The 272,618-nt window shown below is 49.9% G+C and overlaps 13 protein-coding genes, 1 long non-coding RNA gene, 3 other non-coding genes and 3 pseudogenes across 51 annotated transcripts in view; 8 read left to right on the top strand and 12 right to left on the bottom strand.

Moving 5' to 3' along the window:
- The first annotated feature begins 9,638 nt into the window (after window positions 1-9,638).
- SLC34A1 (solute carrier family 34 member 1) lies at window positions 9,639-20,915 on the top strand. The gene is made up of 12 exons (XM_067730148.1): window positions 9,639-9,747; window positions 9,896-10,045; window positions 10,131-10,259; window positions 10,513-10,656; window positions 11,598-11,709; window positions 11,833-12,028; window positions 12,112-12,207; window positions 17,649-17,718; window positions 18,000-18,167; window positions 19,411-19,527; window positions 19,628-19,752; window positions 20,412-20,915. The coding sequence occupies exons 1-12, from the start codon at window positions 9,639-9,641 to the stop codon at window positions 20,913-20,915; spliced, it is 1,920 nt and encodes a 639-aa protein (XP_067586249.1).
- Window positions 20,916-22,596: 1,681 nt separating this feature from the next.
- On the bottom strand, window positions 22,597-23,054 carry PFN3 (profilin 3). Its single transcript, XM_067730147.1, has one exon. The coding sequence runs from the start codon at window positions 23,008-23,010 to the stop codon at window positions 22,597-22,599; it is 414 nt and encodes a 137-aa protein (XP_067586248.1). The 5' UTR covers window positions 23,011-23,054.
- A 795-nt stretch (window positions 23,055-23,849) lies between these two features.
- LOC137220867 (mediator of RNA polymerase II transcription subunit 28 pseudogene) lies at window positions 23,850-24,450 on the top strand (annotated as a pseudogene).
- A 2,121-nt stretch (window positions 24,451-26,571) lies between these two features.
- On the bottom strand, window positions 26,572-40,190 carry F12 (coagulation factor XII). Its single transcript, XM_067730247.1, is given in 19 exon segments — window positions 26,572-27,201; window positions 27,293-27,343; window positions 27,345-27,442; window positions 28,006-28,155; window positions 28,251-28,275; window positions 28,277-28,388; window positions 28,651-28,727; window positions 28,729-28,883; window positions 28,981-29,210; window positions 29,296-29,467; window positions 29,614-29,718; window positions 29,880-30,011; window positions 30,151-30,261; window positions 30,545-30,578; window positions 30,581-30,617; window positions 31,310-31,427; window positions 39,496-39,519; window positions 39,734-39,767; window positions 40,134-40,190. Coding segments are annotated over 19 exon segments (1,890 nt in total). The 3' UTR covers window positions 26,572-27,033.
- Window positions 40,191-53,699: 13,509 nt separating this feature from the next.
- On the top strand, window positions 53,700-69,424 carry GRK6 (G protein-coupled receptor kinase 6). Of its 4 annotated transcripts, none has more exons than XM_067732695.1 (16): window positions 53,700-53,894; window positions 57,558-57,653; window positions 58,585-58,697; window positions 58,816-58,893; window positions 59,242-59,342; window positions 59,678-59,770; window positions 59,881-59,944; window positions 60,084-60,217; window positions 60,452-60,700; window positions 61,491-61,528; window positions 61,620-61,709; window positions 62,710-62,918; window positions 63,009-63,146; window positions 67,271-67,408; window positions 67,491-67,625; window positions 68,278-69,424. In XM_067732695.1, the coding sequence occupies exons 1-16, from the start codon at window positions 53,843-53,845 to the stop codon at window positions 68,347-68,349; spliced, it is 1,800 nt and encodes a 599-aa protein (XP_067588796.1). In that variant the 5' UTR covers window positions 53,700-53,842; the 3' UTR covers window positions 68,350-69,424. The 4 variants fall into 4 exon arrangements, with proteins under 4 accessions (XP_067588796.1, XP_067588798.1, XP_067588797.1 ...); XM_067732697.1 differs by having other exon boundaries at window positions 67,818-69,424; XM_067732696.1 differs by having other exon boundaries at window positions 53,701-53,894; window positions 60,084-60,224; window positions 60,510-60,700.
- A 3,939-nt stretch (window positions 69,425-73,363) lies between these two features.
- Window positions 73,364-82,400, top strand: PRR7 (proline rich 7, synaptic). 4 transcript variants are annotated; one of them, XM_067732702.1, is made up of 4 exons: window positions 73,364-73,530; window positions 76,242-76,303; window positions 81,042-81,695; window positions 81,919-82,400. In XM_067732702.1, the coding sequence occupies exons 3-4, from the start codon at window positions 81,284-81,286 to the stop codon at window positions 82,314-82,316; spliced, it is 810 nt and encodes a 269-aa protein (XP_067588803.1). In that variant the 5' UTR covers window positions 73,364-73,530; window positions 76,242-76,303; window positions 81,042-81,283; the 3' UTR covers window positions 82,317-82,400. The 4 variants fall into 4 exon arrangements, with proteins under 4 accessions (XP_067588803.1, XP_067588801.1, XP_067588804.1 ...); XM_067732700.1 differs by lacking the exon at window positions 76,242-76,303; XM_067732703.1 differs by lacking the exons at window positions 73,364-73,530; window positions 76,242-76,303 and adding an exon at window positions 76,310-78,049.
- Window positions 82,401-82,799: 399 nt separating this feature from the next.
- Window positions 82,800-97,038, bottom strand: DBN1 (drebrin 1). 3 transcript variants are annotated; one of them, XM_067732685.1, is made up of 15 exons: window positions 96,808-97,038; window positions 92,208-92,263; window positions 91,516-91,628; window positions 91,261-91,335; window positions 91,035-91,181; window positions 90,818-90,895; window positions 90,429-90,580; window positions 90,280-90,343; window positions 86,978-87,037; window positions 86,766-86,889; window positions 85,844-85,981; window positions 85,330-85,500; window positions 84,266-84,945; window positions 83,851-83,953; window positions 82,800-83,672 (listed from the first exon to the last, which is right to left on the bottom strand). In XM_067732685.1, exons 1-15 carry the CDS (start codon window positions 96,891-96,893, stop codon window positions 83,602-83,604), a joined length of 2,118 nt encoding a protein of 705 aa, XP_067588786.1. In that variant the 5' UTR covers window positions 96,894-97,038; the 3' UTR covers window positions 82,800-83,601. The 3 variants fall into 3 exon arrangements, with proteins under 3 accessions (XP_067588786.1, XP_067588788.1, XP_067588787.1); XM_067732687.1 differs by lacking the exon at window positions 96,808-97,038 and adding an exon at window positions 95,199-95,221; XM_067732686.1 differs by lacking the exon at window positions 85,844-85,981 and having other exon boundaries at window positions 96,808-97,036.
- Window positions 97,039-100,964: 3,926 nt separating this feature from the next.
- LOC137222891 (small nucleolar RNA SNORD97) lies at window positions 100,965-101,080 on the bottom strand. Its single transcript, XR_010942671.1, has one exon. It is a non-coding gene; the product is annotated as a small nucleolar RNA SNORD97 (small nucleolar RNA).
- A 3,921-nt stretch (window positions 101,081-105,001) lies between these two features.
- Window positions 105,002-120,774, bottom strand: PDLIM7 (PDZ and LIM domain 7). 6 transcript variants are annotated; one of them, XM_067732688.1, is made up of 14 exons: window positions 120,661-120,774; window positions 119,602-119,707; window positions 115,708-115,859; window positions 115,597-115,627; window positions 115,023-115,141; window positions 114,599-114,619; window positions 114,204-114,340; window positions 114,006-114,042; window positions 112,987-113,048; window positions 112,603-112,840; window positions 111,425-111,605; window positions 105,712-105,832; window positions 105,500-105,615; window positions 105,002-105,344 (listed from the first exon to the last, which is right to left on the bottom strand). In XM_067732688.1, exons 2-14 carry the CDS (start codon window positions 119,695-119,697, stop codon window positions 105,258-105,260), a joined length of 1,398 nt encoding a protein of 465 aa, XP_067588789.1. In that variant the 5' UTR covers window positions 119,698-119,707; window positions 120,661-120,774; the 3' UTR covers window positions 105,002-105,257. The 6 variants fall into 6 exon arrangements, with proteins under 6 accessions (XP_067588789.1, XP_067588791.1, XP_067588792.1 ...); XM_067732690.1 differs by lacking the exon at window positions 114,599-114,619; XM_067732691.1 differs by lacking the exon at window positions 115,023-115,141 and having other exon boundaries at window positions 114,603-114,619.
- An 11,679-nt stretch (window positions 120,775-132,453) lies between these two features.
- DOK3 (docking protein 3) lies at window positions 132,454-137,602 on the bottom strand. Of its 3 annotated transcripts, none has more exons than XM_067732683.1 (5): window positions 136,820-137,602; window positions 135,556-135,921; window positions 133,779-133,878; window positions 133,494-133,666; window positions 132,464-133,395 (listed from the first exon to the last, which is right to left on the bottom strand). In XM_067732683.1, the coding sequence occupies exons 1-5, from the start codon at window positions 136,889-136,891 to the stop codon at window positions 132,697-132,699; spliced, it is 1,410 nt and encodes a 469-aa protein (XP_067588784.1). In that variant the 5' UTR covers window positions 136,892-137,602; the 3' UTR covers window positions 132,464-132,696. The 3 variants fall into 3 exon arrangements, with proteins under 3 accessions (XP_067588783.1, XP_067588784.1, XP_067588785.1); XM_067732684.1 differs by having other exon boundaries at window positions 132,467-133,395; window positions 135,556-135,861; window positions 136,820-137,601; XM_067732682.1 differs by lacking the exons at window positions 135,556-135,921; window positions 136,820-137,602 and having other exon boundaries at window positions 132,454-133,395; window positions 133,494-134,415.
- A 1,292-nt stretch (window positions 137,603-138,894) lies between these two features.
- On the bottom strand, window positions 138,895-144,601 carry DDX41 (DEAD-box helicase 41). Of its 2 annotated transcripts, XM_067732680.1 has the most exons (17): window positions 144,165-144,601; window positions 143,967-144,077; window positions 143,530-143,689; window positions 143,375-143,449; window positions 143,186-143,246; window positions 142,924-143,060; window positions 142,421-142,493; window positions 142,165-142,318; window positions 141,951-142,087; window positions 140,949-141,111; window positions 140,656-140,787; window positions 140,307-140,378; window positions 140,106-140,202; window positions 139,817-139,966; window positions 139,661-139,732; window positions 139,434-139,544; window positions 138,895-139,254 (listed from the first exon to the last, which is right to left on the bottom strand). In XM_067732680.1, exons 1-17 carry the CDS (start codon window positions 144,189-144,191, stop codon window positions 139,118-139,120), a joined length of 1,869 nt encoding a protein of 622 aa, XP_067588781.1. In that variant the 5' UTR covers window positions 144,192-144,601; the 3' UTR covers window positions 138,895-139,117. The 2 variants fall into 2 exon arrangements, with proteins under 2 accessions (XP_067588781.1, XP_067588782.1); XM_067732681.1 differs by lacking the exons at window positions 143,530-143,689; window positions 143,967-144,077; window positions 144,165-144,601 and having other exon boundaries at window positions 143,186-143,299; window positions 143,375-143,451.
- Window positions 144,602-146,785: 2,184 nt separating this feature from the next.
- On the bottom strand, window positions 146,786-178,273 carry FAM193B (family with sequence similarity 193 member B). 10 transcript variants are annotated; one of them, XM_067732674.1, is made up of 12 exons: window positions 177,986-178,125; window positions 176,905-177,368; window positions 171,749-171,809; window positions 164,050-164,292; window positions 163,000-163,231; window positions 161,407-161,794; window positions 158,591-158,792; window positions 157,440-157,679; window positions 150,157-151,180; window positions 149,931-150,006; window positions 148,986-149,083; window positions 146,786-147,157 (listed from the first exon to the last, which is right to left on the bottom strand). In XM_067732674.1, the coding sequence occupies exons 4-11, from the start codon at window positions 164,161-164,163 to the stop codon at window positions 148,987-148,989; spliced, it is 2,373 nt and encodes a 790-aa protein (XP_067588775.1). In that variant the 5' UTR covers window positions 164,164-164,292; window positions 171,749-171,809; window positions 176,905-177,368; window positions 177,986-178,125; the 3' UTR covers window positions 146,786-147,157; window position 148,986. The 10 variants fall into 10 exon arrangements, with proteins under 10 accessions (XP_067588775.1, XP_067588778.1, XP_067588774.1 ...); XM_067732677.1 differs by lacking the exon at window positions 177,986-178,125 and adding an exon at window positions 176,445-176,562 and having other exon boundaries at window positions 176,905-177,972; XM_067732673.1 differs by lacking the exon at window positions 177,986-178,125 and having other exon boundaries at window positions 176,905-177,972.
- TRNAA-UGC (transfer RNA alanine (anticodon UGC)) lies at window positions 159,354-159,426 on the bottom strand. Its single transcript has one exon. It is a non-coding gene; the product is annotated as a tRNA-Ala (tRNA).
- LOC137221039 (small ribosomal subunit protein eS8-like) lies at window positions 178,194-201,538 on the top strand (annotated as a pseudogene).
- An 11,097-nt stretch (window positions 201,539-212,635) lies between these two features.
- LOC137221038 (leucine-rich repeat-containing protein 75B pseudogene) lies at window positions 212,636-213,815 on the bottom strand (annotated as a pseudogene).
- Window positions 213,816-214,992: 1,177 nt separating this feature from the next.
- TRNAK-UUU (transfer RNA lysine (anticodon UUU)) lies at window positions 214,993-215,064 on the bottom strand. The gene has a single exon. It is a non-coding gene; the product is annotated as a tRNA-Lys (tRNA).
- A 26,121-nt stretch (window positions 215,065-241,185) lies between these two features.
- LOC137222027 (transmembrane emp24 domain-containing protein 9-like) lies at window positions 241,186-243,620 on the bottom strand. Its single transcript, XM_067732668.1, has 5 exons — window positions 243,489-243,620; window positions 242,982-243,082; window positions 242,523-242,648; window positions 241,808-241,954; window positions 241,186-241,682 (listed from the first exon to the last, which is right to left on the bottom strand). Exons 2-5 carry the CDS (start codon window positions 243,048-243,050, stop codon window positions 241,533-241,535), a joined length of 492 nt encoding a protein of 163 aa, XP_067588769.1. The 5' UTR covers window positions 243,051-243,082; window positions 243,489-243,620; the 3' UTR covers window positions 241,186-241,532.
- Window positions 243,621-243,815: 195 nt separating this feature from the next.
- On the top strand, window positions 243,816-249,712 carry LOC137222028 (uncharacterized). Its single transcript, XR_010942252.1, has 4 exons — window positions 243,816-244,157; window positions 245,716-245,753; window positions 249,098-249,372; window positions 249,508-249,712. It is a non-coding gene; the product is annotated as an uncharacterized lncRNA (long non-coding RNA).
- Window positions 249,713-262,533: 12,821 nt separating this feature from the next.
- TMED9 (transmembrane p24 trafficking protein 9) lies at window positions 262,534-266,190 on the top strand. Of its 2 annotated transcripts, XM_067732665.1 has the most exons (5): window positions 262,537-262,756; window positions 262,924-263,024; window positions 263,772-263,897; window positions 264,257-264,403; window positions 265,357-266,190. In XM_067732665.1, exons 1-5 carry the CDS (start codon window positions 262,573-262,575, stop codon window positions 265,504-265,506), a joined length of 708 nt encoding a protein of 235 aa, XP_067588766.1. In that variant the 5' UTR covers window positions 262,537-262,572; the 3' UTR covers window positions 265,507-266,190. The 2 variants fall into 2 exon arrangements, with proteins under 2 accessions (XP_067588767.1, XP_067588766.1); XM_067732666.1 differs by lacking the exon at window positions 264,257-264,403 and having other exon boundaries at window positions 262,534-262,756.
- Window positions 266,191-268,723: 2,533 nt separating this feature from the next.
- B4GALT7 (beta-1,4-galactosyltransferase 7) overlaps window positions 268,724-272,618 on the top strand; it is a 9,701-nt gene continuing 5,806 nt past the window's right edge. For 2 of the 9 annotated variants that reach the window (XM_067732661.1, XM_067732660.1), the window contains exons 1-2: window positions 268,730-268,887; window positions 272,549-272,618. The exon at window positions 272,549-272,618 is cut by the window's right edge and continues 293 nt beyond it. In XM_067732661.1, the coding sequence (XP_067588762.1) occupies window positions 268,838-268,887; window positions 272,549-272,618 (120 nt within the window). In that variant the 5' untranslated portion in view covers window positions 268,730-268,837. The other 7 variants (XR_010942251.1, XM_067732656.1, XM_067732658.1 and 4 more) reach the window with 7 other exon arrangements.

Genomic DNA, 272,618 nt, shown 5'->3' with positions numbered 1-272,618 from the left:
GGGAGGGGTAGACCCCTCTGGGCAGCTGTGCCTCTGCTGGTGTCATTGTGCTATTCTCTGAATCTGAGTACAGTGTCTGGTCACTGTCCTGTTTCTACTGGGGACTGAAAGTGTTTCTGTAGACATGGCAGTGGGCTACTTTGGATTCATCGAAGGCCTCGAGGAGGACACTGGTTTTTGTGGTGGGGGCAGGTTCTGCCCCCTGCCTGCTTTGGCTGGGTGGTCTTCTCTGTCCCCCAGTGGCCAGAGAAGCCCACAGCCCACACAGGGAGGAGGAACAGGGAGAACCCCAGAAGGAGAGCCCCAGCCTGGGGGCAGAGAAGCTAGACTCAGTCCCGGTGCTGCTGTGACAGAGGAAACAAGGGGACGCAGGAGCCTTGAGAAGGCACTGGGGGAGTGAGGGGCCCTCTTGACCACCTCCAACAGGTTGAGCTCTCTTCCCCACTCTAGCTCTTTGTACTTTCTGTCCCCTCTGCCAGGGGCTCCCCATACCTGCCCCCTATCTTGTAACTGGCTCCTCACCCTTGAAGTTCCTGGGAGAGATCAGTGCGGTTTGCTGGCCTTTCTCTAGAAGTCAAGCGCAAGCCTTCCTCAGGGGGCCTTCATGGCTTGTAAACAAGAAAAATTTATTTCTCACAGTTCTAGAGGTCAGAACTCCAAGATCAGGTGCAAACATGGTGGGGTTCTGGTGAGGACCTTGTTCCAGGTTGTAACAGCCAACTTCTGTGTCCTCACATGGTGGAAGGGGTCAGGGAGCTCTCTGGGGTCTCTTTGTAAGGGCACTAATCTTACTACATCCTCATTACCTAATCACCTCCCAAAGGCCCACCTCCACATACCATCACCTTGGGCATTGGGATTTCAACATATGAATTCAGAGGGACACAAATATTTAGACCATAGCACAAGGTGACCAGGAAAGCTCTCCTGAGCTGTGTAAGCTGAGACCTTCAATGAAGCGGGACTTCTGTGTCTGTAAGTCTTAGAAATCCCACTCAGAGTCACAAGCACACACACACTGAAAGAATGCATTGGCTTATCTAATGAAGAAGTCTAGGAGTGGCTGGGTAAATTTAGGAGTTTAGATCATTTTAGTCAGGAATCTCTGTCCATCTCAGTCCTGCTTTCTTGTGTTGGCTTCATTTGCACGCGTGTTCTCTCCCTGCATGTCCTTTCTGCAAATCCCCAAAGGACGGTAGAAAATGACCAGGATTGGGATTCTGACTGGGGTCAGAGGGTCATTCCTGAACCACACTGAGTAGCCAAGCCTGGCTCATGAGATGACCTCAACAGCCAGAGGGCTGGGCCAAGCCAGCCAAACAAAATGGGCTAAGGGGGCAGAGGGCTGAAGCCTAGGTAGAAGAGCCTCCGTAGAGGTCAGCCCCTACAGGAGGAGGAATTCACATCTCCCGAGGTCCCCAAGTTAGGCATCCTCCATCCTTTATCTCATTTTGTCCTCACAACAAAACAGCCTGGTGGGGATGAAATCAAGGCTGCAGGGGGGTAAGTGACTAGTCCAGGATCATGCAGGGGATTGCCGCTGGGGTGTCACCAGCACTCAGGCTGTCTGACGCAGGGACACACACCAAGGAGGGCCTGGATGCTGTAGAAACCCCCACTGGGGAGCCAGGGCCCTCTCAGAGGAGGGCACATTGATGTGGCCACTCTGGGTTGGGGGGAGTTTGGGAATTTCTGCTAAAAATTAAAAACACACGGCATGTGACTCCAGCAGTGCCACTAGAGAATCACTCACTTCTGGGCACGTGGAGGCCCATCGCTGCAGGGTTGTCTATTGCCTGAAAACTGGCAAAAGTGGATAGGGGCGGGGGGTAGGGTAACACACACACGCTCTGCAATACCACACAGCAGATAAAGAATTGGGTACAGCACGTCCTGCCATGGAAGGTTCTCCAAGACAGTTTGGTAAGAGAATGCAGAGCAATGAACATGGCATGATACCTTTATATAAACCACAAACACACAGGCACTTATAAATGTACAGAAAAGAGAGAGAATGTTCTACAAGGATACATACCAAACTGACAGGGAGGTGGGAAGCAGAAGGGGTAGTGGCCAAAGGAGACTTTCACCTTTGCTTTAATTTTTTTTAAAGGATGCAATTAAAAATAATTATAATATCACAAAGAACTCCCCAAAGCCATTTCTTTGTCACTGCTGGCCTGCCATCCCTTTCTCCAGAAGTGGTACCCAACTCTTCCATTAGGGGCTTCAGCCCACTGCCCCCTCAGCCCATTTTGACTGGCTGGGTGTGTCCCTCTGCCACAATCCCCTTGTGATCTCCTCCCCATCATGCCCCCTGAAGCAGCCCTGAGCCCTCACTGTCCCAGCCTGGCCAGGCCCTAGCTACAAGGAAGGGGGCCAGGAGCACCAGCTGGTTAACCCCTGAGGCCATGTTTCAAAGTCACTGCACAGAGGTGGACTCCTGGGTGGTCGGGAAAGGTAGCAGAGCTGCTTCCCCTCATCCCACCAGGTGGGAAGCCCGGAGAGGAGTCGGCCTGTTCACCCAGCACCCAGTGTGAAGGAAGGGAGCGAACACACATCTGCTGACCACTCTGCAGCCTCCAACACCCCCATCCTACAGAGTTCACAGGCTGAGAGAGGAGGCGTGACTTCCTCAAGGACACCCGTGGGGCCCAACCCCATGTGGCTCCAAGCCTCTAAGAATCTGTCTCTTGTCCCCCCACCCACCTTAATAGCCTTGGGGTACGGGATGGGCACAGGGCAAGAACAGGGCACACAGTGACCTTGGCTCTGGGCCAGCGTGGGGGCAGTTACGGGCATTGGCTGCTCACCTGGAGCTGGGCTGCAAGTGCTGATGCACTGTTCTCTGGGGACAGCCACCCCGCCCCCAAGGGCGAGCACAGAGTGCACCCGGTAGGGGGCCTGGTCTGGTGATCAGGTGACTCAGACTTCTGGGGGATTAGAGGCTGGAATTCAGCTTCCACAGGGAAATGAAGGCCCAGATGGGGAGGAACACATATGGTTGGTTACAGTGAGTCAAATGTAGCCAGAGCTGGGCACAGGCCTGTACCACTCACTGTACAACCACAGGGGTCGCCATTCATGTCCACCATGGTCCTGGGGGTGTCCAAGAAGAGCTAGGGACATGAACATGTGCATGTGTCCTGACTCCTGCAGGGAGGGACTGAGTGAGTGGTGCTCTGTGACCATCTCAACTCCTGTCTCCTGAGAACTGGCTTGGGGGTAAAGCGGAGACAGGAAGCCAAGTAGGTGAATGAGCGTCCTACCTGCAGGCCAGCCCAGAGTGCCAGCTGCTAGGACGAAGTAGCCAGCTAAGATTGGTGGACCGGGGTAACCCTACAAGCCGAGGAGGCCCCCATCTTCCTGCCCCATTGCCAAAGCACTGAAGGAACCCAGAACCCAGACCAAAAACCTGAAGCTTGGAGTGTGGAACTGGAGCTTGGAATCTGGAGCACAAAGCCTGGATCTGGGGCCTGAAGCACAGACCCAGAACCTGGAGGCAAGAGTCAGAAGCCCAACCTGGTGTCTGGAATCTGAAATTGAAGATTAGGGCTCAGAACCCAGAGCCCAGTGCCAAGAACCAGAGCCCCGAGCTTGACATCTGATGTCTAAAACTGAAGCCCGAGACTGGAACTCAGATACTGGAGCCCACTTGAGGCCAGAACCAGAGTGGGGACCCCAGAAATTGGAGACAAGCTCCAGGCCCAGAGCATGAAGGCCAGGACCTGAAGTCTGAAGCCAACCTCCGAGCTTCAGGTCTGGAACTCAGAAGCCAGAGCCTGGGACAACCAACTGGGAGTCCACAGTCTCCCGTTCAGGCCTGGTCCCTGAGGCCAGCAGGAAGGGCATAGGGCTGGGGCCATGTAAGGAAGGGAACTGCGGGGGAAGAGGTGATTTCTGGGAAAAGCCCAAAGCAGCCTCAGCTCTTTTGGCCACAGACTTTGGCCTTGTCAGTCAATGAGTGACCGGCACTTGGGCCACCAGGATTAATCATTACATGGGGCACTTATCCCCCAAACAAGGACAGGGCATCCTCAGGTCAGCCGCCCCTGCCCTGGACCCAGAGGATCTAATGTAGCCTTGGGCTACCCCTCTGGAAAGTGGGGCTCAGATGGGACAATGTCTCAGGGCCCTGCCTGATCTGTGCCAGGCAGCTCAGATCAAAATCCAGGCTCTCTAAGAGAGGACAGTCAAGAGGGCCAGGGGAGGGACTGCTCTGTTCCCAGAGGGAGGTGACAGGTGACCCCTACCGTGTCACTCAGCCTGCTGGTGAGAGTGGATGCTTTGACCACAGACACAGAGAGGATGCACCCATGTGTGCAATGCACACTCATGCTGTGTTGGTGTGCAGTTGTGCTGGCTGCATGCCGGGCAGGAATGTTGATGCCCATATTTCCGGTGTACAGCACCGTGCCGCCTCCGTGGGGCTTATATGTTGGTTGAATATTAAATAAACATATTGATGAGAAGAGGCACAAGTTTCTCAAACTGTGCTGATGGGAAACCCTGTTGTCATTAACCAGATCCCCTCAAAAAATCCAGGTCATGAACAGATGGTCTGGAATGTCAATTTTTCCTCCTTTGATTGTCGTTAAACTTTAGGTCCTGCAGAAAACTTACGTGCAGCAAATTGTGTGTATTTAAGGAGCAAATGGATCTTAACAGAGAATTGTAGAAAAGGAGAATAACTGGAGCTGGTTGTTCTCCCAGATTGCTGGTCCAGATTGTGGTCCAGATTGCTCCCTTTCTGGACGACACACTTGCTCTTGGGACCATTCTCTACTCCGTTCAGCAATCATGCCGCTCCTGGAGAAATCCTTGTCGTCGGTGTGACGAAATTCAGTGTCTGTCAGCCTGTCCCATGCACGTTAGCCATGCTATCTCTGCTCCCACCTCCTTTTCCTTCCCCTCCTACAGCACTGCCCCGACTAGGCTCTCGAGGGCCACTAAATCCACTCTGTTCTCACGTTTCCTGACACCTCAGCAGCATTTGATCTTGCTGACCAGGGTATCTCTTTCAAAACATGGGCAACCCTGGCTTCTGGGGCATCTGCTTTTCTGCTCTTCCTCCCTATCCCTGCTGTGCCTCTTCCTGTGTCCTCCCTCAAATGTGGGTGCTCCTCTGGGCTTGGCTGGGTCTCTCCTCACTGTGCACACTCTCCCTGGGGGCACCTTCACCTGAGCCCACTCAGGCAGGAAGCCAAGTCACGCTGCGCCCTGAGGCTGTGACAGGATGCTGGTCTTTGGGCTAGCAGGGGTAGGATTTAAAAGGAAGAGGGGTGACATGGTGAGGTTTGCATTTTGGAAGGCTGGCTGGCTGCTTTTTTGGAGACTAGATTGAGGGGAGCCATCAGAGAGAAAGGCTACTACAATAACCCAGCTGAGAGATGGTGGCCAGACCGGGGAGGGGGCAAAAGGATTAGGGAGCTCCCAGAAAAGGAAAATTGGGAGAATTGGGGGATGAATTTGAGACCAAGAGGTAGAGAAGAAGCGTGTGTCAAAGATGCCTCCTCCATGTCTGGCTCCGTGTCTGGACCACATGCTGCTCACTGAGGTTGGAACATGCAAGAGGCCCCATTTGGGGAAAGGAGAACATCGCGTGCTTCAGACCCGCAGCTCCAACTGCTCGCGCCAGAGACACCTCAGACACAGTGGTACAGTTCAGTACAGACGGATCTTTGCATCTTCCCTCCAAAACTGCTCCTCCTCCTGGGTGCCTTTCTCAGTGTGAGACACCACCAGCCACCCAGGCTCCGGGCCCAGAGGTCTGGGGGAAGCCGTGGCCAGAGTGCAGGTGAGCAGACAGGGCAGGACTTACCATTCAGGGGAACACAGGGTCTGTCACAGACAGAGAGGAGGCAGGCCATGAGCAGGAGTGGGCTGAGATGAGCAGAGGGGCTGAAATGCTTGGGGTCTGGGGTGTGGCCACCTTCTCCACTGCTCTCAAGAGTCCCAAAGGCAGCTCTGGTCAGCTCCCAAGTCTCCATGCTTTTGCTAGGGCTGTGGCAGCCCCACTCCCCACAAAATATTTTTGCAAGTGGTGGAGATCCATAGCATTACATAATTGTTTCTCTTGCGATGCATTTGATTAATAACTGCCTCTCCCGCTAAACCCTGAGCTCCACGAGGGCAGGGAAGGTAGGCTTCAAAGCTGTCAAAGATCCAAACCTTATTAAAAAGGAGACACACCCCCAGCCCATAAGGAGTGCCTTGGATACCTCTGCTCCCGCCCGGGGTCTGACTGGAGCAGGCAGGGGAGAGGACGTACCCAGACAATCTCTGAGCCCATCAGCTCAAGGATGAATCCAACACAAGAACTCAGTAATAATTGCATTTCCCTGGATCAGCAACGCCCCTCCCACCCGTGCATGAATGCCAGTCTTACCCAAATCACTCCCTCCAGGTAGGAGAGGTTCTAGGACACCCAAGGGTTCACCATATAAATTAGGGTTCATGACAGAACGTGATGCAACCATTAAAAACAACATCTGTGCTGAGTGTAAAGACACAGGAAAAGGCTTATGTTATAATGTTAGATGAAAAAAAGCAAGATGCAATCTTCCAGAGACAATAAAATCCAAAGTAGATAGAAAAGGCACAGGGAAAAGGACAAAAGGCGGTGTTTTAAACAACACGGTGATGTTTTTGAGAAGCAGGATTGTCTTTATTTTCCTTTTTGATATGAATGGAGACCTTTCTAGCAAGCACTGCGTAGCTGATTCCCTGCCTTATTTCCCCAGAATCTTCCAGAACAAGCCATAAGACTATATGGCTTATTGTCCAAACCAGGGCACTTTGCAGAGTGAAAGGGGACTCTGGGCCAACAGTCATAAACCCGGACTTGGCCAGGCAAACCAGGACTTACAGTCACTCTCCTCAAAACCAATCCCAGCCGCACCTCCGCCCCCCCCAACCCCTCTCTCCCCTGTGGGTTCTGTGGCCTAAACTACCACGGCCACAATGTGGTGGCGCTGGGATCCAAACCCAGGCTGGCCTGTTCTCTGCTCTTAGCCACTTCGACAGAGTCTGTTGTCTGTGTCGCCCTAAGATGTGTAAGATGTTGAGTAAGATTTGTAGCTCAGGGGACCCTGAGCAAACAGAGTAGCTGGTGAGCCAAGAGTTGTTGACCTGAAACAGGGCTGAGAATCTAGAGGAGATGGGGCCATTTCTTTGGCAGGGACACTTCAGCCATCCTGGAGACAGTGAAAAGGGCATGAGGGCATGAAGAGAACAAACATGCTGAGGGACTTTGTTCTAGGCACTGAGATGGGTCATTTATCTCATTGAATCCTACAACTCACTGAAAAATTCATGCTCATTGCCATTTTATAAGGGAAGGGACTAGGGCTCAGGGAGGTGAGTACTTAGAATCCCAGGCCGACTCAGGGACTGGACCATTTCTTGGATCAGGAGAGAAGCTGGCCTTGCAATCTTGGCTCAGCATGGAATAGGAACTCAACTACTGTGCTTAGAAATGGATGGATAGACACAAGGCTGGCTGGCTGGCTGGCTGGCTAGGTGGATGGATGGAAGGATGGATGGATGGATGGATGGATGGATGGATGGGCCGATGGATGTTAGGTCACTCAGACAGTTGCCCAAGCTAGATCTTGAATGGAACTCACCACTCCTGGATCTGAGAAAATCTTAGTCCCTTAGAAGGGAAGCTCCCTTCTCATCTCTCTGTGAATATGGGCCCCAACTCAGGCTCCAAGGTCCTGTAAAGAGAAATAAGCTTCTCAAAGACTCCCTAAGACCCCTGTCTGGGTTTCAGGGACTCTACAACAGACCTCATGTTATCATCAACTTCCTGATCCAGAAGACCAACTGTGATATATTTCCTCTCCCTCCCACCCTCCCAACACCAATTGTCCTGCCCAAGTATCCCTGGGATGCATCTTCTCCTCTCCATCCCTCTTCTTCCCACTTAGATTCAGACCTCATCCTCTCTCACCTGGACCATCTCATCACCCTTTTAACTGGTCTCTCTGCTTCCAGACTCACTCCCTTTGACACATCCGAACCCCACACACCTGGGACCATTCTAAAATGCAGACCAGGCCCTGCCCCATCTGGCCAGGGGCAGATTCTCTCAGGCTCACATCCTGGATCTGTGGTCTTGGACCCTCCACAATTCAGCGCTACATAGCTTCTCTGGGTTTGTCTTCTGTTGCTTCCTCCATCACACACTCCCTCTCCTCTAAATGCCCCTCAAGACACACAGAGAGACCCATAGACACTCAGATGCAAGGCAAGGCTGAAGGGTGTTTGTGTTACTCCTTGCAGAGTACTGTCAGGCCAAGAAGGAGGGAAAGGGGCCAGAGCCATGGAATCTCTGGGGACCCTGGGAATGAGGTGCCTGAGTGGCATCAGGGTCTCTGCCTGGGGGCATGGGATGCATCTGTGCCCTCCTTGCTGGGTCTGGGTCATGGTTCTAGCTGAGTATCTGTGTGGGGGAGGGGAGAGCCTGTCCACAGACTCCCCCTGCAGAGCTGACGATTAGCAATTAACCGGGAGGAATCTACCGGGGTGAGGTTAATTGGGGAACAGAGGGAGGGCAGCTAGGGTTCCAGGGACTTTGCCCTTGACCCGAGGGTATAAAGAAGAGGATCCCAGGTTCTCCTCAGGCCCCTAGGGCTTCCCTGAGCATCTGAGCAGGAGCTGAAACACAGAACACCAAGGTGAGTCCAGGGTCCCCACACCCCAACCCCATCCCCAACTCTTAGTAGGAAACAGGCTCCTCACCTCTGTCCTTACTGTGCCTCTGTTTCCTGTCCCGTATAACATCTCAGTCCCAGCCCAGCCTGGCTCACTGCCCCAGAGTAAAACGGACTCATGCTCTTCCAGAGCTTGGAATTCAGCTCTGCATGCCCCACAACGCCACAGCCAGGGCCCTTGGAATAAGGTTGGGGGTGAAGGGTGGGGTGCTGAAGCAGACTGGGGCACTCCCACCCCAACAGACGGGAACTCCTGTGGCAATTCAGGGGCAGCTAAAGCAAGTCAAGGGCTTCCCAGACTTGGGGACAGGATGGGGGCCCTCCTTAACTAAACAAGTCCTGGTCTGAGCCTCATTCATGGCAGAAAGGCCCATTAGTGCTTGTTTATTGCTGGGGGCTAAGGGTGGATGGGGAAAGAAGTTCATTTGTGAGGATGAACCCCTGTGCCCCAGGGGCACTCTCGTGACACCTGTATCTGTCATTAGAACACTTGCTCCCATTGCCATGTTCCATCTATTTGAGGGATTATTTCATTGACATCTGATTCTCCACTAGACTTTGAGCTTCCTGGGGGAAGGAGCTGCATCTGTACTTAGCCAGCTGTACCCCAGCATCAAGCTCAGTGCCTTAGATAGAGTAGATGCTCAATAAATACTTGCTGAATGAATGAGTGAATGAATCCCCAAATCTGTGCTGAGACCTGAGTGTGCAGCTCTGGGTGTGTGTGTGTGGGGTTGGAGGGTGAGCTTCGCTGGAGGTATGTTTGTGATCACACACCATGGGTGTTTGCGCACGTGAGTGTATGGGTGTGGCTGTGGAGGGATGGGTGTGTGAGTGTGTGTGAGTTTCCAGGACACAGCAGTTCTCACTCAGTGTTGCTGTGCCCCTGATGTGCAGGGCCCACAGTGTGTACCCAGGATGATGTCCTACGGAGAGAGGCTGGAGAGCCGGGCTGTCTCCCCACTCCCAGTCTGTGGGGGGCACATGACGTGTGGGGCGGCGTTTGCCTATGTGCCCAGCCCACAGGGTGAGTGCTGCTCCCACCCCTGGACCCTGCTTGCCCTCAGTTGCCCACGTCCTGCCCCGGTGGGGAGGCCTCCACCCCTCTGCCCACCCCTCCCAACCTCCCCAGGACCTGGGGCCTCAGGGAACTGCTGACCAGCCTCGCTCCCCAGTCCTGCACAGGATTCCAGGGACCTCAGCCTATGCCTTCCCCAGCCTGGGCCCCATGGCCCTCGCCGAGCAAGGCTGCCCCTACGGAGAGGTTCTGGAGCACCATGACCCGCTGCCTGCCAAGCTGGCCCAGGAGGATGAGCAGAAGCCAGGTGGGCCTGGGTCGGGGTGGCAGGGGTGTCGGCAGTCACTGGCAGAGCCCTCCAGCCACTGTGCTCATGACTGGCCCCTCTCCAGAGCCTGGGTTGGCCCAGAAGCTGTGCCGGGCTGGCTTGACGCTCCTCAAGGTACCACTGATGCTCGTCTTCCTCTACCTCTTCGTCTGCTCCCTGGACGTGCTCAGCTCAGCCTTCCAGCTGGCCGGAGGTAGGGGAACAGAACCAGAGGAATTATAGAAACAGAACCTGCAGGAGATATATAGAGATCTATGATTTATTGCAAGGAATTGGCTTACGTGATTGTGAAGCACGCTGGGCCTCTTGGGCAGAAGCCAATACTGCAGTGCACAGGTGGAATTTCTCCTTCCCCAGGGAAGCCTCAGGGGAGAGGTAGGGCGGAGGGGAGGGGACCAGGGAAGGGTTTTGAAGGGTCTCGGACAACGCTGGCTCATGCTCCCCAGGGAAGGTGGCTGGCGACATCTTCAAGGACAATGCCATCCTGTCCAACCCGGTGGCGGCGCTGGTGGTGGGGATCCTCGTGACCGTGCTGGTGCAGAGCTCCAGCACCTCCACATCCATCGTGGTCAGCATGGTCTCCTCTGGCTGTGAGTAAGCCCACCAGGGCCAGGGAAGGAGTTGGGGGCTGGGATGCTGGACGCGCGGCTGGGGTGGGAAGAGCAGGAGTGGGGGCAGGGGCCGCGGGCAATGGGCAGCTCTGGTGTCTCCCACTCTGTTCTCCAAAGCATGGCCTGGAGTCTCAGCCAGGAGGGGCGCCCCAGGAGCTGGGAAGGGTGGCAACTAGGGAGTACAGCCTCAGGAAGGCTCACCTTCATGTCACCACACAGTCACTCATTCCATCAATCAAGGGAACAGAACCAGAGGAATTAGAGAAACAGAACCTGCGTGAGATATATAGAGATCTATAATTTATTGCAAAGAATTGGCTTACGTGATTGTGAGGCAGGCTGGGCCTCTTGGGCAGAAGCCAATACTGCAGTGCATAGGTGGAATTTCTTCTTCCCCAGGGAAGCTTCAGTTTTGCTCTTAGGGCCTTTAATCTCATGAGATGAGGCCCACCCAGATTATTGAGGTTAATCTTTTCTCAAGGTCAATTGATGGTTGAGGCAAATCCATCCACAAAACACCTTCACAGCAACATCTAGGTTAGTGTTGGACTGAATAACTGGGTACTAGCCAAGCTGACACATGAAAGTGACATCACACTTGTGTACACATGTGCACACACAAGCACAGAGACACATTTGAATTTAGGACCCGTGCCCTCGTGGACATGCACCCACACACTCGTTCACATATACACAGGTGCAGTACACATATGTGAACATCAGTTCACATGTACGCACACATGTAAACACACAGCATGTGCCCCCATGTACCTGTGATGCTGAGGCCGAGCAGAGTCAGCAGCATGGCAGGAATGCCTGCTGGGGGCTGGGATGAGGGCAGTGGGTCTGACAGGAGAGGTTGTGGGGCAGGAGCTGGGTGGCCCTTATCCAGTTAGTTAAGAGGCGCCCTCTTCTACCAGTGCTGGAGGTAAGCTCTGCCATCCCCATCATCATGGGCTCCAACATCGGCACCTCCGTCACCAACACCATCGTGGCCCTGATGCAGGCGGGGGACAGGACTGACTTCCGGCGGTGAGGGGGTGGAGCAGTGAGGGGCCTGTCCTTGTCGGGGGAGGGTGGTCCCAGACACCAGGAGCCCCCAGTCTGAGTGCATCCTGGCTCCAGCCTGCCCTGCAACGTGGCCTCCCTGCCCAGGGCTTTCGCGGGGGCCACAGTGCACGACTGCTTTAACTGGCTGTCAGTTCTGGTCCTGCTACCCCTGGAGGCTGCCACCGGGTACCTGCACCACATCACTCGACTTGTGGTGGCCTCCTTCAACATCCGCGGCGGCCACGATGCCCCTGACCTGCTCAAGATCATCACAGAGCCCTTCACTAAGCTCATCATTCAGGTGGAGGCAGGGCTGTCATGGGGTGGGGGCTGGGGGACTGTAGGACCCCACCCTCACTCCCCCCTCCCACACCTTACCCACAGCTGGACAAGTCCGTGATTACCAGCATTGCCACGGGGGATGAGTCCCTGAGAAATCACAGTCTCATCCGGATCTGGTGCCACCCAAACCCCATGGAGGTGAGTCCCAGGTCTGGCTTCAGTGAGAAGACTCCTTCTCCAGACAGCTGACTGCCAGTGTCGTCTGTTCAAAAGCTCTATGTAGACCTAGGGGATCATTTACCCTGGGAGGACAAACATGGGGCACTTTTGCGGTGATACTGTGCCTAGGGCAGATGTTGCTACACCCTGCCAGCCTCACACCAGCTTCAGGCAGCCATTGCCAATCAATTAGAGTTAGCATGTCATCGATCCAGCCCAGAGATTGGTTCTCAAAGTGTGGACCAGTGGCACACATACCACCTGGGAACCCATTAGAGATGCAAACTATCCGGCCCTTTCCTAGACCCACTAAATCAGAAAAAAACAGGTGGAGCCCAGCAGCCTACATTTCAACAAGCCCTCTAGGCCTGTTCCATGCTCAAGTTGAAGAACCACTGATATGGCTCAACCCTGTCATTTCATAGGTAGAGAAATTGGCTCCAAGGGGCTAAGAAACTCTCCAGAGCTTGTCCTACCGCTTCAGGGCCCCAAGCGCAGGTCTTGCAATCTAGGGCTCTCTCTTCTCCCGGGTGCCAGGGGGGTTAACGACTCACTTCTGCCGTGTTTGGGGGCCCAGGTAATGTGCGGAGGTGGGCGGGGAGAGAGTGCTATAAGGATGCCTGGGAAAAATAGGACCAACAGGAAACTGGTCCAGGAGCAGGACAAGTGGGCCATGGAGACCTCACTGGAGACACAACAGCCACTTGTACTGATATTGGGCTCCTTCCCCTGGAGACTCCCATAGGCCGGTGTCCCTTTGTCCTGCTGCACTCTTCCTGCTGCTTTCTGGCTTCTAATGCCTGGAATGAGGCTCCGTTTGGATCAGTTGGACAATCATGGACCAGCCATTACACCAGGCTAACATGGAAGCTAACTATTAGCACACTTTCTCACTCAGCCATAAAAAGGAAAATGCTTCATCAAAACCATAATCCACAGTATTTGCTCCCCCTTGATTATGACATACAAGAAGTAACACCATTTAGAATGAAAGACAAGGAAACCGGAAGCCCAGCACACCCTCTTCACTTGCTACTTGATGTTCCCAGACTTTATCCCAGTGTGAACAGAGAACATTCTTTCAACTGGCCCTGCAAGGTTCCTTTGCATCTGAGTGGCACACAGCTCCAGCTCAGTCCTTCTGAGTGTTCAAGGCAGTTTGACATCAAAAAGCCCATGCAGACAGCTTTCACGCTGGCTTTGTGACCCCTCTAACACATCTCTCCTTCTCGTGAGCACTCTGGGCCCTCTCCAAGCTCTCTGAATGGCCAAAATCCCCTCTGCTTCACAGCAAAACCTGAAAGAGACCAAAGTCACACACTTTGAACTTCACAGAAAGCAAGCTGTGGAAGGGAGCTCCTCAGCCGTGGCGATTCTCGAGTCCTCTGAAATCCCTGCTGCCTGCCTGCAGCTGCATTCACCTGGTCTCCCCTTGAAGGATGCACCGGCAAATGTAGCTCTCACCCAATGGAATCCTCAGTGATGCTGGTCCTGAGGCCAAGGGACTGGAAGCAACCCACCCAAGTTCACTGGGCTGGGGCTGTCCTCACTGGTTCCTCCGCTGAGCCTGCTACCACTCGCCTGAGCACTGTTTTCTCGTCCCAGCTCTCCCGGGAAACCTTCCCTTGAGAGCAGGGTCCAGACTGGATTTCCTTGGCTTGGAGAGTAGCTGGGGGTGGGATGTGAGCTCCCTGTTCTGGCCCTCTCTCTGGGACAGTCCCCTTTAGAAAGTGGCTCACTCAGCCACGTGCACTGGCAGCTCCTGCACTGAAGACTCACGTTTTTCCTCTGGCCACCGAGTCTCCTGTGGCCCCTTCCAACCTGTTCTCATTGCTTCCAGCTTTCACCAAGCTAGGCCCAACCTCGCCTAAGCCAGCCTCCAGGGCACCTATGTGACTGACAGTCTGGGGTTTTCCAGATGGTGAAAGAAAAACCAGAGGCAGTGTTTGTTAGCATCCTAACAATTCTTGATGTTCCAGGGTCCTGACACTGTCCTGGGAATTACCTTCTTGTGTGGTCACAGTGTGGATTGTCAACCCTATGTACCTGGTTTAAACCAGCTTCTTTTGAGGACTTGCATCCTGGGAGACAGGGATTGTCACAACCCCATTTTAAACAGGTTCAGACAGGCTTGTCCAAGTCTATGTGATTGAGGTAGGACAAAAATCCTGGTGGAATCTGGAGCCCACACTCTTGACTCTCCATTTCGCTGTCCCTTCCAGATGTATATCCCACCATAGGTATCCATTTCCCACTCTGCCTATCAGGCGTGAATGCCACCAGGTGACCACAGCCACTTGAGAACCTCCAGGGGTGGTAGGTGTGGCCGTAAAAAAAATCAATTCTCCTCTTTGCCACCAGATGGCGCTGCTAGCAGAGCACTCACGGTCTGCTTCCAGAAAAGCAAAGACCCTAAAACACCTCTTCTCCTGGAGGGGAGACTACTGCGCACACCCACATCCTGCACGGTTTTCCCCAGGGGAAGGATTCTTGGAGCCCACATCCCTCTGTGAGTTTAATCATATGCTTCAGTTCCCAGAGGTGTCTCCTGAATTTGGGTTGTCTCTGCAAGCACATAAATCCCAAACTCTTTCTTCCCAGATTCCTCACAACTAGCCCCTGGGGAGAAGTGGGCAGCATTATGGACCTCATGCTTCAGACAAAGAAACTGAGGCTTAGAGAGGTTATGTGTTTTGTCCAGTGTCACACAGCAGGGAGTGCTCAGCTGGGGTTGAGCCCAGGGCTAAGGCACCCCCTCCACATGCCCCTCCCTCTCCTCCACCCCCACCTACCCCAGGCCCAGGAGGGATGGGCATATCCTGGGGCTATGCCCCAGACCCTGGGCCTGGCAGCTCTTTATCTAGGCTGGAGCTCCCACCTTCCCCTCTGCTGGCCAGGGAAACCCCAGGGCCTGCTCCTTCCCCTCCCGTCTCTGCCCACCCAGCCTGGCAATGCAGTTGACCCCCTCTCTGCCACTCTTGCTGCCTCCACACTCCTCTCTTGCACTTTAGGGTCTCTGGACTGGCCCTTTGAGCTCAGCCAGGGCCACATAACCCCAGGCAGGAAGGTCAAGTTTCCAAACCTCAGAAGTCCTAGCCCCCAGCCTTGCCCTGCCCCGACATTGTCAGCACTGAGTGGGACCCCAGTGGAGCTCCTCTCCTCCTCTTCCAGCCTCCCCAGGTCCCAGAGAACCCTCCCCCAAGAGACCCCTAGACCCAGTGCAGTGCAGGATGGTCCACCAAGTTCCTTCCCAGCAGGGCCAGGATCTTCAGGCATGTCTGCAGGAGCCATTGATCCTGACCTAGGAAGTCAACCCGTACTCATACACCATGTGATACTAGATAGGCCCAGGGAAGGAGGGGGTCTAATCCTTATTTGGAGGCACAATTTATCGAAGGCTTGTCATGATCTAAGCCCTGTCGTGAGTGCTTCACACATATTTCCTCCTGTAACCTTTGCAACAGCTCTTTTCTTTTCCTGCTTTAGAGAAAACAGGCTCAGTGAGGCGGCATGACTTGCACAAGGTAGCTGAGATAAAAGCAGGATTTGAACTCAGATCTGCCAGACAGCAAACACCCGGCTGTCTCCCAGTTACCACCACTTTCCCAGACGGCTTTTCCAATCAAGCCCATCAGAGACTATTTTCTCCTGGTTTCTCGGCCTGCAATTCTGGCCCAGGCTTGAGGATGCCCCAGGGCCCTGGTATGGCCAACTGGGTACACAGAGGAGCACGCTGCCCCCCTCAAGGGAGTACATGCCATTAAAATAAACCCTGATTTAAAGTCAGGTGCCATAAATGGTTCTTATCTCTAACACACATTTTTTTTTAAATGACACAGATTAGAATAAAACATAAAGGAGCTGTAAATCCAAGTGCCAGCACCACGCCTGAGCCCTTACCCTCAGCACCCAGGAAGGTCAGAGGGGTGTGAGATGGAGACCCCACAGGGGGAATGGGACCAGGGTCCATATCAGCTCCCAGAGGAGGCAGATGGTGGTGACGGGGAGAAGCTGTGACTCTTTCATTTTGCCTGGGGCCCAAGGAGTAAGGGCCCCTTTCTGCCGCTCAAGTCCTCCTTTGTGACATGGCTTCTTCCTAGCCAAGCCTGGCCCACTCTCTACTTTCACTGATGGGACCCTGGGGGAAAGGTAAGGAGCCCAGGTTGCATTTTTAAAAAGAACTCCTTAGGGAATTCCCTGGCAGTCCAGTGGTTAGGACCCCACGCTTTCACTGCTAGGGGCCTGGGTTTGATCCCTGGTCGGGGAACTGAGATCCCACAGGCTGTGCCAAGGAAAAGAAAAAAACTCCTTAACCCAAGAAGGCTACGAATGAGTGGTTCCAGACTGGCCAGACTGGCCTTCACAGAATTGTAAAGTATGTCTTAAAGTGGTTGCCAACATTTACAGATTGGGAGATTTTATCTAAACCTTCAGAGTTGTGGTTTCTCTTGTAGAATCAGGCTCTTTGGCTAAGCTGGGCTAAATCCCTGGACAGTGACAGTGTCCTGGAGCTGAGTAGCTGCTGCCCCTTTAGGCCCAGGACACTCCCCACCACCCCCACACAAGGCTGAGCCCCTCACTTAGGCTACCTGCTTGTCCTGGGCCTTCTGATTTAAGGGCCCTCTCCAGGAACCCCCTCCTCTTCACCGATAGTAGGTGGGGGAGGGAAGAGATGTTGGTCCTGGGCCCTCTGCTCCACCCCCTCCAGATAAGGAATTGAGCAAGAGGAAAACAGAACGTGGGCTACGTGCCTGAGGGGAGAGGACAGGGCAAGGATGCTGGTGAAGAGGAGGCCCTGAGACAGGGATTGATAATAAAAGATGGGGAAGGGAGAGTTTTCAGAAGAAGTGGGCCATGGTCAGCAGCCTCCAATGCCAAGGAGAGGTAGAAGAAAACATGGACAAGACACCATCAGATCAGGAAGCCCCTGCGGGCCCCCGTGAGAGCCAGATCAGTGGGTTGATGGGGCTGAATATTCTGAGGGCCGACTACAGCCAGATTCTCCTGTGGCAGATATTTTCAACTCCATTTCATCATTGGAGGAAACAGACTCAGAGAGGGCAAGCAAAGCATTCAGGGGCATGTAGTCAAGAGGACCATCTGGGGCTTCCCTGGTGGCGCAGTGGTTGAGAGTCCGCCTGCCAATGCAGGGGACACAGGTTTGTGCCCCGGTCCGGGAAGATCCCACATGCCACGGAGCGGCTGGGCCCGTGAGCCATGGCCGCTGAGCCTGTGTGTCTGGAGCCTGTGCTCCGCAATGGGAGAGGCCACAACAGTGAGCAGCCCGCGTACCGCAAAAAAAAAAAAAAAGAGGACCATCTGTATCCCCTCCATCCCCCATCTCTCCCTAACCCCTACCTTAGCCCCCATCCCAGGCTGCATTTTCCTGAATTCTCTAAGTCACTCTCCTCTTAATCTAGGTTCCCTCCCGCAGGCCCAGGGCAGAGGCCAGTACCAGCCGGATGCTCGGAAATGCCACCATGGAGAAATGTGAGTACCTGCAGCGTGGGAGATGTCTGGCATGGCAGGGCAGAGTCTGGCAGAGGCAGAGCCATCTCCCACCTGGCCACTGCTGCTTCCAGCCCCAGAAGGACAGCTGTCAGCCAGCCCAGCTCTTGGGCTTGGGTCTGGCCCTGCTCTAGAGGTTGAAGAGACATGAGGCAAGGCCTTTGGCTCTGAGCCCAAGAGGGTGGCAAAGGTTGGGGGCTAGGAGCTGGATTGAGGGGGTCAGCTCTCAGAAGCTTGATACCACTACCACCACCCTCCCGCAGGCAGCCACATTTTCGTGGACACAGGCCTGCCTGACCTGGCTGTGGGGCTTATTCTGCTGGCTGGCTCCCTGGTGCTCCTGTGCACATGCCTCATCCTCCTCGTCAAGATGCTCAACTCTCTGCTCAAGGGCCAGGTGGCCAAGGTCATTCAGATGATTATCAACACTGGTGAGCCTCGAGCAGTGGGTGGGCAGGCCCCAGGATGGGCCCTTCTGGATCTTGCTGAGTCCTGCCACTGCCTTGGTGTGTGATCTGGGTAAAGCCCTACCATCTCTGAGCCTCAGTTTCCCCATGTGAACAAAGAAGAGATTGGACGAGGTGATTTTTGAGGCCCCTGAGGTGCTGACAGCTGGGGATCTGTGGCTGCTTCCGGCTGTGGTTCCATTCTAGCAGGTGGCTCCAAAGAGATTCTCAGAGGCCATTGTTTGATTCAGTTAATAGTCATTAAGCCCCTACTGTATGCCAAGCATGGCCTGGTGCCAGGGATACAGAGGTGAGCCACACAGAGATGGCTCCTGCCCTCAGGGGGCTCACAGCCCAGAGGGAGAGACAAGCAATAAAAAAGTGATCGAGGGGGGATAAATTCAGACAGAGCAGTAACTGCCAAGGAGAAAGCAAAACACAGCAAATAGAATATGGAAGAGGCTGCTTTTGATGGGTGGTCAGTGGCTTCTGTGCAGAGGTGACATTTGAGCAGGGACCTAAATGTGGAGCAGTCAGATGTGGCTGAAGAGCTTTTCAGGTGGAGGGAACCTACCCGAAAGTGCAAAGGCTCCAAGGCAGGACTCAGCTGGGCAGGACTGTGGCACAAAAAGGTGGCCAGCAGTGTGGTGGGAGCTCAGTGAGGTGGAGAGAGGTAGGGAGAGGTCAGCGAGGTAACAGGGACAGAGCAGGTCCCAGGCTGCACTCAGAGCCTAGACTTTATCCAGGCTAATAGGGGCACTTGGGGGTTTGGGCAGGGCAGTGATACCATCTGACTTTCATTTAAGCCTCATTTTGAGCTTTTGGGACACTGCCTGGCACTGGCAAAGGCAGCATGACAAACGCCGGAATAAGGGGCATCCATGGATCTATGGGAGCTCAGAGGAGGGAGAAGCAAAGTCTGCCCAGGGGCTGGGGTCAGGGAGAGCTTTCCAGTGGCAGTGATATCCACGCTGAGTCCCGAGGATGAATATTTAGGAGTGAGGAGGATGTCCCAGGCAGAGGGAACAAGGGAGCAAAAGCATGATAGAAGCAGGCTGAGAAGGGCCTTTAATCCAAGATCAAAGAGGACCAGGAAAAGCCACCGCAGTCGAGCAGGGGACTGACAAGGTCCCACTTGGAAGCTGACATGGATTCCTCCTCCCAAAGGAAAGTCCCCGCCCCCTCCCAATGCCCTCCCACTGACCCTACTGGGACCGTTTGCTCGCAGACTTTCCCACCCCCTTCACCTGGGCCACAGGCTACTTTGCCATGGTGGTGGGCGCTGGCATGACCTTCGTTGTCCAAAGCAGTTCTGTATTCACCTCGGCCATCACCCCACTCATCGGTAAGTCCCTACGCCGAGGCAGGGTCAGGTGGGGCAGGGCTGACAGGAAAAGGGCTGAAGGAAGGAGCTGGGGAGACCATGTCCTCTCCTCTACCCCCAGGCCTGGGTGTGATCAGCCTTGAGCGCGCCTACCCACTCACACTGGGCGCCAACATCGGCACCACCACCACGGCCATCCTGGCTGCACTGGCCAGCCCCCGGGAGAAGCTGTCCAGTGCTTTCCAGGTGCGCTTGGGAGAGTAACCCTGGCCAGAGGCAGGACAGGGCTAGGACTGGTGCCTGGAGCCTGACCCAACGTAGGACAACACGTACAAATTAGTTTTTGACTGCCTACTACGGGCCACCTGCTATGCCAGACTCTATGGGAACCATACGGGCAAAGTATACCTGGTGCTGCCCTCAAGACCTTAGTGTCTAACAGGGGAGAGACATTACTGAGAGCCACACCAATCAAACAAGAGTGAGAGGGATTTGTACTCTGAGGAAGGGGTGCTGGCTCAGTTTGGGGGATCAAGGACTGGGGGGGCAGACAGCAAAGGGGTTGCTGTTCTAGGAGCAAAGGAGTAACTGATAAGCCAGGATGTTGCCCACTCAGAAGGCCAGAGCTCCTGAGCCAGAAACTGATGTGAATCTTTTAGCTACTGGATCTGGGCAGGATCTGCTGGGGAATTCCTGAGAGGGAGATCAGTGGGGGAAATGTGGAGAGTTCAGGGCAGCAGTTATTTACCTACTGGTCCTGAAGTGTTTCAGTATTTTACTGGGGGAATGTCAGCCCTAAGTGCTGACTTTCCTGCTGCCCAGACCCTGTAGGGCCACTGTTATCTATCCTGACTCAGGAGCTGGCACCCCTGCCCACCTCCACCCCTCCGCCCTCTCCCCTGCAGATTGCCCTCTGCCACTTCTTCTTCAACATCTCAGGCATCCTGCTGTGGTACCCAGTGCCCTGCACGCGCCTGCCCATCCGCATGGCCAAGGCGTTGGGCAAACGCACTGCGAAGTACCGCTGGTTCGCCGTCCTCTACCTCCTCCTGTGCTTCCTGCTGCTGCCGTCGCTGGTGTTTGGCATCTCCATGGCAGGCTGGCAGGCCATGGTAGGTGTGGGCACACCCTTTGGGGCCCTGCTGGCCTTCGTGGTACTTGTCAGCATGCTGCAGAGTCGCAGCCCCGGGCGCCTGCCCAAGTGGCTGCAGACATGGGACTTCCTGCCCCACTGGATGCACTCCCTGCAGCCCCTGGACCACCTCATCACCCGCGCTACCTTGTGCTGTGCCAGGCCCGAGCCCCGCTCACCCCCGCTGCCTGCCAGGGTCTTCCTGGAGGAGCTGCCCCCTGCCACACCCTCCCCCCGCCTCGCGATGCCCAATCACCACAACGCCACCCGTCTCTAGGCTCCAGCCCAGACTGCTGCCTGGAGTCAGGAAATGCCTGTGCCTGGTGCCCGGGGTAGAAGGGCAGAGGGGTGTGTCTGTGTACTCTGGGCATGCACCTGTCCTTGCACAGGTCCTCAGAGGTCTGGGCTTTTGTAACTGAGAGACAGTGTTATGTGCACATGTGGGCATGTTGGGGTGAGCCTGTGTGACAGCCTGCATATGCGTACTGATGCACCTGGGGGTGGAGTGAGGGGGTGCGTGCCAACTGCATGTTACTTGGGTATGGTTTGAGTCCTTTGCACATGTGTTTGGAGACCTGCACTGTGTCCTTGTGCACACACAACTCTGACTGGGCTGGGTGGGAGTAAGGGTGAGTCTGAGTTCATGACCTACAGCTGTTTGCTCGCACACAGATGTGGGAGCCTGAGTCGCTGGCTGAATTCTCGCCCCCTCCCTGCCACCTTCCTTCCTCCATGATACCATTCTCCTCATCCTCACCCAGGTTTTCTGTATCATTGTTATAACCCTCTTCCCCAACACTGTTTGATTTAAAAAAAAAAAAAAGAAATGAAATTCTCATTGTGCACTTGGAAGTCTGCTTGCTCTCCATCTAGGGGGGAGGAGAGACCATGGTTTGGGGTTCAGCAGTACTATCTCCCCTCCCAAAGAGAGCCTGTTGTGCCCTATCTGCCTCTTGCTCACCCACCTCATTGCCTCCCTCCCTCCCTCTCTCTGGGATAAAAATCAGTTCTCCAGAAAACAAGTGATAAATGGGGGCCTGTCAGGGCCACTCGGGGAAGGAGAGGCAGGGTGGAGATGGGCAAGAGAGGTCATGCCCTGGACCCCAGTGCACAGGGCGCAGAAACTAGCCACTCTCCCTCCCACCTTTATCCTCTACTTTTGGGCAATAAACCAGCCTTCATTTAAACCCACCCAAGTTTTTCAATTCCTCCTCCTCCATAGGGCCCCCTGAGCTGAGGCCTGCAGAGGGAGGGTCAAGGGGTGGGGGGGGGTGCTAAAGTTCCTCCCTCTAGTCCAGGGACATATCCAGGGCCTTTGGACCCCAAGGAGGCAGGAACGCTGTGGGGCCCCAGACCTAGTTGTGATGGTCTGCAACATGTGCCTCCCCACCCCCACCTCTGTCCCCTATGAAGTATGTGCAGGGAGATGCAAGGGCCTGCAAGCCCTAGAGCTGCTTTCCAGGCTACCAGCCCCACCATCACCCACTCACAACCCTCACTAGTGCTTCCTCTTGCCATGTGGAGGGGGTGAGAAGTATCCTGGCCTCCAACTTAGTGAGTGTTGTGGGAGGGTGGGGACGGGACTTCCTTTGCAGTATGTCCCACACAGATCTGTGGAAAGTTTTGTGGGAGAGGATGCTCAGGCCTGAGTTAGAGGGTTTGAGAACTCCGTCCTCGGGTTGGCCGTCCTTAGGACCCTGAGAAGGGACCAAGGCCCTTGGACTCTGGCCTAGGGAGTTAGGCCACAGGCAGGGCACCCATGGGAGGGCCTGATGTAGGGCTCAGGAGGCTGGGAAGCCTCTGGACTCATAATACCAACCTCACCAGATACCCTTTCTGCAAGGATCTTCTAGTAAAGTACTTTCCGCATCTGCAACCCTCCCCGTCCCCCTCACGACCGGAGGGTGAGTCTGCCATGCCCAGGTCAGACTTTATTTTGGCGCTGTCTGGCTGTCCTGCTAGGTGCCCTGCGAGCGCAGCCCATGGATCAGCTCGTGCATCGTCTTGTTGAGAACGCCCCCATGCACGCCCCGCCGGCCCATGAGCACGAGGAGTGCACGCGGCGTGTGGCCCACGCAGATGGCGCGCCCGTCCTTCCCCTTAGTGCGCGCGTCCAGCACTCCATCGCCCTCGGCCAGCAGGTGGTCTCGGATGACGCAGCAGCGGCGGCCCGCCACACTCAGGCCCGCCTGCAGGAAGGTGCGCCGGTCCGGCCCGGTGAGTACACCCACCTCCTGCGGTGAGATGGCCGCCAGCAGGCCACCGGGCCGCGATGCCCACACGCAGCGATTGTCCGAGTGGCCCACGATGGCCACGTCGTCGATGCGCTGGTCCCGCAGCACCGCACTGATGTAGCCTTTCCAGTCGCCCATTCCAGCTCAGAGTGCGTCCCTCGCCTCTCACTTTCGAGGGTTGTCCTGCTGCGCCGCGCACCTGGAACGCCCGGGGCACTATGACGTATTGGGGGGGCGGGGTTGTGACGTAGAGATGGCTGCAAGGTCACAGAACGGATACCTACGCTGGAGAATGGGGTGCGGGTGGGGCGGTGTTCATATCTTACACCTGATGAAGTTCTAACGTTAGTAGATAATGGCAGTTATTTCTAGATGGTAAGATACAGGTGATTTTCATTTCTTCGTACTTTTATCCTATATTTTTCAAATTTTCTACAATAAAAGTGTGATAAGCAGAAAAAAAAAATAAAGTTAGCCTGAAGGAGGGAATCGCACGAGTCAAAATAACTCTCAAAACAAACAAGCGAACACTTAAATGGCCCATCAAGCACAGCACACGACTTTAAGAATAAAAAGAAAGGTGCCATGTCTAAACTGCCTGACCTCTCAGCCTGATAACCATTCAACTCCCAGAATGTGGTTCTCAAACATTAGGAGTATCAGAATCTCCTGGAAAGCTGATAAACAGATTGCTGGGCCCCAAGTCAGAGTTTCTCATTCTGCAGTATGGGATGCAGCCAGAGAATATGCATTTCTAACAAGTTCCCTGGCGATGCTGCTGCTGGTCCAGGAACCACACTTTGAGACCCACTGCCCTAGTGACAGTTGGGGCAGGGGTGAGGGTCTTCCACGCCATCAGTCTTAAGGGTCCACACCACTGATTTAATGTTAAGTACTTCTAACCATGGTTCTCAACCTCCGCTGCAGATAGAATCACCTGGGGAGGTTTTAAAACAAATGGCTAGGCCATTTTAGAAATGGCGGCTCCGCTGGGAGGCATGTTCTCCGGACAGCCACATGGACCCCCGCCACCCCCGCCGGGGTTATTGGGCTAGGCTTCGCTTCTTCAGGCCATACCCGGCATTCTGAGAACTTCTAACAGTACCTTGGTGGACGAGTCGGAGTCATTGTTCGAGGCCTGCTTTGCTTCTCTGGTGAGTCAGGATTATGTCAATGGTACAGATCAGGAAGAAATTCGAACTGGTGTTGATCAGTGTATCCAGAAATTTCTAGATATTGTGAGACAGACAGAATGTTTTTTCCTCCAAAAAAGATTGCAGTTATCTGTCCAGAAACCAGAGCAAGTTATCAAAGAGGATGTCTCGGAACTGAGGAACGAATTACAGCGGAAGGGTGCTCTGGTCCAGAAGCACTTAACAAAACTGAGACATTGGCAGCAGGTGCTGGAGGACATCAACAGGCAGCACAAAAAGCCAGCCAACATCCCTCAGGGTTCCCTGGCCTACCTCAAGCAGGCATCTGCAAATACCCTTTCACTGATGAAGCAAACCTGAGGAAAAGCCACCTGAACATGAGCTGGTGGCTGAGTCAGCCAACACAGTTTTGTCAAACATCACTTCTTGTAGACATGCCATTTTGGGAGAACTCTTTGCCAGAGAATATGATTTTAGTTTTGTGCTCTCATCTAAAATTTCCCCCCTATTTTTATAAGTGTTATTTCTGGAGTACTTTATAAAATGCTTATTGCTTTGGTAAACCAAGTATATTGTCTTTAGCAAAGTTTAAGACTGTTAGTGTGATACCATTTACAGATTCCTTTTTATGTTTTTGGTTTTTGCTGCTTGTTATTATTTTTATTTTTGAATGAGTGTTAATCTCTCTGTTTCCAGTTTTACATTACTTTGTATGATCTGAGGGGAAAAGCTTGTATGATCTGATCTGCATATCAAAGGATGAGGATTTCGGTTGTAGGCCTTTTATGATAATTTACCCATCAGTGGCAGTATATAAAAATATGTAAATTTGCTGTTTTTCAAGACTTTGAACTACCTCAAGAAGAGGAGTCTAATGCAACAGTGTAACACTTCCAGAACCTCAGAATAAGGATATTTTGTAAATAGGTTGGAAGAGGATTATAATATCGTAGGTTAGCGTAGTAACTTATTGTACTGCAGTAACCTAGTGCTATAGGAATCCAGTAGTATCCTTAAGTTAATGTTGACTTTTATTTGGGGTAAGTTTATATTTTGTGTAGTGTTTATTTACTTTTGGGGGTGGTAGGAGCAGTGATATGCTAGTGATATTCATTTCCTCAATAATCAGTTTAAGTAACAGAGCGGACCCTGATCTCAATAGGGGCATAGGTGAAGTATGAGGGTTAAAGTTTGCTGTAATCATCTCTGAGTTTTGAGTTTTGTTTGTTTGTTCTGCTATTTGGAGCAGATTTTTCCATTAATGAATTTCTTGCTAATGGGTGGTATTGATTCCAAGGGACTGGGGCCTCGAGGTGGGAGGCTGGCTGCAGGGTGCATGGGAGACCCGGTGTTTGGGAAGATATTTTACCCTCTGCCAGCCGCAGAGGCCACCTCAGATTCTCTGTTGAACCGCTGTTGAGAAATACAAACCAGCATTGTGCCTGGTCTGCTGTTGAGAAATACAGACCGGCATTGTGCCTGGTCTCCTTGGATGAGGCTTTCCTTTCTCTGTTGTTCACATTCCCTCATTAGATTACACCCCTTCTCTCTCACCAAGTGCTGCACTGTCTCTTGAACAGGCAGTAATTCTGTGACTCGGTGTCTTGGCTTGCTTTTTCTCCAGCCTTGAAGGCCCTGTCCCACCCACCTTGACATCCACTCAAGTTCCCCTCTGGCCTGGACGCCACCTGGTCTCTGCAGCCTCCAAAGGCCCTCTCCGTCGTATCCACAGGACACAGGACTTCTTGTCTCTTCTGCCAGCCTTGCTTGATTCTCCCTCTGGAGTTAGTAATCTGTCTCCTTGTTCCTCATGAGAAGTAGGCATTATTCCCCTCTGAATATGCAGGGACCGTTTATTATCTTTTATATATAATAACTTAGTACTTATTTTTGTTTGTGTATGTGTGTGTATGGTACACAGCCGGAGGCAACGAATTCTCTCATTCGGAGTATATAGTTAAACAAAGCTTTTTTTTTTTTTTTTTTTTTTTTGCGGTATGTGGGCCTCTAGCTGTTGTGGCCTCTCCCGGTGCGGAGCACAGGCTCCAGACGTGCAGGCTCAGCAGCCATGGCTCACGGGCCCAGCTGCTCCGCGGCATGTGGGATCTTCCCGGACCGGGGCACGAACCCGCGTCCCCTGCATCGGCAGGTGGACTCTCAACCACTGCGCCACCAGGGAAGCCCTAAACAAAGCTTTTAAAAGTTGTTTTTAATCACATTATCTGATTTCAAGGTTGTTAACCTGGTCATCTCATGCCAATTAGAAGCTCTGATTGGCAGCTTTAGATTTCTTGATTAAAAACCTAACTAAATTGATTACATTTTAGCATTCTTTCAGTAATGAAAGAGGTTCTTAGTGAAAAGTTCAGGAACTATTCTATTTGGTGCTTAGTAGAAATATTTTGAATTAATGTGTGTACCAGTTATTGTCATTTCTTTATTAACTTCAAAAGTTTTCTGCCAAATAAACATTTCACTTTTTTCTGTTTGTAAAAAAACAAAACAAAACAAATGGCTACCCACCCACCCCCCTTCCCTAGAAATATTGATTTAATTGGCCTGAGGTGGATGTTGGGCATAGGTTCAAAAAGCTCCCCATGGTGATTCCGATGTACAGTCGAGGTTGAGAACTCCTGTTCTATAAACTTAAAATATGAGTTTCATACATGTGGAGTCACCTTGCACAGGTTTGGTACACAGTGTGGCTTAGTAAATGTCAGCTGGACATGAATCTAAACCTTGCATCAGATCTCAATAGATTCTGTTCTCTGAAGGGGTGTGGAGAAGTTGAGCACCGGTATACTATCTTGGCATTTCCCGACGGGACACCTGAAGAGCTGTGCCTTTCAAGCATCTTCAAAAGCACTTTACTGATTTCTATGCCATGCCTGGAGCCGGGCTGGCAGCGCTGGGGGGAATGGAACACATTCCTTGCTATCCATGATCAAGCCTCAGCCACACTTCCATTCCAGAATTGCCCAGGAGGGAAAGACGAGTCCCGGGGCGGTCAGGAAGCGGTGTGCTCCCGGATCCAGGCTAGGTAGTTGGCCACGTCGGTGTATACACCTGGCATGTGGTGGTCGCCGCAACCTGAACCCCAGCTGACGATGCCTCGCAGGATGAGCTGGCGCTCTGCGGTCTCATCCTCACACACCAGAGGGCCCCTGGAGTTACCCTGGGTCGGGGACACGCGGCTCAGCGCCCTTGGCTTGAGGTCTGCACTTGACCGGGTTGGAGGAGGGCACCAAGTGGATCCAAGGGCTCACCTGGCACGCGTCAGTGCCACCCTCGAGGAAGCCAGCGCAGAGCATGCCGGGGGATGAAGGCGGCTCCGTGCACGTCGGGGGCGGAGCAGCGCTCCGGATGGATGAGCGGCACCTGAGTCTACTGCAGGAAGCTGGAATATTACCCTGGCCCTGCGAACCGAGAGCGCCTTCCTCACACCCCTCCCAACTCCTCTCCGCCCAAGCCATGGACCTGGCTGCGCCAGGCTCTTCCAAACCCGCTAATCTCCTGCCTCCCTCGCAACAAGCCCGAGAGAGAGTGAGTTGCCTTTAACACTATTTCATAGACGAGAAAACTGAGGCCAGAGAGGAGCGGTTATGTGAATGAACCAGGAGGAAGCAGGACTGCTTCGGAACCCCACCCCAACTTCCCATCCAGTGTCTCAAAACCTTGGTCCCCATCCAGCCCACCTACTGCTCCAGCGCGGGCCAGCGTCCTAGTAGCCCTTGCAGCCCTGTGCCCAGAGGGAATCAAGAGAAAGTGCGATTCTCCCGATACGCCTCAGATTTGGGGACGCCCCCCAACAGTGAATACCAAGCTCTTGGAGAAGCAGACTGCAGAGACAAGGGCCCTGCACGTCCTCACAACCCACCAGGTCGGCCCCACCTGTCCCTGGCGGTACCAAACCTGCGGCCTTCTCTTGCCTACCCCGGTGGCCAGAGGTTTCCCTCCCACCCCTAGCGGTTCTGCCTACCTTCTAACTGGTGACCCCAGCCGGCCACTTCGCAGAGCGCGGCTTCAGATTCGGCCGGGAGGGCGGCGCTACTTGGCAGGCACACTGGCTGAACGAAAGGCGACGGGTGCGCGCAGCAGCCTTCAGCGCTCTCCTGCAGGCGCACCAGAGCTAACCCAAGCGGGGAGGAGCATGAGACCGGGACGCTAGGACTTCGAGCCCCGCCCACCCTTTCCCCTGATCCCCGCTGGGGCGCCCCCACGCACCCAGGTCGTGCTGGTAGGTGATAACGCGAGAAGGCCTCGTGCAGGGGGTAGGCACGCACGGCCAGCGTCTGGCACTGCTCATAGCTCTGGTTATGGCGGTCCTGGCCGAGCACCACTGTCAGCTCCTCTGGCGCAGGTCTGGGGGCAGGGTCGGGAAAAGGAAGCGTGCTCAGAGCCGGCCACAGGCATCCTGCGGGACCCTCCTCTTTCCGAGCCCCTTCTTGGGTTTCAGCTTCCTCCTGGGGAGCTCTGAAAGGGAGAAGGGGGAAAGGTGGGCGGGGACGCGTAGAGGTAGGGGACGCGTAGAGGTAGGGCACGTGTTCAGGTGTCGCGCGGAAGCTGGGCACAGGAGAGAGGAGCTAGGGATCCAGGGCCGGGAGCTGAGCGCTCAGGCACTCGCCGGTTCTGCAGGCAGTGAGCCGCGGTCAGCACTCAACAGGGGGCGATGAGGCTGCCGGTGCAGAAATTTTGGCCCTGTTAACAGCGCGGCGATGTAGGGGTGCGCCCCGGGGAGCGCCATCAGTCCCCCGACGACGCGGCTCAGCGAGGACAGCCGTTTGTGGAGCCACCGTCCACAGCCCGCCGGGCCCGCGCTGGGCAGGGGAGTCCGCTGCTCGGGCGGCGAGCACCAGCCTGTGGGAGAAGCCCAGGCTGAGGGCCGGGAGACCCACGATCTTGGAATGTAGCTCGTCCCGTGCTTTCTCTGCTCGGATTCTTAACTTTTCCCAACAACCTGAGGTCAGGGGTCGAAGCGGGGTCTGGGTCGTGGACTGAGGTTTCTGCAAAGCCGAAAGCGAGGGCAAAGGGAAGTACTGGTGCCCAGATGAGATCCGGATCGGAGGAGGGATTTGGGGCGCCGCCGGGGCTGGGGCCTGGCACAGTGCCAGGCGGCAATAATTCGAGCTTAGTCGGTCGCCTCTCCAAACAAAGCACCACGGGCGGGTGTCGTTGTCCTGGTTCCTGCAACCACGGGGTGGGGGTGGTTGAGAAGCCCTAGAGGGCCCTGGGGCGGAAAGAGACGCCCAGCCCTGCCCCACCCGCGCACCGGCAGAAGGCGTGGTCGCCCAGTCTCCCGTTCAGCGCTTGCTCTGCGGTCACATTCCAGTAGGTGGCCTCGGAGGCCCACGGCTGACAGGGTGCACCCCAGAGCTTAGTCCGGGCCACGCCGCGGTAGCTGAGCCCGTGGTCGCGGTCGTCGTAACAGTTCGCCTTGTGGTCTGGGGAGAGAGAAGGCTCCCTACAGCTAGGGTATGGAACGGTCTCCTGCCGCTCTCTCACCCACTTCTCCACTCTCCCTCCTCCCTCTCTGCAAGCCCTTCCCACGTGGGGGCGGGGCTTCTGCTTCCCAGACACCCTAACTCACCCACTTCGCACAAGCGTCCAGCGTAGCCCGTGGGGCAACTGCACAGGCGGTGGCCCTCCGCCTGTAGGCAGCTGCCCCCATTGAGACATGGGTTGGTACGGCAGACTGGGAGAAGGAGCATGTTGAGCCACCCCTAGGCTCAAAGACCCCCGCCCCCCCCACCCAGAGAGCTCCCTCTTACGCTGGCACACCACCTGACCTCCTGCCAGCTTTTCTTTCCCACCTTCTGCCCTCCTCCCTGGCCAGCTCCCCACCGATCTACTCACCCTGGCTGGCCAGTGGCTTGCACTGGGCATTCGGACCATTGCACTGGCACTTGGCTACACCTGCCAGCTCAAGCCTGTGCCATATTTCATTCTCCTGGAAGAACCAAAGAAGCTGGGGCTCAAAGCACTTCTCTGGGGACAAAGGGGTAGGGTAGTCTCAGGAGAGTGTGGGACCATGCCAAATCTCTGGGAATCCACAGGACCTCTTCAGTAGGCCCGTGGCTGCCCCTGTTCCCCAGCAGCCCCTCCCCTGGCCTCAGCATCTCCTTACCTCTCTGGCCGTGCTTCCCAGTGAAGTGATCTGGACAGATGCAGTGTGGGCCATTTGGCATGTTCACACAGGTCTCTCCTTTCTGGCAGGGTTTGTGTTTGCTGCAGTGATCTGAGAGATGAACACAGGGGGAGAAAGAGTGGGGAGCCTGAATCAAACAGATGGGGCCAAGTCCCTACCCAAACCTGCTTGTCTTTTGACCTTGGCCCTCCAAATTTCCAAGCCTTAGTTTACCCACCTGAAAAATGGGGCTACCCCCTCTTAGAACTTCTCCCTCTGGGAGGGAAGGAGATAGGTGGGCCCAGAGTCCCATATGTTTTAGATCTGATGATACCCAGGAGAGTAGCTAGGGTCGGGGAGAGGGCCCTGTGCCACGCCAAAGGTTGTGTGGCACCTTTCACTTTCTTTGGCTCCAGGCAGTATGCCCACATCGCTGATCCTTCTTGAAGTTGGGGGTGGTAGCACACCTGTAGACAGAGATAAGGCTTAAGACATGGAAGTGACCCAAGTGCCCATCAATGGATGATTGGTTTAAGAAGATGTGGTATATACACAACGGAATATTATTCAGCCATTAAAAAAGAATGAAATATTGCCATTTTCAGTAACATGGGTGGACCTAGGGAATACCATACTAAGTGAAGTAAGTCAGATGGAGAAAGACAAATATTATGTGATAGCATTTATATGTGGAATCTAAACAATAACACAAATGAATCTATATACAAAATAGAAACAGACTTACAGACATAGAAAACAAACTTACAATTACCAAAGGGGAAAACGGGGGTGGGGGTGATAAATTAGGAATATGAGATTAACAGATACACACTACTATACATAAAATAGATAAGCAACAAGGATTTACTGTATAATACAGGGAACTATATTCAATATCTTGTAATAACTTATAATGGAAAATAATCTGAAAAAATATATATACATAACTGAATCATTTTGCTGTACACCTGAAACCAACACAATATTGTAAATCAACTATACTTCAATAAATAAAAAAAAAAGAAAGAAAGAGATGAAGCTTCCTAGCTCTGCCCAAGAGGCTGGGCTGCCCTTCCCTATCACAGCCCCTTCTCTCCAAGCAGGGTTCCTTGGACAGAAGGATGGGCAGAGTCTACCTCCCCCAGACCCCTGCTCCAACCCTTCCAGGGTAGTCTTACCAGGGTCGGGGCCAGGCCAGCCTCTGTGGATAAATTTGTGATACAGCTGCCAGTGGTACTGAAAGGGGAAGTGGCAGGGCTCCCCAGTGACAGTGAGAACTGCAGGGGTAACACACTCCTTAATGACTTTCCCCATGCCCCATTGCCCAGGTACCACCCCTCAGAGTCTGGTTGGAAAAAGGATAGACCTTTGAAAAGATCATTGTGCCTTCAAGACCACATCCTGCTTAAGAGTTGGGTTTCTGGAGTCAGCTGGTGGACTCCTGACTCCACCAACTACTAACTGCGTGACTTTAGACAAATCTGCAGCCTCCAGGCCTAGAAGAGTGCTTGCTACAAAGTAGGCACTTAATAAATACTTGTTGAATGTTGAAGTCACTTGACCACTCTGAGCCTTAGTTTTCTCATCTGTTAAAAATGGCAAAAATCATACATAGTACAGATGAAGGGTTTCAGTTTTGCAAGATGCAAAGAATTCTGGAGATAGATGGTGGTAATGATTGCACAACAATACGAGTGTACTTAATACCACTGAACTGTACACTTAAAAATGGTTGAGACGGGGATTCCCTGGTGGCGCAGTGAATAGGAATCCACCTGCCAATGCCCGGGACACGGGTTCAAGCCCTGGTCCGGGAAGATCCCACATGCCGCAGAGAAGCTAAGCCTGTACGCCACAACTACTCAGCCTGCGCTCTACAGCCCGTGAGCCACAACTACTGAAGCACGCATGCCTAGAGCCCATGCTCTGCAACAAGAGAAGCCACCGCAATGAGAAGCCTGCGCACCGCAATGAAGAGTAGCCCCCACTCGCGGCAACTAGTGATAAACCCCGCGCGCAGCAACAAAGACCCAACTCCGACAAAAATAAATAAATTAATTAATTTATTTATTTAAAAACCCAGCATGTCAGTATGGTCCTATTTTTGTAAAAATATGTTTACATATGCATAAAAAATAAATCTAGAAAGAAATCTCCAAAATTTGTAACAGTGGTTTTTGGAAGATAGTGGATTATGGGTGACTTTTCCTTCTTTTCTATTTCCGTAATTTATAAAGTTTTTACAATAAAAATATTGCTATTGTAATTTTTAAAAATAGTACACTTGAGCCTCATTCAGATTCTGTATTTGCTTATCTGCACTTCTTGCTAAAATTTATCTGTAACCCCAAACCAATACTCAAGGGGCTTTCACTGTCATTTGTGGACATGCACAGAGCGGTGAAAAATTTGAGTCACCTGAAGTGCACATTCCCAGCTGAGGTCAAACAAGGTGATGCTCTGCATCTTGTTTCAACTCCTACTGTAAACAAGTGTCTTTTTTTTTTTAATTTTTAAATTTTATTTATTTTTTTATACAGCAGGTTCTCATAACTCATCCATTTTATACATATTAGTGTATATATGTCAATCCCAATCTCCCAATGCATCACACCACACCACCCCTGCCACTTTCCCCCCTTGTTGTCCATACGTTTGTTCTCTACATCTGTGTCTCAATTTCTGCCCTGCAAACTGGTTCATCTGTACCATTTTTCTAGGTTCCATATATGCATTAATATATGATATTTGTTTTTCTCTTTCTGACTTACTTCACTCTGTATGACAGACTCTAGATCCATCCACGTCTCAACAAATGACCCAATTTCATTCCTTTTTTATGGCTGAGTAATATTCCATTGTTTATATGTACCACATCATTATCCATTCGTCTGTCGATGGGCATTTACATTGCTTCCATGTCCTGGCTATTGTAAATAGTGCTGCAATGAACATTGGGGTGCATATGTCTTTTTGAATTATGGTTTCCTCTGGGTATATGCCCAGTAGTGGGATTGCTGGGTCATATGGTAATTCTATTTTTAGTTTGTTAAGGAAACTCCATACTGTTCTCCATAGTGGCTGTATCAATTTACATTCCCATCAACAGTGCCAAGAGGGTTCCCTTTTCTCCACACCCTCTCCAGCATTTGTTGTTTGTAGATTTTCTGATGATGCCCATTCTAACTGGTGTGAGGTGATACCTCACTGTAGTTTTGATTTGCATTTCTCTAATAATTAGTGATTTTGAGCAGCTTTTCATGTGCTTCTTGGCCATCTGTATGTCTTCTTTGGAGAGATGTCTATTTAGGTCTTCTGCCCATTTTTGGATTGGGTTGTTTGTTTTTTTAATATTGAGCTCCATGAGCTGTCTATATATTTTGGATATATTTGGAGATCCTTTGTCCGTTGATTCGTTTGCAAATATTTTCTCCCATTCTGAGGGTTGTATTTTCATCTTGTTTGTAGTTTCCTTTGCTGTGCAAAAGCTTTTAAGTTTCATTATGTCCCATTTGTTTATTTTTGTTTTTATTTCCATTACTCTAGGAGGTAGATCAAAAAAGATCTTGCTGAGATTTATGTCAAAGAGTGTTCTTCCTATGTTTTCCTCTAAGAGTTTTATAGTGTCCAGTCTTACATTTAGGTCTCTAATCCATTTTGAGTTTATTTTTGTGATGGTGTTAGGTAATGTTCTAATTTCATTCTTTTACATGTAGCTGTCCAGTTTTCCCAGCACCACTTACTGAAGAGACTGTCTTTTCTCCATTGTATATCCTTGCCTCCATTGTCAAATATACGGTGACCATATGTCCGTGGGTTTATCTCTGGGCTTTCTATCCTGTTCCATTGATCTATATTTCTGTTCTTGTGCCAGTACCATATTGTCTTGATTACTGTAGCTTTGTAGTATAGTCTGAAGTCAGGGAGGCTGATTCCTCCAGCTCTGTTTTTTTCCCCTCAAGACTGCTTTGGCTATTCGGGGTCTTTTTTGTCTCCAAACAAATTTTAAGATTTTTTGTTCTAGTTCTGTAAAAAAATGTCATTGGTAATTTGATAGGGATTGCATTGAATCTGTAGATTGCTTTGGGTAGTATAGTCATTTTCACAATATTGATTCTTCCAATGCAAGAACATGGTGTATCTCTCCATCTGTTTGTATCATCTTTAATTTCTTTCATCAGTTTCTTATAGTTTTCTGCATACAGGTCTTTTGTCTCCCTAGGTAGGTTTATTCCTAGGTATTTTATGCTTTTTGTTGCAATGGTAAATGGAAGTGTTTCCTTAATTTCTCTTTCAGATTTCTCATCATTAGTGTATAGGAATGCAAGAGATTTCTGTGCCTTAATTTTATATCCTGCAACTTTATCAAATTCATTGATTAGCTCTAGTAGTTTTCTGGTGGCATCTTTAGGATTCTCTATGTATAGTATCATGTCATCTGCAAATAGTGACAGTTTTACTTCTTCTTTTCCAATTTGTATTCCTTTTATTTCTTTTTCTTCTCTGACTGATGTGGCTAGGACTTCCAAAACTATGTTGTAATAGTGGTGAGAGTAGACATCCTTGCCCTTGCTTGTTCCTGATCTTTCAGTTTTTCACCATTGAGAATGATGTGTGCTGTGGGTTTGTCGTATATGGCCTTATTATGTTGAGGTAGGTTCCCTCTATGTGCACTTTCTGGAGAGTTTTTATCATAAATGGGTGTTGAATTTTGTCAAAAGCTTTTTCTGCATCTATTGAGATGATCATATGGTTTTTCTTCTTCAGTTTGTTAATATGGTGTATCACATTGATTGACTTGTGTATATTGAAGAATCCTTGCATCCCTGGGATAAATCCCACTTGATCATGGTGTATGATCCTTTTAATGTGTTGTTGGATTCTGTTTGCTAGTATTTTGTTGAGGATTTTTGCATCTATATTCATGAGTGATATTGGTCTGTAATTTTCTTTTCTTGTAGTGTCTTTGTCTGGTTTTGGTATGAGGGTGATGGTGGCCTCATAGAATGAGTTTGGGAGTGTTCCTTTCTCTGCAATTGTTTGGAAGAGTTTGAGAAGGATGGGTGTTAGCTCTTCTCTAAATGTTTGATAGAATTCACCTGTGAAGCCATCTGGTCCTGGACTTTTGTTTGCTGGAAGATTTTTAATCACAGTTTCAATTTCATTATTTGTGATTAGTCTGTTCATATTTTCTAGTTCTTCCTGCTTCAGTCTTGAAAGGCTATACCTTTCTAAGAATTTGTCCATTTCTTCCAGGTTGTCCATTTTATTGGCATAGAGTTGCTTTTATTGGCATAGTAGTCTCTTAGGATGCTTTGTATTTCTGCGGTGTTTGTTGTAACTTCTTTTCATTTCTAATTTTACTGATTTCAGTCTTCTGCTTGTTTTTCTTGATGACTCTGGCTAATGGTTTATCAATTTTGTTTATCTTCTCAAAAAACCAGCTTTTAGTTTTATTGATCTTTGCTATTGTTTTCTTTGTTTCTATTTCATTTATTTTTGCTCTGATCTTTATGATTTCTTTCCTTCTACTAACTTTGGGTTTTGTTTGTTCTTCTTTCTCTAGTTCCTTTAGGTGTAAGGTTAGATTGTTTATTTGAGATGTCTGTTGTTTCTTAAGGTAGGATTGTATTGCTATAAACTTCCCTCTTAGAACTGCTTTTGCTGCATCCCGTAGGTTTTGGATCATCGTGTTTTCATTGTCATTTGTCTCTAGGTATTTTTTGATTTCCTCTTAGATTTCTTCAGTGATCTCTTGGTTATTTAGTAACGTACCGTTTAGCCTCCATGTGTTTGTGTTTTTTACATTTTTTTCCCTGTAATTGATTTCTAATTTCATAGCGTCGTGGTCAGAAAAGATGCTTGATATGATTTCAATTTTCTGAAATTTACTGAGGCTTGATTTGTGACCCAAGATGTGATCTATCCTGGAGAATGTTCTGTGCACACTTGAGAAGAAAGTGTAATCTGCTGTTTTTGGATGGAATGTCCTATAAATATCAAGTAAATCTCTCTGGTCTATTGTGTCACTTAAAGCTTGTGTTTCCTTATTAATTTGCCGTTTGGATGATCTGTCCACTGGTATAAGTGAGGTGTTAAAGTCCCCCACTATTGTTGTGTTACTGTTGATTTCCTGTTTTATAGCTGTTAGCAGTTGCCTTATGTATTGAGGTGCTCCTATGTTGGGTGCATATATATTTATAATTGTTATATCTTCTTCTTGGATTGATCCCTTGATCATTATGTCGTTTCCTTCCTTGTCTCTTGTACCATTCTTTATTTTAACGTCTATTTTATCTGATATGAGTATTGCTACTCCAGATTTCTTTTGATTTCCATTTGCATGGAATATCTTTTTCCATACCCTCACTTTCAGTCTGTATGTGTCCCTAGGTCTGACGTGGGTCTCTTGTAGACAGCATATATATGGGTCTTGTTTTTGTATCCATTCAGCAATCCTGTGTCTTTTGGTTGGAGCATTTAATCCATTCACGTTTAAGGTAATTATTGATAAGTATGTTCCTATTACCACTTTCTTCATTGTCTGGGGTTTGTTTTTGTAGGTCCTTTTCTTCTCTTGTGTTTCCCACTTAGAGAAGTTCCTTTAGCATTTGTTGTAGAGCTGGTTTTGTGGTGCTGAATTCTCTTAGCTTTTGCTTGTCTGTAAAGCTTTTGATTTCTCCAACGAATCTGAATGAGATCCTTGCCAGGTAGAGTAATCATGGTTGTAGGTTCTTCCCTTTCATCACTTTAAATATGTCATGCCACTGCCTTCTGGCTTGTAGAGTTTCTGCTGAGAAATCAGCTGTTAACTTTATGGGAGTTCCCTTGTATGTTATTTGTCGTTTTTCCCTTGCTGCTTTCAATAACTTTTCTTTGTCTTTAATTTTTGCCAAGTTGATTACTATGTGTCTCAGTGTGTTTCTCCTTGGGTTTATCCTGTATGGGACTCTCTGCCCTCCCTGGACTTGGGTGGCTATTTCCTTTCCCATGTTAGGGAATTTTTTGACTATAATCTCTTCAAATATTTTCTTGGGTCCTTCCTCTCTCTCTTCTCCTTCTGGGACCCCTATAAAGTGAATGTTGTTGCGTTTAATGTTGTCCCAGAGGTCTCTTAGGCTGTCTTCATTTCTTGTCATTCTTTTTCTTTATTCTGTTCCGCAGCAGTGAATTCCACCATTCTGTCTTCCAGGTAACTTATTTGTTCTTCTGCCTCACTTATTCTGGTATTGATTCCTTCTAGTGTATTTTTCATTTCAGTTATTATATTGTTCATCTCTGTTTGTTCTTTAATTCTTCTAGATCTTTGTTAAACATTTCTTGCATCTTCTCAAGCTTTGCCTCTATTCTTTTTCCGAGGTCCTGGATCATCTTCACTATCATTATCCTGAATTCTTTTTCTGGAAGGTTACCTATCTCCACTTCACTTAGTTGTTTTTCTGGGGGTTTATCTTGTTCCTTCATCTGGTACATAGCCCTCTGCCTTTTCATCTTATCTATCTTTCTCTGAATGTGGTTTTTGTTCCACAGGCTGCAGGACTGTAGTTCTTCTTACTTCTCAAGAAGTGTACTTTTCATGCTCTATTTAGTGCCATGTTTTTCAAATTTTGTGCTTTTTTTTTTTTTTTTTTTTGTGGTACGCGGGCCTCTCACTGTTGTGGCTTCTCCCATTGTGGAGCACAGGGCGCGTATGCGCAGGCTCAGCAGCCATGGCTCACGGGCCCAGCCGCTCCATGGCATGTGGGATCTTCCTGGACCAGGGCACGAACCCATGTCCCCTGCATCGGCAGGCGGACTCTCAACCACTGCGCCACCAGGGAAGCCCTCAAATTTTGTGCTTTTGATACCTGATTTTGCTGTTGAAAATGGCCCCCAAATAGAGTGCTGAAGTGCTGTCCAGTGTTCCGAAGTGCAAAAGGGCTGTGATGTACATTATGTAGAACACTTGTGGGTTAGATAAGCTTCGTCCAGGCATGAGCTATAGTGCTGCTGGCCATGAATTCAATATCAATGAATCAACAATATATATTAAGTAAGGTGTCTTTAAACAGAATCACACATAAAACAAGGTTATATGTTGATGAAAATGTTGTGGCCAGAGCTAACAGAAACCTAACCCTATATTTCCTCTAGGAGCAATGGTTCAGTTTTTGCTAATTCAGTGTTCATGGTGACTTTATAGAACATGACTACCACGAATAATGAGAATTGACTCTATTTCAGAGCAGTGTTGTGAAACTTAAATGAGATTGTGTCTATAAAACACTTACACAGAGTCTGGCACATAGTACATTAGCTGCTATTTTGTTATTAGAGGCCCAATGATGCTTGTGCTGAGGGCCAAATCAGGGACAGGACATTAAAGGAAGAGAGAGGGGTCTGAGACGGACCTTTAAGATGCAAATGGAATGGACACGGAAGAGTAGGACCCTAAGTAGGTGATTAGGCAAGGGCAGAGCAGCTAGGTTGAGTCAGGCTAGAGGGAGGAGAGCAGTTTGGCTAGGTGTGGAGTGCTGAGGAGAGGAGGTGAGGTACTCAGGATTGCCTCAGTGTCATGCTAAGGGGCTGGGCCTGATCCCATCAGGGCAGGCTTGCCAGGGCAGGCTCAATCTAGTTTACAATTCTAGGTAAATATTTAGTGCCTGGAAGAATGCAGGAAATGAGGAGCTATGGCAGGGGGAAGATGGCAGATATCTACCATCTAAAAGGGAGCTTGATAACAAAAGCCAATATATTTTAAGCATTTACCATGTACCAAACTGTGGGCTGAGCGCCTCACTGGGATTAATGACTCATTTCCCCTTCTCCACAACCCTAAGAGTTTTACCATTACCAGCCTCGTTTTACAGGTGGGGATTTAAGCTTGGAGAAGTCAAGTCATTGGTGCAGAGCCATCCAGCACGTAAGTGATGAAGCTGGGATTCAGAGGAATTTGGGCTCCAGAGCCCTGCTCTTGATCCTTCCTTGTCCGCCAAGGGCCCTGGCCTCTGTGTGGCATGACTGATGCCTGCGAGATGTATTGAGGAGAGGAAAGGAAGGGGGAGGCTGGGGAAACCGAGGAAGACTGGCAGGTACTGGACCAGACACTCAGATACAGCCCCAGCCTTGCCCTCAAGGAGCACATAGTTCACTATCACTCTGGATCCCCGGCACCCATGCGCACAAGACCTGGCATATAGTAGGCTCTCAGGTCTGAATGCCAGCCAGACAACTCTGGGGATGAGAGTGAAGAGTGCCCAGGATCCTTCCCCTCACCCCAAGGGCCAGAGACTAACAATCTGCACACTCCCTGCCATACTCATCCCTGTTCAAGGGTCTCTCAGGAGGTGGATCCAGGCTACTTACCCACTGTGCGCTCACTCTCTATGAACTTAGAGAGTTCATAGAGAGTGGCTTTCCAAGGTGGAGATCTGGGCTTGGAAGTCAAACACAATCATTTCTGCTGTATTCTATTGGACACACAGAACAGCTCTGAATCAGTTTTAGAAGAGACTATTCAAGGTCATGAATCCCAGGAGGTGAGGATCAATGGGGACCATCTAGGAGGTTGCCTCCTACAGCATTCCTCCATCCTTCCTTCCCTGTTTGCTCTGCATGGGGGCTTTCCAAGGTGGAGTCTATGGGAGAGAGAAGAAAGCCGGGAATTTTCCCAGAAAGTCGTTGCCTGCCCCGATCCCATGCTAGTCCCCAGCTTCCTTTCACAGTCCAGAAATGCAGAGATTTCCTCAGAAGGCCTGGACCCCTCCTTCCTCCTCTCATTGTCTCCTCAAGGTCCCCCTCCCCCAGTAATGCAGGCCATGTCCTCATATCTACCAGCACTGTCTGTCTTTCTCTCCTCTACTTTGGCCTTATAGGCTTGCCTAGTCTTTCCAAACAGGCCTTCCAATCACCTAGACTAAAAGGTCATGGGCAGAGGCCAAGGCTGTGATAGGGACCCCCCAGGGCCATCCCAGTACAACCCTCCTGGTTCCCACAGCCTTCACCAAAACTGCTGACTCCAGGCTCACCAGCAGGACCCCCAGGAGCAGCAGAGCCCTCATGGGGTCTGTCTGTTGGTCCAACCACTTGTCCAGGAGTCCAGATCAATAGAACTGGTCGGGCTTCCCAGGTGGCGCAGTGGTTGAGAATCCGCCTGCCATTGCAGAGGACACGGGTTCAAGCCCTGATCCAGGAAGATCCCACATGCTGCGGAGCAACTAAGCCTGTGCGCCACAACTACTGAGCCTGAGCTCTAGAGCCTGTGAGCCACAACTACTGGAGCCCACATGCCACAACTACTGAAGTCTGCATGCCTAGAGCCCATGCTCCACAACAAGAGAAGCCACCACAATGAGAAGCCCACACACCACAACCAAGAGTAGCCCCCACTCGCCACAACTAGAGAAAGCCTGTGTGCAGCAACGAAGACCCAACACAGCCAAAAATAAATAAATAAATAATAACTTCTTTAAAAAATAGAACTGGTCAAAGGTCCCTGAGGCCTGGGAAGCAGAGATTGGTCGAGCTGCCCTCCTGGGCTGTTTATGGAAAGCCAAGCAGAGAGTTTCCTTGGTGGGCCCCCAAGGATGGGAAAGTTGGGAGCTGGTGTGTGGGAGTAGCATAATAAGGAGTGGGGCTCCTCCTCTCTTTCCCAGATAGTGGAACTGGAAGCAGGAAGAGGGACCATCTTTGTTTTGGGTCCTATTGGGGATGAGGAGTTTAAGGAGATCCAAGAGAAGCTCCCTACTTTAGGAATCTTAGAGTCCATGGAGAAGTATATTCATTTTCTATTGCTGCCTAAAATTAACCACAAACTTTGCAGCTTAAAATAATACCCATTAATTACTTCGTAAATCTGTGGGTCAGAAGTCCAGCACTGCGTGACTCAGTTTTCTGCTCAGGGTCTCACAAAACTGAGATCAAGGCTAAGTTTTCTGGAGGCTCTGGGGGAAATTCCCTTCCAAGGTCATTCAGGTTATTGGCAGAATTCAGTTCCTTGTGTTTGTAGGACTGAGGTCCCTTTTTCTTTGCAAGCCAGGGGCTGCCCTCAGCTGCTAGAAGCTACCTGCATTTCTTGCCATAGAGACCCTTCGATCTTCCAAGCCAACAACAGAGAATCTCCCCCACGTTGACTCTCTTACCCTTTGAATTTCTTTTGCCAGGAAGAACCCTGTCACTTTTAAGGGCGCATCTGATTAGGTCAGGCCCACTAAGGAGCATCTCCCTGTCTTAAGGTCAACTGATTTGGGACCTTACTTACATTTGCAGCATTCTTCTACAGAAGCATCTAGATTAGTGTTTGATTAAATGACTGGGAGAAGGTATGTTTACACCAGGGAACTTGGGGGCCATCTTAGAGTTCTACCTACAAAGAAAGTAAATTATCCCATGGAAAAAATACTAAAAATACTAAACCAAGGGGTGCTAAAATATGCAACTGGAGTACAAAGGAGGGAGATAGGTTGGGCATGTATTATTTTTCCTGCCCAACAACCATCCTCCTTGGTTCAGTAAGGACACCCTGATTTTTCCTTTGGGAACCACTCCTCCTTCATCCGCTCCATGAGTCTCTAGTGCTGCCCACTCTACCCTCAGTTCTAGTGCTGGGGGTGTGGCCTAGGTCTGGCCAATCAGAGCATGGTATCTCTAGACCACAGTGATTGGTTCAGGGATAAGCTATACGCAAGTTTGGCCAATCAGAGTCAGCCTTGGGACTTTCACCAGAACTTTTATAAAGTATAAAGTATAAAGGTACTTTCTTCCCACTGGGGTCCCTAAGAATGCAAGCCTGGCGATGTTGATGGCCATCTCTGTCACTGCCTGGGGAAGGCCTGCCTGAGAATGAAGCACACATATAGGAATAGCAGAGCAAACAGGGAAGGAAGGATGGAGGAATGCTGTAGGAGGCAACCTCCTAGATGGTCCCCATTGATCCTCACCTCCTGGGATTCATGACCTTGAATAGTCTCTTCTAAAACTGATTCAGAGCTGTTCTGTGTGTCCAATAGAATACAGCAGAAATGATTGTGTTTGACTTCCAAGCCCAGATCATAAAAGGCATTGCAATTTTTGCCTTGGTCTCATGGATCACTCACTCCGGGGGAGGCCAGCTGCCACGCTGTGAGGACACTTAAGCAGCCCTGCAGAGAGGCCCATGAGGGAAGAAAGCAAAGCCTCCTGCCAACAGCCAGCACCAACTGTACAGCCATGTGAATGAACCACTTTTGATATGGATACTGCAGGCCTGACCATCTGGCCTGCAACCTCATTAGAGACCTCAAGCCAGACCATCCCGCTAAGCTGCTCCTGAATTCTTGAACCTCTGAATTTGAGAAAATCCTAATTGATTTTTGTTGTTTTAGGCCATAAATTTTAGGATGATTTGTTACCCAGCATTTGATAACTAATACAGATAAATTGATTACTGATTCTTTTATTTGCGAACCTGGATCCTAAAACTAGAGATACCCTCAAGAATTCTCAGTTACATTCACCAATTAAAACCAATTTGAATGGACTTCCATCGCTTTCAAAGAAGTCCTGACTGATACAAAGTAATTTGTGGGAAATGAAGTGAAGACAGAATGCAGCGATTCCTTAATTCTGCTGGAAGAAAGGTAGGCCATGGAAGACTTCCTGGAACAGAAACACAGCAACAGGTCGGCAGGAGTAGAGGCACCACTTCAACAATTGTTTTCAAAAGTTGATGTGACAGCTATTGGGACTTCCCTGGTGGTCCAGTGGTAAAGAATCCGCCTTGCAATGCAGGGGGCACTGGTTCGACCCCTGGTCGGGGAACTAAGATCCCACATGCCGCGGGGCAACTAAGCCCGTGCGCCACAACAACTGAAGCTCGCGCGCCTCAACTAGAGAGCCTGCGTGCTGCAAACTACAGAGCCCACACACCCTGTAGCCTGCATGCCACAACTAGGGAGTGAAAACCCACACGCCACCACTAGAGAGAAGCCTTCACACTGCAACGGAGAGCCTGCTCGCTGCGAGGAAATATCCCGCATGCCATCACTAAGAACTGACACAGCTAAAAAGAAAATTTTTTAAATTTAAAAACTGATTTGGGCTTCCCTGGTGGCGCAGTGGTTGAGAGTCCGCCTGCCAATGCAGGGGACACGGGTTCGTGCCCCGTCCGGGAAGATCCCACATGCCGCGGAGCGGCTAGGCCCGTGAGCCATGGCTGCTGAGCCTGCACATCCAGATCCTGTGCTCTGCAACGGGAGAGGCCACAAAAGTGAGAGGCCCACGTACCAAAAAAAAAAAAAAAAAAAATTAAAACGGATTAAACAAAAAAAGTTGATGAGACAGCTACTAAGACTATGATGAGGGCCATGGTAAGGGACCTCCCTGGTGGTCCAGTGGTTAAGACTCCACACTCCCAGTGCAGGGGGCCCAGGTTCGATCCCTGGTCGGGGAACTGGATCCCACATGCCACAACTAAAAGATCCTGCATGCTGCAACTTAAAAAAAAAAAAAAGATCCCACACGCTGCAATGAAGATCCTGTGTGCCACAACTAAGACCCAGTGCAGCCAAATAAATAAATAAATATTAAAAAAAAGACTGTGATGAAACTGAAACTGTGAGCTGTATAGATGAGATCATTAAAATGAAAGCATCTTCGTCAGTTCTTTTTTTTTTATATAGCATTTTTAAATTTATTCATTTATCTTTGGCTGCGTTAGGTCTTTGTTGCTGCGCATGGGCTTTCTCTAGTTGCGGTGAGTGGGGGTTACTCTTCGTTATGGTGCATGGGCTTCTTTTTTTTTTTTTTTTTAAATTTATTTATTTATTTTTGGCTGTGTTGGGTCTTCGTTTCTGTGAGAGGGCTTTCTCTACTTGTGGCAAGCAGGGGCCACTCTTCATCGCAGTGCAGGGGCCTCTCATTGTCGTGGCCTCTCGTTGCGGAGCACAGGCTCCAGACGCACAGGCTCAGTAGCTGTGGCTCACGGGCCCAGTTGCTCCGCGGCATGTGGGATCCTCCCAGACCAGGGCTTGAACCCGTGTCCCCTGCATTGGCAGGCAGACTCTCAACTACTGCGCCACCAGGGAAGCCCGCATGGGCTTCTTGTTGTGGTGGCTTCTCTTGTTGTGGAGCAGGGGCTCTAGGTGCACGGGCTTCAGTAGTTGTGACTTGCGGGCTCAGTAGTTGTGGCTCGCAGGCTCCAGAGCACAGGCTCAGTAGCTGTGGTGCATGGGCCTAGTTGCTCCGCGGCATGTGGGATCTTCCCAGACCAGGGCTTGAACCTGCATCCCCTGCATTGGCAGGCGGATTCTCAACCACTGCACCACCAGGGAAGCCCCCTTTGTCAGTTCTTGATTGCAGTTCTTGAATACAGTCCATGGCCCAGAGCTGCTCCCACATTGGCTCCTTCCTCCTGATGAGAAGCCAGCTCTCCCTCCAAATGGAAGGGGCCTTTTAATTTATTTTATTTATATTTATTTTGGGCCGCGTTGGGTCTTCGTTGCTGCGCGTGGTCTTTCTCTAGTTGTGGTTAGCGGGGCTACTCTTCATTGCGGTGCGCAGGCTTCTCATTGTGGCAGCTTCACTTGTTGTGGAGCACGGGCTCTAGGCGCATGGGCTTCAGTAGTTGTGGCTCGCGGGCTCTAGAGCACAGGCTCAGTAGTTGTGGTGCATGGGCTTATTTGCTCCACGGCATGTGGGATCTTCCCAGACCAGGGCTTGAACCCGTGTCCCCTGCACTGGCAGGCATATTCTTAACCACTGCGCCACCAGGGAAGCCTGGAAGGGGCCTTTTAAACAGGTCTTCACAATGAATAGGGCTTTGTAGGTGGGAAAGGGAGAGAACAGCTTCCAGGCAGAGTGAGTACTACAACTTCACAGAAACCTGAATGTAGCATGTCAAATGAAGAATGTGATGAGCACAGGGTGCTTTGTAGGGAATGTGAGATGAGGCATCCAGTCTGTTGGGACTGGAGATGGACATTCATGGGTATTTGGATGTTCAACATCTATTCCCCCTTCCTCTTCCTCTAGTCTCCCAGTTTCTATTTGGGGTCACCCCTCCCCCATTGTGTGGGGGAAGGGAAATTTCTAGTGATCACCTCCCACTCTGGAAGCCTAATGGACCAGATCACCCTCTCCCTATATTAACATAGTCAGAGGGGCCTAAACGTGGCCAATGGGCACTCTCTCCCAGGACTCTGAATCCTGAACAGGCAACCCAAGGATGGTGAAAAGAGCTGGGGTTGGAAGTCTGCCATTGCACCAACTGTGCCCCGACCAGATTGTCCCTGCTACATGGCATAAGTCAGGATGCCTTCCAAAAGCCAAGCTTAAGTAGCAAGGAAATTCAAATGCATCATTTCATATCATAAGAGATCTAGAGTGGAGGGGCTCCAGGAACAGTGCTTTCAGTGGTTTAACAATGTCATCAAGAACCCATGTTCCTTCTTCTTTTTGTTTACTATGGTCCTCAGTGTGTATACTTTCAGGCTGATTCCCTCATGGTCACAAGATGGCTGCCACAGCTCCAAGAATCACGTCTAAACTCCAGTGAAGAGGAACCTTCCCTTCCAGTAGATCTTTCTTAGAAATGAGGAAACCTTCCTCCCCCCAAAATCCCAAGAAGACCTCCCCTCATGGCTCAATGGCCACAACTGGGTTACCAGACACTCCTAAACCAATCTCTGGCAAGGGTAAGGGGATCTCCTGTCTTAGGCCAATCAACCCTGGAGCCAAGTCAGGCTGTGAGGTAAAGTAGCCACAGAAACAGAATTGGGACTCTGCAAAAGAGGAAGGGGAGTGGATATTAGGTAAACAACCAAAGTGTCTGCTGTAATTCCTGCTTCCTTATCCTCTAGTGGCCCTTAATTCCTTCTTATTTCCAAGCCTGTTCCTTCTAGTTGATGCTATGAACCGCTGAGGGCATTCCCATAAAGTAAATTCACTTTTGTTTAAGTAGCTAGAGCCATTTTCTGTTGCTTGCAGCCAAGGCCTTTCACTCTCCCTTATCCCTCAAGTCTAACCAGCCTCCAAGTTCTGTTCATTACACTGCCCACATATTTCTCAATTCCCTCCACTTCTCTCCATTCCCACTGCCTCTTTCTTTGACTTCCGTAAAATTAAAGGTATATACAGTGGCGGAACATAATTTGAGAACCTCTGGTGGACATCTGTCATTTCCCTTCTTTAGCATTCATTCTCCCTTTATCTAGTAAGAGCCCTCAATGTTCCTTTGGGGAGGGGCCCATTCCCCCTTCCATCAAGTGGATATAAGAAAGATTACCCCATCCCTCAGCTGAGGGTGGAGTGGGCATGTGATCCAGACCTGGTCAATTAGAACACTGCCTCTTTAGGAAAACTCAGGGTGCTAGATCCCTTATTCAAAGAGGAACATTTCTCATATTTGTTATTCTAGTTTATTTTCATTTAAAATCTTTTAGGTTAAGTTTAAGCTTTTTAAGAGTTAGTTTTGGAAATTGAAACACATTACTAATACTGTAGGAATTGGTGAGGACTTGACTTAAAACTTTCTTTGTATTGTGATTTCCTTTTGGGTGTATTTTGCTAAATGAAACTTGTTAAATTTTTTGTTAACTAAATTTTTTTCTTAAAATAAAGAGACTTTTTCACAATGAAAAAAAAAAAACCTGCCTCTTTCTGTCCTCAGTGACTGGTTCAAAATGAACACCTGACCCAAATCAAACCAATGAGAGGCAACCCCGGGATTTTTGCTGGAATCAAGATAGAGCCTTTCTCTTTCTATAAAAGTTGCCATGTTGGTAGGAAGTGACCTTGAAGCTGCTGGCAGCCGTGTTTAGCATCTCAGAAACTGCCTGAGAATAAACACAACACTTTAAAAGCCAAGTCAGAATATGGGAAAGACAAATTTTGAGTGACACCATTTGAGACCTGGGATGCAATGACACTTGAAATCAGAACCACCACCTATACTTTTCAGTTACTTAAACCAATAAATTCTGGTTTTTTACTTAAGCCGGTTTTAGTTGCAACCAAAAGTCTTAACTGATGCAAGCAAGAATTCATGCATCGTTACCAGGAAGTTCCTAAAACAAAACAAAACCGCTAGTGATCAGCTCTGTAAGTCAGTAGCTTAAAGAATAGGAAAACAATGACCTTAGAAGCAGGGACTGGAGGGAAAAAAACAGCAACGAACTTCAATCAGGAAACCTTCAAATCCCGTCTTGAACCTCAAATCACTACCAAAACCTCAAATCACTACCAACCCCTGGTGTGACCATGGGTCAGGGGCTAAGTTTTTCTGAACCTAAAGAGGCCACACCTCTTTAGGGAGGGGATGGCAGTCACACCATCTGGCAGGCTTGTAGAGATGCTTGAATGGGAATGCATGTGAAAGGGCAGAGCCTGGCATATGGTTAGGGCTCAGTCTATAGGAGTTTACAAAGAAACTTTCCCATGTGGACACCCCCCCACCTCAGCAATTTCTACATGCGTGCCCAGTTCCCCCTGAACATCTGGGTCCCTTCCATCAACTGCTTTGGATCAGAGCAGAAAGGCACCATCTCCTCACCCTGGTTTCTGTCTTTCCATACCTGGGGTGTCAGTCTGTGGGATGAGAAGGGAGAAACCATCAAGTTCCTGCTCACAGGTTCCTGGATCCACAGACACACACAGACCCCACTCCTCTGTAGCAGAGACTTGGGGGCGTACATTTCAAGAGGTGGCAGAACTGCCTATTCAAAGACAAGTTTAGGGGGTCAGAAGGTACCCAGCCCATCATCCTTCATTCCTCTCAGTCAGTGGCACCATTTTTATCCCAGTCATTCAGGCCACCACCATGGAACATTTGTACAAATGGAAGCCACTCCTTCCTCCAGACCAGTGCTGCCTGTCAGAACTTCGGCAATGATGGAAATATTCTCTACCTGTGTTTTCCAATACAGTAGCCATTAGTCACATGTGGCTATTAAGCACTTGAAAAGTGGCTAGTATGACTGAGGAACTGAATTTTCATTTTATTTAATTTTAATTTAAATAGCCACACGTGGCCAGTGGCTACTGTACTGGACAGTGCAGCTCCACAGTGTGACAAGAGGGAGAGGTGTATGAAATACTGTTGGAGAGCTACACAGGCCCAGATCGAGTTGGGCCCTGGTAGGCCAAGGGGAAGAGTTTGGGTTTTATTTTTAAGTGTAATGGGAAGTTAATTATCTACTACAGCTAATAAGAGATGACAAATTGCTCCCAAATTTAGCGGCTTAAACTACAAACATTTACAGGCATACCTCATTTTATTTCACTTCAAAGATAGTGCGACTGGGGTAAGGTCCACTTCCAAGTTCATTCACAAGGCTGTTGGCCTCAGGTCCTTCTTGACTGTTGGCCAGAGACCTGAGTTCTGGCCATGTAGGCCTCTGCATAGAGCAACTCCCTTGAGGGTGAGCCAGCAAGGGGGTGAGAAGGCACCTAAAACAGAAGCCACAGCCTTTTAGTAACCTGATCTATGAAGTGACATTTCAACACTTTGGCTGCATTCTTTTCACTAGAAGTAAGTCATTAGGTCCAATCCATGCTTGAGGAAAGGGGATCACATCAGGGGGTGAATATCAGGAGGAGGGATCATTGGGGTCATCTGAGGCTGCCCACCCCAGGAAGCCACCGGGGGGTTCTGAGCAGGAGAGTGACAGGACCCGGTTGATTGTTTCTAAAATAAGCAATAGAGTCACATGATACAAGATTAAAGTTCCAAAAGCCTATAAGGGGACTTCCCTGGTGGTCCAATGGTAAAGAATCTGCCTGCCAATGCAGGGGACGCGGGTTCGATCCCTGGTCAGGGAACTAAGATCCCACATGCTGCGGGGCTACTGAGCCCTTGCACCTCAACTAGAGAGCACGTGCGCCACAACTAAAGAGCCCACCTGCCCTGGAGCCCGCACGCCACAACTAGAGAGAAGCCCACGCACCACAACAGAAAAAAGATCCCGCATGCTACAACAAAGACCTGACACAGCCAAAAATAAAAATAAATAAATAAATACAAATCATTTAAAAAAACAAAACAAAACAAAAAACCGAAACAAAGGGTATAAGATGAAAAGCCCCCCTCCAGCCCTGTCCCCAGCCACTTAACTCCCCCTTCCTATAGGCAACCAATGTTCCCATACCTCATGTGGCCTTCCAGAGGGGGGTCCATGCGTACAGAAGCAGATTCATCTGTAGGAGTTAGTGTTGTTCACTAAATATTTCCAATTCTATTCTCCTTCCAGGCGTACAGTCGTTATTCCAGAATCTATTTCTCTGTAGCAAACCACTCACAACTTAGTGGCATAAAACACCAACTTATTAGGCTGATGGATTTTGCAGGTTGGGAATTCAGACAGGACACAGCAGGGATGGCTGTCTGCACCACAATGCCAGGGGCCTCAGCTGGGGCCGATGGGAATGCCCGGGAGCTGGAATCACCCAGGGGCTTCTTTGCTCAACTGTCTTGTGCTCTAGGTGGGACAACTGGAAGGCTGGGCTCAGCTGGAACTGTCAACCATAGCAGAGCAATGATCAATCTACACGTGAACAATCTATTCAGTGTGGGCTTATCACATCACAGCACAGCTGATGAGCCTGAAGGAACATCCTGAGAGAACAAGCATTGCAAGAAACCCAGGCTCCATGGCCTTTTGTGACCTGGCCTCAGATCTCATGTGTATCACTTCCACCATATTCTACTGATGACAAGAGTCACTAAAGCCAGGCCAGAAGTAAGGACAGGGAAATGAGAGCCCACCTCTTGCTGTGTGGGTGGCAAGGTCACACTGCAGAAATGCCTGTGGGATGGGAGTGTATTGCTACATTCATCTTTGGAAAATACAATCTCCCACAGTAGTGTCGGACCTCCACACCCTTCTCAACTTAGTTGTGGCCATGTGGTTGCCTTAACCAATGAAATGTGAGCAGAAGTGACTTGTGTCACTTTCAGATGCAAGCTTTAAGGGCCATCATATGATTCCCCACATTTCCTTTTACTGCCTGACATTGCAGAAGCGCAGATTGACAGGGAGTCTCTAGTGTCCTGGGTCCCTGAGTGACTACTCCTAGTGGAGCCTCCCAACTTCCCAACAACCTGCACTGGACACAAGGTGTACCTGAGAAGTTAACTTTTGTTGCTTTAAGTCACTGAAATTTGGGGATTGTTTGTTACTGCAGCATAACCTAGCCTATCCTGACCTTTTGTATACAACTACTAGCAAACCCTACCCACTGTTCTGTACTTTGCTTTTTTCAATTTTTTTAAGATTTATAAAATATTTATTTAATTTATTTATTTGGCTGTGCCAGGTCTTAGTTGCGGCATGCAGGATCTTTTAGTTGAGGCATGCGGGATCTAGTTCCCTGACCAGGGATTGAACCCAGGCCCCCTGCACTGGGAGCATGGAGTCTTAGCCACTGGACCACCAGGGAAGTCCCACTTTTTTTATTTAACAATATATCTTGGAGATTGTTTATATCAGTACATGAAGAGCACCCCGACAGTTTTTTTTTTAAAGCTACATAGTATTCCTGTACAGGAAAGGACCAAATTTTACTTAACTAGTCCCTATTAAGGACAATTAGTACATTTGGTGTTTTTGGACAATGCTGCAGTGAACAACCCTGAACATTCATTTCTTATTTTGCTTGAGTGCAATTATATTTGTAGGATAAACCCTAGAAGTGCATATGTCAGACGAATGGTGGCAGACTTCCCTTTTAAAAAGGATCACTTTGGTCATAGCTAGAGAACGGGTTGAAGAGTCAGAACCCAAGAGTTGTGTGTGATACCATCCCCTCCTCACCCCATATCAATCACCAAGTCTTATTCATTCGAGCTCTGTGATAGCTCTCAACCTGGCCACTTGTCTGCACCCACTGGCCACTGCCCCAGCACAGTGCATCATTCCTCTCTCCAGTGATTCCTATTAAAAGGGCCTCCCACCTGTCTTACTCAGGATACTTGGCTCTAAACAATGAAGCTGATTCTGGGTAACTTAGGCAGACAAGGAACTGATTGGATGCTCTTGGGTGCTTGCTGAATTTCCCTACCCCAGGAAGGGCCTGGCTCGACCACCTCCCCCTCTTCTTCCACTGCCACCATAATGAACCCTAAATGGTCCTCTGATGTCTTATGTTAATCACTTGCTTTGGATTTCAAAGACCTGCTTGCAAACATTGGAAACGCTCCAGGTACCAGGGACCTTAGAGAGGAAATTCTGCCTCCTCTCTGATTTCCCTAGTGGAAAGCAGGGCCTGCCTCTGCATTTTATAGGTTTCCTCCCAAAGGGGAGGGGTGTTCAGATGCTGGGCGTCAAAACAATCGGTGTTTACAAGTCAGCCTAGGCCCCTCTCTCCCCACCCTTCACCTCACCCCTAGCACAGTGTGGCTGAGTCAGCAAATATGATCAAACTACTCCCTGGTTTAGCACACCCTGGACAGCTCCCCACTACTCTCAAAATGAAGTCCAGACTCCTTACCTAGCTTCCAAGGACCTCCCTGATCCAGGCCTCTTCAAGGCCTCCCCATGCACACCCCAATGTGTACCTGAAAGTCTAGTTCAATGCTCTGCCCTCAGGTGCCAAATGCATGAGCCCTTAACCACCTTCCTCTACAGAACTCTGAACATGTGCTAGCCCTCTAGCCAGAGGCTCTTTCCCTCCCACTCCAGTTACCTCTGAAACCTGCACATTCTCACTTAACTCTCAGGTCTCACTTAGACACAACACCCTTCACTGGGTGAGGTACCTGCCCTTTGTCCTACTGACCACTGGGTTTCCTTCCTTCAAAGTACTTTTCTTTATTCCCCAAAGTATCCTAGATCCATGCACTTTTCTCCATGTCCACTGCCACCTTCTCAGTCCAAGCAACCATCCTCTCGCTCCTGGAATTCAGTAGGCTCCCAACTGCTCACTCTGCTTCCACTCTTGGCCCCCTGAAAGTCTACTAGCTAGAGTGATCTTTTAAAAGTATAAGTCAGGAACTTCCCTGGCGGTCCAGTGGTTAAGACTCCGTGCTCCCAATGCAGGGGGTGTGGGTTCAATCCCTGGTCGGGAACTAAGATCCCACATGCCACATGGCCTAAAAATAAAATAAATAAAAGTATAAATCATCCTTTCAAAGGCTCCACATTTCATTTAAGAAAAACAAACAAACTCCTCTCCATGGTTTACAAAGCCTTTCAGGATCTACCTAGAATCCCTGCTCCTTCAACTCATCTCAGACTTTGGGCCCTGAAGCTACACAGGCCTTCTTCCTGTTCCTTGAACATACCAAACTTACTCTAGGCTCAAAGCTTTGCACTTGCTGTTGCCTCTGCTTGACACTGTTCCCCTAGATCTTTGTGTGGTTGGATCTGCTCAAATGTCACACCCTGAGACCATTTCCCCTATTTTGTCTTAATGTCTTAATAGCACTTGTCACTCCCTCAGACCATACCATTTATTTGTTTACACATAGGATTACCATATTTATCCCCCTTCTAGCAGGTAGGCAGAGAGATTGACTATCTTGCTGGCACCACTGTATTCCCTAGCACCTGGCCCAGTGCCTGGCACAAAGTGCATGCTCTGTATTTTTGGATGAATGAATGGATAGGAATCAGAGAAGCCTAGTTGAATAGGACTCTGCCTTACCCGCAAGTTTGGGCAAGCCTCCGTTTCCTGGTGTGTGAAGTGAGGGTGGAGGGAGTAGGATGTTTAGCTAGAAGGTGTTGATTAGCTGTAAAATTTCGGCGTTGTTTTCTCCCTAGTCCTAGGCCCGCAGCCCTCCACTGGACCTCAGTTCCCCACCTATATAATGGGTGTGAGCTCATTCCCTACGTCTTGGGGTGGTAGCGCTGCCTTATAAGGCAGCAGAGGCCGAGGGCGGACAAGGCCGTGTGGGTGGAGAGAAATCACAACATCCGGCTGTGGGGGCGGGGTGGGGCGGGGCTGGGGCGCCCGCGGTGGCCGGCCTGGAGGCCTGGGAGCAGCTCGGAAAGCCGGCACCCTCCTGTGGGCCTCTCCCTGCTAACGATGTGCGCCCTCCAGAATGGGCCGGCCCAAAGGAATACGGCTGGATACACGGCCCGAACTTGCTTGAGGCTGGCCTGCAAGAGGCCCAAGATACCAAGCGCATCCCCTACAAACCCTGGACAAGCCAAGGCGAGCCAAAAGGACCTGGCCCACACCCACATCTAATGGCCCAATCAGAGTGCAAAGCTGAGAATGACTGACGCTTCTTTCATCCAATCAAATACAAGAGATCCGGGGCGTGACCCAGAGGACCCACCTCTTTTGTCCCAGCGGAGGGCTCGGCCCTAATTGGCAGTTTGGTATCCTACGAAGGCCCAGAAATTCGAACGTAGAGGCTGAACCCCACCGCAGACCAACCAGGAAGAGGTGACGTTTTAAGTCCCGCCCCCTGTTCCTTTGAACGAATTCCTGGCTCTGGGGGCGGGGGATGATGAAGAGGCTGTCTAATGGGAAGACGGCGCGGCGAGCGCTCTCCCGGTTATTGGCTGAGTAAAGTAAACAGTGGGCGGGCCGGGGCGGGGCGTGCCGGCGCAGGGGTGGCCCCCGGGAGGGGGCGCAGAGTGCTCGGCGGGCGGCGGCGGCCGGGGAGGCCCGGGAGGCCGCGGCGCGGTCACTGCGAGCCGAGCCGAGCCGCGCCGATCGCCATCCGGCCCCGGCTCCCTCGCGCAATCCCGGCCGGTGGCGCGGCCCGGCGGGCCCGGCGGCGCCGCAGCCCATGGAGCTCGAGAACATCGTAGCGAACACGGTGCTACTCAAGGCCCGGGAAGGTGAGGCTGTTGGGTGAGGAGAACGCGGGCGCGCGGCCTCAGAGCTCGACCGGGTGCCTCAGCCGCCCGATCCCCTAGGGCAGCTCGCTCCGTGCCCCGCACCTCGCGCAGACACGAGCCCTTCCGGCCTGTGGTCCTCTTTCTCCGCACCTGCCCCCCGGGAGCTGGAGCCCAGCAAGGGGTGGGTCATGCCGCCGCCCGCGCGGCGAGGAGGTGGGGTCGTGGTGAGGGAGTGAGAGGAGGAGAGAGGAAGGAAGAGGGAAGGGTGGGACCCCAGCCCCGGGAGAGCCTCTCTGAGCCCTCTCCCAGGTAAGAGGTAAGAAGATGCCCCAGGAAGGGAAAGGGGCAGCCCACACCCCACGTGCCCGGGCCCAGACTCCGGCGCCCAGCCTGGGCCGGCACAAAGTTGGTGCAGGGTAAAAGGTTTGGAAAATAAATTAACCGAGGCTCTGCCGTAGCACAGCCTTTGCGAGGTGGGGAAACTGCTGGTCATATATGCTACCAGCATGACTGCCACTTGCTCGGTGCCTCAGGACACTGGGGACAGAGGTGAATGGGTCACAGTTTTTGCCCTCGGGAGTAGTGGGGCAGATGGGCACAGAAAAAACTGGAAGCTGAGTTTTGAATGAAGGGAGGCATGCCAGGCTGGTAGGACTGTTAAGTGCAAGGCCTGGCAGAGGGAGCCTGTCTTGTGAACCTAGTGTTGCTGAGCTCCTCAGACATTACCAGGCACCTGCTCTATGAGGATCCTGGGGATGCATAGGGACCAGACTTGATCCTCATTGCCTTGCGGTCAGTCTGCCCCTCACCTGCCACTGTTCACCTCAGTAACATAATCACCGAACACCTACTCTGTGCCCTATCCTGTCCAGGTTGCCAGGGACCAGCAGAGAAGACACTTCTTTTTGGAACTCTAGGGCAGGGAGGTCAGGACTCTTTGCTGGGGTTTCAGGCTGAAAAAGACATCTGCTTCGCCTTTCTGACCTATTTTACAGGTGGGAAACTGAGGCTTAGATCAGTGACTAGCCCCAAGGACACACAATGAGACTGGTTGACTCACGCCTAGGACACAGGATGTCCCCAATGCAGTCTGTAGGAAACCCAGAGGAACCCCCAGCTGGCACAGCATCTGGTGCCCCCTGCCTGCCCAGTGCATGTTGACCCTGGGGAAGTGCTGCCTGGAAATGGGCATGGCAGTCTGGGTCCTCAGTGCCCAGAGCCTTCCTTATCTCCTGTCCATTATCGAGTCCTGGGGCTAGGCCTTCCTCCCAGCCTCTGGGGGCATCTGCCGATTCTGTTCTGCCTCGTCATCCAGCCATCCAGGGAGGAGGGGTGGGGAGAGCCTGGCCAGGCCTCCCTCCCTAGGACTGTAGCCAGTTCAGGCCTCAGGCCTGCTGAGAACACTGCCTTGCCTAACTAGAGAGTGTGGGCACCTTCTGATAGGCTTCCTCAGGAGGCATAGGGGGTTATGGCCAGACTGAGACCAATGCCTTCACTGGAGAATCCTTACTCCAACCTGGCTCTGTCCCTCTCACCTGGGTGGCTCTAGACAAGTCTCTTCTCTCTGAACTTCAGTAACTCTTTTTGTGGGATGGTTGAGGGTGGGACCTGAAAACTAAAGGAAATCCCAGTTGTCACTGAGTTTTGAACCCTGGTCTGTAGATTGAGTGCATTGGAATCACTTCATGAGCTGGCTGACAGCTTGGACCCCAGGCCTTTGCCAGCTTCCCAAGTGATCTGAGGCCCTGAGTGATTTGGGATTGCATGTATTCAGTTGACACCTGATGCCAGGCATGTTTGCGGTGGGAGAAGAGCTTGGGTTGTGGTCCTAGGGAACTGGGTTCAAGTCCTGACTCTGGGACCTCCAGCCTTCGTAATCTTGGACCAATTGACTCCTCATTTCAGGGCCTCGGTTTTCTCATAAAATTGGGCCAGGTCTGGAAGGATTGCTATGAGGATGAAGTGGGACAGCACTGGAGGTGTGAACCCTCACTTAGTCCTCCTTCCTTTCCCAGGCCCCCAGAGGCACGGGGAGGGGACCAGGCTGGGGTGGGGAGGAGCCCCACTGACTCTGGTGGCAGTTCCAGGACAGGATATTTGCATGTGACTCTGCTGCTGCCTTGATGTGGCTGGGAGGAGGGAGAGGAGGAAGTAAGTGATGGGGGTAGCAGGCGGATGGAGAGGTGGGGGAGGAGTTCCCCTTCTGGGGAGGCCTTGCCCTGGGTTGGGGGGTGGGGGTCTGTTGCTCACTCACAGTGGAGCAATGACTGTGGGGTATGCTGGGTGCAGGCTGCAGGAGGGCTGCTAGCAGGTTTCCCAATGGGTACCCTACAACACTTCCTCTTCCAGGCAGCTTAGGTCAGGCAGCCTATTGGAGGACCCAGCCTTGCCCTCTCCCTAGACGGTGGCTCCTCCTGCACCACCTGCCTTCAGCCAGGCCAGATGGAAACAAGGCTGGGGAAACTGAGGCCAGGCAAGGGATAGTGGTGGCCTGAGGTTGCCACTGAGTTGTTGGAGCTGGGACCCACCTCTTGCCACAGCTCTGCTGGGTACTGGACAGAGACTCTCCTGGTCACCATCACAATACCTCTGGAGATGGCTCTGGACCTGAAGTACACATGGAGAAATTGAGGTTCCTAGAGAGCAAGTGATGGGCCTGAAGTGTAAAGTGGAGATTCAAACCAGGTCTGTAAGATTCCAAGACTCAGGCTCCTTCCACCATTTTCAACCTCATGGCCCACAGGCCACATCTAGCTAGATCTCTAACATGTTTTATTTATTGGGCTGCAGTGGGTTTTTTAAAATATAGGAACCAATATTTCATGGAACAGTCCAGAGTCTCAGCTGATTTTGAAAAGTCAAAAGAGCTGGCCACACTGGGCCAGCATTCCTGCCTAGTAACAATCAAGCAGTCAGCCGTGGTTGTGCTGCAGCTGCCCCTGTTTGAAGCGGCATGCCGGGTCCAGTTCCCACACTCCTCACCACTCCCTGTTGTCTACCATCTGGCCCACATTTACTGTACCTGTCTGGCTCTGTAGGCATTTGAGCTGCTACCCTGGTCTCAGCAGCTACAGATGAGGGGTCAGCTAGGTAAAATGAGGCAGGTAGCAGGACCAGGAAAGCAGGGGTAGGGATCCTGAGTGTCAACCCTCCTGCCACCACTTTGTTTGCGTCTCTGATAGCTCTGATGCAGGGCCTCGTAATAGGGGCCTGGAGCCTACCTGGTGACCCAGGCTGCCCTCTGCCTCTGGCATCTCTCAGGCATGTCCCACATGTCCTGGAACATCTCCCTTCTGGGCCTTGACTTACACAGTTCCCACCACTATCGTGTCCTTCTCTTTCTTCACCTGGGAAACTCCTACCTGGTAGGAAGAAGCTGAGGCCTGCCAAAGCTACCTGGAAACCCCACTCTCCCCCAGTGGCTGGCCTCATGCCCCTCTTGGCTCTTCCAGCCCAGAAGCCCCTAGCAGGTGGGCCTAGGGGCCCATGTTTGTCCTGGAACCCAGCGAGGGCATGTTGCAGCACACGGAAGGAAGGCCCGAGGTGCCTCCCAGAGTGGACTGGGCCTAGGCTGGACCCTGAAGGCCTCTGGATTGCACTGAGGGTGGAGGGGAGGCACGGCAGTGGCGGGACTCGAGACCCAGCACCTGTTTGCTTCCACAGGTGGTGGCGGGAATCGCAAAGGCAAAAGCAAGAAATGGCGTCAGATGCTGCAGTTCCCTCATATCAGCCAGTGCGAAGAGCTGCGGCTCAACATTGGTGAGACCTGGGTAGAGACGGGGGCTGGGGTGAAGAGGTGAGAGGGCCTTGCTGGTGCCACGGGGCCTCCCCCAAGACCTTGCCTCAGGGTGGAGGGGCAGGGTTGGGGGTTTTGGGGAGCAGAGAAATTGAGGCCGCACCACCAACCCAGTTTCAGTTCCTGGGCTTGGGCTGGGTGGAGGGCAGAGAGCACATAGGACAGCAGCGGGTGGTTGGGGTAGGCGTGGGGAGGAGGACGGGGTCAGATTGGGGGCGATCTGAGGGAAGCAGCGGAAGGGAGGGCCTCAGGCGAGCAGGGCTCGCAGGATGGAGCGGAGGGTGCTTCAGGGGCTGGAGTCAGCCCTCACCGACTGCCCGGGGAGCCCCAGGCCTGTGCTCAGCCCCACCCAGCCTGGCCCTGCAGGTGCCCCGCAAAACCTTAACGAGAAGGGCCAGGCCCCCTCTGAAGGCCTGCACGTGGGCTAGGAGTACACCATGGCTGCTTCCACCGCCGGGAAGGAGGCCTAGCCTCGAGCTCGCCGGAAGCCACAGCTTCCTCCCACACTTTCGCCAGGCAGTCAGCAGGTGTGGGCCGGGCCCAAGCCGGGCCGGAACCTCACAGACCACACCCAACCCCAACTGTGACGTATGCAAGTGGTGTGAACCAGGAGACAGCGGCTGGAAGTGAGGACCCCAGCTCTGGAGCCACACTCCTGGCTGTGTGACCTTGGGCTAATTACTTATCCTCTCTGGGCCTCGGAGTCCCAAGCTATGATGGCAGTAACAGTAGTGCCACCTCATTGCTGTGGTGAGGGTTCTAAAGGAGACAATGGCTGCCATACTGCAGGGCTGGAAGCTGTTGTTAGGGCCCCGGGCCTGGTGGTGTGGACAGGAGTGCCCTGCCGGTGGGCTCCAGGTCCAGAAATCCAACAGCTCCCACCCCTGCCTGCAGAGTGTGACTACCACAGCCTGTGCAAGCGGCAGCCCATCGGGCGCCTGCTGTTCCGAGAGTTCTGCGCCACGAGGCCCGAGCTGACCCGCTGCATTGCCTTCCTGGACGGGGTGGTGAGTGCAGCCCAGCCCAACACCAAGGGTGGGCAGAGGTCCCGGGCCACATGTGCCCCATCTCCCCACACCTGTTGCTGTACCCAAACCCCAAGCTTCTCTGCCTCCCACCCCGCAGGCTGACTATGAAGTGACCCCTGATGAGAAGCGGAAGGAGTGTGGGTGGCGGCTAATGCAGAATTTTCTGAGCCACACGGTAAGTGAGCACTGATGGAGGGATGATGGCAGCGGGTAGAGCTCAGTGATGGGGAGAGGATTGACCACAGCTCAGGCAGAGAGTGCCCTGGAGCTGCTCCAGGCTCACCAGGCAGCATTGCAGGCATGGAGCCCAGGAGGGTGGGCTGGGGCTCTGGACCCTGCAGCCTGCCAGCAGCTCTGCTTCACCCTGCCTCAAGGGGAACAGCAGAAACCAAGTTCAGCAACTGGGCAGGCTGGCGCACCTCCAGCCCATAGCCACCCCAGCACAGTCCCGAGGTCTCTGCCCTGGGAGTGGGTGGCTGGCCAAGGGAGCCCCTGCACTGACATGTCTGTGGCTTGTCCCTAGGGTCCCGACCTCATCCCTGACGTCCCCCGGCAACTGGTGACTAACTGTGCCCAGCGGCTGGAGCAGGGGCCCTGCAAAGACCTCTTCCAGGAGCTCACCCGGTAAGCCTCTCCCTGCCCATAGGCTGAGAATCGTGTCCTGACGGGTGGGTTTCTGTGGACCCAGAAGGCTGTGAACAGTTCAGCAGGTGGTGAGGAAGCTCAGCCCCTCACCCCAGCCTTACGCCAGCTCTGTGACCTTGGGCAGGTTGCCTCCCCTCTCTGTAGCCTCTTGGGCTTCAGCCAGGATGCATGTCTCCCACCTAGGTGGGTTAGCAAGAGGGCTGGCTGAGGATGCTGCGTTTCAGGCTGAGCATACACACAACAGGGGGCCTGGCCCATCAAGCCAAGAACTTGGGGAGTCAGGGGCTGACCAGTGGGCTGGGTCTTCTCGATAGGCTGACCCACGAGTACCTGAGTGTGGCCCCTTATACCGACTACCTCGACAGCATCTACTTCAACCGTTTCCTGCAGTGGAAGTGGCTGGAAAGGTGAGCTCCTTGAAGGCTGGGCTGGGCTGGGCCAGGCCAGGTTGTGGGGGCTCTCATGGGCGTCAGGCCCCTGATCAGCTAGTGTTTGATCCCCAACCCCTTGTCCACAGGCAGCCAGTGACCAAAAACACCTTCAGGCAGTACCGAGTCCTGGGCAAAGGTGGCTTTGGGGAGGTGAGTGGCCAGGCCAGAGCCCAGCAGAGTGCAGAGGTGGGGTAGGGTGGACCCTGACAAGCCCCTTCCCCCTTTGAGCCCCTGTACCCCCAGGAAGGGCACAGCTGGTCCCCATTTGCCCCATCTACCCTGGCTACAGGTATGTGCCTGCCAGGTGCGGGCAACAGGCAAGATGTACGCCTGCAAGAAGCTGGAGAAGAAGCGGATCAAGAAGAGGAAAGGGGAGGCCATGGCCCTCAATGAGAAGCAGATCCTGGAGAAAGTGAACAGTAGGTTTGTAGTAAGTACAGACAGGAGACCCTTCCCTTTCCCCTGGCCACGCCTGCTCTCCCCACTCGCTGGACTAAGATCTCTTCCCTGCCACAGGCCCCCTCTAGGCACAACTGCCTCCCTTGTCCTCAGAGATGCCTGGGAAGGGTGGGTTTGGGGAATTGACACCTGGCCTAGGGAGCAGGCTGGGCCCCAGGGAGTGGTACTAAGAAGGATTTTTCGGGCGGCTGGCACCAGCCCCCCCACCAGGTGGCCCACGGCCCCTGCTTCAGGGCTCGGACCCTCTTGGTCACAGGTGAGCTTGGCCTACGCCTATGAGACCAAGGACGCGCTGTGCCTGGTGCTGACGCTGATGAACGGAGGCGACCTCAAGTTCCACATCTACCACATGGGCCAGGCTGGCTTCCCCGAGGCTCGGGCCGTCTTCTACGCGGCAGAGATCTGCTGCGGCCTGGAGGACCTGCACCGGGAACGCATCGTGTACAGGTGCAGGGGTGTGGCCCTCCTGGCCAGGGGCCGCAACTGGGCTTGGGTGGAGGCTGCAGAGAGATGTTGGTGTGCTGGGGCTGTCACTGCAGGCGCAAGTCTGTCTGGGCTCTGGCTGGGGACTCCACACTCACCCACACTAGGCAGACTTGAGAGGCTCAGAACCCAGGCTCTGGGGTCTGGTTGACCACGTGTGAATCCCGGCATTGTCGCCCCTCTCTCACTCTGTGACCTTGGCCACTCAGCTCCCTGCTCACAACACCATTTTCTTTCCTGGGAAGCAAAGACTATATATAACTCCTGCTTCTCAGGTTGTTGTAGGGAATGAATGAGATAATGCTGTAAAGTACATAGAACTCGGTAGTGGAGAGCTCCTCTTACTACTATTACTGGTGATGATTTCATTTGAGCCTCACAACAGCTCCATGAGGAGATGGATGAGTAGCCTCATTTGACAGATGGAAAAGGTAGAGTTAGCCACCAGAGTGGAGGGAGAGCACTAGAGGTGAACAAAGCTGCTGGTGATGTCTGGGAAGCTTCCCTCTGAGTGGGAACTGCCTTCCACTTGCCTAGCGAGTCCCAGGAGTCCTGGCTGCATAGATCCTTCATCTGCTCCCTCAGGTTGGGGCTGCTGCCAGGGAAGGCAGGGCTGTCTGTCTTCTGGCAACAAAAGGCTCCCACACCTTGCTGCACATCCCATCCTAGGGGGTGAGCGAGCTAGGAGGGGGTGGCCCTGTCTGGCTGCTGGGCAAACTGAGCAGCATCTGATCCTGCCCTTCTCTCCCCACAGGGACCTAAAGCCAGAGAACATCCTACTAGATGACCACGGTGGGTGAGGGGCCACAAAGGGTGGGAGAGGCATGGGGGAGGTCTGGCCCACCTGCCTAACGGGCCTCCCTGCTTCTCCATCCACATTCAGGTCACATCCGCATCTCCGACCTGGGGCTGGCAGTGCACGTACCTGAGGGCCAGACGATCAAAGGCCGTGTGGGTACTGTGGGCTACATGGGTGAGTCTCCCTTCCCTCTGGCCCGCCAGCCTCCTGGGTCCTCTATCTGTCTTGGGCCCAGTCCCACCACCCCTGTTGGGAAGTCTCCTGTACCTCAGGAAATAGAAAGAGCTGATGTTCTTCTTTTATAGATGAGGAGACCAAGACTCAGCCAGGGCCCCACACACTGTGAATCCACAGCATTCACTCACTACATATTCATTGAGCTACTCCTACTGGCCGGGCCTACAGGTGGCTACCAGTGAAAGACAAGGGCCTCATACCTGTTTCCATGGCCCCGGCTCTCCACTCCCGAGACCTGCCCATGCTAGAAGTGGGAGTGCCCATCTGTGGCGGAGGCCAAGATGTGGCCCCAAATTCCCCTTGGGACCATGTGACACAATAGACAGAGCTCCAGCTATGGGCTCCACCTCTTCCTTGTTATGTGTCCTCGGGCCGGACATTCTGCTTCTCCCAGCCTCACTTTCCCTGACTGTAAAGTGATCATCACCTACTCCCAGGGTTGCCTTGAAGATGAAAAGAGGTAGTAGAGGCAAAAATCCCTACCTGCCTGTCCTGGCAGGCAGTAGCTATCCAGCAAATCAGTTGCTGTCTTCTTTCCTCTCTTTGATATTAAATCTAGAGGTTGCAAACTGGCAGCCACACTAGGCCTAATTTGGCCTCCATCTGTGTTTAAATCAAATTGTTGTTCAAACAATCTGAATTGATTGCCAACATTTGATAACCCAGACAGCTTCATGTTAAAAATACGGATTTCTGACTTCTCTTGAAAAGTCAGAAGACGTGGCCCCCTGCAGGGCCATACCAGCGCACTTTGATGGGATGTGTGCTCTCCAACTCACCTCAGTCCCCACCGGGCTGCTGATGTTGCCTGCCTGGGTGGTGCCAGTGGGTGTCTGAGCTGGTTACCCCACCTTGACATGCATGCTGGGCATTCCTGGGGCCCCGGGGCACAATTCCGCCTCCTGCCCCGTCTTAACTCCTGTGCTGTCCCTCCCAGCCCCAGAGGTGGTGAAGAACGAACGGTACACATTCAGCCCGGACTGGTGGGCGCTAGGCTGCCTCCTGTACGAGATGATCGCAGGCCAGTCACCCTTCCAGCAGAGAAAAAAGAAGATTAAGCGGGAGGAGGTGGAGCGGCTGGTAAAGGAGGTGCCCGAGGAGTACTCAGAGCACTTTTCCCCGCAGGCCCGCTCGCTCTGTTCCCAGGTACAGCAGCCAGCAGGAGGCCCAACCGGCCAGGGCTGGGGCTGGGGGCGCCTCTCCCGGGGCTACCCTGACCACCCTGCCTTGCTGTAGCTCCTCTGCAAGGACCCTGCTGAGCGCCTGGGGTGTGGGGGGGGCGGTGCCCGCGAGGTGAAGGAGCACCCCCTCTTCAAGAAGCTGAACTTCAAGCGGCTGGGAGCCGGCATGCTAGAACCACCCTTCAAGCCTGATGTGAGTGCTGCCCCCTCCTGCCGAGGGCAGGGCCAAGCCCTGGCTGGGGGGCAGGGGTGAGCGGGAAGGGTTGGGGGCTCTTGGAGGATTGGTTGGGACACCCTCATTGCAAGTGTTAGAAAACTCAAGTGTGTTAACCAGCAAAACAGAATTCACCAGGCTCAGAAAAATGAAAAGCTGTGGGAGAGGCCTTGCTTTTGGCCCACCCGATCCAGGGCTCCAACAATGTTGCAGGAATTCCGTCTTCCTCTCTCTGACCACTACTGGTCAGTGTGCAGGCTTCCCTTTCAGGCAGCTGTCCCCAGGGTGTGGCAGGCCTACATCTTAACAGCTCAGCCACCCTAGAAGACAGAGAGTGCCTCTTGCCCAATAATTTCAAAAGAAGTCCGAAAAGGAAAAACAAGGCCTGAGGCTGATGCTCATTGCCTGATTGCCCAGAGGCCCCTCAGCAGCCACACCTGGATCCTATACCCACCTGAGCCACTGCCAGTGGTGGGAGATGGGTTTCCCAAAGGAAAACTAAGATGCCTTGCCAGCAGGGGAAAGGCCCATTGGGCTGGCAAAATATCTGCTGCCCACTACACCTGGCAATGCTGACCTCCTGTCTGGGAGCAGGACACTCCCCTCTGCAGAGTCTCACTCATTTACTGAGCATCTCAGTGGGTCAGGCATCCTCCTGGCAGAAACATCCTCGAGTCATCAAATTCTAAGTGGCAGAAGCCCAACTCAAACTTACGCCCAACATGGAGCTTATTGGTTCATTTGGCCAGAAAGTCCCAGAGTAGGGCCAATGTCAGGGTTTCATACCATGTTGTCAGGACTCCATCTCTTGGCTCTGCTGCAGCCTGTTGACTGTTCTCCCACTGAATTCAGGCTTCTCTGTATAAAGTCATAGGGAAGGTTCTGATTGGCCAAGATTAGATCACGTGCTTGCCCCCCCTCTCATGTGTAAAAGGACTGGGACCTGTGATTGACAGTTCACCAGGAACACGGGGGAGGAAGGTAGGTGATGGGCAGGCCAGGTTGGTGGCTGTCAACCATGCACGTGATTGTTTACACATTCAACAAATATTCTGAGTGCCCATATGTACCAGACCTCAGAATTAATAGAGTCAACAGGACCCAGTCCTCCCTTCATGTTCTAGTGGGAAGACACAGCAAAATAAACCAGTAAGTGAAAAAAGAGTTGTGGGGAGGTGGGAGTATTTCTAGACAGGATGGTCTCTGAGGAGCTGTTGGTTAAGTAGAAGCCTAAAATACGTGAAGGACAGAGCTGTACCAGGATTTGGGGCATGAGCATTCCAGGGAGAAGGAGCAGCCAGGCATTAAGATCCTAGTACAGGGACCAGCCTTGAGAGGTGGAACAGCAGTGAAGGCCAGTGTAGCTGGCATGAGCATGTGCAGGGAACGTGGAGCAAGAATGTGAGGTGGGGGTGTGGGCCACAGAGCAGGGGAGCAGGATCGGGAGTGGGAGGCCACCTAGTGGGCTGCTGCCTCTGCAGAACTGCATCTTGTAGGTGGGTCTCACCAGCAACCCACGGTTTTAGCCTTGCTGTGGGCAGTTGAACTGAGAGCCTGACTTCCGGCAGCCTGCCTCAGGGCTGGCCCTGCCACTCGAGTTTACTCCTCCTTCCCTGCACACCAACCTTGAAAATCAGTGCCCTGGAGTTTAACTTTTTTTAGAAGCAGCAGATGAAAAATGTGCTTGATGATGATATAGTTTTTAACAGCTTTATTGAGTTCATATACCATACAACTCACTCCTTGAAAGGATATAATTAAATGGCTTTTAGCATAGTCAGGTTGTGCAACCATCACCGCAATCAATTTTAGAACGTTTGCATCACCCCTCCCCGCAAAGTACCCCATACTCATTAGCAGTCATTCCCCATTCTCCCCTCCCCTGGCCCTTGGCATCCACTCTTCGACCTTTTGTGTGTGTGTGTGTGTGTGTCTGCGTTGTGTCTTCGTTGCTGTGCGCGGGCTTTCTCTAGTTGCGACGAGCAGGGGCTACTCTTTGATGTGGTGCACGGGCTTCTCATTGCAGTGGCTTCTCTTGTTGCAGAGCACAGGCTCTAGGCATGCAGGCTTCAGTAGTTGTGGCTCACGGACTCTAGAGTGTAGTCTCAGTAGTTGTGGTGCATGGGCTTAGTTGTTTCACGGCGTGTGGGATCTTCCCGGAACAGGGCTCAAGCCCGTGTCCCCTGCATTGGCAGGCAGATTCTTAACTGCGGCGCCACCAGGGACATCCCTACTAATCTACTTTATGTCTCTCTATATTTGCCTATTCTGGACATTTCATATTAATGGGATTATATAATATGTGGTCCTTTGTGACTGGCTTTTTGCACTTTGCATACTGTTTTCAGGGTTCACCAATGTTGTAGCATTTATTGGTCCTGCATTCCTTTTTTATGACTGAATAATATTCCATTGTATGAATATGACACATTTTGTTTGTTCATCAGTTGATTGACATTAGGGTTGTTTCCACTTTGGGGCTATGATGAATAATGCTGTTTTGAGCATTCACATACAAGTTTTTGTGGGGACATATGTTTTCATTTCTCTGGGACATACACCTAGAAGTTGAATGCTGGCTCATATGGTAACGCTATGTTTAACCTTTTGGGGAACTGCCAGACTTTTCCAAAAAGCGGCTGTATGATTTTACATGATAATATTTTGACATCCTTAACAGTAGGACTTAGAAAAAAATGTAACGATGAAAAAAGAAGTGGCCTTCTGGAGTGAGGTGGGCTCCTGGCAGAGGGCTGGGGGCGCAGAGAGGTGGGAGGAATGTTCTAATCCTTTGGTTGGCTGTGAAGCAGAAGGGGATGGAATATGCCATTGGACATCCCAGGACAGAGGACCTATCAGCTCCAGGCCCCGCATGGAGTACCCAGCTGAGATTCAGTCTGCGCTGCCCTCACCAGTTGCACCTAGACAGCTGTATACAGGTGGAGGGGGGTGCCTGTTGCTGATTCCGTATGGCACTGTGGGGGCTGTTTGGCCACCGTGGGTCAGCTCTGCAGCCTTGTCAGGCAGTGAGCAGTGAGGGATAATGAGCCCCAGTTTAGAGGGGAACTTGGGCCTCAGAGAGAAGGGACTGCCATGCTCAGGAAGTGCATGGGGCACTTGTGTTTTGTTTTGTTTTGGAAGTGTAGTAGATTTACAGTGTTGTGTATTAGTTTCTGGTGTACAGCAAAGTGATTCAGATATATATATGTACAGATGTATATATGTGTATATGTGTGTGTATACATATTCTTTTTCAGATTCTTTTCCATTGTAGTTTATTACAAGGGATTGAATATGGTTCCCCACGCTATACAGTAAGACTGTGATGTTTATCTATTTTATATATTGTAAAATATATCTGCTAATCCCAAACTCCTTATTTATCCTCCCCCCTTCCTCTTTGATAACCATGAGTTTGTTTTCTATGTCTGTGAGTCTGTTTCTGTTTTGTAAATAAGTTCATTTGTATCATTTTTTTAGATTCCACATATAAGTGATGTCATACATATAAGTGATGTCATGTTAAATATATTTGTCTTTTTTTTTTTTTTTTTTTGGCGGTACGCGGGCCTCTCACTGCTGTGGCCTCTCCCATTGTGGAGCACAGGCTCCGGACACACAGGCTCAGCGGCCATGACTCACGGGCCCAGCCGCTCTGCGGCACGTGGGATCCTCCCGGACCGGGGCACGGACCCGTGTCCCCTGCATCGGCAGGCAGACTGTCAACCACTGAGCCACCAGGGAAGCCCAATATATTTGTCTTTGTACGACTTACTTCACTTGGTATGATAATCTCTGGGTCCATCCATGTTGCTGCACATGGCATTATTTCATTCTTTTTTATGTCTGAGTAATATTCCACTGTACATTATTTATATACATGTGCCACATCTTCTTTACCCACTCATCTGTGGATGGACACTTAGGTTGCTTCCATGTCATGGCCATTGTTAATAGTGCTGCTGTAAACACTGGGGGCACCTGCAAACCAGGAAGCTGCAAGGGTCAGGGCAAACCCAGCCCCAGCTCAGGGTTGAGCTGCCCTCCTGTCGAGGAGGGGTGTGTGTGGTGTTCCTGTCTAACCACTGCCTCTGTCCCCCCAGCCCCAGGCCATTTACTGCAAGGATGTTCTGGATATCGAACAGTTCTCCACAGTTAAGGGTGTGGAGCTGGAAGCCACTGACCAGGACTTCTACCAGAAATTTGCCACGGGCAGTGTGTCCATCCCCTGGCAGAATGAGGTGGGGACCTGCCCAGCTGATGGGGTGGGCTCCAGAGGGGCACCCTTGGGGTCAGTACTCACAGCTACCTGTTCTGTGGCAGATGGTGGAGACCGAGTGCTTCCAGGAGCTGAATGTCTTCGGGCTGGATGGCTCGGTTCCCCCAGACCTGGACTGGAAGGGCCAGCCACCTGCACCCCCAAAGAAGGGACTGCTGCAGAGGCTCTTCAGTCGCCAGGTAACCCCCAGCAGTGTCCTACCTGGGTCCCCCACCTGGCTCCAGGGGACGGTGGGTGGGAGGCAGAGCCGGTGCCTGCATGCGCGGGGAGTAGGCATCCTCCAGCCATGTCAGCGGTGCCCAGGGTCTCTGGCCTCATTCCCGCCTGTCCCCCACCCCCGGCTGGGCTCACGGCCTCTTTTCTCTTTCCAGAGGTGAGCAGTGTGGGCTCCCCATGGGTTGGCCTTGCTGCCCGGCCTTGGGGAGCCACAGACAGCCCTTCCATGGCAGAGGCGAGATGTGGGCGAAAGAAGTCTGGTGCCCGCTCCCTACCTCCCCCTCCCCACTGCTTCCGTGCCCAGCACCTGCAAGCTGCTAGCCTTGCTTAGCCATCTGTCTCCCCATGCCCTGCCTCCACCGGCCCCAGGGGAGAGGGCCCTGGCAGAGCCTGGGATCCACCTGGTCCTCCTCACTTCAGCCTGTTGCCAGCAGCCTCTGCACTGATGTCCACACATGTCTGGCCTGAGCTGCTGCTCTGGGCTCCTCGTGGGGAGCCCCCTCCTTGGAGCACGGAGCTCCTGGTCTGCCCTGGCAGGGCCGGCCCAGGTGACGGCCCTGGTAGCTAACTGCGCCTGCTCTGCCTCTCTCCCTCCGTGTCTTCCCCGCCCTCCAGGACTGCTGTGGGAACTGCAGCGACAGTGAGGAAGAGCTTCCCGCCCGCCTCGAGCTCCCCACCCGCCTCTAGCCCCCAACCTGAGGCCCCGCCGGGCGGTTGGCGGTAGCAGCTACTCCAAGCGCTGTTTACAGTTTTGCACAGTGGTCTTCCCCATTGTCCACTCAAGTTGTGGCCTGGGGAACACAGCCGGAGCTGTCCCCAGTGCCCTCTGCCCCTCAGCCCCTGGTCTGGCTGAGTTTGGCAAGGCCTGGACTGTCCCTGGGACAAAGGTGCGTCCCTTCAGCTCTTGTCTGTGGAGCTCGGGGCTTTCTGTATTTATGTCTTTGTACGAATGTATATAGCAACCAGAGCGTTCTTAAGACCCACGCTGGAGCCGGCAGAGGGGCTGCTGCCACACTCCAGGCACCTCAGGCCCAGCTCAGACGGGCGAGGTTGGGCCAGGCCAGGCCCCTGGGCCCCCAGCACTGTGCTTGCCACCGCCGACCTCCGAGTGAGACTCGTGCCTGCCCCTGCCGCCCTGGGCTTAGGCCGCCACCTCTGGGGCCCAATACTGTCCCTTCTCAGCACCTGTCAGAGCTGGATCTGGGACCTTTCTGTCCCCTAGGCCTGTGCCAAAGTGTGACCAGAGATTGGGCTGACCCTGGGACCCCTCAGTCCACTGCCCAGGCTGTCCCAGATGGGTCTGCCTCTGCCTTCCAGCTCCCAGGTCACCTTGTCCCTTGTGCTGGGCCCTGTCCTGAAGACACCTCGTGCAGAAACACCCCAGCCCAGGCCAGGGGAAGGGTAGGGGTGGGGGTGTCCCTGACCAACCCTCAAACATTCCAGACTCCCCTCATAACAGACACATGTGCCCAGCAATAATCCACCCCTCCCAGTGTGTGCCTGTGGTGTGTGTGTGTGTGTGTGTGTGTGTGAGAGAGAGAGAGAGAGAGAGAGAAGGGGGCAGGCGAGGCTGTGGGCCTGCACCCTAGGCCCCAGCCCTGGCCCCTCCCGGACTGTGATGGCCATCCTGGTCCCAGTGTTAGGGTAGCGTGGGATTACAGGGTCCCAGTTTTTCCATATTTAAAGCCAATTTTTATTACCCATTTTGTCCAATATAAGCTGCCACATGTCTCTGTGTGAATACAGTCTGAGCACAAACCTGGCCAGCTGCCCCTGCCTGCCTCTTTCTTGCCCCTGGTGGTCCAGGGGTCTTCCTGCTTCCCTGGCCCTGCTGGAAGTGGAAAGAGATTGGAAGTGGGGATAGTGGCGGCTGCCCTTCCAGCAAGGCCCAAGGGCCCCCAGGGCCGATCTTGGGGTAGCCTCTCCAGGCAGCCAGGCTTTGGTGGCCTCTGGGCCCAGCAGCTTCCTCAGCAGGTTGAGGCCTCAGAAAAGAAGCCTTGGGTCCCCGCTAGGTATGGGTCTGGCTCTGGAACCACTAGGGTGTGGGCCTGTGCTGGAGAGGTGGGCTCAGCTGGCAGTATCCCCTCCGAGGCCAAGGTGGCCTGGCTGCCGCTCGTGGGTTTGGAGCGGCCTGGGGAGTAAGGTGGGAGCTGCTGTTAGGAACACCTGCCCAGTCTGTCTTACCTGGACACCTGCCAGCTAGGAGCACCTGTCCAGTCTGTCTTACCTGGACACCTGCCAGTTAGGAGCACCTGCCCAGTCTGTCTTACCTGGACACCTGCTGTGTGATTTGCCCAGGGCCAGTACACATGTGTTAGAGCCATTCCTCTGCTTTGCCTTTGAAGCAGGAAATGTGGCTGGGCAGAGACAGACACTGGTGATGCTGGAAGTTAGGCTGTGGCAGAGGTGGGTGGAGACCAGCCATGTGGCCATCAGGGAAGATTCTCTGAAGGTAGCAGTTGAGCTAGGTCTTGAAGGAGACATTCACCTGGGGGACAGAGGAAGTTGGGGAGCATTCCACCTGTGCAGAGACTTGGGAGTGGCAGCCTGTTGACCACAAGTCTGTCCCAGACTTCACAAGTCTTTTCCTGGTCTGTAGCATCCCAGTGGCCCCAGCCCCCCAGGGATGCTCTGTAACCACCATAAGTGTTTGTTCCTTGCCTCTGGGCTGGGTACCCAGTGCCACAGAGGCCACATGAGCTTTGCAGTTGGATAGCTCTGGGTTCAAGTACCAGCCTGGCCACTTGCCAAGCTGCCTTTGCATAGGCCCTTCCCTCGTCTGGAAAGCTGGGTGTGATACCCATCGCCTCACTGGGCATCTATGAGAATCCAACTAAGTAGCCAGTCACCCCCTTGAGCCCCTGGGTCACTGGCAGGACTCTTGCCTGTTGGGGGTATGTGGGTGCTGGGGGTCAGGCTGATGGCTATCTTAAGGACAAGTCAAGGTTCCAAGTACCAACTTTGAAGGGGCCTCTGGTGGCGGCCTAGCTCTTGGTATGTGGAGTGCACACCGCTGCTTCTATTGACTTGAGGGAAATGGAGTAGGGAGAGGGCCTTACCTAGGTCTTCCAGCTGGTGAGCGGCCATTGCAGTTTGGAGAGGAAGCCAGCTGAAGATGAAGAAGCTGGAGGTGAGAGGTTGGGGCCTGAGGTGCTCCAGGCTTTCTTGTGGGTGGTGGGGGGAGATAGGTATTAGTGTGCAGAAGCCACAGCCCAGCTCTGGGCAGGTGTGCGAGGGTAAATGAGTGCCAGGTAGCCGGGTGGGTCCAGACCTCCCACCAGACTCCCCTTAGGCTAGGTAGGAACTTCTTGGTTAGGGTTCAACCCACCCTAAAGTTCTTACCACAGTGGATGCTTGGCAGAGAAAACTCCCAGAATTCACTTCTTAACAAGCCTTGCCCAAGTTCACCTCCTCCATCCAGCCCTATGGTAAGAGCTGGGGGACCCAGATGGAAATGAGGCCCCTGCCAGCTTCGAGCTCTGTCTGGTAGGCAAGCAGACGTGGGGACAGTGGGACCCAGTGTGATCAGCACTGTAGCAGAGATGATGCTGGGACTGGGGGCCAACACCAAACAGGGGAGGCCCCTTGCCACAAAGGTGTCAAGTGGTACCCTCCAGGATACAGAATCAGATGTTCCCAGGGGAGGAGACGGATGGTCTAGCGCCTCTAGTGGTTTAGGATGGCTGAACGTGGGGTAGTGGCTGGAGCGGAGGTCAGCGAGACTCTGCCATCCTGGGCTTTGAAAGCTGTGTTAAGATGCGGGGTCTCATCTGGAGGGTGGGGCAGTCCTGAAGGGTTGTAGGTGGTTGTGTCAGGGTGTCTCCCTAGCATGTACAAAAGCACCCCATGTTTCCTTTGGGTAGACTCCCCTCAGTCCTTTTGGTTTATATGAGACTGGGCTTGCACCCCCTGCATACACATACACCCAGAGCATGTGACCCAGGTTGGGCTGTTAGGAATCTTTGGTTGCAAGTGACAGAGCTGTCCTATAGCTAACTTAGAAAGTGTTAAAGGGATATGGAGGGGCTTCCCTGGTGGTGCAGTGGTTAAGAATCCGCCTACCAATGCAGGAAACACGGATTCGAGGCCTGGTCTGGGAACATCCCACATGCCGCAGAGCAACTGAGCCTGTGCTCTAGAGCCCGCAAGCTACAACTACTGAGCCCGCGTGCCACAATTACTGAAGCCCGTGAGCCTAGAGCCCATGCTCCGCAGCAAGAGAAGCCACCACAATGAGAAGTTCATGCACCACAATAAAGAGTAGCCCACGCTCGCCTCAACTAGAGAAAAGCCCGCGCGCAGCAACGATGACCCAATGCAGCCAAAAGTTAATTAATTAAAAAAAAAAGATATGGAGGAGCTGAGTGGGGAAGAATCAGAACTGAGGCAGCTCATCAAGGCACAACCTCCAGAAGCAATATGCTACAGCCATGTTTATGTCTCTGCACCACTGAGCTCCAGATCCAAGGAATCCAAATGACCAGGCTGGGAACCTGCCCACTGTACATCGGGGGCAACTAATGGGGTGAAATGAGTCCCCCAATGAAATCAGGGTGCTCAAAGAAAAGGTAACATACTGGGTGGCTGAACACATATCCTTTCCCCCATACCTCGATTGGATCACCTATGGGCACTTGGCCAAAATGAATCCAAAAAGAACCTAGGGGGTTGCTAGAACTGTTGGGGAAGAATTGGGGTTCTCAGTTCCTCCAGGGATGGGTGACTTGTGCCTAGAGCTATGGGGTCATCCTCGCCACCATTTGGCGGCAAATTTGCTTGAAAATAATGCAAACAGAAGAGAACCGAGTGGAGAGAACAGATAAATGCCTCATTCCATTGCTGGAACACAATTGTGATCACAGCTAAAATCTACCCCTGGACTTCGCAGTTACATGTGCCAAATGCCTTTGAGCTCAAGCCTATTTGTTTTGAGGTTCTGTCACTTGGAACTCAAAATGCCCCAGCCAACATGATGGTGGAGGATGTTTTAGAAGACCACCCTAAGCATGGTGGAGAATTTGGACTGGAAACAAAGAACCCAGTTAAGAGGCTGATGGACAGTCAGGTTCAGACTCAGCCTAGGTAGCGGGGCCCTCACTAGAGCTCACCTCTGTTCCCTGGGGATGAGCAGGGTCCATGAAAGCCAGGGCTATGGATCCAGCACTAGGTTTTCCCTGTGCTACTTCTTACTAGACATGTGATAGTGTGTGCTGGGAACACAGTGGGAAGGGCCGTGAGTTGGGAGTGGGCTATGTATTTGTGAGTTGGAGCCACATTGGGGTGCCTGCCTGCTCCAGCCCCTGCCCACTGCGTGTGTGCGGTGCCCGTCAGGATGTGGCCAGGGCCTGGACATGTGTGCGTTCTCCGGGTGGAGGTAGGTAGGTAGGTAGGTTCGTTCTCCATCTCAGCTCCTTGGCTGAGCATCCTGTGTGCTCAGCCGACGACGGTGTGCACCGGGTCTGCTAGCGTCTGCCGGGTCCGGACAGCCTGTTTCCAGGAGCTGTGCGGCGTGGCGTGGGCATTCCCTGTGCAGGGTGAACCCGGCGCCCTGCCTGCCGAGTCTCGGTGCGGCAGGTGGGTGCCGGGTCCTCAGCCTTTCGCTCCCGGGACAGCATCCTCGGCGGCGACTGACTGGGGGTGGGGGCCCTCTGCCGGCGGCCGCGCGCGCGCACGCCGGGCTCGGTACGCGCCGTGTACGCGCCCGTGCGCGCGCCCCGCGGCTCCAGCCCAGCTCTCGGAGCCGCCTTCGCTGCCACAGTCCGTTCCCTGGGGCCGCCGCCGCCTCCCCCGGGTCGCGGGCTCTGTCCGCGGGGCCCGTGCCGCTCGCCCCGAGCCAGGAGGACGAGCTCGAGGAGGATGCCTGGGCCCGTGAGTACCGCGGTGGCGGGCCGGTCGGGTCCGGAGCGCGGGCGGAAGATGATTCCGGGGCTAAGCCCCTCCCCGCGGGCGGCTCCGCGCCCTGGCCCCGGGTCGCCGCCCCGGACCCCCGCCCCGGCCGGCCCCTCCCCCAGCCCACACCGGAGGAAGGGAGGGAGGCAGGGAGAGAGAGGGAAGGCGCCAGTGAGCCAAGAAGCGGGAGCAGGGCGCAAGCCGCCGCCGGTTCGCTTGGAAACGGTTGCCACAGCAACCGGGTTGCGCTCCCCGGCAACGCGGCTGCAGGGCGGCGACCCCCTATCCCCGCCCCCACGAGGGGCCGAAGCCCCGGGGGACTCTCCCTCTCGCGGTGGGGGGAACTTCGACCCTCTGGCCCGTCTGGGTGTTCCTGCCTCCACAGCCGTCGAGGGTGGGGGTGGGGGGCGAGCGGCCCCGTGGGCAGGAGCTGGCTCCCACGTGGCTGCAGTCGTCGCAGCAGGGCTCCTGGGGTGGCAGCAAACGTGGGGGCAGGCCAGCCCCTGGGCCAGCCACGGGAGGAGGAGGCATGGGTCCGGGGTCTGTGCCCGTCATCCCAAACCCAAACCCCACCACCACCACCCCCCGCCAGCGAAATGGCCTGACCCGAGTTGAGTGCCCCAAAGGTGATGGTCCCTACCAGGGGAGATGAAAGACGCTCGCATCCCTCCTCCTCACGGCCAGAGCATGTGCCAAACCGTGGCTTGGGCCCGCGGTGGGTCTCTGCTCCTCTTCTCAAGCCACCATTCTCCGGGAAGGGGTGGAAGGAGCGTGGGCAGTAGCAGAGGAAAGGACACTGCTGACCCAGGGAAGCTGAATCCCAGGCCAAATAGAAGCACCCGACCCCCTGTCTGGATCACAAGTGTCCCTTTCTTGTCTGAGCACAAAGCCCAGACTGTGCTGGGTGGCATGCAGGTTGGCCGGCAGGCAGGCCAGCGCCACATGGAGATGTCCTATCTTCCAGGGGAGCTCCTCTGAGAGGAGAATGGCCGCTGAGTCAGAGGAAATGATCTCTGGCTCCCCTCCCAACCTCCCCTCAGTGGATAGCTTGCTGGGGGAGAGAAATGGCCCTCCTGCCATCTCTCCCGGGCCTGACTCAGCAGATGCCAGCCCCAACCGCAGGCCTTGGACCCAACATCCCAGTGACCACAACCACCCTTGGGTTTCCTTTCCCATCCAGGGAGGTCTCCTGGGTACCAGAGGTGACCATTACCTGGGCATGTGAGGCCTTGACATAGATGCCGTTAGATGGGTGGTATCCTAAGTCAGGCCTGAGTCTCCCACAGGCAGGAGTGCCTTTGGAATTACTCACAGGCTCCTTTCATTCTGTTCCTGCTGTGTGAGACCTGTGCTGAGCACTCTGCATCCATGATCTCCTAGTCCTTACAACATTGTGCAAGGTAAGTTTATTATCCCCATTTTAGAGATGATGACTCCAAGGCTCAGGGAGGTAAAATGACTTGCCCAAGGTTGCACAACTAATAAGTGGTGGAGCTAGGTTTCCAGTGCAGGTTTCTCTGCTGGCATGGCGCCTCTTTGCTATGGTATTGCTACATACTATCTCTTGTGAGCCAGGCAGAAAAGAACTGTAGAGCCTTCTAGAGGAGCATTCTTAACCTTCTTCTGCATTCCTCCAGTGAGGAAATTCCCTATGTCTTTTAGGCCTTGGCACACCTTTCCTTCTTCCAGCAAAATCAGCCAGATTCTTGCCCCCAGATGCTCTGTAGGACCGTGCTATGGCTGGGTTGCCTCCTTTCCTCCCTCCTTCCATTTTCTCTCTCTGAGGGAAGCTGAGCAGTGAGGGCTACCTCAGTCCCCTGGGAAACCCCCAAGGCCCTATTCCTTGGTTTGTGGGCTCTGTGGCCTGGTCAGCTTGCAGCCCTGGCTGTAGCAGAAGGAATTTAGCAATGATGGGCCCATGCACTGCTGGCCCCTGTGGGTGCTCAGTCTAGCTCAGGGGTTAGAAACCCAAATGCCTCCAAGGCCCAGGTGGACTAGGGCACTAATCAGCTGCAGTCTGTGTCACCATCTGAGAATGTGGACTTGGTATGACAAGGTTGTCCAGTTTTCAAGTTGACCCAGAAATGTATGTAAAATCTCCTGGTTTTTAAATCTTGGCAACTAATCATATTTTTAAAAAATGATTATGGGCCAACAAAACATGTCCATGAACTGTGTCAAGGCTGAGAGTCACAAGGCTGAGATCTCTAGTCCAAGGGAAAGTGATGGCAATTTTTGCTAGACCATCTCCAGGCTTGTGTAGATGTAGTTCCATGGGCCAGTTTCCACAGTTGAGCCTCTTGAGGCTGCAAGGTGCTGGCACTTGGTTTGTCAAGTGCAGCTGTATATGCTGGTGTATTTTCACATCCCCCATCAGTTCTGCTCCTACCTTGGCACTGCCAGGCAGGTCTCATCGTCTCTGTCATACAGGTGAAGAAACTTCAGCTCAGGCGTGGGAATAGCTGGGATGGGATTACACAGCCTGGGCAGGGTATAAGCAGGATTTGAACCCAGGGCTCCCTGCTCAGTGCTCTGCGTGTTCACCAGGCTGCCCCTCAAAAGAGGGTACAATCACCTCCGCTCCCCCCCCCCACAACCCCCGAGGTGTGGCCAACTCCCTTGGAGGGGCAGATCTGAGTACAGTAGACACCAACCCACTAGGGCCCCAATCTCTGTTGTCCTGTTTGCAGTTTCGCAAGCCCTGGGTTCCTGGCATTGTGCTGAGGTTGGATCACAGAGATGCTGCCTGCAGGTGAGGGTGTCAAGCCAGTACCTTGGCCTCGCTGGAAATGAGGTTCTGGCCAGCTCCGCGCCTGGCCGACTGTGGCAGCTGGGACAGTTGCCATCATCTCTCTCTGGTTTCAGTTCATTTGTCTTGGTGTGGGAGGAGTGTAAAAATGTCACCAATGCCTCCCTAAAATGGCCTTCCTGCCAGGACAGTGGGCTTTACAGTCCCCTGGATTTCATAAGCCCACAGGCTATGTGGGCCTGTACTGGCCCCAGCTCCCTGCCTGTAGAGTGGGGATGGCAGCAGCTCCCTCCTCGCTGAGGTAATGAATCTAGAGAGGTTAGCAGGGGGCTTGGCACGTGCAGGGCACGCAGGACAGGTGAGCGGTCACCTTTCCTACCCCACCCTCATTCCACACACCATACTCTCCTCCTTCTCTCCTCTGTCCCCCGGCCTGAATGCCTATTCCTTCACTTGACCAGCAACTCTGGTGTCACATCCACGGCTTCCCCTTGTGACCCAGAGCCCCTGTTGCCTGGGATTCCTTCTTTCCACTCCAGAGCCCCTGGTACACATCTCCACGTAGACTTTTCCTTTTATTCACATAGACGTATGCATCCTCAGCTTGCTTACAAACCTCCCTGTGAGGGCTGAGAGCTGCTTTCTCAGTGACATTTTGGTGAATGGCCAACATTTCTCAGGAATGAACTAGATGCAGACCTAGCTCTTGAGGTATTCCTTGTCAGACAGCTAAAAGACCAAACAGGTAACTGGACACCTCCAGTTACTCCTTCAACAAGTGGTTTTTGAGCTACCGTATGCCAGATGATCAAGGCAGATGCAGCCCTCGTGTTGGACACAGGCCACTACAGAACACTGTGATTGATATCGTTGGACTTCTCATCCAGCCCTGCAGGGTGAGGTAGCTGGAGGCTGACACGTCCAGGGAGGTAACAGGTGAGGCTGAGGAGCACGCGCTGGGGCGAGAGCAGCGAGGCTGTGTAGCAGCTGGGTTCAGGAGCAGGCCAGGGGGAAATGGACAGTGTGGAGAGTGGCAGGCCAGGCAGAAGCACAGCGTGGAAGTAGAGAGAGTGGTGGCAAGCACGGTAATGGGGACCCAGGTGAGAGATGACAGTGACCTGACCCAGCCAGCTGCGGTGGGGGGACAAAAGGAAGTGGACAGATGAAGACACACTATACTGAGGGTTAAAAACAACAGGATTTGGCAGATGGTGAAAACGGTGGGCCCTTTGCTGAGATAAAAGAGCCAGCAGCAGATCTTTGGGGTCTAAGGTTAGGGGGCCGGGGTTCTCCATACAGAGGAGTAATGTGGGAGGTGCCCACAGCAGTGCACCAGGCCCTAGAGTAAGAGATCTGTGTGACCTTGGGGGTCATTTAATCTCTCTGAGCCAAGTGTTCTCATCTGTCAAATGGGCAGAATGCTCACCTAGTTTATAGGGTGACTGAGAACTCTCTGTGGCATCCAGCCCGGGGGCACACACCTCTGCACCCCCAGCTCTGAAACTGTGGACAGCAGTGCTCATGTTTGTTGGGCATCTCCAAGCCCTTTGTATGGATTAGCTCACTCTTCTCCACGGCCACTGACGAGGAAACTGAGACAACATGTCACCCTCCAGCTCTCACTCCCATCCCCTGCTGTGCTCCCAGTGAGTGTGTGGCCTAAGAAAACCCTACAAAGTGATATACTCACAAACTCCACAAATAAACCAAGATGGAATCCTGAAAAACGTCCAAATAACCCGCAAAAAGGTAAGAAAAGAGAATAAGGAAACAAACAGAAAACAAATCATAAAACGGCAGACTTAAGGATGAGTCTGGCCAAAGGCTCCGCTCCCAGCACACAGTTGGAGTTGGTATTTACTAGGGACCAGGCATGCGTCTGAAGGGGATGGGGAAGGTGAGTGGCTGTGAGCAAGAGGCAGGGTCTGAGTTTGAAGGGCGCCCCAGACCCGGACAGGAGCATGCACAGGTGTGAAGGGATAAAGGAACAGCCCTTTGGAAAGGCTTTGAGAAGCTTGGCTTGGTCAGGAAGAGCACTTGGAAAAGCCTGAATTAATTCCTTGACATTTATATATTGGGCAACTACTGTGGATTAGATGAGATATTACTGAGCAACTCCTATGGACCAGCCCTGTGTGGGGGTCAGAGGGCCAGCTCAGCTGTGAGACCTTAAGCAGACTTCCTCTCTCAGACCCACAGAGGCCAAGTCTGTAAAATTCAGCAATAGTTCCTGCCTCTCAGCTGGAGTTTAGCTAAATTAGAAATAAAAATACCCACCAAGGCTTGTCTACTGTGTGTCAGGCCTTGTTCTGGGCCCCTTCCACACAGAATCTTATGTGATCTTCAACACTGCCTTCTCACTGGGGGTCATGCCCATTTGATAGATGAGACAGGCTGAGAGGCGACAGTGGCACCCAGTGGGTCTTGGGTGTGGCCTGTCCCAATCCTCCTAATGCCCAGCGAGCTGAGCTGGACCCCTCAGGGCACAGTCCCTGTCCTTTGTTCCTTGTTAACCCTAGAGCTGCCATTCCATCTCTCCTTCACCCTGTAGCCTTTCCCACTGTTGGGCTGAGGACTGGTTGCCAGAAGCACCAAGTTTTGGTGGGAAGGATAGGAAGGCGCGTTTTGGCTACAGGCTGGCCAGCCTGGCCAGTGTCCCCACGACTGCCAAATCTCCTGTACTGAGTGCTCACGTGCATTTATTTACATCTCACTCATCACTTAGGGGAAAGTGTTTCAACACAGACTTTGGATTCACACTCAGGCTAAATCCTAGCTCTTCCCTTTATTAGCTGTGTGACCCAGGGCAAGTCACTTCCTTCTCTAAGACTGTCTCATCCATCAAATGGGCATGACCCCCAGTGAGAAGGTGGTGTTGAAGATTGCATTAGATTACTCTGCATGGAAGGGGCCTAGAATGAGGCTTCACACAGTAGACAATCCTTGGCAGGTATTTTTATTTCTAATTCAGCTAAACTCCATCACCTCCAGCCCCAGAAGTGCTTTCCTGACCCAGAGCTGTTCCTACTTTGCAGGCCAAGGAGCCCCCTAGTTAGGGCCAGCTTCCTCAGAGCACTCCTGAAAATTCCTGTGGGCTCAGGAAAAGGAGAATAACAGATTTAATTAACTCCCAGTGACTGGCAGCATCGTGTTTTTATCTGGGCTGCGTCACCATGGCAGCCTCATGGTGGGGTTGTCGAGGGGGCGGGTGGAGCTATTGTTCCTGCCATTGTGTGTTCTGGAACACAGGCCCAGGAGAAAGGGACTGGCACGGGCACCAATGGCACATGGCACAAAGCAGTCACGGAGTCAGAAAGGAGCCATCTGGGGGAGAAGTGTGGGGTGGCCTGTGTGGCCTGGCTTCCCCCCAGCTTGCTCTCAGACCAGTCTAAGTCAACTTAATGTGGGGTCCCCAGCTTGGGGCTCAGGCTCACTGTGGCCCCCAGAGCTGAATGCATGTGTGCCTTGGTTGGGCATGCTGAGGATGGGGGGTCCATGGGGCTCCTGGAAGAGACCCACAAAGTAGCTCAAGCAGCAGCACTTTCCCACCCCAGGCTAGGGTTTTGTGGCCAGGCTTGGGTTCAAATTATGGAACCGTCAACTGCCATCCACACAGCTAATTGTGTAAAATCTGTAAAACAGGAATAATTTGTTACCCCAAAGGGTTGTATGGGAAAGCCCCTGGGTATAAGGCAGTCAGGAAGGGGTCATTCCTGTTCTGAGGGGGTGGTGAACAGTCGCCTGTCCCTCCTCAGTTAGGGCTCCCTCCTACATACCTCTTAGGATGCAAGGTTCCCCTCTCAACCCTGGCTGTGGAGAGGAAATGGAACTAGAGGTGCCCATCTGGAGTGATGTGGAACCAGGTGGTACCGATTACTTGAGCTAATTTTCCTACCCTCTGCAGAGAGGGAAAGGAATTGGGGGAAGAGACATGGCGGCCTGGAGCTAGAAGGGCAGGGCCAAGTGGGGCTGCGCATGGGTAGGAGGCTGAGGAAGCGGAGACGGAGCTGGGATTCAGCGAGCGGAGGCGCCTAGAGTAAAGGAAAAGAGGGAACGGCCCACGCTCGGCGGCGTGTTGGGCTCAGACAAAGGCTGGTAGCACGCAGTAGCCGCGGGAACCACCCGCCCGATCGCTCCCTACAAGAGCTGAGACAAGCAGGAAGCCGCGGTGCGGTCCGGAATGTTGCACGCTTTGGACATCCAGGGTTGGGAGCGGATACAAGGCCTAGGGCGCCCGGGGCTGCCAGGTGTGTATGCATGGGGCTGCCAGGTGTGTATGCATAGGGCTGAAGCTGGGCACCGGCGGGCTGCTTGTGGGGCCTAGGAGGTGGACCACCTTTTCTCCGCCGCAAAACAACTGCGCCATGGCTCCCCTTCGGCGCCCTGGGAGTCTGCCTATGGGCCTCTCGAGCCCTTTCGGAGCTGGGGTACCCTGCACCCCGGGGATGCGGATGGCGAACTCCGTTCGCACTGAGGTCGAACCTGGCACTCGCGCGCCCCCTGCTGGCCTGCCTGGAGTCACCTCGGCTGGGAGGCGGCGGCGGCCGGGTCTCAGATACGGGAAAGCCCTACGGGGGAAACCTCTGAGCGTGACGTCATCCAGGTGACGTCACCGGGCCCCCGCGGAGTGCGGAGGTTCCGTAGAGAAGGCTTCCCCGGGATTGCGCAGGGCACCGGCGCGGGCAGGGAAGTCGTCCGGGGCTACAGCACGCCTTCACCGCGCCCTGTGTCTGTCCCACAGGTCCCGCGCGGCCCCGGGTGAGGCCCGCCAGCGTGCCTGTCGGCGCCATGGGAAGGAGCGGGCGCCGCTGCTGCTGCCCCCTGCGTGCGCGCGCACGACTTGAACCCAGCTGCGGGCAGCCCCCGGCCGCGGGTCCCCGAGTGACGCTGGAGGCATCTGGGAGCTTGGCGCGGGCCCGGGGCCACGTCGAGGAGCCCATTGTCCAGTGAAACAGCCGAGGACCCGCCGCCCGCGCCGCCGCCATGGTTATGTCCCAGGGCACCTACACGTTCCTCACGTGCTTTGCCGGTTTCTGGCTCATCTGGGGTCTCATCGTCCTACTCTGCTGCTTCTGCAGCTTCCTGCGCCGCCGCCTCAAACGGCGCCAGGAGGAGCGGCTGCGTGAGCAGAATCTGCGCGCGCTTGAGCTGGAGCCCCTTGAGCTCGAGGGCAGCCAGGCCGGGAGCCCCCCCGGCCTGGCGCCCCCGCCACCACCTCACCGCGGCCGTCTCGAGGCGCCGGCGCACGCCCACCAGCACGTGCACGTGCACCCGATGCTGCACCACGGGCCCGGGCAGCCGCACGCGCACCCGCACGCACACCACCACGCGCTTCCGCACCCACCGCCGCAGCACCTATCAGTACCGCCGCGGCCGTGGAGCTACCCGCGCCAAGGTAAGTACCGACCTCCGCCAGAGGGCAGCCTGGGTCACTAGGGTGGGCGAGGCCTCGTCAGGGGGCGGGCTCGCTGCTTACCCGCGGGGCTTCCACAGGACAGCCTCCTTGAGAAGCTAGGAGGAGGGAGCGGGCTGGGTCTGGGGTTGGCGGCTGGCCAAGGCCTCTGCGGGAGGCTGAGGACGGAGAGCCTCACGTCCTCGGACCGCTTCCCACTTCGCAGCGGAATCGGACACGTCCAAGCCACCGTGCTACGAAGAGGCGGTGCTGATGGCCGAGCCGCCGCCGCCCTACAGCGAGGTGCTCACGGACACGCGCGGCCTGTATCGGAAGATTGTCACGCCCTTTCTGAGCCGCCGCGACAGCGCGGAGAAACAGGAGCAGCCACCGCCCAGCTACAAGCCGCTCTTCCTGGACCGGGGCTACACGTCGGCGCTGCACCTGCCCAGTGCCCCGCGGCCCGCGCCGCCCTGCCCTGCGCTCTGCCTGCAGGCGGACCGCAGCCGTCGGGTCTTCCCCAGCTGGACCGACTCAGAGCTCAGCAGCCGAGAGCCACTGGAGCACGGAGCTTGGCGCCTGCCGGTCTCCATCCCCTTGTTCGGGAGGACTACAGCCGTATAGAGGGCGCCCGGCGTCCCGGGCCCCACCCGCGGACTCCTGGCCTGATTGCGGGGCTTTTTAAACGCTTCCCTTGGACTGCGGAGGTGGGGGTGGGGGGCGGGGCGGGAGGGAGGGATTTCTTACCCCGTTTGTTACATTTTGAGGATAATAAAGATGTGTGATCTGGTTTGGTACAAGCGGAGGGGGCACCCACTGCTTGCACCCAAGGTTCTGGCGGCCAGGTGTGCCCGGCCTTATCGGGACCGAAACTTGTTGCGCCTTTCAGCTACAAACCGGCCTGAGGGTGTAGAACTAAACCTGAGGTCTGCCTGCTTCAAACCACTGGCCGGTTCCCCAGGGAGCCTCATACCCCACCTTCCTTGCCCTTGAGGTCTTGGCGAGGGCGCCCCCTGCTGCCTTGGAAGTGGGAAGAGTTGGGAATGGGGTCGTGGCAGGCAGTCCACCCCAGATCAGCCCCTGGAGGCCCGGAGCAGCAGGCCCGAAGGGATCTGGATTTCTTTATTAACAGACATGAGCACGACCTGTTACAGAAGTTTGTGCTTTCCAAAAAACAGTTACTGAACGTGAAAAAGGAACCCAAGCAAAGAGGGAGGAGATGGAAAGGGGCCACCCATAGCCCTGACCTGAATCACGCCTAGGGCCTCCAGCCTGGGACCTGCCCAGCAGGAGGGGGCAGGAAAGGGCCAGGAAGCTGAGAGGCCCCAGCTGGGCCTGCTACTTCCTTCGGACCAGGTTGGGAGGGGTCAAGAGAAGGGGGGAGGGGGGCGGGTCCCAGGGAACCAGAGCCCACGAGCCATTTATTGCCATGTTTTAAAATTCGTGCAAAATATCTGAAGCCCTGGACAGAGAATACAAAGTGATATTTTTCCAAGAAACAGAAAACTAGGAAAAGAGGTGGGGGGAACATTTTCCCACCAGAACTTCCCCCCACGCCAGGCCCCAAGCAGGGTGAGGCCTCCACCCCGGCCAGCTGAGTGAGCAGGGAGGACTAAGAGCTACAATCTGGACCGGGTGGGAAGGGGGTGGAATTTGCAACAGCATCTCAACTACCAACGGGAGGAAAACCAGTCAACTGTACAAGTCTCCTATCAACTTTAAAAAAGAGAGAAAAGCTGTAAAAGTAGGGCCCTGTGGGTAGAGAAGCGGCCAAGTCCCCGGCCAGGGCCGGAATCCAGAGTGGGTGCCAGGCGGAGCTGCTGCAAGTGCAGGCACTGCGGGCCGTCTGGCCAGAGGCCAGCGCAGGTGGGCGGCCTTGGCGAGGGCAGCCTGAGGGCAAGCATCACCGCTAGTCGCCACCCTCGAAGCCCTCCTCCTCTTCTGGTACCGGGTCTGCATCCCAGCAGGTGATGTCGATTTCTATGGTGTAGGGAAGGGAGGGGAGTTAAGGAGATGGCCCAGCAGATCCATGCCTGTGTCCCTCCCAACCCTGGGGAGCTGTGCCAGCTGTGTGGGGGGGGGAGGGGGGCGCTGCCTGTCCACACTTGAACACAGCACCGCCACCCAAATTCTTCTCCATCACCCATCCCAGTACTACCTGGAGGCTTGTTGTAGAACATAGGAGGTGGAGCCTTTGCACACAGCTCTTCCGATTGGGCAAACTCCTCCTCCTGTGATTGGCTGAAATACCCCTCACTGGCCTGTAGGAGAAAAGGTCCATGTCACTGGGTCCCACCCAGCAGGACTAGGGCTGACCTACCAGGCCTGAGCACGTTTCCCCTGCAACCAGCGATTCTATCAGCGGTTGCCAGGCAAACACAGATGCCCGCCTTGGGAATAAAAGCAGAGCTGGCCCAGGGAGGGGGAATGAAATACAGCTTCCCCCCCACCCCCGAACAATGTGGGTCACAGAGAAAGGGGGCAGGGTACTGCTGCAAGCCTAAGGAAGGCAGGGTCAGCCCCCTGCTCCAGCCCTGACCACTTCCCCTCCCATTAGGCAGCCCCAGCCCCACCTGGGTCCCCTCCTTCTGGGTGGTCTCGCCATTGGTCAGCAGCTGGGGCTCTGGCTCCAGCTCCGGCTCCGGCTCCTGATCCAGCTCCTCTAGAGCTGAGGGCAGAGTTGGAGCCTGGGGGGCAGCCAGGGGCTCCCCTTCTACTTCCTCCCCTGGGTCACAGAAGGTGGCTGGTGGCTCAGGCAGCTCATCAAAATTGAGAAGGTTGGCACTGCCTTCACCAGCCGGCGGCAGTGGCTCCTGAGCCACCTCGTCCAGCAGGGGCACTTCTGCCAGAGTGACTTCGGCACCTGAGGGTGGTGTGGGGGCCCTAGGCTCAGCCTGGGGTACGGAGGCCCCTTCCCCATTGCCAGGCCATAGGTCAATGAGGCTGGCAGTGGCAGGGGTGACGGTGTTGGCAACACTGGTGTCAGCAGCGGCAGCGTCGGTTTCAATGGCATCAGCTGCTGGGGTGTCAGCTGCAGAGGCTCCAGCCATGGCAGGCTCTAGAGAGGCAGCCAGGACTGCCTGCTCTGTAGACGCCATGAACATCAAGTCCTCTGTGGGGCTGCCTTGGCCCTGGGGAGGCTCTGGTGCCTGAGGGGACTCCTCCAGGGGGCTGGCCCAGGCCTGAGGGTCTGCTGCTCTGGCTTCCTTGCTGTTCTCTTCACTATCCAGGCCGGGGCTGGGTTCCTGGGTCTCTGTCAAAGCACAGATGGAGGAGACATGTGATCAGCTCCCAGGAAAGGATGCAGGCCCTGGGCAGGCACCCTACAGTACACTGCCCACCCACTGAGGAGTCCAGGAAAGAAGGCCTCCACTAAGACTTCCATGCAGAGTGCCTTCTAGCACCCACTGGTCCCCACTGCCCCTTTACCTAGTGTCTTTCAACCTCTCAGCAGCCCTGGGAGGAAGGCGCAATCCCCACTCCAGGGAGACACTGAGGTTCAGAGAGGGCAGGTCTGACCAGGGCTCCTCGCTGCCCCAGCCACTTCCAGGGCAGTACAGTCTGGCCCAGATCCCTGGGGGGTTGTTACCATGGCCATTTGGCGTTCCCAGCCCAGGGGCTAGGGTCGTTCACACACCTTGGGCTGCTGGGGGTGGTGGTGGCAGTGGTGGAGGCTGCGAGGACGTGACCTCATCCAGGGCCCGCTCGATCTGCTCAGTGACAGGGGTAGAGGCCATGCTGGAGTCAGATGGGCTCCGGGCAGGGATGGGGGTAGGCACCATCCTCCGGTGGCTGTCCAGGTGGCTGCCTGTGGAACAAAAACCCCTAGGCTGGTCAGTAAGGGCCAGGGAGCCAGGTGGAACCAGGATTGTCCACCTTGGGGCCTGACCAGCCCCTCCTCTCTAGAGTCTGGGTCGGGGCTGGGAGCTCCCCAGGCCCCCCAGGGGCCAGACCACAGCTCCAGACCCTATAAGCCAGGCCCCTAAGGGCCAGTGTCCCTTCAGGGCCAGGGGAAAGAGGCAGGCGGTACCTGCTCTGGGGACAAACACCAGAGGTCAGCAGTCAGGCTGGGGGAGTGAGGGCAGGGGGGCTGCTGGGAAGCGGGGGGCCCTCCTTACCCCCCCCACGGAGGCCTGGGGTCTGCTACCTACATGGGAGGGAGGAAGAGAGGTTTGGGGTGCGGTGACAGGTGATATAGGGAAAGGGAGTCCGTGGAGGGGAGGAGGAGGAAGAGGAGGAGGAGGAAGGCCCACTGTCCGATGCCTTTATGAAAGGGCAGTACGGACGACCTGCCAAGAGAGACAGACAGAGAGAGAGACAGAGGACAAGAGAGGGTCAGTCTCCCCCACCCCCACCCCGAGGCCTCATCCACCCCCAAGCTGGCCCTGGATGTCCAAGCTGCCTTCAGCCAGGGCGCACATTCAGCCAGGCTGGGCCAGAGCCTCAAGCCAACAGATGACTCCACCACACCAGCCACACACAGCAAAGAGCCTGATACGCCACAGTGCAACCAGCCTCAGGGCAGCCCACGCCTCGGAACAGCCTGCCCCACCCCTCGGATCAGCCTGCCCCACCCCTGGAACCCTAGCCCAGAGCCAAGCACACAGAAGGGGCAAACAGACCAGCAGACAGGGAGCGGAAGGGGGCTTCAAGGAGAGGTGGAAGCTGCACAGGGAGAATCCAAACAGGGAACCCTGGGTACAGGCTCCAGGCTGCTCAAACTCAGGACCAGGGAAAGAGCCCACTCCCCATGCACCCACAGGCCTTCAGATAAGACCTAGTTCAACCCCAGCAGGGCTACTCCTTGAAGCCAGGGGGATGCCTTAGCCCTTGTGTGAAATGCCCAGATGGCTCGAGCACAGCCCATTGCTCAGCCCAGGCCCAACACTGACCCTGCCCGAGCCCTTCTCAGCCCTGCCACCTGGAGGTGGCGGGTGGAAGCACACTCAATGACTGGCCTTGCCTTCTCCAAGGGGTCCTTGGGCAAGGTTTCCCTTCCAAGAAAGGTCCCAAAGAGGCTCAAGGCCAAAACCTGAGGAGTGGGGATTGGGTGGGGGTGGGAGCTGGGACTACCTGGTCGGTGGTTGAAGGGTGAGGGCACATCACAGCTGCCTGCGGAGGCCGATGCAACTCTTTCCTGCTGCTTAAAGAACTCCCGTGGGTTATCAGGTCGCTGGGCAATAATGGCTGCTGCCTCCTGGGGGCACATGGAAAGGGTCAGGCCAGGCGGGGCCCGACTGAGGCAGCCCTACCAAACTCAGATGTCTGGTCCCCCTGGCTCTCACCTCTACCTCCGATTCTGACTTCTTCATCTGGGTCTCTTCCTCCTCATCCCGCTGGTCACCCTGGAAACCAAAAGGGAACGTGTTCTGAGCACCCCACTCCCACAAGAGCTCTTGGCTTTCTTACAGCCCCTATGTTTCCTCCACTATCTGGAACCACTTTCACGACCCAGTCACACAGCACCTTCTATCTGCAAGGTCCTCAGCCACCTCATCTCCAGTCCAGACAGGCCCCTGGGCACCCCAGGACACCCAGGAGCACTCCCTGATTTGCAGCTAACTTTTCTCGAACCTCCTACCCCAGCACCTAGCCAACCACACTCCATCACTGCTGCGTGGATCTTGGTATCACGACTGAGGTTTCTTCATTAGTCCCCTGCCTCCTTGTTCTCTTTCCCCCCATTTCTTCTCTACAGACCTGAAAGGATCTTTTCAAAATGTTAATTAGTCGCCATCACTTAAAAATCAGGTTTTCTTACTGAGATCAGGGTCTCCAGTTTCTCTTGAAATGCCAGAAGCCCTGGCAACACAGGCCAGCGTGTCCCAAAGCAGCCATCGACTAGAGCTGCACTGTAGCAGCCCACAGGGTGTGTGTTGTCCAGTTCACCACAGTCCCCACCACTCCCTACTGCCCTTCACATGCCCACTTCACTCGCTGTTTTGAGATTGCAACCACAGGAATAAAGGTAGGTGGGGCCCCTTTGCTTGGCCCATGTTCCCTTCTCCCTGCCTGATCTAGTCCATCACCTCTCACAACGCTCCCCTCCCACCCTGACTCGCCCACACCCTGTGAGATGTAGGCATAAAGTCCTCAGCATGATGTAGTTGCAGTTCCTGGAACATGCATACAACTTCCCACCTCCGTGCCTTGGCATGGGAGACGAATCTCTCTCCCCAAGTACCCGACCCCCACCCCAGGTCCAGCTCTTCCTGCTTCCGGCCTCAGCTTGGGCACTGCCTCCTTGGGAAGGGGTCCCTGGCCCATTCAGGTCATTTCCTTCCCTGGGTCCCCATGAGGTGTTCCAGGCATACACCACAGATTACACTGCGTCATAATTTCCTGTTTCTGGATCATCTCCCCACCCTCTGTGTGTAACACAGGATAAGAACTCACTTATGTGTGTGAGTGGCCAGCCCAAGGTTCAGTTCATACCTGTTTCCTCAGTTGAACTCATCACACCAAAAGCCTCAAGAGGGTTGTCACCCCAACTGCCACTTTGTGTCTTCCAGAATGAAGTCTAAACTCCTCCTCTGACCTTGCTCTCTCCTCCCAAATTTCCCAGCGGGCTCCAGTCATTGGGGAAGGCTCCTTGCCTTCCCCCCAAAATGTACATCCTACCAGCCTTTGCTGTTACGCTGCCCCTGCCTAGTATAACCTTGCTAGGTTCCTCTGCCTTGTTCAAAAAAAGGACCAGAGGCAGCTTACCACAAAAACCTTAACTACATAACACTGTGAAAAAAACACTGAAACAAATTAGAGCTTGGGGTTGGAAAGAGACATCAATGCACTAACCATAAAGGTCAATAGCATTGCTATGCCTGAGCATCTTCAGATAAATGGAAGCTCCCCGGCATCCCAGGCAAAAAGGGAACTCACATAAGGAATGCAATTCTTATCAGAAGAGAGAAAGCAGAATAGCTCCTTAAGCCAATATAAAGCACTTCTAAATTCCAAAGTTTCTCATGTGGGAATTCCCTCAGAGGACCTGAAGTTGCAGGGTAACCACAGTGACCTGCTAAAACACCTACTGTCACTGTCACATGAGCCACACTTGAAGGGCCAGATGAGACTATAAAATAATGATGTGACACTGTAAGCCTTTGCCTGAAACACTGGTAATTGGTGAAGATGAGCAATCAGTTCAGTGGGTTCACTATACTATTCTTTCTACTTTTGTGTACGTATGTGAAATTTTCCATAAAAATAAGCTTTTTCGAAAAGAAATTGCTCTGAATGGATGAACAAAATCTGGTATACATATACAGTGGAATATTAACAGCTTTCAAAAGAAAAGACATTCTGACACATGGATAAACCTTGAAGATGTTATGCTAAATGAAATAAGCCAGTCACAAAAGGTAAAATAACGGCGTGATTCCATTCATACAAGGTACTTTGAGTAGTCACATTCTTAAACACAGAAAGCAGAAAGCAGTTGCCAGGGGCTGGGGGAGGGGGCAGTGGGGAGTTAGTGTTTAATGGGTACAGAGATTCAGTATGGGAAGATGAAGAAAATTCCGGAGATAAACAGTGGTGATGGCTGTACAATATAAATACACTTAACACCACGGAACTGTACACTGAAAAATGGTAAAGATGGTACGTTTTATGTTATGTACACTTTGCCACAATTAAAAATAAACTAATTAATCAATTAATTGTAAAAAAGCCTTGTTCATCTTGTTCTCCACCATGTTTCTCACACTGGCACATGGCAGGTGGCAAGGGTTTGCTGAATGAATGAGGCTGCAGCTTACTAACCACACGTCCTCTCCACCCCCAGGGGCTAACGTGAGTGGAATGACCTATGACAGCCATTAATGCCAGTGCCGGCAGGGCTGTCCTGCCAGCTCCCTCCCAGCCTCCTGTGGGTGTGACCTTGGAGTCTGTCTGAGTCCCCATGGCCCAACGGCTACCCAACACAGTCCCAGTCCAGATGACTACTGCCCACCTCCTGTCCTAAACTCTACCATGCTCAGCTTTGAATGATCTTAACTATTTCTCAAGTATAAAATTCAATTCAAAGCATGAAGATTTGACTCCACTGTGATTTTGAAGGGGTCAATCATGATGACCCTACGGGCCATCCCAGTGTTTGGAGGTTCAGCCAGCACCCCTGGAACAAGTACCTGTTCTCAAAGAGACACTACACACACTTGTATGTAGATGCTCAGAACTCCAGCCCAGATCCATTCAATGGCTCTGCAGTATTCTTGCCGTGGGGACCAGGCCTCGAGCCCCATATAAGTGCAGGAAGCATGTCTAATCCACCTCGAGCCCCTCAGGCCCTGCTGGGCGGGGGCAGGAGGAGCCTGGTCAGTGAGGGTCTGGGTCAAGGTAGATTTTCTCTTTCGGTCTAGAGTATTAGCTTCTCCAAGGAGGTCTCTTTCCACAGCCAGGGAACAGAGCCTCACATGATCGGGTACCAGGCCTGACACTGCATGCTACCCCATGCCCATGCAGCGGTACCCAGAATGCCCAGCACTGTCCCCAAGACACTTACTCCCCACGCAAGAGGCGCAGGAACACGAGGACCATCCTCGCTTCCCTGGGCAGGAGACAGGAACCCCGACTAAGAACTTACAAAGATAGACTGCTCCTTCAACCGCCTCTTGGCCTCCTCTGCTTCTAAAGTCTGTTGTTTCCTCCTGGAATGAGAGGTGCAGGCAAGCCTTCAGGATGGGCCCACGTGGGGCCCACGGCCCAGCACCCCGGGGGCGGGGCGGGGCGCACCTGTGCTCCTCGATCTGCTGCTCCCGCTCCCGGTAGCGCCGCTCCCGCTCCTCCTGCTCCTGCCGCTCCTGCTCCATCCGCTCTTGCTCAAACCGGAGTCTCTCATCCAGAGCCTTCTTCCGCTCCTCCTCCTTCCTCAGCTCTTCCTCCTTCTGCAGCACCCCGTGCCAAGGCAGTGCAGGCCCTGAGCCTGGGGCCCGCCCCAGCCCTCCAGCCCATCCCCAACCCAGGGTTCTGAGAACTCAGGGGCTCGCTCTTTCAGTAGGGGAAGCACGTAGGATGGCCCATGCTGTGCAAGCGAGGCCCTTAGGGAGAGAAGGCAGAGCTACCCCATGGGGTTAGGACAGGGAGTGGCAGCTCAGCCTGCAGGCCGGGGTCAGGGTCCACACCTTGGCCTGCTCCCAGAACTGCTCGCGGTTAATCCGCTTCATCTCCACAGCTGCGTCGGTCTTCTGATAGGTGGTGCCCTGCAGAGTCAAGCGGCCTGGCGTGAGCGCAGCCCACAGGCCGAGTGCTCAGGAGCCCCCACACGCAAAGGGTGAGGACTGAGAGGAACCGGACGGCGGAGCCCTGGGCAGGGCCAGCCTGCCCGGGGCGCACACTGACCACCGGCTCGGCGTTCTCATCCTCACGCAGCCGCAGTCGGTGCAGCACGGGGCTGGAAAGCCGTGCCAGCCCGTTGGAGAGCCGCTGCCCGATGGCGCCCGCATCTATGTCTTCCACACTGCTGGCGTTCACGATCACATCGACGCCCTGCAGCAGGAAGAAGGCGTGTTCAGGCGGCAGGGCTCCCTCCCATCACCGCCCCCATAAGCCCTGACCCTGCTCGCACCTGGAAGAACTCGGCCACCTTAGCCACGTGGCTGGCACAAGCACATTTGCGGGCATCAGGCACATCTTCGCCAACCTGCAAAGTACCCAGCGAAAGGGGGTGTCGGGAAAGGACAAGAGTTGGCGGCAGGCTGAGGCCCAGGGCTCTCTTCCCGGGACTAGTGGGGTTCTCTCCAGCAGTGTCAGTGAGTGGAGTGGGATGGAGGATAACCGTTCTTGGGCCTTTGGCTCCCTTCCCCAGCCCATAGCTGCATACCCAGTTGATGAGCACGTATTTCGGCAGAGCAGCCTGGGAGTCCTTGACGCTGCAGAAGCCATACATCACCTTCTGGTTCTCAAAGTGGCCAGAGAGCTCCTGCAAGCCCCCATCTGGGGGAATCAGGAGGGTGTCAGGCGCCATCTCCTGAATCCCTCCCCCACAAAGGGCCTGGAACCCAAAGCAAAGACTCTTCTTGTGGGCTCTGCAGGCACCGCCAGAGATCTGGAAGTCCCAGAGTTCTGTGTTGGTGTGAAAGAGGCAGCAGGCAGGTGTGAGCTTTGCCTCTGAATCCCCCAGGACCTTGGGGAAGAACTGAGGAAGTGTTCTTCACACATCAAGTCTCACGCGGGGCTGGCACCCACTGAGGTAAAATAAAACCTTTTAGGGCTCTCAAGAAAGTGGGGTGATCTGGGCCATCCCTGCCAGGCCCATTCCCGTCTAGCTGTGTGACTTCGGGCAAGTCACTCTCCCTCTCTGAGGCTCAGTCTTCTCATAATCAAACAGGAAACAAGTCTCCCTCCCTCCCCACCCTGGGGATCTTAGGGATAACCACAGGAAGGACACTTGGCCAGACAAGTGTGGGTCTGCTGGATGAAGGCAGCGAGGTGGCCTGGAGCCAGGCGGGTGGGGAAGAAAACAACAGGAGGGGCGAGCGGAGAGGAAGGCAAAGGAATGGCTGGAATTCTTACCTCCTGACGCTGCAAGCTTGAGGTCATCTGAGCCATCCTCATATGTGTACAGAGCCCTGGGGAGAGGGAGGGGTGGCTGGGAGAACTGGCAGGGCCCAGGCAGCCAATTTTGGGTGGAGACGGCTCTCGGGGATAGGAGGGATACAGAGGGGGCAGGACAGGAGGGGGGTTCCAGCCCAGCACTTAAGCCTTGTCACCATGACAACAATGGCTAAGCACCATTTCAGGCTGGAACCCAGTGGGGGACAGTCTGGGATCTGATGGAGGGAGGCCTGGATCAGGTGGGGAGCAGGCAGTGGGGAAGAAATCGCTGCCCAGTCGCTTGCTTCCAGTGAGCCAGTGTGTTGCGTCCTCGGAGCCCTGGCCCTAGCAGCCTGCAACTCAGCCAGCGGTGTGAGATGGAGATTCCAAGGCGACGGTTCCTTGGTTACCGTTCCCTGGCTACCGCTCCTCATCCCCATTGGCCGTTGCCAGGAACCTACCTGGCGCGTGCCTCGGTACCCACTGCCCCTCCCCCCACACCGAGGGGGATGGGGAGAGAGAACCTGGTGCTGTTCAGCTCTGGGCATCCCCTGGTAACTATGGCAACCCAGCAATTGGCACGCGACTGGCCCACCCCAGCTGCATTCTCCTGAACACAAAGGACCCCAAGGGGACACGCCCTCAGTCTCAATCTCAGTCTCTCTGAAATGGGGATGAGGTCACCATGGTCACTCCTGCCTGGACTCTGGCCCCTGGGTGAATGTGCTCTCCTGGCCTTCCAGCCCTAGGCCTCCTCCGCCCTAGCTGAGGCTCTGGCCTCTTGGGACTGCTGGCCTTGCCTTCCCTCTCAGCTTTGGCAGAAAGCTGACCTAGCAGCCTTCCTCCTTCCTCCTCCTCCCTAGCTTTTTCTTCACAGGTAGCAGTGGCACAGCATCCATTTCACAGAAGGGAAGACAGAGATAGCTCCTCCCCAGGACCCACTTGGAGGACAGGCCAGGCTTGGGGCCAGGAATAAAGGTCATGTACCGGAGGTGCAGGAGGCTCAGCCCCTCCCCCAAGCTCCCCTTTCCTTACTGCCAAGGTAAGGGGCTAGGAGGGGAGGAAGCAGGAGCATCAGGGAGATGCAGAAGAGAAAGTGAGCAGGGAGAGGAGGCAGACAGAGAAGACAAGAGAAGGGAGGGAAGTGAAGGGATGAAGAGAAAATGAAGGAGCAAGGGAAATGGGAGGGAAGGAAAGAGGGAGGAGAGAAGAGGGAGGAAGGGAGAGAGGGAGGAGGGTGGAGGGCGGAGCAAGGAGGGAGCAGGGAGGGCCTGGTCCAGGCCCAGCCCCATGAGGTCAGCACAAGTCACTGCCAGAGCCAAATGGGCCCCCAGCCCCCTGTTTCTCGGGATCCCTCCCTCCTGAAAGGGACACAGGTGGGCTGTGGGGCCGGGAGCTCCTGGTCCAACTGTTGCCCAGGCTACAGTCCTGGCAGCTGCTTCTCAACACAGCTGTCCCACCACCTGTCTGGCTGCCCTAAACCCACCACTGGGAACAAAAGGCCCTTAGAGAAGCAGGGTCTTCCCTTCTCCATTCCACAGATGAGAAACTGAGGCAGAACTCCAAGACCCTGGTTCCCAGACACTGCTCTGGCCATCACACCTCCCTGGGGTGGTCAGCCTCTCCTAGGCCCTCTGAGGGACCCGGGCTCCTCCCAGGAACCTGCCCCTTCCATTCTTTACTCCTTGCCTACCCACCTGCAGCCACCTTTCCTGCTGCAGCCCTGGCCCTTACCTGGTGGAAACCACAGCTAAGTTCAAAGGTTTCAGCAGGCCTTCAAGCCTGAGCTCCGCCCACCTGCCTTTCTAGCCAGACCTCCGTATCCATACCATACACTCGGGTCACATTGGATGGCTCCCTGATTCCCAGCACAGTTCTGGATATTTCCCAACCTGGAGCCTCTGCATATGTGGTTCCCTTCACAGGGAGGCCAGACCTGTTTCTCCACCCATGCCCATCCCTGACTGAAATCTCTCAGGGACCCAATGCCAGCTCCCATGAAGCCCTGCCCTGCGCTGCACCTCCCCAAAGCGCTTACCACACTCCAGCAGGGACAGGAAGAGGCACCTGAGCCTGCCCCAGATCTCACTAGACCACCAGTGCTTCTCAAACACATTCGAGGTGGCCTGAGCCTTGGGTGGGTGGGAGCTGGTGAAACTGCAAGGAATCAGGATGGAGGGGGGCAGGAATCTACACCACCTCCAACCCCTGGAGACAGACACTGTCCTGAACTATAAGCTTCGTGAAGGTGGGACCATCTCGGCCAGAGAAAGTGGACTGGGGTGAGGTGGGAGCTGAATGTAGCAGCTCCAGGGAGATCCTGGGGTCAGCTGAGGATGGGGGGCTCAGGGCAGGTGGATTCTTCAGGACAATCACACTCTCAGGATATCAGAACTGGAAGGGCCTTGGGTATCCCAGGTATGGTTGAGCCCAATCCCCTTTTCCTCTTTTCAAGAGGACCAGAGAGGAGCAGAGACTTGGTGTGGCTATGTATAGCGAGTCAGATCACATCCAGGACAACACTAGTTCTTTTCACTACACAGTCTGACTTCCTGGGTCCCCTGCTGCCAGCATCAGGGCAGCGGTCCATTTCAGAGTGAGCCACCTAGGAGTGAACTCCCCCACCCCTACTCCCCACTCAGAGGCAAGGTAAGGGAGGGAAGTGCCAAGCCCCGTTTGCCCAGACAGCAATTTTACCCAAGACGCCCTCCTCCAGCCTCTGAGTACAGGGTCTGCCCCTGAGTCTTGAGACTCCACTGTACCCCTGGTTCTGTGCTAGGTGCTGGGGGCCCTCATGTCCCCTTCTGCAGGTTGATCCTCACATCCTTTCTACCAAATGTTTATCTGGGCCCTTGGGAGTAAGCAAATGTATGTATGTATGACGGTGCATGTGTACATCTGTGTGTGTCCCACACACAACGCAGATTGGGGTGGGGGAGGGGTGAGGCACGCCAGTGATGAATAACTCACTTTGGCCACATGGATGCTGCTGGGTGGTGGGAGCCCAGGCCTCTGCTGAGCAGGATGTGGGCCAGCAGTGGCTGTGGGAGCTCTGCCTTTGGGAAGGTAGGGGTAAACGGGGTGGTGGCAGGCAGCACCCCCGGACTGGAGGGCAAGGGTTCCAAGGTGGGCTGTGCCTCTCTCCAGGCATGGCCCATATCCCAAGGCCAGCTCCTCCACCAGGCCAAGCCGGCCACTTGCCCTGAACTCCTCCCATGATCTCAGTCCCCATGGGGCAGGGCTGGGACAACGGATGGGCCGCTTGCCCGCTTAGCCTGTGCTGGCCTCTCCTATGACCGACCCGCAGGACACGAGAGCTTGCTTGTCTCCCGCGTCCATCCCTCCAGGCCTGGCCGCCCGCCAGTGCTGCAGTACTGTGGCATGGATGCCTGGCCATCTTGTCCCCTCCTCCAGCCCCCAGGTCAGTGTCCTCCCAGCATGAGGGTGAGGCCATCCCAAGTGAGGTCCCTCAGACCTGCCTTCACTTTGTGTTTCCTGCCTGCCAAGGGGAGAAGAGCCCTAGGGAACAGAATGGGCATCTGCCCCAGGAGAAGAGTATCTTGGGAGGATGATGATTCCTGAATGGGGCAGTGTGAAACCCCCTGGCTTTCCTGCCATCCTGGGGACTCCAGTCCCAGAGCAGGTGGTCCAACCCCTCCCACAGCCTAGGGGGAGACAACAGCTGGGGAGGGAGGAGAGGGCAGCCCAGCTCCTCCCCCACAGAGGAGCTGAGAGCCCCTTGCCCCTGGGCCACCGGGCTAGGGGCTCAGTGGATCCACTCACCCCCTCATCCTTCTCTGGGAACTCCCTGCAGAGTGGTGCGCCTGGGGGCTTCCTCCCAGGGACCCCACCTGGCTCCCTAGGCAGGCAGTTCAGTTCCTTTGGCATGTCCCAGCCCAGCTGCCTACTCCCTGCAATCCCCTTGGCATCGAGGAGAGCACTTATCCTTGCCTCCTCCTCGACCCCTCAGGGGAACAGGAGTCACTTGGCGGTGGCCCTGTGGCAATGAACGTCTTTCCATCACACCCCAACTCCGAGAGGCCCCCCGGTGGGCGGGGCGCCCCGGCCCCCAGCCCGCTCTGCTCCTCCCCCGCCCTAGCTTTCCTTTGTGCTGTGGCCGGGGCCGGGTTCGGCCGGGTAGGCTGCGCTGGCTCTGCTAGCTCGGTCCCTGCCCCGTCCTCGCCCGCTCAAAGGTGGCAAAGGTGCCCTTGGCCGCCCATGCACACCTGTCCGCCCGGCCCGAGGCAAAGGGGAGGGGGCGGGCGATGGGCTTCCACAAGGCCGGGAGGCCCCGGGCCACACATCTGGACCCTGCGTCTCTCCAGCCCGCGTCCGGCCACCGTTCCCACCGCGCGGCTGGGGCCGCCTCCGGGCGCTTGGGGCCCGCCGGTGCCCCGCCTGGCCCGGCCCGGCCCCTCCCCCGGCGCGCACAAAAGCAGCCCCTCCCTGGCCCTCCCGGGCCGCTGCACCATTTCGGGGTCTCCCCCTCCCTCCCGGCTGCGGGGCGACTGGGCCGGGTGGAAACAAAGGCGCGGCAGCGCGGGGACAAAGGGGCTGGGGGGCGGGGGCGGGGGCTCACCAGTCGGCCGCGCTCTCCTCCCGAATCACCTCCTCGTACGCCGCCAGCAGCTCCAGGCGGTGGCCGCTGAAGCTGACGCCGGCCATGCTGCGGGCCGGACCGAGGCCGAACGGACAGACGCACGGACGGACGGAGAAGGAGGGAGGGAAAGAGGGAGTCGCCGCGCCGCCGCCGCCTCGGAGCCTCTGCAGCGTTGCGAGCCGAGCGAGCCAGCGGCCGGGGGAGGGGAGCCGGCCGGCGGGGGGCGGGGGGCGCTGGCTCCGCCCGGCTCGCTCACTCCGCGCGCTCGGTCCTAGCGCCGCCCCGACCCGGCCGGGGGGAGGCCCGCCCCCCCTTCCCGGCCTGCCCCGGGGCGCCCCCACGCCCCTCGCCGTCAGTCCCTGCACCCCGCGCCCGGGCGGGTATACCCATCTGCACGGGTCCATTCTTCCCGTGTCCCAAATTCTCACCTGTGGTGTCCCCAGCCACAAACCTAGCCCCGTCCCCACCTCTCCAATCCCTATCCAGGCCCAGCTTCATCCCTCTCCTTCCCAGCTCCCGGTCCCAATCCCAAATCCACTCCATTCCAATCCGGCCCAGCCCCACTCCGTCCTTAATTTATCTCCACCCAGCTTCACCCCTATCACTGGTCCATCCCAACCTCCAGCCCCAACCCAATTCCCGTGCCAGCCACCCCTGGCCCATCTGCAGCCCATCCCCACCTCTGAAAGGCCCATTCCTAGTCCATCCCCATCACTGTCCACTGCTGTCTTCATCTCCAAATCCAGCCCATTTCTTTCCCCTCCCAGCTCCAGCCCCACTCCCAACCCCATGCTTAGCACACACCCACTACCCATTCATCAGACCCCATCCCTAGCTGCACCCTCCTCTTTCCAACCTACCCTATTCCCATTCTGATCCCTGTTCCCAACCACACCCCTCCATCCCTGCCTCCTAGACCATTCTCAGCTCCTTACCCCAACATTGCCAACCTCTACCCCATCCCTGCCCTACCCTATGCTGAGCACCCCTCCCTTACCAGCTGCCCCCTGAGTCCTCTCAGGTGGGGCTAGACTAGGAGATCCTTTGCCTTCTCTCCCAAGCCTCAGGCCTCCCAAAGGAATCTAACCCCAGACTCTCAGGGCAGGGCTCCTCCAAGGACACTCCAGGGCCAGCTTCCTGGCACCTTAATTTCCCAAAGCTCTGAACACAGAAAACACTGGGGCCTAAGAGGAGTCCCTCGAGAGGAAGTGGACACCACTGCCAGGGCCTCCTGGAGCATCTCTGCTCCTGTCTGAGCTGGAATCCTGAAACCCTCTGCAGCTCTCAGAAGCCTTTACCACCACCTACAAAGCCTCCCACCCCTGTCTTCCCAGAGGAGGTGACAGAACCTGAGCAAACTTTACCTGGTCCAATCTGGGAGGTGGTGGGGCTGGGCCTCTGAGTTCTGAGTTGGGTAACCAGCTGGGCCAAGAGGAGGAGAGCAGTGTGTGCACTGATCTCCAGCAGTGGGTCCCAGCACTTTGGGGTGGGAAGAACCTCTTAAAACTCAATACATTTCATGGGAACTCTCTGCGTCCACTATGCCCATGGACCCCTGGTTTCTCCACGGCCCCCACTTGGAGCAAGTCCCAGGCAGAGTCAGTAGGATTTCCGGGGAGGGAGGAAGACCCCACAGCAGGGCTGAGGGGTGCCTGGGAGCGGTAGGTAGAGGGATCTCCAGCCTCGTCCCTTCCTGCTTCCTTTGACTTTTCCCAGCCCAGAATGCCTTTCATCTCCCCATCCCGAAGCCCCCTCCCCAGCCTCCTGCTTACTCAATTTCACATCCAAAAAACAGAAGCCCTACCTGCATGCTCTCCCTTCCTCAAATTCCTACTTCCCCCCAGCCACCTACAAACTCCAGCCACACCCACTCTTACCTCTTTGCCATCTATATTTTTAAACAAACTTAATTTTAGAACAGTTTGAAATTCACAGAAAAATTACAAAGATAGTACAGAGTCCCCATATGCCCCATGCCCAGTTTTCTCTATTTTCAGGGGAGCAAGAAGTTTCCCTGCTCACCCTCCTTGGAGCCTACCCTTCACCCCTCCACATCATTATCATCCTATAATTTGTACATCTGTAGTCTGTCTCCTTCCCGCATTTCCCTGGCACTGCTCTGGCCAAGGTCACCAGAGACCACTAAATTGCCAAGTTCAGTGGCCCTGTTGTAGTCCTCAGTTTCCTCAACCGGTGGGAGCAGGGTGACCAATGATCACTACCTCTTCTGCAAATCTGCCTCCCATCAGCTACCTGCTGCCCCTGAAACCCACACACTCAGCCTTGGTGGGTGGGTGCTGGGTGCCTCCTTGGAGGCCCTCCCACCAGGTTTTCATGTCTACCACTCCCAGCACTGATCACCCTTCAAGTCTCTCCCACTCCTAGATCTCCAGCTCCTCCCTGCCCCTCACCCCCTCAGCACTGGGAGCCTAGTCCAATGGCTTCTGGGTCCCCAGAGTGGAAAAGCCAAGAAAGAGAGAGGATTCAGATCCAGAAGCTGGTCACTTGCTGTGTGACCTTGAGGAAAATGCTTTCCCTCTCTGAGTTTCCTCTTTGACAACATGTTGTGAGGATAAGATATGACTGGATGAAGGCTTAGGAAGCAAGAACCTCTTCCCCTTCCTCCTTGCAGCCCCGCCCTCCCACGCCCACCTTCCTGCTCTGCACTCCCCCACACCTCTCAGAGAAGGCTTCAAGGCTGACATGTAGGTTTCAGGACTTTTTCAGCACCAGCTGGTGGAGCCTTCTCTGCCCTCACCCTCCCTCTGCAAGTTCCTACCAAGCACACCTTCAGAATTTGCCCTCTCATCATTACAATGCTCCCAGCACTTTCCAGGTCTTGCCCCTGGCATGGGGCCAGCCACTTTCACCACTTAGCTCTGCTCCTGAGCTGCACAGACTACCGTGTGACTTTAGACTCTGCTTGGCCTTTCTTGTCTCACTATAAAATGGGGATGATAATGATGGTACCCACCTCATAAGGTCTGTTTGAGGAGGTTTTTTTTTTAATTTGTTTATTTTATTTATTTATTTTTGGATGTGCTGGGTCTTTGTTGCTGCGCATGGGCTTTCTCTAGTTGCGGTGAGCGGGGGGGGGGGGGGCTACTCTTTGTTGCAGTTCGCGGGCTTCTCATTGTGGTGGCTTCTCTCATTGTGGAGCACGGGCTCTAGGCGTGCGAGCTTCAGTAGTTGTGGCACACAGGCTCAGTAGTTGTGGCTCACGGGCTCTAGAGTGCAGATTCAGTAGTTGTGGAGTATGGGCTTAGTTGCTCCGTGGCATGTGGGATCGTCCCAGACCGGGGCTCGAACCCATGTCCCTGCATTGGCAGGTGGATTCTCAACCACTGCGCCACCAGGGAAGACCCTGTTTGAGGATTTTTAAAAAGTATCTAGAAAATGCTTAAAATGGCAACTGCACATAGTAGGTGCTATTGACACGTTGGCCATTATTACTATTTCACGGCTGGGAAAACCGAGGTTCAGAGAGGGGCAGTTACTCGCCCTGTAATACACAGCTGGTGAGTGGCAAAATCTGTATGGGAACCCCAGTCTGTCCTGCATCATTTCAGCATAGCACACACCCTCCCTGCTTCCCCTTCTAGCACCCCCATTTTTGCATCCAGGGGCTGGCCTGGAATTTGGTAGTAGCTCCTGAGGCTACAGCTGTGGGGTCTAGGGAAGGAGTCAGGGGGCAGGGATCCTAGGCGTGGAGAGCAGGATGTCTGCCCAGTGCAGTGGATGTCCATGGTCAGGCATCCCTGCCCGTCTTCCAGTTGATTTTCCACTGCAGGCTCCAGAGGGGAGCATGTGATTCAGGCCAGTGGGTCAGAACCAGTGACTGCTTCAGGAATGGACACATGACCCAAGTCAGTCCAATGGGAGCCAGCCCTGAGCTGGCCCCACTGGGTGTGGGCCTGGAGCTGGCTGAGGGGCGTCTTTGCTAATAATGGGGAGAGTTGCCTGAGAATAAAGCCAGCACTGAGAAAAGCAGAACTGAGAAATGGAGGTGGGGGGAGATCTGGGGGTGGGGGGTGCGGACAGCGACCCGGGGGCTCAGAGACTCCTGATATACATCCATGGGTACTGGATCCTGCTATGTCTGAAGCCATTAACCTTTTAAGTTAAATGAGACAGATTATCCCTTTTTTTTTTTTCTTTGACAGGCGAACATAGAAGTACAGAAAAGAAAGAAGGTAAAGAATTCCAGCATTGAGTCCTCTTAATAACGTGTCTCTTTATAATCATTGGGCTATCCCTGTTTTTGCTTAAACTAGTTTGAAATGCAGCTGAGGGTCCTTCCTAGTTGACCTAGTCTCCAAGTAGTAGTCATTTTTGTCAGTGGCAAGGGACATGGGTGAAAGCTGAGTTGACCTTCTACTGCTCCCAGGCCCTGAGTGGGAGAACCTAGGCTGGTCTTGGGACTCTCCCTGGCCACTCTGTAGTGACCCCACTGCACAGTCTCCCAGGGCTGACCCCAGCCTCCTGAGTTCTCCGCAGGCTCCCAGCAAGCTTCTTCTTGCCCCACCATAGCTCCTGGAACCCTAGGGTCACCCCCACATGCCCTACCCTGCTCCACTTTAGGTCCCAGTTGGGGAGGAGCCCTTCCTCCACTCTCAGGTTTGGCTTTGGACTCAGGCCAACTCAGGTTCGAATCCCAGCCCTGGCTGCTGCCCGTGTGCCATGGGGCAGGGGCCTTTAGCCCGTAGCCTCAGCTCCCTTCCTATAGCAGGACTCTGTGTACCCTGTGAGTGTTCCAAGGCCCAGGTGGGGCCCAGCACCAAGAAGGCAGCACCAGAATCATCAGTTCCTGCCTGTGTACCCTGTACTCCACCACCTGTCTCCCTGCTGACTTCCAATGAGCTCAAGCTGCTCAGGGCTGGAAAATGCCCCTCCCTGGCCTGCTGTCTCTCCAGTTGCCCACTCAGCCCCCCGCCAAGGGCTCTGCCCCCTCGGCTGGGGGGACTGCTCTCCAAGGGTGCTAATGGCCTCCCATGCCCGGTACAAAGACATTTCCCAGTACCCTTGGCCTCCACCTGCATAGCCTCACACCCAAGCTTGAGAACACCGTGATCCCTGCAGTTCTGTGTTGGGGAGGGCGGGTGCTTGGAGGTGCCGTGGGGGAGCACCTTGGCCTTTGATCCATGGAGCAGCAGACCCGGGCCATTCAGGCTGGGTGGCTCTGGACAGGTCACTTTCCCTCTCTGAGGGAAAAGTCCCTCAGATGTTCAGGTCCCTCATCTGAACATCTTTAATGATATCTCTCTTAAGCATGTTTTGATGATTAAATGACATCTAAGAGATTGCTCTGTGGTTCCGGCAGAGAGAGAGGTGGCTATTCAGAGCAGGTGCCCATGCTTGTTTTTACTTCCATCCAGACCAGCTCTGCTTTCCTGAGGTTCAGTCCCCAGCTCTCTGCTCTTTGCTCTACTCTCCCTTTACATCTGCCCTCCAATTTCTTCAACCACCTTCCCTTGGCAGGAGCCTCCAAGCTGCCTCCTCCACCCCTCTTGGCTACTCAGCTGACCACGACTGCTAGTGGTCCTCTGGGCCCACCACAGCCAAGCCTCTTAAGACAGCCGTCTACACTCTCATCTACACCCTCCCCCTTGATCTTCCAACCCTGGCATCGGCCCCAGCTCTCTGCTAAACTGATCTGGCAAACTTCACCCTGTTGCAAAAGGCCATGGGGACTCCTCGGCCTTACCTGCCTGGTTGACACTCTTGGCGACTTCTGGAAACACTCCTTTCCCGCCTGGGCTTCCCTGCCTCAAGCTCCCTCCCTCCAGAGGCTGTGGTCCTCCACTTCTGGCAGCTGCTTCTGCTTTCTCTGCCCTGTGCTGTGATGTTGCTACTCCCCCATCTCTCATATCTTCTCTATGCTGCGGCCCTGGCCATCCTCACACTGGATTTGGTCCACGTTTTTTTTTTTTTATAGGATTTTAAAAAAATCTAACTTAGTTGCCAAATTGAAAAACCAAATTTCACATAGAAGTCTGAATCTCTGGACGCTGTTGGTAAACTGGCAGATCTGGCTACAGCTCAGCATTCCCACAGGGCTGCCCCCAGAAGGCCCCCCACAGACGGCTTCCAGCAGCACTCACCATCCACCCCTCTCCATGGAAACCAAGGATGGACTGAGAGAGCTTCATGGTTCAAGAGAAGTGGGAGGGAGTATATTTCTTTGTGGAAGTGAAAGATACTCTGCATTTAATATGCCAAGGATGTCTAGGGACTTCCCTGGTGGTCCAGTGGTAAAGAATCCGCCTTCTAATGCAGGGGACATGGGTTTGATCCCTGGTCAGGGAACTAAAATCCCACATGCCATGGGGCAACTAAGCCTGAGTGCCACAACTACTGAGCTCACGTGCCTCAACGAGAAAGCCCGTGTGCCGCAAACTACAGAGCCCACGCGCCCTGGAGCCCGCGTGCCACAACTAGAGAGAGAAAACCTGCACGCCACAACTAGAGAGAAGTCCGTGCGCCACAACGAAGAGCCCACGCCGCAATGAAAGATCCCGCATGCCTCAATGAAGACCCTGCATGCCTCAACTAAAGACCCGACGCAGCCAAAAAAAATAAAATAAGTATTTTTAAAAAGGCAACAAGAAATTCTTAAAAAAAAATAAGCCAGGGATAACTATGTTGAAAGAAAATGACATCTTACCTGCCTTACTCCTGTTGTGACCTGCCTGGGCCCCTCTCTGGGCATCAAAGACAAGTATCTGTGATAACTACCCCAAACTCACTCCCAAATTGAATCCAAGGTGAATCTAGACTTGAATATTCTGCTGCTCCCTGAATTGGTCTCCTAAATGTCCCATAGGCACCTCATTCAGTCATTCAGCAAACATTCACTGGGCATCCACTGTGTGCTAGGCACTGTTCTAGGCTCTGGCAAGACATCATGAAATTGGAAAAACCCGAATGAACTTTTTGGCCAATCCAACAACACAGGAAGCCCTGCACTCATGCTCCAGGGGTCCTCGAGAGAACACAACAGAGAGGCCCTTCTCTTCTCTTAAAGAGGACAGGCCCAAGCATCTGTTGAGAATGACAACAACTTTAGATGTGCTGAGGTTCCTCATGCCAAGGGAGCCCTGGAGGACAGGTGGCCATGGGCGCACTGAATTGTCTTGGCCTAGTTTGGGGCCTCTCCTCAGTCCTTCTCCAGTCCAAACCTGGAACAGGAGAAATGACAGTCTCCCTGGGGTAGTGGAGGGCACCAGTGGGAAGCAAGAGACCCCAGGGAAAGATGGGGCCACCACCATAGCCTCCAGGTTTTGAGGCAGCAGACAGAAGTAAGCTTCCGAAGGATCCTCCCTGGAGCATGGCACTCAGTGCCGGCCAGTCCCAGGGCAGTGCAGCCAGCTTCGTGCCTGCCTTCTAGTCTGGCTCATGGCTCAGCATCTGTGCGACTTTGGTCAGGTTTCCTAGGCTTTCATCTATAAAATGAGAATAACTGCAGGCACCTCACAGTGTTGCCAGGAGGATCATGTAAGATGATGTGAGGAATGACTGGTATACTCCAGATGTCTAGCAAACCTGCCTTCCTTCCTCTCCTCACCTCTCATCCCAGGTCTCCACTCTGGGCTCCCTGGGACCTGTCACTGGATCCCATCTCTGCCTTTTGGCTTGTTGCTCTTCTCTTCCCCTGAGTCCTGCCCCTCCTCCCAGTCTCTCTCCTTCTGTTCACCCCACTCACGGCTCTCGGGGCTTTTTCTACAACACAGATCTGAGCACTTCTGTGCCCTGATCTCCCCACTGCCACCTTGCCCTCAGGAAGCAGTCCTGGCTCCTTGTCCTGGCACTTGTGGCTTCCCAGGACCAGAGGGCTGCCCTCTCCAGCCCCACCTTCTTTGCCTGCAGCATACAGATGGCAGCGGTCCCTCTAGGCCCTCACTCTGGCGTACTGTTTTCCATGTCCCATCCCTGAGGATGCCCCTCAACTCCTCTTCTCTGACCTCCACGCCAGGCCAGCCCAGGTGCCCCCCACTTCTGCGGGTGCTGGGCCCAGCACATGCGATTCCCCTTTGCCTCCTCCTGCTGACTGAGCGTCCTCCGTGTCCCCATCACAGGACCACCAGGACAGTAAGCCCTGGAAAACTTAATCTCCACCCTGCTACGTGCCTCAGATCCCACCTTTCTTGATGCGTAGGGGGAAGTGCACGCTGGACACAGCTGGATATAGGTTTATTGTGGCACTGGACGTGAAGAGGGGCCGGTGAGGCCAGCACCAGTGTGCGGAGGTGGTGGAGGGAGTGGGGGGAGGTGAAGCGGGTGGGCAGGGGCTCGGGGAACCGCAGGCTCAGGCCAAGAGTCGGGGTTGGGCAACTTTTGCTGGCCCTACCCAGAAATCTGGGGCGATGACTCCAGAACCAGCAACCCCTCCAGCTGGACAGGGCAGGGTGGCAGCAGTGGGTGGGAGGGGCTCACACGTGGGAGAAGGCGTGGCTCTTGCAAAGGGGCTTGTCCTTCTTGGAGTAGAAAGTTTTTCCTTCCAGGTTGATCTGACATATCTGGGAACAGCCAAGGTCCAGTTACATGGGGTTGGAGGTGGCAAGAGAGGCCCCTTCCCAACCTCTTCGGAATCCCAGAGGCAGGGGTGGGAGGGAGGCTGGTGAAGAACACAGGGCTCTGGGGGCGGGGCCTGAGTCGGAGGAGGGGCACTCACCGCGCACACGAAGCATGTATCGTGCCAGCTGAAGCCCAGCGCCTCCAGGAAGCGGTCCCCGGCATCGATCTTGAAGTCACAGCCTCGGCATTTTGTGCCAAACATCTTCTCATAGTCTGGAGACACACAGAGAGGAAGGGGCCCCTGGGTTCTCCCCTGCCGCGCCCCGCCCCCTCACCCAGCCCCGCCTCCTTGCCTGTTCCACCCGATACCTCGCTCGCAGTAGGGGGCCCCCTCCTCCATATAGAAGGCCCTATTCCGAATGGGTGTCTTGCAGGCCGCACAGGTGAAGCAATGCACGTGCCAGGTCATCTTCAGGGCGTGCATGATCTCCTGGGAGGAAGCGACAGTCACTTGGCAGCTCAGCACCCTCCTCTCCAGAGCCGGGGACACAGGAAAGCAGGCTTGGGTCCTCTTTCTTTCAGGGTAAATGTTACGTCTGCACACGCATTGCTGCTACTTTCTTTCTCCAACCCTGAGGTCTCCCCGTGGCTGTCCACCACGCCACGTCTAAAGCTCAGCTCCCCATCTCTGCACCCCATACCTCTCGCATTCCCACAGCTGTCTCCATCTCAGTTGATGGCAACTCCATCCACGTGGACCAAATTCCCTGCTTTCTCCCACACCTCACTTCAGGTCCACCAGGAAATCCTGCTGGGTCCACCTTCAAGATGCGTCCAGATTCTGAGCACTTCTCACAGCCTCCCTGATGTGAGATGTGAGCCTTGGGCACCTCTGACCTGGATGACTGCATGAAACTGGCTTCTGTGCTCCTCCCTCTGCCCTTACAGACTGATATCAACCTGTGCCAGGCCACATCCTTCTCTGCCCCAATTCCTGCCTAGTCCACATTTCTCTGAGCAAAAGCCAAAGCCCTGGCAAGGGCCCAGAGGCCAGCAAGTCTGGCCTCTGTCCCTCTGCTCTCCCCATATGGCCTCTCATCCCTGGTTGACACACCAGGCACACCGTCTTGGGGCTTCACACCAGCTGTCCCCTCTACCTGGACTGCTCTGCACCAGATACCTGCAAGGCCCACCCCTCACCTCCTTCAAGTTTCTGCTCAAAGGTCACCTTCTCCATGAGGCCCACTCTGACACCACCAGTTCATAGGCCAACCCGCCTTCCCAAAGCCACACTCCCAATAGCGCTTTCCTTTTTTCCATAACATACTACCAGGTAATTTACCTATTTTGTCATTGCTTATTGTCTACTCCCCACCCCCCTCTTCTTCCTGATCCAGTGTAAGGTCCAGGAGGGCATGAAATACCAACTGTCCTGTTAGTAGGTATATCCCAACAGTGCCTGGTCCATGGGTATGCATCACAAGTGCTCGTGAGTTGAGTTAACCTGCTCCAATGGAGGCCTGCCAAAGCAGAGGCTGCTGGTGGGCTGAGCTCTCCCTGGGGCTGGGACCCCCGGGCCAACCAGGGCAGCAGCATTCCTATCCGGAGCAGGCAGAAGGCAATGTGGAGCCCGGAGGGGGGATCAGATCTTTGAGTTCAGCCAGACCTTAGCTGTGTGGCTTGCCCAACAGCTTTACCTTCTCTTTACATTTGGCTCCTTCCCTTTTGAACTGAGAGCCTAATCCCAGCTTTGCAGGGGTGTTGTAACGATGGTCCCACATCTAAAGCCAGGGGTCCCAGACCCAGTACCTGCCAAGGCCAGGTGGGGACTGTGCTGCGGGAGAGCACCTGTTCTCCCTGCGGGGGTGGTGCTGACCACTTCATTCAGGAACGCCTGGAAGGCTCAGGTGGAAATCTAGGTGTTAAAGTCAAATCCAGTTTTTCAATGTTGGCCATTAATTTAAAAATGAAGTGTGGACCAAGTAAGACAAGACATAAGCGTGGGAAGCACCTAACTCTCAGCTGGCCCGTGTGACCTCTATAAAATCTGTCACAGGAATTCCCTGGCAGTCCAGTGGTTAGGACTCCATGCTCTCACTGCTGAGGGCCCAGGTTCGATCCCTGGTCGGGGAACTAAAATCCCACAAGCTGTGTGGAGTGGCCAAAAAAAAAAAAAAAATTTGTCACATCTCACATATACCTCTCAACCACCCTAGCCAGGAAGTTACTGCCACCCCCATTTTAGTTAGGCCCAGAGAAAGTGACTTGCCCCAGGTCATACAGCCAATAGATGGTGGAAATGTGTTTTGAGCCCAAGTCTGGCTCGCTACAAAGCTGGCCCTTCCCACTGCCTGGTGTTGCCTCTTTGCAAGGAAAAGACAAAGGGTTGGGGGAAGGAACTTGGCTGTGAGCCCACAGAACAGGGTCTTGGCAGGAGCATGGGGAGCCCAGAGCTGGGCCCAGTGGGAACATGGGCAGGGAGGCAGGTCTCTGCCAGTATCCAGAAGAACCCGTGAGCCAGTGTTCCCTGTCTCATGCCCAAAGCTTCCTAAATCTATCTGCCTCTCCCATCCCACCATGCTGACCCAGGGCCAGCAGCTCAGTTCTCCTCCTCTAGCTGTCTCCCTCTGCCCCAGGGAAGCTTGCCAGGCACACCTGACCTCAGAAGTCCCCAGCTCTGAACTTCTAACACGGCCCCTGCCCCCCTCTTCCGCCTCATCTCACACCCTCCCTGTGTGTTGCCTTGTGACACAGCTCTTCCCTCCTCTTGGAGCACTTTCCCCTGATCCTTCTCCAAGCTAATTCCTACTCATGTTTTAAGTTCAGCTTAGAGGCCACTTCCATCCACTCCTTCAAGTGTTAATTGACCACTTCCTATATATTGGGCACAGCATAATGTGTGAGCAAAACAGCCCTGGTCCCAACCCATGAAGTGCACCCTGTGGAAGAGATGGGACAACAGGACTGGAAGGTAGTGAGCAAACAGTGGGGAGCCTGGGCTGGTGGGGAGGGTGGGTATCAGGGAAAGTACCCCTGAGGAAGTGCTATTTGAGTCCCGGATGAGAAGAAATGAGGTAAAGAGAGTGCTAAAGAGTATTCCTAGCAGAGAACAGCCTGTGCAAAGGTCCTGTGGTGAAGGGAACAGCACACTGGCAAAATGGAGAAGCGCATGTGGCTGGAGCATAGAGTGAGGGGGGCTGGTGGTGAGTGGTGAGCCTTGAGAGCATAGTGTTCCAGAGGGTCCCCAGACCAGGGGACAGGTCCTCTCTAATGTGTCCCCTCCAACTCTGCTGAAACAACCTGATTGTCCTGTGTTTCTCTCCCCACGCTCCACTCTGAGCTCCGAGAGCAGGCATAGTCCCAAGCACCAGGCACAGGGAGAGCCCAAAGCGCGTGGTAAATTGGGAAGGTTAGCTTTCTGCCCCATGCGAGGGTGAGGTAGGAGCTTCCTGGGGTCTGTCAGGCCCTGGAGTCCCTGCAAGAGGGGAAGCTGAGGGCCCTTGGGCCACACTGTGGAACCACTGGCCTGGGCTGGGGCAGGAGCAGGGCTTGCCACCTTACTCTGGGCTTACTCTAGGACCCAGGAGCCAGTCAGGCTCTGTGAGCCTTGCCTCCTCATCTGTGGCCTGGGTGATAACCCTGCCCACCCAAAACTGGGGCAGGGAGGGACAAGAGTGCTGTGCAACACAGGCAGGGCCATCAGCGAACAGCAGGGCCTTGATCTGTGGGAAACAAACCCAGATGCCAGCTTAAGAAAGGTCCTGGGATCCAACCCGTTCCGCTAGAACAGTCCAACAGGGTATGGCCTAGGCTGGTGGAGAAATTACTGTGATCTTGGGCAAAATTTCCTCATCTGTAAGATGAGAATAATCAAACTGACTTCGTAGTACGATTAGTTGGATGCCTACGCGTAGTAAATTACCCACAACACAAGACTGTGATAATATCCTTTCTTCCCTTCCAGTCTACTGATGGAACCCCCATTTTTTGCTGGGCACATATCTATACCAGACTATATTTCTCAGCCTCCCTTGCAGCTCAGTGTGGTTATGCGATTGAGTTCTGGGCAATGGGATGGAAGCGGAAGGGTTGGGTGGCAGCATCTTCTAAAGATGGCTCCCAAAAGCCTTCTTCTCATTCCAACATCCTGCTGGTTGGAACGTGGAAATTTTGCCTGAAGCTCAAGCGGCATCTTGGACTACAAGTGGTAAGTAAGCCAATGTTGAGAATGTCCGAGAAACAAGATCCAGGAGGCTGGATCTGCCTACAAGTCCCAGATTGCCCACCTCTGGACTTTCTTAGGTAAGTAATAGCCGCCATTATTTTTTCTATCACTTGCGGTCAAGGTAATCGTCACTAACATGACCATCACTACAGAGCTCTCTAGCCACATCTGGAAGCTCTGCCTATGAATCCAGAAATGGGGAGAAGCGTGAACGGCAAGAAGAGCCCAAGCTGAAAGTCAGCAGTGCCTGGGGCTGCTCTGGCTCGGCCCTCATGCTCTGCAGCCTTGGGCAATTTCTGCCTCTCTCTGGACTTCAGTTTCCATACAGGTACAACTGAAACCCCCTCAACTTGTTACCCTGCCTGTTATGCTCCCCTTTCCTCAGGCTGCTGAGCCCCTGACACCCTCAGAGTCCCCTTCCTCTGTGTGAGCTCCTGGGGGCAGGGCCACGCCTGTCTCTTCACGAGGTGTCCCTAGCGTGGGGCATACTGCCCACACTCAGTAAAGAGAACGAATGGGAGAAGGTAGATAGTGCATCACTCTTAACCCATGACCTGTGCTGACTCAAGTCCCAAGCCCAGCTCTGGGTGGCAGCTAGGTTGCCCTGCCGGAGACCAGGCCAGGCTATGCTGCATATTTAGCCTCAGCGAGGAGAACAGGATTTTGAATCACAAGTTTTTGAGCCTAAATTTCTGGCTTTGCAAATCAATAGTCCTGTGTCCTTCAAGCCCATCAAGTCACCTTTCAGAGTTTCCGTTTTCATATGTACTAGGGGCGGCAGACACGGTGCATTAGCCTCCCAAAAGCCTGTCACAACCCCCTTCTCTTTTGCCTTTCTCCCTTACAGAGGACAGAAGCTAAAATACTGGATTTGCCAGCTTCCCCCATGGTCCAGGTGCTCACAGGATAACAATTCCAACAACTGAGATAAGGATTCAAGTTCCTGGTTTTTCTTCCAGAGTCAAAAGGCAAAACCTCATTAAAAGAAAGCATCTGCCCCAACCATGACACAATACACTTGAGGACAAAGATCTACATGCTAAGGGTTTCGGAACTTAAAAAGAGGAAAAGCCTAAAGGCATCCTTGAGCTGCTATTCCACCCCTGGAATTCTTGTGATTGAAGTAAATATTACTCCTTCTGTTTCAACCTCTGTAGTGGGGTTTTCTATTACCGAAGCTGAATGCAATCCCCACACAGCAGCCATCTCTTGTTTTGGCCTGACTAGCACTTACCTCCCTTCTTTGGGTAATGTCATCCTGGTTTTATTTTCAAGGAACCAGTCCTGTGGTTCAGGCAAGGCCACCAGACCCCACTCCAGGAGGGGGTGTCACCCAGGCCTGGCCAATTATAGAGTCATGGGGCTTGGTTCAGAGATGGGTATCAGCACTGGGACTCTTTATACATCAACTGGCACAGAGATGCTCTCTTTCACTTTGTGGTGCTAACCTGGGGAGATGTAACCCTGGAGCCACTGTGGCACCATCTTTGCCGCTTTCTAGGGAAAAGCATGCTGGGAACTAAGCCAACAAAGATGAAACCAGAGGCAAGTAGTAGAAAGACTCCTGATGACCCCGGGATACGCATTCAGCTGGGCCTGAAGTTAGCACCCCTCAGCCTTTCTGATTATTTGCGCCAACACTCTCTTGCTTGAGCCCTTTTGAGTGGGATTTAGGTCATTTTTAAGAGGATCCTGATTAATGAAAAGTAAGGTCAATATAGCAGCCCGACTGTTAGGCTGGTAAGGTTCCAATAGGCTCCTGCAGGGAGAGCTCCCAGGCTCAGGAGTTGCTCAACAACACTCCTCAACACTCAAGGGTCAGACTTGCCTTCCCAGCCACCCACCAGCCCCACTCACGCCAGTGATCTTCTTCTTGCATTTGGCACAGCTGGGTGCATAGCGCACGTCATAGCAGGGCGGGCAGAAGATGGCGCCCTTTTCCTCGAAGAAGCCACCCTCTTCCAGGACCTTCCCACACTGACTGCACACAAACTCCTCGGGGTGGTATGCGTGGCCCAGCGCCACCAGGTAGCGGCCCCTGGCGGGAGGCAAGGGCAGTGAGCAGGAATGGATGCAAACGAAGTCGGGGTTCCTGGCTAGAACCCCATGGGGTTTACCCAAAACCTACTATGAAGCCTTGAAGGGAAAGTTCATTCTCTCCATCTCCAAATAGGGGAGAAACAGGCTTGGGAGGTGACTTGCCCAAGGTCACACAGCAAGAGAGACAAAGCTGCACTGTTTTGATGACAGGAGATGAGGGAGGGGGCAGTGTTGGAAAAGGAGGAAGGTTACACTGGGTGAGAGCTGCTGATTTGGGCCTAATAAGTTGAACCCAGGGAATTGGTGCCCTGGGGGGGGGGGGGCAGGACGCCTGGAGTGCCCGTGAGCCCTGAAGACCAGTGGGCACTTGAGCTGAGCCTGGTGCCCACCCTGTCCTGCTTGCCTGTTCCATCTGGCCTGGGGAGGGCCCTGCAGGTCCCAGAGAAATGGGGATGTCTGAAGGAGGGGGTGCTTCACAGAGCCTAAGAGCTGACAGGAATCTAGAGCAGTGCAGGGCCTGGGATGAGAACTACGAAGGCACACTGTCACACTGATTCTGGGGGGCTGTGTGACTCTGCTGGGCCCCGGGGAGCAGTGCAGAGAGGGAGGGACTTCAGAGGCTTAGCGGAGAGAGACCGAGTGAGCAGGAAGGAGAGAGGCAGAGGGACTGGGAAGGGGAGGCCCTTCCTTGCCCAGAGAGCAGCAAGTCTAGGGCTGCAGCTTGGCTGTGTCATTGGCACTTCCTCCATTTCACCAGGGCAAATGCTGAACAGAGGCTAATGACGGGTGGGCTGCGGGTAAGGAGTGCGGGATTCAGAACCTGAGGAACCAGCCCAGGTCCTTACCCTCACTCCAATAGGGAACCGAATCCTCATCCTCCCGCAGGGGCGGCTGAGATGAGTGGGGAGATATATGGGGAGCAGAGATCAGAAAGACACCAGGGCTGGACTTGAGGTCAGGAAAGACCACGGTAGGAAAGGAACAGGGCCACCCACCGGATGACCTTGTGGCACTGGTGGCACACGGGAGTCTTGCCATTGCTGCCACCGCCGCCTCCAGGGCCCCCTCCAGCGGCAGCTTGCACAATGGAGGTGCGGTTCTGCATGGGCGTGGGTGTGGCTGGCTGGGTGTGCCGGGTCAGCACCGTGCTGGTCTTGTCCGGGGCGTAGCGCTCGGCGAATGCAGGGTCCACAGCCCAGGGCGGGCGGCTGGTGGGGCTGGGGGTGGTAGGGCCTGCCAAGGCCAGGAAAGTGACTCCAGGGGGGTGCCCAGGGACGCCACAGGACCGTGGGGAGACCCCGGGGCAGCTTGGAGGGGCCCACCCCCATGCCTCTGGAGGCTACCCACCCTTCCCCAGGCCCGAGCCCACTCTCTCTCACCAGGCCAGGGTTCCTGGGGTGTAGCTGAAGCTGGGGCTGGGGCTTCTGTCCTGGGCACCTGGCTGTAAGATCTGCCATTCAAGGCCCTGCACGGCTAAGGCTCCTGGCATGGCTCCACCCCCCAACCTTGGTCCTGCTGGCCCCATGGGAGATGTGTGGGTGCATGAGAGCTGCTGGGTTGGACTCCAGGTCCCACTGGGGTAGGGATGGGTAGGGCAGCTTCTCCTAGCCAGGTTCCAGCTGGCTGGTCTGTGGCACAGGGCTGGGAGGTGGAGCAAGGCTCTCACTTCTGGGGCAACTCTTGGGTCTCCTTCTGATGGCAAGGCCCCCTTTTCTGGGTACCCCCACCCACTGAGACCCAAACTGGCAGGGCCCATACTGGATCTTATCCATCTAACACCCCCTTACCCCAAATGCAAACCAAGCCTACAAAGATAGAAGACAGAGGCAGAAAAAGCAGGGCCGAGCATGTTTATTTTCATGCCTAAGCCAGCACAGACCTGGCAGACAGCAGTACCATAGGGCAAAGAGTGAAGACAGTGTCAGATGGAGCCGGGCCCTGTGCCAGGAGGGCAGCCGAGGCCAGGCCAGTAGGAGGCTCAGTCCAGGGGCAGGAAAGGGAGGGGTGAGGTAGGCAGAAGCTGGAGGCACCAAGGGGGGGGGTGCCTGGGAGGAGGAACAGAAAGAGAGAGGCAGAGAGGGCAGCCAGCCGGCGAGGGCCAGGCTACGACTGCACGTTGAGCACGTGGGCAGAGCGCTGGTGGTGCCAGTCCCGGAGGCGGGTGTAGCGTGGGCTCTGCAGCTCCAGGACATACTTTTCCCTGAGGGGCAGAGAGAGAAGGAGGAGAAAGTGGAAGGAAGGAGAGATGGAAGGGAGGAAGGGAGGAAGGGAAGGAGGACTGAAGAAAGGAAGGAGAATGGAGAAGCCTGGCTAGGGATGGCCAGGAGCAGACACAGGATGGTGGGTGGAATGGGAGAGGCAGGAAGTGAGAAAGAGGGGCTGGAGCTCGTCCTGTTACCTTGATTTCTTCAGATGCTCCTCATCCGGGTCTTGCACTGAGAGGGCAGAGGCAGGCATTGACCAAGAGCAGACAGAAGGCCACCCCAGCCCTGAGCCCTGGCAGAGGGTCACGGGGTGCCGGAGCAGGCTCCAGCTAAGCCCAGGCCCGGGTTGGGGGCCAGGAAGAGAGTCTGCCCTGCCCTGGGATGGCACTTACTGAACTCGGTGCCCGTGAGGTGGGCGAGAATGCGGAAGGAACGGGACTGGCCTGTCCCAGGCCTCGGCCGCCAGTCCTCCGTGTCCTCCATCAGCCGCTGCTTGCTGGCGTCTGGGACCAGCGGTCGGAGCGGCTGTCTGTGGGGAGGGTGTGGCTCAGAACCTCATGCTGGGGTGGGCAGTGGGGGCAGCCCCTCCCCAGATTTGGTACATGTGGGCTATGGTGATGGCAGAGTGGGGAAGGGCAAGGCCAGGGCCCTGCTGGGTGGGAGGTTGGATAGGTAAGTGAGAGGGGAGGAGGGCAATCAAGGTGAGAGTAGGGCAGCCAGGGTGGGGAGGGGCCACCACCCAGAGTGCCAAAAGGAAGAAAGAGAGGGACAGGCAGAGGGGGCTCACTGACTTGTCAGGGGTCTGCACCTGTGAAGGAAATAGACACACGGACAGATAAAGGGACAAAGAAATAGACAAGGGGAGGAAGAAAGACGGCATGGGGTCAGAATAGCTTGAGGCAAGGCTGCACTGAGCGTCTAGGGCTCAGACGGCCCGACACTAAACCCCAACCCCAGGCCACCAGCGAGGGGGCGCTGCCTCGTTCAGAGCCTCCAGGAGGACAGTGCCCAGGCAGGAGCCACAACCTCGGTGGGGCCCTGTGCCTGCAGTCCCCGCCCTGGCTGCCAGGGGTCGCTGCCGCACGGTTCCGGCCGGGCTGGGGCACAGCGCAGACTGAGCAGCAGCGGGCAGCGGGCGGGCGTGGGGTTGTGGACAGATGGCGTGGGCGGTGGGCGGGCAGGAGGGATGTGGGCGGGCAGGGTGGACGTACCCATTCTGCTGCGGGGCGCTGTCAGCGGGCTGGGGGGCCCCGAAGGGCCGGGCCGTCTTGTTGAGGGAGGCGCTGGGTGCAAAGGTGTACCGCGGGGGGTCCGCGGCTGGGGCCAGGGCCTGGGCGGAGACAGAGCGGGCAGGGCGGGCAGGGGCGGGGACCTGGCTAGAGTGGGGTGCCCCCCTGGCGCGGAGAGGACTGCGGCGCTCCAGCCCCACCCCCACACATCTGGCCTGAGGCTACGGGGAAGGGGCGACTCGGGTTTCAAGGGGCCCATTTGGGAGCGATGATCTCAGCCCACGCGGCCCGAGGGCTAGGGCGGACTAGTGCAGCTTGCAGCACAGGCCGGCGGGAGGCAGACAGGCAGACGGACAGACAGGCAGATACGCGTGGTACCCTGACCGTGCGGCAGCCCCCGGCCCAACTCCCAGTCCCCAGACTCCCCAGCTCTGGCCTCCACCCTCTACTCCCAGCCAGGGATGGGGGTACCAAGGCTGCACCAGGGAGGGCAGTTCAGCCCGGACGTCCAATCCCACCCCTCCTGCCACCCAGATGTCCCAAGCCCCTCACATACCTTCTGCGGTTTGCTCTGAGGCGGCTGGGCCCTAAAAGAGAAGGGAAAGGGGTGTTGATGGGCAGCCCCAATGGCATGCCCACCTGCCAGGCCTGCTCAGCGCCCGCATACCTGCTGAGACCCAGGCTGAGGCGCTCCCCACAGGCACGGATCTTGTTCTGGGCTTCGATGTGTGTGAGGCCCCCCGCATTCTCACCATCGATACTCAGCACCCAGTCGCCCACGGCCACGCCGGCCTGCGCAGCTTTACCTCCAGGAGTGAGCTATGGAGAGACAGAGGATCGTGGAGGCCCAAGGCTCTGCAGGCCAAACTCAGGCCAACAGCAGCCAACCCTGCCTTTCCTTAGCTGCCCCACGTGCAGAACCCAGAGGCCTCTTCATTCAACATATTTCTGGGCAGCTGCTGCATACTAAAGCCATCTGGAAGGGGGTGGGGCTCACCTGAGCTTCACCACCGCCCCAATCACCCTGCTTATTTATTCGTTCACCTCCAGGGACCCTCCCCACAGTCCAGAAACTGCTGACATCAACAAGCAGCCACCTTCAGGCTAAAACCCAAGCTTCTCAGCTCCAGCCGCAGCCTTTTGAGGCCCCTGCTGGCCTCTCGCCCAGGCCATTCCACCCACCAGACATGCCCTCTGGCTTGTGCGTGTGGCATGTACCTCCCTGAGCACTGTTGGGTGCTCTCATTGACCTCTTACATTCCTAGCACCCTGTCCTGGAGCCATCGTCAGGGATCTACTGGAACACTTCAAGCACCAGGAATAGGCCCCCTCACCTCTAGGTTCCCGGTGATCAGTGTGACTGAATGGGGTCCAAAATGTCAGCTGGGGCTTCATAGGTTGTAAATAAATATGGATGTCACCCCCAAGCCCTCAACTGCCACATCACCCTCTGCCCTCAATCCTTCAGGCTCTGAGTTGTGAATCCCTGGTTCCCATGGCAAATGAGAAGCAATACTAGGCTAGAAGGAATGGTCACCACCAACATGAGCTGAAACCATCAGGATGACTTCTGGGAAGTGGTGGGCTTTGGCGAAAGGAGAGTGGGATGGGCTGCCTATGGTGTGAGAGAGTCCAGCTATTTACGACGGCCTCAAATGCTGGAAGGAACCAGGATTTGGCCTTGAGATTGGGAGGAACCAACAGCAGTTTTAAGGCCCAGGGTGGGGTATTTGCCAGGGTCCAGATAGAGGTGACTCTGAAGAACCCCACTGGGCCCTCCCAGCCCTCTAGCCTAGTGGCAGCAACACAGGCAGGAGTGGCACTGCTGTTCATAAGTCTAAGCCCACAGGGCTGCCTGGCCATCTGGCAAGGGGCCTGGCATTGAGCAGGCTTGTGGGGAAGTGCTGGGAGGCAAATTCACAGTGAGATTTGAGGGGTACAGGCTGTCTGTGGCCCCATGAGGCTCATCAGGTAGGCTGATGCTCAGACTCAGTTGAGGCAGAGAGAGGAGATAAGGGGTTCCAGAGAGATGGCAGAGGGACCAGATGCAGAGACTAATGGCACTAGGGAAAGAAGGGAGAACTGGGTTTGATGGCTCTATTTCATGCTTGGGAAGTTAGAAGGGTAAGACAGCTGGGTGGCCCTTTCTTCACCTGCTAAATGGTAATAGCAGCTTACGCTTATTGAGTACCTAGTACTGCCACACACTGAATCCTTCAACAACCCTGTGGAGTAGAGTCTGGGAATATACCTATTTTACACATGGAAAAACAGAGAGGTTAAGTAACTTGCTTCAAGTTACCCAGCTAGCAACTCAAGAGGCAAGGCCAGGACCCTGACCCTAAGGCCCCACCCTACCAGGCCATCTCTGCTGAGAGCTGGGGCCCAACTCAGAGGTCAGCCCTCTGGCTGGAAAGACCCCCTGACCTCCTAGCTGGGTTTAGGGCTTGGATCCCCTACTTACCTCTAGTCCAATCCAACCCCTTATAATGGGCATGGGGAAGTGACGCCCTTGCAAGGAAGTGACTTACTCAAGGTCGTGGTGAGTCAGTAGACGGGAAACCTGGTCTGGCCACTCCCTACCCACACTGGCTGGCTCCTGGGAGGTGTGGGCTAAGCCTGAGGTGGGGGTCTCAGGTTGAGCAGGAGCAGTTGGCTCCCAGAGAGGAGATGGGGAACTGGGGACTACTTCCTTCTCTCGAGTGAGGAGGATAGGAAGCACAGGAGGGATAGGGGAGTGATCAGAAAGGTGGAGACAGAAGCAGAATGGGGGGGGCAGGGGGGGCGGGGTGTGTCTGGAGAGAGAAGCAAGAGGGCCCAAGGGACCAAGGAGGGGAAAAGCCAGGGGGCTGGACACTGCATGGAGTAGGGGGTGAGTCAGCCTGAGGGCTCCACTGAGCAGCCCAACCCCCAAGTCCCAGACATTACCTCATCTCCCAGGCCCGGGCCTACAGCCAGCCCTAGCCCCTCCCTGCCCCACTCCATGCTGGGGTCAGGGGAGAGAAAGGGTGCCAGCCCAGCTCAGAAAAGACCACCCCACACACCCACCCACCAGGGCCTAGGTCCAAATCCAGGGATGGGCTCGGCTAGTGGCCCCACCCACATGCTGGGGCTGCTGACAAGGAAGCCTGGGCTCAGACTGCCCCCAACAGGCCACATCTGAAAGTCCACCCCTTAGGCTACTTTGTTGCCCATCCTCACCAATGAAGAAACTGAGGCTCAGAGGTCAGCCAAGGCCCCAGCCACACTGGCCAGCACTTTCCCAGGGAGGGGAGTATAGGGTAGGTTTCCAGGGCTGGCAAGGCTTGAGAACTGGGTGTGGGATAGGTGTATGTGGTAGGGACACCACTGCCCTTGGCTACCTTGCTGGTAGGGCAGCTCCCAGGGAACCCTGTGGAAGGGTCCCTGGGAACAGTGACTGCCTGCCTGCCCTGGCCACCAAGCCCAACTCTGACAGACTGCCTTGGGGCCCCCTCTAGCTGGGCCCTCTGGCCCCCTCCAGGCTGTGCTTGCCCTGGGCTTTCTGCCAATAGCTGCCTGCCCACCAGGAGCCTGGGTGGGCCTCTCTGGACAAGCGGATATGGTGACAGGAAGTCCCCACCCCCTCCTGACCCCCAGGCCACAGTCAGAGACACCAACCCAAGGGCTGGCCTCGTGCTCTCAGTGCAGGCAGTTTGTTCTATGTCCCACAACTGACCCCACAGCTGGAGCCACAGCCTGGTGGTGATCAGCTGAGGGGCCCACTCATGCGGTTCAGGGGTCCAGGCCTAGGCCAGCTTTTTTCCAGCTCTGCAGACTCCAGCCACCAGTTGGCCATCCCAGCATGGGACTGCATTCTTGGGCTTATAAGGCAATCCCCCTGCCATAGGGAGGAGCCAGCCCTCAGCTCCACCCCCACCAGAACAGGCTCTTGGGAGCTGAAGTCACAGCCCTAGAGCCCGGTCCTAACCCCTGCTTGGGGTCAAAGGCCACTGCATCCTGAATGGGACCAGTGGCTGGGATAAAGGTCCTCACATAGGCTGGGGAGAGGCAACCCACCCACCCACAAAAACTACAGGCCATCCCTGTGCCTGAATTCCAATCCCTGCTTTGCCATGGAATCGCTGAAGGAGCCCCTTCACCTCTCCAAGTTATCTCAACTGGATAAACAGGATGACAGTTGCTATTCCTTGGGTGGCAATGAGGATGGAGTGAGATCCTGCAGTCAGAGTGCCCTGCCTGGGGTCCAGCTCCAAGCATTGCTCCCTGAAGCAGCTTAGGCCCTTCCTGGAGACCTGAGGCTCCCCTCCTCCAGAAATGGCATCTCCCTGAGCCTCGAAGGTGGCCCCAGGAGCTTCGTGGACTGGCATCAGGTACAGTGCAGTGCTGTGGAAGTGTGGGAGCTCCTTTCCTAGTATCTGCCTAGTTGGCAGTCCTTGTGGCAGGAGCCCACATCTCTGGACCTGGACACCTCCTGGCCTACTGGCCTCAGCTCACTCCTGCTCAGACGCCTCCCATCACTCACTGGAGATCTGAGCACCCAAAGATTCCTGAAGGAGCCCCTGCCTCAACCTAGGCTCACCCGGGAGATGGAGAGGGGCACATTGAAGTCCTTGCCCCCCTGCAGCCGGAAGCCCCAAGGTGCTGGCCCCTCTAGCACCACCTTGAAGGAATCCATGGTGCCGCTCCTGAGAGGAGAGAAAAGGTGAGTGATGCATAGTGGGTGCACAGGCAGGCCCATCACAGGACACCAGCCTCGGACTAGTGCCAGGCAGGCACGGGCAGACGCTGAGCACACCCAGGGGGAGGGTAGGCGGGCACCTTGTTAGGTTTGGCTGGGCTACTAGCTGGCAGACCTCACTTTAGAAAGACAGGGGCAACCCCCCTTCCCTAAGGAACTGGGAGGGTGAGGGGAGCCCGCATCCAGTCTTGAGGTTCCTCTCATCCAGGAGTGGATCGCAGGGCTAATTTGGCACGGCCTCCTCCCAAGCCAACCTTGAGCCTCGGACTGGACGGCAAGGCCAGTCCGGGGCCGGCGCTCCTCTCCCCCGCCCCCAGGTCCCGGCAGGCAGGCCTCGACTGGAGCCTGCTCGGACTATATAAGGCATGTAAGCTGACACTGTGCGGAGAGCCAGCGGAGGGAGCACACAGGGGCTTCGGACGCGAGGGGGAGGGGTGGGGAGGGAGGCGGCTGGAGCGGGTCCTAGCCATTCCAGGCCCAGTCGAAGCTGCTGGGAGCCAGGGCGGGACCCCTGGGCGCTGGGGGGGACTGCGCGGGGGCGCGGCCCCTGCGGAGGCTGGTGGGGGCTGGGACTCTAAAGCGTGGCCAGGAAGGGGATTCATCGTGGAGCTCAGTGGGGGTGGTGCCTCCCACACAGGCCTGCTACCATCCAGACGTGACTCAGTTTCTCCCGCCCGGGCCCCATGCACTGGCCGAGTCCGGGGAGTAGGGAGCGGCGCAGGCGCCAATCAGCCCCGCCGCAGCCGGCTTTGCCGCAGGAAGGCGGGGGCGGGGGTAGGGGCTCCGGCCCACCGGAGGAAGCGCAGAGCTGGCTAAGACCCCCAGTACCCTCTGTGGTCCCCAGTAGGCCTCTGCTACCCGCCTGGTCCTGCCCGAGACGCCCCGCGCTGTCGCATGTACCTGCCCGGCCCCGCCGGGGCGCTGCTCGCCGGCAATCTCCAAAGAGCAGCGTTGGGATCCGCCGCCCGAGTTCTGACCCCGCCCCCGTGGCCGTCGTCCGCTTTGAGCCCGCGTAAGGGGGCGGAGCCAGATACCACGCCCCTGTCAGAGTCACGGCCTCTCGGGCGGTGGGAAGCCCCACCCAATCCTTCCGCTCCGCCCAATCACGAAGTCCCATCTCGCTTTGAGCTGTAAGACACGGTCCTCGGGGCTTGGACGGGGCCTGGGCGGGGACTGGGCTGCTGGACACCTTCCTCGCCCCGGAGCCCGACCCGCCGTTCTCCTGGCCCCTTGCGCCTCCCGTTGGCGGAATGAAAGGAAAGCCGCCTTGGAAACCAGACAGATCTGGACCTCAGTCATCTCTGAACCTTAGTTTCCAACTCGGAAAAATGGGACAATAATACTCGCCTCTCAGGGCCGCCGTGAAGATAGGCACAGTTTGGCGTAAGGCACAGCCATTGGCGGTTCCAGAATTTCTAAATCGGACGGATTTGGTAGAGAGTTGTGGGGGGGGTACCTCGAGGTGGGGTTAGTGGAGGAGGACACAGGGGAGCTTGAAGTTAAGTTTGCAGAACACTCCACTGAAGGCAGAAAATAATGGCAGCGGACGGAGGTGGAAGGGCCCTTGGCTCGGCCCCGATCCTGACCTGTGGGCCCTGCCCTTACTCCTACCCCCGACCCCCGGCAGTCAGCAGCCTGTGGCCCTGCAACCACGGCTCAGCGCTGACTGTCGCGATGGGCTGTGTCCTGGTATCCCGCTCCAGAGCGTGCAGCGCCTCCAATGGTGGTGTCAGCGTCCCCACTTTGCCCCAGTGCTCAGCCCCGGCAGCTAAGCGCAGGCGGCGGGGGAAATTGAGCAGGGACCGAAGTGTGTGGGTGGACGAATAGGCGTTCACCCCTCAACTCTTTTTAGGGCATGGCCCATGCTATTCTCCCCCCTCCACCATCATCTTCTGCATCACCCCCTCACTACAGAAACCGATGTAAGCGTTCTCATCTTTAAAGAAATTCTCTCTTGATCCCACATCCCTCTCCAGCTATCTCTCTTTTATTCTACTCCCCTTGAGAGTAAAATTCCTCTTGAGTTGTCTATCGCCCTGCCACCCTTGCTTTCCTCCCGTTCTCTCTTGAACCCACTCCAGTCAGGCTCTTGTCCCCACCAGTCCTCTGAATTAATTCCCTCTTCAAAAGGTCTATAATGATTTCCAGGTTATCAAATCAATGGTGGTTTCTCAGCTTTCCTCTTACCCTGTCTAGGAGCAGCTCTGGTCCAGGTGCACTCCCTCTTCCCCATGGCTTCATGCCTTCCTCCTGCCCCACTGACTGCTCCTTCTCCACCTCCTTTGGCAGCGTCTCATTTACTTCCCAAAGTGGCCATCAGATGTTTCCTCTCTACATTCACTCTCTGGGACCCCATCCTGTTCTGTGGCTATCAATAACACCTACATGCCAAAGACTCCCAACTTACCTGTCCAGCTCTGGCCTTCCCCCAGGAGCCCCAGACTCTAGTATCCAACAGCTTGTCAAACCTTGGATATCTACTAGGTATCTCAAATCATCATGTCCCAATTTAAACTTGCAATTTCCCCAGCTCCCTAACTCCTTCCTCACCTCGGTTAAACAAAACAAAAAACAAAACAAAAAACCCCCGCAATACTATTCATCTGCCTGGTCCAGTAAAAATTATGGTTTTCCTTCCTTTATCTTCTGTGTCATACATCAGATTCTGCAAATTCCACCTTCAGAATCTGTTCCACACCTGGCTTCCATGGTTGTCCCTGACACTTGTCTCATGCCTGGACGTCTTAACAGTCTCCTGATAGAGCTCCCTGCTTCTACCCTTACCCAGTCCAGAGTCTTCTCCATGCAGCAGCCAAAGTGGTATTTTTATTTTTATTTATTTTCTTAAAAGATGTGTTTATTATTTTATTCATTTATTTTATTTATTTTTGGCTGCATCGGGTCTTAGTTGCAGCACGCAGGATCTTCATTGAGGCATGCAGGGTCTTTAGTTGCAGTGCGCGGGCTTCTCTCTAGTTGTGGTGCAGAGGCTCCAGGGCGTGTGGGCTCTGTAATTTGTGGCACACAGGCTCTCTAGCTGAGGCGCACGAGCTCAGTAGTTGTGGCACACGGGCCTAGTTGCTCCGCGGCATGTGGGATCCCAGTTCCCTGACCAGGGATCAAACCCGCGTCCCCTGCATTGTAAGGTGGATTCTTTACCACTGGACCACCAGGGAAGTCCCCAAAGTGGTATTTTTAAAGCAGAAATCACACTACATCACCCACAGCTTTTAGCATTCCAGGGGGCTGGCATTGTGCTTAAAACTAAAGTCTTTCAGACATACATGACACTGATAAACTGGGTCCACCCCCCATCACTCTGCTCCTCGCTCACTCCACTCTAGCCACTCCGGCCTCCTCACTAATCCTCCAACACAGCAAATGTATTCTTGCCTCAGGGCCTTTGCACTTGTGACTCCTGCTTGAAACACCTTCTCCCAGATATCTAAACAACAGGCTGTCCCATTGTGTTCAGGTCTCTTGCTCAGATGTTGCCTCCTCCTTCCTTGATTGTCCTATCTAAAACAGCAGCCCCTTGACACCTCACCTGCATAATGCACTAGTCCCTTATCCTGCTTTATTTTTCCCTATAGCACTTACCACCATTTGACATTATATTAAGTGTTTGTTTCTTCATTGCCCTTTGTCCCCATTAGAAAGTCATTCCTATGAGAGCAGGGGCTTGTCTGTCTTGTTCAGCATCTCCCCAGTGCCTGCACACAGTGGATATGAATGAACAGATGAAGGAAGGACTGAGAAAGTGAAACAGCAAATGAGCAAAGGAAGAAGTGGCAGCCTGGGGCCCTGGGCAATCCTCCAACAGAGAGGGCCCTGGGATCCCAGTCCTTGGGTCCCTGCAGGGCTCACCTAGATGGTGCCACTAAGAGCTCCCTGCACAGACAGCCCCTGGGTAGAAACAGGCCTTGGGCTAGGACACAGTGCCCCCTGGTGGTCAGGACACCTGCAGCTCCAGGGCCAGTTCCCTAGATGTTTCCAAAGACTTTCTCTTCCACAGTCTGGTTGGAACCTCACAAAAATAGCCATGAAACAAAAAGGTTTACATTTGTAATAAAAAAAAGTATGCCAAAACAAAAAGAATCTACTGTATAAAACAGGAAACTATATTCAATATCTTGTAATAACCTATAATAGAAAATAATTTGAAAAAGAATGTATATATGTAACTGAATCACTTTGCTGTACATTTGTTTTTTGTTTTTTTTTTTAACATCTTTATTGGAGTATAATTGCTTTACAATGGTATGTTAGTTTCAGCTTCACAACAAAATGAATCAGTTATATATATACATATATTCCCATATCTCTTCCCGCTTGCGTCTCCCTCCCTCCCACCCTCCCTATCCCACCCCTCCAGGCGGTCACAAAGCACCGAGCTGATCTCCCTGTGCTATGCGGCTGCTTCCCACTAGCTATCTACCTTACGTTTGGTAGTGTATATATGTCCATGCCTCTTTATCGCTTTGTCACCGTTTACCCTTCCCCCTCCCCATAGCCTCAAGTCCATTCTCTAGTGAGTCTGTGTCTTTATTCCTGTTTCACCCCTAGGTTTTTCATGACATTTTTTTTCTTAAATTCCATATATATGTGTTAGCATACGGTATTTGTCTCTCTCTTTCTGACTTACTTCACTCTGTATGACAGACTCTAGGTCTATCCACCTCATTACAAATAGCTCAATTTCGTCTCTTTTTATGGCTGAGTAATATTCCATTGTATATATGTGCCACATCTTCTTTATCCATTCATCCGATGATGGACACTTAGGTTGTTTCCATCTCTGGGCTATTGTAAATAGAGCTGCAATGAACATTTTGGTACATGACTCTTTTTGAATTATGGTTTTCTCAGGGTATATGCCCAGTAGTGGGATTGCTGGGTCATATGGTAGTTCTATTTGTAGCTTTTTAAGGAACCTCCATACTGTTCTCCACAGTGGCTGTATCAATTTACATTCCCACCAACAGTGTAAGAGGGTTCCCTTTTCTCCACACCCTCTCCAGCATTTATTGTTTCTAGATTTTTTGATGATGGCCATTCTGACTGGTGTGAGATGATATCTCATTGTAGTTTTGATTTGCATTTCTCTAATGATTAGTGATGTTGAGCATTCTTTCATGTGTTTGTTGGCAGCCTGTATATCTTCTTTGGAGAAATGTCTATTTAGGTCTTCTGCCCATTTTTGGATTGGGTTGTTTGTTTTTTTGTTATTAAGCTGCATGAGCTGCTTATAAATTTTGGAGATTAATCCTTTGTCAGTTGCTTCATTTGCAAATATTTTCTCCCATTCTGAGGGTTGTCTTTTGGTCTTCTTTATGGTTTCCTTTGCTGCGCAAAAGCTTTTAAGTTTCATTAGGTCCCATTTGTTTACTTTTGTTTTTATTTCCATTTCTCTAGGAGGTGGGTCAAAAAGGACCTTGCTGTGATTTATGTCATAGAGTGTTCTGCCTATGTTTTCCTCTAAGAGTTTGATAGTTTCTGGCCTTACATTGAGGTCTTTAATCCATTTTGAGCTTATTTTTGTGTATGGTGTTAGGGAGTGATCTAATCTCATACTTTTACATGTAGCTGTCCAGTTTTCCCAGCACCACTTATTGAATATGCTGTCCTTTCTCCACTGTACATTTCTGCCTCCTTTGTCAAAGATAAAGTGACCATATGTGCGTGGGTTTATCTCTGGGCTTTCTATCCTGTTCCATTGATCTATATTTCTGTTTTTGTGCCAGTACCATACTGTCTTGATTACTGTAGCTTTGTAGTATAGTCTGAAGTCAGGAAGCCTGAATCCTCCAGCTCCATTTTTCGTTCTCAAGATTGCTTTGGCTATTCGGGGTCTTTTGTGTTTCCATACAAATTTTGAAATTTTTTGTTCTAGTTCCGTGAAAAATGCCAGTGGTAGTTTCATAGGGATTGCATTGAATCTGTAGATTGCTTTGGGTAGTAGAGTCATTTTCACAATGTTGATTCTTCCAATCCAAGAACATGGTATATCTCTCCATCTATTTGTATCATCTTTAATTTCTTTCATCAGTGTCTTATAATTTTCTGCATACAGGTCTTTTGTCTCCTTAGGTAGGTTTATTCCTAGGTATTTTATTCTTTTTGTTGCAATGGTAAATGGGAGTTTTTTCTTGATTTCACTTTCAGATTTTTCATCCTTAGTGTATAGGAATGCCAGAGATTTCTGTGCATTAATTTTGTATCCTGCTACTTTACCAAATTCATTGATTAGCTCTAGTAGTTTTCTGGTAGCATCTTTAGGATTCTCTATGTATAGTATCATGTCATCTGCAAACAGTGACAGCTTTACTTCTTCTTTTCCGATTTGGATTCCTTTTATTTCCTTTTCTTCTCTGATTGCTGTGGCTAAAACTTCCAAAACTATGTTGAATAAGAGTGGTGAGAGTGGGCAACCTTGTCTTGTTCCTGATCTTAGTGGAAATGCTTTCAGTTTTTCACCATTGAGGACGATGTTGGCTGTGAGTTTGTCATATATGGCCTTTATTATGTTGAGGAAAGTTCCCTCTATGCCTACTTTCTGCAGGGTTTTTATCATAAATTGGTGTTGAATTTTGTCAAAAGCTTTCTCTGCATCTATTGAGATGATCATATGGTTTTTCTCATTCAGTTTGTTAATATGGTGTATCACGTTGATTGATTTGCGTATATTGAAGAATCCTTGCATTCCTGGAATAAACCCCACTTGATCATGGTGTATGATCCGTTTAATGTGCTGTTGGATTCTGTTTGCTAGTATTTTGTTGAGGATCTTTGCATCTATGTTCATCAGTGATATTGGCCTGTAGTTTTCTTTCTTTGTGACATCCTTGTCTGATTTTGGTATCAGGGTGATGGTGGCCTCGTAGAATGAGTTGGGGAGTGTTCCTCCCTCTGCTGTATTTTGGAAGAGTCTGAGAAGGATAGGTGATAGCTCTTCTCTAAATGTTTGGTAGAATTCGCCTGTGAAGCCATCTGGTCCTGGACTTTTGCTTGTTGGAAGGTTTTTAATCACAGTTTCAATTTCAGTGCTTGTGATTGGTCTGTTCATATTTTCTATTTCTTCCTGATTCAGTCTTGGCAGGTTGTGCCTTTCTAAGAATTTGTCCATTTCTTCCAGGTTGTCCATTTTATTGGCATAGAGTTGCTTGTAGTAATCTCTCATGATCTTTTGTATTTCTGCAGTGTCAGTTGTTACTTCTCCTTTTTCATTTCTAATTCTATTGATTTGAGTCTTCTCCCTTTTTTTCTTGATGAGTCTGGCTAATGGTTTATCAATTTTGTTTATCCTTTCAAAGAACCAGCTTTTAGTTTTATTGATCTTTGCTATCGTTTCCTTCATTTCTTTTTCATTTATTTCTGATCTGATTTTTATGATTTCTTTCCTCCTGCTAACTTTGGGGTTTTTTTGTTCTTCTTTCTCTAATTGCTTTAGGTGCAAGGTTAGGTTGTTTATTCGAGATGTTTCCTGTTTCTTAAGGTAAGATTGTATTGCTATAAACTTCCCTCTTAGAACTGCTTTTGCTGCATCCCATAGATTTTGAGTCGTCGTGTCTCCATTGTCATTTGTTTCTAGGTATTTTTTGATTTCCTCTTTGATTTCTTCAGTGATCACTTCGTTATTAAGTAGTGTATTGTTTAGCCTCCATGTGTTTGTATTTCTCCTGTAATTGATATTGAGTCTCATAGCATTGTGGTCAGAAAAGATACTTGATACAATTTCAATTTTCTGAAATTTACCAAGGCTTGATTTGTGACCCAAGATATGATCTATCCTGGAGAATGTTCCATGAGCACTTGAGAAAAATGTGTATTCTGTTGTTTTTGGATGGAATGTCCTATAAATATCAATTAACTCCATCTCGTTTAATGTATCATTTAAAGCTTGTGTTTCCTTATTTATTTTCATTTTGGATGATCTGTCCATCGGTGAAAGTGGGGTGTTAAAGTCCCCTACTATGAATGTGTTACTGTCGATTTCCCCTTTTATGGCTGTTAGTATTTGCCTTATGTACTGAGGTGCTCCTATGTTGGGTGCATAAATATTTACAATTGTTATATCTTCCTCTTGGATCGATCCCTTGATCATTATGTAGTGTCCTTCTTTGTCTCTTGTAATAGTCTTTGTTTTAAAGTCTATTTTGTCTGATATGAGAATTGCTACTCCAGCTTTCTTTTGGTTTCCATTTGCATGAAATACCTTTTTCCATCCCCTTACTTTCAGTCTGTATGTGTCTCTAGGTCTGAAGTGGGTCTCTTGTAGACAGCAAATATATGGGTCTTGTTTTTGTATCCATTCAGCCAATCTGTGTCTTTTGGTGGGAGCATTTAGTCCATTTACATTTAAGGTAATTATCGATATGTGTGTTCCCATTCCCATTTTCTTAATTGTTTTGGGTTCGTTATTGTAGGTCTTTTCCTTCTTTTGTGTTTCTTGCCTAGAGAAGTTCCTTTAGCAGTTGTTGTAGAGCTGGTTTGGTGGTGCTGAACTCTCTCAGCTTTTGCTTGTCTGTAAAGGTTTTGATTTCTCCATCAAATCTGAATGAGATCCTTGCTGGGTAGAGTAATCTTGGTTGCAGGTTTTTCTCCTTCAACACTTTCAATATGTCCTGCCACTCCCTTCTGGCTTGCAGAGTTTCTGCTGAAAGATCAGCTGTTAACCTTATGGGTATTCCCTTGGGTGTTATTTGTTGTTTTTCCCTTGCTGCTTTTAATATGTTTTCTTTGTATTTAATTTTTGACAGTTTGATTAATATGTGTCTTGGCGTATTTCTCCTTGGATTTATCCTGTATGGGACTCTCTGTGCTTCCTGGACTTGATTAACTATTTCCTTTCCCATATTAGGGAAGTTTTCAACTATAATCTCTTCAAATATTTTCTCAGTCCCTTTCTTTTTCTCTTCTTCTTCTGGAACCCCTATAATTCGAATGTTGGTGCGTTTAATGTTGTCCCAGAGGTCTCTGAGACTGTCCTCAGTTCTTTTCATTCTTTTTTCTTTATTCTGCTCTGCAGTAGTTATTTCCACTATTTTACCTTCCAGGTCACTTATCCGTTCTTCTGCCTCAGTTATTCTGCTATTGATCCCATCTAGAGTACTTTTAATTTCATTTATTGTGTTGTTCATCGTTGCTTGTTTCATCTTTAGTTCTTCTAGGTCCTTGTTAACTGATTCTTGCATTTTGTCCATTCTATTGTCCATTCTATCTCCAAGATTTCGGATCAACCTTACTATCATTATTCTGAATTCTTTTTCAGGTAGACTGCCTATTTCCTCTTCATTTGTTAGGTCTCATGGGTTTTTATCTTGCTCCTTCATCTGCTGTGTGTTTTTCTGTCTTTTCATTTTGCTTATCTTACTGTGTTTGGGGTCTCCTTTTTTGCAGGCTGAAGGTTCGTAGTTCCTGTTGTTTTTTGTGTCTGTCCCCAGTGGCTAAGGTTGGTTCAGTGGCTTGTGTAGGCTTCCTGGTGGAGGGTACTAGTGCCTGTGTTCTGGTGGATGAGGCTGGATCTTGTCTTTCTGGTGGGCAGGTCCACGTCTGGTGGTGTGTTTTGGAGTGTCTGTAGACTTATTATGATTTTGGGCAGCCTCTCTGCTAATGGGTGGGGTTGTGTTCCTGTCTTGCTAGTTCTTTGGCATAGGATGTCCCGCACTGTAGCTTGCTGGTCGTTGAGTGAAGCTGGGTGCTGGCGTTGAGATGGAGATCTCTCGGAGATTTTTGCTGTTTGATATTATGTGCAGCTGGGAGGCCTCTTGTGGACCAGTGTCCTGAAGTTGGCTCTCCCACCTCAGAGGCACAGCACTAACTCCTGGCTGCAGCACCAAGAGCCTTTCATCCACAGGGCTCCTTAATTTGGGATGATTCGTTGTCTATTCAGGTATTCCACAGATGCAGGGTATATCAAGTTGATTGTGGAGCTTTAATCCGCTGCTTCTGAGGCTGCTGGGAGAGATTTCCCTTTCTCTTCTTTGTTCTCACAGTTCCCAGGGGCTCAGCTTTGGATTTGGCCCCGCCTGTGCGTGTAGGTCGCCGGAGGGCGTCTGTTCTTTGCTCAGACAGGACGGGGTTAAAGGAGCCGCTGATTCGGAGGCTCTGGCTCACTCAGGCCGGCGGGTAGGGAGGGTCACGGAGTGTGGGGCGGGCCTGCGGCGGCAGAGGCCGGCGTGACGTTGCAGCCTGAGGCGCGCCGTTCGTTCTCCCGGGGGAGTTGTCCCTGGATCCCGGGACCCTGGCAGTGGCGGGCTGCACAGGCTCCCCGGAAGGGCGTGTGGCTAGTGACCTGTGTTCGCACACAGGCCTCCTGGTGGCGGCAGCAGCGGCCTTAGCGTCTCATGTCTGTCTCTGGGCTCCGCACTTTTAGCCGCGGCTCGCGCCCGTCCCTGGAGCTCTCTCAAGCAGCGTTCCTAATCCCCTCTCCTCGCGCACCAGGAAACAAAGAGGGACGTAAAAGTCTCTTGCCTCTTCGGCAGGTCCAGACTTTTCCCCGGACTCTCTCCCGGCCAGCCGCGGTGCACTAACGCCCTGCAGGCTGTGTTCACGCCGCCAACCTCAGTCCTCTCCCGGCGCTCCGACAAAAGCCGGAGCCTCAGCTCCCAGTCCCGCCCGCCCCGGCGGGCGAGCAGACAAGCCTCTCGGCTGGTGAGTGCCGGTCGGCCCGATCCTCTGCGCTGGAATCTGTCCGCTTTGCCCTCTGCACCCCTGTTGCTGTGCTCTCCTCCGCGGCTCCCAAGCTCCCCTACTCCGCCTCCCGAAGTCTCCAGCCGCGAAGGGGCTTCCTAGTGTGTGGACACTTTTCCTCCTTCACAGCTCTCTCCCGCTGGTGCAGGACCCGTCCCTATCCTTTTGTCTCTGTTTAGTTTTTTCTTTTGCCCTAACCAGGTACGTGGGGGGTTCCTCGCCTTTTGGGAGGTCTGAGGTCTTCTGCCAGCGTTCAGTAGGTGCTCCGTAGGAGTTGTTCCACGCGTAGATGTATTTCTGGTGTATCTGTGGGGAGGAAGGTGATCTCCGCGTCTTACTCTTCCGCCATCTTCCTGCTGTACATTTGAAACATTGTAAATCAACTATACTTCAATTTAAAAATGAATATAGGGTTTCCCTGGTGGCGCAGTGGTTGAGAGTCCGCCTGCCGATGCAGGGGACACGGGTTCGTGCCCCAGTCTGGGAGGATCCCACATGCTGCGGAGTGGTTGGACCCGTGAGCCATGGCCGCTGGGCCTGCACATCTGGAGCCTGTGCTCCGCAACGGGAGAGGTGACAACAGTGAGAGGCCCGCGTACCGCAAAAAAATAAATAAATAAAAATGAATATAAATGGGCTTCCCTGGTGGCAGAGTGGTTAAGAATCTGCCTGCCAATGCAGGGGACACAGGTTTGAGCCCTGGTCTGGGAAGATCCCACATGCTGCGGAGCAACTAAGCCCGTGTACCACAACTACTGAGCCTGTGCTCTAGAGCCCTAGAGCTACAACTACTGAGCCATGTGCCACAACTACTGGAGCCTACGCGCCTAGAGCTCATGCTCCGCTACAAGAGAAGTCACCACAATGAGTAGCCCCTGCTCGCTGCAACTAGAGAAAGCCTGCGTGTGCAGCAATGAAGACCCAACGCAGCCAAAAATAAAATAAATAAATAAATTTATTAAAAAAAAAAAAGACTATCATTGTGAAGTGACAGTGGAGTGTCACTGTCATAAAGATGAGGCTTGGGATGTACCAAGGGTGTTAGCAGCTGAGGTGGAGTTGAGGTCAAGGGGCCAGGAGGCCGGATCTTTGGGGGCACGATCCTTGAGTGCATGGTGGCCCAGCGTTGGTGACAGGAACAGCAATAAGGGGAGGACAGTAAGGCAGGCACTAAAGTCTTCAAGAGACTCCTTATTTCCCTCTGGAGTGAGGACTCCTTGAGAACAGGACTGTGGCTGTAATGAACATGGCCGTGACCTCAGTGCCTGGCACAGAGTAGGCACCTGATCAAACTCGAATGAATGTATGCTTGGTACGCAATTTGATCTTTATCCTTGACAGTTGAGGAAGACTGAGGCCAGGGGTTCCACAGAAGTGTCTGTGCATTTTTGAGTCTCAGTGGGGAGTGTTTTGGGTGTGCGCACATTTGAACGCCCTTCCACCTGCCCGTCTCCCCCCCGCCCCCAACTCCTCCCCAGCCCAGGCTTTCTGGTCCCTCAAAATCAGCCTCCACACTGCTTCCCTGGCTGACTATGTCCCTCTACTGAGGATGAGACCAAGCTCATTGTAGGATGGTGAGGTCTCTCATGTGCGGCCAACTCTCCCTCAGCCCCTTGGAGCCCTCCAGGTCCATGGTCTTCCCTTGCTCTCTGCACCCACCATGCCCACCTTCATCCTGGAAAGCTCCAGGGCTCACTGCCAGCCTGGTGAAGCCCTGCCTGCCCTTCACACTCAATTCAGGGGGCACCTTTCCCATCAGCAAGCCTTATTTCTCCCTCTGCCCTACTGTCGGAGTTATTTCTGCTGAACAGGACCACGTGGAGCCGTAATTACCTGCATCTCACCCTCCTGCTCCAGGAGACTTGAGCCTACTGGTGGCAGAGGTCAGGTCCAGGTCACGTGTGTCCCTGGAACCCAGCACAGGGCACTGGTGTTTGCTGCAATGCCTGTGTTTGAGGGTCTGTGTGGACCCGGGCAAGCCACTGCAAGGAGCCGTAGGGAGGAGGTATGGACTGTGGGCCACAAGGTGGGATGGAGAGGAGAACTAAAAGGCTTTATTACCAGCAAATCTGTACACTGTACACTGGGGTCCAGCAGGGCACCTGAGGGGTCCTCCCCAGGCTGTCTGCCTTGTCCCTCCAGGCTAGAGTGAGTGTGGGGGTGTGTCTGCAGATGTCCATTGTTCCCCCGCCCTCTTGTCCCAGGGAGAGAGCCTTCCTCTCCTCCGGCCGCCACGATACTCGGTCAGGGCCTGTCGCAGGGAGCTGGTCCCTTCCTGCGCTCGCGGCTCAGCAGCGTCACCAGCTTGGCCTTGAAGCCCAAGTGGGTGCCGGCGCGGGCGCAGCCCCCCGCCTCGTCGCCGTCGTCGGCCAGCTCCAGCTCCAGCAGCCGCCGGTACTGGGCCTCCAGGCTGCTGTCATGGGCCGCGCCGGGCCAGCCCAGGTCCTGGCTATTGTGGTAGATGTGGCTGGCCAGGGGGCTGCGGCCGCCCGGGCCCTCCTGCTCCGGACAGCCGACGTCGGGCGCTGGGCCGGCGTCCAGCACGCACAGGTTCTCGTACAGGTGCTCGGCGGCGTCCGGAAGCCGGCTGGCCCGCTTGCACACCGACGCGTAGAGCGCGGGCGCCGGCTCGTCCGGGGCTGCGGGGCCCAGCAGAGGGGGCAGGCTCTGGGGCCCGGGCTCGGCCGCGCGCGCCCTCCGGGAGCCGGGCGCCTCGGGCCCCGGGGGCACCTCCCGCAGCTCCCCCGGAGGCTCCAGCAAGGGCAGGGAGGTGGCCCGCGGCAGGGGGCAGGGCTGGGGCCCCGCCGTCTCCGGGAGCCGCTCCCGCTGGCGGGCGATGGCGGCGGCTACGGCCCCGCATAGGTCGCGGGAGCGGGGGCTGATGAAGGCGAAGAGGCCCTCGCCCGAGTCGCAGCGGCGGCCGGCTTCAAAGGAGAACACGCCCTGGGCACGGGCGGCACGGGGAGTCAGCGGCTGAGGGGCCGCCCGCCAACCGCTACCCTTCCCTGCGGGACCAGTGGGGCGGCCGCCCAGCACCTCACCTTGTCGGAGCCGAACTTGCGCAGGAATCGGTAGGGCCAGGTGTAGAGCGCCTGGGGGCTGGCGGGCTCGTTCAGCTGGATGGAGTCCTGGCCCAGCAGCAGGAGGTAGGGCCCCTTCAGCTGGCAGCGGGCGGCTGCCTCCGTCCTCTGTACCACCACTGGAAACTCGCCCACTGCAGGAACGGCGCCGTGAGGGCCACAAGCACAGCCCCCCGGGGGGTCCCGGAAAGATCCCAGCCCTGTTTGTGCTAGGGCTGAGGCTGCCCCTGTACCTCCCCGACTCACCTTCCTGCCAGGAGGAGTAGATGGAGTTCTCCTCCATCTGGACCAGGCCCTTCTTGGGAGCCTCTGCTTCCCCTGGTCCTTGGGAGCTCTCCCCTGTGCCCTGGGGAATGGGACAAGGTCAGAGGTTAGTGTCCCATCCACTCCTCTTCCCACATCCTTTCTCTGGGGTTCATGACAAGCAAGGGCACCCAGAGACTTGAGTGCCAGTCCCAGTTCTGCCCCTGACACACTGCAAGACCTTGGACACCCTTCTGAGCCTATTTCCCCACCTGCAATCCCCACCGGCTCCCCCTTGAGGGTGCTGAGTGCTATAAAGCAGAGGGCACAAACGAGGCTGTCCATTGCCCTTGAGGTTGGCCAGCGACTGGGCCGGCCTGTGTGTGTCCCTGACAGCTTGGAGCAGTAAAGGGGTGGGAGCTTCAAGGGTGGGACCCACGAGTGAATGGCCACTTGTTCCTCCCATCTCTGGCCTCTTTCCCCATCTCCCACCATGTCCTTTGGGCTCTGACCCTGAGCTCTCCATCATGACCACCTTGGCCCATGGTACCATGGCCAGGGTCAAATGCAATGGTTTTCCACTGGTCTCCTTGCTCCTGTTTATTTCCCTTTTTTTTTTTTAATTATAAGAATTGTGGTAAAATATACAACATAAAATTTACCATTTTAACCATTTTAAAGTGTATGATTCAGAATTTTATCATCATTCCAAATGGAAGCCCCGTACCCATTAACTGTCACTTCCCATTCCCCCCTCTCCCCATTCCCTGGCAACCCCTAAGCTGCTTTCTGTCACTATAGATTTGTCTCTTCTGTATTTCACATTAATGGAATCATGAAATGTGTGGCCCTTAGTGTCTAGCTTCTCTGACTTAGCATGTTTTCAAGGTCCATCCATGTTGTAGCATGTATCAGTGCTTCATTCCTTTTTATGGCCAAGTAATGTTCTGTTGTATGGATAGACTGCATTTGGTTTATCCATTCATCAGTTGATGGACATTTGCGTTGTTTGCATCTTTGGGCTATTGTGAACAATGCTGCTCTAAAGATTCTCGTACAAGTTTTATTTTGACACCTGTTTCAGTTCTCTTGGGTATACACCTAGGAGAATTGCTGGGTCATATGTTAACTCTATGTTTAGTTTTTGAGGAACCGCCACTCATTTCCTTTTGGTCCATCACGGATCCTGTAAAGCTTTAAAACTCTCAGCTTCTGTGTCCAACTCCCCAAAGGCTTCTCCTCACACTCAGAATAAAATCCCAAACTCCACATGTGGCCCAAGGCAGTTTCAGTTGGCTCCCACCGGACTCTCCACTGTTGCCTCTTCCTGGGCCCCCTCTCACTCCTTACCTTCCAGCCACACTGGCCTTTCTGCTGCTTGAACATCAAGCTTTTCCCTGGGCCCTTGCCCATGCTGCTCCCTTAGTTCAGGGGACTCCTCAGACCTGTGTTTAGGACACTCTTTCCTCAGATCTTTGCCTGGTGGGTTATTTTTCCTCAAGGATTCAGGCGCACTCTCCTCTCCTGAGAAGCCTTCCTGGACCATCCTAACATCCCCCTACTCACTCCTGCTCCCACCCAGCCTCTTATTTTCTCCATAGCATGCATGGCCATCTGAGATTTGTTCTGTGGGCTTCTGGGCTGTTTCCCAGGCTTCTAGGTGCTTGGCAGGTGCTTGCTGAGTGATGAGATGTGAATGAGCATGGAGATGAACAAGGTGTGAGTGAACTGGTCTCCCCGGCTGGCCCCTGGATGCCTTACCCGCCCACTCTGTGCTCACCGGGAAGGCCAGCTGGCAAATGGGGGCCATCCAAGACTGGCGGTGCTGTGCGGCCAGCAGGTGGCTTCGCTCCGTGGTGGTGAGCAGGAAGGCACCAGTGTCCCGCGGGCAGCTCTCACCGTCAGCCGGCAGCACGGATACGCAGTCAGCCAGGCGGATGACCCGCCGCTCTCCTCTCCGGCCAGGCCCCACAGACCTGTCACCTGTTGGCCCCAGGCCACCATCCCGGACCTCCCAGCTCTCTAGCCGTGCCACGCCTGATGGGCCTCCTGCATACAGTAGACCCCATACCTTCCTCCAGGACTTCTGCAGGAGATGAAGATGGGGGAGATGACCCTCGGGTGGCAGTTCTCCCTGCAGCTCAGCCTAGCACAAGCCACTTAGCAAACACTCCTGGCCACCTAGGCTGGCCTCTGCCTCGCAGCTCTTCAGGCCACAGAGGATGCCTTGCCAGAGCCAGCCCGGCGGCAGGAAGCGTCTGTGCTTGGAGTCGGTCAGCCCTAGCTTCAAATCCACCCCACGCTTTCCTAACTGTGACCCCCCCATAAGCACTAGGATCCTCGTCTCTCAAAAGATTATGAGAACACGGGGCTGGGGCTTCTACTGGGCAATGTCTGTAAAGTATCTAGTGGCCAGAGCAGACCACCTGACACTACTGCTTTGTTGGTGCACCCACCCCCTGTAAAGAAAAGGTCAATTGGGCCACGGAACAAGGGCTGGGGCGGGAGGGAGGCCTCAGTCTCATGATGGCAAGGAAGGAAACATGCAAATAGCGTCGAGCAAAGGAAACAGACGGTTTATCTGCCTGGGCAGCAGCTGCAGCTGAGCTGTGTGTGTGCAGGGCCTGCTACCCCAGGACAGGGCTGGGAGGAGCTGAGCCCTCTTCTGCAGGATGGAGCTCCACTTTTGGGGGCTCCTCCAGCTCAGCCTCCAGCCCTCTCGAGGGGCCACAGTGCCACTAGTAGATGGGATGGAAGGCGGTTGGATTAACCAGCCTCTCAGCTCTGCCCTGCCCCAAGGGTTCCATTCTTGGCTCCCCCCGCTCTTGGCTTCCCATCTGTAAATGAGGCAGGGTCTCGAAAAGGCCCACTCAGCCCAACCTGCTCAGGCTGAGAATGGGGCTCTGTTCCACTTCCCCACACCTGGGTTGGATTCCCCACCTGGACTCCTACCCCCATTCTCCCAGGTTCTGGTGGGCTGTCCAAGGCTGGGGCAGAGGCCCACCATCTGTCCCAGGCAGCTGCCTGGCAGCCAGGGTCCCCACCTTGCCAAACTTGATGTGCTGCTGGTAGAGGATGCCGTCCTTGATGGGTGTCTCCAGAGGCTCCATGGCCATGGCCGCCGCTCCGAGGGCCTGAGGAGACTGGTGACGGGCCGGAGGGGAACTCCTCACACTTCCCCTTCTGGCCACTTCCCCCTCCCTCTGTCCAGAGAGGCAGCTGCAGGGTTGGGGGAGGGGAGCCCTGTCTTCGGAAAAGGAGCTAGGATGGGGGTGAAGGGCATCACATATTTCTTCCTTGGGGTTCCAGCTGGCCCAAGGTACCCACTAGTGCCAGGCAGGGGCCTTGGACCACCAGATGACCCGTGCCTGCCTGGGTCAGCTGGGTGTGAGCCTCTGACCGCAGGCTGGCTCCCGAATCAGGAGCTCCTACCCCTCCCCCATCCTGGGGCTGTTGTGTACCCTGGGGCCTGTCATTCCCACAGCCTGGTCCCTACCCCAGGACCTTTCTCTAGCCAGACTGGCAAATTCCTTGTTTTCCCCCTTGGAGTCCTGGTTGGTCTGCTTGTCTTTATTCTGGAAATAGTTCTAATGTTCACTTGCTCCTCTCCGTCTTCACAGCCCCTATCCATTGCCAGCTTTGGCATCTCCCCTTTGAACCACGTCCCCACCTGGGCCCACCGGGCCCTCTCTAACCCCAAACCAACCTGTCTCTTCCCTCCCTAAATGCTTCCTGGCTCCCAAGTGCCCTGAGGTTTAGCTTGGACTCCTTGGCCCAGCATTCAGGGTGCTGGGTATTCTGGCCTCCACCTCCCCCAGCCTGGCCCCTTCAGGGCACCTCTCACCGTGCTGCTCAGGGCTCTGGGACTTCTTCCTCTGGGAGGCCTCCCCAGACCACCCCACGCTGTCTGAGAGCACAAAGGCCCCAGCCCTCATGGCACGGCCCCAGCCACGTGAGCATGGGTGGCACGCCCCCAGCGGGTTCCCTGGAGAGCTCACAGGCTTTTTAAGCTCTGCTTCTTGCTAGAGTCCTGTTTCAGTCTTGTCTTCCTGGAGGCCAGTATGGGAGCTCTGCATATGAATCTGAATCCTGAGAACAGCCTCATTTCATTTATTCAGTGCCACCTCTCGGAAGGAATGTGTAAACAGGCTGAATACTGTTTGGTGGTCACATGTGGGGTATGTAGCTTCTCGGGCAGGAAATCTTTTCCAAGGGCCTCATTCACCTGGCTTTGTGCCCACTGTGGCCCAAGCAGCCCTGAGCTCTGGCAGCCTCAGACACCATGTCCTTTGCATTCTCATTGCCATTTCAGCGATGAGGAAATCAAGGCTCAGAAACATTAAGTAACTTGCCCTAGGCCACACACCAAGTGACAAACATGGCTTGAGCAACTGCTGTCCTGCTGGGATAAGCATGTGGCTTTGCACATGAAGTGCCTGGACAGAGGAGCTATCACCAATGCTTTTTCTGTCTACCCTTTGCAAGATGCTGAAATCCTGGCCCATTTGCCAGCAGTCCCGTGACCGCTGCCCACATTTATTCATGGCTGATCTGTCTGTCCCACTCACCTGTGAACTCCTCAGAGGGCAACTGCCTGGCTCATTTGTGTCCTGAGCCCAGCAGATACCTGGGCACAGAGCTGGGTCAGTGGGTGCTTGTGGCCTGAGTGGCAGTCCTGTGGCATCTGCTGCCCCCTTGGCAAACAGAGCACAGGGTTCCCTACTGGGAGCCTGTGTGGGCAAGGGGCCTGAGGCAGGAAGTCTCCTCCTAAAGGGCCTTAGGAGAAGCCCCAGGACCTTTACACAGTGACAGGAAGAGGGAGGCTGGGGCAGGGCTGGAGATTATAACAGCCAATCAGAAAGACCAGTAGACCCAACCAACCATTTCCCCTTGGTCCATCAGTGTGGTTCTTCTCTGAGTCATAAATCCAGGTAGACTAGAGGAAATACCCTAAGCCCCCAGAGGGGAACCTGGGTAGGCAGCTCCTTCCACAACTGAGTACCAGCAGGTATGGCAGTAGTGGTGGGAGATGCCAAGGCCCTACCTGAGAGGGGCTCTGGAGGTCAGAGGGTGAGGCCTGCCCAGGAAGCACAGGGCAGAGAAGGCAAAACACAGAGGCTGAGACCAAAAAGGCTGGTGTTTTAATGGCAACTGGGATAAAGAGGAGCAAAAATAGTAATTCTGGGGGGCACAGGGAACAGGCAGCCAGGTCCAGCCTGGCCCAACCCAGGCCAGCTGGGCCGAGGATGCTGGCTTCTTGCCCACGGGGCAGGGGTGTGTGGGAGGTGGCTGGAGCCCCAGGGACGGAGGCCCCTTGGAGAGAAAGAGGGATGACAGCCAGCTCAGAAGTCCATGGAGCTGTGGGCCAGGTAGTCCTTGCGGCCGATGTTGCTAACCTGCTTCGTCTGCATAGCCTCGAGTTTGGGGCAGTCGGTGATCCGATGGCCCAGGCCCCCACAGAAGGCACAGCCACGCTCTCCTGGGGGAATGGGGTAGCGGTGGGTGGGGGAGGAGGGTCAGCATGGTGATGGGGCCAGGCTCTGTGCCCCAGACCCTGGGCCCCCATCAGACCCCCAGGCCACTGAGGGGCAGAATGGACTTGTTCCGTGGTGTTCCCATCACGCCCCCATTGGACTAGTGTCTCCCACCCCGTGTCACCTCCAATGTCCAGCATGGACTCGTCCCCGCAGTGCAGTACTTGCAGCACGGGTGGAACCTTCTGCTTGGCCTCCAGCAGCAGGGCTTTGAGATCCATCAGCACCGACTCATCTGTGGGGGTGGCGGGGAACCATCAGGTCCAGCCCTGGGCCCTGTAGCCAGGACCTGGCTGGTCATAGGTGGAGGACCCAGGGGACAGCCAAAGGTGGCCCTGGTGGCAGACTCACCACAGGCCTTGTTGATGAAGGTAGTGGCAATGCCTGTGTTTCCTGAGCGCCCAGTGCGGCCGATGCGGTGCACTGCAGAGAGAGGGAACAGAGCATCTGGCCCACTGCCCAGGGGCTGGGACCTAGGCCGCAACCCCAGCCCCCCGAACAGCCCACCATAGTTCTCGATCTCCTCAGGCATGTCATAATTGATGACGTGCTGGATGGCAGGGAAGTCCAAGCCCTTGGAGGCTACGTCTGTGGCCACTAGGACATCCTTCTTGCCCTCCCGGAATGCCTCGATGGCCTTGGTTCGTTCCTCTTGGTCTGGGAAGGGTCAGGTAGGAGCTATTAGAGCGACAGCAAGAGTCTGGGGAGTAGTGGCAGGCCGGCCAGGTAGGGGAAGGGATAAGATGAGGGGCTGCTATGGCAGCGGGGTCCATGCCTATGCACGTGCCACGCTAACCTTTGCCCCCATGGATGGCCACAGCCTCAACCCCCTTGAGGAGCAGGTACTCATGGATGGCGTCCACATCTGCTTTCTTCTCTGCAAAGATGAGCACCTGTCCAGGAAAGCCAACTCCAGTCACAGGGGCTGACTCCTGGGCACCCCCGCAACCTTCCGCCAGCATGCTGCCCCTGGGCTAGCCTGGCTGGCAGCACTCACAGGCGGCGGTGTCTTCTGCAGGCACTCAAGCAGGTACACCATCTTGGCTTCCTCCTTCACATATTCCACTTCCTGCCACCACCAGGATCAGGTTAGGTGGTCCTGAGAACAGGCTCACCAGCCATGGCCCTGCCACAGAGGATGGGCCCCCAGTCCTGGCTAGGAGGTGACCAGAGAGCCTCTTGCCAAGGGCTGGGTACCATGAGAAGGCTTCCTGCTAAGGGCTGTGGCTGTGAATGAAACCCCTAGTGCCCACAAGGTGGCCCCCCACCCGGCTCCGATCAGCTAAGGGAGCCTCGCCAGATCCAGCCCTCACAGGTGAGACTGCCCATCAGGAGTGCTTGCCCACCTGGATGACATCCAGGCTGGCAGCCCCGGCACGCCCCACATTGATCGTGACAGGCTTTACCAGGGCGCTCTTGGCAAAGTTCTGAATCTTCTTAGGCATGGTGGCACTAAAGAGTAGAGTCTGTCGCTGGCCCTAAGGAAAAAGAAGGCTGGGGCTGAGGGCACGTGGGGCCTGGGGAGCCTGAGGGGCTGGGACAGTGGGTGGGCAGCACAGGGCCTTAGGGCCCTCCAGAGTTGAATGTGGTGTGTAGGGGGAAGGTGGCAGGAGCGTCCCGGCCAGGTGGGGAAGGGCACCTTGAAGTAGGAGAAGATGGTACGGATGTCACCCTCGAAACCCATGTCGATCATGCGGTCAGCCTCGTCCAGGGCCAGGTAACGACAGATATCCAGGCTGACCATCTTCTTCTGTAGCAGATCCATGAGGCGCCCAGGGGTGGCCACCATCATGTGCACACCACTGGGGACCAAGGAGGGACACTGACAGCAGGGCCACCTGCTAAGCCCTACCTAGAGGCCGGCACTCCACCTTGTTCTGCCCTCCAGCCTCTTTCCTATCTCTCCTCACCTGACGCTCCTTGTCACTGTCACCACCTTGCTCTATGGACGGCACAAGGCTCTCCTGGAGAGCGCTGCAACCTTCTCGACCACCACTCTGTTCCACTGCTCTACCCGAGCCATGTGGTCACCTCGGCCCCACACACCCTTCCCCCAGGTCACTCCTCTTGCCCCCAGGAGGACGGTCCTAAATCTTCAGATAGGGCTCAGCCTGTGCTCCCACAGCTCCCTTTGTAGACCTCAAAGGCTCACTTTCGTAGTACAATGAGCTCATCTTTTCCATGTCTGCAACCTCCCTGACTAGCAATGCCTATGAAACAGGAACTGGGTTTGGTCTGTCTGTAACCCTGGACATCTAGTGATGTCTGTTGGGAACTGCACTGTGTGGAAAGGGCACAGGTCCAGCCATGCCCCAGAGCCTCAGCCTCCTCAATGGGTCACACTGAACAACCCTGACCTTCCTGGACACCCCGGGGCCCCCACCTCTTTGCCTTCTGCCTGGAATGCTCCGGCTCTTTGACCTCCCAGATGCCCCCGTTCCATCTGCTGTGTTCCCACAGTACCTCACCACATCCCTCTGTCCCACCCCAACCAACCTCCCCATTAGACTGGGGCTCATTGAGGGCTGGGCCCATGAGAGGCCTCTGCAAGGATCTGTCGAGTGGCTAAAGCAAAGTGTCCTTTAGCTTGTCTAGGCAGCGACTTTGGGGAAGCCCTTGGGGCGGGGGTGCCTATACTCACTGTCGGATGGTCTCCATCTGCTCTTTGACGGACATGCCCCCGATGCAGAGAGCACAGCGCAGGAGTGGAGAGCTGTCCTCCTGCAGCAGGCGGCAGTAATACTCCAGGATGCCGTGGGTCTGCCGGGCCAGCTCCCGCTGCAGGTACAGGGGCAGTGGCTGGCACCAGAAGGTGGCCCCATCTGCACCCTGTCCTCCAGGCCAGGCTTTCTTACCGAGGGGCAGATAATGAGTCCATAGGGCCCTTCACGCTTAGAGAAAGGTAACCTCTTCTCTTGCTCCAGGCAGAACATGATGACCGGCAAAGTGAACACCAGTGTCTTGCCTGAACCCGTGAAGGCTATGCCTATCATGTCACGGCCAGACAGACTGGTGAGAGAAGAGAGGCCTGAGGGTCAGGTTCACTGGAATACAGGGACTACTTCTCATCTAGCAACCACTCCTCCCCAGGGCCACCAGGTTCACACTCACATGGTGGGAATTCCCTGGATCTGAATGGGTGTTGGGTGGTGGATGCCCTTCTTCTTCAGGCCTCTCAGGATGGCTACAGAAAACAACACTGGCATCATCCTTGTGTCTCATAGGTACTCCAACAAGCCCCCAAAGCCAAAAAGTTGGCACTATGTCCTTCACGTTACAAATGATGAAACTAAGACCCAGAAAGAAAAAAAGAAAGAAAAACAAACACGCAGACTTGTCCAAGGCCTCTAGGTTAAGCAGAGGCAGGATTCACACCCAGGTCTGTTTAAGGCTGTCATCACTTGCCCACCAAAGCTCCCTAATGACAGAAATTGGTAAATATGAACAGTTGCAACAACTGAAAAAGGAGAATAAAGATAAATCTCTCCTTCTCAAATCCCTCATCCCCACTGACTAGACCCAATGCTGCAGTTGCTGGGCTTGGTGAGGGCTAGGCTGCAACCTTGCAGATATTTCCCTATCAAAATGTGGTGTTGCTCCCAGCTCCCAGGCACCTGCAGGAAATTTCATTTCCTTGAAGCTCTTGATGGGTGGTGGGATACCATCTCCTTCCACCAAGATGTGGTACTTCTTCCGTACACGCTCATGCCGCTCTTCAGACATGCTCAGGACGTAACGGGGTGGTGTCCAACTGTGGGTGGGTGGCAAGAGTCAAGAGAGCCCCTGGGCACAGCTGGCTTTGGGGTGTTCCCGCCAGTGTCCACCACATACTGTCTGAAGTAAGAGTGACTGACTTTCCAGACTGGAAAGACATACCTAGTTTTGATTGGATCGTCATACGTGATTCCCTTAGCCATCTCCTTCACTGACATCAAGGCTGAGGAAACAGATGTGGCTCAGGGCTGGTTCCTGCTTCCCAGAGGCCAGGCCCTTTGAAATATAACATGCCTAGGACTGGGGGAGGAGGCTCAGTCCACCTCCTCTCTGCCCTAGCTACAGCCATACCTCGACCCTCAGCCACACTCTCCAGGATCTTCTCCTCTTCCTTCAGTTGCTTCTCTTTGGCAGACTCCTTGCGGGCTGACCAAACAAGCAGAAGATGTCAGAGAGACACCAAAGCAGTGCACCAAGCTGAGCCTCCCGCCTGCTGCCCAGCCCACCTTCAGCCTTCTCTTTGAGGTGCTGGTGCTGATCCAGGAGGCTGACGTTGGACTGAGGGCCCAACGGGATGTCGTCCTCATCTCCCCGCGCCTCGCTGCCGCTGTCCTGCTGCTCCTCTTCCGCAGCTCCCTTGCGTCTTCGCTGCAGCAGCTTCTGGAGCTGAGGTTCCACCAGCGCCCCACAGAGCCGAGCCCAACGCACAGTGGGGCATCGGGCCCAGGGGCCTGAGTCAGGATCCTGGCTTTTGGGACTGGGTTCTGTGCCCCAAGGCGCACAGCTGCCCCACCCCTCAGATCAGGTCGCCAGTTCCTCGTTTGCCTGGGGACCACGCTCCCGTGTACTTGACACCTTACTCCGCAGACCGGGGACCACCCCCCATCCCACCGCCAAACCCCCATCTCCTGCCCTCGTTCCACCCTCGAGCCGGGGCCCTCACCAGCAGTTGCCGGCGCTGTCGCAACGGCACGTACGGCACGTAGTCCTCGTCGTCCTCATCGTCTGCCTCGGAGCGGCTTCCTGTGGCAGTCGCCTCGTCGGTGCGAGCCCGCTGCAGATACACACGAGTCAGACCCGGACCCCCGCCCCCCACTTCACGATCGCTCGCCACCCGCGCGGACCCCCACCTGGCTCCCACCTTCCGCTCGGGTTCCGATTCCTCCATCCTCTGCTGCACGCATGCGCACCGCTGTAAAACCCCCGCCTCGCCTATGATGAGATCCAATCAGATGTGAAGAAACGGACGTCGGCGCCTAGCAACGACCTCTAAGTGCCGGATCGCGCAGAGGGACAAATTTTCTCCTGAGCCCCTGTCTTGCGGTGTGGCGTCTCCGCCCCCTGTGGGCGGCTACGCAGCTGTTGCCAGGGCTGAGGGCGAAAGCGTCAGGCAAGGCATTGTGGGACGCTGGAGGACTTGGAGCACGCGCTGAAGGCGCAAAGCGAGTCGGGTTGAGTCGTGGGGACCGCTGATCCCGAAGACGGCGGTGTGCTGGGTCCCCAGCCTCGCCCAGGGCGTGACGTCACCCGGCACGCCCCCGCCAGCGGACACTGCGCCCTCTCGTGGCCTGGGTGCGGTGGGACCCAGCCAGCTGGGATCCCGACCCGCTCTCTATCCCGCCCCCATTAACCGGCGCGGGCCAAGGAGGGCAGGGCGGGGCTTGAAGAGAAAGTGACTCAACACACGCTGCCGCTCTGACTGGTGTTCTCATCTGTGTGAGACGCCTATGTTCAGAGTGGTGAGGGATAAACAAAATGATGACGGTGGGTTTTAACTGAGGGCCTGTATATGTATGTAAACGATTATTTAATGTAAATGCTGTAACAGAGTTCAGAGTGTGACTGGGGAACCAGAGAAGGCTTCGAGGAGACCTGCATCTGAAGTTACAAGGAAGTGTGGAATCTCAGAGCTGGGAATGCAAGAGAGGGAGAGGCTTCCTGATAGAGGGTCTAGCAGGAGTGAAGTTCTGGCCATGTGCAAGTTCCCAGGGAACAAAGTGATCACGTGGCCCGTGTGGGGTTGGGTAGTCAGAGCTAAGGCTTTAAGGTAGACCCAGAGCATGCAGGGCCAAGACTGTCAGGGTGATTTCAACTTCACTGGGAACTTTTAAAGACGAGTGATGGGTCAGTGCTGTTTTCTTCCTTCATATATTAAACATGAGTATGTGCTGGGCATTGTGCGTAGTGTCGAAGCAGATAAAAGATGAACAAGACACAAACCTGGCTTGTGAGGACCTTACAGATTAGGTGAGGAGACAAACACAGATAACCGGTTTTGAGATTAAGAAATCTCTAAGACACAAAAGGTACCACTTTTGGAATTAGCATAAACGCAGGGCAAACTTGATTCTCACAGTAAAAGTGGCTTCTCAGTTGAAAGAAAGGGATGTGAAAGTTATGGTGGAATTCATGAACAAAGTGTTAACTGGGAAGAGGGAAACAAGTGAGCAAAAGTCAGAAGCCCCGAGGGTGCCAGGCCTAGCTGGAGACTGAGGTCATCAGGTGTGGAGAGAGTGTGCCAGAGGCAGGGGCCGGGCTTAGAGGGCCCTCAATGCCATTCTCAAAAGTCTTCTTTCTCTGTATGTAAAGTGGCTGCTTGATCAGACCTGCAACTTTGAAATGATGAAGCAGAATTTTAGATAGTTGTGAGAATTCAATTGCAAGGCAGGAGCCTAGTGTAAGAGCTGAAGGGAGAGAGGAGCACAGGTAATAAATACACAGAGAAAAGTTTCACAGAAGTGTCCACACTTCCTTGCGGCTTGGCCAAGGGACCAGGAACTGTGAGCCCATGGTTAATGCTGTTTTACCTCTTTGGAAAAGGAAGCGCTTGTATTGGGGCGGGGGGGGGGGGGGAGAGAGAGAGACAGAGAGAGAGAGAGAGAGACAGAGAGAGACAGAGACAGAGACAGAGAGAGAGAGAGAGAGAGAATATATGTGTCCAACCTTGGAGGAGGGAGGGACTGGTTTCCGATTCTGCTCCCAACACTCCACAAAGGGCTCTTAGTGACTGCGTCGCCACTACCACTGTCGCTCCACACATTGAGCTCAGGCTAAGAGTTGGTTATAGTAGGAAAATGGAGAGGATTCGGGACAAAAGTGTGTGTGAGGCATTTCTAGCAAACTATTATATTAAAATCTGAATTCACTAACCAGATCCACGGTGGGGAGGGGGGGATGAGATAGTTCATTACTCTCCTAACTCTCAACTACTTAGGCTGCACGTCCATTCCCATTGTAAAGTCAAATCCAATTTATAAAAACTCCATTTACCACCAACTTCCCCTGACAACTCCAATCGTCCAGGCTATAGATGCACAGTTCACAAAGTCCTCAAGGCTTCCCCTGATACCTTCTCAAATCAGCTGCACAGAGATCAAGTTGCACCCCTCCAACTCATCCATCTTGGAGGGAGGGAAACTAAGACAGTGTGGGGAAGGGGTTGCTCAGGGTTTCCATACCAGAGTCCTCCCAATGGGTGAAATGGCACAGATGCTGCTGGCATACAGGCCTATGCTCTAATCCTAGCTGGTCAAACTGAACTCAGTAGAGTCACCTTCTTGTCTGAGCTTTAATTTCCACATCTGTAAAATGGAATAACAGTCCCACTTAGCATTGCTTCGAGAATTAAGCAGAAACGATGCCAACCTGTTGACAGGTAGCACATGCTCAAGAAGGTTAATGACTAAGAAGGACTCCAATGCTTCTGAGTACATCCTTCACCCTCACTCCCCACCCAGACAAGCGAACCACCAACATACCAACTCTGTGTCCAAATGTTGCTTTATCTTTCGGCAGGAAAGATCTTCACAGTATCAAAAAGAATTGAAAAAACAAGTAAAACAAAATACCAAACACAAAGAAAGCAGTGTTGGGCCAGCAGTACCATCAGCCCCCAAACCCAAAGGCCAGCCCAGCCCCCGGGCTCTGAATGTGGAGGCTGCGTAGCACCAGGAAGCGGTTCTGCAGAGGTCCTGAGGGGCCCCAGCACACACGGCATCTATTCAGCTTTTGGTTGGTCCGGGATGGCAGGGAGGGTCTTGGGCAGGTGGGTGGCGATGTGAAGGAAAAAGGTGTAGACCTTCAGCTGGCAGTCAGGGTCTCAGGACACCCTGAAGAAGCTTGATCTGGCAGGGGCTGAGAAAACAGAAGAGCATGGCCACACGATGAGCAATGGCTCCCACCCTTGCCTCCTCATGCTGGCTCTGAGTCTCCACAGGTGCCCATGGAGGCAGGAACAGCTGCCTACTATTTTTGTCCCCTGGGCTGAAAACACTGAACAGACGATCACCTCCAGCAGGGGATGAAGGTTAAGTCACAGTTGGGGGACAGAGCCCCGGCCCCAGTGAACATCATCCTAAATCTCAAGGAAAGTGGACAACACTCGAGGAGCCCACAATGCTCTGCTGTAGGCCAGAGTGGAATAAGAGGCCAGCCTCTGGCATTGCGCTCCTGTTGACAGTGAAGAGGCCACCTATGCACTCAGACTCCTGCCTCAGGCTCCAGGTACATGGCCCGGGCTGGGTCCCGAGTCTGTGCCAGCACTGCTTTCTTAACGCACTTGGGGCTCACAATCACGCTATGAGGAGGGTGGAGAAGGTCAGAGGAGAGCATTCACTGGAGGGGAGCATCCCCTGTCTTGAGAAAGAGATCAGCCAAGAGGGAGTGGGAGAAAATTATGGCTGGATGAGGTTTCCTAGATGACAGGGGCACTGGGCTGTAGGAGGAGGTGTGACCCGTTTTCTCTCATGAAGGGCAACAGATGAAGGTGCCTGGGGTCCTTGTAGCTCCTGGTTCTTGTAGAAGTGGTGAAGAAAGGCAGGAGGGCAACCCAGCCCTAGCAGAAGCTCCTGGGGGCATGGATGTATCAGTCTGGCAAAGGATCAGGAAGCCCAGGCCCACAGAGCAGAGGGGATGAGGTGAGTCTGAGGACAGTCCTGACTCTGGGGTAGTACAAAGGTGCCATAGGGAGCCCAGCCCTGAAGGCTGCTCCTGGGAAGCTGAGGTCAGTGTCAAGGGTGGGGGGATCCTCACCCAAAACGGGACTCGGGGACTCAGCCCAGGGTCCAGAAGTCTGTTTCCCTGGCACTGGAAAGAGGAGGAAGAGGACAGGTGAGGACATCCTCCTGGGGGGGTTCCTGAGCTCAGCCCACTTGCCCCAGCTTCCTGTTGCCTTGAAGGCAGCTGTGTGGTTGCCAGCCAGAAAAGGCCTGACCCCAGGGACGCATCTTAGGGTGAACTATGGCACTGCATAGCCATTAAGCCCCAAGCCCAGGACCAAGGCCTGCCAGACAGCCATCTCTTTTGCCCTTGGTTCCCAGCCCACCACTGCCTTCTCAGTTTTCAGCCTGGAACATCATCTGATATGTCAATATTTCAGACAAAAGGACCCTTGCAGGTGACTGGGAGAGGAGGCCAGAGCCCAGGTCGGGGCCAAGCTCTTCTTCCAGGAGGCGGTTTCACTACCAATTTCCTCGTGGAATCTGTCCTGTTTGGGGAAGAGGGCCCACCTATTCCTCTATGCCTAAATGACTTCCAAGGCCTTGGTCTAGCGTGGCTGCCCTGTCACTGTTCCCTTGGGGCTGTGTCCTTTTCGCATGGCTTCAACTCGGAAGCACCTTGGTAGCCTGCGTGGAGAAGCCAGGCCAGGCAAACGAGATTCAACCCTCAGGCTGATAATGTCAGGCATGGGGGCAGCCCTCTGAGGCCCATGGCCTCCTGGACACTTTGGGAGGCAGCTGGTGAGGGAAGTAGAGGCCTGGCAGTGATACCCCAGGAGATGGCAGGGCTGGAAGGGCCCTTCAGGAACACAAGCAGGAGGGCTCTCAGGAGAAGAGATGTGGCCAGCCGAGCACCTAGTCCAACCCTCTATGCCCCAGAGCATGAAATGGCCTGGCAGGGGCACAAAAGGTGGCACAGCATGGGAAGAGAGGGTGCATGCAACACTTGAAGGGGGTCTCTATACCTCACTGAGCTGTGCTGGGAGTGGTTTTCTTGAGGCTGAAGTTGGTCCAGTTCACGGCAACTTTCTGACGCGTTTGCTTTGCAGAATCCAAACAGAACCTGTTAGGTTCGGGAGATGCCAGAGAAGCACAATCAGAGGTTCCCTCCTCTCTCCATTGGACCCTCTTCTAGACCTGTGTGTCATGGTCACTAAAGAAACCAGGTCAGCTCTGCACAACCCCTCTGGCTCCCAGGTGTTGGGGTCTAGCAGTATGGGACTTCCTGGATGAGATGCCCACAGGCCCAGGGGACAATGTGTAAAGAGAGTGACAATGCCTTAGGATACAGCCTCCCTCCTCACCCTGTATTTTACTCTAGCTATACTGAGATGCCTTCTGTTCCTTCAAGGATGATGTGTTTCTTCTGCCCTCAAACTCTTTTCATTTTACTTGGCCCACTCATTCCTATTCCTCAGGTTTCAGCCTGGTTACCACCTTTTTTGGGAGGGCTGCCCTGGCCACCCCACCTCTCAGCTTGGCCATTCCTAGGCCCTAGCCCCATGCCCTTACTCCTCGGACAGCACTTATCACTGGATTGTATGTTTATGGCTCTCTCTCCCCACCTAGATGGACTGTGTTTGATTTGCCTCTGCCCCTCAAACTCATCCCCGGCAGAGCAGAGGAAGTGCAGGTGAATAAAACTGGAGAAAGCCCTTGTTCTTGGGGTCTGACATGCCTCCTGCTCCCTGTCCCTTGCACCTTCCCAGATGACCTGTCCTGCCAAATCATCCTGGCTACCTGTGTCCCAGCAGATAGGCTGGTGGGAGAGAGCCAGGAGGGGCTGGACAAGTTCTCCCTCCAAGGGCACATGGCTGAGGGTGAGGCCTTTCTGAGGCTTGAGTGTGTATGTGTGTCGGGGGGGCCCTGGAGTCCACCGTGAGTGGGAAAGCAGGCAGCCTCATACCTACCTCTTGAAATACTCCACCTCCCGGTCAGTCTCATCCATCTCCACCCCATCCATGTCCTTGGGCAGGAACACATCGTCTAGGAAGACACAGCCAGGAGGGCTCAGTGCTCACAGCCAGGCGTCTGGGTCATGCTTTTGGGGCAATGCTGCTCACATGTGAGGACTGCCCTCCACCCCATGGCCTGGCTGGGTGGGGGGGTCAGCCACTCAGTTCCTGGTGCACTCACCCAAGGAGGAGGCTGACTTCTCCTGCTTGTTGCGGCTCCGGCGGCTGCGGGCCTTGCCCTGTGGCAAGCTCTGTGGCCTTGCTGGGCCTGGGGGCTGCACAGACTCCTGCTCCAGAGGCTGTGCCTTGGCTTCACCTGGCCAGTTTTGCCAGGAGCTGCCCTTCTCCTTGTCAGCTTTGGGGCTGCTAGCCCAGCCTGGTCCTGGTCGGGTCCCCTGGCTCCCTTCTCCAGCCTCGGCACAGCTGTCCACTCTGGGAGGCTCTGGGGCCTTGCTTGGCTGCTTGGGGCTGGGGGTCTGGCCCTTGGCACTGGGAGTCTCAAGGCAGGCTGGGGACTGGGGAGCTGGGCTCACCTTGCTCTTCTTGGCCTGACTACCCTGTCTCTTGCCCTTCCGTGGCTTGCCACCTGAGGCCACAGGCTCAGGCAGCTCCTGCTTGCAACCAGGGACCTCCTTTACACTTAGCTCCTCAGAGCTAGGGTTACCTGGCTTGGGTGTCTTGACCCAGATCACCCGGGACAGGTTGGGCACGGTGTTGAGTCTCCTCACTAGCCCATTCTCAGGGATGACACCAGGAGGGGGGCCCCTCACCTCTGTCCATGGTGGGTGGAGACTTCTCATTTCTGCCCATGGTGGGGCTGGCTCGCCTGGAGCATGTAACATATGGTTCTGAGGGGAGCCCAAAGTCAAAGGGGACAGGTCAAGGTTAACGTCAGGCCGTTGCTCTGAGGAGCCATTGAGGTTTGAGGGGGCTAGACTCTGAGGCTCTGGCTCAGCAGCCCCCTCTTTAGTGAAGCCATTGCTGTTCATGCTGAGCTCACACACACTGAAGCTGGCGCAGATGGAGTCCTTGACAGTGTTCTTGATCTCCTGTAGACGGCTGCTCAGAAAGCTGTTGACCCGATCCAGCTCCTGATCGGGCCACTCCAAGAGCCTCTCCCTGGTAGGCCTCAGCTCCCGGCTTCCAGAAACACTACGATTTGCCTGCTTTAGAGCTTCTGCTGCCAACTGGGCCTTCTCCTTTTCCTGCCAATACAAGAGGCAGTTTCCGCAGGGCCTTGGCAGCTGCCAGGCACAATGCGACACCTGACATGTCTGCCTCTGGCCCAGCTTTGCCACTAACTGGCTAGAGGCAGGGCCTGGCAATCCTGGCCTGCTCACCCTGCAGTAATGAGGATGAAATGCAATCAGATAGGTACATATCCTGGGGATGGAGGCAGTTATACCCACAGAGGATAGGGTTTTTACATCTTGTTCATCCAGGGCCCCAGTAGCAGTTCTAGGGCCTAAAAAAGCTAAGGCGGCTAGGACTCAAAAGGGATAGGATCTGCCTCCCAGGCATAAGCTTAAACAACTCACTTGCTGAGTCTCAGTGGACTCATCTGCAAAATGGGGACAATAATTCTGGAGTGAAGACCAACGTGGGGATGCATTAAGGAAGATGGCTGCTACAGAGGCATTCTCTCCAATTCTGCAGGTGGTAGGGGAAAAAAAGCCATGACATCAGGTAGGTCTTTCAAGAAGGAAGATGTGGGGTTGTGAGACTACCATGGTAGATCAGACTGCTCTGGGTGGCTGGGAATGTGTGTGCCCTCCTGATGGCGCATAAGGGAGGCTATTGGAGAGGGCCAAGTTCCCACAGGAAGGCCACTCAGTGCTTAGTTGGCCTCAGGCAATCAAGGCCATGCCTAAAGCATGCCCAGTGGCATACAACAGACAGCTACATGTGGCCCCCACAGCAAGATGTAAAAGCAGCCCCTTTGCCCAGGTGAGGACCAGGAGGCTGAGGAAGGCTGGACCCTGCCATTCAGCATTGACAGAGTCAGATCTGGAGAGCGAAAACATGTCTGTGGGCTCTGAGTCAGCTCACCCCTCTGCCTAACCTCAAGGCACCAGCAGGCTAAGGAGGCCTTTAGAGGGAGATGGGAGACAGTTGTCAAAAGCCAACGGGGGGCTTCCCTGGTGGCGCAGTGGTTGAGAGTCCACCTGCCGATGCAGGGGACACGGGTTCGTGTCCCGGTCCGGGAAGATCCCACTTGCCGTGGAGCGGCTGGGCCCGTGAGCCATGGCCACCGAGCCTGCGCGTCCAGAGCCTGTGCTCCGCAGCGGGAGAGGCCACAACAGTGAGAGGCCTGCGTACCGCAAAAAAAAAAAAAAAAAAAAGCCAACGGGGACAAAGTGGTAGTCATGTGCTAGGAGCCAGATGATTTCACCATTTCACCTATTTCAGGCTGATTTGGGAATGGAGAGGGAGAAACAGGATGAGTGAAGCGAGAAAAGAGGTCTTGCGACCACCTCAATGTCAACTTAACAGGTGACCCTGTGCCCCAGGGTTATTTATTCTCTTAAAATACTAGCTCCACAACTGTGGGACCTTGGACAAATCACTTATTCTCCCTGAACCTTAAAATCTCCATTTGCAAATTTGGGAGAAAAACTGCCAACCTATATACGTCAGAGGGTCATTATGAGGACACCTGAGTGGGTGTGTACCCCTTTCCCTGGGCACTAATAAGGCTGTGCCTTGGCAATGTGGTACTCAGGTGAGGAAGAGAAACAGTCTAGAGCAGCTGTGTGCCGTGGAGTTCAATGCTACAGAGCTCTGAGGCTATGGGGATGGACAAAGGACTGGAAGGCCCTTCACTCTGCTCCTCCTCTGCACCAGAACAGCTTTGCTTTTATTTGTTAGGAATTGAGGTTCCATGGAAGATTTCAATTGCAGAAAAGAGTTTTGCTGCTCTACAAAAGACTGAAAACTACTGGTGTAGAGGGAGTGACGTGGAATCATGTATAATTTGGTAGTGAGAGAAGGAGAAAGCACAGAACCACGCATTTTCTGCTATGTACCATGAGCCTGGTACTTCCCCATTTTGTCTCACTTAATCCTCACAACTGCCCTTGCTGTGTCGTTATCCTCAATTTACAGATGAGGAAACTCATCTTTGGAAAGAATAAGGAACTGGCCCTAGATTACATGCTAATTAAGAGGCAGAGTTGGGAAAGCACACCCAGGGGTGATCTTCAGAAGTTCTTATGTTTTTCAATATCCTTTGACGATCATTTTTTGACTTGTGATTCTATGAGGCACTAGGAATTCAGCCATGCGTGAGACAGTCTCTGCTCACTGACTTGAATCTGCCAGGGGAGACGGACATGCAAACAGGCTGTTTAATTCTGAGTGCCAGTGACAAGAGGTACAGGGAAAAAACCACAGAGTGCTCTGGGAACCCAGACTGGGCCATCAGGAGGTGGTTGCCAGAGAAGGCAGGATCTCACTGAGCACTGAAGGGTGAACAGGATTATCCTGGGAAGTGTGAGACAAGCACTTTCTAGACAAAAGGAAATAGAAAGGCTGGGAAATGGGAACAGGCGAAATATTTAGGGAATGCAAACATTCAGAGGGACAGCTGGAGCACAGATTTCTTCTGGTGGGGGGGAGTGGGCAGGAAGGCAATAGGGGCAGACTGAGAGATGAAGCTGGAAAGCTAAGCAGGGGCTGGATCCTCAAGAGCCCTGCAGGCCATGCTTGAGCCTGGATTTGACCCTAAGGGCAATGTTCAGCCACGGAAGGCTTTTTAAGCAGTGGCAGTAGGGTGTGAGCTACTTGGGAGGTAGCACAGCCAGGACTTTTGGTTACGGGGCGGGGAGAGAGAATGAGATGAGTCATGAAATCAACATCAACAACCACTACTGCTGCTGCAGCAGCTACACTGACCAAGCGTTCACTCTGCCCAAACTTTCTGTGCATCACTCCATTTTATTCTTGCAAAAGCCTTGAATTAGGTTCTACGGTTATTCTCATTTTATGGAGGAAGAAACTGAGGCTTAGAAGTTAAGTGATTTGCCCAAGGTCATACAGCAAATATGGCAGAGCCAGGTTTCAAACTGGGGTCCAATTCCAAGGCCCGCTGCTCTCCATCACCATGATGTAGTCCTCCCAGATGGCACCTGGGGTTCTGGTTCAGGCAACTGGGTGGATGGTAGTGCCGTTAACTAGACAGACAACGGAGAAGGAAAAGCGGGCTCTTTGGACAAAGATGACAAGCTCAGTTTGGTATATGCTGAGTTTGGGTACCTGCAGGACATGTGTGAGGAGGTGCCCAGCAGCAGGAGATGTCACCATGAAGCACAGGGAGGAAACAGGTGGACATAATGACCTGGGAGGCAACACTATCTAGATGGCTCTTTCCCAGGGACCTGTCCTCAAGGGGGAGGGCCAGGCAGAGGAAGAGGCGCTCACAAAGGAGACAGGACAGAGGGCAGAGAAGAAGAGAGAAATGTGGAGAATGTGGCCTCCCCATTGCCCTTTCCCCACCCCCACTTGGCTGAAGTTGGAGGAGCCGAAGAAAACAGTGTTTGAAAAGGAGAACAAAGTGTGAGATGTTGCCTAGTGGAAAAGAAGATGGAACAGGAGAGAATGATTTGGCAACGAAGAACTCATTGGTGGCTCTGTGGAGCAGTGGAGGTGGAAGACAATTTGCAGTGAGCTGACAATTGCAGAGTAAATGCAGATGACGTTTTTCTGTGAAGAGGAAAGAGACTGGGGTAGTGTGAGGTTGTATGCTCAAAGGACAGTCTTCTTTCAAAAAAGAGAGTACTGGGCACAGTGAACTGCTGACGGGAAACAGCCCAGAGAGGCTGGAGCCACACAGCAGGAAGCCGGTGTTAGACTGAGGAGGAGGAAGGACTGCACAGGCCTTAGGTAGGAAAAGGGCTAACTCTTCCCTCATGACAAGGAAGTCTGCAGGTGGGGTGGTAAGACATTGAAAGAGTGCCTGTCCACTTGGCTTTTAATCCTTGTTGAAACAGTAAGTAAGGTTATCTGCCAAAAAATAAGGTGGGGGTGGGGAGAGCCTGGCAGTTGGAGCAGAATGGAGGTCTGACAAAGGGACTGGGGAGAATGGAAGTGACGAGGAGCCAGAAGACTAGAGAGCAGCAAAGTGGGGGCTCAGGCACTCGGGAGACCACTCGGCCTGGGTGCCACAGATAGATTCAATCCAGTGCCTTCCTCAAGGTATAGAAGGGGAGAGGCAGGCTGGGGTCGAACCCAGGACTGGTTTTTCTGAGCGGGTGTAAAGGAAGGGCAACGGCGCAAGGAACTAAGAGGACTGGTAGGAGAGTGAATGAATGATGGTCAAGGTAAGGGAAGAAGGACAGGAGACAGTCTTCAGTGGATGAAGAGGAGTGGTGGTGGGAGGTTGCAGATGACACAGCCAGGGGTTGGTTTCAAAGGAGCAAGGGTTAGGACATGAGAGAGAGAGTCATGGTCCAGAAATTGTATGAGGGAGCAAAAAAATACCCAGCTTTACCTGTCTCCCCAGGTGGGTAGTGGGTGGATGGTTCTTGGTGGAAGCTGTGTTTTTGATGGACTGTAGTTAAGTCTGGGAGGTGGAGGAGGGGTACTGGGGAGGAGGTTGATGTATAAACAGATAATGACCATGATCGCTAGTTACAGGATATCAGAACTACCCGCTTCTGTGTTTGTGTTGTATCTTGGCCTCTAGACTGGGCAGGGCAGACAGTAGCTGTGCAGGAAGTTTCTGAACGAGTAGAGAATGATAAAAGGCAGACTAGAGAGACGTGCAAGGTGCAGCCGTAGCACAGCGGAAGATATTACCTGAGGAAGACTGCAAAGAAGGAAACACGTGAATTGGGCTTGGGAGGAGGTTTTCAGAAGGAAAACGAGGGGGCAGACATGAAGGAGAAAGGATATCCAGGCATAGCGATTTATGAAAAGCACACCAGGCCTGGGAACTGTGAAGCGTACTTGCTGGGACCTAACTAGGAACCACTGCCTTGGGAGGCCAGGAAAGGCCAAAGAGACCACTGTTGCCCACTGCACACTTCTGGCCAGGCAATGCTGGCCAGGAGACAGAAAATGCTGACCATTTTCTGAAGGCAGTGGTGGGACCCTTTGGCTTACTACTTCAGGCTGCAGAGAAGGGGTCCTGGTTTGTCCTTTGGTTTGGAAAAAGATGGAGAATCATTGCTGCTTTCCAGAGCACCAGGGCTGTTTGACCACCCAGGACCTGGAGCTAGCTAGTTGTCAAACCCATTCTCTTCGGCTGAGCTCCTGAGTGTGGCACTGTGCAGACAAAGCTGAGGGCAGGCAAGCCAAGAGGTGATGGGGTGGCAGGGGTTGAGCCATCAAACTGTGGTGCTTGCCTGGCAGCAGGGTTGCCCAGGAATAGCTCCCCTGGTTCTATCCTCAGCCTTCTGGGAGGAGCTCACTCAGCCCTCAGGCTGGGTCATTCCCATAGCTTCAATTATATCCCCATGCCAGCAACTCCCAGACCCACACCTCCATCTCCACTTGGACGTCTCATGAGAATCTCTGAGTCACCGTGTCCCAACTGAATTCCCAGTCTTCTGCCAATTCCACCCTTGCTCATTAAAGGTACGCCATCCTGACAGTCACCCTAGCAAACACCTGGGAGATAATCCCAAACTCCATCATCTCCTTGTCCTGCAATCAGATCACCTGCCTCCTCTGAAAAACCCATCTCTCTTGCTCCAGGCCCATTATCAATCATTCCTCTCCTGGTTCTTGGTTCTCCAGCCTGGAGTATTACCCCTCCAGGCTACCTTCCATACAGTCACACCGTAATCTTGGGATGCAGATCTCGCGAGTGCATTCTGTGATTAAAGCCCTCCAGCGACCACCCCACCCCCCTGCAGCTGCAGGATCAAGTCAAAGCCCAAGAGGCCCTTCCCTCACCTCCACTATCTCTCCTACCTCTCTTGGGTTTGAGCTCTGGCTTCACAAAGGTGCTGTGGACGTGCTATTCCTGCTGCCAGGAGGGCCCTCCTGATGAATCTGTACTCACCCCCTACAACTCAGCTCCCAAGGCAGCCTCGTTGTACAGCCATTTCCAGCACGCCCAGGCAGGACGGGGGGCTTCCCTCATCCCAGCACTTGTCACACACTAACGTGCTTGTCCAGTTTTGTGTCAGTCTCTCCACTGGACTGAGTTTCTCCAGGGTGAGAACTTAACTGCATCATATTTTAGCGCCCAGTATTTGCAGAAGTGTTTGCTGAATGAATACCTGACTGAAGCAAGTCCTGGGCTTTGAGGAATCCAGCAAGCGGCTTCTGACGCTATGACTTGTTTTTCCTCCAATCACTGGCCCCCAGGCTCCCTCACCCTGATGCCTCCCAAACTTATTCAGACCTTCCCAGAGCAGAGAGCCGCCAGCAACATTCATGCCCCAAAAGTCCTGGGGGTTGGGGCGAGGGATTCCTCGGGGAGAAGAGGTGGTAGAGCTGGGCTCCCGCCACACCCACCTTCTTTTTCAGTTTGTGCCGGGCCCGCTTGGCGGCCCTGGCGCTGTTGGGGACTTTGGGCTCCGTGCTGTTGATGAATTCCAGCAGCTCATCCACATCTCGGTGGTCCACGGCAGGCTCCCCAGGGATCCCGCCCAGGGCGCCCCCCTTCATGGGCAGCTCCTCTTTCCGCCTGGTCAGCCTTGAGCGGAGCTTCTCTCGGATCTCGGTATAATTCCGACTCGTCGGGGCAGCGGGTGGCTGGGGGAGGGGGAGGTGCTGACGTTACACCCTGGGCCTGTGAAGCCCGTAGCACTCCCACCCGCCGGCACCAAACGTGGTGAGAAGCGAGACAACTGTTCTTTCTACCACAGCCACTAAGGCCAAATGGCTTCACCCTCAGCCAGGCCCGGAGCCAAGGCAGTGGTGGGTGGAGGGAGTGAGAGGTACGCAGCAGTGTTGGGAGCACAGTAACTTGGGAGCCAAGAAAGCAGGTTTGAGCCCAGGCTTTGTCACTCAGAAGCTGTATGACCTTGGGCAGGTTCACTGAGCCTTTGTGAGCCTCAATTTTGTCATCTCTAAAATGAGGATAACAACCGCTAGCTCAAAGGTGACTAGCCATGTAATTACTTTCATTTCTTCTGTCCTCAACTGCTCTCCCTTAGCCAGCAGCCCTTCCCTCTTCACCTTATTAGACTTCTGAACTGCCTTCTCCCCGTCCAGAGACAGCATGTACTCTGCTCTGAGCCTCCTTCCTGGCACCACCTGTGTTCACTACCTGTCCCTCGGCTGGCTCTCACACTGGGGACTGAGAGCTTTTGCTTCCACTCTGCCTTCATCATGCACAAGCCTTCACTTCTCTGTGATTACACACGTATACATACTCATCAGAATCATAGCTTTCCTCTGCCACCTCCTTTCTTTTTGCCTAAGGAACAAAAGTGAATCTTAAGAGAAACCATGAGAAGAGCAAAGGCAGCAAAATGTTGAGAAATCTCTACCTCACCAATGTGCTGTGAGGATCAAGCGAGTGGACGCTGGTGGGAGGACTCACAGGGTCCAAGCACAATTATTAGCCCCATGAGCAAGGGGGCCTTGGGGAGAGCAGGGTGCTCCTCTGGCTCCCCTCGGCTGGCCACAAGCCCGCTCTGGCCTGGGCGGGGCTCACTCACCGCATTGTGGCCGAAGAACTCACAGTAGCAGCAGTCACAGAACTTCCCATCTCTCTGGTGGGTGGAGGATGAGGTGCAGGAGCTACGCTCTGAGCTGCTGTCCTCTTCCTCGCCCAGCCCCTCGTCTGCCTCGCAGGGCTGGGGTAGCTGGCAGGTCAGGCCACTATGGGTAAACTTGTGCCCCTTGCACCCAGGGTCCCTGCTGATGGGGAAGAAAGACAGGCCCAAAGGTGAGGAAGGGAAGGGCAGGAGCAGGCCACAAGGAGCCCAGGAAGCATCCCCACCATCACCTTCAACTGCCTCATCCCACAAAAGCCAAGGCAGTCAGACCAAATCAGAACCTCACAAAAACAGGGCAAACACTCTCTCTGTCCCTCAGGGCCCAGCTCAATGGCGATATTCTGGAAAGGTTCCCTGTGCCTCCTGCCCACGCCTACCATGTGAGCCTCCTGGACTCTGAGGACACCAGGTATACCTCTATCCTACAATCACGCTTTATAGCAATGGTCTGTTTACCCATCTTTCTTTCAGATCAGATTGTGTATTCCTCAAGAATAGGGACTATGCCACTTCTATTTTTGGGCCCCAGTGTGTAGCATAACAACCTTGTACACAGTAGGTGCTCAGTAAGTATGTGTCTGAACAGATTAGTGGACTGATGGCTCCCTGGAACATCCAAAGGAGGTCAATGTCCTTTTACTAAGGTCCTTTTTTCCCCATTTTGTTTGTTTTTGGCCATGCCACGCGGCTTGTGGGATCTTAGTTCCCTGACCAGGAACTGAACCTGGGACCCTGGCAGTGCAAGTGCCGAGTCCTAACCACTGGACCACCAGGGAATTCCCTCTAAGGTTCTTATGATTGAGTCTGAATCACTGGACAGAGCTGCCTTAGCCATGGGCCTTGAAGTTAAGAAAGCAAATGTGCCTTGTGGGCCACAGACTCTAAGAGCTACTATTTGCGCCAGATACTGTATACAGCATATTATTTCTAACAATCCCCCAAATCCTGCAAAATAGGTGCTGCCATCCCCACATTGCAGTGGAGGAGGTCGAGGCTCAGAGTGCTTCACTGCTTTGCCCAAGGATCAGCTAGGACTCAGTCTGTGTACACAGCTCATGCTCTCTCACTGCACTGCTCTGCCTGTGGATTTCTGGAAGCACCCTATAATATAGACTATTTTCCCAGGGTAAGGAAGAGACAGGCCTGCAAGGTCCCAGAATTGGAGCCAGAAGAGTCAGAGCCCTGGGTTGGCCATCAGCAGTAGGAGTGCCCCAGGGCTAGGGCCAAGGGAGGCAGGAGGAAGGGTGGGGCAAGGAGCAGGGGTGGGTCAACAGTTCTACTCAGCCTTGAAGCAGTTACAGAAGACGGACCAACCATTGCCCTTCTGCTTCCCATAAGAATGTGGGAGTAAAATCTTTGAGGGGGGGGATGAAACAGGAGGGAAAGGGGCAGGGCACAGCCTTTGAAAGAATGACATAGCCCAAGGACATGACATAAACTGATTAGAATCAAATGGGTCCAAGATGGCACACTAGTTAACTTCCACTAGACCTTGAGCCTTTGTATATGCTTACTGTAACACAACAGCAAGCTAAATGACACACCCACAAGCACCATAACAGTTCCAAGATGGACCAAAAGGATCAAAAAGTGGGCTCTGGCCCAATTCCTGGAAATCCCCGCCCCTTCCCAGAAGAGCTGGAACACTCCTCCCACTCATTAGCCTATGAAATTACCCACCCCTATAAAAACTGACAACCCCCATACTCTGGGGCCTTTCTCACCTTCTGAGATGGGAGAAGGTGAGGGAGGTTCCATGGGGAAGGAATCATTATCAAGGTGCTTAGAGGACTTTCCTGGCAGTCCTGTGCTTAAGACCCGAGCTTCCACTACAGGGGGCATGGGTTCAATCCCTAGTAAGGGAATTAAGATCCCACATGCCACCAGGCATGGCCAAAAATCACACACATGTGATTTACAATATAAAAAGATAAATCTATCTTCTCCAAAAAATTGTATCTTTCATATATATATTAATATAAACTTTCTCAGTACTTAAGAGTTACTTCTAGGAATCTATCTTAAGGACAGAACTCCTGACTCAAACAGATTTGTGTGCAAGGATGCTTATTACAGCCTAGTCTATAACAGTTAAAAACTAGAAATGCCTAAATATCCAGGAATAGGGGAATGATAAACTATGCGAGAGCTGTACAATTAGACACTATATGGCCACTGAAAAGTTTTCTGAAGAATTTTAACTGGGGAAATGATCATGGTATACTGTTAAAAAATAAACACACAAAAATATATAGAATGTGGACCTCGTTTTGTTATTTATATATATTATTTATATATAGAAACATCACGGGACTTCCCTAGTGGTCCAGTAGCTAAGACTCCGCACTCCCAATGCAGGGGGCCTGGGTTCGAATCCTGGTCAGGGAACTAGATCCCACATGCCACAACTAAGAGTTCACATGCTGCAATTAAAGACCCTGCATGCCACAACTAAAGATCTCGCATGCTGCAACTAAGACTCAGCGAAGCCAAATACATAAAAAAAATTAAAAAAAAAAAAAAAGAACATCAAGAAAAAATGTACTGCAGTGTTAAAGTTTAGGTTGCCAGGAATTTTATACATTTCTAAATTTTTCCAAGTTTTTAAATAATAAACACATATTTCTTTTATAATTGAACAAACTATGGAAAAAACATAAACACATTAATTTCTATCCCAAAGGTACCCTTTGCAAAGTTTCCCAAAACTCTTTTAAGTTCAAGCTGTCAGGGAGTTTGCTCTTTGCGCCACTCACCTGTGAGTGCTAGTGAGCTGCTGAGAGCTGGGCGGTGGGAGGAGGGGCCCGCTGCAGTGCCCGCTGCAATGCCCACTACAGGGGTGGCTGCAACCCGAGAATGGTGGAGGCATCTTCAGGAGCGGCATGCTAGTGGAGGGAAGGTGGGGGCTCTGACATGGCCCTGGGGTGTGGGGGGCAGCAGCCATGGCAATAGGGCATTCTGAAACCTGGGCAGGGAAAGGTGCTGCCGGGGTGGTGGGCAGCAGGTGCGGGTGGGGTGGTGAGCCAAAGGATCCGGGGTGAGATGGGATCAGCAGCGCTGGCTGGGGGTGGTGGCCGGTGGGGCTGTTAGGTGGAGCAGTGAGGTCTGAGTGCCGGTGGTGCTCCGAGATGGGGAAAACCTCACCTGTGGGCGGACGGGGGAGAGAGGTGTCAGTGGGAGCCCAGATCTTGGGAAGGAAGCCCAATGACTCGTTGCTGCAGCATCCTGCTTACTGTGACCATAGGGAACATGCCTGGGAACAGCCTTTCAGCATGGTGGACTTGTGAGCTTTCGGAAAAGCCCAGCAGTAGCTTGGGCTGGAGAGATTTCTCTTTAGGCAGCAGCTGGACAGGCTGAAGTCCAGGCCTGAGAGAGAAGGCACCAGGAATGCCAGCCCCATGCAAGGCCACAACACCTCTGCTGGCATAAACAGGGGATACATGTTCTGTCTCTCAGTGCCTCTTTAGGACCTGCCTGTCAACAGGCATTCCTCAGGCCCAGGGCAGGATCTACAGAAGCCAGTGGAGCAGCAGGTTGAGGCTCTGCCTCTGGGCCATGTGGACTGAGGCAGCCAGGGTATGCCAGACTCCCGGGTGGCCCCAGATTTCAGAGGACAAGTGGGAAAAGGCTTTGATGACTCTCTCTGGCTTATGCACCAAAATAACTGGAATTATGCATTACTCAACTCACAATTCTGGGGGCAGCACCCCTTTGAAGAATTCAGGTCCTCCATTTAGAAGCAGACAGTAATTCATATTTACACAGTACATCAAAAACCCAAGATTTTTTCTTTGGGTCACTAAGTGTTATCTCAGGGTCTAGAAAAGGCTTACATAGCTGCAAAACTGGCTAATAATCAAGGCAGCTCACACTGCCTATCTCTTGTGGATGGAAGTGCAGTGCTTTTATAAAAGCACCCATGCCCTAGATGGAGAAAAGGAGGCACCCAGGCCCTCTGTGCTGCTGCAGGAGTCAGGTGATCTGATTCCTAATTCCCTAAAGGCCCTTTCAGACTTCACTTTCTGTTCAGCCAGTGCTTACCAGGTCCCCTCTTGGATCCAATGGGAACAGCTATCAGAGCCAGTCCTGGGGAAAGGATTCCCACCAAGACAGTCAAGGGCTAGATTCCCTGCTTGGCTTCCACCAGAACAGCTCCACTTTTACTTACTGGGTTGGCCAAAAGAGTTTGTTCAGGTTTTTCCATAAGATGTTATGGAAAAACCCAAACGAACTTTTCGGCCAGCTCAATATTTTAATAACCGATCTTCTGATTGTTTGAACAAGCAGTTAGGAAAACAGAGCTCTCTCCACTTATGGGGCCTGGCTGTCTTCCGAGCTTGAAGACTCACCAGGGATGGAAGGAGGACTCCCAAGAGAGCTGCCTGGCATGGCCCCACTGGAGTGCGGGGAGTTCCAGAGGCCCGAGAGCTTATGTGCTGACAGGAACGAGCTGGGATCCCAGTCCCCTGAGTTCCCATGGCAGGAGGACGACGAGGATGAGGACGATGAAGAGGAGGACGAAGAGGAATGAGAGTCACCCCCACAAGACTGCGATTCGCAGGATGTGTGTGACAAGGAGATCTGGGGAAGGGGGAAGAAAAAGGCTCATGGTAAAAGGGGAAACATCAGAGCTAACCCTCTGCTGCCTCAGCTTCCCCAGGGACACCTCCTCCTCCAGGCCCCCATGCCATGGCCAAAGCACAGTTCCCACAACTAAAGGTTCAAGGGCAAATGCGGGCCAAGCCTTTGCCAAGAGGGGCTGTGGTGCTCCCAGTGAAGTATGTGGATATGATGAGAGAGATTCTGGTAATGGCAGAGACTGCCTGTTAACTGTGGGCCTTTGGGGAGTCCTGAGAGCTGGCAAGGAGAGGAACAGTCTTTAAATTAGGAGTCCTGAAGCTGAACTGATTCTGGGTAAAAGAGAGGGGCTGGGGGGAATAAGAAACAAGGAGTCGGACCTCTGTGATTCAGGAGATAGCACTTGGACAGCTTCTAGGCATCTTGGAAGCCTTCTAATGGAGGCACATTGCAGACCCTCAAACTGACCTTTGCCCTCCATATCATATTGGTTGGCTTTTGAGCTGCCAGAGAGCTGAAGGCAGCACAGTCACAGGGAAGGGTCAGGATCTCAATCTACCAGTACATCTGAGCCGGCCCTCACACTGTGCACTGTCCTCAGGGGCTGGTGGGCTGCCTGAAACCTCTCTTTTCTTCCCCCAAATGTGAACCCAAGCTGCTAATGCTGTGTGGATGCAGCCCAGCAGCCTCTTGGCACTTGGGCATAGGTGCTGCCTGAGGAGAGCCACCTGAGAGGACAAGGCAGCAACGGCTCAGCAGCCTGACTTCTTTGGGCAGGCAGCGCTCCTGCATTCAGGGACCCCTTCTCAGCGGTTACCTACCGCCACTGCATGTTCTCGACCTGTCTGCCTTTCATCTTCCTCCATGCTCTTTCGGCAACTCTGGCAGACCCATAGAGGCATCTCGCCTAGGAGATTCTTGACGAGCTTTGGCATGAAGTCAGGGGGCAGCTTCTCACCCTGCAACACCAGTCCATTTTGGGAAGGGCCTTCTTCCCAGCCTTTGCGTTCCCGGTGACACAGCAGGCAGCAAGTCTGCACAGACTGGCTGGAGGTGGGGGGAACCTGTCCAACAGACAGAAACAGGGTTTCCCAGAAGGGGAAGGGCTCTGCTTAGAAATAATATTAACAATACTAATGACATCACTTATTACGTGCCAGGCACTGGGTTAGGCACTTTATTTACCAAATTTTAGTCCTTGTAACAGCTCTGCAAACTAGGTGTTATCATTCTTCTCTTTTTTTTAAAAGAAGAAACAAATTTCAAGAAGTTAAATAAGTTGCCCAAGGTTATAGAGTTAGTGAGTGGTTGAACTAGGATTTGAACCCTAGTGAGGCTGACTCCAAAGCTCATGCTCAAATGCCCTAATGCCCCGATGTCCCCAAATCTTGAAGGTTAATGAGAAGATGGCCCTTCCTTCTCTGGCATGTCTGGGAGACGCCACAAACCTTGGGAGTCTGTGAAGTCTACAGACCAATCCCCACCTGAAAGAAAAAATGTTTCAGTTAATGCAGTTTGGGGGAACATGTGGGTTTCCTGAAGAGCTGCACAATTCCATTAGGATCACAGCAGCATTTTGGAGGAGCCAGTCAAAGTTATCAACTCAGTTGAAAACTGAGTTGGAGGGTAAGGCAAATCCTGGTGCTTCTGAGAGGCAGTGAGGTATGGTGAAAAAACCCTGGGCTTCGGGGGTCAGACTGACACACATTCTAATCCTTCCCTGACCACAAATTAGCTGGGTGACCTTGAGCAAGTTATTGAACTTCCTGAGCTCTGACTTCCTACCTACCTTGCAGAGTTGTGAGGGTTCGTGCCTAGATAGGGAAAGTGCCTAGCCCTGTGTGTGCCGATAGCATGGTCCCAGTACACGGTAATTATTATTTGGATTTTGTTTTTCCCTTCTAGGACAAACTTTACCTAGAAATATAAGTCTACAGGTTTTCTGTCACATTGAGGGGTACTGACTGGGAGACTGATTGTGTCTAATGACCCCAATTAATGGCTTTCCTATATCCTGCAACTTTGTACTATAGTCCCTTCTCACTCTGACAGTCACGTCACTTTCTTCAGCCAACGGGATGTTAGCAAACATGCTGCCAGCATAAGCTTGAAAAGTGTGTATGCATTTCTACTTGCCTCCTTGCATGGCTGGGCTTGCTCGCTCTCGCACCCGTCATGCCATGTAAGCATGACCAGGCTAGCTGCTGGAGGGATGTGAGAGACATGTGGGGAAAACTGAGTCTTCCCAGCTGATTGGCCAGCAGATCAGATATGCGAGTGAGCACAGCTGAGATCAGCCAAGTAGGCCGCGATCAGCAGAAACACCCAGTCAACCCAGAGACTCATGACAAATAATAAATAGTATTGTTTTAACCCACTAAGTTTTGGGGTGGTTTGTTACACACAGTAGTTAACTGATATACCTTCCAAACTTACCCACCACTAGGTAACAGGTATTTGCAGAGGCCTAAGCAAAGGAATTAATAAGAGTATTATTTTCATCCTACCAATAAAATAAATGGCATCATGTTTTTCGAATAAAATCACCTTCTCACAATAAGTTGGCATCAGGGTATCCTTAAATCTGTAATGTTACAATTACACTGACCTGGGTCCCTGGTTTCTAGAAAAAGAAAGGAATCAAACAGTAGTACCAGAAGCATACTGAAACATTTACAGAAGTACAAGGACCTTGGAAAAGAGTACCAGAGAGAGAGAGAAAGAAAGGAATCTTACATATGGAACTCATGTGAGATGCTGCCTAAACAGTCCGTGCCAAGGGGACATTTCAGTGAGCAAGTCGGCTGCTTAATGGCAGTTGCAAAAGAATATAGGCTTCTAGAACCCACTGGTGATGAGTATCTCATGGAAAGAGTGGAAGGCTGATGGAGAAGGATGGTGTTCAGATAAGTTATGGCAAGAGAAGCCTTTCTGAGATGTGTACCCAGGAAACTTTCCATAGCTACAAAATGCCACAGTAACTCCAGAAGGAGGAGATGAGGTCAATGCCCAAGTCCCTTTCCCTGTGAGAAATAGAAAAGTAACCATATTTTTAAGGCAAACACCAGGACATGTAATTTTACTACAATGGAGTTTCATTTCATTTCAGTGTTAGGTTCTATAGTTATTACATAAGATGAAAATCTTGTATGAGTAAAATTATTCTCGAAATTTTTTATATGGCCTGTAAGGTACAGTATATATGGTTTTGTAGGTACAACCAAGAATTCAAATGTATAATGTAAATGACAAGGTGTAATAAGTGATTTTTTCTGTTTTCTTTTAAAAGTGAAAACAGAATTCTTATAAATTAAATATGTAATCAATGTGACTGTACTTAGTGCCAAAGTACTTGTGGGAGGTGCTGGGGTGTAGCAGAAACAACACTCACTTTGGCATTAATCCTGGGCCTCCATCACTTACCAGCTGTATAATGCTGGGCAAGTTCTACTTATTCTACGTCTCTCCATCTATAAAATGGGATTAAGTCCTGACTTGCAGAGTTGGCTGTGAGCATTGTGATAAAGCACCTAGTGCCAGGCATATATGTTGCTCAACATATGGCACTAATTATGAACGTGATGGGGGCAATGGGAAACAGTATTTAAAATCAGGATTACGATTGAAAATATAGAATATACAATCACTGTATTTTAAGAGAATGCAAGAGTCTCTCACATGCAATGAACTGAAGGTGATTTTTAGGCATCTTAATCTGTCCTCACTCCATGAAGTCATTCCTTAAGTTCCCCAAATACTCCCTGTACTCTTATGTCATGCCTTTGCTAAAGGGGATCCTCTGCCTAAAACCCCCTTCCTCCCCACATTTACCACTAAGTAGAAGGGCAAGGCTTAAATAAGGCCCAGCTTAGATCCAATCTCACCCAAGCTTTCCTAGAGACTCCCTCTTATAATTCACCTCTCCTTCCCATATCCCCACAGCACATTGTGCCTTTGTTACCACATCTGTGCCTTCCACTTAACTTATTTATCTGTCCCTTCTACTAGATTGTGCTCTTAGAAGGCAAGTACCAGATCTGATTCTTGTCTGGATCCCTCACAGTACAGCACAGGGCACAGGCTCAGCTGGGCACATAGTGGCTAAATCAGATTTGTTAAGTGTCCCCATGGCAATACAGCTGGCAAGCAGTTTGGTGAGACATTGCTTGAAATTACTGTTTCCCACAGAAAAAGGCCATCTCCCCACCCTGGACCTCCACCCAAATGGTTACAATCTCAAGTGTGGAAGAGTGGAAGATTGCATTCCTTGGGGATTACAATGAGATTCCACATTCATGGAAATAACATGACTTTCCCTAGAGCCAAAATGGTACACATGATAAATAAGAATAGCCATCAATGGAAGTGAATTTACAGGGCAGGCTCTTTCTGGTTAAAGGAAGAAACACAGGGCCTGGAAAGCTAATTAAGTACAATCTGAAGCAGGGATATACCACCTACATTGCATAAGGTTGCCCAGAGGATTAAGTGACATTAGAGATGCAAAGCACTTAGCTCAAGGGATCCATACAGGAGGTATTCAATCTATCATCTATGCCCCTTGGCTGGTCTGTTCTTAATAAGTCTACACTGGAAACTAGCTTATCCACTGTCTTGAGTTTGGTATACTAGATTCTTTCTTTCTAGGCCCAGGTAGTTCTGGGGGCCACCCTCAGAGCTGTCTTAACTCTAATCTTTGGTGCCTGCCCCTGGGTAAAACTCCCAGTGGAGCCTGGGGACTTTTCCCTCTGACATTTTCATCTCTACTTTAATTGCCAGAGGGTTGTTTGAATTCCAATCCCTGGAGATATTATATACAGTTAATACTACCAGATTTTTCAAATTTTTGCTTTGGCAGAGAAAAGCTCTTGGTTCACAGTTCCCTTTGACTGCAATCTCCTGCCATTTTCCAAATTCCTGGCAATCATGACTTCTTATCCTCTGTAGTCAATTCAGGCTTTCAAGTAGCTGTTCTCAAGCTGTACTTTTTAGCACCTGGCACAGTATTCCCACATGAATAACATAATCAATAAATGTTTATCGAATGAATGAAAATTCCAACCATGTTTCTTCATCATAAAGGCTGATGGAACTGATTCTTAAATCCAGAAACCCTGGGCAACAGCTAACTATTACTTCTTACCTCAGTTTAAATTCAGAGCCTCTCCAGATTCCAGTCTAGCCTTAGGTAAAACATGGAGGAGAAAAAGGAAAGGTTCTAGTGGTTCTCTAGATTTGGGATCTGCTCAAAAAAGCTCCAAGATAATTCTGCTTCATTCTCTGAGCAAACCCCAAATCTCTGGACAGTGTGGGGTTACTCACACAGGGGATCAGTGTTGTAGCACGCACAACCCCAGAGCAGTCAATGAGCCAGGGGAACCCTAGACTGTGGCCACTCTCAGCCCAGGAGGCTGGCATGTGCAGCCATTAAAACGAGTGCCTGCTCCCTCGCCTGGCCAGGCCCAAGACTTTTCTTCTTTGTCTGAGAAGCATTATGCTAAGACATTCTAGTTTTCCTGTGAAAAAAGAGATAAAATCAAAGAAAGGGGAAGACAGTTTTTTCATGGAACACCATTTTTACTTCAAAGAATGACTGACAAACTATGGTTATTCAAACCTGGGTTACTGGCAGACATTTTCTCAAAAAATGACCAAAACGAGCCTGTCACTTCAAGGAAAACAACTCTGTATTTATGGTCAATGATAAAATTCAAGTTTTAGGAGAAAATTAGAATTTTGGAAAAGTTGTATCCACAACAATGAGCTTGACAGCTTCCCAATACTTAAAGACTTTATGATGAAACTGATGGTGATATTAACAAATGTTATCTTTTGATATTATAAAATGAAACAGGAAAACATTTGGAAGATCTACATAACTCAGTGAACCTACTTTCCAAATGATCAAAGCATAATGTTACAGAATCATGCACTGGTATAAAGTCCACTCAAAGTGTCAGGTGAACCAACAGATTTTTTTTTTTTTTTGAACCAACAGATTTTAATGTAAATGAGTATAAAGACTTTATTGATATGGTCTCAGATTCCATATTGCAAAGAAGAATACCAACAATCGTCTGGACAGGCTATCAAAATACTTTTCTCTTTCCAACTATGTATCTGTGTGAGGTTGAATTTTTTTTTTTTAACATACTTCAATCAAAATGTATTGCAACAGACTGAATACAGAAGCATATATGAGAATCTAACTTCTTTCTATTAAGGTAGACATAAATTTGCAAAAGTGAAAACAAGACCATTTTTCTAATTTGTTTGGAAAATTATTATTTTTAATTTAGAAGTTGTTATTTATGTTAATGTGATAGGTTTAATATTGTTATTCTGCAATGAATTAGTAACTAAATATTTTTAAACTTTCTCAGTTTTAATACTTAATTTGGTAAATATCAATAGTTTAACCAACAAAAGCTCTTTCGGGTCCTCAAAATGTAAAAGGGTCCCAAGACCAAACCCTTTGAGAACTGCTGATGTAAAGCATCTAACAGTGCCTGTCACCCAGTGAGTACACTATAAGCAATAGTGATTATTAACAACCATATAGCAGTTCATGGCATATCTGGATAGCTCTTTGGGGGCATGAGTAAACTTTGCACTTCAGACTTTCTGGCCACAACTTGGGAATTATGTGTCACTAGGCCAGATGGCTGTCAAGGACTGCTCTTGAAGCTGGATCTAATTTCCAGAACCAAACCTGCTCTCATTCCTTTCATGGATTCTTTTTACTCCCAAGAGTTTGTGTATGTTTGAGAGGATTCCCCCAAGACACATGCTGTATCTAACCAGCAGCCCTGCAATAGTTTCCAAATTCTATTCTGAAGTGGCCCAGTAGAGCACTCTACTCTCAAGTCACCCAACTCCAAAAGCCTCCTTGTCACTGAGGCAGGCAGAGGACAACAGTTAAAATTCCCTTCCAAAAGCAGAGAAAATGATCAATCCCCAGCCTAGAAAAACTTATCAGCCCAGTCATTACCACTCACTCTTCCGTTCACCCATTCATTCCCTCATTCAACGAACATTCTCAGGGCCCCTACCTGGTGCCAACCATTGTGCTAGGTGCTGTGAACCATAGAGTTCCTGCCTTAAGAACACATGCATAAACCAGGCAGGTTCATGCACGGGGTTGTCAATGCTCCCAAACTCCCAGGATGCCTCATATTCATTTTGGAGAATCAGGCAGGAACACATTAAAATAACATACAATTATAATAAACAAAATAATACATAAATTAAAAACTGATTAGGACATTGGGCTTCTCTACTTAATATAAGCTTATTATGTGCCTTCTCACATACCTATCCAGTTTGAGGATCTCTTTCCTTTACCTCCTCTTTCCTACCTTAGTCTCTCTTTGATCTCTAGGCTCCTTTCTGGTGGAGCTCGCTACCAGGGCACCCTTTGGCCCCTGGCATTTATAACTTGGCCCCAGCTGACCTCTCCATACTCCATTTCCACGCTTAACACCTGAGAGCCATAGGTTCTATTCATACTGTTCCTCAGATACACCTTGCCCCTTCAAACCCCAGCACCTCAGCTTTACTCCTCAGGAAATTCCTACTTATCCCCTAAAATCTTGGTCAAAGGTCATTGAAGCTTTTGCTGGACCAGGCTGAGTAGAATTATTTCAGTATAGCACCTATCACATTGTGCCATAGACATATCTTCTGCCTACTCCAAATCCTGGTAGAATGGGAGCTCTTTGGGGGCAGGGAGTAGACTGCGGCCATTTAAGTGTATCCAGGAACTAGGCTTGGCTTGGGTCTGGCACATAGTAGGCATTCACTGAATAAATGAACGAATCCTTAAAGCCCATCTGGCTCATGTCTCAGCTGCTCTACACAAAGGATAGAAACTAAAACACAGCCAAACCAGCCCCTTTCCCGACATACCATGTTGAAAAGGCATGGCTGCGTCACTCCAGGCCACTAATGGGTAAGAATCTCAGACCATTCTACTGCTGGCCATCAGAGGTGTAGTTAATTCTTAGGGAGCTGATACAACCTCAGTGCCCTGGAGCTTTCACCCGAACTCCCACTCAGGCTGTTGGCTCAGGTCCTTCCAAGAGGTAGGACAATAGTTTCACAACATAAAGCCATTTTGTGGAGAATTCTCTTCGGTTGTACAAGCTGAGTCAAGGATAGGGCAGTGAGTCTTTCTGACCCCAGGGGCCCTCTACCCGCCAAGGCTAGTTCATCTGTCAAACCTGCCTCCTGGGTGTAATCAGCCACAGGAAGGCCTAAGCTGCTTCTTATTTACCTGGAACCTTGGGCAAACCTTATTACCGACTACTCTGTAATGGCAACACAGAGTTCTCATGGGTGGAAGAGTATGAACTTTGGAGACAGACTGTTGTGAGTTCAAATCCCAGTTCTGCCATTTTCAGTATGATCTTGGATTATTACTGAATTTCTTTGAGCCTCAATTTCCTCATTTATGAAATGAGAATAAAACCATACTTCACAGAGTGGTGAGGACAGAAGGAAATAAATTATATAAAGTACCTGGCCTGGGCCTGGCACACAGTAGGTGCTCAATACCCGTTAGTTTCTTTCCTCTTCTGTCCTGGAAGAAATGACAGGGAAACTTACTAAGTGAGACTTGCCCAATCCAAAGTTATTACTTGAAGCACAGGACAGAAGACTAGACAGGTGACCTTCAAGGTCTCTTTGACCCCCGCCCCCCCCCCCACCCAGCCCACATTCTCTGGCTGCAACTTCCTAATAAGAACCTTCAATATTTCCCGGCCCTTCTTTCTGCCTTAGTTTCCCTATATCTGTTCACTTCAGAATGGAGGGGGAAACCACAAAGGGATCTGGATAGCTAAGAGCCTTGGGTAGGAAATAAAGGACAGGTGGCCTATAGGACTGCACCATGTTCATCCACCTAGAGTCTGAAGGATGAGGGTGGGAACATGGGCACAGAACTGAAGGGTGCAAACACTGGGCCTTTCCCGGGACACAAGCATGCCTCTCCTCAGTCCTTCTCTGCTCTGCATATTCTGCCACGAAGAACCATTAACCACTCCTTCCCACAATATCCATTCCCCTTCTCCAATACATAAGCACTCACATCTTCACTCACACTGTTCCCTCTGCCTCTTCCTTTTTAGGCTCAATTTGGGTGTTACATTCTCCTAAGTCCACAGGCAAAATAAACTGTGCTTTGCTCTGGGATGCCCTAACACTTTTTTACATGTCTCTTGTAGAGAGCTTATCACGTGTATCATGATTATTAAAATCTGTCTTCTCCACAGAAGACAGCTTTTCAAGGGCAGGGCCTGTGTCTCATGAATCAGTGCATCCCAATCATTCAGTAGAGGTGGCAGCACGTGTTTCCATACACGAAGAAAGATTAGCAGTTGGAGAATATGGGCAACAACTGGAGAACTAGGAAAAGTTTGTTTTTTTAAAAAAACTAAGGCTGTTTCTTCTCCTGCTTATGGAAAAGCTCTCTCCTCCCCCAGGAAGCCCCATTCTTTAAAGAATAGCCTAGGCCTCCGCAAAGATCCCCATGGCACCCTCAGTTCAGCAATTCCCAGACCCAGCCACACATCAGAATCACCTGGGGCAATTTAATAACAATAGATGCTGGGCTTCAGACCTAAAGACTCTAGGTCTGGGATACGGTCCAGCAAAGCACAAGGGATCTGATTATTAGTTAGGCTGGGGTGAGGGAGAGGTAGAGGTAGAATCAAGCAATCACAGCTGCCTCTCCCACTGAGAATTACTTCCATGCTATCAGAGAGAATTTAATGAAGCACATCACATTCACTTTCCTACTTAAAACCTTTCATTGATTCCTCATTGCCTACAGGATAAAGCCCAAACCTTTTGGTTTTCAAGAACCTGCTAAACTCTCCAGCCAGACCTCTCACCACTCTCCATAAGCTGGGCAGTTCTGGCCTCTGGGTCTTTGTCTATGCTGTTTGCTTTGGTTAGACACTTTCTCTCACCTTCTCTGGAGGACCTTCTACTTGACCTTGAAGCCTCAGCTCTGAGAAGCTTTTTCTAGGCTATCACGTCTGTGCATCCTCAGAACAAAGCATCTATAATAATCACAGCTACCACTTGTGATCAGTGCTTGACATGCAGTACTTGCTGAACCCTAGTGTGAGCCCAGCATCACTGTCATTTTATACATAAAAAAACCTAAAAGGCTGAAATACTTCTAAAAGCATGTACTAGGATCTAGGATTTGACTCAACTCAGAGGAAGCGATGCTCTTCTAGCCTAACTGCAATTATTATATGTATGTTCTTTAGACCATGAGCCCCTGTGGGCAGGGACCATGTCTGATTCACTTCTGTATTCCCAGCTAGCCCAGGGCCTGGCACAGATCAGGTGTCCATTAGTGTTGGTAGAATAAATGAACGCCAGCTCAGGTGAGAGGAAGGCTGGGCATGGTGTGTGTGCAATGTGCCTGAATGAATGACTGCCAGCCTGGCCTAGCAGTGCGGGCAGATAAGAAAAAAGTGCTAGAAACCTAACATCTCTTTTATAATAATTTAGTTTAACAGCCATTCATTGAACACATAAGGACCATGCGTAATAAATACACCAGAAATGAATTAAAACATAGCCCATGCTCTCAAAAATTCTAGGTTTAGTAAGTAAAGGTGTTAGGACCTTAATAGTACATCTGATATCATTTATTAAGCTTATAGCTCTGGGACATTTTAAGGAAATTTAAAATTTTAATTATTATTATTATTATTTTTTGCGCTGTACCGCATGGCATGTGGGATCTTAGTTCCCTGACCGGGAATTGAACCCATGCTCCCTGCATTGGAAGCTCAGAATCTTAACTGCTGGACCAACCAGGGAAGTCCGGAAATTTAAAATTTTAAAATCTTAGTAGGTAAGTCTTCATCTTCAAAAGACTTTTGGCGTTTCTACATAGTGAATCTCTACTGGCTTACAAAGAACCAGAGGAGACAAGGATCTCTCCTCAGTACCATTTCTTCCTACCTGCAATGAAAATGGCTGGGTGGGCAGTGATTTTAAGGGGGAAGTCCCAGGGTATAGGGATTATCTCATTCATCTGTGTGCCCCGAATAAAGGCCTTGGCACAGAGATCGTTAATACTTGCTGAGTGGATTAAACATAATGAGACGATTTTAATAAAGATACTGGCTGATCATCTGCTCCAGTCCCATGAGGGAGCAGGTTTAACTCTGAGCAGTGGGGGAGCCAGGTCTCTAGAGTTCCTTTAAACTAGGCTGGGCAAAGTCCCAGGTGATGCTGTAGAGATGAGAAATGGGAAGGGCAGGATGAGCTCAACCCCCACCAAATGCCAGTTTACAGTCTAGCAAGTCTCCTGGGGGTTTACTGAGTGTGCACCTGGACTACAAGCTGAGTGGTCCAAGAGAACTAGAGACAGCCAGCAGAGCTGGCAGGTGAGAACACTCAGGCTTTGGATGGCCAAATGGCTCCCTGCCACACGTCACGTCCAATTCTAGCTCTGGCGTGAGGAGCACTAGGTGCTATGTGGGTTGCTCCACATTCTCTGGTGAAGCTCTAGAAGAGGCTTAAAGAAGGGAAGAAACATGCCCACAGCAACAAAGCTAAGAGAATGAGCAGGAAGCTCACCCCAAGTCTGCAACATTAAATACTATGTCTCACTGCCTCCTCCAGCTGCTTTGTAAGTTGGGTGTTTTTTTTTTCTTTGCTAAGAAGGCTGTAACTGTTTTAGTCTTCTTGTGAAATAAATGAGGATTTGGGTTTTTAGTGAATGTATCAATGTAGTTTAGTGGCCTAATCAATTAGAAGTAAGGACTTTTGGGATTCCAATTAAGCTCAAAGTCCTGCATTTAAATGTGTACAGGTTATGAAAATGAGCAAAGGAAACTGGATGCAACCAGTGGCCTATAAGCCTTAACTCAGAGGAAGTAATGATCTTCTAAGCCTTACCGCAAACTACTATAAACCAAACTCATTTACTCATTTGGTCTCTAGACCAAATAAGCCCCTTGTGAGGAGGGACCACGGCTGATTCACTTCTGCATTTCCAGCTGGTCCAGGGCCTGGCACAGATCAGGTGTCCTTCATATGATAAAGAGGGCAGACACTTCTCAGAGACTGCAGATTACTGCCTCCTGGAAATGTGGGCCCAGGAGCACCAGATTTTAAGAGATGGCACAAATCCAGTTTTGCAGGAAACCTTTGATTTTTAAAAATACTGGCTCAAATCAAAACAAAAACAGAAACAAAACTACATGTGACTTGAGGCATTTAAACCTGTATGTGGACTGAAAGTGATCTCATTTGCCATCTTTGGCTTCGGTTTGGCATATGACACTGAATTTCACCTTACTTACCCACTCTAAGTATTTAAGATAGGGTTCTAAGTGGTGGTGGGAGCCAGTGATCCTCACCAAAGGTATGCCTGTGGGTAGAGCAATGACTGATCCCAATTCTTTCAGCAGGTGCTTTTCACCAAGGCACAAAGGCCTGCTTCTGGCACACAGAACCCCCTTCCCCAACAAAAATGGGGCACAATCAGAGGAGTTTGTCAGTTTGTTTCACCTATTGTGGCTAGAGTAAAAAAATGCCTTGTTAAATACCCCACAGTACACAGAGTGTCCTGTTTTTGGTGGTAGTGGGGGCACCTATAGTAGGAGTTATTTGGGCAAATATTTAGTTTCTCTGAGTTTCTGTTTCTTCATCTGAAAAACGGGGTTAATAGTATTTATATCCTTCAGTTCATTCATTAAAATTTGTTAACCACCAGGCATAGGGGTACAATGGTGACTGACTTGGTTCCTGCACTCTCAGAGTTTACATAGCAAAAGCAGACCAATAATTACACCAATAGCTAACTCATCACATTTGTGCTAAATGCTGAGAGAACACGGGTGGTGGGAAGGTATGTAAAGTGCCTAGTATGAATAAATGAATGAATTGGCAGGTCAAGCAGTGCAGTAGGTAGGAACCTACACGTTAAAGTTGTGTCCTATATAAAAAACTAAATGGTTAAGCCATCAACCAAACTTTCTGGCCATGAATACTATAGGCTGGTTAAGTGGCAGGGGACCCTGAATGGGAAAGAGAGAAGACAACAGCTCCCTGGTTCTCTCCTCCCCCACTATCCCCTTCTGGAGAACAGCACTCCCAGGGGGCCCAGAGAAGGGAAAGAGAAAGCTAGAGGAGAAAGCAGCTTCAGGGTGGGATGTCAGACCAGGCAAGGGTGGGGTCCAACCTGAGGAGTCAAATCCTTTGGAACCAGTCTCAGCCCAGGGTAGGGGTGGGGATGAAGGTGGGGCTTCTGACACTCAATAAGTGGTGACATCTTCATTAATTAAAAATCTGATTGTGATCTGAGACACAAAGGAGACCAGTATCAAAACTGGGTTACAATAAGTACAGCTTCTCAACGGATTCATTCTCTCTCATTCACCTAGTTATTCCTACTCTGTGTCAGCAAGGCCCAGGGCTAGGTGTGGAGGACCAGAGATAGATGGCATGATCTGTGCCCTGGTGGAGTTCAAAGTTCGGGGGGCGGGGGGCACAGACACATCAACAGACTATCTCATTGTAGAATGGGGAGTGCTACCAGAGGGGAGCACAGGGGGCTGTGGGACAGAGGGGGCACCTCACGCAACTGGGGAGGTTAGGGAAGGCTTTCTGGGAATGGTACCCCAAACAGCATCCCCACTCACATGCACAATTCCAGAGATTCTACTAGAAAGCTGTCAAGAGCCATGCCTTCTGGCTGCACCAGCCTCCCAGAGTCCCCTGCTGCCCGATGCAGTGTCTGCAGAGCCAAACGCATCTTCTGCCACGCCTCATCCTCATCCGGCGCTGCATCCGACCCTCCAAGACTCCTGCAGGAGCCTGCCTTCCTTGGCAGGCTCATCCAAAAAACCAACTCAAAACTCTTTTGTCAGAGCAAGCTTAGGGCGAGCCACCCAGCCCCAGGTGCCATAACCCTCCCAGAGCAACTGTGGCTCATGCCACCCCAGCTTCGCAGTGAACACCGGCAGGGTACCTCCTATTATCTCCTTTGCTCAAATGAAAGTGACCTTCTCCCAGGTGGCAAACTGGAAGCTTTGGAGAGTCCTTCTACTGCTCACTCTCAGCAAGATTCGCCAAACCCAGGGATTTGAGGGTCTGGGTGGGCCGCCTTGTAGGTCGGGGGTATACAGGGGAGAAAGAGCAGGCTTTGCTGGGTTTCCACCTCGGTGCAGGAGACCCACCAAATAGTCTTCTGGGCAGCCTGGCTGTCTGCTGCAACTGCTCCGCTGGGCAAGGAGAGGAGGGAGGCCCCGGGAGACATATGCTGGGGGCACAGCTGCTGAGGGGGCAGCGAGGGGAAGGGGTGGAGCCGCTCCCGGGGGGAGAGAGAAGAGGCTGCAGCCTTCCAGGCCCCAGCGCCCCGAGGTGGCCTATGGGTGGGTGGGAAAGCAGGTGGGCCCAGGGGAGGTAAAGGGCACAGACCTAAGCTGTAGCCTCAAGATTGGTGCGCAGTCCCAGTGTGGGTGTGCGACCAGAACGTTTCCCGGAGGCGGCGGGAGAGGGCAGGAAGCCTGGTCTCAGGAGAACCGGACGTGCCGTGCCTCGGCTTTGGACCAAAGGATCCAGACTCCACTCCCGCCTTGGGGGAGAAAGCCTCAGCCCTGGCCCAGGGGGTAAGGCTCTGGCCCCAGCCGGGGGAGGATGGTCCATCCCCAAACCCGTCCCGGCCCCGCTCCGGGGAGGTAAAAGAGCCCGAGCAGCCAGACTTGCCTCGCTCGCTCCTACCTGGGGACCGGGAGCCAGATTGGGGTCGTCCTCCTCCCTGGGGCCGTCGCGGTAGGGCTCCGCCGGCGCCTCCGGGGGCCCTGCACCCGCTCCTGCTTCCAGGCTCGGCGGCGGCGGGGGCTCCGGCGCCTGGGGCTTCTGCGGCCCCGCGGCCCGCGCCCGCTCGCGCCGGCCCGCGCCGCCACTCGGCCTGCTCCGCCTCCGAGTCATGCTGCTGCTCGCGCCGCTCCCTCGCTTCACTCGCGCCGCCGCCTCCGCCTCCGCCGCCGCAGCCGCCGCTCCCCTCGCAGGACAACAGCCAATATGGCGGCGCCCGGCTCCCCCTCTGTCGCTGCCAGCAGGTCAGAGGGCACGCGGAGTCCGCGCCGCCGCACTAGCCCCCGAGGCTGCCTGCGCCATTTTGAGTAAGGTCACCACCCGGAGTTCCGCGGAAGAGTGAACCTGGTGAGGAAACGCCCTCCCCATCCCAGGATCCAAGGGATGAGACCTGCGCGAGGGGAGGGTGTGCGCTGTAGTAATCGTGCTGCACGGCCCTTGGCGCTTAATAACTGTTAAATGGATGCGTGAATTCGTAATTTCTGTAGTGCTACGCTACTTTCACAGCCATGACCTGACTCCTTGTACCTACACTGAGTGGCAGGTACAGTAGTTCCCATTTTGCAGCGGAGAAAACCGAGGCTGCAAAAGGCGAAATGGTTGCTCAACATCAGCCAGCCAGAACTCATGGGCTCGTGGACAGCCTGAGCTGAAAGGGGCAAAGGGATTGTCTAGATTCGTATTTTCAGTGTATGGTACACGGGGAGTCTAGCGTTTGGTGCTTGGGACAGCGAGACTCACCGTCTCAGTCTGGTGGGGAGAGTGGACACTTAAATACACAATTACAAGTGTGATAAAGATGAGATGACTGGGGCATGTACTAGGTCAGTGTTTCCAAAAAAGTGGTATGTGTGCGAGAGGATTTTGAGTGGTACACAAAGGAACATTTAAAAAAAGTAATGATTATGTATTTCATTGTTAAAACTGGGATATTTTCCCTCCCTTTCTTTTTTGAATATATGACATGCGTATAGTACAAATTTTTAAAAATAGTTTTGAGTGCAACTTGTGTCATGCCAGGGCCAGTGGTGTCCTGAAACCATATGGTGGTTATATGTAGAGTTGCTGTTGATCCATCAACAAGGGCAGAATTCTGACATTGGCCCAACCCAAGGGAGCAAGGACTATTTTGAGAGGAAGGGCTAAATGGAAGGCCCTGGAGCTCTCCCTAACTGCCAAATGAAAAAATAATACTTCATCTCATTACAGGGATTAGCACCGCCATCAAAGATTTGAAAGATTCAGGGTGATTCCCACTATATCAACATTACCTCTTCAGTTTGTCCAGAACAGAGGATAGATGGTATTTTTTCCCATTCATTTATTTTCTTTGTGGTAAAATTTGAGTAACATAAAACTTATTGTCTTAACCATTTCTAAGTGTACAGTTCATTGGTATTAAGTACATTCATATTGTTGTGCAACCATCACCACCATCTATCTCCAGAACACTTTTCTTCTTGTAAAACTGAAACTCTGTACTCATTAAATAATAACTCCCCATTCTCCTGTCCCTTCAGCCCTTTGCAACCACCATTCTACTTAAGAAAACCTCCCCCTTTTCCCTACACCCCAGCCTCTGGTAGCCACTATTCTACTCTCTGTTATTATGAGTTTACCTTTTTTTTTTTAATATTCCACATATAAGTGAGATCATGCAATATTTATCTTTTTGCGACTGGCTTGTTTCACTTAAAATGTCCTCTAGTTTCATCCATGTTGTTGCAAATGGCAGGATTTCCTTCTTTTTTAAAGCTGAATAATATTCATTTATATTTTATATATATATACTTTTTGTATATTCCTCATATATATTCCTATATATATTGTAGATATTTATATATTCCTTTATATACATATACACATATACAGATATCTATCCATCTGTATCACATTTTCTTTATCCATTCATACATCAACAGAGAAGATCTATCTATCTATCCATCTATCTATCTGTCTATATCACATTTTCTTTATCCATTCATACATCAACAGAGAAGATAGGGCTTCCCTGGTGGCACAGTGGTTAAGAATCCACCTGCCAATGCAGGGGACACAGGTTTGAGCCCTGGTCCGGGAAGATCCCACATGCTGTGTAGCAACTAAGCCCATGCACCACAACTACTGAGCCTGTGTTCTAGTGCCCACAAGCCACAACTACTGTGCCCGCGTGCAACAACTACTGAAGCCCTTGCGCCTAGAGCCCGTGCTTCGCAGCAAGAGAAGACACTGCAATGAGAAGCCCGTGCACCGCAACAAAGAGTAGCCCGTGCTCGCCGCAACTAGAGAAAGCCTGCGTGCTGCAACGAAGACCCAATGCAGCCAAAAATAAATAAATAAAATAAATAAATTTATAAAAGCAATAGTAAAAAAAACCCAAAAAACAAAACCAGAGAAGATGGATGGTCTTAAATCATGACCGAGCATTATGATAAACTCATTCTGGTAGGCCAGTGCAATTGTTGGCCCACAATTATAGGTCTGATCAATGCTTTTTTTTTTTTTTTTTTACGGTACGTGGGCCTCTCACTGTTGTGGCCTCTCCCGTTGCAGAGCATAGGCTTCGGACGCGCAGGCTCAGCAGCCATGGCTCACAGGCCCAGCCGCTCCGCGGCATGTGGCATCTTCCCGGACCGGGGCACGAACCCGTGTCCCCTGCATCAGCAGGCGGACTCTCAACCACTGCTCCACCAGGGAAGCCCTGATCAATGCTTTTTTAAAAAAATATATTTATTTGTTTATTTGGCTATGCCAGGTCTTAGCTGCAGCACGTGGGATCTTTGTTGCAGCATGTGGGATCTAGTTCCCTGACAAGGGATTGAACCTGGGCACCCTGCATTGGGAGCATGGAGTCTTAACCACTGGACCACCAGGGAAGACCCTAGTCAATGCTATTTATTCTATACCAAACCTCAGAAAAAGTTTGTGTTCCTCTGGCAGGGGCAGCAGTAGACCTTTACTGTCTTGCTTCAGGGGTATGTCACTCTCTGGACATACTCAGTTTATCGGAATTTTTGACCAAATCACCATTTCAGTGGATATCAGGCTAATCTACTGTGATGCTGATGACAATATCCTGAAGGACCTTGAGAACAGGAAGTAGCAGATACCCTAGATGATTTGGTAAGCATGATGTGTGTGCCAGAGAGCAGATAATAAATCCCACGAATATATAGTGGCCTATCTACTCAGTGAACTATCTAGGGTTCTGGGGTGTGTTTTGATATTCTGCACCAAATAAAGGACAAGCTGCTGAACATCACACTCCTGACCACTAAGAAAGCAGTACTGTACTTGGTGGGCTTCTTTACTTGGTTATAAAATATACCATATTTAGGTATATTATTTTTACCTATTACTGGGTCACTTGAAAGCTATCAACTTTAAGGGGGACCATACAAGGAGAGAAGGTTTTCTTACTGGATCAGGCTGCAAAGTAGGTAGTTCTGCCTTTGGCCCTTATATTCAGGCATTGGCTTTTGGAGCAAAGTTATGACCTTGTTCAGCAGTTGTTTTCCTTCTGAGAAACATCTCCTGGCTTGCTTCCCGGGTATGTGGAAATTGGATGCCTGACCATGGCATAGCAGGTGACCACGTGACCTGAGCTACCATGTTATCTGATCTACCTAGTCATAGAATTAGGGGTAGCCAGCAGTACTCCATCATGAAGAAGAAGTGACATATATGGCCTCGGTCCAGCAGGCCATAAAAGCACAAGTAGGTTGCCTGAGCAAGTTGTTTACATTCCTCTCCTACTGATGTTCATGGTCTCCTGGAGAGTTGTTTGTGATGGGTTGACTAAGGAAGAATAATCTAAAGCCCTGTTTATAAACGGCTTTGCACATTATGTTGGCTCCAGCCGGAAATGGATTGTTGGGGTCTTCCAGTCTTCCTCCGAGAAGGCCTGAGGGACCTGGAAAAGGGAAGTGTGCCCAGAGGCCCCAAAGTAAAGATGCACTGATTCCTAGCCGTTGGATAATGGTTTAGTCTGTTGGTCAGGGACTTGGAAGGAACCAGACTGAAGGCTTAGTGACAAGAAGTTTTGAGGAAGATAAATGTGGATAGACTGCCCAGAATGGCTTCAGAGCATAGAGTTATTAGTGTGCCAGATGAACATTCACCAAAGGGTCTCACTACAGAAGAACTTCTTAAGAGCCTGGTGGGCAGCTTGACTCCTTCTGTGGCTATCAGGCAGTCTCCTTCCCTAGCCATCTCAGGACTTGCTCCGTGGGTTTATGAGAAAACTGGCCCAGTATTACGGACTGCTCCCTCCCACGGCTGGCCTACTCTTTGTGCTGAACCCAATTTGCAAGCCTCAGGGAACCAGCCTGAGCCCCCAGGTGGAGCCTTACTTTGAGGGAAACAGCCAGCTATCTCATGGCAGGGAGATTACATTGGGCTCTGTATTAGTCAGGGTTGGCTAACTGCTGTAACAACTGACCCCGACATGTCAGGGGGTTAAAACCATAATAGTTTAGTTCTTGTTCATGTCACAATTCAATGCTGGATGAAGGGGACTTTGCTTCATGCAGTCATTCAGGGGTCCACTCCCTCTCTGTCTTGTGGCTCTGCCCTCATCCAGGTTCTCTCCATTCAACGAGAGGATGGTAAAGATAGAGCGAGGGTTGCCTGGGCTGTTTTTATGAGCAATACCTAGTAATGACTATACATCACTTTCACTCACATTCTGTTGGGGAGATTTCAGCCACATGGCTCCACCTGACTGTAATCTTTCCTTCCCACTCCTTCCCCTCTCCCCAGGCAAACACTGATCTGCTTTCTGTCTCTATGAATGTTCTATATTTTCATACAGTATGCACTCTGTTTTGCCTGACTTCTTTCCCTCAGCGTAATTACTTTGCAATTTATCCATTTCGTAGTGTGTATCCATAGCTCATTCCTTCTTAGTACCGAGTGGTATTCCATTGTATGGAAGTACCACAGTTTGTTTATCCATTCAATATTGATGAATAGTCATGACAGACCTTTCTCATACATTTAATTAACTTATTATACTGCTCTGAGAACTGGAAGAAAATATTTTTAAAGCATGTATGCAAGGTACTAAAATCACATCTTTTGCCACTGCTTACATTTATATATTTTTTTAATATGCTAACCTTAAAATGTGTGAGAGCAGGGCCAGCTTCATGGATGTACAACCTGCACAGCCACTCAGGGTCCCTTATTCGGAAGGGCTCTGAGCTTGGCTTAACTTTCTGCCATCACCTTCTTGAAATTCTCTCTCTTTTTTTTTTTGGCCATGCTGTGCAGCATGGAGGATCGACCCTGTGCCCCCTGCAGTGGAAGCGCAGAGTCTTAACCACTGGACCGCCAGGGAAGTCCTTTGTAATTCTTAGTAATGTTTGAACAAGGGGCTCACATTCTCATTTTGTACCAGGCACTCCAGTTTATGTAGCTGGTCCTGAATGAGAGGGTGTGTAGTTTTTGAAACTGTTTTTTGGGGGCATGAAGCAAAAGTTTGAAGGCCACTGGCCTTGACTGTCAAGTCTGTAAGAGCTTGGGCTTTTGAAACACAGCATCCAGGATGGTTTGCAAGTTCTCCTACCTTCCACTCTGTGATCTACCTTACTCCTACTGCAAGGCAACAGTTACAGAACTAACTGCTTGAGTGGTGAGGAGGGAAGGGGAAACTATAAGGGTGATGCAAACCACATTACCAGATCAGCATAGTGTCCCATCTGCACAGGTGAGGTTGGGCACCATGGGCCTCACACAGCTAACTGAGGGTTTTACCCTTTCCCTGGGGTTGTGTTTAAGGCCCTGGAGTCTTATCTAGTACTCAACTGTGAGTGTGTGTGTATGTGTGTGTGAGAGAGAGACAGTGAGAGTGAGTGTGTGTGTGTACAGGTGTATCTAGTTCTCAAGGTCATCCATCCACACAGGCATTCATGGAGATGTCATTTGTCCCCAGTGGCTGCTGCTGAGAACTGGCTGTTCTCACTCACATGTCTACTAGAGACCCCAGCTCTCTTCCTGCCTCATGAGAATCCTGGTGAGGTTACCTAAGGTTCTTTTTGCCTAGATGTGCCCCAGAGCCATCTCCATGCCCGGTTTTGCTGTTTCCCCAGGCAACCTTCCCCTCTATTCTTGGATTCTTTGCTTTTCCTCCGGCCTCTCTCTGTGCTTTCATCGCTTCCCTCCATCCTCCTCTTCTTTACTTCTGTGACAGGGGAGAACCAAATCTGACTACATGTTGGATCTGTTTCTTTTACTTTAACCTTTGCTTTCCACTGTTTTTGTTCACTAAAAGGATACTGTCTATACGTAATGGCCTAATAATGCCTCGGGGAACCCTGCCCCTCTGCCTGAATGCTAAACTAAAGTGCCTTTGTTCAGGGAAGCATCCTCACCCTGTCCACCTGTGGATGGCTGCAAGTAAGAAGAAATTAACACATCCCCTCCCAGAGGCTGGCCATTCCAGGGGATATTTACAAAACGTATAGCGTTTTTACTTTACTTCCTCATCTCCTCCCCCAGCCCCACCCCACCCCCGCACCCCTACCTCGTTCTATAAAAGAAATGGGCATCCAAACCCCGATAAGATGGTTTTTTGGAGAATTTAGTTGGCCATCTTCTCAGTCTGCCGGCTTTCCGAATAAAGTTGTACTCCTTGCCTCAACACCTTGTCTCCCGATTTATTGGCCTGTCTTCTGTCATGCGGCGAGCAGAGTGAGCTTGGACTCGGTAACACTTCCATTTCTCCAGACCCCTGAAGTCCTCCTTTTGGAGTATCTGGAGGAAGCCCCAGTAGATAACACTGTCTTCTTCTTTTTTTTAAAATATGTATTTATTTATTTATTTGGTTGCACCGGGTCTTAGTTGTGGCAGGCGGGCTCCTTAGTTGCGGCTCTCCGGCTCCTTAGTTGTGACTTGCAGGCCCCTTAGTTGTGGCACATGGGCTCCTTAATTGCAGCAGACAGGCTCCTTAGTTGTGGCATGCATGTGGGATCTAGCTCTCTGACCAGGGATCGAACCCGGGCCCTCTGCATTGGGAGTGTGGAGTCTTAACCACTGCACCACCAGGGAAGTCCCAATGGCACTGTCTTCTTGACTAGAGTTCTCTACATACTGGAAAATGAAGCAAAGGAGAGGCAGGTGGAGGCTGAATATTACCATATTACTGACAAAGACCAGGGCAGAGCATTTGCTCAATGTGGGCAACTGAACCCCCAGCCCCCAGTCATGGCAGTGCTAGAATGGGTGGACCTCCCTTCCAGAGCCCCTGGAGGGGTGGTGGATGTGGCAGATCCTAAGAGGAAGAAGGGCAGAACTGAGCAGAGCATGTACCATGTTCTTCCCAAGTACACAAGTACACTACTCAGATGAGTTCTCTCTCCTAAGAGCAGAAGTTTCCTGTCAGTGGAACCCCTTCACCCTGGGCCAGTTCTTCCTCTCCTCCCCTCCCCTCCCCTCCCCTCCCCTCCCCTCCCCTCCCCTCCCCTCCCCTCCCCTCCCCTCTCCCTCATGAAGTTTCTTAAAACTTTTCAGGGACTTCCCTGGTGGTGCAGTGGTTAAGAATCCTCCTGCCAATGCAGGGGACACGGGTTCGATCCCTGGTCCAGGAAGATTCCACATGCTGCGGAGCAACTAAGCCCATGCGCCACAACTACTGAGCCTGAGCTCTAGAGCCCGCGAGCCACAACTACTGAGCCCGTGTGCCACAACTACTGAAGCCCGTGTGCTTAGAGCCCATGCTCCGCAACAAGAGAAGCCACCGCCATGAGAAACCCACGCACCACAACGAAGAGTATTTCCCGCTCACCGCAACTAGAGAAAAGCCTGCGCACAGAAACGAAGACCCAATGCAGTCAAATATAAATTAATTAATTAATTAAAAAAAAAACTTTTCAGCTGTGGCTGACACTTCTCTCCTTTGCCCTGAGTCCTTGTTGAAACTGAATCCAGAAATACTTAAAAAAAATCTTTTTAGGGCTTCCCTGGTGGCGCAGTGGTTGAGAGTCCGCCTGCCGATGCAGGGGACACGGGTTCGTGCCCCGGTCCGGGAGGATCCCACATGCTGTGGAGCGGCTGGGCCCGTGAGCCATGGCTGCTGAGCCTGCGCATCCGGAGCCTGTGCTCCGCAATGGGAGAGGCCACAACAGTGAGAGACCCGCGTACCGCAAAAAAAAAGAGAAAAATCTTTTTAAAATAAAAATTTAAAACATAGACAAATGTAGACAGAATTCTATAATGAGTCCCCTTACAGTCATCACCCAGCTTCCACAATAATCAACTCATGGCCAATCTTGATTTATCTATAAATTTTACCTTCTCCCCCCCATCCCAACTCCTGTGTTGTTTGAAACAAGTCCAACGTATCACACTGAAAAGACTCTTATTTTCTGCCCTGTCACATTCCACCCATGAGGAGCAATGAGCACAGAATGGACTAGCTGTTGGAAACGGGGTTGGAGTGAATTACTAGGGGAAAAAAAGTGGTAACATTATAAAGATATTATCCTGCCATAGTAGTTAGGCTGTTTCCATTTTCCTTGCCACAGTTGAGGTTCAAGGACTTATCATTTGTCTCTGGCAACAACCTTGTTCTTAGTTTCCTTGCTTTTCTCCCTCTGGATTACTAGTGTTTCTTCATGTGACCACCTGCATCAGAATCCCTCGGAAAACTTGTTAAAATGCAGACCCTGGGCCCCTCTCCAGCCCTGCTGAATCAGATTTTTTTATTTTATTTTATTTTATTTATTTATTTTTGGCTGTGTCGGATCTTCATTGCTGCGCACAGGCTTTCTCTAGTTGCAGCGAGCGGGGGCTACTCTTCCTTGTGGTGTGCCGGCTTCTCATTGCGGTGGCTTCTCTTGTTGCAGAGCACGGGCTCTAGGCGGGTGGGCTTCAGTAGTTGTGTCACGCGGGCTCTGTAGTTGTGACTCACGGGCTCTAGAGCACAGGTCAGTAGTTGTGGCGCACGAGCTTAGTTGCTCCGCAGCATGTGGCATCTTCCTGGAGCAGGGATCGAACCCGTGTCCCCTGCATTGGCAGGCGGATTCTCAACCACTGTGCCATGAGGGAAGTCCCTGAATCAGACTTTTGAGTGTGGTTCCAGATGTTTTTTACAGGGAGCCCAGAATGATTCTGATGCACACTGATGTTGAGAACTGCTGTCCCAATCTAGCCTCCATGCTGTCCCCAGATAGTCTTCAAACACCAAATCTGACCATGTCACCCCCCACTTTGGACAACCAGGAGGCCCCCCAGACACACAGGATAAGTTCCAGGTTAAGGCCTGGTACTTAGGGCCCTTCAAGAGCTGGCCTTTGCGTGCAGCAGCCTCGCTCCCCACCACTCTCTCCCTTGAACCCTGGGTTTCAGCCCTATCATACAACCTTGATGCGCTCAACACTGCATTCTCTCCCTTACCCCTCCGGGGTTTAATAAACGTGTTCTGATTATTCAAGGGCTGGGCCAGGCCAGTGTCTCTTCTTCTTGGAAGCCATCTGTGACTCATTCCTATGTACATTGTGGTAGAAAAGCTGGGGGTTCAGATAGACTCAGGTGTCCATCTAAGCTCTACCACTTTATGGCTATGTGACCTTAGGAATGTCCTCGATTGCTTTGGGTCTCAGTCTCACCATCTAGAGAATGGGGATGAAAGCAGTATCTCATGGGACTGTGAGACATAAATGGAGACCTTGGCACAGTAGGGAGGCAAAACTTAACCTCTGTCCTCTTAGAATCTCTGGCTGGTTCCAAGAATTAAATTGACATGGGACAGATTAAAAGAAGAAAATCATATAGATCTTTACATGGGAGCCCCCACAGGAAAAACAAAGATCCAGAGAAGTGGCCAGGCCTAAGTGTTTATATAGTAGGCTGGACAAAGAGAGACAGTTGTGGAAAAGTAACTAAAATACATGGAGAGGGACTTCCCTGGCGGTCAAGTGGTTAAGACTCCACACTTCCACTGCAGGGGGCAAGGGTTTGATCCCTGGTTGGGAAACTAAGATCCTGCATGCCGTGTGGCGTGGCCAAAAAAGAAAAAATGGGGAGACTAAAGATGAATTATTTTAATAAGGTCTGTTTGTGCAGATTTCTCTTGGTCTCGACTTCCCATCTCTGGTGATAAGAATCTTTCCTTCTGGTACAGAGAAAGCATCTTTCACAAATTTTGTCTCCTGTTTTCAGGAAGAAAAGCGGAGGTCAGAGTACCCTTCACATACCTGCTATTTCTTCAAGAGCCTTTAGCTCAATAATTCTTATGCCAAAGTGGCATATTTGGGATGGCATATTCTGCCACTTTTCAGCACAGTGCCTGGCACATACAGTAGGGTGTTCATAAACAAGAGCTCCCAAACAAGGCCCTGGCCAAGAGAGAGTTAAAGGCCAGAGCATCTCAGATCACTCTGATATCTAATGGAGCCCATGCTGTCAGAATTCACCTAATACAATGATTTATCATGACAATAACTATGAGGGCATCATAACAATGAGATCATCACTGCTCATTGGCCAATATTAGCTCCATCACAGGGCACTCTGACTCCAGTTTTGTCCCCTTTGGCCCCCTGCCACCTTAGAGTGACTTTTCTAGTAAGTGTTATAATGTTGTAACCCAGGGTTTTAGTAATTTCCCATTCCAAAATAGCATTCCAGATCTGTCCTTAGACTTACACCCTTTTCCAGTTTTCCCCAAAATAGTCAAACAGAAGTAATAGGAAAAATTCTTCTATATCACTGGAAATTAGGAAGGGTCTCACGTATACCCTGAGAATATATAGTCATGGCAGAGTATGGATGGGGAGTCTGCTGGTGACACCCCACTCCCCCACTTCCCAGTCCCACTGATATCTCTTGGTTTTAAGTGGGGCCAGGAGATGAGAGCTCTAGTAGTCTGCAAAGGACGTGAACTCCAATGGGCTTGGAGCCCACACCCAGGGACCCAAGTCTGTGGGCAGTGGGGATCTTGCACTGCTCACATCCAGAATGCCATTATGGGGATGGGGGCGTTCTGGACGAAGGTGAGGAGGTGGCTTCTTGAAGAGTAGTAAACTGGGGAGGTGGACTGTTTTAGCAACAAATTATACCAAAACTTAGTAGCTTAAAACAAAAATAGACATATATTCCTTAGTTTCTGGGGGTCAGGAATTTGGGAGCAGCTTAGGTGGGTGGTTCTGGCTCAGGGTCTCTCACAAAGTCAAGATGTTACTCAAGGCTGCATCATCTGAAGGCTTGGTGGGACTGGAGGATCTCTTCCCAAGGTGGCTCACTCACATGGCTATTGGCAGGAGGCCTCAGTTCCTCACCACAAGGGCCTCTCCACAGGGGGACTGGAGTGTCCTTGTGCACTGGTGGCTGGCTTCCCTCAAGTGAGAGAATCAAGAGAGCAAGGTGGAAGCATAATGCCTTTATGACTCAGCCTTAGAAGCCACATGTTGTCATTTCTGCAGCATCCTATTGGTTACATAGGTCAACACCATTCAGTGTGAGAGGAGACCACATAGGACCATGGATACCTGTAAAGAAAAATCATTAGGGACTGTCTGGGATGCTGACTACCACAGGGATGCTGTCTCAGACATACTTGTGTTGCCAAGACGTTGGGGAGGAGGAGAGGTCCCCCCACTCTCAGCATAAAATATTACACAAAATTTAGATACATTGTTCAGCTAGAAAAGAAGGAAGGGGCATTTTCAGAGCTAGGAGAAAGAGGAACACTGCAGTGAGTGAGCCTTGAAGGCCTGTGGCCAATGATGAGTGAATAAACCTTAGGGGTTGGGGTTCTCTGGCTCTAGGCAAGTCAGTGCACAGCAACCTTGACCTACAGGACATCATGTTGGTCTACTGCATGGATGATATCATGCTGACAGGAACAGCTTGGATTCCCCCTCATCAAAAAAAAAAAAAGTTACATGTCTTTTAATATTCCTATTAATTGGCTTGGGGCCCTACTCACATTCCCAAGGATGTCCTCCTTCCTGTGGTAGGTCTGCAACTCAGTTGCCCTGGCTAGTTTGGCGTGCAGATGTTTATTGGATAGGACCCCAGAAAGCTTGGGGCATCTCCAGAAGCACCCCATTTTCTCTGGCTACTGTTGCTGCCAAGCCCCACTCTGTAGCCAGAGGTCCAGCAGGGGTGGGGTACCCTGTTCTGGTGCAGCTGGAGTGTCCTTAGGAAGCTGGGGTTCTGCTCCCATCGGTCTGCCAGTTACCACTTCTGCCACCATCAGTGGCTCCAGGAGAGAGAAAGTGATGGAAGGTTCAGGTTCTGGCTCACCCTGGCCATCTTCTCGAAGAAAGAAGCAGTTCTGCTGCTTTAGAGCCTCCAGAGACTCTCTGATGTTGGGCTGGACCACACTGGTAGCCTTAAATTTGGGAGGAGACTTCCTTTCCTCTATTCCAAAGCCTACCCTCATTTCCTATCCCAGAAGAGGGACATCACTTGGGGAGATGGGAGGAAACTAACCTGGCTATTTTCTCCTCTGCAGGTAAACCTTCGCAGTTAGTTACATGGGTGATGACCTCCCTCCAAAAGTCCTTTCTTGGAGGTCACCTTGTGGTAGAGATGTCTTGTACTTCTAGCCTGGTCCTCCAGGGCTGAAGATTTCCGCATACGAAATACCCCTTCACAGAGCTTGTGCATGGGATCAGTAGTTGTGCCTCGCGGGCTGTAGGGCGCAGTCTCAGTAGTTGTAGCGCACGGGCTTAGTTGCTCCACGGCATGTGGGATCTTCCCAGCCCAGAGCTCCAACCCGTGTCCCCTGCATTGGCAGGCGGATTCTTAACCACTGCGCCACCAGGAAAGTCCCAATAACCTAATGATTTTAAAGACAGAGAAATAGAATTTGAGTTACTGCATTTCTGTCATTCTACATGTGACCACATTTATTTCTGTTTAACATGTAAAACAGTGAGAGAGGAAAAAATGCAAACTGTGAGGTGTAATAATCTTGTTAGATTTTCGTTCATATATGAAGTATTTTATTAAGTTTGACCCATATCATTACAATTGATAGTTGTTTTAAATTGTTAATTTTTTTACTAAAAAATGAATCAAGAAGATAAAATATTTCATCAGTGGTATGATTTAGTAGTTGCCTCAAACCTTTTGTAGATGTTTTTATTTATTTTATATTTAAAATTGTGGCAAAATATAAATAACACAATTTACCATTTAGACCACTTTAAAGTGTACAGTTCAGTGGCATAAAGTACGTTCATAGTGTTGTGCAACCATCACCATTATCCATCTCCAGAACTCTGTTCATCTTGCAAAACTGAAACTCTGTACTCACTAAACAATAACCTCCCCCTTCCCTCTCCCCCTAGCCATTGGGAACCACCATTCTACTTTCTGTCTCTATGAATTTGACTGCTATAAGTGGAATCGTACAACAGAGATTTTGGGTTTATTCAAATTCATGTATCAGTTAATTTACTAACTAGTCATAGTAATAACTAGACATTTATTTACATATGATATTACTAAATCAGACTACAAGAAAGAGGAAAACCGCCCCTGACATCTAGGGCTGGCCTGGCACTCACAAGTAGGCCTTGGTGTTCTGTTGAACATGACCAATTTCATAGGACCTCAACATCAGATGAGGTCACTATGTGACTGTGATGGATCAAGAAACAGGATTCCACTCAATAATCAGGTCTGACCACAGACAAAAACTTGACCATTGTCCCAACCTCCCAGAATGACCAGGCATCCTCTGGTCCTGGCACGTACGAGGGCTGCTTCTTTACCAATCACACCTTTAGCCTTCATTCATTCCTCCTGCCTTACAGATTGGATTTATTATACATCCTCTGGTCGTAAAATTACCCCCACTTCTTGACAGCATCCAATCCAGAGGAAAACCCACTGCCTTGAGCCCTCCTCCAAAATGCCTACAGGAGCCCTAATCCCATAACAAATTCTTTCCAACACCCTCTTGCTGAGTTGCCTCAGGGTTCCCCTGTGATGTGCATCCAACTTTGCTGAAATGAAAAACAAACCCCACTTGTTCAGTTGCGGGTGAGCTCTTGCTGGACTTTGGCTGGAGGATGTTGACAGAATTGGAGGTTCACCAAGATTCAGCAGAAGCCCTCCCAACCTTGGACCAGGACCCTTGAATCAGTAATACTGTGTGCATCTGATACTCCTCCCAGTCTCTACCTATTTGAGGTGTCCATGGTCAGGAGACAAGCTCATGCTGAACTGAGATCTGATGTTTTGTTGAAATCCCTCAGCACTGAGTTTCTTTTTTTTTTTTCCCAGGAATAAGGCCTCTTGAGGTTGTTTTGGTTACTTGTTTCTAGCCTTCTAACACTTGTTCTATGGTCTATCTGCCTGCCCAGTGTCTTGAGCGTTTTTTTATAAGATGAAAACTGTGTTTTTTTAATTGAGATGTAATTGACATATAACATCGTATTTGTTTTTTTTTAATATTTATTTATTTGGTTGCACCAGGTCTTAGTTGCGGCAGGCGGGCTCCTTAGTTGTGGCTTGCTGGCTCCTTAGTTTTAGCATGTGGGCTCCTTAGTTGTGGCATGTGAGCTCTTAGTTGCGGCATGCATGTGGGATCTAGTTCCCTGACCAGAGATTGAACCCGGGCTCCCTGCACTGGGAGCGTGGAGTCTTATCCACTGTGCCACCAGGGAAGTCCCAACATTGTATTAGTTTTAGGTGTACAACATAATGATTTGAAATATGTATATATTGAGAAATGATCATCACACACCAGGATAAATTTAATAAACATCCACGAATCTGTTCTCTGTATTTACGAGTTTGTTTGTTTGTTTAGAATCCACATGTAAATGAGATAATATGGTATTTGTCTTCTCTGACTTATTTCACTTAGCATAATGTCCCCTAGGTCCACCCATGTTGTCACTATTGGCAGGATCTCCTTCTTTTTTATGGCTGAAAAATGCTCCTCTGTGTGTGTGTGTGTGTGTGTGTGTGTTTGTTACCATGTCCTGGATTTACTGTAAATAATGCTGCAATAAACATGGGGGGTGCAGATATCTTTTTAAGATAGTGATCTTGTTTGCTTCGGATGAATACCTAGAAGTGGGATTGCTGGATCATATGGTAATTCTATTTTTAATTTTCTGAGGAACCTCCATGATGTTTTCTGTAGTGGGTACACCAACTTACATTCCCACCAACAATGCACAAGGGTTTCCTTTTCTCCACATCCTCTCCAGCATTTGCTGCTTCTTGAGAATGAAAATTCTATGGGAGAGATGGGCATAACCCTGATAAGTTCATTCTCTAGTTGGACATTCTTTGTCTTGGGTCATCATTTCAAAACCTTGTAAAGATTTCCTCCTTGATCTTGTCCTTGTATCCCTGAGAACTATTTTGTTTAGCTTAGTTTGCCTAGAATTAGGAGGTTGTATCTGGCTCTGATGGGTGCTGATTGATTGGCCTTTGGCCAAGCTTCAGAGAAATAAAGTTACACATGAACCATCCTTATGGACCATTCGGTTCCATGGGCTCTTTTAAAAAAGGGCTTCTTCCTGGTCGAACACTTACCTGCTGCATGCTTTCTAACCACAACACCACCAACTTGTACTTAGTTTTCTGACTGCTCCAATTTCACCAGTGACAATTTGGAATTGCAGTAGCCACTTTGGGGGGCTTTTAAAAAATTTTTAATTTTATTTATTTATTTATTGCGGTACGCGGGCCTCTCACTGTTGTGGCCTCTCCCGTTGCGGAGCACAGGCTCCGGACGCGCAGGCTCAGCTGCCATGGCTCACGGGCCCAGCCGCTCCGCGGCATGTGGGATCTTCCCGGACCGGGGCACGAACCTGTGCCGCCTGCATTGGCAGGCGGACTCTCAACCACTGTGCCACCAGGGAAGCCCACTTTGGGGGGCTTTTGACATTGAAAAGATTGTTCATTTAAGAGACACCTTCAAGCAAAAAACAAACTCTCATGAAGAGATTGTCTTGTTTGTTGAAAAGAGAGATCATTTTATTTAATGTAGGATGAACTCCATGCCTCCATTTCCATACCTCGGGGATTAGTAAATGTGGGCTTTCTAATTGTAAGGCTTGAGAAATTTGTCAAAGGCCCAAGTTACTCTCTAAACCAGCTGTAATGTGGTTTCTTCTGTTTTTCTGTTTCTAAAGTTCTTCCCTTCCCTTGCAGAGGAAACATAAGTAGTCTTTTAAAATAACAATTTCAGATTGGTCTAAAGCCAGCTGCTTCTCACTTTTTCTGTTCCTCTCTCTTATGCTCTCAGTAAACTTAAAGATTACCATTAAAATGGAAAACAAAACAAGACATTCGGTTGTTATGTGCACACTCTAGAACTATCTAGTCCAAATAAATAGTAAAAGTTGTCTAAAACAAAATTATTCAACTGTGTTTTTTATGTGTGTAGACACTCGAAAGTCTATGTGCATAATAGCCTTTGTTAAAAGACAAGAAGAAGCTTTAATTCCAAGATAAAAGAGCTTTGGGCATGGTTGAGAGTCTTGGAAAAGTAGTTTACCATATAAAAATAATGTCAACACAATATTCTGGTTTGTACATGACCAGGGTTAAATTTCTCATGATTTAAACTTTCTAAATTTCCTGATTCATTTTATGAGGTACGTAAGTTACCACTGTTTCCATAACCTGTTTAAAATGAAAGATATGTATATAGTTTTATGTCACTAAATGAAATTATAATGTTGGATGTCTTTTTTTATTGTGGTAAAATATACATAACATAAAATTTTACCACTGTAACCATTTTTAAGTGTACAGTTTCGTGGTACTTAGTACATTCACATTGTTGTGCAATCATCACCACCATCCATCTCCAGAACTTTTCTTCATCCCAAACTGAAACTCTGTACCCATTAAACACTAACCCATCATTCTCCCCTTCCCCCAGCCCCTGGGAATCATTGTCCTACCTTCTGTCTCTATGAATTTGGCTATTCTAGGTACCTCATGTAAGTGGAATTATACAATATTTGTCCTTTTGTGTCTGGCTTATTTCACTGAGCATAATGTCCTCAAGGTTCATCCATGTTGCAGTGAATGTCAGAATTTTCTTGTTTTTGAGGCTGAATAATATTCCATTGTATGTATATGCTACAGTTTGTATATTCATTCATCCACTGATGGACATTTGGGTTTTTTCCACCTTTTGGCTATTGTGAGTAATGCTGCTATGAACATTGGTGTACAAATATCTGCTCAAGTCCCTGCTTTCATTTCTTTTGTGTATATACCCAGAAGCAGAATTGTTGGGTCATAACGGTAATTCTACATTTAATTTTTTGAAGAACTGCCATACCATTTTCCACAGCAGTTGCATACATTCCCACCAGCAAAGCACAATAGTTCCAATTTCTCCGCTTATTGGCCATTTGTATATCTTCTTTGGAGAAATGTATATTCAAGTTCTTTGTATATTTAAAAATCAGGTTGTTTGTTTTTTTGTCATTGATTTGTAGGAGTTCCTTATATATTCTGGATGTTAATCCATTATCAGATATATATAATTTTAAAATATTTTCTCCCATTCCATGACTTGCCTCTTTACTCTGTTGATTTTGTCTATTGATGAAAAAAAAATTTTTAATTTTCAAGTAGTTCTATTTATATAGTTTTTCCTTTGTTGACTGTGCTTTTGGTGTCACATCAAGAAATCATTGCCAAATCCAAAGTTGTGAAGCTTTTCCCCACTGTTTTGTTCTAAGAGTTTTATGGTTTTAGCTCTTATATTTAGGTCTTTGATCCACTAAAAAATAATTAGCTTCGTTAATTTACGTTATTAAAATTTTACTTTATTTAGTTTTTAGTCATGATAAAAAAACATAAAATTTACCATCTTAATGATTTTTTTAAATATATCATTTTATTTTATTTTTTATTTTTTTGGCCATGCCGTGCAGCTGTGAGATCTTAGTTCCCCCACCAGGAATTGAACCCACGCCTTCAGCAGTGAAAGCGTGGAGTCCTAACCATGGGACTGCCAGGGAATTCCCCATCTTAATGATTTTTTTTTAAAAAAGATTTATTTATTTAATTTATTAGTTTTGGCTGCGTCAGGACTTAGTTGCAGCTCATGGGCATTTCGTTTTGGTGCGCGGGCTTCTCTTTAGTTGTGGCGTGTGGGTTTTCTCTCCCCTAGTTGTGGCACGCAGGCTCCAGGGCATGTGGACTCTGTAGTTTGTGGCCCGCAGGCTTTCTATTTGAGGCGCACAAGCTCAGTAGTCGTGGCACGTGGGCTTCGCTGCCCAGCGGCATGTGGGATCTTAGTTCCCTGACCAGGGATCGAAGCTGCGTCCCCTGCATTGTAAGGCAGATTCTTTACCACTGGACCACCAGGGAAGTCCCTCTTGATGATTTTTAAGTGTACTGTTTAGTAGTGTGAAGTACAGTGTATTCACATTGCTGTGCAACTGATCTCTAGAATTTTTCATCTTGCAAAACTGAAGCGCTATACCCATTAAACAGTAACTCCCCATTTTCTCCTCCCCACCAGCCCCTGGCAACTACCATTCTACTTTCTGCGCCTATGAATTTGACTACTCTAGATATCTCACACAAGTGGCATCACACAGTATTTGTCTTTTTGCGACTGGCTTATTTCACTTAGCACAATGTCTTTAAGCTTCACCCATGTTGTAGCATGTGATATGATTTCCTTCCTTTTTTAAGGCTGAATAATATTCCATGGTATGTATACATTGTATTTTATTTATCCATCCATTCAATGAACACTTGTGTTGCTTCCATCCCTTGGCTATAGTGAATAATGCTGCTATTTTGAACATGGGTATGCAAATATCTCTTTGAGATTCTGCTTTCAATTATTTTTAATATACAGCAGTAGGATTGCCAAATCAATATGGTAATTCTATTTTTAGTTTTTGAGGAGGTGCCATACCATTTTCCATAGTGCTGTGCTGTTTTACATTCCCACCAACAATGCACAAGAGTTCTAATTTCTCCACATCCTTGTCAACCCTTGTTTTCTGTTTTGTTTTGATTGTAGCCATTCCAGTGGGTGTGAGATGATGTCTCATTATGGGTTTTTTTCCTTTTAAACAGACTTTATTTTTTAGAGGAGTTTTAGGTTCACACCAAAATTGAGCAGAAAATGCACTGAGTTCCTGTAAACCCTCTGTCCCCACACAGAGCAGCCTCATCCACTTTCAACATTCTGCACCAAAGTGGTACATTTGTGACAATCGATGAATCTTACATAATTATCACCCAAAGTCTATAGTTTCATTAGTGTTCATTCTTGGTATTGTACATTGTATGGGTTTTGATAAATGTAGAATGACATGTACCTATCATTATATTATCATACAGAATAATTTCACTGCCCTGAATATCCTCTATGCTCAGCCTATTCATCCCTCCTACCCTCCCCTCCTAACCCCTGTAGCCACTAATCTTTTTACTGTTTCCATAGTTTTGCCTTTTTTAGAATGTCATATAGTTGGAATTGGAGAGCAGATTAGGCCACCCCAAGAAATCATCCTTATTGTCAGGGATAGGGAATTCAAGGCTGAGAAGGCTCTATAAACAAATTTTGTTTCTTTTCATTAATTTGCTACCCCAAGTCCAAACCCCCTTGTTTTGTCAAATCTTCACAAGTAATTGTTTCTTTGTCTAAAAGGTTAAGAAGCAGCCTGCTTTGGTAACTTCTCTGAGTCTCACATTCCTTCAAGCACTCATATGTACAAATTAAATTTTTCTCCTGTTAATGTCTTACGTCTAATTATTAAACCAGCCACGAAACCTAGAAGGGAAGAAAGGAAAAGTTTTCCTCCCCTAAAGAATAATACAGTATGCAGCCTTTTAAGATTGGCTTCTTTCACTTAGTAATACACTTTTAGAAAAAAAATTTTATTTATTTATTTTGGTTGCTCTGGATCTTAGTTGCGGCACGCAGGATCTTCGTTGCGACATGCACATGGGATCTAGTTCCCCAACCAGGGATTGAACCCAGGCCCTCTGCATTGGGAGCGCGGAGTCTTACCCACTGGACCACCAGGGAAGTCTCTTAGTAATATACTTTTAAGGATCCTCCATGTCTTTTCACGGCTTGATAGTTCTTTTTTTTAGTGCTGAATAATATTCCATAGTTTAGATATACCGCAGTTTTTTTTATTCATTCACCTACTGAAGGACATCTTGATTGCTTCCAAGTTTTGGTAATTATGAATAAGTCTGCTATAAACATTCATGTGCATGTTTTTGTGTGGACATAAATTTTCAACTCATTTGTGTAAATATTAAAGAGCATGATTGCTGAATTATATGCTAAGAGTATGTTTAGTTTCGTAAGAAGCTGCCAGTCTTCCAAAGTGACTGCATCATTTTGAATTTTCACCACCAATGAATGAGAACTCCTGTTGCTCTACATCCTCACCAGCATTTGGTGTTGTCAGTGTTCTGGATTTTGGCCAATCTAATAGGTGTGTAGTGGTATCTCATTGTTGCTTTAATTTGCATTTCCCTATGACATGATGTGGAACATCTTTTCATATGTGTGTTTACCATCTGTATATCTTCTTTGGCAAATTGTCTATTCAGGTCTTTGGCCCATTTTTAAGTTGGATTGTTAGTTTTCTGTTGTTGACTTTTAAGAATTCTTTGTATATTTTGGATAACAATCCTTTATCAATATGTCTTTTGCAAATATTCTCTCCCTGTCTGTGGCCTGTCTTTCCATTCTGACAGTGTCTTTTGCAGAGCAGAGGTTTTTAATATTAATTAAAATGAAATTATTATCTATTATTTATTTCATGGATCATGACTTTAGTGTTGTTTCTTATAAGTCATTGCCATATCCAAGGTCATCTAGTTTGTCTCCTGTGTTACCCTCTAGGAGTTTTATAGCTTTGTTGTTTTACATTTAGGTCTGCGATCCATTTTGAGTAAATTTTTTTTTTTTTTTTTTTTTTTTGCAGTACGCGGGCCTCTCACTGTTGTGGCCTCTCCCATGGTGGAGCACAGGCTCCGGACGCTCAGGCTCAGTGGCCATGGCTCATGGGCCCAGCCGTTCCACGGCATGTGGGATCTTCCCAGACCAGGGCACGAACCCGTGCCCCCTGCATCGGCAGGCGGACTCTCAACCACTGCACCACCAGGGAAGCCCCCCCCATTTTGAGTAAATTTTTGTGGAGGGTGTAAAGTCTGTGTCTAGATTCATTTTTTTAAAATTTAATTTTACTTTTGGTTGCGTTGGGTCTTCGTTGCTGTGTGCAGACTTTCTCTAGTTGCAGCAAGCGGGGGTTACTCTTTGTTGCAGTGCATGGGCTTCTCATTGTGGTGGCTTCTCTTGTTGTGGAGCATGGGTCCTAGGTGCATGGGCTTCAGTTGTTGTGGCGCATGGGCTCAGTAGTTGTGGCTCACGGGGTCTAGAGCACAGACTCAGTAGTTGTGGCGCACGGGCTTAGTTGCTCCACAGCATGTGGGATCTTCCTGGACCAGGTATCGAACCTGTGTACCCTGCACTGGCAGGTGGATTCTTAACCACTGCACCACCAAGGAAGTCCCTAGATTCATTTATTTTGCATATGATGTCCAGCTGTTCCAGCACCATTTGTTGAAAAGACTCTTTTCTCCATTGTATTGTCTTTGCTCCTTTGTCAAAGATCAGTTGACTACATTTATGTGGGTCTATTTCTGGGCTTTCTACTCTCTTCTGTTACTCTATTTGTCTATTCTTCCACCAATACCACACTGTCTTGATGACTGTAGCTTTGTAGTAAATCTTGAAGTTGGGTAGTGTCAATCCTCTAACTTTATTCTCTTCCTTCAATATTGTGTTGGCTATTTTTCTTCCAGTTACTTCATTTTTACTAGTTCACATTTTCAGCAGACAAATCAAGGTGCAAACAGGGTCTTTTACCCTTCCATAGAAACTTTAGAATCAGTTTATTAAAGTCCATAAATTAATTTGTTGGGATTTTTATTGGGATTGTGTTGAATCACAATCCAGTTTGGAAGAACTGACATTGTGACAGTATTGTGTCTTCCTACCCATGAATATGGAATATCTTTCCATTTATTTAGTTCTTCTTTGATTTCTTTCATCAGAGTTTTGTAGATTTTTCTCATATAAATCTCGTACATATTTTGTTAGATTCATACATATTTCATTTTTGGGAGTGCTAATGTAAATGATACTAGATTTTTTCTTTTCTTTTTATCGAACTATAGTTGATTTACAATGTTGTGTTAATTTCTGCTGTATGGCAAAGTGATTCAGTTATACATATAAATACATTCTTTTTTATATTCTTTTTCATTATGGTTTATCACAGGATATTGAATATAGTGCCCTGTGCTATAAAGTAAGACGTTGTTGTTTATCCATTCTATAAATACTAGTTTGTAGCTGCTAACCTGGAACTTCCACTCCCTCCCTCCCCCACACCCCTCTCCCCTTGGCAACCACGAGTCTATTCTCTATGTCTGTGAATCTGTTTCTGTTTCATAGATAAGTTTATTTGTGCCATATTTTAGATTCCACGATGATATTATATTTTTAATTTCAAATTCCACTTTTTCATTGTAAGAAAACAGTTGACTTTTGAATATCCATCTTGTGTCCTGCAAACTTGTATCTTGCAACCAGGATCACTTATTAGTTCCAGGAGTTTTTTTTTGTTGTTGTTGTTGATTCTTTCAGATTTTCTACATAGATGATCAAAGTTTGTTTGATCATGGGGGAGCCAACCTTGGAGAGCTGAGCGTGAGGCAGGGTGCTGGGCTGGTGGGCTGGCCCCGGGCTCCCTGGCTCAGGCTCCTGACCCCACTTCCACACGGAGGCATTTCTCAGGACAACTGGCACAAGCGCTGCAAGACTGGGGGCAAGAGAAAGCCCTACCACAAGAAGTGGAAGTATGAGCTGGGACACCCTGTTGCCAACACCAGGAGTGGCCCCCGCCGCATACACACAGTCTGTGTGTGAGGAGGTGACAAGAAGTACTGGGCCTTGAGGCTGGACGTTGGGAACTTCTGCTGGGGCTCAGAGTGTTGTACACGCAAGACAAGGATCATTGATGTTGTCTATAATGCATCCAACAATGAACTGGTCCACACTAAGACCCTGGTGAAGAACTGCATCGTGCTCATTGACAGCACACGTACCAACAGTGGTACGAGTCTCACTATACACTGCCCCTGGGCCGCAAGAAGGGGGCCAGGCTGACTCCTGAAGAGGAAGTGATTTTAAACAAAAAACGTTCAAAAAAGAAATTCAGAAGAAATATGATGAAAGGAAAAAGAATGCCCAAATCAGCAGTCTTCTAGAGGAGCAGTTCCAGCAGGGCAAGTTTCTTGCATGCATTGCTTCAAGACCAGGACAGTGTGGCAGAGCAGATGGTTATGTTTTAGAGGGAAAGGAGCTGGAGTTCTATCTGAGGAAAATCAAGGCCCGGAAAGGCAAATAAATCCTCTTCCCTCCTATCTTAGCTCATGTAATAAAGGTGTTTATTGTTCTAAAAAAAACCCCAAAACTGTTTGATCACAGAAAGTTTTATTTCTTCCTTCTCAATCTGAATATTTTTATTTCCTTTTCTTGTCTTATCATATTAGCTAGGCTTTCAGTATGATGTTGAAAAACAGCGGTGAGAGGGGACATCCTTGCCTCATTTCTGATCTTAACAGGAAATCTTCGAGTTTCTCACCACTAGGTATGATGTTAGCTGTAGGTTTTTTTGTAGATCGTCTTTATCAAGATGAGAAATTTCCTCTCTATTCTAGTTTGCTGAGAGTTTTTTTAAAAAATAAATTTATTTATTTATTTTTGGCTGCGTTGGGTCTTTGTTGCTGTGCGTGGGCTTTCTCTAGTTGCGATGAGTGGGGGCTACTCTTCATTGCAATGCACGGGCTTCTCATTGCGGTGGCTTCTCTTGTTGCAGAGCATGGGCTCTAGGCACGTGGGCTCTGTGGTTGTGGTGCACAGGCTTAGTTGCTCTACAGCATGTGGGATCTTCCCGGACCAGGGCTCGTACCCATGTCCCCTGCATTGGCAAGCAGATTCTTAACCACTGGGTCACCAGGGAAGCCCATCAAACATTTATTTATTTATTTATTTATTATTTTTTTTCGGTACGCGGGCCTCTCACTGTTGTGGCCTCTCCCATTGCGGAGCACAGGCTCCGGACGCGCAGGCTCAGCGGCCACGGCTCATGGGCCCAGCCGCTCCGCGGCATGTGGGATCTTCCTGCACTGGGGCACGAACCCGCGTCCCCTGCATCGGCAGGCAGACTCTCAACCACCGCGCCACCAGGGAAGCCCCCAAACATTTATTAATAGTTCTAAACCTTTTGTTTCTCTGTAAAAGGAAGCCAGTGTTCAGTAATTAATGTTTCAGTATCTTATTTTATTTGGAAACGACCTAGTTATTTAATAAACTTCCATCATTTAACTTAATTTAGCACAACTCTAAATTTTCATGTTGTTGAATATCTGGAGAGAATTTTTTTTTTTTAGCTTCAACCCCATGCGGCATGAAGGATCTTAGTTCCCAGACCAGGGATCGAGCCTGTGACCACTGCAGTGGAAGTGTGAAGTCTTAACCACTGAACCACCAGGGAAGTCCCTGGAGAGATTATTTTTAGATGGACATTCCTAAAACATAATTATTCCTAAAAAGTTCACCCAAAACTCTTATCTCATTTGCATTTTCTTTCCTTAAAAGTTTCCTCACATTGAGTTTCTCCAGCAGTCAGCCACAAAGGGCTTATGGACTGATGAGATCCTGATCTCCTTAGCTCTCACCCATGGCGAAGTCGAGCCTGAGGCAGCCAGAACCCCTGGGCCACTGGTCTTCAGTAGCAAGCATCCTCATCCATTTACCCCAGGGTGCTGAAAACTATTTCATTTTCTACACATGCAGTGAGTGAAAATGGCTGAAAAGTGGTGAGAAGAGCTAGTTTCTCCATTTCTCTGGCCCTGAACCAGATGGCGGAGTAGAAGGACGTGCTGTCACTCCCTCTTGTGAGAACACCAGAATCACAACTAGCTGCTGGACAATCATCGACAGGAAGACACTGGAACTCACCAAAAAAGATACCCCACATCCAAAGACAAAGGAGAAGCCACAATGAGATGGTAGGAGGGGCACAATCACAGTGAAATCAAATCCCATAACTGCTGGGTGGGTGACTCACAGACTGGAGAACACTTATACCACAGAAGTCCACCCAGTGGGGTGAATGCTCTGAGCCCCATGTCAGGCTTCCAAACCTGGGGGTCCGGCAATGGGAGGAGGAATCCCTAGAGAATCAGACTTTGAAGGTTAATGGGATTTGATTACAGGACTTTGAAAGGACTGGGGGAACAGAGACTCCACTCTTGGAGGTCACACACAAAGTAGTGTGTGCATCGGGACCCAGGGGAAGGAGCAGTGACCCCAGGGGAGACTGAACCAGACCTACCTGCTAGTGTTGGAGGGCCTCCTGCAGAGGTGGGGGGTGGCTGTGGCTCACCATGGGGACAAGGACACTGACAGCAGAAGTTCTGGGAAGAACTCCTTGGCGTGAGCCCTCCCAGAGTCCTCCATTAGCCCCACCAAAGAGCCCAGGTAGTCTCCAGTGTTGGGTTGCCTCAGGCAAAACAACCAACAGGGAGGGAACCCAGCTCCACCCATCAGCAGTCAAGTGAATTAAAGTTTTACTGAGCTCTGCCCACCAGAGCAACAGTCAGCTCTACCCACCACCAGTCCCTCCCATCAGGAAACTTGCAAAAGGCTCGTACATAGCTTCATCAACAAGAGAGGGCAGACAGCAGAAGCAAGAAGAACTACAATCCTGCAGCCTGTGGAACAAAAACCACATTCACAGAAAGATAGACAAGATGAAAAGGCTACGTACCAGATGAAGGAACAAGATAAAACCCCAGAAAAACAACTAAATGAAATGGAGATAGGCAACCTTCCAGAAAAAGAATTCAGAATAATGATAGTGAAGATGATCCAGGACCTCGGAAAAAGAATGGAGGCAAAGATGGAGAAGACACAAGAAATGTTTAACAAAGACCTAAAAGAATTAAAGAACAAACAAACAGAGATGAACAATACAATAACTGAAATGAAACTACACTAGAAGGCATCAATAGCAGAATAACTGAGGCAGAAGAACGGATAAGTGGCCTGGAAGACAGAATGGTGGAATTCACTGCAGCGGAACAGAATAAAGAAAAAAGAATGAAAAGAAATGAAGACAGCCTAAGAGACCTCTGGGTCTTAAACACATTAAACACAAAAGCATTTGCATTATAGGGGTCCCAGAAGGAGAAGAGAGAGAGCAAGGACCCAAGAAAATATTTGAAGAGATTATAGTCGAAAACTTCCCTAACATGGGAAAGGAAATAGCCACCAAAGTCCAGGAAGTGCAGAGAGTCCCATACAGGATAAACCCAAGGAGAAACACACCGATACACATAGTAATCAAATTGGCAAAAATTAAAGACAAAGAAAAGTTATTGAAAGCAGCAAGGGAAAAACAACAAATAACTTACAAGGGAACTACCGTAAGGTTAACAGGTTATTTCTCAGCAGAAACTCTACAAGCCAGAAGGGAGTGTCATAATATACTTAAAGTGATGAAAGGGAAGAACCTACAACCAAGATTACTCTACCCGGCAAGGATCTCCTTCAGATTTGATGGAGAAATCAAAAGGTTTACAGACAAGCAAAAACTAAGAGAATTCAGCACCACCAAACCAGCTCTACAACAAATGCTAAAGGAACTTCTCTAAGTGGGAAACACAAGAGAAGAAAAAGACCTACAAAAACAAACCCCAAACAATTAAGAAAATGGTCATAGGAACACACGTATCGATAATTACCTTAAACGTGAATGGATTATATGCTCCAACCAAAAGACACAGGATTGCTGAATGGATACAAAAACAAGACCCATATATATGCTGTCTACAAGAGACCCACTTCAGACCTAGGGACACATGCAGACTGAAAGTGAGGGGATGGAAAAAGATATTCCATGCAAATGGAAATCAAAAGAAATCTGGAGTAGCAATACTCATATCAGATAAAATAGACGTTAAAATAAAGAATGGTACAAGAGACAAGGAAGGAAACGACATAATGATCAAGGGATCAATCCAAGAAGAAGATATAACAATTATAAATATATATGCACCCAACATAGGAGCACCTCAATACATAAGGCAACTGCTAACAGCTATAAAACAGGAAATTGACAGTAACACAATAATACTGGGGGACTTTAACAGCTCACTTACACCAATGGACAGATCATCCAAAATGAAAATAAATAAGGAAACAGAAACTTTAAATGACACAAAAGACCAGATAGATTTAATTGATATTTATAGGATATTCCATCCAAAAATAGCAGATTACACTTTCTTCTCAAGCGCGCACGGAACATTCTCCAGGATAGATCACATCTTGGGTCACAAATCAAGCCTCAGTAAATTTAAGAAAATTGAAATCATATCAAGTGTCTTTTCTGACCACAATGCTATGAGATTAGAAATGAATTAAAGGGAAAAAAACGTAAAAACACAAACACATGGAGGCTAAACAATATGTTAGTAAATAACCAAGAGATCACTGAAGAAATCAAAGAGAAAATTTAAAAAAACCTAGAGACAAATGACAATGAAAACACATGATCCAAAACCTATGGGATGCAGCAAAAGCAGTTCTAAGAGGGAAGTTTATAGCTATACAAGCCTACCTCAAGAAACAAGAAAAATCTCAAATAAACAATCTAACCTTACACCTAAAGGAACTAGAGAAAGAACAAACAAAACCCAAAGTTAGCAGAAGGAAAGAAATCATAAAGATCAGAGCAGAAATAAATGAAATAGAAACAAAGAAAACAATAGCAAAGATCAATAAAACTAAAAGCTGGTTCTTTGAGAAGATAAACAAAATTGATAAACCATTAGCCAGACGCATCAAGAAAAAGAGGGAGAGGACTTAAATCAATAAAATTAGAAATGAAAAAGGGGAAGTTACAACAGACACTGCAGAAATACAAAGCATCCTAAGAGACTACTACAAGCAACTCTATGCCAATAAAATAGACAACCTGGAAGAAATGGACAAGTTCTTAGAAAGATATAACCTTCCAAGACTGAACCAGGAAGAAATAGAAAATATGAACAGACAAATCACAAGTAATGAAATTGAAACTGTGATTAAAAATCTTCCAACAAACAGAAGTCCAGGACCAGATGGCTTCACAGGTGAATTCTATCAAACATTTAGAGAAGAGTTAACACCCATCCTCCTCACACTCTTCCAAAAAATTGCAGAGGAAGAAACACTCCGAAACTCGTTCTATGAGGCCACCATCACCCTGATACCAAAAGCAGATAAAGATACTACAAAAAAAGAAAATTACAGACCGATATCACTGATGAATATAGATGCAAAAATCCTCAACAAAATACTAGCAAACAGAATCCAACAACACATTAAAAGAATCATACACCATGAATAAGTGGGATTTATCCCAGGGATGCAAGGATTCTTCAATATACACAAATCAATCAATATGATACACCATATTAACAAACTGAAGAAGAAAAACCATATGATCATCTCAATAGATGCAGAAAAAGCTTTTTTTTTTTTTTTTTTTGCATTACGCGGGCCTCTCACTGTTGTGGCCTCTCTCATTGCGGAGCACAGGGTCCGGACGTGCAGGCTCAGCGGCCATGGCTCACGGGCCCAGCCTCTCTGTGGCATGTGGAATCTTCCTGGACCAGGGCACGAACCCGTGTCCCCTGCATCGGCAGGTGGACTCTCAACCACTGCGCTACCAGGGAAGCCCCAGAAAAAGCTTTTGAAAAAATTCAACACCCATTTATGATAAAAACTCTCTAGAAACTGTGCATAGAGGGAACCTACCTCAACATAATAAAGACCATATATGACAACCCACAGCAAACATTCTCAATGGTGAAAAACTGAAAGCACTTCCTCTAAGATCAGGAACAAGACATGGATGTCCCCTCACACCACTATTATTCAACATAGTTTTGGAAGTCCTAGCCGTGGCAATCAGAGAAGAAAAATAAATAAAAGGAATACAAATTGGAAAAGAAGAAGTAAAACTGTCACTGTTTGCAGATGACATGATACTATACATAGAGAAGCCTAAAGATGCCACCAGAAAATGACTAGAGCTAATCAATGAAATTGGTAAAGTTGCAGGATACAAAATTAATGCACAGAAATCTCTTGCATTCCTATACACTAATGATGAAAAATCTGAAAGAGAAATTAAGGAAACACTTCCATTTACCATTGCAACAAAAAGAATAAAATGCCTAGGAATAAACCTACCTAGGGAAAAAAAAGGCCTGTATGCAGAAAACCATAAGACATTGATGAAAGAAATTAAAAATGATACCAACAGATGGAGAGATATACCATATTCTTGGATTGGAAGAATCAATATTGTGAAAATGACTATACTACCCAAAGCAATCTACAGATTCAATGCAATCCCTATCAAATTACCAATGGCATTTTTTACGGAACTAGAACAAAAAATCTTAAAATTTGTATGGAAACACAAAAGACCCCGAATAGCCAAAGCAGTCTTGAGGGAAAAAAATGGAGCTGGAGGAATCAGCCTCCCTGACTTCAAACTATACTACAAAGCTACAGTAATCAAGACAATATGGTACTGGCACAAAAACAGAAACACAGATCAATGGAACAAGATAGAAAGCCCAGAGATAAACCCACGCACCTATGGTCAACTAATCTATGACAAAGGAGGCAAGGATAAACAATGGAGAAAAGACAGTCTCTTCAATAAGTGGTGCTGGGAAAACTGGACAGCTACATGTAAAAGAATGAAATTATAACACTCCCTAACACCATATACAAAAATAAACTCAAAATGGATTAGAGACCTAAATGCAAGACCGGACACTATAAAACTCTTAGAGGAAAGCATAGGAAGAACACTCTTTGACATAAATCACAGCAAGATCTTTTTGATCCACCTCCTAGAGTAATGGAAATAAAAACAAAAATAAACAACTGGGACCTAATGAAACTTAAAAGCTTTTGCACAGCAAAGGAAACCATAAACAAGACGAAAAGACAACCCTCAGAATGGGAGAAAATATTTGCAAATGAATCAATGGACAAAGGATTAATCTCCAAAATATATATGCAGCTCAATATTTTTTGTTTGTTTATTTGTTTGTTTTTTATGGTACGTGGGCCTCTCACTGTTGTGGCCTCTCCCATTGTGGAGCACAGGCTCCGGACACACCGGCTCAGCGTCCATGGCTCACGGGCCCAGCCGCTCCGTGGCATGTGGGATCTTCCTGGACCAGGGCACAAACCCGTGTCCCCTGCATCGGCAGGCGGACTCTCAACCACTGCGCCACCAGGGAAGCCCCAATGCAGCTCAATATTAAAAAAACAAACAACTGAATCCAAAAATGGGCAGAAGACCTAAATAGACATTTCTCCAAAGAAAACATACAGATGGCCAAGAAGCACATGAGAAGCTGCTCAACATCACTAATTATTAGAGAAATGCAAATCAAAAGTACAGTGAGGTATCACCTCACACCAGTTAGAATGGGCATCATCAGAAAGTCTACAAACAACAAATGCTGGAGAGGGTGTGGAGAAAATGGAACCCTTTTGCACTGTTGGTGGGAATGTAAATTGATACAGCCACTATGGAGAACAGTATGGAGGTTCCTTAAAAAACTAAAAATAGAATTACCATATGATCCAGCAATCCCACTACTGGGCATATACCCAGAGAAAACCATAATTCAAAAAGACACATGCACCCTAATGTTCATTGCAGCACTATTTACAATAGCCAGGTCATGGAAGCAGCCTAAATGCCCATTGACAGACGAATGGATAAAGAAGATGTGGTACTTATATACAATAGAATATTAGCCATAAAAAGGAACAAAATTGGGTCATTTATTGAGACATGGATGGATCTAGAGACTGTCATACAGAGTGAAGTAAGTCAGAAAGAGAAAAACAAATATCATATATTAACGTGTATATGTGGAAACTAGAAAAATGGTACAGATGAACCAGTTTGCAGGGCAGAAACTGAGACACAGATGTAGAGAACAAATGTATGGACACCAAGGGGGGAAAGCGGTGGGGGGGTTGGGGTGGTGGTGTGATCAATTGGGCGATTGGGATTGACATGTATACACTGATGTGTATAAAACTGATGACTAGGGCTTCCCTGGTGGCGCAGTGGTTGAAGAGTCCGCCTGCTGATGCAGGGGACATCGGTTCGTGCCCTGGTCCGGGAAGATCCCACGTGCCGCGGAGCGGTTGGGCCCGTGAGCCATGGCCGCTGAGCCTGCACGTCTCGAGCCTGTGCTCCGCAACGGGAGAGGCCACAACAGTGAGAGGCCCGCGTACCGCAAAAACAAAACAAAACAAAACAAAACTGATGACTAATAAGAACCTGCTGTATAAAATAATAAATAAAATTTAAAAATTAAAAAACGTTTCTTCACATTGAGTTATATTCCTTGCTGACAAATTTGTAACAGATATAACAAGATTTTATTTAGCTTATATTAAACCTAGGCACAATAAAAGTATCATACTTAATGTTGATGACTCTAAAAAAAACAAAAAACAAAGAAACAATACTATATCACTTCATGGGTAGTGCAAGTATCTTATAACAACAAAATATTTCTAATTCCTCTTTCCTATCCCTGTATCACTGCTATCATTCAGTTAACTTACCTCTAAGCTATAATCATTGAGTATCTTGTTGCTTTATTATCTTGAATGAACTGTTATCTATTAAATCAATTAAGAACAAAAAATTTAAGGTTTTCATTTTACCTTCACTTATTTCTTCTCTAATGGAGATCTCTTTATGTAGATCCAAGTTTCTGACCTATGTTGCTTTCCCTGTTTCTGAAGAATTCTATTAACTCTTTTTTGTTTGTTTTTGGCTGTGTAAGATCTTAGTTCCCTGACCAGGGATGGAACCCATGCCCCATACAATGGAAACACGTAGTCTTAACTACTGGACTGCCAGGGAAGTTCCAATTAACATTTCTTGCAAGGCAGGTCTACTGTCCACAAATTCCTTCAAGTTTTGTTTGTTTGAGGAAGTCTCTATTTATGCTTCATTTTTGAAGGATAGTTTCACAGAATTATGAAAATATAATATAGAATTCTAGGTTGGTGTTTATTTTCTCTCAATACGTTAAATATTTCACTTCACTCTCTTCTCACTTACATAGTTTCTGAGGAGTAGTTGGGTATAATTCTTATCTTTGCTTCTCTATAGGTAAGAAGTCCCCCTTCCCCCAGTTTTTTCAAAATTTTTCTTTATCTTTGATATTCTGCAGTTTGATTATGATATAACAAAGTATAGTTTTTGTTTCTTTTGTTTTTGTTTTCAGCATTTATTCTGCTTGCTGTTCTCTGAACTTCCTGGATCTGTGGTTTGGTGTCTGACATTAATTTGGGGGAAATTCTCATTCATTAATGTTTGAAATATTGCTTCTGTTCTTTTCTGTCTTTCTTTTCCTTCTGGTATTCCTGTTACACCTATATTATACTTTTGGTTGTTATCCCACAGTTCTTGGATAGTCTATTTCATTTTTTTCAGTCTTTTCTCTCTTCTCTTTCCAGTTTTGGAAGCTTCTATTGACATATCCTCAAGCTCAGAGATTCTTTCCTCAGATGTGTCCAGTCTACTAATGACCCATCAAAGGGATTCTTCATTCTGCTACAGCGTTTTGGATCTCTAGTATTTCCCTTTGATTCTTTCTTAGAATTTCCACCTGTCTGCTTACCTTATGCATGTGTTCTCTTATGTCATCTACTTTTTCCGTTAGAGTTCTTAGCATATTAGTCATAGTTATTTTAAATTCATGATTTGATAATTCCAGCATCCCTGCCATATCTGACTCTGATGCTTGCTTTGTCTCTTCAAATGGCATTTTTTTGTCTTGTAATATGCATTGTAATTTTTTTGTTGTTGAAAACCAGACATAATGTACTGGGTGAAAGTAACTCTGGTGAATAGTCTTTTAGGAATGTGGTGGTAAGGTGTCAGAGTAGGAGAAGCATTCTGTAGTCCTATGATTTGGTCTCAGTCTTTCAATGAGCCTGTGCTCCTGGGCTGTGAAGTTTACAAATGCCTCTTAGTACCCACCCACCCCCACCCCCCAATGGTTGAAGTTAGGTATTTTCCTTCTCCCAGTGTTAAACACTGATAAAATCTCAGTAGGTTAGGCTCTGGTAAAATAGTTTTTCTTGAGGGCAGGCCTTGTTAAGAAGAAAAGAATGCTTTGGCATATGTCAAAATGGTTACTTTTCCACTCCCCCTGATGGGAGCCCAAGGAGATTTTCCCTGATATTCAGGGGGATTCATAGACACTTAACCTGGTTGAGCTCCTGTGGATTAAATTCACAGAAGTGAGGGCCCCCTCTGGAGTTTTTAATTTTCAGACTTATCCACACTGAGCATCTAGCAATTTGTAAATTACAGTTCAGACTTTCCTACCCTGGTACTGGTTCCTGAGGAGGTTTCTGCTTGTGGGTTTCTGCTACAGTAAGTTGTGATTATTTGTATCCACTTTTCTGTCTCTCCAATTTTGGGGGCTGTGGTTTGCCCTGTGACCTTGCTTCTTTGACAGATCTAAGAAAAGTTGCTGATATTCCAGTGTTTTTTTCTTTCTTTCTTATTCTTAGAATGGAGTGTTGATTTCTAAGCTCCCTACATGCCAGACTGGAATCACTGTGATTTTCATTTGCATTTTCCTAATTATTAGTGTGTTGAGCATCTATTCATGTGCTTGTGCACCATTTGTATATCATCTCTGAAAAAATGTCCGTTCAAGTCCTTTGCCTATTAAAAAATTGGATTATTTGGGTTTTTGTTGTTAAATTGTAGGAGTATATATATTCTATATATTTTATATAGATTTGTAAATATTTTATCCCATTCCTTAAGTTTCTTTTTCACTCTGTGGATTGTGTCTTTTGATGTACAGAAGTTTTAATTTTCATATAGTCTCATTTATCTATTTTTTCTTTTACTGTCTTGTCACATCCAAGAAATCATTGCCAAATTCAAAGTCATGAATATTTTCCCCAATGTATGCCTCTAGGAGTTTTATAGTATTAGATTGTATATTTGGGCCTTTGATTTGATCCATTTTGAGTTAATTTTTGTATATGGTGTAAGGTAAGGGTCCAACTTTATTCTTTTGCATGTGGATATCCAATTTTCCCAGCACCATTTGTTAAAGACTATCTTTCCCCCAGTGAATAGTCTTGACACCCTAGCTGAAATTCATTTAACCATATGTGCAAGAGTTTATTTCTGAGCTCTCTATTCTATTCCACTGGTCTATATGTCTGTGTTTATGCCAGTACCACATTGTTTAGCTTTGTAGTAAGGTGTTTTTTGTTTTGTTTTTTGGAGGTGGCATCAGCCTTTATTGTGGGGTCTGCACAGTAGGTGCCAGGCCCCTTCTGCTGAGGGAAGGCTGAGACTCCAGCCTGGACCGACCATCCAGTCTCCAATGAGCCCATCCTCCTGTGCACGGGGATCTGGGTCCTGTGGGGTAACTCTGCCTCCATCACCCCCTCCCACGTGCTCGGGTGCGTTGCTAGTCAGGAAGCAGGAGCCAGGGCGGGTGGCGGGTCACCTGGTGCAGCAGGCCTGGGGCTCGGGCCCTGGCCCGGCAGCTGCAGAGCCCCAGCTGGAAGCAAGGGCCGTGGTCCCGGCCATGCCACCCTCAGGCTCTGGGTCCAGGCTCTCGTAGATGGTGGGCAGCGAGGTGCGCTGGCTTAGCCTACGGCTAAGGCCAACCAGCAGGGGCTGGGGCAGGGAGGCCACATCTACGTTGTTGCCCAGGCCCACGCGGGCCAGCACCGGGAACTTGGTGGTGTCCTTGATCGCCTCAGTGAGCTCACGGGCGGTAGCCCGCGGCAGCCGGTTGCTGTTGAGCAGAAGCTGGGTGAGGCGGGGCAGCGTCCAGAGGCTGGGCAGCAGCCGGTGCAGCAGCTCATCACTCAGCCCCGTGAAGCTCAGGTCCAGCACTGCCAGCCTGGCGCCCTGGCTGCCCAGGTAGCGCATGATATGCTGCACGTCCCGCACCGACAGTTGTATCCCCGATAGGTTCACGGTCTCCCCTGCCAGCAGAGTCTTCTGGAGGTTGCTCTTGAGGCAGCTCTGGGTCTTCCTTCGGGGCAGGCTGGACCCCTGCTGCCGCTTGGAGTGAGGGGTGAGGTGGTAGATGAGCTGCCGGCAGGTCTTGTCTGAGGACTTCCAGAGCTCATAGTCCTGCGGGGGCAGCGCGACTTGGGGCACTGCAGGTCCCGGGCCAGGTTCACAAGCAGGTCGTGGGAGATGGGGTCCACCAGATTGAGGAAGGCCACATTCCTGTAGAGGATGTCTGTGAGGAGGGTCCCCTCGAGGCCCAGGTCCTGGCGCAGGAGGCGCAGCAGCTGCCGGGCGCGCGCCGGGCGCCGCTCGCGGAGCGTCGACTGGATCTCGCGGAGCCAGCGCACCCGGCGCTCATAGGGCGCCGGCCCGCACCCCGCCTCCGCCCCAGCCTCCGAGCCCGCTTCGGGCCCGGGCCGCCGGCCCAGCCGCGCCCCCAGGGCCGCCGCGCGGCGGGCGCCGAGCCGGCCTGTAATAAGTTTTGAAACCAGAAAGAGTGAGTCCTCCAACTTGTTCTTCTTTTTCAAGATTGTTTTGTCTTTTTGGAAGTTCCCTTGAACTTCCATATGAACTTTAGGATGGATTTTTCTACCGTGCATAAAATGCCATTGGGATTTTGATGGAGATTGGGTTAAAAATGTAGATCACTGAGTATTGTGGAAATCTTAACAATACTGTTTTCTAATCTATGAACATGGGTTGTCTCTCCATTTATCTATGTTTTCTTTCATTTATTTCAGCAATGTTTTGTAGTTTTCAGTGTGGAAATCTTTTACCCCCTTGAATAAGCTAATTCCTAGGTATTTTATTCTTTTTGATGTTATTGTAAATGGAATTGTTTATTAATTTCCTTTTGCGGTTGTTCATTGTTAGTGTATAGAAATGCAACTAATTTTTTAGTGTTGATTTTATACCTTGCAATTTTGCTGATTTCATTTATTAGTTCTAAGAGGTCCCCCCCACTCCCCGCTTTGGTGTGTGTGTGGAGTTTTCTACATATAGTATAATGTCATCTGTGAATGGAGATAATTTTACTTTCTCTTTCCCAATTGGGATGCCTTTTATTTCTTTTTCTTGATTGACTGCTCTGGTTAGAACTTCCAATTATATGTTGAATAGAAGTGGCAAAACCAGGTATCCTTGTCTTATTCCCCATCTTAGAGGAAAAGTCTCTCACCACTGAATAGGATGTTAGCTGTGGGTTTTTCATATACGACTTTTATTATGTTGAGAGAGTTTCTTTCTATTCCTAGTTTCTATAGTGTTTTTATCATGAGAGGGTGTTGAATTTTGTCAAATGCTTTTTCTGCAACAATTGAGATGATCATGTGTTTTTACCCTTCATTTTGTTAATATGTGTTCTACATTGATTGATTTTCATATGTTGAGCTATCCTTTATTCCAGGAATAAATCCCACTTGGCCATTGTGTATAATCTTTTAATATGCAGCTGAATTCAGTTTGCTAGTATAGGCATACCTCGTTTTACTGTGCTTCATTTTATTGTGCTTTGCAGATATTGTGCTTTTTACAAATAGAAGGTTTGTGGCAACCCTACATCAGGCAAGTCTGTTGGCCCCATTTTTCCAACAGCATTTGCTCACTTCATGTCTCTGTGTCACATTTTGGTCATTCTCACAATATTTCAAAAATTTCATTATTATTATATTTGTTATGGTGATCTATAGGAGTGGTTTTGTTTTTTTTTTTTCTGGCTGCTCCGCGCAGCTTGTGGGATCTTAGTTCCCCAACCAGGGATTGAACCTGGGCCCCAGAAGTAAAAGTCCTGAGTCCTAACCACTGGACCGCCAGGGAATTCCTGATGATGAGTGATCTTTTTTTTTTTTTTTTTTTTTTGTGGTACGCGGGCCTCTCACTGCTGTGGCCTCTCCCTTTGTGGAGCACAGGCTCCGGACGTGCAGGCTCAGCGGCCATGGCTCACGGGCCCAGCCGCTCTGCAGCATGTGGGATCCTCCCGGACCGGGGCACGAACCTGCGTCCCCTGCATCAACAGGCGGACTCTCAACCACTGTGCCACCAGGGAAGCCCCGATGAGTGATATTTGATGTTACTACTACAACCAGCTGAAGGCTTGGATGATGATTAGCCTTGTTTAGCAATGACATATTTTAAAATTAAGTTGTGTACAATTTTTTTTAGACATAATGCTATTGCATACTTAATAGACTACAGGATAGTATAAACATAACTTTTATATGTACCAAGAAACCAAAAAATTTGTGTGACTCCATTTATTGTGACATTTGCTTTATTGTGGTGGTCTGGAACCAAACTTGCTTTATCTCCAGTTCTGCCTGTATATGTTGAGAACTTTTGCATTAATGTTCATAAGGGATATTGGTCTGTAGTTTTCTTTTCTTGTAGTATCTGTGCCTGGCTTTGATATAAAGGCAGTCTTGGCTTTATATTGTCATTCTATGCGTTAAGAAGTAATCCCTCTTCTTCACTTTTTTGGTGTTAGTTCTTCTTTAAATGTTTGATAGAATTTTTCAGTAGAAGTTTTCAGTGAAGCCATCTGGCCTATCATCTTTATTTGTCAGGAGATTTTTGGTTACTGATTCAATCTCTTCATTAGTTATGAGTCTATTCAGATTTTCTATTTCTTTGTAATTCTGTCTTGGTAGATCTTTGGTTTCTAAGATTTCATCTAGGTTATCTAGTTGTTGGTACAACTATTCATAGCATTCTCATAATTCTTTTGTTGATTATCAAGAGCAATGTCCCCATTTTCATATCATTTCTTGTTATTACTGAATAATATTTCATTATATGGCAGTATCACAGTTCATTTACCCATTTGCCTATTAAAGTACATCTTATGTTCCTCCAAATTTGGGGCTATTATGAATAAAGCTGCTATAAACATCTATGTGTAAATTTCTGCGTGGACATAAATTTTCAACTTATTTCAGTAAACAACAAGGAGCGTCATTGCTGAATGAAATGGTAAGAATACATTTAGTGTCTGTAAGATACTGCAAACTGTCTTCCAGTTAAATCACTTTTTAGGTAGATATAAAAACCATGGTTTTCCACCCTTTTTGGGTACTGTGACATTTGTTTATTAACTTTATTATATATATAACGTTCAATAGAAGAAAGTTTTCACTTTCTGCATTTCTTTTCTAACTACCATAATTATTCATCATGATTGTTCTTGAAAATATTTTTCTTATGGAGGAGAGGGGTGTTAAAATATTATCTATTCCAGGTGTGAAATATGCTAGGTTCCTCACTGAAGGAATGAGATCTCCTTCAACTGCCTTCAAATATGTGTTCAAAAGTCATTTCCTCGTTCTGAGGCGCACCCTATTTAGAAATTGCTTTCTCACAAATTTAGATAATATTCATGGTTTATATAAAAGTCAAGAATGTTAATAAAATATTCCAGGAAACATTTTAAAGAATCCAAGACTTAATTTTTTTAAAATTGCTTTCTCATACACCTGCCAACCCTCTAGCACTCTTGTTGCCCTTACTCTGGTCTACTTTTTATTTTTCAATCTTTCTTATCGCTTCCAAGCTCTCATATAATGTATTTATTTTTTATGCTCATTGTCTATTTGTACTACTGGAAGGTAAACCCATGAGGACAGGGATTTTTGTTTGGTTCCATGATCCTTCCCAAGTGCCCAGAAGTGTCTGGCACATGATATATGCCCCATAAATATTTGTTAAAAGAATGACTTCATGAATCTCCCTGGGTGGATTGCACAGTGGTTGCAACCTAAGGATATGGCCTGACAGAACTTTCAGAGTGAAGTGTCAAACAGCTCCATTATTCCATTATTGGTTGGTCCTCCACACTCTTTCCCTGATCTTTGAGGAGTCAGATTCTGTTTGGCGAACTGTCTTCTTGGAATGTGCTGGAGGTGGCTTTACCTATCAGATCTCTTTTGTGGATCACCTTGATTTTTCCTATCCCACTGTCAGCCTGCACATCGTACACATGTAGGATTCTCAGTTTCCGATAGAATGGGACAGCCTGTCTACGAGTCAGCCATTTGGAGCTTACTGGAATAGCAGGAGGCCACAGCTATGCAGGGCTCACGGAAGGAATTCCTCCTTCAGGACTTGTCAGACCACAAGGGACCTTTTGGATCTCAAGACATCAACTCCTTTTGGAGCTTGGCATTAGGTCCTCCATCTCAGGAAGGAGACTCAAAACAAGGCCTGGCCCAAAGCCAGTCCCCTCTCCCATACTTCAGTTCTGCTCCCAGGATGGGGAACAATATCATTCTTCCTTCCTCCTACAGCATTTACATCAAAGTGTTCACCTTCCTGGGACCCTTGCTTGCCTTCACATCAACTTGGCCCCTAGCAAGGGAGGACACCCAATTAAGCAAATGAAAGTTCCCTTCTTCAGATTGATCCCACTTGTTTTCAGAGTGAACTGTGTGTCATGCTATGTTAAGACAGCTCATGTGTCCAATTGCTGATGTCCACTTAGTGACACTGCTATGCCTAAGATGTTACAACTTCAGTCCAAGTAAAATGGATCAGCTCTACAGCACAGGGATTGGTGGCTGCAAATTTTCTCTGGCACCTTTTGCATAGTAGTGTGGGTTTCTTCCATGGACTTGGGCTGGCTTGATCTCAGGATGGGTTTTCAGGGTACACTTGATATTGTGAAATAAAATTCATATTTTATGGCAAGACAAGAAAAATTTAAATATAAAAATTTTATCTGCCCTTTGGCCTACTCTGTGCATTGTGTATCTGCATTATACATCAACCAAAGCTTCCCCATTGGCAGAAATACCTGCTCAACAATGAAGAACAATATTCTCCTAGCATCAACAAGACAACTCCTTAAAGATGACATTCCTTCCTGATCTTGTAAGGGGCCACGATCATGCTTTGATCTGGACTGTGTAAACTGTCATTTAATGTACAGCCCTCTGTCTCAAAAAACTTATATAATTCTGCCTTGACTTCTAACAGGAGGAACAGTTCTCAGAGCTTTCTGAGATGTTTTTCCTGGATTATAATCGTCAATTTAGCTTGAATTAAATTTTCCATTTTTTTCTTAGATTGACTGATTAATTTTTTTGTTGACAATATGACCTGATGAGGTTAAAACCCCAGGTGTGGTACTGTTCCTCCTTTCTGCCTTCATATGTATTGCTTTCTAAGATGGGACTGTGTGTGTGTGTGTGTGTGTGTGTGTGTGTGTGTGTGGTGTTTGTTCCCCTACCAGTGAAGAAAACCTTATTTTCTTTAGTAATGTACCTCATAAGGAAGCTCGCCTTGCCAAGGAAGCGTTCATTTTCTTGCAGATGACAAAACTGTCTCCCTGGAGGAAAGAATATTCTTCCTGGCAACATAATATTGCCCTTTAGGAAGCCATAGCCCTAGAACCATCACATAAGGAGTGTTTGACACTTCCTGGGCCTGGCTCATCTATAGAACTGGCTTCACCAGGGATCTTAGGTCTCCCATGAAGTTACTTCTAGCTCCCACTTGATTTTCTTTGATTTAAAAAGATCATTCAGATGATAGAGTGTCTGTGTGTTTCCAGTTTGTCCCATTGCAAAAGAATGCCATTTATTCATTCAGTAGGCCTTTGTTAGCACTCCCTCCATGTCACAGCTCAGCTTGGTGATGGGTAAACATTTAGAAGAAAAAGATACTGTTCTTGGCTGAGGAGCTCCTGATCTAGAAAAGGGAGCACAGAGTGACAAGCCATTGAGTGCAGTGTGATAGGGGCTCACATTAGGGACGCACGGTGGTGTGGGAGCCCAGAGGCTCTGGGAAGGTTTTATAAGGGAGAGAACTTTGAGGTGAGCCTTCAAGGGTGTGTAGGATTTTGTTATGCTGGGGGCGGGGGGGCGCGTGGCAGGATAACTCTGCAGTCAGAGGGAATCACCAGTGAAAAGTTCAAAGTGTGAAAGGGTATTTGATGTTCCTTGAATAATACAGTGAGAAACCCCATGAGATTTGAGTGTGGAGATGAGAGTGGCTTTGAATGAGAGGTGTGTACTTTCTTCTATTGTTTATGGTGAGCAGCTGAGGGCTGTGAGTCTAGCTGGCAGGTAGAATGAGAGTACGGGCCCAATCTGTATTGGGAGGTGTTGTGGTAGAATTGATCCTGGCCCAGTTTCTTGCTGCCATTTCACCAGGGAATGCAAACTCAACATCCAGGGGCTTGGGCTCTTATTCTTTTTGAGCTCCAATCTCCCCATCAACTGCGACAGGCACTTATATTTGAAAGTTAACAGTGATGTCTGTTTGCTTACTTGCATAGCATTTTGCAAAGAAACAGCAACTACCATCTGCCAGGTGACCTTTGTTTTTTAAAGAAGATGTTGGGGGTAGGAGTTTAGTAATTTATTTATTTATTTTTGCTGTGTTGGGTCTTTTTTTCTGTGCTAGGGCTTTCTCTAGTTGTGGCAAGCGGGGGCCAGTCTTCATTGTGTTGCGTGGGCCTCTCACAATCGTGGCCTCTCGTTGCGGAGCACAGGCTCCAGATGTGCAGGCTCAGTAGTTGTGGCTCACAGGCCTAGTTGCTCCGCAGCACGTGGGATCCTCCCAGACCAGGGCTCGAACCCATGTCCTCTGCAGTAGCAGGCAGATTCTCAACCACTGCGCCACCAGGGAAACGCAGGTGACTTTTTTTTTCAGTTAGAATTTTGGGGCAAAAAAATATGCATGGAATATCTGCATACGTGTATGTAAAAAATCAAACAATCTTTATTCTGAAATATAACATACATAGAGAAAATGTATATTTACAGTTGAAAGAGGAAATAATAAAGTGAATAGCTGCATACTCATCTCTCAGGTTGGGAAACAGACTGTTACCAGAACCATAACTAATCTATTTGTCCCTCCCCCACAAACCACTCAATGTCCCTAACCTCCCCCAGATAACCACTAGCCTCACTTATGTATGTCTTCTTTGCTTTTCTTTGTGGTTTTACTTCTATGTATGTACTCCTAAAGAATGCACTGTATAGCTTTGAAAACCCGAGTAGTAAACCCATCTGTGTAAGGAAAGGGCAGTATGGCCACTGTTAAATGAAGCTCCAGAGGTTACACTGAACAGAGGTTCTGAGGCATACCTCAGAACTTCCCTCTCAGGGAAGGTGGTGGGCAAGATCGTGAGTGAGTCTTGGAGGGTCTCATCACAGTTGGGAAATCCCACAGGGTTCCGGAGTTTCCAGGTGCTGCACATCTGGCAGCATTATGATAGGAGGAAGGGGCTATTTCTATGTGGTGGGCTGAGCGTTCTCAGCTGATGCAGGCAGCAGGGCATGGAACAGAGCAGGAACTTTTCCTGTATAACCAAGTACCGATGAAAATCAGGACCAGGCTCAGTAGGCCGTGTGTATTCCGGTTATAAAGACAGTGCAATGAAAGTCAGCACCAAGAGATTCTCCTTCAACGTTCTCCTGGGGATTTTCATCACTTCTTTCCATGTTGGGTCTTCTGGTTCTTCTAACCCATCTCTTCCCCTTTCTTGTTTATCTCTTTTGTTTTTGTGGAGAACATCACAGTAACCTTTCAAGAAAAGATGCTTGGGAGGTCAATTTTTAGACTTTGAATGCCTGAAAATATCCTTATTCAACCTTCCCCCTTGACTGCTGGTTTGTCTTGGATATGAAATTCTAGGATGGAAATAATTTTCTTTCAATATTTTGAAATGATTACTCCTTTGTCTTCTTCCCTCCAGAGTTGTTGTTGATAAATCTAAAGCCATTGTGATTCTTGATGTTTTTGTGTATGACTTGGTTTTTTCCTCTTTTCAAGTTTTTGGAATCTTCTATTTGTCCCCAGTGTTCTGGAATTTCACAGTAACTTTCCTTGGTGTGGGTCTGTAGGTTTTTGAAGCTTTCTTCCAACCTTCAAGTCAAGATCTTCAGTTCTGGCAACATTTCTAAAATTATTATTATTTTTTGTGGTTGTTGATTATCTTCTCCCCTCCATTTTCTCATTTAGGTGGTTGAGCTCCTGGAGAGTTTCTCTCATTTTTCTCATCTTTTCCAGCCCTTTTTTTTTTGCCCTCCTTATTGAGAGAGTTTCTCAAATTATCTTCCAACTTTTACATTGCATATTTTCCATTTATGCTTTCAGATTTTGAATTTCCGAGACCTTTTTTTCTTTCTGAATCTTCATTCCTTCCTTCCTTTCCCCCTCCATCCCTCTCTCCCTCTTTTCCTTCTATCCTCCTTTCTTTTTTAAAAAATAGCATTGTTGGTCTTCCCTGGTGCCGCAGTGGTTGAGAGTCTGCCGGCCGATGCATGGGACACGGGTTCGTACCCTGGTCCGGGAAGATCCCACATGCCGCGGAGCGCCTGGGCCCGTGAGCCATGGCCGCTGAGCCTGCGCCTCCGAAGCCTGTGCTCCGCAACGGGAGAGGTCACAACAGTGAGAGGCCCGCGTACCGCCAAAAACAAGAAAAAAAAATAGCATTGTTATTGTTTTAAGGATATTTATTTTTTTTAAGCATGACATTTAAAAATTTTTATTTAGTTAGTTATTTTTGGCTGTATTGGGTCTTCGTTGCTGTGCATGGGCTTTCTCTAGTTGCGGTGAGCCGGGGCCACTCTTCGTTGCAGTGCGAGGGCTTCTCATTGCGGTGGCTTCTCTTGTTGCAGAGCACGGGCTCTAGACGTGCGGGTTTCAACACTTGTGGCTCACGGGCTCTAGAGTGCAGGCTCAGTAATTGTGGCGCACGGGCTCAGGTGCCCCCTGGCATGTGGGATCCTCCCAGACGAGGGCTTGAACCCATGTCCCCTGCATTGGTAGGGGGATTCTTAACCACTGCGCCACCAGGGAAGTCCCAAGAATATTTAATTTTTTAAAGATTTCAATGATAGTTTTTTAAAATCTTAATTAAAAATTTACATACAGTAGTATTCACTATTTTTGGTGTATAATTTGAAGAGTTTTAACCCATGTATAAAATATTCTCCCTGCATAGTGTCTATTTCCTCCAGGTTGCTTCTTTTCTCTTTTGTTTAAATGTGTTCGACATTTTTCTCAGATGTCTAGCAATTCCTGGCTCCCTGCTCATGATTAAGAATGGGACCTAAGATACTAACTGGGGACTTTTTGAAAACATGGTGGGCCTTGTCAACTGGGAGCTTCACAGTGGGTAATGATGTGGGCCAATTGTTTGGGGTCAGATTCCCCAGTGAGGAGCCCTCCAGACTCTTGGATTCAGCATTTAGTATGTTTTTGGTATTTCCACCCTGTCTTATTCCTTTAAATATATTTTTATTACTTATTAGCTAATGACAGTATCTAGTTACTACTCTGCTGGGAAAGATGAGAAAATCAACATATTTATACTATCTTCCACCATTTCTGCCTCTCCTTTACTGACTTTACTGAAGATGGTTTCTTTGATTATTTCGAAGTCTATTTCCTGGAACCAAAGTCACTGCAGTCATTTTTGGCTCCCCAGGTGAGGCTGATGCTGCAGATCACACTGCAAGTGGCAAGATTCTAACAGGCTCTTCATGAGTTCTGAAACTTTGAAAACATCTCTCTGATGCCTTGATACTTGTGTGAAATTTGGGCATGACATTTTTGGTCACATTTTTTTCCTCAATGACTTTGCAGACATTGCTGCACTATCTGCTGATGGTGAAAGTTTTTTGGAGATTCTGAAGGTAGCTTGATCTACCCCTTGCAGGTGGCTTGATTTTTGTGTGCTTGTTTCTTTTTGGCCTGGAAGCCACAAGATTGTTGCTTTGCTTTATCTTTGAAATTCAGTGTCTTTGCAGGTGATGTCTCAGTGCTGACTGATGGGTGAGCATCTTTTCTGGGATGTGGTGTGATGCTCTTTTAAATCCGTGGACTCAAAGTTTCTTCTGTTTTGCAAGAGTTACCTGAATCTTTTTGTTTTATTTTCATCTAAATCATTTTTTAAAAAATTGAGATATAGGACTTCCCTGGTGGCACAGTGGTTAAGAACCTGCCTGCCAGTGCAGGGGACACGAGTTCGAGCCCTGGTCCGGGAAGATCCCACATGCCATGGAGCAACTAAGCCCGTGTACCACAACTACTGAGCCTGTGCTCTAGATTCCACAAGCCACAACTACTGAACCCACATACCACAACTACTGAAGCCTGCGCACCTGGAGCCCGTGCTCCGCAATAACAGAAGCCACTGCAATGAGAAATCCACACACCTCAACAAAGAGTAACCCCCGCTCATGGCAACTAGAGAAAGCCCATGGACAGCAATGAAGACCCAACGCAACCAAAAAATAAATAAACTTAAATTTAAAAAAATTGAGATATAATTCGCACACTATTTTAGTATATTTATCCTTTTAAAGTATACAATTCAATGGTTTTAAAGTATAGTCACAAAATTGTAAAATCATCACTACTATCTAATTCCACAACATTTTCAACACCCCAGAAAAAACCCCATTCTCCTTATTGGTCACTCCCCATTCCCTCCACCCCCACCACTGGCAAGCACTAATCTACTTCTGTCTCTGTGGATTTGCCTATTCTGCACATTTCACATAATTGGGATCATATAAGATGTGACCTTTCATGTCTGGCTTCTATGGTCTGCATAATGTTTTCAAGGTTCATCCATGTTGTAGCATATATCAGAATTTCATTCCTTTTTATGGCTGAACAGTGTTCTGTTGTATGGATAGATCACATTTTGTTTACCTGTTTATCAGCTGATGGACAAGGGTTCCTGCCACTATCTGAATCATTTTTGAATATTTCTTTTTTTCTCTTGCTTATCTTCTTCAGAGATTCCAACTATTTGTCTAGTGGGATCTCTTTTGTTCTATGTCTGCCATTTTTCTCTAATCTTTTTTTCTGATTTGCTCGTTTTCAATTCATCTTTCTTAATATTTTCTATCCTTTTCTCTCTGTCCCTGATTGTTATCCGTAATACCTCATCCCCTCTTCATGGCTTCATATGTGGCCTTTATTTCAGGGATAGTCAAATTCTCCTCTCCCTCTTTTTCCTGAGCTCTGGTAGAAAAAAAAAGTTTTCATTTCTTTCTGCTGTCCTATCATTGCTTCACCAAGCACCTGCGATTCAGCTTTGAGACCTTGCATGATGGAGGTGATAGTTTTAGTATACTCTATGAGTTCTTGGGGGCGTATCTTTGCTTATGATGCTCATCTTTTCTACGACAAAATCTTTTGGAGAGATGTTCTTCACTTGTTGATTTTTCCTCTTTCTTTTTTTCCTGCAGTATAGATTCTTTGCCTATTAATTTTGTGGTTGAATTCTTCTTGGATGAGCTGTTTTCACAAGGATGGTGTGGGGAGGAGCCAGGGTATTTGCATTATTTCATGGAGACGCCTCATAAGACAGGTGTGTGTGATTGAGGCTGCTGATCTCTCCTCTGCTGAGCTAACCAAGAGCGGCAGCTGCTTCCCCTGGAGCCCCTCTCTACTCCCCATGTTAGCCAGGCAGCAGTTTGCCAGGTCCTGCATGTAACCGCTTATCTCTCTGAGCACCTTATCTCCTTCCACTCTACTGTATCAAATGTTCTTGTTTTGTCCCAACCCCCACCCCGGGTTGGCCACCCACTTGCATGGGTCTGTCCTGCACTGGTCCTGCCTTGAAGGTCTCTGTGGATGGCCCAGTGTTCCCTGCCCCTGGCAGTTTCTCTCATTTTATTTCAGAGTTTGGAGTTAGAGGTTTTCCCTCATTTAATCAAAGACAGAGAGTTGCTGTTTCTCATTTTCTTTTCTTTTCTTTTTCTTTTTTAATGGATATGGGTCCCTTAAAAAATCTTTTTTAATTTAATTTTTAAAATTTTTACTATTTTCATTTTTGGCTGTGTTGGGTCTTCGTTGCTGTGCGCAGGCTTTCTCTAGTTGTGGTGAGAAGGGGCTACTCTTCCTTGCAGTGTGTGGGCTTCATTATTGCGGTGGCTTCTCTTGTTGTGGAGCATGGGCTCTAGGAGTGAGGGCTTTAGAAATTGCAGCAGGCGGGCTCAGTAGTTGTGGCGTGTGGGCTCAGTAGTTGTGGCTTGCAGGTTCTAGAGTGCAGGCTCAGCAGTTGTGGCGCACAGGCTGAGTGGCTCCGAAGCATGTGGGATCTTCCCAGACCAGGGATCGAACCCGTGTCTTCTGCATTGGCAGGTGGATTCTTGACCACTGCACCACCAGGGAAGCACGTGTTTCTCATTTTCTTTGCTGCTTTTGATGGGTTTGGGAGAAGAGGCAGACAGGAAGTCATTAGGAATCCTTTCTCACATGTAATTCCAATAAAAAGAATGACGAAAAGCAAATTAAATACATGTAAATTTCTGAATTCCGTTAAAGATCTTTACAGGGATATCCCCCACCCACACACTCCAGTTTATGATAGTAAAAATAAACGAAATGCCCCAATGTCTCTAAAACCAAATTTCAACTGTATTATATAGTTCATGTTTTAAGTCAAACTATGCCAAACATTGCTTCTGAATTTGGAGGAAATTCAGCCATCTCCATAACATGGTAGAAAACAGTTATCTTACAGAAAGGCAGAAATACTACTTGATATAAAGGAGCAATGGGTGTAAAACACTTGGCAAAGTGTTGCTCCCATTTTAAATCAACATTGGGTTTTTCTCTTTGCCTCATCTCCTTCCCAGTCACAATGGGGACCTGGCCAGGCTGGACCAGGTCCTGGGCAGATACTGTTTTGGAGGGAAATGGAGCTCTCCATCAGGATTGGGCCCTTAGGACAGTCACTGGGACAGCCATCTCCCACCTGGTGCTGTTTTTGGCCCTTGCAGGTCTGTGTCTAATTGCCTGTGGCTTGGGCCTCTCTCTCTGGAGCACTGTGACCTGGAGGGGCCCAGAGCTCTTTGCAGGGCTGATAAGAGACTGGTAATACCTGAAGTCACAATCTCAGGGCTCTCAGCCTTGTGTTTTCCAGCTCAGCCTCTAAAGCCAGTTCTCCAGGCCATCTGGCCTCTGTCACCACTTTGCTTGGTGTTCTCCACCTATGCCCACCCCCTGAAACGGCTACTGGAGTCCTCACGGCAGCTTTTTCACAGTCTTCCCCCCAGCTTAACTGAAATCTGGCTTCCCTCCCCCGTTGACCCTCATCCTCCCTTGTCCTGAGCCTCTTGGTGCAGAGCTTGCATTGGAGGGTCCAAATGCTGCTGCCCCTCCCTGCAATTCTGCTCTGCTGTCCTTCTGAAATCCTGTTTGGGCTCATCACCCTCCCCCGCACTACTCACCACCACTTTGGGAGTTCTGGGGCTGTGGCTCTTAGCTTCTGCTCTATGCCTGGGAGATTTCCAGGGCCCACCCTGCTGTGAAGGGTTACCTCTGTGGCTCCCCTGGCTCCCCACAGCACACCAGTCACCCCCAATATGGCCCTGACTCCTGGGCATAGTTCTCTTTATGTGATTGTTTCTACAAGCCCCCCTGGAAGCTCCTCTCCCAAGATAGAGTCTTAGTCATCTGTATCCCATTGTCAAAGTTAGGGGCAGCCTATTGACCAGCACAATCTGTTTTCAGAATAAACAAGACTGGAAGTTAGGAATGTAGAGAAAGAAGCACAGGCTCTGCTTCCCTCTGCTGTGGCTCAGCATGCCCCTTCCCCAGGCTGGAAGCTTTTCTCCATCTGGCAGTCTCAGGGGACACTTCCTTGCTCCTCCTTCCTCCCTCCATAGCCCTTAACTTCCAGGACAAGTCCTCGGGCCCTGCTTCCAGTTTTCCTTTCTGCCTAGGGAAGCAGACTGGAGGCCTGCGTGGCCTGTGGCCGGTAGTGGGCAGGCACCCTCCCAGCTGGCAGGGGATTGCTGCCTCCCCTCCGTGCCTGGGGCCGGTTTCGGAGGCTCAGGTGAGATTAAGTAAGGGTGCATTGGTGCTGATCCCTGAGCCCTGCTCTGCAGCCTCCAGCGAAGGATTTGACTACTGACTCAAGTAGGGTACCTGCCATGCAGAGGCAGCCTCACGCGGACAGGAAGGGATGAGGCTCCTGAGGTGGTGAGGTGTCTTGCCTCTCCTTTGGTGAGAGGCTCTTGGGGGCCAATGAGGAGGGAGGCCAAGCAGGGGCGTGGGAAGAGCTCGAGAGGGAGAGTTGGGAGCCCAGGTTGGGATCCCCTCTAGGCAGGTATTCATTGCTGCCTGCTGTCAGCTCTTCCAGTCCCAAGGTCACAGGTAGAGGGAGCAGATTGTCTGGGAACTTTCCTGGGACTAGAAAAGAGTGGGTGGTTAGTCAAAGAGTTGTGTTTCACCAGGTCTGATTCTTCCACCCATTTATCCCTGCAAATATACAGAAGTAAAGAAATACAACAATGGACTCACATGTACCCATTCTCTAGATTGAATAATTACCAAGATTGTGCTGTATTTACTTTGTTACTTTTTCTTTGCTGAAGTATTTTAAGGCAAAGCTCAGACATTTTGCCATGTCACTTCTAAATACTTGGTTATGCATCTTTCAAAAATATGACAGCTACTTTCATACCATAATGCCATTATCATACTTAACAAAATTAACAATGGTTCCTTGGTATAAACTCATATCAGTTCATAGTTGAATTTCTTTGGTGTAGTTTTACTACTGTTTGTCATGTAAGACCCAATATTTGGTTGTGATAGCTCTTAAGTCTGTTTTGATGGACAGCATTCTCCCTTTTATTCTGGGTCAATGACATGTTGCTGACACTGGTCATCCTGTATAATGGCTCTCAGACTCTCAATCTGTTTATCTGTATAGTAGATAGTGTTGCTGCCCTGCCAGATTCTCTTTACTGGCACACCCAACATTTTAAAAAAATTAATTAATTAATTAATTTTTATTTATTTTTGGCTGCGTCGGGTCTTAGCTGGGGCATGCGGGATCTTCGTTGAGGCATGTGGGATCTTCTGTTGCGGCGCACGGGCTCTTTGTTGTGGTGTGTGGGCGTCTCTCTAGTTGTGGCCTGCGGGTTTTCTCTCTCTAGTTGTGGCACACAGGTTCCAGAGCGCATGGGCTCTGTACTTTGCGGAACGTGGGCTCTAGGCTCTAGTTGAGGCGCACGAGCTCAGTAGTTGTGGCCCACAGGTTTAGTTGCCCCACGGCATGTGGGATCTTAATACCCCGAACAGAGATCAAACCCGTGTCCCCTGCACTGTAAGGTGGATTCTTTACCACTGGACCACCAGAGAAGTCCCTGGCACACCCAACTTTTGTCTGCAGTGAATGTTGGCTGTAAGGGCTCACAGCTGCCCTCTACTCAGGGCAATTGCTTGTAGAAAATTGCTCTTAGCCTACCTGAGCTCACCCTCTTCATGGCCCGCAGCCAGTGATTGACAGGGGTACTAAAGCCTAGCTTCCTTGACCTGAGGAGGGACAATACTGTAGTGGTGCTCATGCTCCAGAGCTTTCCAGGGGACTAGGCAGAGCCTAGACTTCAACTGAAAGCACTCATTTTCTCAGCTTCTTCCCCTGTCCTACTCTGCCTCCCTCAGTTCCTTGCAGGTTTCTTTTGAGAGCACTTGCATGAGAATCCTAGGGTCAAACTGTGCTTCTAGGAGACCTAAGTCTATTTTCTTCCTCAGAGTGTCACTTAACTTTTACTTTGATTTCTTGAATACCTACAAATGGAAATGAACTCTGGAGGCCTAGTCAGAAGCAGGTTCAACTCTTTATAGCAAGATTACTTCATCATATTGTAAGCCATCTGGAGACATAGGGGATCAATGAATTCAGTCTGATCTCTCTGTTGTGAAGTTCTCTATCAACCTCTCATCTAGACACTCCACCCATTGATCATTCCCTGACTCAGTTACTGCACTAAGGGTGGGAAGGAGGATATTTTTCTAATTCTTTTTCTAACATCATTTCTTCCACATTTATCACCTGGAATATTTCCATAGGGAAGAATTTTCCCCGATCAATGAAAGCGATTTGGTTGTCCTGCAATGCAATTTATTCAGGAAAGGTTAGTTTCTTTCCTGTTAATTGACAATGCTCAGTAAAGAGGTGATGCCCTTTACTTCCTGGTTCTGTTACCATTATTACTCATGTCATCGTTTATTTCAGTATCAAAATATATGTGTATAAAAATTGAGATAAAACTCATGTAACATAAAATTCACCATTTTAACCTTTTAAAAGTGTACAATTCAGTGGTTTTTAGTATAATCACAATATTGTGCAACCATCATCACTATCTAATTCCAGAACATTTTATCACCCAAAAGGCAACCCCACCTTTAAGCAGTCACTCCTCATCACTCCCCAGCCCCAGCCCCTGGAAACCATTAATCTACTTCCTGTCTCTATGGATTTGCCTATTCTGGACATTTCATATAAATGGAATCATACAATACGTGGCTTTCTGTGTCGGGCTTCTGTCCCTTGGCTAAATGTTTTCAAGTTTCATCCGTGTTGTAACATGTATCGGTACTTCATTATTATTCATTCACTATTGACTGATATTCCACATTTTGTTTATCCATTAATTGGTTGATGGATATTTGGGTTGTTTCCATTTTTTGGCTATTAGGAATAATGCTACTATGAACATTGAGGTACAAGTTTTTGTGTGAACATATCTTTTAAAGTAGCTAGAGGTAGAATTGCTGGTCATATGGTAACTCTATGTTACCTTTTTTTTTTTTTTTTTGGCTGCGTCTTTGTTGCTGCACGCGGGCTTTCTCTAGTTGCGGTGAGTGGGGGCTACTCTTTGTTGTGGTGCACAGGCTTCTCATTGTGGTGGCTTCTCTTGTTTCGGAGCATAGGCTCTAGGTGTGCGGGCTTCAGTAGTTGCAGCATGTGGGCTCAGTAGTTGTGGTTCACGGGTTCTAGAGCGCAGGCTCAGTAGTTGTGGCGCACGGGCTTAGTTGCTCTGCAGCATGTGGGATCTTCCCGGACCAGGGCTTGAACCTGTGTCCCCTGCATTGGCAGGCAGATTCTTAACCACTGCGCCACCAGGGAAGCCCTATGTTACCTTTTTAAGGAACTGCTAAACTGTTCTCCACAGCCTCTGTTCTGTTTACATTCCCACCAGCTATGTGTGAGGGTCCCAATTTCTCTACATCTTCATCAACACTTATTACTTAACATTTAAAAAATTATGTCCAGTGCTTCCCTGGTGGCGCAGTGGTTGAGAGTCTGCCTGCCGATGCAGGGGACGCGGGTTTGTGCCCCGGTCCAGGAAGATCCCACATGCCGCGGAGCGGCTAGGCCCGTGAGCCATGGTCACTGAGCCTGCGCGTCCGGAGCCTGTGCTCCGCAACGGGAGAGGCCACAGCAGTGAGAGGCCTGCATACCGCAAAAAACAAAACAAACAAACAAACAAAAAATTATGTCCACTCTGGTGAGTGTCAAGTGGTATCTCATGTGGTTATGACTTGCATGTTCCTAATGCTAATAATGTTGATCATCTTTTCATGTGCTTATAGGCTATTATATATCTTTGGAGAAATTTCTACTTGAATCCTTTGCCCATTTTAATTTTTATTGGATTGTTTCTCCTTTTGTTGTGGAGTTGTAAGAATTCTTTATAAGTTCTATCCAGACTAGACTCTAGGCTTTCTGCTGTCTTGATGCTATCCTTTGATGTACAAAAGTTTGAAACCCCCCCATTTATCGAGATATATTGACAAATAACATTGTGTAACATTGTATAAGTTTAAGGTGTACAATGTGGTGATTTGATATACATATATTTTGTGAAATGATAACCATATTAAAGTTAGTTAACACATCCATCACCTCATATATCTACCATTTGTGTGTGTGTGTGTGTGTGTGTGTGTGTGTGTGTGTTTGGTGAGAACATTTAAGGTCTATTCTCTTAGCAAATTTCAAGTATACAATACAGTATTGTAAACTATGGTCACCATGCTGTACATTAGGTCCCCAGAACTTCTTCTAATTGCAAATTTGTATCATTTGACCAACATGTCAAATCTCCCCATTCTCCCCACTCCGAAATCCCTGGCTACTCTCTGTTTCAATAAGTTCAGCTTTTTTAGATTCCACACATAAGTAAGATCATACAGTATTTCTTTCTCTGACTTACTTCACTTAGCATAACACCTCAAGTTTCATCCATGTTGTCACAAATGACAGGATTCCCTTATTTTTTATGGCTAAATAATATTTGTGTGTGTGTGTGTGTCCATATCATCTTCTTTATTCATTCATCTCTAGACGGACACTTAGATTGTTTCCACATGTTTGCTATTGTGAATAATGCTACAGTGAACATGGGGGTGCAGATATCTTTTCCAGATAGTAATTTTATTTCCTTTAAATATGTATCCAGAAGTGGAATTGCTTGATCATATGGTAGTTCTATTTTTAATTTTTTGAGGAACTCCATACTGTTTTTCTTTTTAAAAAAAATTTATTTATTATTTATTTTTGGCTGCTTTGGGTCTTCGTTGCTGAGTGCAGGCTTTTTCTAGTTGTGGCGAGTGGGGGCTACTCTTTGTTGTGGTGCACGGGCTTCTCATTGCCGTGGCTTCTCTTCTTGCGGAGCATGGGCTCTAGGCACGCGGGCTTCAGTAGTTGCGGCTTGCGGGCTCTAGGGCGCAGGCTCAGTTGTTGTGGCGCACAGGCTTAGTTGCTCCGCGGCATGTGGGATCTTCCTGGACTAGGGCTCGAACCCATGTCTCCTGCATTGGCAGGCAGATTCTTAACCACTGCGCCACCAGGGAGGTCCCTCCATACTGTTTTAAATAGTGACTGTGCCAGTTTACATTCCCACCAACTATGCATAAGGATCCCTTTTCTCCACATCCTCTCCAACACTTGTTATCTCTTATCTTTTTAATTATAGTCATTCTAACAGGTATCAGATAATATCTCATCATGGTTTTGATTTGCATTTCCATGATAATTAGTGATGTTGAGCATCTTTTCATGTACCTGTTGGTTATTTGTATGTCTTTGGAAAAGTGTCTTTTCAGGTCCTCTGCCCATTTTAAAATCCAGTTTTTTCTATTGAGCTGTTTGAGTTCCTTATATATTTTGGATATTAACTCCTTATCAGATACATGGCTTACAAATACTTTCTCCCATTCCACAAGTTGCCTTTTCATTTTATTGATTGGTTCTTTTGCTGTGCAGGAGATTTTTAGTTTTATACACTCCCACTTATTCATTTTTGTTTATGTTGCATGTGCTTTAGGTGTCATATTTAAAAAACTTGTTGTTAAGACCAATGTCAAGAAGTTTTCCCCTATGTTTTCTTCTGGGAGTTTTACAGTTTCAGGTCTTATGTTTAAATCTTTAATCCATTTCAATTTAATTTTTGTGTGTGGTGTAAAACAGTGTTGCAATTTTATTCTTCTGCTTGTGATTGTCCCGTTTCTCTAACTATTTATTGAAAAGACTATCCTTTTCCCACTGAGTATTCTTGGCTCTCTTGTCAAATATTAGATGAATGTATATGTGAAGGTTTATTTCTGAGCTCTTGATTATGTTCCATTGGTGTATGTCAGTACTATACCATTTTGATTACAATAGCTTCATAGTATAGTTTAAAATCAGGAAGTGTGATGCCTCTAACTTTGTTCTTCTTTCTCAGGATTGCTTTAATTATTCAGGGTCTTGTGTGGTTCCATATGAATTTTAGGATTTTTTTCCCATTTCTGTGATGTCTTTGGAATTTTGATAGACATTGTATTGAATCTATTGATGGCTTTGGGTAGTATGGAAATTTTGTGGTTTTTTGTTTTTTTGTTTTTGCAGTATGCAGGCCTCTCACTGTTGTGGCCTCTTCCGTTGCAGAACACAGGCTCCGGACGCGCAGGCTCAGTGGCCATGGCTCACAGTCCTAGCCGCTCCGCGGCATGTGGGATCTTCCTGGACCAGGGCACAAACCCGTGTCCCCTGCATTGGCAGGCGGACTCTCAACCACTGCGCCACCAGGGAAGCCCCAGTATGGAAATTTTAACAAAATTAATTTTTCTGATTAATGAACGTGGGACATTTTTCCATTTATTTGTGTCTTCTTCAATTTCTTTCACCAAAGTGTTATAGTTTTCAGTGTATAGATATTTAACTTCTTGGTTAAATTTATTCCTAAATGTTTTATTTTATTGTGAATGGGATTGTTTTCTTTATTTCTTTTTATATATTTCATTGTTAGTGTATAGAAACACAACTGATGTCTATATGTGGACTTTGTATCCTGCAACTGCACTGAAATCATTGATTAGTTCTAACAGTTTGTGTGTGTGTGTGTGTGTTTGTGAAATCTTTAGCATTTTCTATATATTCGATCATATCACCTGCAAAGACAATTTTACTTCTTCCTTTTCAGTTTGGATGCCTTTTATTTCTTTTTCCTGCCTAATTGTTCTGGCTACGACTTCCAGTACTATGTGGAATAGGAGTAGTGAGGGGGGCACCTTTGTCTTATTCCTGATCTTAGATGAAAAGCTTTCAGCCTTTGACCACTGAGTGTGATGTTGGCTATGGGCTTGTCCTATATGGCCTTTATTATGTTGAGATATGTTCCTTCTGTACCCAGTTTATTGTGAGTTTTTATCATGAAAGAATGTTGTATTTTGTCAAATTTTTTCTGCATCTATTGAGGTAATCATATGATTTTTTATCTTTCACTCTATTAATGTGGTGTATCATATTTATTGATTTGCATATGATGAACCAACCTTGCATCCTAGGGATAAATCCCACTTGAACTTGATGCATGATCCTTTTAATGAGCTGTTGAATTCAATTTTTTAATATTTTATTGGTAATTTTTGCATCTATATTCACCAGAGATATAGGCCTGTAGTTTTCTTGTAGTGTCCTTATCTGGTTTCGGTTAGAGTGTAATGCTGGCCTCATAAAATGAGTTTGGGAGTGCTCCCTCCTCTTCAAATTTTTGGAAGAGTTTGAGAAGGATTGGTGTCAATTCTTCCCTAAATGTATGGTAGAATTCACCAGGGAAACCATCTGGTCTTGAGATTTTCTTCATTGGAAGGTTTTTGATTACTGATTCAATCTCCTTAATTGTTATAAGTCTGTTCAGATTTTCTATTTTTCCATGATTCAATCTTGGTAGGTTGTATGCTTCTAGGTGTTTATCCATTTCTTCTAGGTTGTCCAATTTTTTGGCATATAATTGTTCATAGTAGTCTCTTTGATCCTCTGTATTTCTGTGGTATCAGTTGTAATGTCTCCTCTTTCATTACTGATTTCATTTATTTTTATCTTCTCTTTTTTTCTTGGTCTAGCTAAAGTTTGTTAATTTTGTTCATCTTTTAAAAACCAGTTCTTAGTTTTGTTGATCTTTTTTATTGTTGTTATGGTCTCTATTTCATTTAATTCTGCTCTGATCTCTGTTATTTCTAACTTCTGCTAACTTTAGGCTTAGTTTTTTCTTTTTCTAGATCCTTGAGGTGTAAAGTTAGGTGGTTTATTTGAGATTTTTCTTTTTTTTAATATAGGTGTTTATCACTATAGACATTCCTCTTAGAACTGCTTTTGCTGCATCCCCAAAGTTTCTGTATATTGTTTTTCCATTTTTGCTTATTTCAAAAATTTTTTAACCTTCCCTCTTGATTTCTTCTTTGATCCATTGGTTGTTCAGGAGTGTGTTGTTTCCTTTTTACATACTTGTGAATTTTCCAGTTTTCCTCCTGTTATTGATTTCTAGTTTCATGCCATTGTAATACAAAAAGATACTTGGTATAATTTCACTCTTTTTAAAATCGCTAAGACTTGTTTTGTGACCTATACTGATCTATCTTGAAGAAGGTTCTGTGTTCACTTGAGAAGAATGTGTATTCTGTTCTGTTGGATGGAATGTTCTGTATATGTCTGTTAGGTTCATATGATCTAAAGTGTAGTTCAAGTCCAATGTCTCCTTATTGATTTTGTCTGGATGATCTATCCATTGTTGAAAGTGGGGTATTGAAGCCCCCTATTATTATTGTATTGTTTTCTATCTCTCCCTTCAGATCTGTTAGTGTTTGCTTAATATATTTAGGTGCTTCAGTGATGGATGCATATATATTTACAATTGTTATATGTTCTTGATGAACTGACCCCTTTATCACTGTATAATGACCTTCTTCGTCTTTTGTACAGTTTTTGGTTTAAAGTGTATTTTGTCTGATATAAGTACAGCTACTTCTGCTCTCTTTTCATTTTCACTTGCATGGAGTATCTTTTTCCATTCCTTGACTTTGAGCCTATGTGTGTCCTTAAAGCTGACATAAGTCTCCTGTAGGAGGCTTGTATTAGAGCAGGGGTCCCCAACCCCTGGGCCATGGACTGGTACCAGTCCATGGCCTGTTAGGAACCAGGCTGCACAGCAAGAGGTGAGGGGCAGGCGAGCGAACGAAGCTTCATCTGCCACTCATCATCACTCCCCTTGCTCACATTACCACCTGAACCATTGCTCGCAATACTGCCTAAACCATTCTCCCACACCAAACCCCTCCATCCATGGAAAAATTGTCTTCCATGAAATCAGTCCCTGGCACCAAAAAGGTTGGGGACCACTGTATTAGAGTCTTGTTTTTTTAATCCATCCAGCCACTCTATGCCTTCTGATTGGAGAACTTAATCCATTTACACTTAGAGTAATTATTGATAGGTAAGGACATACTAATGCCAGCTCATTGTTTGCTAGATGTTTTGTTGTTCCTTTATTCCTCTCTTGCTGCCTTCCTTTGTGAATTAAATTTCTGTGCTGGTATGCTTTGATTCCCTTCTGCTTATCTTTCATATATCTACTATAGGTTTTGCTTTGTGGTTACCGTTAGCTTTACATAAAACATCTTATCGATATTACAGTCTGTTTTATGCTGATAACAACTTAAATCACGTACAACAAGTTTACTCTTTCTTCTCCCTTCCTTTTATGTTTTTGATGTCATAATTTACCTGTTTTTATGTTGTGTACTTATTAACAACTTATTATAGCTACAGTTATTTTAATACTTTTGTCCTTTAACCTGTATAGTAAAGTGGTTAATATACCACCATATTACAGTATTAGAGTATTCTGAGTTTGACTATATACTTACCTTTATCAGTATGTTGTGTATTTTCATGTTGCTAATTAGTGTCCTTTCATTTTAGCTTGAAGAACTCCTTTCAGCATTTCTTTCAAGACAGATCTAGTGGTGATAAACTCCCTCAGATAAACTCCCTCGGCTTTGTTTGTCTGGGAAAGTCTTTACCTCTCCTTCATCTCGGAAGGACAACTTTGCCATATAGAGTATTCTCACTTGGCAGTTTCATCCTTTCAGCACTTTGAAAATAACATCCCCCTCTCTCCTGACCTGTTAGGTTTCTACTGAGAAATCCTCTGATAGTCTTATGAGGGTTCCTTTGTAAGTTACAAGTTTCTTTTTTCTTGCTCCTTATAAGATTTTCTCTTTGTCTTTGTCTTTTGACAATTTTACTACAATACGTCCTGGAGAAGATCTCTTTAAATTGTTTGGTGACCATATGAGCTTCATGAACTTGGATAGCCAAATCTCTTCCCAGATTTGGGAAGTTCTCAGCCATTATTTCTCTAAGTAAGTTTTTTGCTTCCCGGCCCCCTTTTCATTCTGAGATTCCAATAATTTGCAGATTGTTTCTTTTGATATTATCCCCCACGGATCACATAGGCTTTCTTCACTCTTTTTCATTAGTTTTTCTTTGTTCTCCCTGACTGGATAATTTCAAAGGTCCTGTCTTCTAATTCCAGATTCCTTCTTCTGCTTGATCCATTCTGATGTTGATGCTCTCTATTGCACTTTTCGTTCACTCATTGTACTCTTCAGCTCCAGAATTTTGATTTGGTTCTTTTACATGATTTCTCTTTGTTAACGTTCTCATTTTATTTGTGTATCATTTTCCTGATTTTGTTCAATTGTCTTTCTATGTTTTCTTGCAGCTCATTGAGCTTCCTTAAAACAACTATTTTGGGGCTTCCCTGGTGGCGCAGTGGTTGAGGGTCTGCCTGCCGATGCAGGGGACGCGGGTTCGTGTCCCGGTCCGGGAAGATCCCACATGCCGCGGAGCGTCTGGGCTGGTGAGCCATGGCCGCTGAGCCTGCGTGTCCGGAGCCTGTGCTCCGCAACGGGAGAGGCCACAACAGTGAGAGGCCCGCATACCGCAAAACAAACAAACAAACAAAAAACCCAACTCTTTTGACTTTTTATCAGGAAAACTATAGATCTTCATGTCTTTGGTATTGGTTACCAGAAGATTATTGTGATCCTTTGGTGGTGTGACAGTTCCTTGATTTTTCATGTTCCTTGAAGTCTTGTGATGCTGTCTTCACATTTGAAGTAGCAGTTACCTCCTCCAGTCTTTACTTATTGACTTTGGGAGAGAAATACCTTCTGTCAGCCCTGCTAGGGATTCTGAGGTTTCTGGATATGCCTACTCTACATTCCTTGTTGCCTCTTGTGACAGAATTCTTAAGCTTATATGCCTTCTCTCCATCCTGCGATGCACCAGGCCAGAGGCTGACAGACTCCCTTTTGCTTTTCCAAGGATAGAGCTAAAGCTCGAGTTTGTGGTCTCTTCCTGGCCAGCAGATTTAGGCAACCTTTCTACACATGTTCACTACTGTCTGCCAGAGCTTGCTCTCACCACCATCAGGAGTGCATTCAGGGAGATAAGCCACAGGGAGGTGTGTAGATGAGGCACATGGAGCATCGGCAGTGCCTGTGGGCCATTTGGAAGGATTCAAAGGAAAGTGTCCCCAGCAGCTCATGACAGTTAGTAGGACCCATGTCCCTTTAATGTCCTCTGAGGGTCCTATGTGCTCTCACCCAGCCTCTTCCCACCCCCATGTCATGTAGCTCACAACTCAGTACTCTGGATGGAGCAAGAGAGAAATGACCTCTTTGACAGGATCTCACACTGCTGGAGAAGCTGGGTGCTCACTCACACACTCTCACTTTACCCTGAAGGAGAAATCACTGACCAAGAAAATGATTTCTTAGCATTGAGCTGTGCCAGTTTGGGGGACAGGTAATGCAGGTAAAGTCAAACTGTTCCTCTTACCCTCTCCAATGTGTCCAAATGTGTATTTTTCTGCTCCAACTATGTGCTGGAATTTCTCTTCTGGAAACCTGGATTTCCACAAAGGCTCTCTTATTCATAAGTGATTGTCTAAGACAGTGTTCTCCAGGGAGAGAGGCCCACTCCTTCCTCATAATCTTTATCGTGCCTCCTGGATATGCACAACTGTCATTTTCTCACATTTATGTCAAGTCGAGTGTTGCAAAACAGCTCCAAGCTCTTTCATCCAACAAGTTTGCCTATCCAATATATCCCAAAATTTAAACTACAGAAACTATGGCACTGTTACTGTTGTCAAATAATTTGAAAAAAAATAACACACAAAAAGGACAAACAATATACTTGCAGGTCACCAGTCTTCAGCCTCTGATAACAGCCTACTTCTAGTTGTCCAACTTGCAGTAGGTATATTCACTTCCATCCGTTGTTTGATCTAACTTTCCTCCTGTCTTCATCTTACTCATGCTACACTTATTTTCCTGATTCCTTTCTTTTTCAAAGTCTCTGTCTTACAGTGTTATATATTCATGGGTATTGGATTATATTTTGAATTATATTGAAATCTTTTGTACATTTGCATCTCTACAGGCTCCATTTCCCCAAAATGGAATTCATTCCCTATTCTTCATATTTAAACCATTTCATCTTTCAATGTTCTACTCATGTACTCTCTCTTTTATAAAGACCTCCTTGGCATCCCTTTTCCCATTCATCAATCCATCCATCCATCCACCCAGGTCTCACCCCATTCCGAATTCTGAGAGCTCTGAGTACCCCATTTGTTAGATCACTTGGGACCTTATCAGGTGTACACTTCTTGCTCTTTGTCGTGGGTTGAATGATGGCTCCACAGAAGACATGCCTATGCCCTAACCCCTGGACCCTGTGAATATGAACTTATATGGAAAAAAAAGGTCTTTGTTGATATAATTAATTTAAGGACCTTGAGATGAGGTCATCCTGGATTACCTGGTTAGGTCCTAAATCCAAATGACAAGTGTCATATGACACAGAAGAGGGGACACAAGAGGAGGAAATGGAGGCAGAGATTGGAGTGTTGTAGACAAAAGCCAAGTAATACCTGGAGCCACCAGTAGCTGGAAGAAGATGAAGGATTCTCTTCAAGAGCCTTTGGAAGGAGTGCAGCCCTGCTGACACCTTGATTTTGTACTTCTGGCCTCCAGAACTGTGAGAGAATAAACTTCAGTTGTTTTAATTTACCATGTTTTATGGTAATTTGTTATGGTAGCCACAAGAAACTAGAAATTCAAATGGCCATTTCTTTAAAATCAGAGGCAGTGTGTTTTACCTCTTTGTATGAGGTCTTTCCCCTACCTGGAGAAAAGTAGCCAGAACAGAGAAAAGAACACCAAGAACTGAGTTGAATTGACCAGGTTTCAGCATGGCCCATCCATTATTAGCTGGCTCTCTTTTCTAAATTAGGGACATATGCCATTTCCTCTACAGAGTGACTGTGAAGGTTTCATGTGGAAATGGATGGGGAACTCTCTTCTACTGTGTGTGTGCAGCTCTCCCATATACTCACTGTTGCTCTTTTGTGACTTGTTTCCCTATTGAAGTGTCAGGATAAGGTCTCACCTCTGTGGGTAGAGGACAGGGTTCCTCTGAAAAGGATGGTCATTCTGGGGTTAATCCCTGGGGAAGAGGCAAGTCCTAGACATGAAATCATCAATTAGAAAGCAGGCTGCAGGCAGCCTCTCTGGAGTTGGGATTTTGCTATAGTGGCCTTCTTTCAGCTTCCCCAAATAGCCATGTGCTTTTTTGTTTTAGGGCTTCTGTATGTGCTATTCCCTCTAGCCAGAACATTCTTCCCCCAGCTAACTCCTATCCTCTGTCTCAGTTCTAAAAAGCAGCCTTCCATTACTACCTAGATTAGGCCAGGATTCCTGACATATTGCCCTTAGCCCATGCCCTTCTCCTCAGAAGTATACATCACCCTACGTCTTGTTCAACATTCTGCCTCATTTGGTGTCATACCACAGGTTCCATGGGCAAGAATGTGCCCACCTGGGTCTTGTGCTTCTCCTGCAGCAGAGAGCAGAGCAGCCTCCCCACCCCCACCCCCAGCTTCAGATAAGGGAAGTGACCCTAAGGTCACATTCTCTGGTTAGAGGTTACTCTCCAGTGGTCCCCGCCCCCAGCCTTCAGTTAAGTCTCACTTATACTTTCTGAGGCTAATTGTGGCCAGACACACCAGTGAGCAGCACCCCTGAGGCTTGCAGTCATCCCTCAGGAGTATCCTAGGGGAGGGTGCATCTATCTCAGGGGCCAGGGCTTTCACAGCTGCCCCACCCTATGGGGAGTCTCCCTCATTGATATTCCTGACATTGACGATTTGGACTTGATTTTATTGAGGGTGCCAACCAGTGAATTTCCTTATAACAGAAAATGTCAAATTCATGTGAGAGATGGCTATAATCCAACAGGGCAACCAACATAGGGCTTGGTAAAATGTGGACTAGATCAGGCAGAAGCAATGGGGGGTATCTACCCCTGTGTGCACTTGTGAAGGTTGAGTTACAGGAGATGCTGAATGTAATGGAAACATTGACTTGGAATCTTTAGGCATCTCCTGAAAGGATTAGCCAATGGCATCATAAAAAGAGAAAGAGGTCAACTGAAAAATAGCAGGACGACAGAGGTGCCCGTCAGACTCCTTGAAGAACCCAGCAGTCCAGGTGATTGGAATAGGATAGCACATGAGCCTGACCAGAGCCCAGAGAGAGAGAAGGCGGGTTGGGCACAGGATCACCACCAGCATTCAGGTTACCCAAAAGATGGGCCCAAATTGGACTTTTCTGGAAAAGGTTCCACATGTTGCTTCTGGGGTAAAAGTATTCTTCACCTCATCCATTTTGAGATCAGTCCCCCACTAATGCATGCAGGGCCTCAAATATTAACATCTGATTGGACACATATAATGAATTGCAGAGTAGGAGGCAATAAATATTTAGGTCAGAAAATTTGACAGTTATAATTTATATTCACTCTTAGTTCACCCATCCTGTTTAATGTGGGGGTTGGGGTAACACTCACCCCGCTCCTGCTCAGTCTCACAGAGCAGCAAAGGAGCCTACAGCTCCTCCCACCCATATGCCTCCAGCTTGAAACCCATCCTCTCCCAAGTCCTGGCTCAGAAACCAGTTTAAAGAGGTCCTCTGTCCCCCACCCCACACACACCAGTAACAGGGAAGTCCCTCAGGGTTGGGAGGGGTGGGAGAAGCCAGGAGACAGACCAGGCCAGGCCACTTCCCATTATTCAGCAGAAGGGGAATGAGTGGGGGCTAAGCCTCTGGTCTCTGGGGCTCATCTACACCAACTTCTTGGCTTTAAAGAAGCTCTTGAGGTGCTGCATCTGCCAGATGCCAGTGGCCACAAGGATGAAGGTCTGCAGAATGAACCACCACAGCACCCGTTGGTTGGTGCTCTCGCTGGTCTGCCGGAAGCGCTCCTCTCGCCACTGTGGGAGGGGAGAACAGGAAGGTGTGGCTAGAACTGAATTGACCCCCAGGGGAAGAGCTGAAAGAGCCACTCCCTGGGAGGTTACACATCCACTGTCCCAACTGGCCCAGCCCAGCCCCTCACCCTCTGGTACTCCTGCTCCTTCTGGATCTTCTCCACTTGCTCCACCAGCTGCTGTATGCGCAGATGCAGCACGGTCAGCTTGTCATTGGCTGCAAGTTCCGTATAATCATTGGTGTGTTCACCCAACTGCATGTCCAAGTGAATGGCCTGGGGAGCAGAGGAGCCAAGGGTGGGGGTCAGGGAGCTCAGCTCCACGCACCTGCCAGAAACCCAGCTTCCACACACCAGTCTGGGCCTGACTGAACTGAGCAGTTCAGTGCCTCACACTCATTGATGTGAGGACTAGCTCTGCTCCAGGTGCCAAAACACCAGATCAAGGCCCTGCTTGCATGGAGTACCATGTCCAAAAGACAGAAGGGACAGAACAAAATGTGCAGAACAAAATGTGTATGACTCAGTGTTTGAGACAAGCAGCTCCTAGGAGTTCCATGTCAGTGGGAGGTGGTAATGAAGAGCCTGGGAGCGTTCAGCTGCTGGACAGCTCTGAATTTTACATTATGAAGCTTGGTCTTTATTCTAGGGATGGCAGGGAGCCGAGCGATGATTTCAAGTCAGAGTGACTCCTTCCTGGGTCCCCTCTCATTCTTCAGGACCTGTCCTCTGTATGCTTACTTCATGGAAAGCCCAGCCCTCCTCAAGAGGCACCGCCTACTGAACCCTTTTCACCCAAGGGACTGAGATGTTAAGGGTTGGTGACTTTCCCCTCCATACTCACCAGCTTGCCATCATAGAAGAGGGCGAACCGGATGGACTCGAGGTGAAGGCATATCTGGTGCTCTCCGGGAGACTGAGAAGTGAAGGTAAAGCTGCCCCGAGGGCCATACTGACGAGCCAGCAGATTCTAGAGGAAACAGCCTCTGTGAGCACAGAGAAGCTGACCAGAAACCTGCTTCTAGGAGAGGAACTCTGGGGGTATCCCAGGTTCTGATCCCCACAGGCCAGACCAGTAGGGAGGGTGTGAGGAAAATGGCATCAGTTTGGGCTTGAAAATCTCAGATCCCAGCACTGCTAGCACACAATACTCTACAGACTGCAAAGAGCATGGCCTTTCTTGAGCCCTCTTGCCTGTGAGGAGATGAGCCCTCCTCTGAGAAATGGAGGACTAGGGAGGACTAGACAATGACGCTGGAGACGTGGGGGTGGGAGGGCTGCAGGGAGTCAAGGCCTACCTCACCTTGTTCTCGGGGTCCTTCACAAACACGAACAAATTGATCCACTGCGGGGAGGGCTGGTACTTTTCCATAGCAGGGTCGTATAGCTCGGTCTTGTAGTTACCTAATGGGGAGGCAGCCTGAATGCATCCCCATCCACACTCACGACCAAGAGCCTGCCCAGGACCTCCAGGAGTCACGGGGGACGGGGGGAGGAACAGGAAGATCCGGGTGTCTGATTGCGGGGCTTGACCACAACCCTCTGCCTCTCTCCTTCCCTCTCCTGCCCCGCTTTTCTGCGGTCATCCGGGTCTGGATCAGACTTGCCTCCTCGGCGCCCCCCAACTCCGGCACAGGCAACGGAGAGCATGCTTTGCCCACACTGCTGTCCACCCATTTCCCACCCGTGCCTACCCACGGCAGCAGAGGGGAGGTATGGGCCTGAGCTGATCCCGCGGGGCCTCATCCCCATTCCCTCTCAGGACTCTGGGTGCGACTCTGGGTGCGGGGAGGGCATGGCTCGGGCGCACCTATGACCACTGTGCCATCGGGGATCTCCTGGATGAAGCACTTCTCCTCCAGCTCGCTGACCTCGAGGTAGAACGCGTCTCCGCCGCCTGTGAGCGCCAGCAGCTGCCCCAGCAGCAGCGGCAGGGCCAGTTCGGCTGCCCTCGCTCGGCCCCATCCCCGCCCGGGGCCGGCCCCGGGCCCAGCGCCTTGCGTCCCGCAGGCCCCCGCCACCTTCCCAGCCGAGCCCGAGGGTGTCTTTGCTGGGCCTGCGAGACTGCAACTCGGGCACGGACTACAAATCCCAGGAGTCCCCGCGCGGACTCGCGTTGCGGAGGGGCCACGCGAGCTCCCACCACACTAGCGAGGCGCTGCCCAGCGGTTTCCTTGCCCCGCCTCGCTTAATGCGCGCAGAAACCCAAGGAGGCGGTTGCTCTTAGCCCCATCTTGCTGATGTGGTAACAGCCTCAGAGAGAAGAAGGAAGGGACTAGCCCTCTGAAACTTGCAGGAGCGGCTGCCTGAGATGGGTGTTGAGAGTGTGGGCATGTCCAGGCATGACCTGCACCTGAACCTCGAGGAGGTTAGAAGTGATGGTGAGACAGAATGAGAACTGCAGAGAAGCCCCGTGGGGTTCAGAGGCTGACGTAGTAGTTCAGGAAAGGAACGGAGAAATGTCCCTTTTATGGAAGGGGTAAGTTTGACTCAAGCTCTGAAGGATGGTTAAAATCTCCCTGAGCAGTGACGGAGCAAGACCAAATTAGGTAGAGAGACCTAGAATTGCCTAACAGCAGTAGGCCAGTTAAGGGAGTAGGGGAAGAAAGTTTATGGGCACATGGAGGGAGGAGGTAAGTTGGGCCGAATCACTGAGGGGGCAGGAGCTGCCAGGCCAACTTGCACAGGTGGGACTCTTCATCCAGTGGGACCAAAAGAAAAGACTGTGAGTGAGCCTGGAGGGTGAAAGAAGTCGGCAGGAATGCAACTGGAAAAGGAAAGGGAATACACAACTGAAAGGTGTGGGAGGGTGGGGTCAACATGACAAGACAGGGACCCAGGAATAGCAAATCTCAGGAATTCCGGAACTCACGGTGCTCTGAGTAGGGCAGTGTATACTCAAACGTCAATATAAAGCAGTAGCCCTTCCCAGGTGGTGGGATGAAGTCCTCCACCATCTAGAGCCTGATGATAATAGATGCTCATTGGTTTATTCAGTAATATAAAATGATGATGAAAATAATAATACTTTTTATTCTTCTGTGCCAGCCACTGTTCTAAGCACTTTTAAATGTATTAACTAAATTAATATTTTAAAAACTCTATAAGGTAGACTCTAATAGGATTCCAGTTTAACAGTTGGGGAAGCAGTGGCAAAGAGAGGTTGAGTAATAACTCGCCCAAGGTCATCCAGTGATAAGCGGCAGGCATTTGCTCACACAAACTCTGGGCATGACTTTACGATACATGTTGGACATGAATATGAGTAAAACCTGTCTCCTGTCCTCTAAGAGCCCACTGAAAAGCAAAGGAGCAATGTCAATACAGTGTTTTAAGATTAATAATATGTTTTAGCTACCAGAAATTGTCCCCTCACTTTATCAGTGTGGTCCATTGATAATTCTAGGGGAACGTTTTTATTCCTTCACTGGGAATGATCTTTAAACGAAAATGATAGATGCAGGTGTTAACAAAGGCAGACACTTTAGAAAGGTCAATGAAGACAACAGCTGAAAAGCATCTGTTGGATTTGGGAACTAGCTGTTCATCAAGGGCATTCACCAGGAGCTGGGAGCAGGGGTGATGACTCAGGGTTTGGGAGGCAGGATGAGGTGCTGTCCACGGTCCTGAATCGTGATTGCCTGTACCACCGCCTGCAATAAGGGACTGGTTTTGTTGTTGTTTTGCGGTACGCGGGCCTCTCACTGTTGTGGCCTCTCCCGTTGCGGAGCACAGGCTCCGGACGCACAGGCTCAGCAGCCATGGCTCACGGGCCCAGCCGCTCCGCGGCATGTGGGATCTTCCTGGACCGGGGCACGAACCCGCGTCCCCTGCATCGGCAGGCGGACTCTCAACCACTGCGCCACCAGGGAAGCCCTTGTTGTTGTTTTATATATAAATTTTCCAATCCCTCATGAACTAATACTTTTGTAAAAAAGAATAAAATATGAAACTGATTATGGGCTTGAATGTCACATCAATGTTAAATTTCTATAAAAGTTTCTAAGCGCTCAATTTCTGTGCTTATCTCATTGCAGACCTATAACAAACACTCATGGACCAGCACCGGCCCACAGTGAGTAGCACTGTTTCATAGCCAGTGATCAGACTGCCCACAGAAATCCCCTAAAGGGACAAAAGTGGAAAATTATTAGGGCCTGCAGTGACATGCATGTAAGGAGATAGTGCAGCAGTGACTTTACAGCAAGATTTCAAAGCCAAGAACCCAGATGTTGGGAAGGATGAGATGGTTCCCAAGTAGAAAAAGTACTGTGTTGATGATAAAATCTGATTCTGAGTGATGACAGGGCTGAGAATATAAGAGCAGAGAGCCCATCATTCTGGGATTCTCCCACTTGACAGTGATCTCATTCCACACTGTCTGCCAAGACCACTGAACCTGGGTGCCATTTGTGAGATTTAAAGAAGACATTGGGGAACTGCATCTACTTGCCCTATCTGAGGTTCCCCTAAGATCGAAGACTCTGTCAGGCCTCTACTACATGCTGTTCCCTTTCTAAGGCATGTCCTGAGCCCCCATTGCTGCCCTCTTCTCCACTTGCCTAATTCCTATTCACCCTCTCAAGACTCAAGTGCAGCATCCCTCTTTTAGGTGTTTCCTGCCCTGGGCTCCTTGGGACCTTGCATTAACCATGTTGAATTATAATTGTCCATTCACATGCAAGTCTCTTGGGGCTGATAGCTGGAAGAGATTAAGACAGGTTTCTGCCACATATATTTATCTCTGTGCTCCCCAAAGCCTAGCGAAAATCTAGGAACAGTATGATTGTGCAGTGGATGTTTGGTTAGAGAAAGGGAAGAGAGAGGAAGGAGAAAAAGTAGAGGGGAGTATGGAAGGAAAGGGGGGGACAGAGAGAGGAAAAAGAAAGAGAAGTTGGAAGAAAAAAGAGAGAGAAAGAAGAAAGCAAGGATGAAGGAGTTTGGAGAGAAAGAAGGAAGAAGAGTAATGATGAGTCATAAGTCAAAATCTCCATACCTTGTGCCTGGCCTTTCTTATGATGTCCCCTCCTCATTATTCCCATTAGGCATCTCGAACTAGGGATGGTGGGGGTGGAGATACCTCATGGTTAGAATGTTCTTGCACATAAAATCAGAGCTTCCATGTGCAATTCTGCTCTGGTGCTGGGTGGATTCTGTTGGTGTGCTGGTGACCTCCACATCATCCCCAGGACACCACCATGCCAGTGTTCCTTCCTCTGGTCCACTGGTCTCTGCATTCTTCTTCCTCCCTGGCATGTAGAAAAATATTCCTTGTGACCATCTCCACAAAGGAATTTCCTATGAAAGTTCTTTTCCCTGTGCTTTCTTTCCCAGAACACCTAGGCACTGAAGGGTGTGTATGTGCTGAATCCAGGGATATCAAGAACAGTATCACGCTGGACCTGGAACCAACCACTGTTCCTGCTTCATGCACCACCCACACCCCCCACCCCCCACACAGGCTCACACTTATCCCTCTGACAGAATTCTTCCACTCCTGGTGAGTTTTCTCAGAGTTTTCTCACTGTCTCTCTTTCCAGTCCATCTCTCTTCAGGGCTTCAGGCAGTCCATCCCACAGGTCTGTGCCTGGCTTGGTCCTCCAACCCTCCTTCACTGCAGGGGTTCCCATAAGGAGGGCAAATCAAAGGGAATGGCTGGGCTGTTCCTCAGTCCCTGAGAATCAGGAAGCCATTGATCCCAGGACTCAGAGGACCTCTAGGGGTAATGTGGCCAAATGCAACATACCAGTGCACTTAAGACTCAGCTCTACCCCAGCCAAAATACCGTTATACTTTCCCACAGTAAAATGTTTGCAGCATCCTCAAAGGTCTCCACTGTCTTCCAAACATCTTTTCTGGATGAGTAAAGAAATGCACAGACTTGGTTGAGGCACCAGGACTCCTCTCTGGGCTCAGTTTTCACCAAAGGTGAATCCTCTCCCCTCATGCCTGAGGTTGTATAGATGAACCTGGATAAGGGATGCAGCTTTCTCAGACATCTTCTATTTATCATCACCCTTTCTATCAAGTTCCCGAACTGGTAACCACTTCTGCCCTTGAATGAAGACTTTCTCTCCAGTCTTCCATGCAAATGGGAAACCTCATTCTTTTGGTTCAAAGATCATTCATTGTATAGAATGAGATAGAACCCAGGGAAAAAGGAGGGTAGGGGACATGATGGGGAGACCAAGGTGGAGGGAAGAGAGAAGAGGAAGATGGCAAATCCAGACAGTGACACTTCCTTACTTCCCCTTTCTTCCCCTTTCCTCTCCACTATTTCCTCCCTTCTTTTCCATAGCGCCTCCCTCCTCCCTTTTTTCTCTCTGATTTTAAAAAGTAAGTTTTACTATTATTCAGGCATGGTGAGGCCAACAGATCAGGAGATGATTACTATTGAAAAGATAGTTTGGGGACTTCCCTGGTGGTCCAGTGGTTAATACTCTGCACTTCCACTGCAGGGGGTGCAAGTTTGATCCCTGGTTGGGGAACTAAGATCCCACATGCCGCAGGGCATGGCCGAAAAAGAAAGAAAGAAAAGATAGTTTTTTACTCACAGTTCCCAAGCAGACTGGGTACACCAAGTCATGCAGGGCCACATGGGGAAACACCAGTGTTGGTCAGGAGGCAGAGGAGTGAGGGGAAAGCATGGATAAAAGCCTTTATTATGGTGTTCATGGGAAGGAGTGGGTGATTGGTTAGTTTGAATAATTTCAGCAGGCTCTGTGGTGTTGGGGCTGTCATGGGTTATCTGGTACCCGACCCTGAGGTGATTAGGGCAGGAGGAATATTGGCTTGTTGCGTGAGAGTTCAATAAAGATGGTGGTTGGGGGCAGGGGGGTATGGGCTTTGGATTGGTTGGTTTACATATGAAAGGTACCCTCTCAGGTGACTCCTTTGCTATCTCTAAGAACTAACCCTGGGAGGGGTAGTGAGGCCCCAGATGCCAGAGCATCAGGAACACAGAATATAAGAAAATATAGTTAATACACTCCTCAACCAGAGTCTGCACCACTGGGTCTCCAAAAGATCATGGCAGCATTCTCATCCCACCTACACTGAGGGTTTTACAAGTCAGGAGTTGGGGAACAGGGTGGAGCAGGTGAGGAGAAAGGTGGGTCACAGCCCTGCCTTCTCTTGGACTGGGGCAGAGCAGATTGGGGCCAAGGTTAAGAGGAAAGTAAGACAATTAGGTTTCTACTGCTGCCACTGCCAGGATACTGCTGCACTCAATCTGGCAAGTCCCAGCCATGTTTCTGGCTTTGAAGAACAGGTTCAAATGACCTAAGGTATGTCCATCCTTCCCCATCCCCATCCCCAAAACTAAGATTCAGGATTCTGTACTGGCTCTGTCATTAGTTGACTGTATGACCTTGTACCTTACTTCCCTTCTCCGGTCCTCATGTTTTCCTGCCCCTACAGCTGCTCTAGATGAGGGCTCAGCCCCCTTGCTCCTGGTCCATGTTGCTGAACTCTCTGCCTCTCAGGGGGTTGTGTCAATCACTCCAGCTTACAGGTGCCAACTGTGTGAATACTTGTTGGTTGAATGGGCACTGCCACCACTGGAGAGGAGGAAGAGAACACCAGGACTGCTCCCTGAGTGTGGGAGAGGTGGCGCTGGTGTTTGCTTCCTAAGATTGGAGTCTCTTCATGAGGGAGCTTCTGACTTAAGGATATGTGGATGGAATCAAAGTGAAGTAAGTTCTTCAGTTACCATCAACACTGTGATGTTATTTGATCTCCAATTTCCCTGTTCCCCTGAATGTATGTCAAGAATAAACTCCAGGGCTTCCCTGGTGGCACGGTGGTTGAGAATCTGCCTGCCATTGCAGGGGACACGGGTTCGAGCCCTGGTCTGGGAAGATCCCACATGCTGCGGAGCAACTAGGCCCGTGAGCCGCAACTACTGATCCTGCGCGTCTGGAGCCTGTGCTCTGCAACGAGAGGCCGCGATAGTGAGAGCCCTGCGCACCGCGATGAAGAGTGGCCCCCGCTTGCCGCAACTAGAGAAAGCCCTCGCACAGAAACGAAGACCCAACACAGCCAAAAAAATATACAAAAATAAATAAATTAATTTTAAAAAAAGAATAAACTCCATACCTGTGTCCCAAATTACACACAAACACACACACATTGGGTATACATTCATATTCTCCTACTGCTGCCTTCTTTCCTTTCCCTGTATTATTTAATCCCTCATGAACTTTTCCCCTATTACTGTTCAGACTCCGATCTCTGAGTGTTCTCAAAGCTGTGGCCCTGGATTTAGGAAAACTGTTTGGGACATGGAACCCATCTTCTGCTTTGACTATGTCCAATGCTCAGTGGGGGAGATTTCCAACAAGACTGGTAAAGGTCTAGATAGAAATTATTCTCTTTTTCTCCACTGCCACAGAAAGAGAATGGGCCAACAGTTGTCTACTTCTTACCATTCCAGTTCTCAATGTGGAGATTCTGACTTAAAGAACTCAGAGGAAACGAATGGAACAGACAAGACAGTGTGTCAGACAAAAAGCACACAGCCTGGTGTCAGCATAGCTTGGGAAATATGACATGTGTGAGATGTAGAGATATCCCTTTCCTCATCTCACAAGATATAGGAAAGCAAAGAACTTCCTGTAAAAGGGCTTTAGCAAAACCCAAATTTTAAGGCAATGACACCATTTAAAAACATCTAACTGGGCTTCCCTGGTGGCGCAGTGGTTAGAGTCCGCCTGCCGATGCAGGGGACACAGGTTCGTGCCCCGGTCCGGAAGGATCCCACATGCCACGGAGCGGCTAGGCCCGTGAGCCATGGCCGCTGAGCCTGTGCTTCCGGAGCCTGTGCTCCGCAACAGGAGAGGCCACAACAGTGAGAGGCCCGCGTACCGCAAAAAACAAACAAACAAAAAACAAACAAACAAAAGTAAAAATTCAAATAGAAAATGGGCAAAAGACATGAAGAGACATCTAATTAAAGAGGATATAAAGATGCAAATGAATGCATGGAAAGGTTTTCAACATCAGCCATTAGAGAAATGCAAATTAAAACCAAAATGAAGATGAGACTCAAACCCAGCTGCACCTCAGATTGGGACTTGAACCCACAATCACTGACTTAGGAGGGGACTCAAACCCACTGTCTTTTAAATGAAACCACACATCTAGTCTCAGGACTTATTGAAGCTCATGTTGTTTTGTCTCGGCACAGAAAGAATTCAGCAGGAGACAAAGAAACAGGCAAAGAGTGAGTTTATTAGCATAGGATGCTTGTGAGAGCTACAAGCTGGCAGGCAAGGGAAGGCAGCCCTGAGAACAAAGAGGGCTACATTTTTATAATGAAAGAAAAAGTGGGGAGGGGAGAAGACCACCTTCTTCCTCATTTTTGGGTAGACGTCAAGGCTTACATTATGAGTTCTTCCTTTAACCCTCTATCGTCTAACTGGGACTGTCATGGTGCTATTTAAATCTTATGTATATTAGCAAAAGGGTGGTGACATACTAAAATATGGTAATTCATCTCAGGTCTCTGCATAACGTTCCCTTTCCCCTAGTTTTTCACCTCTCACCTATATTGCTGTAGTAGCTATGTGCAGAAATGCTACTCTTCAAGGACCATTAACTCCCTGACTTCATGTAACAAGATTCAGACTCCATAACTATTGAACAAGATTCAGACTCCATAACTATTGTCTTGTATTTTAACTATGAGTATTTGTGGCTTGAGTGGGTCTGGGGCTTGAATGCACCTGGTCTTCCTTCAAGGTAGAGTAGATTATTACTGGGTTACTTGATTCTTTTCTTGAGTGTTCATTAGCTTACAACAGTCTCCCAAACACCCTTAAAATTCCTTTTCTGTCTTTAATCCCCCAGTGGAATTTCTAAACTATTTAATTATCCTACTCTATCCTTATCAAAGTATCATTACAAACATATCAGAATGGCTAAAGTAAAAAATAGTGACAACAACAAATGTCGGTGACAATGTGGAAAAACTGGATCACTTATACATTGCTGGTGGGAATGTAAAATAGTAGTCACTCTGGAAAAGAGTTTATCAGTTTCTTTAAAAACTTAGCATTCAACTACCATAAGACCCAGCAATTGCTCACCTAGGCATTTGTTCCAGAGAAATGAAGACTTACGTTCATACAAAAACCTGTACATCAGGTTTCTGTGGTGGTGCAGTGGTTAAGAATCTGCCTGCCAATGCAGGGGACACGGGTTCGAACCCTGGTCTGGGAAGATCCCACATGCCGTGGAGAAACTAAGCCAGTGCGCCACAACTACTGAGCCTGCGCTCTGGAGCCCACAAGCCACAACTATTGAGGCCATGTGCTGCAACTACTGAAGCCCTTGTGGCCTAGAGCCTGTGCTCTGCAACAAGAGAAGCCGCTGCACTGAGTAGCCCACTCACCGCAACAAACAGTAGCCCCCGCTCGCCCAACTAGAGAAACCCGCCCGCAGCAACGAAGTTCCAACACAGCCAAAAATAAAATATAAACAAATAAATAAAGTTAGAAAAAAAACTGTACATAAATGTTTATTGCGTCTTTATTTGTAATGGAAATAAAAGTAAGCTGGAAACAACCCAAATGTTCGTCAGTGGCTAAACTGTGGAGCATCATAGGATGGCTACTACTTAATGGTTACTTTTTCCTTCCCTTTTTTAAAAAAATTTATTATTTTTAATTAAAAGTCAAATTGGGGTATAATTGACATATAACATGACATTATGCTATTTTTAAAATAATGAAATGAGAATACTTTTCATACATTCATGTAATAAATACTTATTGATCATCTATTAGGTACTAGACATTGTTTCATACCAGGATACACAGCACTAAGAAGACAAACTCTGTTCCATGGACTTATATTTTACCGCTAGAGTGGGGGAAGATAACTGATAAAAGTACATGAATAAAATAAGAAAATATCAGGGGGCAATACTTGCTTTAGTAAAAATAAAACAGAATGTTGTGACTGAGAGTGACTGGCATGGGGGGTCTCTGGGTTGGGAAAGCCTCTCTGAGATGGCATTTAAGCTGAGCTTTGAACATCAGGAAGAATTCATCACGTCAGGATCTGGGAAAAGAACATTCCAGAAGAGAGAGACAACCTACATTGTGTATCAAAGTTAGGAAAAAAAATTGAATTTTATTTTGTTTTTTTTTATACAGCAGATTCTTATTAGTCATCAATTTTATACACATCAGTGTATACGTGTCAATCCCAATCACCCAATTCATCACACCACCACACCAACGCCCCCGCTACTTTGCCCCCTTGGTGTCCATATGTTTGTTCTCTACATCTGTGTCTCAGTTTCTGCCCTGCAAACTGGTTCATCTGTACCATTTTTCTAGGTTCCACATGTATGCATTAATATATGGTATTTTTTTTCTCTTTCTGACTTACTTCACTCTGTATGACAGTCTCTAGATCCATCCACGTCTCAACAAATGACCCAATTTTGTTCCTTTTTATGGCTGAGTAATATTCTATTTTATATATGTACCACATCTTCTTTATCCATTCGTCTGTCAATGGGCATTTAGGTTGCTTCCATGACCTGGCTATTGTAAATAGTGCTGCAATGAACATTGGGGTGCATGTGTCTTTTTGAATTATGGTTTTCTCTGGGTATATGCCCAGTAGTGGGATTGCTGGATCATATGGTAATTCTATTTTTAGTTTTTTAAGGAACCTCCATACTGTTCTCCATAGTGGCTGTATCAATCTACATTCCCACCAACAGTGCAAAAGGGTTCCCTTTTCTCCACACCCTCTCCAGCATTTGTTGTTTGTAGACTTTCTGATGATGCCCATTCTAACTGGTGTGAGGTGATACCTCATTGTAGTTTTGATTTGCATTTCTCTAATAATTAGTGATGTTGAGCAGCTTTTCATGCGCTTTTTGGCCATCTGCATGTCTTCTTTGGAGAAATGTCTATTTAGGTCTTCTGCCCATTTTTTTTTTTTTAAGCGGTATGCGGGCCTCTCACTGCTGTGGCCTCTCCCGTTGCGGAGCACAGGCTCCGGACGCGCAGGCTCAGCGGCCATGGCTTATGGGTCCAGCCACTCCACGGCATGTGGGATCTTCCCGGACTGGGGCACGAACCCGTGTCCTCTGCATTGGCAGGTGGACTCTCAACCACTGCACCACCAGGGAAACCCTGCTGGAAGATTTTTAATCACAGTTTCAATTTCATTACTTGTGATTTGTCTGTTCATATTTTCTATTTCTTCCTGGTTCAGTCTTGGAAGGTTATACCTTTCTAAGAATTTGTCCATTTCTTCCACGTTGTCCATTTTATTGGCATAGAGCTGCGTGTAGTAGTCTCTTAGGATGCTTTGTATTTCTGTGGTGTCTGTTGTAACTTCCCCTTTTTCATTTCTAATTTTATTGATTTAAGTCCTCTCCCTCTTTTTCTTGATGAATCTGGCTAATGATTTATCAATTTAGTTTATCTTCTCAAAGAACCAGCTTTTAGTTGTATTCATCTTTGCTATTTTTTTTGTTTCTATTTCATTTATTTCTGCTCTGATCTTTATGATTTCTTTCCTTCTGCTAACTTTGGGTTTTGTTTGTTCTTCTTCCTCTAGTTCCTTTAGGTGTAAGGTTAGATTGTTTATTTTGAGATTTTTCTTGTTTCTTGAGGTAGGCTTGTATAGCTATAAACTTCCCTCTTAGAACAGCTTTTGCTGCATCCCATAGGTTTTGGATCGTAGTGTTTTCTTTGTCATTTGTCTCTAGGTATTTTTTTATTTCCTCTTAGATTTCTTCAGTGATCTCTTGGTTATTTACTAACGTATTGTTTAGCCTCCATGTGTTTGTGTATTTTACATTTTTTTCCCTTTAATTCATTTCTAATCTCATAGCATTGTGGTCAGAAAAGATGGTTGATATGATTTCAATTTTCTTAAATTTACTGAGGCTTGATTTGTGACCCAAGATGTGATCTATCCTGGAGAATGTTCCGTGCGCACTTGAGAAGAAAGTGTAATCTGCAGTTTTTGGATGGAATGTCCTATAAATATCAGTTAAATCTATCTGGTTTATTGTGTCATTTAAAGCTTGTGTTTCCTTATTTATTTTCATTTTGGATAATCTGTTCATTGGTGTAAGTGAGGTGTTAACCTCTTCCAGTATTATTGTGTTACTGTCGATTTCCTGTTTTATAGCCGTTAGCAGTTGCCTTATGTATTGAGGTGCTCCTATGTTGGGTGCATATATATTTATAATTGTTATATCTTCTTCTTGGATTGATCCCTTGATCATTCTATCGTGTCCTTCCTTGTCTCTTGTACCATACTTTATTTTAACGTCTATTTTATCTGATATGAGTATTGCTACTCCAGATTTCTTTTGATTTCCATTTGCATGGAATATCTTTTTCCATCCCCTCACTTTCAGTCTGCATGTGTCCCTAGGTATGAAGTGGGTCTCTTGTAGACAGCATATATATGGGTCTTGCTTTGTATCCATTCAGCAAGCCTGTGTCTTTTGGTTGGAGTATTTAATCCATTCACGTTTAAGGTAATTATTGATATGTATGTTCCTATGACCATTTTCTTAATTGTTTGGGGTTTGTTTTTGTAGGTCATTTTCTTCTCTTGTGTTTCCCACTTACAGAAGTTCCTTTAGCATTTGTTGTAGAGCTGGTTTGGTGGTACTGAATTCTCTTAGCTTTTGCTTGTCTGTAAAGCTTTTGATTTCTCCACTGAATCTGAATGAGATCTTTGCCAGGTAGAATAATCTTGGTTGTAGGTTCTTCCCTTTCAGCACTTTAAGTATATCATGCCACTCCCTTCTGGCTTGTAGAGTTTCTGCTGAGAAATAACCTGTTAACCTTATGGGAGTTCCCTTGTATATTATTTGTCATTTTTCCCTTGCTGCTTTCAATAATTTTTCTTTGTCTTTAATTTTTGCCCGTTTGATTACTATGTGTCTCGGCATGTTTCTCCTTGGCTTTATTCTGTATGGGACTCTCTGAGCTTCCTGGACTTGGGTGGCTATTTCCTTTCCATGTTAGGGAAATTTTCGATTATAATCTCTTCAAATATTTTCTTGGGTCCTTGCTCTCTCTCTTCTCCTTCTGGGACCCCTATAATGTGAATGTTGTTGTGTTTAATGTTGTCCCAGAGGTCTCTTAGGCTGTCTTCATTTCTTTCCATTCTTTTTTCTTTATTCTGTTTCACAGCAGTGAATTCCACCATTCTGTCTTCCAGGCCACTTATCCATTCTTCTGCCTCAGTTATTCTGCTATTGATTCCTTCTAGTGTAATTTTAATTTCAGTTATTGTATTGTTCATCTCTGTTTGTTTGTTCTTTAATTCTTCTCGGTCTTTTTTAATTTTTTTTTTTTTTTTTTGCAGTACACAGGCCTCTCACTGTTGTGCCTTCTCCCTTTGCGGAGCACAGGCTCCAGACACGCAGGTTCCGGACGCGCAGGCTCAGCGGCCATAGCTCATGGGCCCAGCTGCTCCATGGCACGTGGGATCTTCCTGGACCAGGGCACAAACCCGTGTCCCCTGCATCGGCAGGTGGACTCTCAACCACTGCGCTACCAAGGAAACCCTTCTTGGTCTTTTTTAAACATTTCTTGTGTCTACTCGATCTTTGCCTCCATTCTTTTTCCGAGGCCCTGGATCATCTTCACTATTATTATTCTGAATTCTTTTTCTGGAAGGTTGCCTATCTCCACTTCGTTTAGTTGTTTTACTCAGGTTTTATCTTGTTCCTTCATTTGGTACATAGCCTTTTCATCTTGTCTATCTTTCTGTGAATGTGGTTTTTGTTCCACAGGCTGCAGAATTGTAGTTTTTCTTGCTTCTGCTCAGCATTGATTTTTAAAATCCAAGATTTATTTCTTCTGCTAGTGTTGGAGGGTCTCCTGCAGAGGCCAGGGGTGGCTGTGGCTCACTGTGAGGAAAGGGACAGTGGAAGCCCCCCTTTTTTCCCCCAATATAGTATGGTAAAATACACATAACATAAAAGTTAGTCTCACCCATTTCAAGGTGTACAGTTTAGTAGTGTTTAAGTACATTCATATTGTTATGAAACTATAACCACTATCTCCAGAACTCTTTTCATCTTGCAAAACTGAAACCCTATACCCATTAAATAACAGCTTTCCATTCCCTGCCCCCCATAACCCTTCAGGGTTTCCATTCTACTTTCTGTCTCTATGAATTTGACTACTCTAGGAATCTTATGTTAATGACATAATACAGTATTTGTCTTTGTGATTGGTTTATTTCACTTAGCATAACATCCTCAAGGTCTGTCCATGTTGTAGCATATGTCAGAATTTCCTTCCTCTTAAAGGCTGATTATTTCATTGTATGTATATACCACATTTTCTTATCCATCCATCTGTCAATGGATACTTGAATTTCCACATTAAAGCTATTGCTATTATGAATATGAGTGTAAAAAATATCTTTTTAAGACCCTGCTTTCAATTCTTTTGAGTATATACCCAGAAGTGGAATTGCTGGATCATATGGTAGTTCTGGTTTTTAGTTTTTTGAGTAACCACCATACTGTTCTCCACAACAGCTGTACCATTTTACATTCCCATCAGCAGTGCACAAGGGTTCCAATTTCTCTACATCCTTTCAACATTCGTTTTCTGCTTTTTGGTACTAGTCATCCTAATGGATGTGAGGTACTATCTCACTGTAGTTTTGATTTGCATTTCCTTGTTAATTAGTTATGTTGAGAATCTTTTCATATGCTTATTGACTGTTGTATATCTTTTTGGAGAAATGTCTATTCAAGTCCTTTACTATTTTCGAATTGAGTTGTTTTTTTTTTTTGTTGTTGTTAAGTTTTAGGGGTTCTCTATATATTCTAGATATTAATCCCCTGTCTAATATATGATTTGCAAATATTTTCTCCCATTCCGTGGGTTGCCTTTTTACTTTGCTGATCGTTTCTTTTGATGCACATTTAAAAAATTTATTCATAAAGTCCAATTTGTCTATTTTTTCTTTTGTTTCTTGTGCCTTTGGTGTCATATCCAAAACACCATTGCCAAATCTAATGTCATGAAGTTTTTGCCCTATGTTTTCTTCTAAGGGTTTTATAGTTTTAGGCCTTATATTTAGGTCATGAGTCCATTTTGAGCTAATTTTGTATATGGTGGCAAGGGTTAAACTTCATTCTTTTGTATGTGGATAACCAATTTTCCCACCATTTTTTGAAGACTGAATGGTCTTGGCACCCTTGTTGAAAATCATTTGACCATATATGTGAGGGTTTATTTCTGCACTCTCTATTTGGTTCCATTGACCTACATGTCTGTACTTTATGCCAGTACCACACTGTTTTGATTACTGTAGCTTGTAGTTAAGTTTTGAAATCAAGAACTTGATTCTTCTTTTTCAAGATTGTTTTGCCTATTTTGGGTCCCTTGATATTCCATATGAATTTTAGGATGGGTTTCTCTATTTGTGCAAAAATAAATCATTGGGATTTTGATAGGAATTGCATTAAATCTGTAGCTTGCTTTGGGTAGTAACAACATCATAAAAATATTTATTCTTCCAATCCATGAACATAGGATGTCTTTCTATTTATTTATGTCTTCTACAATTTCTTTCAGAAATTTTTTGCAGTTTTCATAGTACAAGTCTTTCACCTCCGTGGTTGAGTTTATTCCTAAGGCTTTTTTTAATACTATTGTAAATGGAATTTATTATTAATTAATTAATTTAGTTTTTGCCTGCATTGGGTCTTCATTGCTGTGCATGGGCTTTGTCTAGTTGTGGTGAGCGGGACTACTCTTCGTTGTGGTGTGTGGGCTTCTCATTGTGCAGTCTTCTCTTGTTGCAGAGCACAGGCTCTAGGTGTGAGGGCTTCAATAGTTGCGGCACATGGGCTCAGTAGTTGTGGCACGTGGGCTCAGTAGCTGTGACTCACCGACTCTAGAGCGCAGGCTCAGTAGTTGTGGTGCAGGGGCTGAGTTGCTCTGTGATATGTGGGATCTTCCTGGACCAGGGATTGAACCCGTGTCTCCTGCATTAGCAGGTGGATTCTTAACCACTGCGCCACCAGAGAAGTCCCCTCCCCTTTGCTTTTATCTCTTCTGTCTGCCAGGAAGTTTTCAAATCATTTAGTTCAAATACCAAAATACTCAATAAGCAACTACTTGATTTTTAATGATGACGTCAGAGGAATGGTCATCACTAGGTGCTTTGTTTCTTTTGTATTATACTTGCACTTATCTCTTGGATTGGATGTAGCAATAACATTTTTTCATTGTTGAGAGCTCTTGAATTCAGTCATGATCCCCAAGAACTAAAAAGAATTGGTTCTGAATTCAATTCAGATTAAAATTATTGAAATTTACCCCAAACAATACAAAATTTGGTTTTATTTTTGTCCTTCAGTTACCTAATGTGAAGTTTGGATGAATAAAGCATGCACAACTACAGGCTTTCTACTTAACTTCTGGGTTTGCTATTAAAAATGCTGTTTACCCTCATAGCCTTCTCCTTAGCCCTTTGTATTTCTTTGCCTCTATTCTTCTATACTGCAGATTTTTCTCATCTATTGTACAAAGAAATTGCGACGTATATTTTCATGTAATTTGATTGTGGAATTCTGTCACCTTAAGTAGTGAGTTCTTCCAAAATATAATATGTTTCCAATAAAATAAAAAAGTAAAATAAAATAAAGTAAAATGAGTCTCTTGCAGATTGCATATAGTTGGATTGTGGGTTTTCCAATTTTCCAATCTTTGTCTTTTTTGGGGTTTTTTGCGATATGCGGGCCTCTCACTGTTGTTGCCTCTCCCGTTGCAGAGCACAGGCTCTGGACACACAGGCTCTGGACACGCAGGCTCAACGGCCATGGCTCACGGGCCCAGCCGCTCCGTGGCATGTGGGATCTTCCCAGACCGGGGCATGAACCCGTGTCCCCTGCATCAGCAGGCGGACTCTCAACCACTGCGCCACCAGGGAAGCCCCAATCTTTGTCTTTTGACTGGAGAATTTAATCTATTTACATTTAATAAATTACATTTAAAATAATTACTTATAAGGAGGAACTTACTTCTGTCATTTTGCTATTTTTTTCCATTTCCCTTATAGGTTTTTGTCCCTAATTTCCTGCATTTATTTCTTTTGCATTAGTTTTTGTAGTGAAACATTTAAATTCCTTTCTCATTTCCTTTTGTGTATATTATTATTATTTTTAGCCATGCCTCACGGCATGCAGGATCTTAGTTACCCGACCAGGGATCGAACCCGTGCCCCCTACAGTGGCAGCACAGAGTCTTAACCACTGGACGGCCAGGGTAGTCCCTTGTGTATATTCTTTAGCTAATTTTTTTGTGGTTACCATGGAGATTACATTTAACATACTAAAATTAAAACACTCTAATTTTAATTTATATCAGTTTACCTTCAATAACACATAAAAACTCTGCTCCTTTCACAGATTTGTTCTCACCCCTTTCAATTGTTGATGTTACAAAATTATATCTTTATACATTGTGTGTAATGGTTATTTTTTTACTACAAAAAGAAACTAACAGTTGGAATAGGCAATAAAATGAATAAATCTCCAGAGAATTATGCTGAGTGAAAAAAGTCAATTGCAGAAGGTTACATACTGTATGATTCCGTTTATATAACATTCTTGAAATGACAAAGTTATAGAAATGGAAAACACAGATTAGTGGTTGTCTGGGGTTACAGAGGGGGTAAGGGAGTAGGGAAGTGGGTGTGGCTATAATAGGACAACATGAAGTATCCTTGTGGTGATGGAAGTGTTCTGTGTCTTAACTGTATCAATGTCAATATTCTGGTTGTGATATTGTATTATACTTGGGCAAGATGGTACCATTGGGGGAAACTGAATAATGGGCACTGTGGATCTCCTTTAGTTATTTCTTACAGCTTCATGTTAATCTATAATTATTGTGGTGCTCCAAGGACAATGGTGCTTCAAGGACAAAGGACAACCTTGCCTGAAAAAGTTTCAGGGTTACACCCCCTACCGGACTCTTAATCGCCCTCCCCACTATGTTGCTATGGTTACGAAATTCCTGAGCCCACCTGGGTGACGCCCACCTGGGCAATGGGACCTGTCCCAAATAAGGAAAGGCATATGCCCTGTCCCACTCCCACTCTATAGATGGAAGGTATATGTGCCTCGACCAATCAGTAAATGAAATTTTCACCTCGGACCATTCCTTTGTTTTCTGGCTATAAAAACTGATCAATAGCATGTTCGGGCTCAACTCTCCCAGACTACTAGGAAGTCGGCCCACTCTTCTGGCAGTGACCCTTCCCTCTAATAAATTCTATGTTCTTTACATTCTGCCTTGTGTCTGGAAATTCTTTTCCAACCCGCGTTTGGACCACGACAATTATCTCAGTATAAAATGTTTACTTTTAAAAATACCTGAAAGTATTATCATAAAATGTTATCATTTATTAATTCTGTAATTATTTGTTAATTCTGAGTGGTGGTTACAACAGCAGTAATATAGTATGTAGTTATAATAGCACAAAGAAAAACACAACCAGCAATTCATAGAAGAAAACAAATGACCAATAAAAAAATGTTCAGTCCTCAAGGAAATAGAAATTAAAGGATAGTGAAATACTATTTTTCATCCACTGATATTGCAAATATTTAAAAGGTTAAGAACATTTGACCAGGGTGTGAGGAAGTAAGCACTCCAACACACTGTTGGTGAGGTTGTAATATGGTACAAAGTTTTTGGGAGGACAATTTTGTGATCTCTTATCAACAAAACTATGTCCTACAGCAATGGTTTTTAGAAAATGAACAAGAAATTTTACTGCAGCGTTATTTGTAAGAGAAAATAATTAGGGGGATAGAAATCTTAACCACTTTCATCAGAGTTATGGTTAAAAAAATAAGGTACATTCATTTTATGGAATTTTATTACTGTCAAGAAAAATAAGGTAAAGACTTTCCAATGAGGGAGAAAGCTAAACACATTCCCACTAACCCCCCCTCCCTAGGGACAAATGAAACAACAAAGAGAACTCAAAGAGAAAACGGAAGCTTCTATGAAGTCTTGAGGTAGCACAATCATAAACTGCTAACTCCGAAGGAGAGCTGCCAAAATACACTGAAATTTGGATACAATTCACGAAAGGCAGATCTCTGCTGATCCGACCCTGAGCTCTCCAAAACGCGCAGTTCCGCCCCAAGACCCCCACCAATACTCCTTTACCAGCCTGCCAATGGAGCACTGAACTCCGGTTCAGAGACGAGCCATCAAGGCTGGTATCTGACAGCAAAGCTGGCGTGGATGAGTAGCGGGGGGGGGGGGGGGGGGAGTTGGAGGGGGGACGAGGGGCGGAGGTAGGATGCCTGGAAGCACACAGACAAGTGGACGGCGTTTCGGGGACAAAGACATGGCAAAGGGGTTCCGTGGCGGCGGCGGCGGCTGCTACCGCTGCTGTTTCTTGTTTTTTCTTCTTCTTCAGTATTTGAAACATTTTCGAAGATAAATTCATGAATTGTTTGTGTCATTTCTTTCAAAATTCTATTTTTAAAAACAGAAGCAAACGGAGGGGCAGATGCTATGCCCAGGGAAGTCAAGGATCCTAGGTTCGAATCCTGTCCCTGATCATAATTCGCTTCGCGACTCAAACTGCGTGTTTCATGATCTGTAAAAAATTGATAATCAACACCAGTCACTGGGCCGCGACGAGGGTCAACGGAAAGAATTTCTCAATTCTGCGTCCCCAATTCGCTCCTAGGTAGAAGCGGCGCCCCAATCAAGTACCGCCGCGCCACGGCCTCGGGGCATCTGGGACTTGTAGTCCGCCCGGCGGAACTCGCTATCCCGGCAGGCTGCGCGGCGGCGGCAGGGCTACGTGGCAGGGCCGGCTGCTGCTGCGCGGGCAAGTGGGGTAAGATGGCTGCACAGCGGGGCGTGCGGGTTGTTGGGCTCTGCCCCGGAGCCCGGTTGGGTAGGGTCGTTAGGGCCCTCCTGCTACTGCTGTGGTTTGCGGCCCGCGGAGGCGCGCTTTACTTCCACATCGGGGAGACGGAAAAGAAGTGCTTTATTGAGGAGATTCCGGACGAGACCATGGTTATAGGTACGAGGGCAGGGAGAGAGTTTTCAACAAGACCGCGGTCTTGGGGCGGGGTTGCGGGAGGGTCATCTCCTCAGAGCTGGGAGCAGGCGGCGTCGGCGTGCCCTGGCGACAGCGGACTCAGCGCCACCTCGCGTTCCTTTGACTGGGCTCGCCCTGCTTGCTTCCAGGAAACTACCGGACGCAGTTGTATGACAAGCAGCGAGAGGAATACCAACCGGCCACCCCCGGGCTTGGCATGTTCGTGGAGGTTAAGGACCCAGAGGACAAGGTGAGTCGGCTCCTTAGCCCCGCTGAGCCCTCCGCTCTGAACTTGAGCGCCAGACCAAGCAGGCGCCGGTACTTCCCCTCCTAGTTTGCGCATCTGCTAGACTGGTAAAAACAGTTGGTGTTGTGGGAAGATCCTGGGTTTTCACTCCGGGCTAACCTTGGGCTTTTTCAGTGCTGGCTGCTTCTCTTAACTTGTTACTGACCGCTGCATGAACCCGCCAAATCAGCTGCCTTCTCTAAGCCATTTCTTTGGTCTGTGAAATAGAAATTCATCTGTCTTATACATGTGGTGAGTGGATTAATTGTGCTAGAAACCAAAGAGTTTTGTCGACTCTAAAGCCATGACATATAGACTTTAGGATTTCACGGAACAGGGTACTTTCCAAAAAGAATGAGCAGCTTTTAATTTGACAAATAAGGATATTAAAACAAACAAAAAAACTTCAAAACCGTTCAACTGTCACCTTTCATTTGAAAGAATGACAGCAAAAGAGTTGAAAGGGCATGAGCTATGAATAAAGTAAAGCCCTTTCCAAGAGTGGTCACATGCCAACCTAATGTCAGACTCTTCGCCCCTTCTCCAGATAGTTCGAAGGCAAGTTTTTGGCAACTGCTGCTAAGCAGCATTGGAGCTTTTAGTTTTGTGGGATGCCTAGGGCTCTGCTTGTCAACTTTTGAGGCACTTAGAGCCTTACGCACCATCAGCCCTATTCCTACCATAATACTCACTGAAGTCCCTTCTCTCCAGGTCATCCTGGCCCGGCAGTATGGCTCTGAAGGCAGGTTCACCTTTACCTCCCATACCCCTGGTGAGCACCAGATCTGTCTTCACTCCAATTCCACCAAGTTCTCCCTTTTTGCTGGAGGCATGCTGGTAAGTGGACCCATGTTGGACTCTTTCGGCCTCTAGCCCCTGGTCAAGACTGGGGACTGGTGCTACTGTAGGTGTGAGATGACTATGTCAGATTTTGTGTCTCAATACAGCTGGGTTTCCAGTGAACATTCAGGGTGTGGTTACGGAGCTCTTTGTATGTGCTTTGGTTAGAGTATCAGCCAAGGCTTATTCTTGCCCTTGGGCCTAGAGCCCCACAGGGCCAGACACTAAGGAGGCCTCAGTCAGTGTTGGCTAAATGAACAAATGAAGAAAGGTGGGAGGACCAGCTGTTAGGCCCTGGCAGGAAGACAGAGCAGGGCTACCTGATTCTCCTATCTTCCTTGTCTGTCTGTCTCCAGAGAGTTCATCTGGACATCCAGGTAGGTGAACATGCCAACGACTATGCAGAAATTGCTGCGAAAGACAAGTTGAGTGAGTTGCAGCTACGAGTGCGACAGCTGGTGGAGCAAGTAGAGCAGATCCAGAAAGAGCAGAACTACCAGCGGGTGAGTGGCTGAGCCAGGAGCAGTGGGCTTCCTCCCAGAAGCTGCACACTGACTTAGCCAGGAGTCACATGTCAGATTTATTATGAACCCAAGGGATTTACATGTCTGTGCCGCATTGCAAGTCTAAAAGGTGGGATGGGTATTACTAACTACTTTTAATTGAGGAGGCAGTCTCTTAAGGGGCTGTCATTATCTTATTAGGAGACACACAAAATGACAGAGCAGGAATTGATACCAACACCTTGGGTGTTATTTCCATGGTTCTCAGTGCTCCCGGGGTCAAGGGTTTTAATCTCTCCTGTGTCCAGGAGGCAGGCAGGTACTATGAATGGATCTGTGACCATAATGACGGGTAGAATAGTGACCTATCTAAATGGAAACAGCTACTGTGGTCAGCTGAGGGCAGCATTGCAGAATTGCTAGCCCAGGGTTTTAAGAGGCACTTAGAGGTCTCGGTTTTTTATGTAAAAAATTCTGGGTTTTAAATGTTGTCAAAACACTGTGTGAGCCAACAAAAACGTGTATGGGCTCCATCCAGCCCCTGGACCACCAGTTTGCAACCTGTGCACACAATATTCAAGGAGCAGTTTGGGAGACCCAGGCAGAGGGCTCAGAGCAAGTCCACTTCTGAGCGTTCCAGGACAGCTCTGTCTGATAGGGTGATACCACAGCCACTTTACCACTCCCACAGGCATCAGGGTAGGACCAGGTAAGGCTGTACCTTACAGATGAGCAAATAGACCTAGGAGAAATGAGTGGGTTGCCTGAGGTCATCTGGCTGGTGAGGGTGAAGACAGTTCCCAGGTGGGGTGGCTTTTTTCAGGCACTTGACTGGAACCTGGGCAAAGTTAGTTGGCCCTGGGACATCCTCTGGGGAGGGAACCCAGCAGTTCTAGTGGGCCCAGGTGGGGCCCAGCCGACTCAGGCTCGTCTTCCTTTCTCCCCTCCCACAGTGGCGAGAGGAACGCTTCCGGCAGACCAGCGAGAGCACCAACCAGAGGGTGCTGTGGTGGTCTATCCTGCAGACCCTCATTCTCGTAGCCATCGGCGTCTGGCAGATGCGACACCTCAAGAGCTTCTTTGAAGCCAAGAAGCTGGTGTAGCCGTCCCAGGCTTCCCAGGCCATCCTTCCTCCCTGGCTGGGGAAGCAAGGGCCTCCTGGACTGACTTCTCTCCGGCAGGAGGCCTGGTCCCCAGCCATGGGTGTCTGCAGGGGAGAGGGGCCACAGCACAAGCTGAGGGTAGCAGCTTGGCTGGCTAATACTGAGCAGGTGGTAGGGTAAATGCCTGCCCCCTCCCCTGGGCCCTTTGCAGTAATCTGAAGCCACTGGGAGCCCTACTGACACCTCAGAATCACAGTGTTACTTATCAGGGATGTGAGCCTATTGTCTGGGATGACTGGGGGGAGGGGAGTGGGTGGGCAAGCCAAGTCTTCCTTCTGTCTTCCTTTCCTAACTTGGAATTTTGACCAAGTTGGGGCATGATTCCCTGCCACCCAGGAAACCTCACTATTCCCTCCTTGGGCCTAGACCCAGCCTGCTGATCCGGGGTGTGTGTGTCAATTGAGGGTGGGGTAGAGGGAGTTGCAGTGTGGGAAGGTAGCCCTGAGGTGGACCCCAGGTTCTTCACGTGGTTGTTCTTTTGGGGACTAGAGAAACTGGGGTTAGGCCAAATAGAGGCCTTGGTGCTGGTTGGAGATGGGGCCTGCAGAGTCTTAGTTACTGATTTCATTTTCAATAAGTTTAGGTTTGTTACATTGGTTTCCCAATTAAAAAAAATTAACTTCTTGTCCAGTGTAAAGTTACTCTACTGTCAGTGGGCATAGCACTGCAATGTGCTTGAGGGAGTGTCAGTTTTTCCAATGGGAAAAGCACTTCACATTCTGTGTACCCACCTGTGAACTTCATACTTTTCATCCTCTCCATACCCTCCAGTGACAGTGGGTGGTGGTTTTGCCCAAGACCATCTAACAAGTGAAAAGTAGGTGGACAGAATTGTTGTGGTGCTTCAAGGAAGTGCCTAGTTAGTGAAGGTACTGCACATTGAACAGAGGAATGCTGCAGGTGTGGAAAGGACAGGAATCCCTGAGTTGGGGGCAGGAGGGGGATACTGATGGACTTAACCAATAGCATGGGATCTCAGCAGCGACCTTGAAGGAGAGGAAGGATTCTGATGAAAGAAGGCAGGACAAGGGTGGTTGAGGAAAACAGGCAAACAGCTGGTATGCAGATAGATGGGCATTGTTTCAGCTGGAGTTGAGGGGGCGGGGTTGTGAGAAAGCTGGAAAGAAAAGTTGGTTAGAGTTAGAAGAGCCTTGAACGCCAGGTAAGAGATTTGGATATTACCCAGTGTTCAACAAAGTTTTGAGTATTAGAACACCCTGAATATAAACTGAGGAAGGTTAATCCAACAGTGTGTGAGAAGGAGACGGGGTGGGGAGGCAAGTTTGGGGACTACTTGAACTGTCAGGAGAATGTAGTCTGAGCTCATATTGCCACTTAGACCTCCACATTTAGGGGAAAAAAAAAAACCTTTTAAGAACAGCTTTAGAATTGCAGAAAAATTGTGAAGATAGTTTACATCATGCAGTAGTATGGTATATTTGTTAATGTTAAAATGAATGAATCAATAGTGATAGTCCATGCTTTATGCAGATTTCCTTAGTTGTTACATAGTGTCTTTTTTGTTCCAGGAGCCCATCTAGAAGATACCATTGTTACATTTAGTTGTCTCCTTGGGCTCCTCTTGGCTGTGACAGTTTCTCAGACTTTCCTCCTGTATTACCTTGACAGTTTTCAGGGATACTGGTCAGGCATTTTGTAGATTTCCCTCAATTGCAATTGGTCTGATGTTTTTCTCATGATTAGACTGGGGTCCTGGGTTTTTGAAAGACCACAAAAGGAAAGTGCCATTCTCATCCCATCATATTAAGGGTACTAATTATCAACATGATTGTGGATGTCACAGTTTAAAATAAGTTAATTTGGATTTTTACATGAAACCTGACTTAGATCTGATACTAGTGGGGCTTCATCCTGATGCGACAACAATTAGCTGGACTGAATGGGAGCTATCCCCTTAAGATGGGCTTGTGCTTTCCAGGTCAGGCCCATCTCCCATTTTCCATCTTTGGCCTTACCTGACTGTCTCTGCAGGGGTCAGCCTTGACTTTGTCATCAGCCAAATCTAGGCTGGATTTTTCGAGGTTCTGGTATAAGGTACGCTGCCCTGGGAGAGCTTAGCAGTAAGGGGACTGGTGGGTTGTATGATGGGTGAAAGGGGGCTCCTGGGAATGATTAATTTCCTACCTACTATAGTGAAGTCCTCTCAGAAGCAGAGTGGTTGAGACCATAGATTGTGCAACCAAACTACCTGGGCTTACATTCTGAATTACTTCTCTGTGCTTCAGTTCCCTCATCTTTAAAGTGGGCATAATAAGTACAATACTCATAAGGACAGATCGAGATAACAGTAGTAAAGAATTTAGAAAAATGACTGGCACATAGTAAGAACTCAATGGATGTTATTTATTAGGAAACTTAAAATGTGCCTGGAAGAACAGGAGATCAAGTCTAATAACTTTGCCACTCTCTTTTCCCAGGTAGGAAGCTGGCCCAGCTGGGGCCTAAGTTCTCACGGTGACAGGGCAGATATGGGAAGTCAATCTTATTCCCTTCTTCAGTTCTCAGCTCCACCAAAGTACTCCTCTCCTGGATGATAGCTGCCATTTGTATAGCGTTGACTATTGTGCCCATCACTGTACCAAGTTTTTGCATTTTCTCCTTTAAATCCTCACAGCAACCATATAAATCAGGAACCATTTATATACTCAGATGAGGAAACAGAAGCAGGCTGTTCCCCAAAACACAGCCGAACTGGCAGAGTCAGGTTTCAAATCCAGCCAATCTGCCTTTAGTGCCTGTCTCCTAACTACTACTTGGGGTGTCACTTGAGGTATCAGGCTGAACGCAAGACTGAGCCCTGAGCTTGGCCCTGCCGCCCTCCAAGCTCGCTGCGGAGAAAGAATGCACTTGGGTTGACGGCAGGACTACTTGGACGCCTTCCCTTGGGAAGAGGAGGAAGATGCAGATTATCCCAGAGCGCTGGTTTGGAAGTCTGGAGTCTATAAATCCAGTCCAAGCCCACTGACTTGAGCCCTCTCCGGGGCCTCAATTTCTCGGGATGTTCAGCGGCCCCCGGAAAGCAGTTAGCAGTTCAGGCGTTTGGAGCGCTCACGTGTTCCTGTGGATGCGGAACCTTTGACGCCGCAGCTCCGGGGAGCAGACGGCGCGGCCGGAGCAGCGGACCATGTGGACCGAGGGGCGGGGCGGACGGGCTTGGGCGGGGCGGGAGGCGGAGGCGCCGCGTAGGCCGGGGAGGCCGGGCCGGCCCGGCTGGGAGCTCGAGCCCCATGAGCCGCCGCCTCCCCCGACGATGTTCCCCTCCCGGAGGAAAACGGCACAGCTGCCCTGGGAGGACGGCAGGTGAGCGGCGGCGGCCGGCCCGGGCCCCGTCCTCCCGGGTGCCGATCCTTTCCGGGCCGCCCCGCGGAATCTAGGAGCCCGAGGCCGTCGCGTCTTCGTCTCTGCGGGGCTCTCTGAGGGTCTGTGGTTCTCCTTGTGGGTCTCTCTCTGTATTTGGGTCTCTGTTTGTCTCTATGTGGGTCTCCGTCTCTACCAATCTCCGTCACTCAGCAGGTCTGTATTTCTCCGTTGACTTCCCTTTGTGAGTTTCTGTCCCTCTATGCGAGTCTCTCTCATTATGGGTCTCTGTGTTTTTCCACTGGCCTCTATTTTCATGCCGGTCTCTGACTCCGTTGACCTCTCTCAGTGGATCTCTGTCTTTCTGTCTGTCCCTGGTTTCAGAGGGTCTGTCTTCCGTCTCTCTGATCTCTGCCTCCCCCATCACATCCCTGTAGCCTCAGACGCTACCCTCCCTCCCTCCCTCGTGCTTCCCCCTTCTCTGCAGATCGTCCAGAAGAATACACCAGACAGAAGCTCTATGCTCTGCCTGGCTGGCCACTGCCTCGCCGGGACTAAGTACTCCCAGCGTAACATTAGTTCATTTCCGGTGCAGCTGTACTTGAATGTGGCCTGCCCCATGTGTTAGGTGTGAGGTTGACCCAGACCTTAGCTAGTGATTACCACTAGAGCAGAATGGGGGTGGGGAGTGGGGGAGAGCTAGTTGGCCGTTTAGATTGGAAAGAGCTCCCACACTTCAGTCTTGAGATGTACCCCCAAAACTCTTCTCACCCAGAGCACTTGATAGTGGATCTACACCTAGTGAATGAAACCTCTTTCCCTTTTCTCTGTTAAGTTTGCCAGGTGCCAAAAGACTTTGGAATATAGTGGGCACAACTCTTTATCGTTGGGAATTTTTCAGACTTGGTGCTGAAGTAAGAAGACAGAAATATAGTAGAAAGCCTGGACTGTGGATTTAGGCCTGGACAGGAATCCTCTTTAATAGCCATGTGACCAGAAGCATACTTAATCTTTCTCCTCAGCTTTTCCATCTCTGAAACAGGGATCATAATATCTACTCTGCAGGTCTGTATGAGGATTAAAGGAGATCACATATATAAAACTGTTGACACTGTGCTTGGCATAAAGAAGGTGCCAGTTTTCTTCCAGTTACTTTTGCAGTTTGGAGGTGCTGTAACCAGAGCAGCTGAGTATTCAAACCTGTATCACTAAGCTTTGTGTGAGGGAAGAAGGGGAAGGTTATGGAGGAGAATTTCCATTTCCTAATTCCTTTCCATAAACTTTTGGAACACAACCATGATCCCACAAAACTTGTATCATTTCATGCTTTTGACACAGGGGTACAGAGATGCATGCAACAGATGCAGATAATGTAGCAATTAAAGAGTGCTGGCTCTGGAAACAGCCTGTCTGGGTTTGAATCTTACTAGCCTTGGACACAGATTGATGAATGAGAGAAAACCTCATCTGGTCTGCCTCCCCACCCCAGAAACAACGATGGCCTGGGCCTGGTAGCAGCTGAGACTGCAGATCTGGAGTTTGCCAGCAGGTGGCACCAGAAGCAACTTCTCAGTGTCCGCTGTCCTGAGGAACTGGGATTTCAGCTCTGAATTCAGTTGTTCAGTGATTGGGCCCTTGCAGCACAGGAAGAGAGTGCCCATGGGGACGTGATCCTGGTAGGAAGGGAAAGCTGGACCGAGGGACCAGCACGTGAAAGTGCATGGAGTGCCCAATCCATGCCATACCCCTGGATAATTGTCACTGCTTCTTCCCCTGAAGGTGGGATGTTTCCCCATGTCCATCTCCCCAGTCTCTACCCTACCCCAAGAAAGAACCCAGAGGGAGAATCTGTAGAGGTTCCAGCCTTCCCAGGCCACTAGGAGTATTGGCCTCTGCTCCTCCCCCGCGGAAACCCCCACCACAGGACAAGGGGGGGTAAGTCAGAAGCCCTGCAAGGGTGTCCTATCAGTCTCCCTCTCTGCTGTGTGTGGGGCCTGAGCCTGGCTTCAGGCCTTCTGGCTACCAGATTGGCAGTTGTTCCTCTAGAGAGAGGCAGGAGTTGGTCTGGCTTTAGTGTGTGACAAGCATGCCCTGAATGCTTGAACCCTTCCTTTAACTCATTTAGCAAGCCCTCTGCTGTATGATTTGTGCTAGAGCCACTGCTGTGAATCTGATGACCTGTGAAGAAGACAAGCACGGACACAGGTGATTACAAAACTATTAAGTGCTTCAAAAAGGGCAGTACCAGATACCATAGGAACACAAAGGAGGGAGGGAGTATGTATCTCCGTTTGTGTGCACGTGGGGGTGGGGTGTGGCAGTGCTAGCCATGACATTGGCGTTTGGCCTTGAAGGATCAGTGGGGTGCTTCCAGGCAGATAAAATAAGGAAAGGCATTTTAGGCAGAAGCAGTGGACTGTGTGAGGGCTAGAGCAGGAAGGAATATGGTGAGTGGAGAAACTCTGAGTTGCCCAATGTGTAGCACTGGGTGAGTAGCAGGCAGCAACTGGAGGTGGGACCAGGCCACAGAGGGGTTTGACTGTCAGGCCAAGGAATTTGGCCATTATCTTATAAACAGGAGGATCATCCATGAGATTGAAGGGGTCTGAGCAGGGCAAGGACCAGATGAGACTTGGGCTAAAAGACAGGCAGTGGGTGAGGAAGGATCAAAGGGCACTTAGGAGGTAGAATCTATATGACCTGTAGCTAATTGGTGACTCTCAGAGGTTATAAAGTAGATTGCTTTGCTGATTATTCTAGAATAGAGGAAGCTTCCATTTTCTTGGATTCCTTAGTTCCTCCTTCACTGCCCTCAGGAACTTCCAGAGAGAGGGGCAAAGAAACCAAGTGAATTCCACCATTTCTTTGTATTTCATAACCTGAAAGGCAGTCTCTCCCAGGACTACCTCAAAGTCTAAGATATTCTGCTGTTTTTCCAGCTTCTGAAGTGAGCCTGGGTGCTGTTCCCAGCCCTCGTCTTTCCTTCCCTCTCTGTCTCTCATCCCTTGTCACATGGGCTGCCCTGGACTGAAGCTTTGACATGCATTCAGTAAACTGCCTTTGTTGGTTTGGGCCTCACATTGGTTTGGGGGCAGACCTAATCTTCTCAGAGTAAAGAGTGGTCTTTTCACTGGGGCTGAAACAGGCACATGCCCCTGTTTGGGGAGCTTTCTGGTCTGAGAAACAGGATGAAGCCAAGCTTTCTGATGAGGGTGAACCTGCAGGGGAGCAGGTGGAAGGCAGTGGGTGGGGTCTCTAAGGCGGGCTTCTGCCATCAGCTCTGGACATGAGCCATTGTCTTGGGGAGGGGCAAGCGCAAAAGACAAGGAGTCTTGTCTCTGCCCTTCAGCAGCTCTTGGTCTGGCTGGGACTCAGGCACAGAAGGTAAGAGAGCATTGAGGAAGTGGGGCAGCTCCGAGACCTGGGAGTGTTTGGAGGGCCTCCTGGAGGTAGGGGGGCTCAGGCTGAGCCTAGGGCTCTAAGCAGAATTCTGATGCATGGTGGCAGCACGAACAAAAGCACTAAAGTTGCTTCTGCACTAATTCCCGGGCGCTTGGGGCAGACCAGCCACGTGCGCCTTACTTGTGGGAAGCCAGAGAAGGGGTCTGTCGCAGGACCTCGGCTCAGCCTTGCCCTTCTGACCTGCTCCCTGTTCTTGTCCCAGGTCCAGGCTGATCCCCAGCGGCCTCCCCCGGAAATGCTCCGTCTTCCACCTCTTTGTTGCCTGTCTCTTA

This window comes from Pseudorca crassidens, chromosome 3, assembly GCF_039906515.1.
Source record: "Pseudorca crassidens isolate mPseCra1 chromosome 3, mPseCra1.hap1, whole genome shotgun sequence".
In the NCBI taxonomy this organism is placed as follows: domain Eukaryota; kingdom Metazoa; phylum Chordata; class Mammalia; order Artiodactyla; family Delphinidae; genus Pseudorca; species Pseudorca crassidens.
Note: the sequence above shows the minus strand (reverse complement) of the source record. Positions and strands in the feature narration are given on the sequence as shown.

What these genes read in the sequence shown, in the direction of transcription:
- DDX41 (XM_067732680.1), bottom strand. Translation starts at nt 144,191, where the DNA reads ATGGAGGAATCGGAACCCGAGCGGAAG. An exon ending in GACGATCCAATCAAAACTAG is followed by an intron (nt 143,061 to 143,185) that starts GTATGTCTTTCC and finishes ACCCACCCACAG; the next exon opens with TTGGACACCACCCCGTTACG. An exon ending in CCATCTTCTCCTACTTCAAG is followed by an intron (nt 140,788 to 140,948) that starts GTGCCCTTCCCC and finishes CTTTTTCCTTAG; the next exon opens with GGCCAGCGACAGACTCTACT.
- SLC34A1 (XM_067730148.1), top strand. Translation starts at nt 9,639, where the DNA reads ATGATGTCCTACGGAGAGAGGCTGGAGAGCCGGGCTGTCTCCCCACTC. An exon ending in TCACTAAGCTCATCATTCAG is followed by an intron (nt 12,029 to 12,111) that starts GTGGAGGCAGGG and finishes CCTTACCCACAG; the next exon opens with CTGGACAAGTCCGTGATTAC. An exon ending in GGCCATCACCCCACTCATCG is followed by an intron (nt 19,528 to 19,627) that starts GTAAGTCCCTAC and finishes CTCTACCCCCAG; the next exon opens with GCCTGGGTGTGATCAGCCTT.
- PDLIM7 (XM_067732688.1), bottom strand. Translation starts at nt 119,697, where the DNA reads ATGGATTCCTTCAAGGTGGTGCTAGAGGGGCCAGCACCTTGGGGCTTC. An exon ending in CCTCACGGGCACCGAGTTCA is followed by an intron (nt 114,043 to 114,203) that starts GTAAGTGCCATC and finishes CTGCCCTCTCAG; the next exon opens with TGCAAGACCCGGATGAGGAG. An exon ending in ACCCCAGGAACCCTGGCCTG is followed by an intron (nt 112,841 to 112,986) that starts GTGAGAGAGAGT and finishes TGGCCTTGGCAG; the next exon opens with GCCCTACCACCCCCAGCCCC.
- FAM193B (XM_067732669.1), bottom strand. Translation starts at nt 178,195, where the DNA reads ATGACTCGGAGGCGGAGCAGGCCGAGTGGCGGCGCGGGCCGGCGCGAG. An exon ending in ATCTGGCTCCCGGTCCCCAG is followed by an intron (nt 164,293 to 177,985) that starts GTAGGAGCGAGC and finishes TCTGTTGGACAG; the next exon opens with GTTCCCCCCACCTCCAGCCA. An exon ending in CAGCTCACTAGCACTCACAG is followed by an intron (nt 158,793 to 161,406) that starts GTGAGTGGCGCA and finishes CTTCCCCATCAG; the next exon opens with CAGGGACCCTGGGTGCAAGG.
- DOK3 (XM_067732682.1), bottom strand. Translation starts at nt 134,270, where the DNA reads ATGGTGGGAGATGGGGAAAGAGGCCAGAGATGGGAGGAACAAGTGGCC. An exon ending in GCAAGTTCGGCTCCGACAAG is followed by an intron (nt 133,396 to 133,493) that starts GTGAGGTGCTGG and finishes GCCCGTGCCCAG; the next exon opens with GGCGTGTTCTCCTTTGAAGC.
- TMED9 (XM_067732665.1), top strand. Translation starts at nt 262,573, where the DNA reads ATGGCTGCACAGCGGGGCGTGCGGGTTGTTGGGCTCTGCCCCGGAGCC. An exon ending in GGACGAGACCATGGTTATAG is followed by an intron (nt 262,757 to 262,923) that starts GTACGAGGGCAG and finishes GCTTGCTTCCAG; the next exon opens with GAAACTACCGGACGCAGTTG. An exon ending in TTAAGGACCCAGAGGACAAG is followed by an intron (nt 263,025 to 263,771) that starts GTGAGTCGGCTC and finishes CCTTCTCTCCAG; the next exon opens with GTCATCCTGGCCCGGCAGTA.
- GRK6 (XM_067732695.1), top strand. Translation starts at nt 53,843, where the DNA reads ATGGAGCTCGAGAACATCGTAGCGAACACGGTGCTACTCAAGGCCCGG. An exon ending in CGGGAACGCATCGTGTACAG is followed by an intron (nt 60,701 to 61,490) that starts GTGCAGGGGTGT and finishes CTCTCCCCACAG; the next exon opens with GGACCTAAAGCCAGAGAACA. An exon ending in GGGTACTGTGGGCTACATGG is followed by an intron (nt 61,710 to 62,709) that starts GTGAGTCTCCCT and finishes TGTCCCTCCCAG; the next exon opens with CCCCAGAGGTGGTGAAGAAC.
- PRR7 (XM_067732700.1), top strand. Translation starts at nt 81,284, where the DNA reads ATGGTTATGTCCCAGGGCACCTACACGTTCCTCACGTGCTTTGCCGGT. An exon ending in GTGGAGCTACCCGCGCCAAG is followed by an intron (nt 81,696 to 81,918) that starts GTAAGTACCGAC and finishes CCCACTTCGCAG; the next exon opens with CGGAATCGGACACGTCCAAG.
- DBN1 (XM_067732685.1), bottom strand. Translation starts at nt 96,893, where the DNA reads ATGGCCGGCGTCAGCTTCAGCGGCCACCGCCTGGAGCTGCTGGCGGCG. An exon ending in AATACGTGCTCATCAACTGG is followed by an intron (nt 91,336 to 91,515) that starts GTATGCAGCTAT and finishes GGTACTTTGCAG; the next exon opens with GTTGGCGAAGATGTGCCTGA. An exon ending in AGGTGGCCGAGTTCTTCCAG is followed by an intron (nt 91,182 to 91,260) that starts GTGCGAGCAGGG and finishes TTCCTGCTGCAG; the next exon opens with GGCGTCGATGTGATCGTGAA.
- PFN3 (XM_067730147.1), bottom strand. Translation starts at nt 23,010, where the DNA reads ATGGGCGACTGGAAAGGCTACATCAGTGCGGTGCTGCGGGACCAGCGC.
- LOC137222027 (XM_067732668.1), bottom strand. Translation starts at nt 243,050, where the DNA reads ATGGAAAAGTACCAGCCCTCCCCGCAGTGGATCAATTTGTTCGTGTTT. An exon ending in TGAAGGACCCCGAGAACAAG is followed by an intron (nt 242,649 to 242,981) that starts GTGAGGTAGGCC and finishes TGTTTCCTCTAG; the next exon opens with AATCTGCTGGCTCGTCAGTA. An exon ending in AGGAGCAGGAGTACCAGAGG is followed by an intron (nt 241,683 to 241,807) that starts GTGAGGGGCTGG and finishes CCCCTCCCACAG; the next exon opens with TGGCGAGAGGAGCGCTTCCG.